We start from the raw sequence: 270,812 nt of genomic DNA on the forward strand, positions 1-270,812 counted from the left end.
TAACACGGCTGCTACTCTGAAACAGCAGGCAGTTTCACCTTGGATCAAGGGTACAACAGTTAATGATTGTGCGCTGAAGCTGTGGCGGTTCCATTTTTGCCATCTCTCTAACATCCAGTAGATGGCAGCACGAGGCCAGCATTTCCACCCTGAAGTGATTTGATTTAATACTCTCTTGTGGCCTGGGAGAGGTTTCCTGGGGTGGTCAAGGCCCATGGGTAGTTTTGTGTAATGGGCTACAGACAACGACTGTCTGAACAGATATGTAGGGAAAGCTGGGGGAAAAAATTCCAGGAACCATCTCACTTTGAATTGTGAATGTGGCTCTGTGTAGATAGAAGGATCCCACGGCATGATCTGATTGCAGGATCAGGGCCTTGATTTGGAAATAATTAAATGGCAGGGAGAGGGGAAATCAAGCAGTTCCAGTTCTCTAGAGGTGCCACATAAAAGAAACCAAACATGTCACTCATAAAAGAATAGTTACCTGCCCACATGTGTAGCCAGCCCAATGCTAGCACCTGGACAATGTGGTTCTCTCTTCAGCTAGGCAAGCCAGTAATCAGCACTGAGGGAAATAAGACTTCACGGAATGGCTTATTCAAAAAAACAATGTTCATCAGCATGGGTGGGGGGGCACTGAAATCAGACGAGGAGATGAGGCAGGGGGAATACTGGGACTGGCTGGACCAGGAGACTGGGACAAGGAACCAGTGGGGAATAGGTGACAGATCTGACCAAGATTCAGGGTGTGGGGGGAGAACTGGGAATGGCTGGGCAAAAAGAGTGGAACAAGGAGCCAAGTATAGAGAGTAGGAGACAGATTGTACGAGGAGCCTGGGAAAAGAGAGACTGAGGACTGGGAGCCGGCGGGGAGAGTAGGAGAGAGACAGATCAACCGAGGATTTGGGAGGGAGAACTGGGATTGGGTGCGGGGAGGAGGCGAGACTGAGACTCAGCGATCTGGGAGGGGGAGACTAGGACTCCTCACCCTACATACAGTCGATATCGTTAGGCTTCCAAATGAGAGTGAACACAAAGAGGAAAATAAGAAAAATAGCAGGTGTGTATTGAAAGCTAAATTCAACTGCACAAGCAAGCTGAACAGGAATGCCCTTGCTGAGTCCAGCACGCCCAACACAACGCCCCTCCTGGGGTGCTGAAACCAACAATCACAGGACTAAGGACACCTATGTTCCATCCTCAGCCCTGCCACTCATCTTCTGTGTTACCTTGGGCAAATCACTTAACCCCACAGAGCCTCAGTATTCCCATCTATAAAATGGGTTTAAAAATAACTGTTTCCTATACAGGGGTGTTGCAAGGTACAATACATGAAAAATGCTTTGAGAGCCTTGGCTGAAAGGTAGTACATAATCATAGAATCATAGAACATTAGGGTTGGAAGAGACCTCAGGAGGTCACCTAGTCCAATCCCCTGCTCAAAGCAAGACGAGCAACAACTAAATCATCCCAGCCAGAGCTTTGTCAAGCCTGACCTTAAAAACCTCTAAGGATGGAGATTCCACCATCTCCCTAGGTGACCCATTCCAGTGCTTCACCACCCTCCTAGTGAAATAGTGTTTCCTAATATCCAACCTAGACCTCCCCCACTGCAACTTGAGACCATTGCTTCTTGTTCTGTCATCTGCCACCAGTGAGAACAGCTGAGCTCCATCCTCTTTGGAACCCCCCTTCAGGTAGTTGAAGGTTGCTATCAAATCCCCCCTCATTCTTCTCTTCTGGTGACTAAATAACCCCAGTTCCCTCAACCTCTCCTCGTAAGTCATGTGCCCCAGCCCCCTAATCATTTTTTTCAGAGTAGCAGCCGTGTTAGTCTGTATTCGCAAAAAGAAAAGGAGTACTTGTGGCACCTTAGAGACTAACAAATTTATTAGAGCATAAGCTTTCGTGAGCTACAGCTCACTTCATCGGATGCATTTCATTTTTGTTGCCCTCCGCTGGACTCTTTCCAATCTGTCCACATCCCTTCTGTAGCAGGGGAACCAAAACTGGACGCAATACTCCCAGTGTGGCCTCACCAGTGCCGAAAAGAGGGGAATAATCACTCCCCTCGATCTGCTGGCAATGCTCCTACTAATGCAGCCCAATATCTCGCTGGCCTTCTTGGCAACGAGGGCACACTGCTGACTCATATCCAGTTTCTCGTCCACTGTAATCCCCAGGTCCCTTTCTGCAGAACTGCTGCTTAGCCAGTCGGTCCCCAGCCTGTAGCAGTGCATGGGACTCTTCCATCCTAAGTGCAGGACTCTGCACTTGTCCTTGTTGAACCTCATCAGATTTCTTTTGGCCCAATCCTCCAATTTGTCTAGGTCACTCTGGACCCTATCCCTACCCTCCAGCATATCTACCTCTCCCCACAGCTTAGGCTCTCTGATACTGCATGTTTAGTGGACCTCTATTATGTTCTGGCCTGTGATGTGTCTGTAATAAATACAAATGGGCTGGATAAATGGACTATAAGATGGATAGAAAGCTGGCTAGATCATTGGGCTCAACGGGTAGGCTCCATGTCTATTTGGCAGCCAGTATGAAGCGGAGTGCCCCAAGGGTCAGTCCTGGGGCCAGTTTTGTTCAATATCTTCATGATTGATCTGGAGGATGGCATGGATTGCACACTCAGCAAGTTTGCAGATGACACTAAACTGGGAGGAATGGTAGATACGCTGGAGGGTAGGGATAGGATACAGAGGGGCCTAGACAAATTAGAGGATTGGGCCAAAAGAAATCTGATGAGGTTCAACAAGAACAAGCGCAGAGTCCTGCACTTAGGACGGAAGAATCCCATGCACCGCTACAGACTAGGGACTGAATGGCTAGGCAGGAATTCTGCAGAAAAGGACCTAGGGGTTACTGTGGACGAGAAGCTGGATATGAGTCAACAGTGTGCCCTTGTTACCAAGAAGGCCAATGGCATTTTGGGCTGTATAAGTAGGGGCATTGCCATCAGATCGAGGGACGTGATCGTTCCCCTCTATTCGACATAGCTGAGGCCTCATCTGGAGTACTGTGTCCAGTTTTGGACCCCACACTACAAGAAGGAAGTGAAAAAATTGGAAACCGTCCAGCGGAGGGCAACAAAAATTATGAGGGGACTGGAACACATGATTTATGAGGAGAGGCTGAGGGAACTGGGATTGTTTAGTCTGCAGAAGAGAAGAATGAGGGGAGATTTGATAGCTGCTTTCAATTACCTGAAAGGGGGTTCCAAAGAGGAGGGATCTAGACTGTTCTCAGTGGTAGCAGATGACAGAACAAGGAGTAATGGTCTCAAGTTGCAGTGGAGGAGGTTTAGGTTGGATATTATGAAAAACTTTTTCATTAGGAGGGTGGTGAAGCACTGGAATGCGTTACCTAGGGAAGTGGTGGAATCTCCTTTCTTTGAGGTTTTTAAAGTCAGGCTTGACAAAGCCTGGCTGGGATGATTTAGTTGGGGATTGGTCCTGCTTTGAGCAGGGGGGTGGACTAGATGACCTTCTGAGGTCTCTTCCAACCCTGATATTCTATGATTCTATGATAATGGGCCAACTTCATCCTCCATGCAACTCCATTGACTTCATAGATAGCTGTCATCAGTGCTGTAACTCCAGTGAAGTCAATGGAGAGTGAGATTTAGCCCTAGGTTTTCTGCTTTCCAAGAGAGTTCAGTGCACTTGATCTTTTATAGCAACTGAGAATGAGACCTGCAAAGGAATGTTAAAAAACTGGGTTTGTGCCCTTCCTTATGGTGGGTTAAAAAGTGTAGCTGGGTGTACACCGGCCCTTTAAAGGAGTTTGTAGTCCAGTCACAGCCAGGTCCTGGTACCCAGGACAAGGGCATTCTGGGCGATGTCTAGAGGGACTGATGGGCGGGCAGACCATGGAATATGTGACTGTGTTCGGGTGATCACAGGACTATATAATGCAAGCTCTGTTGATTGGTTTGGGAGAGGTCAGATTTGGAGTGTGTTTTTCCACCTATAGTGCTGGGGAAATAGCCCAGGAAGTGCTGTGGAAAAGGGCCTGTAAAAAGAGCCCCTATCCGCTGGGCCCTGCTGCAAACAAGCTAGCTTCTTACAACAGAATGAACTGACTTGGCAGCAGAATTGTTCTGTATAGAAGTATTTCCAGACTAAACATTGCTGCATATGTGAGTAAGAACTAAGATGACGGATACATGACACAGAGTGATGAAGTTCCTTTCTGGGGTAGGAGAGGAATAGGAACAGTCAGCTTTCTGGAAAGCGCTAACAATAGCCGAGCTTTATGTTAAACTTGTTTTTCTGGGCCTCTCATGGAACTTTCTGTTTGAAGCAGTTTAACGCTCTAAGGTATTTGGTCTAGGACTTACTATATTCTGTCCTGGAGCAGTGCCAGGTGAGAGGCCAGTGAAAGTTCTACGGGCCAGTATCTCTCCATGAATTGTCACTGCTGGAAATGAAAAGTGTAACTGGACTGGAAGCTTAGCGTTTCATCTTTCCAATGATTTGTCCAGCTGTGAGGTCTGCACCTGTAGCAATGTAGCTGTGCCTGCTTTGTGTGTGCACTTCTGGAGACACCCCCACTAGTCCCTGTACAGAAATGCACTCAAGCTTGCAGTTGCACACATGGACACACTCATACATGGGGACACACCTGTTTCCTAAAAACCAGGCCTTTAATCTCTAACTCTGCCACTTCGAGCGGCTCAAGTCACATCCGAACTGATGTGGAGAGGGAAGAAATTGTGATTAGAATTATGTGATTTTAAGGTTCATTATATTATACATGTGCAAAATGTAATGAATGCATGGCCTTGGATATACAGACGGCATCGTGATTGGCAGGGAAAGACCCCAGGACCTTCAGCATCAAAAACATCCCCCCTTATCAACTGAGCTACAGTGGTTCTCCTGTAAGTGTATGTAAGTACCAGGCTTTTATCCTTGATCCAAGCCAAACATTAGAAGAAGTCCTGGTCATACGCACTAAGTGAGCGCACACCCAGGCCAGATGTAACCTGGCAAGTCAGTGCAAATGCTTTCAGGGCCATAACATTTTCTAAGTATTGGACACGGAGAGAAACATTTCGCTCCCTGCTCCAGAGGGACTGTTCCCTCTTTGCCTGGTGTCACTGATGTCTCTGCATGTGCAGCTCCAAATTCAGCTTGTCTCCTTTTGCTGTCATATCATATTTGCAAGACTCAGAAAGCTCTAGATTTCTGAATGGAAAAGAACATCTGCAGTGACCTCCAGCTAAGATAGAGTTCTGGAGCTGATTGCAGGAAGGTTTCCTGCAACCTCTCTGTAGCATGCACAGTTGGTCTGGTGCATTAGGGTGGGGTGGATTCACCTTCCTGTGATATATCGGACTCTGGCTGGTGCCAAAAGCAGTTTGAGAAACTAAAGAGCCCAACAGAGAGGAAGTATGGTCCAATGGCTATGGCTGTGATTCAAGGGTTTAGTTCCCTGGTCTGTCACAGATGTTGTTTGACCTTGGTCAAGTCACTTAATCTCTCTGTGACTCAGTTCTCCATCTGTGAAGTGCGGCATCGCAGCACTGTACTGCCTCATGGGGGGGATTGTGAGGAGAAATACATTAAGACTGTGATGCATTCTCAGACCCTATGGTAATTGCGGCTGTAAAATACCCAAGATGGATAAGATATAAGAACATAAGAATGGCCATACGGGGTCAGACCAAAGGTCCATCTAGCCCAGTGATGGAATAGTCAATGATACCTTAAGAGTTAGTCTCTCTTGGCTCAAGTCTCACTACCTTCCTAGGTAGCTCTTCACCTCCCCCTATCCCTTTTTCCCTGCCTCTCCTCACTTCAACTCTTTCTCTGTGTTAAAAGTTAAGTTATAGTTTTTATAGAAACCTCCAAAAAATAAAACAATTGAAAACAGAACAAAACAAGAAACAAAAAGAAAACAAGGTAAAAACTTTACTTTAAATAAATCCAGTAAATTAATTATTTTAACCCTTCAGTAATGCAACAGCGGGAATTATTTCTAACTTTCTTGAAGATATGGTTGCCAAGCAACAGAAATGCACACTCTGCTTCTAATCCTAACCACTCACTCATATTTGAAACATGGGCTTTTCTTATTTCCATATAGCAGAATTTTAAAATAATGTTAAATATGAAGTAATGCAAAATTCCTTGTTACCAAATTCATACAATACATCTGGCAAATATTAATATATTTTTATCAATTTTTGTTAAAAGTTTTAAATAAGGTAATAACTTGTTTGTTCAAATGTTTAATCATTTTTATTTTGGTTTGCCTTATTTTGTATAGTTGGTTTAATTTTATATGCTTTTCTTTTGTTATGTTATGTTAATGGGAAGCAGTGGTTGTTAAAGTTTATGCTTCTAAACAGTTAACAAGCGTATCAGAAAATTATCAGCAAATTAACTCTAGAAAGCTTGGTAAAAATTATGTTATTCACTCTCTTGTTAACATAGAATGTTCAGCAGGGGAAAAAAGGCAATACACCTTCTCACAGAAGATTGTGAGCATTTATTTGAGCAGTTAAGCATTACATTTAGTATAAAATATTAGTAATGTGCCTCAAGTGAAAATGAATGTCTATACAACAATTGCAAAAGCATAGCCTGTGTTATAAAAGACTCGGTCCTTATTATATTGTCCCTATTACGTTGTAAACAAACTAAGTTAAACTTTGTAATAAGTTTGGGTTACTGAAAATAAAAAACAAAAACAAAAAACTTTACTATGTTAACTAACAAAAGTGGTTTAAGTTGCATACCACAGACCAAGGATACCAGAAAATATCAAAAAGAAAAGGAGTACTTGTGGCACCTTAGAGACTAACAAATTTATTAGAGCATAAGCTTTCGTGAGCTACAGCTCACTTCATCGGATGCATCGGCTGTAGCTCACGAAAGCTTATGCTCTAATAAATTTGTTAGTCTCTAAGGTGCCACAAGTACTCCTTTTCTTTTTGCGAATACAGACTAACACGGCTGCTACTCTGAAACCAGAAAATATCAGTATACAGTGAAGAAACCCCCAAGCATCAAGAAAAGAAAAATGAAGTGCTTTATAAATAAGAGACTGGTCAAATATACCTCTATCTACCATATATGGACAATTAAGTTAACAATCAGCTAAAAACCAGTAGCTGGACCAGGATAAACTGTCATAAACTGCTAAAAAGCAAACAGAATGTTGGGAATCATCAAGAAAGGGATAGATAATAAGACAGAAAATATCATATTGCCTCTGTATAAATCCATGGTACATGCTCACCTTGAATACTCCGTGCAGATGTGGTCGCCCCATCTCAAAAAAGATATATTGGAATTGGAAAAGGTTCAGAAAAGGGCAACAAAAATGATTAGGGGTACAGAACGGCTTCCGTATGAGAAGAGATTAATAAGACTGGGACTTTTCAGCTTGGAAAAGAGGCGACTAAGGGGGCATATGATAGAGATCTATAAAATCATGAGTGGTATAGAGAAAGAAAATAAGAAAGTGTTATTTACTCCTTCTCATAATACAAGAAAAAGGGGCCACCAAATGAAATTAATAGATAGCAGGTTTAAAACAAACACAGAAAAGTATTTTTTTACGCAACGCACTGTCAACCTCTGGAACTCCTTGCCAGAGGGTGTTGTGAAGGCCAATACTATAACGGGGTTCAAAAGGGAACTAGATAGATTCATGGAGGCTAGGTCCATCAATGGCTATTAGCCAGGATGGGCAGGAATGGTGTCCCTAGCCTGTTTGCCAGAAGCTGGGATTGGGTGACAGGGCATGGATCACTTAACGATAACCAGTCTGTTCATTCCTTTGGGGCACCTGCCATTGGCCACTGTCAGAGAACAGGATACTGGGCTTGATGGACCTTTGGTCTGACCCAGTATGGCTGTTCTTATGTTCTTATTTAATTTCAACTTGGTTACTGTGTAAAAATAACTGTATTATTGCTGTACTACTGTATTATCATTGTACTGTTGTATTATTGCTGTATTGTATTACTGTACAACATTTACAATGTGCATAACCTTGATAAACTGTTTAACACACAGGTAAAAATCAATAAATGAATGGCAGCAAACAACATGAAGGCAAGGAGAAACAAATTGGTTAAAAAAAAACTGTTACACAGTAACTACAAATTAGGTATATAAAATTCCCTGTTAGTACTGGTCACAATTTGGGATCAGTAACACTGCATCCTAACTGAGGCACATGTTATTCAAAACAATTTTATTCAGTGTCTGGGTACCAATACTAAATCCTGACACAGCAATGTTGGATAAATTGGTAACTGTCTATTCAGTAGGTTTTCTGAGAAACAACATCCATAAAAACAACTGGATCTACGTCAACTGGTGTATCATGGGGCAATGCAATCCATGGAACAGAGAAGCTAGCCATTCCAGTTTCCTGCCCAGCAAAGCTTACCAGAGGGTGACAATCAGCAGTAAGGGTAACCCATAACATGAATGCACAGTACTGGGTAGTAACTAATTACAAGACATTTATATCTAAAGGCCCCATTTGTAGTGTCACTACTCCAAATTTCTGTTTTACTTCTCATATACATAATACTGTGGAACACACTAGAACAATGCCTACCCCAGTATTTCAAAACACTCAGCTTACTACTAATGATACAGGCGATAACTGCAATTGCCCTACTAGGAGTGTGTTTCTATCTGTGTCACCAAACTAAAAGAGCCAGAGTACAACACCAGCCTGGAAAAACACGTGTAACCCTTCTGCCCGTCAGAGTTGGCAGCAACAAGGGCCAGGTTCAATATCTAGGGGTTCAGTTTCAATAACACAATGCAAAACCAGTTCGAGCCCCCACCCACTGACCTGGGACAATTACATACCATTCCCCTGGGCACCTCTCGCAATACTTCCCTTCTCGCAAACACAGAGTCTGAGTGTAGCAAAAGCCTTTTAATAAAGGAGGGAAACAATGCGGCATTATGTTGGGGAAACACCACAAGCAGGATTCATAACACCAACCATGAGTAAAAGACCCACTCCCAAGTAAATTTGGCAATGTCCTTTTCCCCTCAGGGCCTTAAGTCCAGCACCCCATTTGTCACCCCCCCCACACACACACACACATACACAGTTTCTGTCCTTGGTCAGTGCAGGTCCCCAGAGTTTATCTGCAGAGTTTACCTCCCAGCCTGGGTGGAAGTGGAGGGAGGCATGGGGGGCATCTTACATGCTCTCGGGTCGACGGCCAAGTGCTACACCTTTCCATAGGGTTCTGCTGAAGTCTTCACCACCAGCCACACCCCTCCATCAGATGCCCTGCTGTCCGCTCCTCTCTGCCAACCACCCAAGCCGCTCTCCATGCTAGCTGTCCTGCTGTTCCCTCACCAACTAATAGGATAAACATGGACAAGGATGGCACCAGAACAGTCCGGTACAAACACACTCCACAGAGATCATGAGGAACAGGGATGACCCATCCTAAAAGACAGGGTCAAAAGGATAATATGATGGATAGACTTGTTTGTTCAAACCAACATGTACCAGGAGAGAGGCAGCACCCCAACACACAGAGGGGTTGTACCTTGCTCTGTAGAGGGGTTGCACCTCAATACGTCAGGAGTGATGTGTAATTTGTTTGTACCTGTGTATAAGAATGCACACCTGAGGAGTTGTCTTTGTCCAGCCTAGGGGGCAGTGGAGTGTCCAGTCACTGACTGAGCTGTGTCCATTGTCAGGGAGCACATATGTGCTAGCAGAACTGTAGACATCTGATCCAGGGAGCGAGAGACTGTGTTTATTTTGGCATTAAACCTGGCTGCGTGCCTTCGTACCTTATCGGAGTCTGTGGTCATTGGGGGTTCTCTCGGGGTCTGCTGTGTCAGTGATCTGTGCGGAGATGAGGCAGCACACAGAGGGAACACATGCACACAGCCAACTGTTATCAACATTGGATAGAGCAGAGCACCACACCGGTGGCGTCTGACAACCAGGGCTGGCTCCAGGCACCAGAGTTCCAAGCAGCTGCTTGGGGCGGCAGTTAGAAAGGGGCAGCAGTGTTTCCGCGGCGGCGACAATTCGGCGGCAGCCCCTCTGGCCCGCCGGCCGCGGGCGGGAATTCGGCGGCAGCTTCTCTGGCCCACCAGCCACGGCGGGAATTCGGTGGCAGCTTCTCTGTTCTGCCGGTTGTGGCAGGAATTCGGCGGCAGTTTCTCCCTTTTGCCGTCCGCAGCGGCAGTTTTTTTTACTGCTTGGGACAGCCAAAACTGTAGCGCCGGCCCTGCTGACAACAGAGCCCTGCTACCTCCATCATCTTTCTGTTGATCTCTGGCCCAACTTATGGGAAATCTGCTGTGGTTCCATTTGCCAACAACCACTTTTGTAAAACGCTGTAACTTAGCCCTTACAAAGGCCACCTCCAATCAGTCATCCCAGGCTCTGCAGGAGCATGTCTTTTTAGAGACAGCAAACTCAAGCAGCCAGTGCCAGAGCCACAGTAACCTCAGTGTGCAGCATTCAGTAACTGCCCCAAGTACCAGGAAACCAGCTGCTCCAGCAGCTTTGCCTGCACTCTCCCTTTCTACTCCTAAGCCTATCTCTGGATTCTTGGGCAACCCAGCCTCTTTAGTATTCTCCCCTCGTTGCCCACTAAGCAACTGCAGCTGCTAAGGAGCTGAACTTTATGGTCTCTGACTGCTTCACTGGTGCATTTCCTCTGGTCTGGCTTGTCATACAATTTCCCATAATGACAGGTTTCAGAGTAGTAGCCGTGTTAGTCTGTATTCGCAAAAAGAAAAGGAAGACTTGTGGCACCTTAGAGACTAACAAATTTATTAGAGCATAAGCTTTTGTGAGCTACAGCTCACTTCATCGGATGCATTTGGTGGAAAAAAAAAATCATCCGATGAAGTGAGCTGTAGCTCACGAAAGCTTATGCTCTAATAAATTTGTTAGTCTCTAAGGTGCCACAAGTACTCCTTTTCAATATCCCATAAAGGATCCACAATTTCCAGCTGGGCGTGGGAGCAACAGCCCCCTGATTGGAGCAGCAGGATTCTCTGGGAGGCAGGCGTTGAGCAGAGAGTGGCTGGAAGCTGGTTCTTTGCCAGTCCTACTGTGCTAAAACCGAAAGTGAGGACTTTTTTCTTTCATCGTTGATTTTGAATGAAAACAAGAGTGAGAAAAACAAACCAGCTCCCACTCTCCAGTCCTGATCATTCTTTTCGGGGGCTCCTCTTACCCCTTTGTTGCTGGGAAACAATGGAGCTTTTCAAGTGGAGCCTGAGTTGGATGTGCCTCCTTCCTTTGCTACAGGGTAAGTTTTTCTCCTTGGTGATAGCCAAACAAGAACCCCTTTGCCCCGTAGACCTGAGTCCAGTTTGCTGCTACTGTAGAGTCTGTATTTGTTTTATTGTAAAGCTCTAAATCGAGTAGCAGTGAAATGTGTTATTCTGCAGGTGCCTCTCCACATAGCATTGAACAACAGCTGGGTTTAAATACATAGAGGGAACATTTCTAGTTGTAAGCAGACATGCATCCCAGGAGGCTAGAGAGCATTTACAATGGTGTCCCAGCTGCACTGGGTGTTGAGAGGTATAGCTGGCTAGTGGTTTGCAGTCAGAACTCCTAGGTTCTAATTCTGCTTCTGACCTTGGGTAAATCACTTAACTGTCCCATGCCTCAGCTTCCCCATCCGAAAAAGTTTGTCAGAATGCAATGAATTAGTACGAGTGTTCAGGGTGTGCTGGGAAGATGCTTAAGTGCTAGAGCCTGAAGGACTACAGCTCTTGTTGCTCATGAGGGATACTCCTTTTCTTTTTGTGAATACAGACTAACACAGCTGCTACTCTGAAACTTTCTTTTAATTCATTAATTTTTGAAACTGCAGACAGAAATCACAGCTGTTTGCAGAGACGAACCAAACCCATTCACCCCGGAACTTAGAGGAGCTCAGGCATAACAAGACTCCAACCCAAGCCAGCCTGACTTTTGGTCTGCAGGACCACCACCTGCCTAACAAGATTTTGCAAAGCCACAAGGAAAGCTATCTGCATAGCATGCTCAGGGCTGGAATATCTCACAGTACTTTTGAGATCCTTCCCAGCTGACACTCAGAACAGCAGCGATGAGCTCCGAAGGGTGCCCTATCCCCAGGTCAGAGAGGGCCACCACTGTGATGTAGTATGTGTGATGTTGGGCAGCAGTAAAGAATTAAAATTGGGGGGAATCTTAAGCATCGTGTCCCCACTCAAAAACAGGCACTAGTAAAATTAGCAGGGACCGATACTGCTGTAGATCAACCGAGGGGCTCTGGGTTATAATGGATGAACCTCTCCAGCGGTTTGCATAGTGAACGTAGCTGCCAAACTCTGATGCCTTTTGTCCTGTCATAACCCCAACCTGGATTTCCCCTTCCATCCGGGAAAGGCTGAAATCCAAGCTGGTTTATTTACAGATCATGCTGTAATAGCATGGGATGTGGATTGCACTCTGCTTGGTGATGACTGAGAGCTCTGAAGTGATAGTAACATTAACCATTTGGAGATAAAGGACATTTTCCCATTTATCCCAGCCCAGGCTGGGTAGCCTCAGAGCGACCCTCTCCCGCTTTCACCACTTCCTATTTTCATCATAATAACAGGAAAACTCTCAAAAAGAAAAGGAGTACTTGTGGCACCTTAGAGACTAACAAATTTATTAGAGCATAAGCTTTCGTGAGCTACAGCTCACTTCATCGGATGCATTTGGTGGAAAAAACAGAGGAGAGATTTATATACACACACACAGAGAACATGAAACAATGGGTTTATCATACACACTGTAAGGAAAGTGATCACTTAAGATAAGCCATCACCAGCAGCAGGGGGGGAAAAGGAGGAAAACCTTTCATGGTGACAAGCAAGGTAGGCTAATTCCAGCAGTTAACAAGAATATCAGAGGAACAGTGGGGGGTGGGGTGGGAGGGAGAAATACCATGGGGAAATAGTTTTACTTTGTGTAATGACTCATCCATTCCCAGTCTCCATTCAAGCCTAAGTTAATTGTATCCAGTTTGCAAATTAATTCCAATTCAGCAGTCTCTCGTTGGAGTCTGTTTTTGAAGCTTTTTTGTTGAAGTATAGCCACTCTTAGGTCTGTGATCGAGTGACCAGAGAGATTGAAGTGTTCTCCAACTGGTTTTTGAATGTTATAATTCTTGACGTCTGATTTGTGTCCATTCATTCTTTTACGTAGAGACTGTCCAGTTTGGCCAATGTACATGGCAAAGGGGCATTGCTGGCACATGATGGCCTATATCACATTGGTAGATGCGCAGGTGAACGAGCCTCTGATAGTGTGGCTGATGTGATTAGGCCCTATGATGGTATCCCCTGAATAGATATGTGGACAGAGTTGGCAACAGGCTTTGTTGCAAGGATAGGTTCCTGGGTTAGTGGTTCTGTTGTGTGGTGTGTGGTTGCTGGTGAGTATTTGCTTCAGATTGGGGGGCTGTCTGTAAGCAAGGACTGGTCTGTCTCCCAAGATCTGTGAGAGTGATGGCTCGTCCTTCAGGATAGGTTGTAGATCCTTGATGATGCGTTGGAGAGGTTTTAGTTGGGGGCTGAAGGTGATGGCTAGTGGCGTTCTGTTGTTTTCTTTGTTGGGCCTGTCCTGTAGTAGGTGACTTCTGGGTACTCTTCTGGCTCTGTCAATCTGTTTCTTCACTTCAGCAGGTGGGTATTGTAGTTGTAGGAATGCATGATAGAGATCTTGTAGGTGTTTGTCTCTGTCTGAGGGGTTGGAGCAAATGCGGTTATATCGTAGCGCTTGGCTGTAGACAATGGATCGAGTGGTATGATCTGGGTGAAAGCTAGAGGCATGTAGGTAGGAATAGTGGTCAGTAGGTTTCCGATATAGGGTGGTGTTTATGTGACCATCGCTTATTAGCACTGTAGTGTCCAGGAAGTGGATCTCTTGTGTGGACTGGTCCAGGCTGAGGTTGATGGTGGGATGGAAATTGTTGAAATCATGGTGGAATTCCTCAAGAGCTTCTTTTCCATGGGTCCAGATGATGAAGATGTCATCAATGTAGCGCAAGTAGAGTAGGGGCATTAGGGGACGAGAGCTGAGGAAGCGTTGTTCTAAGTCAGCCATAAAAATGTTGGCATACTGTGGGGCCAGGGGGAAACTCTATCAACTTTTATCCTAACACCAGCCATAAACATGCATGCCCCAGTTCCAGACACATTCTCTCTAGGCCCCTGTTGTGGGAAAAAAGTGAAGAATCACCAAAAGCATTGCTTTCTTCTAACACTGACCACGGAACTTTATTGGAATAAAGAAAAACAACACTGTTCCTAATGCTTCTTTCTCTCTCTCTGTCTGTGTATTTCACTCTAGAACAGGGGTTCTCAACCTTTTTTTTTTTTTGAGTCTCCCCCAACATGAGAACCACTGCTATAGACCTTTTCCCTAACCCCCAATTCCTTCTTGCTAAAGTTTTTTAAAGAAACAGTACATACCTCAGTAGGAGCTACCCTGACTCCTAGCTGACGGGAGAGCAATTTGGGAAGAAAGTTGTCACTGAATCTTGGGGCTTAGAAAGCAAGCCCTCATTGAAGAGCTTTGCAGTGGGCACCAGATTTGGGCCCTGATTTTAGGTACCCGAAATCAACACGGGAGAGAACAAAAGTCAAATTTTTGTGGGAGAACACAGTGCATATAGCAACGTTGTCCTAGGCTGTAACCACCGGCTGCTGATTCTATGAGCTCTGCACACAGCGAGTCTTTAAGAACGTAGGGCAGAGAAATCAAAAGGCATCACGGTCGTAGTGGCCAGGATACAGATTCAGCTTGAATGAGTAAAAGTTCAAACCATCTAAAGATCACCAGTCTGCAGGACTGGGTGCAAAATCTCAGGAGAACAGATTTCGGAACAGGAGATTTGGGATACAGCTCTTCCTGCAGCTCTAGGGACAGAAAAACTGCAGATGGAACCTGGAAGCTCAGAGGCAGAAGCAGAAAGAAAAAATAAAAGGGAAATGAACTCCTTGGTTGAGGTCTGGTGGAGCAGGTCTGGGCCTGCCCTGGTTCTTATCTGACCTGTTTCTCTGCAGCCACCACTGGTTTAGTTGTGAGAGTAGAAATCACAAGTGGGCACCTCACGCTATTTAGAATATCAGAGCATTACAACTGGTCTAAACCAGAGAAATTACCCAGATTAAAGCCTCTCAAATGTTTGTAAAACACTCTGCAGACACACACACAAATGTCCCAAATGGTCTAACAAGCTTGAACAGATGATCTTTCATCAGGTTTAATAACCAGCTAAAGCTTAATAGGTTTATTCTGAATCAGTTCAGCAACAGTCTGGACACAGACAAGCTGAAACAGATCAGTTAGTTCTAGGGTTACCACCCTTGAAATGCAAAATAAATAAATAAATAAATAAATAAATAAAATGCCACCTCCACCTTCAAAGTTAATGGTATCTAGTTTGCATATTAATTCAAGCTCAGCAGTTTCTCGTTGGAGTGTGTTTTTGAAGTTTTTCTGTTGTGAAATTGCCACCCTTAAGTCTTGAACCTCTCTGGCCAATCAGTAAAAGATTTAAGGGTGGCAATTCCGATGAAGTGAGCTGTAGCTCACAAAAGCTTATGCTCAAATAAATTTGTTAGTCTCTAAAGTGCCACAAGTACTCCTTTTCTTTTTGTGGATACAGACTAACACGGCTGCTACTCTGTAGCCTCTTACAGTTGGTATAGCAACTTCCACCTTCTCTGTATGTATATATATCTCTCTATATATCTTCTTACTATATGTTCCATTCTATCCATCCGATGAAGTGGGCTGTAGCCTATGAAAGCTTATGCTCTAATAAATTTGTTAGTCTCAAGGTGCCACAAATACTCCTGTTCTTTATTCAGTACAACTGGTTCAGTTCTGTAGCGTAAACAGGGCCTAAGAAACCAGACATTCTCCTATCTGCAGCCTATTTCTCCCCCACCCCTAATACAGTCCTATCCTGCTGGCATCTTAAAATCCCTCCCCACCTCCCGCCACCGCTGTTGCCTGCAGCAAAGGAAGTGTCTTTCATTTACCAGAACTCAAGTGTGTTCAAATTCTCTCCTGGGGTGTAATCAATGGAATTATGCCAGCAGAGAATTTTGGGTCAATGTTGTTCACTGGAAATCCCCTGCAGGAGAGCTGGGGATTTGAGCCTCCAGGTCTGTGTGCAGAATTTTTTTTAAAATGAGAAAACCCTTTTTTGTAATTGTGTGAATAATTCATTTCTGTTAACTGGGTTCACGCGTGCCACGGGAGACCTCCTCCCTGTTGCACAAAGGAATCTATGGTGGGGTTTTCAAAAGGGCTCCATATTGTCCTGACTCTGCTCCTATTGAAACCAGTAGTAAAGTTCCCATTGCACTTATGGTATTGAGTAGCTGAAATAGCGTTCTTGAAATAATCCTTGCCGAGCGAGGCTGTTCCTTAGGGTATGTCACCACTGCAATCGAAGATATGACTGCAGCCTAGGCCAGCATGCCCGAGCTAGCTTTCATCTAACTAGTATAACTAAACATGGGCGTGAAGATACAGTGGTAAGCTTGCCTGGAAGCCTTGGTAAACATTAGGGTCCATGCACAGGTATGGCTAGTGCTCAGCCCTTTTGAAAATCACACCACTTATTTATCTGTTTATCTATGGTCTTAGTCCCCTACCTCTGGTCTTCATCTCTCTGTGCCTCACTTACTCTCTCTATAATGGGTAAAAACTCTTCTTACCTACCTCACTGGGGTATTGTGTGGCCTCGTTGTCATATGCAAGCTCCAGCGATATATTTGGATGTGAGGCAGCAGCTTAGATCTATGGAAATCAGAGATGGAGCAATACGTGCCTCACTTGAGTCTCCTGTTCAGTGCGTTGGAAGATGCACTCCTTAGGGTTTGTCTACATAGTGCGGCGATGAGCACTTTTCTAGAACTCACACTTCCAGTGTGCGTGTTGCTTTGCCATGTAAACCAGGCCTAAGAGGGGACCTAATGCAGGGTTGTCAGGCTCATTCTGTCCCAAGGCCTGAATTACTCTTTTGGTCAAAGGTCACAGCAGAGAGGCAGGTGGCAGCAGAAGGTGACTGACAGTCGGCTGGCGAACGAGCAGCTGGCGAGGCGGTCAGCCAGCACAAGTGCTCAGATTGTGGAGCAAGCAAGGTGCTTTCTTCCCAGGTGGGAGGTGAACTCACACAGATGCACCTCTTAACCCTGGGTCCTCACTGACCAAGGACAACCACTGTGAGTGGGGTGTGGTGAGGGAGCAGAGGAGGACACAGAAAAGAACTTTTGGTTGTAGAACTTAAGAACATAAGGCAGAAGACTCTGCCCCATGCACTCGGGGCTGGGTGTCCCACTCACAGTTTTAGGTTTATCAATCCTGCTTGTGGCATTTTCCCTAATTAACGCTGAGTTACTTCCCTCCTTTCATTAAAAATTTCTTTTCTACACTCAGACTCTGTGCTGCAAGAGGGGAAGTATTGCCTCTCAGAGGCGCCCAGCGGTGGTGTGTAATTTTCCCAGGTTACTGGGTGGGGGCTCGAGCCAATTCGGTGTTGTATTGTTGAAAAGGAACCCCTAGGTATTGAACCCCAGCCCTGGTTGCTGCTGGCACCACCTGGCAGAAAGGTTACAGGTGATGGGCTGTTTGAGCGTCCACAGGAGGGATGAAATTGATCTCTGTGCAGGGGACCAGTACAGGGCTTATTCACTACTTAACATCCTCAAAAGAGGACTTAATCCCCACATAAACCTTGTGCTGGGCTTTGCACAGGGGCAAATTTCACTGTAGAGGAGCTATAAGAGAAATGGCCACAGACTCACCTGTGGCATAAGGAGCTGTCAACAGGGAATGGCAGCCCTGCCTTTGGAGTATTTTCCAGAGATTGTATTAACCACAAAAGCCTTTGATGGTTAAGAGTGTTTAACTAGCTGCCTGCTGGGTTTTTCTTAGAAATACTCTGTGACTGTGTAAAAAGAAAAGGAGTACCCGTGGCACCTTAGAGACTAACAAATTTATTAGAGCATAAGCTTTCGTGAGCTACAGCTCACTTCATCGGATGTGACTGTGTGTTTCTCTGTCTGGGCTTGAAAGCATGAATGGGCAAACACATGTATTAAAACACTGTGGTGTTTACAGCCCTGCTTCAGGAAAATGAAACCACCATGCCCTCCTTTCATTCTGGCATGGATTGTTAAGGGGGTGCCCATATTTTAGTTCTTGACACTATGATCCTTCCTCTCCTTTCTTACATACTTTGACATCTGAATCCAGTGAAATGGACGGGGTAGTTCACGCTTCACAGCTATGTTTCAGGCTTGCTGCAAACTCAGATGAGTTCATTTGGGTCACATTTTGAAGGTTTTCTCTGCAACCATAATAGTTAGAGACTAACTTTTTCTTTTAAACAAAAGCTGAGACTCTGGAGAACAGCTGAAAGGTCTGTCAGGGCCTCCCCTGGCAGCTGGTGCTTCACACCCTCAAGAGAACACATCCTATGCTTTGGATAATGCTGGTATGCTGAGGGCGAAGTACAGTTTTTCCTTTGGGACTGATATTTGGAACCTAGTGCTCTTTGTTATGATGATATCTTCTCTCCCTCTCTTTGTCTGCCACCTTATAACTAAGCAGCTAAGCATGAAAGGGTAACATCCACACCTGTTCAGAGAGCGTGCACAAGGCCCATGTAGCACTTGTCTTATGCCCTAAAGGGGTTTGAAATCTGTATCCAAATTTCTGTGCTCTCCAATTGCTAATATTTAACTAACCTTCAGGCTTTGAGCTTTAGGAATCTGCGTTTGCTTTTACAACCATTTGCAACCGGGCTTTCCGCTGCTGTCTTCCAAATCGAGGCACTTTAAAAACAAATAAAACCCTCCTCGCTTGGCAAACTATCCTTTGACTTTGCTGTGAGTTTTATCTGTGTCACAACTGCTGGATAAGGCCCAAAGGGCAGCTACTAAAACAGCCATCCTGTAGTACTGCCCTCGGCTCTTCTTGGTTTGAGTCCTTACCGATCTCTTTGCTGATTACCAGGGGCTAGGCCCTCAGTTGATGTAACCTGGCATGATTTCCACGGAACAGTGCTGCTTTAAACCAACCGAGACTCTAGCCCAATAATCAGGAGAGTGAGCTGGATTCATTCCACCTCATGCATCAGCCATAAAATTGCCACGGCATTTCAGCTGCAATGTCTATTACCAGGTGTGATGGAAGAGGCAGAAAAACACAGGGGTAGATTCACCTCTGAGCCGTTTGTATGTCCCTATTCAGCAGCTACAGGGAACCCAGTGCAGGCTGAGGCAACTCCAAGGGCTGCCCTAGGAGGTACCGTTGCTTCATTGGTCCCTTTGGGGCTTTGCAAGGGTGCAGGTCCATTGCAGCCATGCCCCCGCTCCTTCTTCCTCCAGTCCACCTCTGCCTTGGAATGCCCCTGTGATGAATATTGCAATCCCATGCAGTATGTTTGAGGACCACGTTGTGTTAAGTGTATGGATCACTGTGGGCCAGGGACAGTATGCAACTCGGGGGGGGGGGGTTATCCCAGCTCCTCCAGGAACCAGAAGCAGTGGTGGGTGATTCAGGTAAACCACTCTCAGAGGGGCACTCCCCCCAACCCCACCCAGAGGCTCATATAGACTGTCTCAAACTGGATTTTCAAAAGACCAGCAGACAAAGAGAAGATTTTGGATATAAAACTGGATATATATTAAACTGACTCAGGGCCTTCTTTCTGAGCCAGCAAACAGACAGGACCTTCTGTCCAAGGGGGCCCCCAACCTTGCAGAAGGACTGGGAAAACGTTGGCCTACTAGGGCCCCTTAAGACTGAGGGGTGACTCATGTTATGCTTAGTGTGTGTTTATATCTGTTTGATGCTTTTGATGTTTTCTCTGTAATGCTTTTACCTTATGAATAAAGGTGCTGGCTTAGAAAGAGCTTGGTGGTAACTTGTAACTGCTGACAGTACTCTGATCATAGCCCTCAGAGAGAAATCAATGCACCAGTGCTGGCCTTTAGGCAGACTGGCTCACTGGGGTTTTGACAATGTAAGGCAGGGAGATGTGAAGCCCTAAAACTCCCATCAGGAGGGAGAGAGACCCGGGTCTCCACCCAAGAGAAGTGACAGCTCAGAGCAGGGAACCTTAGTGGGTGCCCTCAAAGGACCATGAAGGTGCAATACAGGTGTAGTTACCCTTGACATTATGACAATGCCCAGATTTGCTGCAAAGGTGGTGCAGGGCCAGTGCAGGGCCTGGGAGGGATAAAAGCTTTCTGCCTGTAGGGGTATTCCCCAGGTTGAACTATGCCTGCTTTATGCCACCTTTGCACCAGCCTTACTGTCCCAAGACACGTCTTTATAGAAAGGGGGTTCCCCTGAATTCTGCTAGATCTCAGACACTGGTGATGAGTTTCTCAAGCTGGGAGAAGTATATAACCAATGCTAGGGGAGGGTCTTGGTCCCCCCCTTCTAGTGGCTGGTCTGTATAAGAGGATATGAGTCTAATACAGGAAGTTATTCCTTTAACTCAAGCATTTGAGGCTGTTGCTTTTAGAACTGCAGTTCCTGGGTTCAAGCCCTGTCAGCAGCGTAAGCATGGTGATTTACATCCACCAACTGGTTGACATGAGTCTCATAGCTTGCTCTGGAGGTCCTCAGGACCTGCTGCAGTTTCACAAGAGCTGTTCAGAAGTGTAGCGATGAGTCTTGGAGGAGCCCTCCTGCAGCTTTTGGAATTAACTGGGATTGCCTGGATGACTTACAGGGCAGCTGTGGAGGCTGGCTGGAGCTCCTGCTCACTTTAGTTCCAACCCCGATGACAGCTGTGCATTGGTGGGGTTAGATGATTTGTAAATGATTTCCTCAATTCTCAAGGCCTGAGAACATTCTGAGAAATTGGCTTAGTCATGAGGTTACTGGGGCCATTTGTAAAAGCCTGATACTATCACAGCCAAACTGGGATTTCTGGTCACCGTGTCTTTCCTGCTGCCAATACCTTAGCAAGGGGCTGCTGCAATCATTTCCCTCCTTGCTTTACAAAAAAGGCCCATGTCCCACGGATACATGTGCCACTGAGAGGAGGGGTAAGTGACTGGGGAAACCTATTCATTCGTTTTTCTCTCTCATAACCAGGGAGGAAGGCTGCATAACTGAGAAAACAAACTGATATCAAGTGCCGTTCACTGGATAGATTTACACTGTCCCTGAAAAAAAAATTTGTGGATCGTGGATTGGATGTGGATACAAATTTTGTATTGGCGCAGGGCTCTAGAGATACTTACTCTGCTGTGGACCATACTTTAATCTGTCTATGGATAAATGGAGCACTTCACTGTGTAGGCCTCTCTAACCCTCCTTGTTCACCAGCATTAAGCATTTAATTTATTAATATTTAAATAACATTTTTGAAGCTGAAAAGTGAACTCCATCCAGTCTCTTCTCAGTCGGTTCAGGAATAGCCAGAAAGTCCCTTAGTATTTTTTCCTGAATTAACAAACAATATTAGACATGTAGTCTAGCAGGAGACTGGAGTTTCCTACAAGCAAACCTAACAATTCTTTAATCTATTGTTTCCCTTCGCACCCTGCTGTGCTCTAAGTTTTGTTTTGCGTTGTCACTCTGTCCCTTCACATACTGAGTTAGTGACTTGGTGACAATGAAAAGTATTGTTCTTTGTGCCAAGAGGGGAAATTCTACAGAGGAAGGTGTTAAGATCATTATCAGGATTCCATTCTAAAGTCATCTTTCAGTCTCCTTGCTCTTCACATTTAAGACTTTTTCCTTCAGGCTTTGCAGGTTTAACTCTTGGGGTGAATGTGAGAATTTTTCACCACTGAGGGAATAAATGATCAAATTCTTAAAGTTACAAATATTATTTAAATGACCTAGGGGAAATGTGGTGAGAATCTGAAACGTTTGTTTCCATACCTCTCTCTTCAAAACCAAATTATCATTCAAAATTTAGTAGGGACATAATATGTTTTATGCAGCAGAAGAGATGCATCTATTAGAGATGTACAGCAGAGTGTTTAAAGGGTATTTCAGGATGCTCGTGGGTCAGATTTATGGTTTATTTTGGAATGAGTACAGGTGCAATCCTTTCAGTTGATTGGCTGGTATCTACCAGAACCTTTGTTGCTCATTGCAAAAAATGATCAATACAGAAGCTCAAAAGCTAACAGTATTGTTATTCCGGCTGTTTTCCTACAGTTATGAGAGAATTATAGGGCAGTTCTATGGACCATCACTAGGTGGGTAACCCAGTTGCCTGGGACTTCTCGGGTCTGGAACCCTGACATCTGGGCAGTGATACTGGACGCAATAATTGTATTGTTGATTGAATAGTTGTGAGTCACCTTATCTAATCATTTCCAGTGTTTTTAAGGCTTATCGTTTTATTTCCATTGTTGCCATAGGAAGTAGCCACAGAGCCCAGCATAGTGACCCACAGTGAAATACTAAGTTAGATTAACTAAGCTTGTCAACATTTTTTGAATTTCAATGACATTTTTCATAGGAAAAACTTAATTCTGATAGGAAAAAAACATCAAATTTTCAGAGGTTTCTCATTGGCTCTATAGCTGACTGATATTTTCCAATTTTTTAAAAATTTCATAGAAATTCAAAAAAATGGTTATGAAATTTGTAAAAAAAAAATTCTATTGGCTTTACACGTTAATAACAATATTATTACTTCTTTCCAACCTTGTTCCTTGATACCAATGCACCATGCCTTCCTCAAGAAATGCAACCCTGGGAAATTAGAACTTCGAGGTGGCTATTTTTTTCTTTCATATCTAGAATATGAAAATGCAGCAACAAGTGGTAGGCTAAGAGTCTCTCTTTTCCTAGGCATTAGCTAACAACTGATGCTCTGCAGAAGTGTGTTTTGTCTTGTGCATGTAAGGTACTAAACTCTGCTTTGATTGTGCTGCAGTATCAGAGGGGCAAAGCTTCCTCATAAAGAACATCCGGCTGGAAAAATGCATCCAGGTCGCCCACCATGATAGCGACCAGATCAGCCTGGCTGATTGCAAGCTGCACTCCCAGCAGCAGCATTGGAGGTGGGACCCCAGAACAAAGTCCATCATCAGCCTTAAAACCAAACAGTGCCTGACCATCCACAAGCCACAGGAGTTTGCATCAGCCTACCTGGAGCCATGCGGGGACAGGGAGCGCCAAACATGGGCTTGCAGCAAGAAGGGACACTTGACCTTGCATGGCCTGGGCTTGCATCTCAACGCGAAGCAAGGCCACAAGGTCTTTGTGTCCCGGGAGAAAGACAAATTCAGCAAGTGGAAGACCCTGTCAGATGAAACTGTCTGTGCTGTCAGCCCCACAGTGGCTCCCAGGCTTGGTGACCTGATGCAAGAAGCTGTAAATGCATTGGTGTGGGTTCACGAAAGTAAGAAGAGGTGGATTTAACATTAGCAACCTATTTACTCTTTGAGATCCATCACCTAGAATCCATCTAACACCTGACTTAACAGGCTTGTAGCTCATGTAAAATCATTCTTATGCATGATTGCTCTGGCCCTGGTCCACAAGATACTGAGAAGCTTTAGTGACATCCCAAACACTCTCAGCTACCATTGATTTCAGCGGCAAATGATAGGTGCTCAGCACTTCAGCGGTGTGGGTCCCTATATATCAATATATAAAACTAGTGATGGGCAAACCTCAAAAGATTTTTGTCAAAAGGTTTCTGACAACCCTGCTTCTCAACTTGCCTTGTTACATAGTTTAAAACCTATTTTGGGGATGAGCACCATATAGTTTGGAATATTCTCTGAATCGCCTGAAACTTTGGGGTTTGCTAAAAGTGGGGTGGCCATTTCATTAAAGTCAGGCTTTCTTTCATGGGATTTCTGATACTTCCTACTACTGGATGGGCCCTAAAATCCCAGATTAACTGCCTCCTCTGTCATCACACTCGTACTCTGGACTGATCAGAAAAACAGTCTTTTTTTTTTTTAAGTTACCTGCACTATTGAGAGGCTATTTAAAAAAAAATAAAAGGAAAAGAAAGCTTGATTCAATTTTCAGAGTAGCAGATTGCAGGGAATTCTCTTTCTCTGTTCAGTCCCAACCAGTTCACTCATCCCTGATGAAATCACAGGTCTTTCCTCGCTCTTGTGATCTGCTGACCATGATCATCTAATCTGATCTTCTTATATTGCAAACCACCGCACCCTAACCCCAGCAAGGAAGGGGAAGAAGTAGAAGTTGGTATTGCTCATTGTGAAGCTCCTGGGGGTACTCAGGGCTGTGAGGCACCTCACCACTACCTGCCCTTAGCATGAAGCAGTTCTGCCTCATGCCTGCTGTAGCACAGTTCCCTGAAACAAACAGCCTCTGGACACTGACAAGCCCTGCCTTCCAGGCCTCCGCAGACCTCACCCTCTCTGTGCAGGCTAGTGACAGACACACACCAGCCCCTTTTGTCAGCATCCCCCTCTGTAGCATCAAGCCCATATGGACACTTACAGGACTTACCAGGATGGACAGAGTACACACAGTTTTACTGGAACAACTCAGCCTCAGGCCTTTTATAACCACACAGCACTGTAATTTATTTCTAGTGAGAACAAATATGTTTATTAACAAAGGTTCCGATTTTAAGAGATGGTAAGAACAACTGGCTACATGTGAAACAAAAGGTATAATATGCTTCTTAGAGTCTAAGCCTGATTTTAACAAGCTAAAATTCCTGTCTAAAGCTGTTTCTCACATAAAGCTTCCTTCCAGCATCACCAACCCACAAGGCGGGGATCCACCGTTCATGGATACAAAAAGCACTGTCCTTTTTGTTCCTTCAGTGGTGGAAAAAAGAGGGGTCCTTCTAGACTTCCTCCTATGCCCCAATGCTAATTGTCTTTGCACCCCAGTGATTGGACAAACGCCTGCAGTTCTGTCTCCAGTGTCTTCCCATGCTGACATCACATCCTTATGTTAACTGGGAATGCAAATGTAGCTCCTATTGTATTTGGCTTACAATGCTTAATTTTACTTTGGAGACGGGGATAAGAGAATAAAAATGCTTTGTCTGGCAGAAAAACCTGTTTGTCAACTGTGCCTTGTTACATAGTTTAAAACATATTTTTAGTAGGCCCATAGAACTCCTTATACAGTGCCAGTACATACATTTCACAGCAATAGTAATGACCAGTGTGTCATCAGCTTTCACTTGATACCTTACAGGACACTTTTTGGATAAATACTATGAAAGTAGTGTGATAGGTGTAGTGAATTTGTCAGGCCTGACAAGAGTTGCAGATACAGAGTAGTTGGCACTGAGGGGCTCTTAGGGTCACACATGATATCGGAATTGGGAAATAACCAATGAAAAGTAACTGATTTTAGAAAATCAGAATAGTGGGGGGAGGTTGGTTGTTTCAATATTGCCAACCCCAGATGTCCAAACCTCACGCTGGGCCCTCCAGAATAATGAGATCATCTTTGAAATCATGATATTTCAACTGATAATTTTGGGGTTCTCCTTATTTGCCTTCTGGTTTGGGGGCCTTTAGGGGGCCCTTAAGTCACGTTTTCAAGCCTTCTTCAATCATGAGAAACTTACTTTATGTTTTAATAAAAAAGAAAAAGAAAAGAAAAAAAGGCTGAGGGTAAATGATTCCACATAATGGAACTTTAAGACAAACACCAGAAATCACAAGACTTGTGAAGAAATTGCAAGAGCTGGCAATGCTATTGGGAGAGTTTTCTTTATGATTTCAAACGAAGTGTAACCTACTGGCTATGAGTTCATAGCTCTGTCCCTGGTCCTACCTCAGGGAGCTGGGCAGTGCAGCTCATGTGGTAGTCAGAGTTAATTTCTAAGAAGGAGAAACTAATCTGGAATCTAGAGCCAGCCAGCCTGCCAAGGAGCTAGAAAAATCCTTTTGGGTCCCTTGGCATCACCATTCTTACTAGAGACTGGAGACAATATGATCTGCTGGCCTGAGCGTAGGTCTGAGAGCCAGGAACACCTGGGTTCTAAACCTGACTCTGCTCTGGTACCTTTGGGCAAATCACTTAACTTCCCTGTGCTTCAATTTCCTCATCTGTAAAATGGGAGCACCGCTTTTAAGCGACTGTTGCTGTCTTAGTAATAGATGTTAGAAAAAGTTAGACAAACACCTCTCAGGAAGGTCTAGCTAATATTTAGTCCTGCCTCAGTGCTGGGGACTGGACTAAATGACCTGTCTAGGTCCCTTCCAGTCCCCCATTTCTATGATTCTGTGCTTTCACTAGTTCTAGTCTCTAAACTCTAGGCTAGCTCCCAGCAACAGATATCAGATGTTGGTAGTGTTTCCAGGATCTTTAGTAAGAAGCAGTGTGGATAATTAGCCAGCTCACCATCCAATCAGATTCCTCCTTCCTTTCAGCCCATTTGGGTTATAAACTGGGAGGTGGGTTCATGACAAGAACATTTTCCTTACAAAGTTGTCTACAGAATTAAATACCTGGAGATCACATCCATTCCCCACTCTTCAGCTCCAGGATCCACAAAAGGATTGGGACATGCAATGAATGTTCCAGTGCTTTCTGTAATGGTTCCCACCCATTCCCATGGAGACGCTATTTCTCTGTCACAAGGTTTTTCCTGATATTAAGGCTTCACTCTTCTCTTGGGTTGTTTGAGTTGCTTGGTAAATTAGTCCCTTTCTCCCCACAATCTCTTTACTTTCTCCAAGACTAAGACCAGCTGGACCCCCCAACTCTTCATTCAGACAATGAAGCTGTCACCCCTGGAATGCAGGTCTCCTTTTATTCCTTACACTGTTTGGTGTAATAGCATCACTCCTGGTTATACACACTGCGAATTCTCCAGAAAGGCTAGCATGTCACCTCTGCTCCCACAGCAGCATCTAATGGAACAATTGTATCCCAGAGGCAGGGAACCTCCTCTCCTTCTGCTACCCAGTCTAGACTGATGATCAAGAACAGGGAAAGGGGTCTCTGATTTGCCGCTCTGATTTGCCGCCCAGTGCCAAGGTCAGTATGCTAGTGATGTACCCCCAGACCACCCGAAATAACTCCCCTTTGGTGCTTAGAGCACTCTGATACTTAATCACCAGCATTTGAGAACTGAAAAGCTTTGCCTACTTCATTTGTCAGTAATGCTCATAGACAACATATCCTATCATTTAACATCAATTTGGCCACATCCAGTCATTTAACATGTTGGGAAGGTGTGTGTGTGTGTATCTCAGCTTTGACTCTGCCTGCACTCTCCGTCGTGCTTGATCTTTTAACTGTTGGTTTGTACCGTGCCCATCCTCCTTAGACTGGATGTTCCTCAGAACAGGGACCTTGTCTAACCCCACGGGCCAAATTCTGCCCTGACCACCGGTCTGATCTTGCAAGCTGCTGAGCGCTCTCAGTTGCATTTGAAATTCATGAAAATTGAGGGCCCCACTGGATCGGGCCCTTGCAAATCATGCAATCCAAATTGCCTCAGGGAGGCTGCAGGAGAAATAAGCCAGGGCAGGCTTTGTCCCAGTGTGGTTTTCTGAGGGACATGCAAGCCCAGGGTGCTGTAGAGAGAATAAACAATAACTGTCTGCATCTTTGTTCTTTTTTTCTAAGCTAAAACCATCAGTTCCTCAGCAAAGATCCACACCAGCTCCAGGGGCTCTCTGCTGGAGTTGCCTGCCTCCACGTTGGCTGAGTTTAACAGCACAGTTCCTCCACCACGGAGCCACCAGATGCTTCTAGCAATCGAGGAGGGTGGGTACTTTGCTTTCCTGAATGCACGTGTCTGAAGAGCAGCAGCGGCTGCAGTTTGGTCACCGCTGTGATGCTTGTCTTGGCAGTGGGAAGCAGCGCACTGATGTGGGGCTATGGCTGCCCCAGATGTGCTACAGTCAGAACTATAGTGGCACACAGCCACTCTGAGCACCATGGTATGACAGCAGGGCTCCCAAGCACTTCCCACCCTGATAGCAAGGGGTCCTGCAACTAACGTGTAGCCATAAAGAGAAAGCATAATGCAGTGCAATTCTCCCTCCTATTTGGCAGTACAGCCCACTAATGTGTGCGTCTCTGCTCCTTCCCCCCCCTCGCAGAGGTGCCTGGCCAATTTAAAAATCAACCTGGACACCGAGGGAAAGATGCTGGGGCCAGGTCTACAGGTATGTTGAAACAACCAATGAGAAAAGGGAAAAGACAGGGTGGAGTGCTGGTACCAATATCCCTTCATCTCCCTACAATTGGGAAACTGATCCTGTGGGATATGCTCCCCACCCCCTTGGTGCTATCTGATGCTGATGCTGCTCAGTGCTCCAGAAAGAACTAAAGCACCCCCCTTCATCCAACTGCCTGCAGTATGCCCTGGGGGAGAAATTCTTCCTGGGGATCAGCTGCACCCCCGGCATGGGAGTAATAGTTACTATGATTGAGTGCTGAATCCCATTCCACCATGAGCTTACTGTTGATATCCAACAGTCGTTGTCCCTTGCTCCTGCCACCCCTTGCATCCGAGAACTCTGGATTGTGGGGCAAAGAATTTTGAACATTCATTACCCTCTGAGAAAGGGGGGGAAACCTGCCAGGGACAGGCTGTAAAACTGCAGCCCTGAGCATATGACAAAGCTGGTCCATGACCCCATGAACAAGGAGACCACCCATAAGTCATCTCCTCCACCCACATCCTCTGCTACTCTTGATGGGGCTGTAATGGTCCCCTGTAATGTTAGTCTGCAGCGATATTACAGGGGTATTTCTTGAAAGAATAACAGAGCAAAGGGGTTAAATGAGGAAAATGTGTGTGATTGTGCAATTTGATTCCATTTCAGCCACCAACTGGAAGACAGCCATGCTAGTCCTCAGCCCCTTCGCATTTATATTGGGGCTGATTATACTGACACTGAACGTTCGTTACAACAAGTAAGTGGGACGAAGTTTCTCCCTTAGCTGGTTTACTGTTGTCACAGCTGCGCAATTAAAGGTCTGAAAGCCACAAGTGTACTAGCATATCAACCTCCAGGCCACACGCAGGCCCCCACCCCTTCCCATCCCCATCTCTGAAAGTTTTGTCCACGTTCTGGTCATCTTTCCCCTTGGACTACAGTAGAACCTCGGAGTTACAAACACCTCAGGAATGGAGGTTGTTTGTAACTCTGAACAAAATGTTATGGGTGTCCTTTGAAAAATTTACAACTGAACAATTGACTTAATACAACGTTGAAACTTTACTATGCAGAAGAAAAATGCTGCTTTTAACCATCTTAAATTAAAGGAAACAAGCACCAAAACAGTTTCCTTACCTTGTCAAATCTTTTTTTAAAGGGAGTTTAACCCAGTACTGTACTGCATTTGCTTTTTTGTTGTCTCTGCTGGTGCCTGATTGCGTACATTAACTCCTCACTTAACGTTGTAGTTCTGTTCCTGGAAAATGCAACTTTAAGTGAAACGATATTCAGCAAATCCAATTTCCCCATAAGAATCAATGTAAATAGGGGGGGATTAGGTTCCAGGGAAATTTTTTTCACCAAACAAAGTTGTGTGTGTGTATATATATTTATACACACAGTATAAGTTTTAAACAAACAATTTAATACTGTACACAGCAATGATGATTGTGAAGCTTGGTTGAAGTGGTGAAGTCAGAGGGTAGAAGAGGGGGGGATATTTCCCAGGGAATGCCTTACGGCTAAATGATGAACTAGCACTTGGCTGAGTCCTCAAGGGTTAACACATTGTTGTTAATGTAGCCGCACACTCTACAAGGCAGCAGGAATGGAGGGAGGGGAGACAGCATGGCAGAGAGAGACAGAGATACACATGGTGTGTGAGAGAGAGACGCACATTGCCCCTTTAAAGTACGCTGACCCCACTCTAAAAAAAGAAAAGGAGTACTTATGGCACCTTAAAGACTAACAAATTTATTTGAGCATAAGCTTTCGTGAGCTATAGCTCACTTCATCGGATGCATGTAGTGGAAAATACAGTGGGGAGATTCGGATACAGACTAACACTGCTGCTACTTGGAAACCTGACCCCACTCTAAGTACACTGCCTTTTTAAGTAGATCAGCAAGTTGAGACAGCAGCTGCCAGCAAGATTCCTCTGTTCTGAGCCCTGTCCTGCCCCCCCCCCCCCCCCGCGTGGAGATAAGGTACAGTACAGGAGCAGGGGGAGGGGGGAACCCTGACATTAGCTCCCCTCATACCCTTCCCTGCCCAACTGCACAGTGAGCAGGAGGCTCCGGGGAGCAGCTCCAAGGCAGAGTGCAGGAGCAGCACACAGCATTGGGGGAGGGACAGATGGACTGCCCAGCAATCGATAACCTGCTGGGAGGCTGCCGCACAGGGAACTTAGGGGAGTGGGGAGCTGATGGGGGGCTGCCAGATCACCCTGGTTCCAAGCCCCCACCAGCTCACTCCAATGAGCTGCTCTTTCTGCAAGCAATAGACAAAGCAGGTGGCTGCCAAACAACGTTATAAGGGAGCATTGGGCAACTTTTAACGAGCACGTTCCCTAAATGATCAGCACCATAACAACGAAACAACGTGAACCGGAGCAACTTTTAAGTGAGGGGTTCCTGTATTTCATTCCAAATGATGTGTGTGGTTGACTGTTCAGTTTGTAACTCTGAGGTTCTACTGTATAATCTTCTCCTCTCTGGCCTCTTGCTGCTTCATCCCTCCTTCCCTCCAAAATGCAGCTGGTAAGGTCTTCTCCCTCTCCTGTTTCAATCACGTTAGACCCAGAGGGGCCGGTCTGTGTGAGAAGCTTGCTGCTGCCGCCCATTGCATACCTGTTCTGGGGATAAAGGAATTCTGGCTCCAGGGCTGCTGATCCAGCTCTAAATTCACATGGGAAAGCAAGTGGCAGGCAGATGCAATTACTAAATCTGTTGAGAAAGGCATTGCCCACCTTGGATATAAATGAAATTTTAGGTGAAATAACTGATTTTTTGTTCCCACTTTTTTCTATCCTTCTAGGAAGAAGAAGCTCTCTGCTTTGAAGAGCTACCCAGAGAGCTGCAGCAGAGCTGGCTTACAGGAGCAGTCCCCATTAATGGTGACAGCAGGCAGCTGGCCACGCAGCATTCCAGACTCTTCCCCTTCCTTGCCACACGGGGAAATACTGATTGAGTGGAAGGATGGGACTGTCACTCCCCTTTTTGATAATGCTAACTTTTAGATGGGCTACCTCAGAACTAACTGAGCCCATTGCTTCTATGCTGTAGTATCCTCTGATAAGATACTCCCACTGGGAACAATCTGTCCTTAGTGAATTTTTTTCAGTAGCCTAATGGTTTTGGTAGAAACCAGCAAACACTGTTTAACACTTGAGAACAATCACATGATGTGACACAAAGTTGTAGCAAGCAGGGCAAATTGTGTTCTGTTTGTTGCGATGCACAGTGCTTAAACTTTCTCAAGAGTTCTGATTTATTCTGTAAGGAGACCCATATGTAACCACAGAGTGCCTAGCTGGTTTCTAATGTTCCTTGCCTTTTGCTTTCCTTTGGATTCTAGCACCACTGATCACACAAGAAATGTTATTCCTCCAAGTCAAATGGAAAGGTGAATAAACAAATCCTGGTAGGTTTGATTTGACTTCAAAGTGGAAACCTGGATCCCCAAGCCAGCTACGCGCTCAAAAAGCTGCTCAGTAACTTTGGCCATAAGAGAATGTGCCACTTATCAGCTCCGCCTTCAGCAGCCAAAACCAAAATGACCGTCCCGGACATTCTCCAGCCATTTGCTGAAGTTCCCCCCCTAAAATATTAAGGAAGAACAGTTTCTTTTTTCTAAATAAAAGACATTGCACTCCACCTTTGCATCCTGAACCATTGCAAACCAGCTGATGGCAGAGAAGCTGACTCACCAAGAGTTTTATATTCCTGGTACACAATGCTAATTTACAATTCTACAGCACTTTTCATCCCTCCAAATCATAAACCACTTAAAGAATGCTACATGTGCCATTAACATGCAGCTACCAACCATGGCTTCAACTAATACAGCACTTTTTGTTTTGGCCAATGTCTGTTCACCACTGTTGACTGAGTAGAATGGGTTACTTGAAAATGGCTTTGTATTCTTGTTTAATATATATTCTTGCACTTAAACAAAGCAATGCCATTGTTTACATGGTGTTGCTTAAGCAGAAGCTGAAAAATAACAATGAAAATATGACTGTGAAACAGAACGTTGTTAGTCATTTTCTCTTGCTTGTTTACTGATTGATTTTCTTTAAAAAAAAATAAAAAAAATATTTGCTCTTTTATTGTTCTGACAGTTACTAACACAACACCCCCCCACATGCTCTTCATCACTCCCTGGCATTTGGTTTGAAACAGTGTTCATAATAAAGCTGAGTTTAAAAAAATATCAGGAGAATTGAAGTCATTTCTCTTGCTAAGGCACAATGCACTGCTGTATCTCTGCAAATCATTCTGTAGAGATAAAATGGTCCCAATCCTACAAGGAGCTGAGTGCTTTCAATTCCTACCGATGTCAGTGGGAGCGAAAGGTATTCAGTGGCTTAGCACTTTGTGAGATAAGGCCCAGAGACAAGAGTTAATTCTAGCTCTCACCTCTAATGTTCTAGCTTGTGTGTGCATAGCACTGGCAGCTATTGCATGGAATGCCAGACGTGCTCAAGGGCAAGTGACCATATTGCCCACTAGGGACTGCAACCCATAGATACTATCACAGCTACTGGAGATTTGCTTAGATTTCTAGAGCAGAAGGTCCTCCGCTCAATGTAGGCATAGACTCATTATACCACCAAGACCAAGTGTATAATATACTGCTGACCTTCAACGGGTGGGACACAGACCAAAATAAGAGACAACAAAAATAGCAGAGGATGTTTGAAATTATCAGTTAAATTTTGTTCATCTCTAACACCTTCCATCCCAGGCTCTCAAAGAACTTTGCAAACTTTAAACGTACAAGGTAAGGAAATACAACTCATGTTACAGTTGGCAAAGATGAAATGGTTTGCCCAAGTTACCAGAAGGAGTCAGTGAAGCTGGGAATAGAGCCCAGCAGTTCGGGCTACTGCTCTTCTGCTCGAAACTCAGGACCTAATTTTTGTAATTGTATTTTATTATTAAAATTCTCCTTATGTTCCCTTTCTCAATACCGTCCTTCTGGTGTCAGGAGAGGTCAAGGATTCGATTTTCAATAGGACCTGGGCTGCTCAGCACTTCTGAAATTCAGGGCGTAAGTGACCTGACAAAAGCAACAAGGGGAGTGATAGTCAGTGCAGGGATTTGATCTCAGAGCTCTCTGGTTCATGATTAGATCAGACCATGCTTCTCTACATGAGCTAGGATAACCTAGGGGAGGTAAAAGCACAAGCTCCACAGAAGCTCAGAGTATCTTAACCCCATACAGCAGGTTGGTATAAAATTTACATTTCTGCACAACCCCCATTTTATTCTTGTTTAAAGAGCAGCCCAGGTTTCTTTGAAAATCCCCATTTCCCTCCATGAAAGCATTTATGCTTTGGAACAAAGAAACTGATGCACAGCTCTGAATGCTGCCTGCATCTCCTTATACTCAGCACATTTGCAGGCCTCTTCCAGCTTCAGCCAACGAAAAGCCTGATGCTCATCTGAGAGCTTGATCTCCGTGTTACAGTCGTTCATTTCTGCCAGCCAGTAGATGACTGTTTTGGGTTTGCTTCTGACAATGTATTGCAGTTCCTTCTTAAACCCTTCAATGAGGGTGAACTGACTAGAATTGAGTCCAGCCTCTTCCTGTGTCTCCCGCAGGGCTGTCTGTAGATCATCTTCACCTGGATCCACATGGCCTGCCAAGGAGGGGAGAAAAATAAGTCTCCGAGAAGAAAACTGGCTGTTCTGATTGTGTTCGTTCAATTGGCAATAGGGGAAACACATGTGCAGTATCTCATTTGCCATGAAGAACGGCTCACGTGTCCTGACGTTTAGACCCATTTGCATTAGAGATTGAAGAACACACATTGCATTTCAAATCTTTTTATGTCCATCTCAAGGGTTTTAGGATTAGTGTTCATCCCACATATACTGACACTGCCAATCAGCACCCAGTGCCCTATATGTACCAGAAATCTCTTCCCATGTTATTCTCCTCCTTTCCAGTTCTGTGTTCCTATCGGAGCCCTGTACACCTCCGAAGCCCCATATGAAGAGACCATATTTCTGGAGAACAGGAGAACATTAATGCTGTGCCTTAAGTGGCTTAGGGCCTGATTCTGCATCTTTTAATCAAGCAAGCAAGCCCATCAAAGTCAGTGGGATGTCTCCCATGAATACAAACTACTCAACAAAAGGGACACATAAGCAGGCCCTCAGGAACCAGAATGACGAAGTCAACAAGCCTGATGCTCATGAAGGGCAGCACCAAGCACTTGATCTTCAGTTTTCATCGTTTTATATCCAAACATGAAAACTGATGAATAGTGAATAAAACTAGGCTTCCCTTCCTCCCCAGGGCATCTAAGCAGTCAGCCATCAAGACTGCTTCACAGGCTGGCAAAAAGGGGACTGATGAAGGAAGAAGGCTGCTATATCATCTTATGAGATGTCACAAACCATGCTAATCTGGACAAGTCAATACTTGGGTGAAGGACCTCTAAGGAACACCTGGTTTCATGGGTCAGTAGGACATGCTCTTTCTTCTGAATCAGTAGTGAACCATTGGCCTGCTGTGGGCACTGTGCACAGGAAGTGCCATCTTTCATCCGAGACATGGAAGCGCGGTCCTGAGCACTTATGATGATTAACAACCCCCCTAGCATTTTTAATAAGAGAAGGGTGCTAGCCCATGTCCTGGATCCAACAAAGGTACATTACACCTGCCTACATTTCCCCAGGCAGTTTGAATCAGATCTGGCATTCTTCTTCACTTCTTGTCCCAAAATTTTTTGTATGTTGATACAAAATAATTATTATTAGTGTAGCTGTGCAGTGTTAAAGAGGAGCTGTGGTTCACCACCCCCACATGTGGCTGCATTTCAGTGGTGAATCAAGAGATTATGAATACTATATATACACACACACAGACACACACAGTTAGTAATGTTTCTGAAGTGGTTTGGATGGAAGCTGCCGTGTAGCTGTACAACTAATATCAAATTAAAGAAACCAATATCGCTGCAATGGGATGACAGTATGCGGCATGCAGCAGTTTGGAGTAAGGGTATTTCTCTTTCCCTCTACAAGCCAGCCCTCTAGCCAGACAGTTACTATTCTAGTTCTTTCCATTCACTCTGGATTCCTCAGGATCACAGTCGCCATTTCAAATAGGGATAAATATAACATTCCCAAGTTATTTTTACTTTCCCTGAGAAAAGCCAGATTTAGTTTTCTCAGGAAAACTCCAGACAGGAACATAAATAGAACAAACCAGGCATGGGCTCAGAAAAGCACATGCAACTGGGAGTCAAAGTAACTTTCAGAATGAAAACAATATAAAGGGCTCAATTCATTCATGGTGTAACGCTATTGGTTTCTATAGAGGGCTGTAATGGGATGTGCAGCCTCCCAGCCATCTATAGAGGGAAAGACTCATTTCATACCACTATTTATAACTACAAGTCTAGGATCAGCAAGGGGACAAACAGGCTCTCAGTAGCGGGCACTAACTTGATAATCTGATAGCAGACATCCTCCAGAAAGGCAGAGGTCGATGTACCAGTTTCTCTAATAATTTCCCTCTGCCTATCAGCACCATCTCAAGTTTATTTAGGTTGAAAACACTGCCTTATATAATTTTGTTGAAGCTCAGATACCATGCTGATGGGAGTCAGTAATCCAGATGCTTTACCATCCACCCTTTTTAAGCACCAGGGGCATATGGGCAATGACACCGACTACCCCAAGGAAATAGAGGAAGGTTACGGTGAAAGTAATGGTAAGACAGCTGTGGCATTAGCAGGAGTGAACATGTTTTCTGGACTCCCTTCAGCCTGTCTTTAGGCCTGCTATAGAGACAGCTATAGGTTTTTTTTGGTCCATACCTGATGATGGGGAAAGAAAGACCCAGATCCTCAAAAGGAAATCAAATTAAAGTTAGGAGCCTAATACCTTTGAGAATCTGGGTGAAAGAGTCTGTGTTGATTTCTGCCCCTGGATCTGCAGCCTTCAGTGTGACTAATCACAGGGTGTTGTGCACAACACCTGCAGAGCCCAGAACTGCCTTCAAGTGACTCTGCTCTTTTTCCCCAGCGAGAACCAGAGACATGAGTGGGATCATTCTGCCTTTGTCCCAAGATCTCTGCCATGTGTACTATAAGGCTCAGTACTCCTTCCCCTCCTGTTAGGTATGCATGCAAGGTGGCTATGGGGGATGTGGTATTGAAAGCATCACCTGCATGAAGTCCTGCTGTAGCATGATGGTGAGCTTCAGATGGTACAACATGCAGTAGACTGCATGAAAGGCTAATGAGAGTACATCACACCAGGGCTCCCTGCTCTCCAGTGACTCCCCATCTGAGACCCAATCCATTTCAAGGATTAGGCTATCATGCCATTAGGCTGTGGGAGGACAGTTAGCTCTACATCTGTCTTTTCATCAGGTTCAGCTGACAGTATCAGTTTTCAAAGTATTTAGCTGAACTTGGGACTCACATCAAAGGAGATGTAGTTGATGCTGGTAGGCTAAGGGAAGCATCCAGAGACAATGAAGCAGAGCTTGGCTTGCCTTTTGGTATTTGGAAGTACAAAGTGATACAATGGGGCTTGGAGTTGCATAAGTTACTTTTAAAAGATTAAAAAACAGCGGTGGCCCAAAGTGGCTTTTCCACCCATGTGCTCTTGGCAAGATGGTTTTGACTTTTTCTTTCAAACCTGGACCTTGCCACGTTTATCCAAGACTTCATCACCTTCAGATTTTATCAGTGCAATGTGCTCTACCTATGCCTGAAGCCCACTCAGCAACTGCAGATATTGCGGAATGCAATGGCTCATTCACTTAATATTCCAGGATCTGCAATGGCTACCAGTTTGTTTCCAGATAAAATTAAAGGTTGCCATAATGGTATGGACCTAAAAAGTCCTAAATGGTGTGGCTCCTGGCTATCTGAAGTGCCTCTATATCCCTTTGAGATACTGTGGCAGCTAGGATCAGCTGGAACATTTGTGGCTAGTGTCAGGACATTCTCGATGAGGAACGCTCAATCACGGAACTCTCTTTACGCAGTGGATGTCTTGGCTTTCAGGCAAATTCTACTTACCCATGTTTTTGGCTCAGAGGATCCGGGGAGAGGTTTGCATACCTTTTTTTTGCATACCTGCACCAGGTGGGGGCTGCAGGGAGGGGTATGGGCCCCCTCCTCGGCTGTACGCCTGTGGCTGGGGTTGGAGCTGGGACTGTGTGCCTCTGCCCTGCAACTGCTGCCAGCTCCAGAATGGGGGCTGTGTCCCTGCCATGGCCGGGAGGCTCGGCCTGACAGTTTTCCCCACAGCCCCCAACAGGACTCCAGCTGTTATTCCTCCTCCTCCTCCCCCCCCCGGTTATTTTTAGTGACATCACAGACAGGTTATGGGCTCCGGTGAATTTCTGTTTATTGCCCATGACCTGTCCATGACAAAATCTTAACCTTAGTGATGAGCCTCTGTACTATGCCCCAGGGCACTGCCAGTGCCTGCCTCCCATTTAGTTATGCACATTCTACTTATCATAGAGCTTGGGCTAATGCAAACCCAAGTCTAGCCATTGCCCAAGCTTCGGTGCAGGATAAGGTGCATGCAGTTCGATAAAAGGTGGGTGACACAGCTCTGGTGCTAATATAGTTAATTGTCTCAGTTGCCCCAAAAGACTGGTAGCCATTAGACTATTTGCCCTTAGAGGTCTTTACATTCTGTAATGTCTCTGGTTCTTGGATACAAGGAACATTAGTGTTGATTTCTTAGCGTTATTGGAACAATCACCTTTTGGCGGGGTCCAGTGATGTGTGCCATAGGATGTCTGCAGAAGAAGGTATTCAATGTTGTCACCGACTTTAGAAGAAGGGGATCCTGCCTGTAGCCTCCTGTAGATTATCAAGCCACATGCTCTTAGAGCCATGGTCCTCCTGCTAACTGCAATGAGAGCAAATATGAATGCAGAGGATTAATCTTTACAAACAGGAATAACAAGCACTGTAATGCAGCATCTACAAAGGCAATTGCCCTAGATGTGAAGTATATGATGGGGTAACACCCTTATTGAACCAGAAGTGAGGGGGAAGAGAGCTGATTTGCTAGACAAACTGTCAATCACCCAGAGAGACGGGAGAGACTTCCTTTCTCTGCAGGATTCTGAGTACGGAAGCCCTCTGTAAAACTTCTGTCTCCATCTCAGCTACAGTCATAATTTTAGGACTGGTCATCTAGAGGAAGCCAGGCCTGTTATAAGAAATAGGGAGTAGTCTTATTACTTTTTGTTAAACTCCTCTGAACTGCCCCTGGTGATTTGTTTGGCCAACCTAGCTACGGCGCTCTGCTAGAGTTCAGAAGGACACCTCAAACTTATCCATGATGTTTATCTCCAGCATGCATGAAGACATGGACATAACAACGTCAGTAGTTATAGTTAAACCTCTGCCTAGCAGGGTGAAAGCATATCCTCTTCCCTTTGACTTGAAACCACAAAGTCACGAACTACATAAAACCTGACACAAAAATCAAACAAGCTTAACTGGTTCCATCTGTTTGAGCATGAAATCTTGGCAGTTACCCTACAAACCATAAAAAATGTTGGAAGAGAAGAGAATAAAACAAAGGGAAATTAATGACAAGTACTCAGTTTCTAAGTCTTCTATCCTCAGAGACTCCTTACACCTTAAAACTCACGGGAAGTAGCACAGTATTAAACAAGCTATTTTCCAGACATGATACAGTTTGCGCAGGGCTGGCCAGCAAGTCAGTGACAGAAGTGAGAAAGGAAAGCCCAGTGGCCCAGGACCCGTTTCCATGGCTCTAGCCACTAGATTGTAATGTAAAAAGGCACAGAAGTAGTTTAAATCCTAATCTGATGTTCAATGCCACATTTAAATAATACATTTAAACATAACACGTTCCATGTTTAGATTGTTTAGTAGTATACAGAGGTAATACTGTCATCTCCATTTTACAGATGGGAAAACTGTGGCACAGAGAGGAGAAGTGACTTGTCCACGAAGCTATGGCAGTCCCAGGTTAGCATCCAGCTGTCCTGACTAACCAGTAGCAAGGCTGCTCCCCTACTGTTTAGTTGTTGTCAACAGGCTGCAAGCTATGCCAGTATTTGCACCCATTAATAAGGCACCTGTGGTACAAGGGTAATCAGCAAAGCTCTAAGATTTGTATGTATCCATTCTGGAGGTTCTGAAATCATTAGGAGTGATACTACCTGCTCTTCAGGTCTGTAGCAATGCAAACCAATTATGTAGGCTATTAGCACCATCTCCTATACATGCCTGGAAATTCCATGCTTCAAGAGTATGGAAGCTAGACATGGGAATAACTTCCACTCTGAAACCTGTCAACAATTCTCAGTTGCAAAGCACATCTGTGTAAAAACAAACACGTCCAGCTGTGAGCTGTGTCTAGAAAGCACAAACCAGCCCTGCTGCGAAACAGGTGTAAGCAGAACTAGCCCTGGTGTGTATTGACCCGTAAACATGTCCCCCACCGCCAGCTGGTTCATTCTAAACATCTACTCAGGATCTTAGCTCTTTGCACCCTATGCACATATTCAGAGCTTTTAAGACCAGAAGGAACCATTATATCATCTTGTGAGTCTGATCTCCTGTACAACACAAGCCAGAAAATCTCATCCAGCCATTTCTCCATCAGCACACATGACTCTAAAGTCCGCTCACTACACTTTTCAATGACAATTTAACACTACATCTCTTCAACCTCCCTCTCATTCTTATATTTCTCACAGAGCCAAGAAAAAGCAGTCAGCACATGAAACGAATAATACTTCGCATTTCGAGAGTTCATCACCTACAGATATTAATTGATTCATCCTCCAACCCTCCATGAGTAGGGCCCTACCAAATTCACTGCCATGAAAAATGCGTCACGGACCATGAAATTTGGTTCCCCCTCCTCCCCTTGAAATCTGGTCTCTTTGTGTGCTTTTACCTTATATTACACAGGTTTCACAGGGGAGACCAGAGTTTCTCAAATTGGGGGTCCTGACCAAAAGAGAGTTGTGGGGGGGGGGGGTCACAAAGTTATTGGGGAGGTGTCGTGCTGCTTTCGGAGCTGGGTAGCCAAAGAGTGGCACCTGTTAGCTGGGCTCCCAGCTTTGAAGGCAGCTCGCCACCAGCAGCAGTGAAGAAGTAAGGATGGCAATACCATACCATGCCACTCTTATTTCTGCACTGCCACCTTCAGAACTGGACGGCAAGAGATTGGCGACTGCTGACCAAAGGCCCAGTTCTGAAAGCAGCAGCGCAGAAGGGTGGAAACACCCTACCATGCCATCCTTACATCTGTGCTGCAGCTGGCGGTGGCTCTGCCTTCAGAGCTGGGCCCCTGGCCAGCAGCTGCCGCTCTCCGGCTGCCCAGCTCTGAAGGCAGTGCCGCTGCCAGCAGCAGCACAGAAGTAAGGGAAGCAGTAACACAACCCCCCCCCATTATAACCTTGCGAACCCCCCCACAACTCCTTTTTGGGTCAGGACCCCTAAAATTACAACACTGTGAAATTTCAGATTTAAATATCTGAAATCATGAAATTTACAATTTTTAAAATCTTATGATCATGAAATTGACCAAACTGGACCATGAATTTGGTAGGGCCCTATCCATGAGGGAGGTAAGTGCTGTGATTCCCGTTTAACAAAGAGCAGTAGAGAGACATCACTCTCTCTGATGGAGCTGCCTGTATCATTTGTGAGTCCCCAAAAACTCACAGGAGAATTAGGCAGGAAGCAGCCTCACCCTCTGCTCCCACCAACTGCCAGCTAGCTCCTAGCATGCACTGTTCTGACTTGAACCAAGGAGGTAAAAGTGCTTGCTGGAGACACAGAGTTCAAGGCAGGGTATGAAACAGAGAGACTTTTAGGTAGAGGTGGAACAGTACACACTGAAAAGTGATGGGAAGTGGCTTGGACCACTTGCATGGTAGGAAGAGGGGGAGCCAGGCTGCTCCACTGAGAGAAGAATAGCGTACATGGGGAATAGAAGAAGGAGCTGGCTTGCTGGAAGTTGAGTAGGAGATGCAGAGAGAAGAGGAGATCCGGGTTGCGCAGATCAAAGCAGAGTAATAATATCTACCTCTTCTATAGTGCTTTAACTAGCTCCAGGATCAGCCAGGTCAGTAGCAGAGCTGGGAAGAAAACTCAGCCAATGTGATTTTATTATCACTAGTTCTGCTTACACCTGTTTCGCAGCAGGGCTGGTTTCTGCTTTCTAGACACAGCTCACAGCTGGACGTGTTTGTTTTTACACAGATGTGCTTTGCAACTGAGAATTGTTGACAGGTTTCAGAGTGGAAGTTATTCCCATGTCTAGCTTCCATACTCTTGAAGCATGGAATTTCCAGGCATGTATAGGAGATGGTGCTAATAGCCTACATAATTGGTTTGCATTGCTACAGACCTGAAGAGCAGGTAGTATCACTCCTAATGATTTCAGATCCTCCAGAATGGATACATACAAATATTTATCATCTTGTACTATGTGGTGCGTTTTTTAAAGCCACATGGAAACATGAGACACTCAGTTTTCATTTACAGCTAAAGAATAAGAATCTAATCCTGACTGTGGTGCAAAGCTTGAAAACATGACCCCTAGAGGCACAAACCCTAGAAGGCAAGTACAAAGAACTCCAGCTGCATTGTGTTTTTAGAAACCTTGTTATGATTTTCAAACCAATCTCATGATTTTCAAAAATGTGGAGTTGCAATGCTAGTAATGCATGGGAGTGGTAGGAGGAGAGGGGGTCTGGAACTCTTCAGTCAGGGCAATGCTGGGAAGAGGAGGGGTCTGGGTGCTCTGGGTCAAGAGAGCAGCGCACCCAGGCTAGGAAACAAGGGGTGTGTGCCCCTCAGATTGAACCAGGGCAGCGCACTGTGAAAAGTATGTGCCAGTAAGCTGGGAATTGAGGGGCTAGGTCCGCCCACTCCCACAACAGTGTTAATGCTCCCCCGCACACTCTCTCCCCCAATCAACCCCAGTGCCCCCCCGTCCTCTCTGCCCCAATCAACCCACAGGGCCCCCCCCTCTCTGCCCTCTGGCACCCAATGAACCCCCAGGGGCCCCCCTCTCTGCCCCAATCAACCCCCAGGGCCCCCCCTCTCTCCCCCTACTGCCCCAATCAACCCCTGGGCTCCCCCCACTGCTCCCTCTCCCCCAATCAACCCCAGGACCCCCCATCTGCCCCAATCAACCCACAGGGCCCACCCTCTCTCCCCCAATGAACCCCCAGGACTCCCCCTCTCTGCCCTCTGACACCCAATGAACCCCCAGGGTCCCCCCTCTCTGCCCCAATCAACCCCCAGGGCACCCCCTCCCTCTCCCCCTACTGCCCCAATCAACCCCTGGGCTCCCCCCACTGCTCCCTCTCCCCCAATCAACCCCAGGACCCCCCCCGCCCCAATCAACCCACAGGCCCCCCCTCCCCCAATCAACCCCTGGGCTCCCCCCCACTGCTCCCTCTCCCCCAATCAACCCCAGGCCCCCCCTCTGCCCCAATCAACCCACAGGGCCCCCCCTCTCTCCCCCAATGAAGCCCCAGGGCCCCAATCAACCCCCAGGCTCCCCCCCCCCACTGCTCCCTCTCCCCCAATCAACCCCCAGAACCCCCCCCCCCACTGCCCTCTCTGCCTCATTCAACCCCCCGCCCCCTACTGCTTCAATCAACCCCACGGGTCCGCCCCCTCCCATCACTCCCAGGTCCCCCTCTCTCACCCGCCTCCCAGCTCCTGCTCTTCCGGGAGAAGAGGAACAGCGCTAAGGGGCGAGCCTGATACAGACTGACACCAGCCTCAGCCAATCACACATGGAGGGAAGAGCCAATGGGAGGGCTCGATTTGGGACGCTCTGGATGGGATGTGGCAGCTCGCGCGGTCCGTCACACACCCCTAGCTTCCGATTGGTCAGCTGGGAAAACGCCGCCCCTTCCTTTGCGTCCCATTCGCTTGTTCCGGGCCCGGGCGGTGCCAGTCTGGGCGCGAGCGTTCGAACCGGGCAGGCGGCGTTGCTATGGGGACGCGGCCTAGTCGCTGCCGCCTGAGCCTGCGTGGGGTGGGAGTCACGAGTCTGCCGGGCTCTAGCCCCGGGGCAGGGGGGAACGGTGCTGCCCGCAGGTAAGTAGCACGGGGGCTCCTGGGGTCAGAGGGCAGCGGGGTCAGAGGGCGGGGGCAGCCAAGTTAAGGTGCAGCGGCCAGAGAGACGATGGGCCCAGTGGGCCCTGACCTGGCTTGGTCCTGGGCGTTACCATGGAGACAGCGGGGCCCGGTTCCGAGCCTCGCGCAAACAAGCAGGTCAAGTGGGGCCCTTTCTCCGCACAGCCCTGGCCGTGGGGATGGCGGGCCCGGATGCCTGTCTCCATCCCAGCATTAGCAGGCATGTTATGCGTCCCACGGAGCTGGTGAGTGTCACCAGCGGGTCCCCCACTGCCGCAGACACCGGGAGCCCCGGATCTGCCCCTGCCCTTTCTCAGAATGGGTGATGCCGTGGAGACAGTGGGCCCTAGCTGGTGCTGCCCCATCTCATAGAGACACAGAGTCCAAGGCCAGCAGCAGCGACCACCAGATCAGCTCGTCTGACCCCGGCTTAGCACAGGCCACCCAGCTCCCGGCACGCGAAATGAGACCCAAGTATTACAGCATACCGAAAACCAGAGTTATGTGCCACAGGCAGAGAATAGGAGGGACTCCGGCCCAAATAGCAGGGAAATATTGAAGTGAGACACACCCAGGTAATCCTGGCAAGTGACCCACACCTACATGCTGCAGAGGAAGGTTGAAAACCCTCAAGGTCACTTCCAGTCAGACCTGGAGGAAAATTGCTTCCCAGCATATGGGAACATTGGTGCTGAGAATATGGATTCTAGGGGGCACTATCCCATTGCGATCCAAGTGCCACCACAGGGCTGCCAACTGCCTTTGGGCAGTGCCCTGTCTCGACCCTCTGCTGTTGCCAAGCCAATGGGTCTCATCAGGCCCTGCCTTATTTCTCTGTGGATATTGCTCTGTGGAGACAGGATCTCAGCCGGTGCTGCCCCATCTTGATCTGACCGTCACCACAGAGATGACGGGTACCAGTGGACACGGCCCCATCTCAGTCTGAGCTTTGCCAGGAAGGTGACAAGTCCTAGTGGATGCGCCCCATTGTTTGTTCAGTTTGAGTGTCGTGAAGGATGTGACTGCTGGACCCAGTGTGGAATGCTCTGCCTCGATCCTCTTGGTTATCCTGACGTATTGTGGCTCCTGCAATCTCAGGTGGGCTGCCACCTCCCCATGTCTATTAAGGAAACCAGATTGGCTGCAATTTGCTCTATTTTATCATTTATTTATAAATGAGTTCAGGCCCATGGATTCCTTCCAAGTTGTGAACATGACACCTAGCATGGCCATTTGCCTGCTCAAATTTATATTCAGCTCATTATGACAGGATGTTTATTTAGATTGTAAGCTCTTTGGGGCAGGGACTGTCTCTTTCTTCTATTTATGCAGTGCCTGGCACAATGGGAACCTGGTCCATGACAGGCTGTGAGGAGCCACAATAATATAAAATTATTAAGAATAATAGTAGAGATAAAAGGCTTTTTGTCTCAAAGCATCTGGCACATGGATATGCTGACACACACCCAGGTATCACTGAAATGCAGCCTGCTGAGGGAAAAGGCCTAATAGATGTTTGAAATAGATGCTGTTAAGTTAGACAACATATTTATAACAATTATGCTTCTTCTCACATCCTCTGAAGGAGTTCTCTGACATACCCAATCTGTCTACCTTTATGGCCCCCACCGTGTCTGAGTGCCTGGTACTTTCTCTTTGTGTGCACTAGCAATAGCGACCTGGTCACGTTCATGTACCTCTCTGAAAATCATATGCCCTCTTTCCCATTCACTCTGTAAGAGCACTGTGCAATAAGATGAACTGCTCATAATTGTCGGACCGAGAGTGTCTCCATGACAGAGCCTAAATTGATTCTTCTCCACTGAACTGGAAAATCTAAGCAATGGGTGAAATGTGGGGGCTTTTGAGCTGGGGAAACTATAAAGACAGAGGAAGTTGGTTGCTATGAAACTGAACTCAGTAAACTGAACTCACATACACAGAGTGAAAGGATAACTACAAACATACAGCAACTTGCCTTTAGATAGTTACAAAATGAAACAAACATTCTTAACCATTTGGAAGCATTGCCTACAAGAGGAGCCCAGGCACAATTTTCAAATAATCAGCATCCTAATATAACCCACAGATTATTTTTCATTAGCATGTGGTTGAATATTAGACATTTCCCATCTCCATTCAGCTGTTGTTTTAAGCAGTTGTCGAGTATCAGCTGTGGAATGGAGTCTTTTCTGCTGAGGTCATCAGCCTATAATTAATAAGAGAGAATGATTATAACAATTAGCAGGCTTTTGTAAATTAAAAAACTCCTAATTTATTTCAAAAGAACAAAATTAGTGTTTGGTTGTGGCTTTTTAATCAGTTTCAGATCACACTTAAATTTAGTGGTAGTCCAGTTACCAGATTGGGGCACGACGATTAATGTATCAGTAACATAGGAATTAGGAAACTTGGTATATGGGGAGGATAGAAATAGCTTTTCGTTGTCCAGATGTAAAATGTTTATCGGATAACATGGAAGATATATGCTCCTCTTCCAAATGCTTTTCTCATACTGACAGGTTTCAGAGTAGCAGCCGTGTTAGTCTGTATTCGCAAAAAGAAAAGGAGTACTTGTAGCACCTTAGAGACTAACAAATTTATTTGAGCATAAGCTTTCGTGAGCTACTGTAGCTCACAAAAGCTTATGCTCAAATAAATTTGTTAGTCTCTAAGGTGCTACAAGTACTCCTTTTCTTTTTGCGAATACAGACTAACACGGCTGCTACTCTGAAACAAATCACATAACTAATTTATGGAAAATTGTGCTCGTATTACTGTTACCCCATTCCCTCTCACACTTTTGCACCTGTTTTGTTCCCACCCCCACCTGATGCATTTTGTATTCACTATAATTGTGAGCTCTTTGTTGGAGGGACTGTCCTTTATTATATGTCTTGTACAGTGCTTAGCACAATGGAGCCTTGCCATGGCTGGCACCTCTAGCCACTGATGTAATACGGATCATAATAAGTGATAAAATAATAGGGAGCTACAAATGGTCAGAGAAGTGTAAAATACCTTGCAGATTGTAATGGGATAATGCAGTTGCCCAGTGGTGCGCAAACTTTTCCAGTCACGCTCCCGCTTACCGTTAATGGAATCTGTCCATGCCTGCCCTCCCCCCACATTACTGCACAACCAAGACTTCCTCAGCAGCGGAGCTTGGGCTGAAGGTGGAGCTGGGGGCAGAACTGGGGATGGGAGAGGAGCCGGGGCTGGGGGGAGGAGCTGGGGCTAGAGGCCGAGCTGGTCTGAGAGTGGAGCAGGGGGGAAGAGTGGAGCTGGGGGTGGAGTGGTACTGGGGACGTATCTGGCGTGAAGGCGGAGCTGGGCTTGGAGGTGGAGCAGGACTGAGGGCTGAACGGGATCAGAGGCGGAGCTGGTCTGGGGGCAGAGTGAGGCTAGAAGCATGGCGCTCATTCCCAACTGTTTTGGGGGCTGGGCCAGGCCCTGTCACATACCCTCTTGAACATTCCTTTGTGCCCCCGTAGGCATACCCCACAGTTTGGGGACCACTGCACTAGCCTTTCACCTTTAGAGTCCTGAGTTCATATTCGGCCTTGGGCTACAGTTGAAAATCAGTTTGGAATTCAAAGAAGCTGGAGCTGGAGTGAGATCTATGAGGTCATGTAGTTTATCTCCATCCTTGCACCCTAGGCCAATGCAGAACTGTCTGGCTAGACTGGTCTCATTCTAGTCCCCTATTTATATACTTCATAAAACCACCAAGAACTTTGGCACGATTGGCAGTCTGTGCTCAGGAGAGGTTCAGGGCTGGAGTAGTATTGTTGCAGATGACAAGTGAGATGTGTTGGTAGAACTGAGAGCTGGAGAGGTAGCATGCATAGGACTTGCCTGTTCTAGTTCCCAGTTCCTCACTTTCATGAACTTGTTTTTAAAAAGTAGTTTAAAAAGCCAGGGATACTGCAGTGCTAGGCACCATGCAGATACATAGGTAAACAAGGTATTCATATGTTGTAAGACATAGATCACCAACTATTAGTTAACCTTGTCTGACATCAACTAAAATCACCATGAGTACAACATTAACAACTAAACTGTCATTAAGATTTAGAGAGACAAGGTGGGTGACGTAATATCTTTTATTTGACCAATTTCTGTTAGTGATGGAGACAATCTTTCAAGCTTACCTCACCCACCTTGTCTTTCTAATATCCTGGGACCAATATGGCTAGAACAACACTGCATACATTAAGCTTTAGAGTTAACATCCCACTGCCTTACACCTGTTGATTTGAAAGGCATCATTGCATTGGTTCACATTTTTAAGGTTGTCACCACTTTGTGCCTCCATTTCCCCATGTCTGAAATGGGGATAAAGATACTCTGGTTTGTAAAGTACTGTGAGAGCTGTAGGTGAAAAGATCTATGAGAGCTAATTTACTATTATAGTTATTATTATTAGAAATATTTTTAAATTATGGCTCTGATCCTGGATCACAATTTTGTGGCAAGAGGTGGATTGTCTAGCAAATTCCCTGGCTTCAGAAAACAAAGTTTCCATTGGCGTCCACTTCCATTGCCCAGCTTTTCTCTCCCTGTATGTCTTTTTTTTTTAGAAAAGCAAAAATCTAATACCATACACTGGAATTCTTTTCTGATGACAAACCATTCATGGTGTGATTCTATGGTTCTGATGCCACCTTGATATAAAACTAAAGTACTATGTTACATCACTATTTATCTGTTGTTTTGCTTATATGTATATTAGCCATCTGTTCCAGGAAGTATAACAGGCACAGGATTGTCAGAAGGTAAGTTCACAGTATAAGAAAACATGTAGCAGTTTACAGTAAGTTTTGGATATAGGTTATGATGATATTGATTTATATTCTCATAATGCTTTTCAACTTGCATATATTGGTACTGAAATGGAGCCAAATGGTTATTTGGCACACAGCACTGCACTCTGTGTGTGTAACACTTTGGCACAGGACTCTTTGCCACTTTGGCTGAGGACATTCCAGCAAGCCCCTCTTATACCAAAATGCCATCGCATTTTTAATGTCCATGCACAGCAGACAGGCCCTCATTTTTTAAGATCTTGTCTGAAAGATCGCAAAATATATAAAGCACATTGTATGGAACTCAGTTTACCTTTCATGTAAAATAAGCCATGAACTGTCTCTAAGCCAGAGATCCTGGGTGTTTCAAATCTGAGACTTAGATGAGTCAATAACTATCCCTCTGTCAGGTTGCATGTATATTAATAACTAGGGTGCTGTAGGTAACAGACTCAATATATTTCATTTTTGATATGACAGGCCTGCTTCAGTGTCTTTTGTCAAAGCAACTGTGTCACTTTTCATGAGAAGAATGTGAGCATTACAAAATAAAGCTGAATCTTTGTGCCATCCAAAGATGTGAATGACAACCACTTGGAATTCTAAAGAGCTGCAAAATGTCCAGTGTTTCTATGAAGAACAGAAACCTGAAACAAATTGAGTGACAAATTGCTCCCTACACCTGATGTGGCTTGACCTTATAAATATGTTTCTATAGAAAACTCTACTTGCACAGAAACAGCTCCCCTTTTTCCAAATGTATTTCATAGTCGAGTATTTTAACAGATCCTAGGTTTGGGGCTTGATCCTGTTCCCAGTGAAACCAGTGGGAGTTGTGCCATTTACTTCAATGGGAGCAAGATCAGGCTTTGATATTAAAATATTGTAATGAAGTATGTTGTTTTAGATTTTTGCTTGAGAGAACATCATTGCCTGATGTGTACAAAATGAATGTACTTGCATCCTGATGAAAACTCAGAAGACTGATGGTTATTCATGATAGAAAAATCAGGGAAGTCTCCTTCACCAACAGATGGCACTGGAGTTAACAATGTACTGTTTCTAGAAAACATGTAAATTACTGGACTAGCTCCCCTCAAGAAATGAAACAAGAAAGCAATTTTCTTGAAGAATTGATTTTTTTTTGAAAATCAAAATTTGTACTCTTCTTGATGCCTAAAAAAAAATTACGTAAATTAAATTATCCTTTTGTGGGGAAGAAGCCATTCAACTCTTTGTACACTTCATCATGGAATATATATAAAAACTTAATTTCTTACAGAATCTTGGAATTTTTAAAAAAAAAAACCTGATAACTTCTGTACCCCATAACTTCTGTTTTCCCTTCTTCTTCCACTCTCCACAAAACTGAACCCAATTCAGTTATATGGGAGTAAATATTGTAACTGGCTTTTGTGCTGCTATTTATGTGTTTGTGTTTAATATTATTTATAATTAAAGATGGTAAATATAATCTAGGGCATAATCCTGCACTGGCCAATGGGAAATGGAAAACATGGAATCTAACAGATTTTTTCCATTTTGAACGCCTGTGATTCTTGGCATCTGAAATTAGTTTGCCAGCCTTGTGTTCCGTTTACTCTTTTCATCACACAGACAAGGTCATCTGTACCAGTGAGTGGGATCCTAACTAAGTTCCTGTTTGAACATTATAGGCTGGGATAATGATGGCTTAACTTTTCTCCCATTAACTTCCAAAATAGTAGAGTTAGCAGAATGCTGAGTGCTTTTGAACATTCCACCCATACTGTATATGGTGGCTAGACTACTTGAGCTGTTGGATTCCTCACACCTTTCTCTTTTAATTCTCTATTCTTTTTTTTTTTTTCCTGAGGAACTAATAATCTCAGCAGCAGCTCTATCTTTACTTGGAATTTCCCACAGAAATATTGATTAGGATTCCCCCTTTAACAGTGGTTTTGCCTTCAAACTTCTTAAGTTTTATTGCTCAACCACTGGTAATTTTATTCTGGTTGAGCCGTCTTTATAAATCAGACCCCTGCTCCTAAGTCTAATGCAGCTTTTAAATTTCTGTAATATCCTATTCAGTCAGCATATTATTAGACAGAAGGTATATTTTTACTAGACAGACTTAGTTTGCTATTGATTTTAATGATAACAGGTGAAGATTTGGTTTTTTTTCCCCAGTAAATTTATTTTCTTAAACAATATATTACTGTGGAAATGAATGTAACCAGCATTAATGGGCGGGGAGGCTTTTAGTAACACACAATTTCTTATTTGTAGGATGATGTTAACAGTCAAAAGTCTCCAGTCAGGACTGAGACCCCATTGGTTTTGGGTTCTGTCCAAACATCTAGAAAGATATTTTCATATATTCAGTAGGCAAAGGATATAGATAGAGTTAGCATTTGTTTGTCTTATAAAACAAGTAAGAATTTTTGCAGATGTTAATCATGCTGGAAATAAACTTCTGCAAAATGCATCATGGTAGGAAGGCAAAGGTTTGAGAATTGAGAGTAATTTTCACATATTTAACTACGATGCCGGATATTTTTCAAATATTTCCAGAAAACCTGAGTATGGAATTCCAATAATTTTATACAGATTTGGAGACTCTACAATACATTTCAGTTTATGGATAATATGTTCCTGTCAAATACAGCTGAGAAAATGCAGATGGTACACAGAATACACAGGAAATCTAAACTTAAAAAAGAAAGCATGTAACTATGTATATGCAGTAGTGTGTGTATTCTATATATAATACATATAATCCTTTGTCTTTTAGTCTTGATCTTTGAATCTGTCTTTATCCATTTCTTATACTTTTGTTAATTAATCATGGGTATCAGTAGGACCACATGCCTGGACATTAAGTTGAGCATCTAAAATTAGGCATGTTACATTCTGTAGCTGGTGGACTGTGTTTCAGAGGCTTGTGGCATTCATTGAGTAGACATCACAAGTGCACGGAGTCTGCAGCAGTAAGTGACTGTAGATATGGGTATATCTCTGTATGTTGTTTTATTGTACGTTTTTGTATGTATAGAAATAATTTGCTTGCCCTTTATTTGGTATATTTTTTCCAGTTACTACATTTCATAATGTTAGACAGTCCAGTCTATAGCAGCCTGGATTTTAACTTGTGCCTATCCTAGTTGTAGATAATAACATCTATAGATAGCTGGGGAAATGCTATGTTTTTTCTTTGGTACCTTTGTCAGCTGTGTATGGATCTAATGTTTCATTCATTTGATTTCTAATAGAGCTTAATTGAAGATGGCATCATGTCTGTACGAATGCCTTTGTGAGGCAGAACTTGAAAAATATTATCCTCAGTTTGTTGCCCTGGGCCTTCAGAAGATAGATGAGCTAGCCAAGATTGCCATGAAAGATTATGCCAAACTAGGGGTCCATAACATGAATGATCGCAAGCGCCTCTTTCAACTCATTAGAATAATCAAGATTATGCAGGAAGAAGAGGAAGGAGCAGACACAACCAAGCAAGATTTTCAACCATGTGACTTATACGTCCAACCTCAAGTGACCAGGTCAGGTCCTCGTAGACAACTTCATTTTGAGTCCCTCTTTGAGAAAAAGGATGGAACAGTTAAAGACTATGAACTTGAATTGCAGAGTTTCTCTGATTTCTATGCTAACAAAGAGAAGGAAAGTTGGGTGGAAATGTTAGGACATGTTCTACCAGGAGACTCAGCGGACAATAAAATAACCAGAAGAGACATTCTGAATGTTCCTGGAACATGCACACAAAATGAACTGGACTGTCCTACAATATATTCTTCAAATAACATTGCCCCTTTGTTGGGGGATTCTGAAGCTCCGATCATACAAAGAGTAACTCATATTTCCGGGTATAATTATGGACTACCTCATTCTTATATCAGGTAATAACCATTAACTTTTATTTCATAGACTCATAGAATATTAGGGTTGGAAGAGACCTCAGGAGGTCATCTAGTCCAATCCCCTGCTCAAAGCAGGACCAACACCAACTAAACCATCCCAGCCAAGGCTTTGTCAAGCCAGGCCTTAAAAACCGCTAAGGATAGAGATTCCACCACCTCCCTAGGTAACCCATTCCAGTGCTTCACCACCCTCGTGGTGAAATAGTGTTTCCTAATATCCAACCTAGACTGCAACTTGAGACCATTGCTTCTTGTTCTGTCATCTGCCACCACTGAAAACAGCCTAGCTCCATCCTCTTTGGAACCCCCCTTCAGGTAGTTGAAGGCTGCTATCAAATCCCCCCTCGCTCTTCTCTTGTGCAGACTAAATAAACCCAGTTCCCTCAGCCTCTCCTCGTAAGTCATGTGCCCCAGCCCCCTAATCATTTTCATTGCCCTTCACTGGACTCTCTCCAATTTGTCCACATCCCTTCTGAAGTGGGGGGACCAAAACTGGACGCAATACTCCAGATGTGGCCTCACCAGTGCCGAATAGAGGGGAATAGTCACTTCCCTCGATCTGCTGGCAATGCTCCTACTAATACAGCCCAATATGCCGTTGGCCTTCCTGGCAACAAGGCACACTGCTGACTTATATCCAGCTTCTCGTCCACTGTAATCCCCATGTCCTTTTCTGCAGAACTACTGCTTAGCCAGTCGGTCTATATCAGTCACTATGTTTGTAGTTAACTGGCACAGTTAATCACTCCTTTAGAAGCTTAAAAAGGAAGATCCTTCTTTATAGACTCTAAATGAACATTATGTATAACTAGAATCAAACAATGCATAACTTCTACAAGGGTGATGGAAAATCCTGTGTGGGAGGGAAACATTAACTAGCCCTTGGGACTTTCCAACACTAGTTTAAAAAAAAAAATATTCAGTTGAATTCACCAGTTGCTATTTACCAGAATTGGCTAAGAATAAGCTTTAGTATCTTGCAGTGCTTATGCTTTTGTTTTGCTTTTGTTCTGGTCAGTTTTTCATATTTTTCAGTGTAGCCATCTTGCATAATTAAAACTGTTTTTTCACAAAATACTGCACTCCAAACTGAAAGCAAACTGTGTCACAAGTTTTCCCCAGTAAAAGTGACACATATTACAATGGATATAGTTTTTTATTAAGGGAACTCCTGAGGTATCACTTTAAAAAAGAATCTGGATAAATTTAATGTTTATGAAAATTAAGAACTAATAGTATTGGCTTAGACTGGGCAGAGTACGGGCAAATACTATATAAACGTCACCGGCATGGAGACCAGCTGATGAACTTCCTTGCTGAGCTGCAGCACTACCAAGTTAATCCAGTCATGGAACGACCATACTGCTCTGCCAGTACACCTCCATACTGAGTTACTGACCACCTCCATGCTGTTCCAATATAAGGCATTTCTTAAGTCTTGGATATTTTATGATATGCATAGATAAGACTAGAGGAAACCAACGAAGTCATTTTCATTTGTGAACTAAATCAAAATTTGAACCAGAGAGTCTCTAGAGGTGAAAATTTAGTGCATATAATGCCTCTGTGTTTCCCAAAGAGCATTGCACTTCACTGGAAATACATCTGAAAACCTGTTAGCATTTTCTCTTATTTTGCTTGGAATATTTCCATGCACGCAAATCCAAATCAGAACCAAAATCACTACATTCTACAGAATGTTTCTGAAAATACTTTTATAGGCTTGGCAAATTCTTCAATGACATGATGTTTGTAAACTACCCAAGACTGAGTTGCTGTCAAAAGCTAGTTTTACAGCTGTACTGCTGGAAAATGATGTGAAACCTACTTTGGCATGGAGAATTTTTAATCCACATCATATTTAAATCTATTTTTTCCTACTTATAAATGCGTTTATGATAATATTAAGTAATATTTATTATTGCCTTTCGTATTACTGTAATATTTAGAAGTCCTAGTCAAGGATCAGGACCACAATGTATTAGGTGTTCTACAAACCAGAACAAAAAGACAGTCCCCGCCCCAAAAAGCTTATAGTCTAAGACAAGAGACAACAGATGGATATAGATAGAGGAGTCCAAGGAAACAATGAGATAGTATAGGTCAGCATGGCGGGCAGTGGTCTCAGCACACCAGCAGCTTAAATTGTTAGAGAGTTTTAAGGAGGGAGTGAAGGTGGATAATGAGGTGGGGCTTTGTGGATATTTATGGGGAACTCCTCCTAAAGGTGAGGGACATCACTGGAGAAAGCATAAAGGTACTTGTTTGAAAATCTAATAATGGGTAATGGAGGCTGGCATCTTGGGCCAATCAGAAGTGGGAGTTTACATTTCAATAGTGAATGAGAGAATAGGTTGGATGGGGGCTAGGTACCGAAGGGCCTAGGAAGTGAAGGCAAATATAACTACATTCTCAGCTGTCAGGAACACTGTAGAATGATGTCATAAAACTAAGCATACAGAAACATAAATAGCTCTTGTTAACAAGTTTTAAAATGTTTTTCACTTGTCATAGCAAATGATTTGATGTTAATGTTAGGAGACAGAGTCACTTGTAAGTTTCTTCTGCCCTTATTACCTCTGCCAGGCTCCCAATTGCCTCTCTTCTTTTGAAAATAACATAAAATATATCTCTATGCCACCTGAGAACAGAATCATTATTTGTTTAGATTTCCTATAAATCTGTCTTAATTGCCAGGTACAGTACATGGAATTAAAACAGATACTTTGATCCAGTACAAAGTATATGTAATAAAATGTTTATTTTGAGTTTATTACAACTCAACAAGACAGAACTTCTAAAATCCCTTCTCTAACATCAATAAGGTCTCCATTAAGGCTTCAAGCATTCCTTTTCATCAATCCCTCACTAATTCTCCCTGCTTCCTCAATGCCCAGGAAAAGCCTGGAAGAAGAGGTGACTCCTTCATTGTGTCCTGAAAGTCACCAAATCCAGGCTCTGGTAAATTGAGCTGGGAAGTAAGTTCCAGAACTAGTGACCCTTCATTGAGAACGTTTGGCCCCTAGCATTATCCTGCTTATGCAGGGGGTTCCTGGTATACGTCTCCCCCTTATTTGTTGTTTCGCATATCCATCACTCATCAATAGGGGAACATGTTCCGATTCATGCTGGTCCCGATCCGCATATCCATCACTTCATCTTTTGCGTGGCTTTTCTTTCATTGTTTCCCCTGGCATTCAGGTGCTGGGAGGGATAGGGAGCAGGGACAGTGCATGCTCGGAGAAGGGGGCGGAACTGGGCAGGAAGAGGCTGGGTAGGAAGAAGCGGGGCAGGCCAGTATTTCTTATGGGGAAAAATTCCCCAGTATCCGACATTTCAGCATGCATCACCCTTTTCAGGAACGCAACCCTGACATATACTAGGGACCCCCTGTATCAGGAGGGGACTTTTATCTCAAGCATGTCAGATGATCTCAACTTGTAATGTTCTCTCAAGGGTGAAGAGGTTTCCATTCAAATATAGGGACTGTAATCCTTATTCATGTGAGAAGTTTTACTGAGGAAAATTGATGGGAATACATGTTTGACTAAGAGCTGTAGGATCAGGCCTTATATTGGAATGGAAACCTCTTTTCCCCTTGAGAGAACAGCTCTTAACATTTATTTCTGAGCACTGTATTTTTAGATGAATCAAAACTGGCAATACAGTAGCGTTGAAATCACAAGCCTGTAGTACCAATAAAAGTGGAAGAGCTGGTACAAATACCCTTGTTATATTGTTTTTAATATAATAGAAGTCTAGTGCATGTTTGCTTTAAAGTTGTGCATTAAAAGATTTTGAAAGAGCTTTTGGACATCAGGGCAGAAATTTTAATTTCAAGTAAGGCAAGGGTTTGATTAAAATGATAGTTACTGACTAATTCACATTCAGAGCCAGGTGGAAAATCATTTTTCATTTGGCTGAAGAGTGCTTGAAAAATGGAAAATTGGAAATGACTTTTTTTTTATTTTAATGACCGCATCCTCCATACATTGTATTTCAAGATGTTTTATACAGTGGGTTAATCAGCTAGAGAAGAAATGACTTAATGTCTCTGAGGGAGGCAGGAAGAGAGTTGAAGTAGACTTAGCAGGCAACACAAGTGAACCTGTAGCCCCTCTCCTTCTTAGTTCTTCTTAGACTGAGTGTTTCAGGTTATAGACAATGTCTCATGATTGGTTTATACAGCACCTTGTGTGCTGTATAATGCACATTGTGGGTGCTACTGTCCTACTACAACTAATTATTATGTGATAAGAATTTAAGGGTCAAAGAGGTATAAATTCTAGCAACACCACAGGGTTGATAATGGGCAGATTTACAGCCAAGGGAAATGTGGGAGGAAAAGATCATTGAGAATCAAGTTTGACTGAGATTTCTGGCCTTGGAACATAGGTTATATCTTAATTATGGAGTGTGACAGATATTAGAGATGTGGGAGAGTGGGCTTCTTACCAACTAATCAGATTTCAGTCTCTGAAGCACTGAGTAATAGAAAGTTATGGTGTAGTCAGAAGCTGACAAAGTAGAGAAACAGACAGATGGAAAAGAGAAGGATTAAAGGGTATGTTGAAAGATATATAATGCTGGGTGCCAACCACACAAAAGTTGTGTCCACAGTTGAAACTAGCAGTGAGACAAGAAAGAGTACTAAAGGAAGAATCTTGTGGTATTCCACAGTGAAGGGGATAGTTGGAAGGTATAAGCCTCTACCCAAAATGAAAAGGAATGATTAGAATAACAGGATTCAGGCTAGGAGAAGAGACTGCAAGAGCCACAGGTTTCTTAATGAAGTATTCAAGAAGGACAAAGAGAGACCAATATTAATGAAAGCTGTGTGGAGAGAGCTGTTAAGAGAGCTGGGTCCGTTATGAGAGGCAAAGAATATGTCATCTCCTGGGGCAGGGCAATCTTCTTATGAAAAAGTCCAAAGAAATTCCTGGTCAGAACAATCTCCGGAAATCTTATGGATCTTATGTTATGTTATTTTGGATCATCAGTTTGTGGACACCCGAAGTTATGCTGGGTCAGCAATAGGCTCAGAATTACAAGGAAAATAGATATTAAAAAAAATCAGTGCTGTCACTTTAACAAAAGTACCCAAAAGAATTGCATCCCCCCTTTTAAGAGAAACAATAGGAGCTTTCACATTTATAATATCTAATTCTTGGAGATCTTTCAAAATGAGAGAAACAGAGCTAGCTTCGCTTAACAGTTAACATTTGAGTTTCTGGCCAAGTCCATGGATATTTTGAATTGTCTAGCATCCTCTTTTTTTAAACACAAATTTGTGATCCTGTGTTCTAGATCTAGTACCTCTGAGAAGGAGATGCCGTGGACAGAGACTGACAAAATCCGAGTGTGTGTCAGAAAGCGCCCGCTGGGCCTGAGAGAGGAGCGGCGGGGGGAAGTTAATATCATCACAGTGGAAGATAAAGAAACTCTTCTTCTCCATGAGAAGAAGGAGGCAGTTGATCTTACCCAGTATATTCTGCAGGTAATATGAGCTCCTTTTGCTCTTAAAACCCCTTTCCATTTATAATGAGTAGGAGTAGTGTGCTAGCTGCCTGAGTGCTGGAGCAACAGTGTAATGCATTAACAATCAAGTGAGATGAAAACAGGCTTGGGATTTCAATAACGGAAATAAAAAAAAGACCTATCTTTCTTTTTCACATTAAACACAGAAGTTTTGGTTCTTCTCTCACTTACCCCATGTAAATCCATTGGAACTGCTCCTGATTTACACCAGCGTGTGAGAGGAGAAGCGAGCCCAGAATTTTAATTCCCAATAAACACCATTTTTCTCTAAAAACTAGCATTTATTCCTTGTCTACCTTGCTCCTCAAAAAAATAAACATCCTTTTTCTGAGGCTTGGGTGCCAAAAGAAGATCCTCTACCAAAAGTGGGGTTAGAATGCAGTTGCCTGCTGAGTTCCTTATAGCCACTTTCCACAGGATTTCAGTGCAGTATGTCTATTTTAATGAGTCACACACATCCTCTGATTCTTTCCTAGTTTTCCCTCACTCCAGAGCTAAATGCTTTTCAAAGTGCAGTTCTCATTTGGTTTTTGTTTCTAAATCCTGGGTACCTTCTGCTGCCATAGTTCAAATTCTCATTCTGACTGACAGCACCAGGAACAGAACTGATTTCTAGAGAGCAGCAAGCTATACTGACTCTAGTGTGTGTTATTTTTATAATCCGAGGACTGGCAACTGTTCAGGGTAGTAAAATTAAATTTGCAAACTTTCTCAGGCACCATTCATATAACGCCTTTCACAGTCAGATACATGCTATAATTCCACTCCCTCAGTCTCCATGTAGCTAGCTATCCTAGGTGCTATATACATGCCTATCACCTTGGCATCTAAATGCTAAAATAAATCTCCCCAACTAAATTATATTCTGGCAATACTGTCAAAACAAATCTTGCTATAAATCACTGGTAGTGCAAGCAGAAATATGCCATAGCCTTACTGAAACTGATTTAGATTTGCATGTATGTTAGTATGGGTCATCTATGCATAATTCATGTTGTCATCAGTTCTGCAACTCTTCTATTTGAGATTACCCAGCCCTGTTTTGTTTGTACTGTACTGAAGTATAATGTTACAGATGCTGTCCCACTGGGGCCCTCACTGTAGTGAGAGCAACCCCAAAAAGCAAAATTTAAAATCTATAAGGGGCTGATCCAAAGTCCACTGAAATCAACAAATATCTTTTCATGGACTTCAGTGGGCTTTGGATCAGGTCCTAAGTGCAGGAGTTCTACTTCTCAGATCGCAAAATCCGGCTTTGCATGCAAATGGTTTGATCCTCTCCAGCACACATTTTAGGTGTGTGGAATAGATAATGTAGATCACAATGCATCTATGACCTGATTTTGATCCTGTCTACTATATAACCATACTGTGTTGCTGTGGGTTGGTTCATTTCATAAATAGATTAATTTTCTTTTTAAGTTACACTCATGCTTTTGTTTCTTGGCTGTTGTACATTCTGCTTGAAGATGATCGGGGGGGGAGGGAACAGAATCTTCTCTTCCTTTTCTACTTCCATATTCTATTTTTTGGTGGGTTGTGGTTTGATGTTGCTAAAAAGTGAGTTTCACTTGGTCACTTAGGACCAGCTCCAAAGCCTCCTGAAGTCAATGAAAAAACTTCTGTTGACTTTAGTTAGCAGTGGATCAGGTCCATATCATGTGCTACACATTAGGGGGTAAAGGAGAACTGAGAGAAATTTCTTTTAGTGTAAAAATCATATTTATTTTTCAGCATGTTTTTTATTTTGATGAAGTCTTTGGGGAGGCATGTACCAATCAGGATGTGTATATGAAGACTGCTCACCCCCTAATTCAGCACATTTTTAACGGGTAGGGAGCCATTGCTTATATTTATTACTTCTATCCTTTTAGTTTTCATTTTTCATGTATGACTTTGGTGTGTAACTTAAGTTTTCTCTAAAAAAACATTAATTTCACCTTTTCCACTTACCCTGTTTAAGATTGTGTGTGTGTGTACATAAAATATAGAAAAATGTCTGCGTATGCAATTTTGATAAACAAAGGGCCTGACCTTGCAGTCCTTATTCAGGCAAAACTCCCCTTGTATTCAGTGGGAGATTTGTCTGCAGAAGGAGTGCACACTCAGATACCCAGGATTACTAGGGAGGCAGTTTGGTCTAGTTAGAATGAGAGATTCGGTGTCAGGATTCCAGGATCCTAATTCTCTGCTCTGACAGACTTTCTTGTGATTTAGAGGTTTCAGAGTAGCAGCCGTGTTAGTCTGTATTCGCAAAAAGAAAAGGAGTACTTGTGGCACCTTAGAGACTAACAAATTTATTAGAGCATAAGCTTAAGTGAGCTGTAGCTCACGAAAGCTTATGCTCTAATAAATTTGTTAGTCTCTAAGGTGCCACAAGTACTCCTTTTCTTTTTGTGATTTAGAGTAAGTCCCATAGAACTCAGTTGCTCAGTTTACCCATCTGTGAAAGAGAAATAAAATACCTTCATGGGACTGTTGTGAGAATGTTTGTAAAGCACTTTGAAATGTACTTATATAGTTCACAGTAGTATAAAGGAATTATAAACTTTATCAATAAATCTGTGGTTTATTTTTATTTTATTTACTTTCTATTTAGAGAGAGAATTATAATATACCTTCTGGTTAATGGAAAAATCAGGGTGGTTTTACATGTATAATTGTATTTGAGTACAGAGAACAGCAAGCTTGAATAGGTCATAATTTCATTTTGACCTCTTGATGGAAAGGAATTACATGTCTATACTGGAAAATTAACAAGATGAAGCTTTCTGTTATCAAGAAGCTCCAAGTGTCATCAGCTGGGCCACAAATTCTATCACCAGTGTTCTCATTGTTGGATTTACATGAATCAGGCCCTTGGGGAAAGGGAAGGGAGATCTAAGAGGAGAGGATAACTTGCTGTGTAGTCACTGAGAATTAGTTCGCATTTTATAGATTTTGTTCATGTAACGTTAAAGTAATACACCTTTAGACAAAAATACATCAACTGAGAGTAAACTGAGGTAAGCAAACTTCAACATGCAAAGTGTAGTGCTAGGGTTGTTAAGCTTTTTTCATTGAGTGGACCATATGTTAATATGGAAGTGGCTTCATGGACACCCTACTCCTTGCTTTCATAATCATGCAGACCTGCTCTCCTTCAGTTCACAATCAGTCCTTTCCCCCACTCATGATCACATAACATCCCTGTGGTAGCTACAATTGTTTATGTGGAAAAGTAATATCGCAAAAGTTAATGAATTTTTAGCTTTTTTTAATGTGGTTTTAGCACCTGGAAACAAGGACAACAGCCAGCGCTGTGTCTCTACCCCCTCTCCACAGAACACAATTTGAGAATCTCTGATCTAACAGATTGTATTTTTCAGGATCTCAGATGGATATGCATGATAAAATCCCATCACTGAGGGTCAGCAGTGTGTATAGATATTAATATTGCAGAATCTCTTTTAATAGACCTCAATGGGTCAGATGTAGTACTAAAAATAAAAATTATCTTTACAGAGGCAACGCCACTTGCTTTGCATATGGACAGACTGGTGCTGGCAAGACTTACACTATGATAGGGAGTCACCAGAACCCAGGACTCTATGCACTGGCTGCTAAAGACATTTTTAGACAACTAGAGGAATCTCAGTCAAGGAGAGAGCTCCATGTATGGATCAGTTTTTATGAGATCTACTGTGGACAGCTTTATGACCTGCTAAATGGAAGGAGAAGGTATTTAAATAAAAAGACACATTGCTGTGAAAAAAGGATGATAAATCAGTTTTTCATTATGGAGTGGGATTGAACAGAATTAAGTTTTCTTTTAATGTGGTTTTAGCACCTGGAAACAAGGACAACAGCCAGCACTGTGTTTCTACCCCCTCTCCACAGAACACAATTTGAGAATCTCTGATCTAACAGATTGTATTTTTCATGATCTCAGATAGATATGCATGATAAAATCCCATCATGGAGGGTCAGCTGTGTGTGTAGATATTAATATTGCAGAATTAAGTTTTCTAATAAATGAAATTGATTTAAATGGAGCTATTTATGGAGTAAGGTATTGCTCAATGTGAGTAAACATAATAGAATCTGGCCCTAAATTTTGTAGCATATATAGACACTCCCCCTTTGTGTTATTTCTACAGGAATAAAATAAATCAAAGCAAAGACACAAATCGGAGAGATGAGCTCTGTATTAGATACACTCTGCCAGGCTTCACCCCTTGTGATGAATAGTGACAAGACAGTATCGTGGCACAGTCACATTAGCTTTTCACCTTTCTTTAGCAAGGTAACCTGAGATTGACCTGGAATTTTACACATTCTAGGAACAGTTGAGTAGCACAAAGCAGTTGAAAATAAGCAGAATGAATTACTGATAGGAGTCCCCTAGGAAGGAAAAAATGCAAACTGCTCCTCAGTCTTCTCTCAACCCTGGCAGTGCGGTGGAGCCCCCGACTCCCCTAAGATGGCTGTTTACTAATCTCTTTTCTGAAGAGGGTGTGACTTGGAATGCGGACATTAATAATTCTGTAGCAAAAGTATCTAGGTCAGTACAGTGGCACTAAACCCAAGGAAAATCAAAAGAACTCAAGATGTTCCTCAGATTAAAAAAAAAAAAAAAAAACTTACCTGACCGAAAATATCTAAACACAACAAAGCAAGATAACGTTCAGGCTAAATCCTCCTGAATAATAAAAGCCTGGCAGGATGGTTTTAACATTCATATGGAACCACTGGGGCTCTTGAGGGGAGTGCACTTTGAGAGCATGCTGCAATGCTTAGCAAAGAGGCTTGTGCTTCGGAGCATCTGTACCTTGTCATGAGGCAAGCATGTTTCTCTGCGTTGGCTCTCCTGCAGCCCTTTTTAAAGGCCTTCTTGATGTTGAGCTATAGTCCATAGGGCTGTTTCCTTGGACGTAAGCCAAGCAGTTGGTATTACCGACTATACCATAACATTCACTTCTCTGTAATTTGTAGCAGAGAGTCACTCATGTACTCTGATTCTGCAGCTGTCAGATCTGCTGCAGAATCCACCTATTGCCACAGAACTATGTGATCTTCCTGAGCCTGGAGACAGCCTGAAACAAAAGCTCTCAGAGAGGTGTGAACTCTGAAATCTAAAGATGACAATTTAAATGCCATCATTAACTATTTCAGTGCTGATCATTTTAGCAGGAACATCCAGCTAATACACACTTCTAGTGTCCCTTTAACAGTGAAATTTGAAAAGTACATATTATACATGACGGGTGGTATATTAATGACAACCTGATTCATTGCCTTGCTAGTCACTCCTTGTAGTACTTCTCTGTAGCAGTGGTTCTCAAACTGTGGGGCGTGCCCCCTGAAGGAACATTCGGGGAAGCATGTGGCAGGGCTGGGGCCAAGCCTCATGTGGGGCAGGGAGGGAGTGCCACACTTCCAGGTGTGCAGCAGGGCCTGGGCCAGCCCCCTTGGGGGGCGGGGAGGGAGTGCTACACTTCCAGACCTGCTGCGCCCCCAGTCCAGCACTGTCTCCAGGCCCAGCTCTGCCCTCACTCCCTGTCCACCTCCAGCCCAGCTCCAGCCACAGGTCCATTCCACCCTCTGCTCTGGTCCCAGCCCTGCTCTGCCCTCATTCCCTCTATGCCCCCAGACCAGCTCTGACACCAGCCCCAGCTCCTTTTGCATTCCCAGTTCCGCTCCCCACCTCTGCCTTCAGTCCAAGCTCCACTACTGAGAAAGCCTTGGCTATGTGGTTATGGGGTGGGGGCGGGAACGACACATGACATGGACAGATTCCGTTACTAGTAAGGGGGTGGCAACTGAAAAAGTTTGAGCACCAGTATTCTATAGCACTGACGTTTAGGCAGAATCATTACTACTGTATAAGACTTTCTTCAGAATAACCCTTTTCTACTAAGCCCTGTTGTTTCCTCTGCAGACTTTTTGCAAGAGAAGATAGTAAGCATGTTGTACAAATCGTTGGCCTGCATGAGGTTCAAGTGGATACTGTAGACCTACTATTAGAGGTAATTTGATTGTTAATGCTTATTTTATCTTCTAAAGCCTCTGTTGCACTAACTTATCAAATAGGTTACCGTGGAGTGGAGAAGGTCATTTTTGGCATACGCAGGTGTTGCTGCTCCAGGTTGTATAATGTACACATGTGCATTCCATTATGGGGCTCCAAAAGAGCATCAGTACAACTCTGAACAGCTTGGTGGCCACAGCAAAGCATGAAGGGACACTTTCAAAACTGCCTTTAATGAATGAGCTCATGTGCAGCTAAGACAAGTTACAGTGATGCACATGAAAAGCTGACTTGGAGCTGTCACTGCTCAGGTGGGATCTTTGCCATTAGGTTGAATGAACACCCAAGAAATGACAATATCCCAGCAAAACAAACCCTGAAATATCTTGGAATATAAAAAAAAATGGCTATGTCCATATTTGCAGAAGAGATTTATGAAATATTTTTGCAGTAACCTTACATCACTAAAAATAGTTCCAAAAGGAAAATGTAAGTAAACTTTACAAACTGGCATGCACTGCATTTGGCAAACAAGACACAGATGGCTGATCTGAAAAGCTGATAGTCTTAGGGCAGGTCTACACAACAGCGGGGATCCACGCCCTGAGATCGACCCACTGGTAGTCGATTTAGTGGGTCTAGTAAAGACTTGCAAAATCGACTGCAGATCACTCTCCAGTCAACCCCTGTACTCTACCCACAATGAGAAGAGTAAGGTAAGTCGATGGGAGATTTTCTCCCGTCGACTCCCCGTGGTAACTCGACCTAAGGTACGTCAACTCCAGCTACGTTATTCAGCTCAGTAAGGAATTGAAAACTATTACCTGATAGTGCAGTTGACTTATTGTTTAAGACTTGGAACAATATTGTCCATTTATATACCACTCGACAGACACTGTCTTCTGGGGTTTTGTTTTTCCATTAACTCTAAGCAACAGGATATGCTGGAGACATTTCTGCAAATTCGAGTGCAGATCTGGTATACAGTAGATTAATACATTCCTCTATATTATCACATCCTGCCTACAGAAGAGTTATTACATGGTTTTGTTCTCACAGGTATCTTGGCAAAACAGCTCATTTCATATTGTCCATAGGCTCTTTTGAACACAGAAAGAGCCTTTAGACTCATTTGATGCTCTTGAATAGCATGCTACCAAATGTATTAGAAGAGTCTTCAATATATATCTCATGATTATTCATTATTTACTGATACATTGGCTTCTGTTCACAAACTCTTCCCTGAATTTAGCTCTGGTTTAACAAATATTCAGGAGCTATAGCAGCCAGCTAGATTGCTGATTAAGAGTGGACGTCCAGCAGAAGGCATGAATACTGTATATTTGTATCTAAAGAGTGTTTTGATTTTGCTAGGTTGACATTTTATTGTATTCTTCTTGTTCCAGAAACTATAATATAGACTCTCTTTTGTTCCCATTGTTGGTGGGCTCGCTGAAGCAATCTTGTGACTCTTCAGAGATTTGGGACAGAGAATTATCCAGAGTTGTAGCCAAGAAGGTCCCTTAACCCATCTTCCACCTCTCATCTTGTTCCGTTCTTGGTAGTTAAGTCTGAGTATAATTGATCACGTCAACCTTGCTGCTTGCTTTGGCAATGTTTCATTTGCTCCTGGGTACAGGGATGGATGAGTGGATTGGCACTTGGTGTCACACATTACTTGCTCTTAGATTTCTGGCTGACTAAACCTTTCAATGAGATTAGAACATGCATTTTTTTTTAAAATCATCCTGCTTATGAGTTCTCAACTGTAACCTCTGAATCCTCATTTTGTTATTTTCATTTCCACCATACATTTATTCCATGTGATTTTGTATTGTAGTAATTTAACAAATAGGAATGGAAGTTCAATACATTGACGTTCTTATGGATGGTCTCACTTTATAAACCCTTTGTCAGCCGCACTGAATACCAATACATGGGGTTCTGAATCAATATACTATATGAATAGTGTGCATGTTTTGTATGTACAATTTACCTTTGTTTTGTCCTGTTTGTTTTCCAGGTAATTTTGAAGGGTGGGAAGGAGCGTAGCACTGGGGCGACTGGAGTCAACTCAGATTCCTCCCGTTCTCATGCTATCATCCAGATTCAAATTAAAGACTCTGCAAACAGAATGCGTGGAAGGTGAGGTTGGAAGCTGACTTATCGAATTTGATAGAGACATTTCAATTTCATCCTGTTGGCTTTAAATAAGACGATACACATCTGCAATGGCAGAGCAGCCATAGATGTTCGTAAGTGGTAATGAAGCAGTCAAGTGCAAGGACAGTCAGGATACAAGCTGTGATTTGCAGGTGTGTTTGCTGAGCTCCTGGGCTGTGTAGAATAGTGACCAAGTACCAGAGGTCCTTACTGAATGGCCATTGGTTGCAGCAGTAAGTGGGTATCCTTCCCACCTAATCAGAGAAAAGATGGTCAGCTGCTTCTTATTATTTTTGGATGTCTAAAAATGTGGTAGGCACCTTCCAAACAAGTAAGATACAATCTTTATCCCAAAGAGCTTATTCTAACTGTAAGACAAGAGAGCAGGTCTGAGCAACAAATAATTGGGAGGGTGGGGAAGAAGGAGGGAGGAAGAGTGCATAAGATTACAAATGACAGGTTTCAGAGTAGCAGCCGTGTTAGTCTGTATTCGCAAAAAGAAAAGGAGTACTTGTGGCACCTTAGAGACTAAAATTTATTTGAGCCTAAGCTTTTGTGAGCTTCATCGGATGCATCCGATGAAGTGAGCTGTAGCTCACGAAAGCTTAGGCTCAAATAAATTTGTTAGTCTCCAAGGTGCCACAAGTACTCCTTTTCTTTTTAAGATTACAAAGAGAAGGATATGTGATTATGTAGGTGTGCCATGTTTTTAATAATTGAAGGAGTGACGAAGCTGGGAGGCATGCAGGTGATAGTAGGAGAGGGTGGGGATATTGTGGAAGAAGAGGAAGATCGAGGGAGAAATTACAGATCAGTAGAATAGCTAGCAGCCAAAGAGGAAAGTTAGGGAAGAATATGAGAACAAATGAAGATCTTGAGGGAAGAAAGATCAGCAGGAACATAGATTAGCTCTGAAACCATCTGACAATTCAGTGCACCAGTTACTTTCCTTTAATTGGCTTTATAAACTGCACTGCATTTCTATCCGATTAGGACAGACAACACTGGAATGAAACATCTGTCTTAGCTGGAAGGAGACCCAAAAAGTTATTCTTTTTTAAGTAATCTGTGTTCTCTCTCAAATTATTGGCATTGTGATCATCTACAGATGGGAATGTGTTATCTGAAATAGCTGCTCCATTAAACCGTGGCGCACTCTCATCACAAGTAATTAGACTTCCTGTTATGACTGTCTGTCTGTTACAGTGCCAGAACGCTCTGACTCTGTTCCAGTAGCTGCTGGTATTTCATTCATAGAATCATAGAATATCAGGGTTGGAAGGGACCCCAGAAGGTCATCTAGTCCAACCCCCTGCTCAAAGCAGGACCAAGTCCCAGTTAAATCATCCCAGCCAGGGCTTTGTCGAGCCTGACCTTAAAAACCTCTAAGGAAGGAGATTCTACCACCTCCCTAGGTAACGCATTCCAGTGTTTCACCACCCTCTTAGTGAAAAAGTTTTTCCTAATATCCAATCTAAACCTCCCCCATTGCAACTTGAGACCATTACTCCTCGTTCTGTCATCTGCACCATTGAGAACAGTCTAGAGCCATCCTCTTTGAAACCCCCTTTCAGGTAGTTGAAAGCAGCTATCAAATCCCCCCTCATTCTTCTCTTCTGCAGACTAAACAATCCCAGCTCCCTCAGCCTCTCCTCATAAGTCATGTGCTCTAGACCCCTAATCATTTTTGTTGCCCTTCGTTGTACTCTTTCCAATTTATCCACATCCTTCCTGTAGTGTGGGGCCCAAAACTGGACACAGTACTCCAGATGAGGCCTCACCAGTGTCGAATAGAGGGGAACGATCACGTCCCTCGATCTGCTCGCTATGCCCCTACTTATACATCCCAAAATGCCATTGGCCTTCTTGGCAACAAGGGCACACTGCTGACTCATATCCAGCTTCTCGTCCACTGTCACCCCTAGGTCCTTTTCCGCAGAACTGCTGCCGAGCCATTCGGTCCCTAGTCTGTAGCGGTGCATTGGATTCTTCCATCCTAAGTGCAGGACCCTGCACTTATCCTTATTGAACCTCATTAGATTTCTTTTGGCCCAATCCTCCAATTTGTCTAGGTCCTTCTGTATCCTATCCCTCCCCTCCAGCGTATCTACCACTCCTCCCAGTTTAGTATCATCCGCAAATTTGCTGAGAGTGCAATCCACACCATCCTCCAGATCATTTATGAAGATATTGAACAAAACGGGCCCCAGGACCGACCCCTGGGGCACTCCACTTGACACCGGCTGCCAACTAGACATGGAGCCATTGATCACTACCCGTTGAGCCCGACAATCTAGCCAGCTTTCTACCCACCTTATAGTGCATTCATCCAGCCCATACTTCCTTAACTTGCTGACAAGAATGCTGTGGGAGACCGTGTCAAAAGCTTTGCTAAAGTCAAGAAACAATACATCCACTGCTTTCCCTTCATCCACAGAACCAGTAATCTCATCATAAAAGGCGATTAGATTAGTCAGGCATGACCTTCCCTTGGTGAATCCATGCTGACTGTTCCTGATCACTTTCCTCTCCTCTAAGTGCTTCAGGATTGATTCTTTGAGGACCTGCTCCATGATTTTTCCAGGGACTGAGGTGAGGCTGACCGGCCTGTAGTTCCCAGGATCCTCCTTCTTCCCTTTTTTAAAGATGGGCACTACATTAGCCTTTTTCCAGTCATCCGGGACTTCCCCCGTTCGCCACGAGTTTTCAAAGATAATGGCCAAGGGCTCTGCAATCACAGCCGCCAATTCCTTCAGCACTCTCGGATGCAATTCGTCCGGCCCCATGGACTTGTGCACGTCCAGCTTTTCTAAATAGTCCCTAACCACCTCTATCTCTACAGAGGGCTGGCCATCTCTTCCCCATTTTGTGTTGCCCAGCACAGCAGTCTGGGAGCTGACCTTGTTAGTGAAAACAGAGGCAAAAAAAAGCATTGAGTACATTAGCTTTTTCCACATCCTCTGTCACTAGCTTGCCTCCCTCATTCAGTAAGGGGCCCACACTTTCCTTGGCTTTCTTCTTGTTGCCAACATACCTGAAGAAACCCTTCTTGTTACTCTTGACATCTCTTGCTAGCTGCAGCTCCAGGTGCGATTTGGCCCTCCTGATATCTTTCCTACATGCCCGAGCAATATTTTTATACTCTTCCCTGGTCATATGTCCAACCTTCCACTTCTTGTAAGCTTCTTTTTTATGTTTAAGATCCGCTAGGATTTCACCATTAAGCCAAGCTGGTCGCCTGCCATATTTACTATTCTTTCGACTCATCGGGATGGTTTGTCCCTGTAACCTCAACAGGGATTCCTTGAAATACAGCCAGCTCTCCTGGACTCCCTTCCCTTTCATGTTAGTCCCCCAGGGGATCCTGGCCATCTGTTCCCTGAGGGAGTCAAAGTCTGCTTTCCTGAAGTCCAGGGTCCGTATCCTGCTGCTTACCTTTCTTCTCTGCGTCAGGATCCTGAACTCAACCAACTCATGGTCACTGCCTCCCAGATTCCCATCCACTTTTGCTTCCCCCACTAATTCTACCCGGTTTGTGAGCAGCAGGTCAAGAAAAGCGCTCCCCCTAGTTGGCTCCCCTAGCACTTGCACCAGGAAATTGTCCCCTACGCTTTCCAAAAACTTCCTGGATTGTCTATGCACCGCTGTATTGCTCTCCCAGCAGATATCAGGAAAATTAAAGTCACCCATGAGAATCAGGGCATGCGATCTAGTAGCTTCCGTGAGTTGCCGGAAGAAAGCCTCATCCACCTCATCCCCCTGGTCCGGTTGTCTATAGCAGACTCCCACCATGACATCACTCTTGTTGCACACATTTCTAAACTTAATCCATTACTTAAACTTAATCCATTACAGGCATTACTGTGATGCCTCTGAGATACTTGCAGTGGGTATTTCCCCCTGTTTTATGGTAGTAATATTTAATCTTTCTACTGATGGTATAGTGTGTTGCTGCTATCAGCTTAAAAAAAAGAAGCTAAAGTAAAAGCATCTTTTTGTTTTTTCTAGGATCTCTTTCATTGACTTGGCTGGTAGCGAGAGGGCAGCTGATGCCAGAGACTCAGACAAACAAACAAAAATGGAAGGAGCAGAAATAAACCAAAGCCTTTTAGCTGTAGGTTACTCACATTTGTAGAGAAGGTTTTTGTAATTATTGTTCTTTAGGTTGGTTCTTAGACTGATAGTAAACAAGGAAGTAACATGTGGATGGATCCCAGTGGAAAATACAGAATGCTAAATGCTGACAATTAAATTGCTCTCTAGTCATGAATCCGATTAGAAGAAAAAGACTTTGTTAGGAAAAACAACTTTTTAAATATATTCCTACAGCCAGATTAACATAGCACTGAAAAGTCTGATATTTTATAGTAAGTCCATGCCATATTTTCTATAGTAAATTCATGTTCTCTTTCTGTGAGGCTTAATGCAGGTTTGTAAAAACACTAAGATCCACTACTGAGAGGCCCTCTAGAATTGGAGAGTATTTATTATTATTATGGTGATAATCTCAACTCTGTATGCATATAAACACATTCCAATACCCAAGAACAAATGGTTAGAACCATTGTCCATTAGTATACCACAAAAAACTGTTACAGGACACAGAAATCAGGCAATTTAGATCCAGGGTTCCTACAACAACCGTATCTCCAGCCACTTGAGTCATATATGCAGGTAAATATTTTACATTTCACACTGCTGTGTGATTTTTATATGGTGGACCCTATTGTAATATTTGTGTACAACACCTTTATTTTGTTATTGGAATGCAAAATTACGCCTCTGAAAAGTGGGAGGAAAACCATTCCCCTGATTGGTTCTGTTCTCACACAGTAGAATATCAGAGTTACGAACTGACCAGTCAACCACATACCTCATTTGGAACCGGAAGTACACAATCAGGCAGCAGCAGAGACAAAAGAAAGAAAAAGAGCAAATCCAGTACAGTACTGTGTTAAACATAAACTACTAAAAAAAATAAAGGAAAAGCAGCATTTTTCTTCTCCATAATAAAGTTTCAAATCTGTGTTAAGTCAATGTTCAGTTGTAAACTTTTGAAAGATCAACTATAATGTTTTGTACAGAGTTACGAACAACCTCCATTCCTGAGGTGTTCGTAACTCTTAGATTCTACTGTAATTCCAGAAAATCTGGATGAATTTTTATCATACTTTCCAAAAAACTTCCCTTCAGGACAGGGAAAAAGCATGAGACTTTTCATGCTGAAAGGAAATATTATGAAGACATTTATAAACTCATTGAAACAAGTGTTTAAAAAGATAGTGTCAACCTGATATTAGTGAGTTTGAATTTAAAGTATTTTCCTGTTAAAAGGAGTAAAACCCGCCCATGAGTCTCCCTACCAACTTTTGTGGTTTTAGAATCGGATTTTTCTTTTACTTCTTGTTTGTGTGAATAAGCCACACAAATTAGAGGAAATTGACTGTGCAAGACAGAACGAAACTGATTAAAGGTGCATTACAAAGCAATTTGTGAATAAATTGAAAAGAGAAACTTTTTCTTCTCTAATCTCCCCTCAAGGAGCGATCACAGGGGTCTACCATTGAACCGTACCCCAAGCAGAGTTTTTACCCCAACAAGGGAGAAATACCATAGAATTTTAAGAGTAATTCACCATTGGAACAACTTACCTAGAGCTGTGGCAGATTCTCCATCACTTGAACTCTTCAAATCAAGGCTGGATATCTTTTCAAAAGATCTGCTATAGCTCAAACAAAAGTTTATGGGCTCAGTGCAGAAATTATTGGATGAGGTTCTCTGGCCTATGTTAGTAGCTCAGATTAGATGATCATAATGGTCACTTTTGGCTTTAAAATCTATAACATTCACTAGAGACTTTGTTGCTATTGATTTCATGTGGAAGGTGCTCAGATACTTGTTATGATTAACAATATAAAACCCTAAAATAGAGGGAGAATCTCTTTCAGTTAGAGTCCTCTTAGGTGTAATTTCTAACAATAATTAAAATACATTCAGAAAAAAAATGTGATTTGAAGTGGATGGTGTCCCATTAAGAATGCAGTCTCTGTCTCAAGCTAGAGTTACAACCACAGTACTGTAATCTATCTCAAGATATTTTCTCCTCTCACTGCTAGTACTCACTAGTAATGGCTTCCCTCAGTGGACCCATGGTCCATTTTCTCAATCGTAGAAAGCATCAGAGTCTGGTATGGATTGTGACACACTTCTACTTGTGCTGGTGAAGACACATGGTAAAAAGAGATCAACATTTGAAAATATCAGTCTTTTAATAGGCAACGAACAAATCAAGAGGCAGATGTTTCTCCAAGATTATGTGCTGTTCTTGCTGATAATTATTAACAAGAAAATAGATCATGGGTATCTTTTTCAGGAAGGCACACTTGCATTTAGCTGCTCAAATCCCATTAATTTTAATGGGAGTTCTATAGCTAAATCCCACTCTCTGTGTTGACAGCGTAGCTGTAACGTTTTGTGTGTGTGTCCATTATTAATCTGTCAAAGGGACTCTTTTGTTATGGGATGGTGAAATAGTCACTCAGACATTAAGACTGCAAGTGTTATTGTGCACATGTTTAACTGTGGGTCTCCGGAAGCCGGCAGCCTTCCCCACTCCTTAGTGTAAGGAAGCGTAGTCTGCTGCTGTCTGTTCTAAGGATATAAGGGTAATAGGGGAAATTGTGAACTCTCATAGTTTTGGGTACAGTTTCAATCTCTTCTTTTTGTTGCGTGACTGATACATTTTTTTCTCTCTCTCCTTTTTAGTTAAAGGAATGTATTCGGGCTCTGGATCAGGAACATGCTCATACTCCTTTCCGGCAAAGCAAATTAACTCAGGTAAAACCAAAACCAAGCCAGTGATTGACACTTCACTGAACAGAGTTGAAATGATAGTAATAAAATTAAATAAGCCATGATTTGGTGACTGCATATTGTTAACCCCTTGGAAACTGGACACTTGCATAGCTTCCCAAGCATTCATTCTGATTATAGAGGAAACATCAGCATTCACAGGGTTAATGCCAGCTGACAGCAAAAGCTACACACAGTTACTCCCCGGGGAATTGTCTTTTGGGGAAGGTCCCAGAAGTTGGAAAAAGACTAATGTAATGCCCATCTTTAAAAAAGGGAAGGAGGATGATCTGGGGAACTACAGGCCAGGCCACTCAGCCTCACCTCAGTCCCTGGAAAATCGTGGAGCAGGTCCTCAAGGAATCAACTTTGAAGGACTTAGAGGAGAGGAAAGTGATCAGGAACAGTCAGCATGGATTCACCAAGGGCAAGTCATGCCTGATTAACCTAATTGCCTTCTGTGATGAGATAACTAGCTCTGTGGATGAGGGGAAAGCAGTGGACGTGTTATTCCCTGACTTTAGCAAAGGTTTTGATATGGTCTCCCACGGTATTCTTGCCAGCAAGTTGAAGTAGTATGGGCGGGATGAATGGACTATAAGGTGAATAGAAAGCTGGCTAGATTGTCGGTCTCAACAGTTAGTGATCAATGGCTCCATGTCTAATTGGCAGCCGTTATGAAGCGGAGTGCCCCAAGGGTCAGTCATGGGGCCGGTTTTGTTCAGTATCTTTATTAATGATCTGGAGAATGGTGTGATTGCACCCTCAGCAAGTTTGCAGATGACACTGAACTGGGAGGAGTGATAGATACGCTGGAGAGTAGGGATAGGATACAGAGGGACGTAGACAAATTAGAGGACTGGGCCAAAAGAAATCTGATGAGGTTCAACAAGGACAAGTGCAGAGTCCTGAATTTAGGATGGAAGAATCCCATGCACTGCCACAGACTAGGGACCGAGCGGCTAAGCAGCAGTTCTGCAGAAAACGACCTAGGGGTTACAGTGGACGAGAAGCTGGATATGAGTCAAACAGCGTGCCCTTGTTGCCAAGAAGGCTAACGGTATAAGTAGGAGTATTGCCAGCAGATCGAGGGTGGTGATAATTCCCCTCTATTCAACATTGGTGAGGCCTCATCTTGGGTACTATGTCAAGTTTTGGGCCCCACACTACAAGAAGAATGTGGAAAAATTGGAAAACGTCCAACGGAGGGCAACAAAAATGATTAGGGGGCTGGAGCACATGACTTATGAGGAGAGGCTGAGGGAACTGGGATTATTTAGTTTGCAGAAGAGAAGAATGGGGGGGGATTTGATAGCTGCTTTCAACTACCTTAAAGGGGGTTCCAAAGAGGATGGATCTAGACTGTTCTCAGTGGTGGCAGATGACAGAACGAGGAGTAATGGTCTCAAGTTGCAGTGGGGGGGGGTTTAGGTTGGATATTAGGAAAAACTTTTTCAGTAGGAGGGTGGTGAAGTGTTGGAATGGGTTACCTAGGGAGGTGGTGGAATCTCCTGCCTTGGAGGATTTTAAGGTCCAACTTGACAAAGCCATGGCTGGGATGATTTAGTTGGGGATAGGTCCTGCTTTGAGCAGGGAATTGGATTAGATGACCTCCTGAGGTCCCTTCCAACCCTGATATTCTATAATTTTATTAATAGTGTGGTGGAGAGTTTACTAAACTCCAGGATAAAGTTATTTTATTCCTGTTTGAAGTTCTATATGGAGAATCTTGTAGATCAATTGTTCTGAGATGTTCATATGGTGGACAACCACTTAGAGATAGTCTCGTGATTACATTCTTTGTAGTACTATCATGCAAGCTGTAATCATTATTACATTACTCTAATTGTAACATATGCTTTATTCTCCCAAACACACCGGCACTTTTGGGGTGCCCAGTAAGAAAATGGGCTTGTTTAAAGGACAGATTCAACACTTGAATTCAATTTAAATCTTATATGAAAAATCACAACAGAGGCAAGTTGTTTAGGTGTGAGAAGAGAGGGACACTTGGTTCTAAACTGTTAAACTGGATTGTTTAAAAGAAATACATTAGTTGCTAAGAATCTTAAGCTATATTTTTCCTCCTCCTCCAAGGTATTAAAAGATTCTTTCATTGGAAATTCTAAGACGTGTATGATAGCTAATGTGTCACCTAGCCACATAGCTACGGAACACACCCTGAACACATTACGATATGCTGACAGGTAGGTGAGTTAAATTTTCCATGTTGAGAGTCAGAAAGGAGTTATGGTTTGAGATGAAAATATTTGGATTCCATCAACTGGTGAGTTCTTAGGGCAAAGAGCAAAAAATGCATCTTACAGTGCATAAACATAATCTTCATCTGCTACACTATTATATTGGGGCACTTAATTCTCATGGGTGTTTTAAATTCTTCTTTCAGATGATACATAATTTAGGTCCTAACAGCTTGTAGTGATCCAAATCTCATGGTACTCCTCATAACAGTAAGGTTGATAACCCCAACATCCTTGACAAACTCTAGTGTTATTTGTATTATGGTACTTCCCAGAATATGTTAGATGCTGTCCGTACCCAGAGGAAGATGCTTTGTGAACTCTTTGGGGCAAGGACTCGGAACACAAGCAACACAGAAAAGGGTGGAGGAGAAAGATAAAAGAGACAATCAAAAATATTCTTGATATCAGCTATCACCAAAAGCCATGTTAATTCATTAATTTCCTATAGACATCAAGATGGACGTGGGTCTTGAGGAGGGATTTGGAGGAGGGGAGAAGTAAATACAATTTCCTTCAATTTAAATTGGTCAGAGGTATTCTTCACTTCCTAATTTAAACTGTTGTGTATTGTTATTGTTCCCCATTGAAACAGCTGCTGCAAACCTCCAAAGAAGTAACTGCATTTCTGTAGCAGATGATCTGATGCCTCCATGGATTAGCCAATGATTAAAATCCAAATTGTGACATTGAAGTCAATATTTAATGTACCAAAGTATTAGTTTGCTCTAATGATATTGTAAATTATTTGAAAGCATTTAATTTTTCTAATGCACAGTCCTTATTTACAGGGTAAAAGAACTAAAGAAAGGGATTAAATGTTGTACCCCTGTCACAAACAGATGTCGGATAGCTGGAAATGTATCTCCAAAACGTATCCAAAACTCTCCTTCCATGCACATGGGAGATAAGAGCTCTCCAAAGAAAGTAAAACTAGGACTCCATCATCCTTTAAGTTCTTTGAGAATAAAGGCATCTCCTTCAGTGTTCCATCCAACCAATGTCCCTTTTTCCTCTACCCCAAAAGGAGCCAAGGGCCATGTCCACAAAGGAAATCCGAGCTCACCATGGCTCAATCACACCAGTCCCATTAAAGGAATGCTAAAGATAGGGCATCCCGTGAAGAAAAAGACTGATGAACTGACACTGCCATCTGAGAAGCATCATACTGCAAAAGATTTTGTTGTTGCAACAGCTGCAGTCCCAGAGACAAAAGAGTGTGGCCAAGGAGATAATTGTATTCAAGATAAACAACCTGTCAGATGCCTGAAAATACAGACAGTGCAACCTGTACAAAAGCAGCTCATTTCCAGAGATGGCTTTTCCTTTGGAGATGGAAATCACCCATCAGACAGCAGTCAGTTCTGTGCAAATGTTTTTACTAAACAGTGCATTGAAACTTGGGCAAATCTCCCTCCACATCAGAAAGAAAGGGAACAACATTTGCGCCTTTACCACCAGCAGTTTCAGCAGCTACCTATTCTACAGCAGAAGTTGAACTATCAACCACTTGAGAGGTTTTTAGCCCAATACAAGCCCCAGGAAATTACAGTTAAACAAGACCAGAGCCTTCCTCCCACAGACTCACAATGCAAAGAGGGGATGCTGCTGGAAGACCTGGATGACAGTGATTTTAGTGAAGACTCTTTCTCACCTATATCCAACCAAAGGAAAGTTAAAAGAAACACCAGTGACAGCAGCCAACTTTCATTTTTCCTTCATCAGAGAGAACAAGAAAGTGAGGAGAAGAAAGGCCGAGAGAGACTGGGTTTATTTTTTGAACATGCAACACATACACAAGAGCATGAACTTAATGACAGCTGGGACTATGGGAAGGACTTTGCATTTCCAGAACCAGGGGAGCCTATTATAGATGGAGAAAGCAGCAAGATTCAGTCTGAGTGGAGCACAGAGGAGGACTTTACTATTGATTCTTCTGTGAACAATAATACTGCAGAAAAACCTTATTGCTTGCGGGAAGAACTTGTCTGTAACTGGAAAAACAGCAAGGATTTACCAGCTGATCACAAACAATACAAATCCGAATACAGACATCTAGTTTATCCTGGTGAAAGCTCCTCATTCCCAGAAGAGGGGACACAAAGTCCCCATGTTCTCCACACATTGGATTCGGGGACTACAAAATGCAACAAGATCAGCCTTCCACATGCACAAAGGGAAGAATCCATCAAAGATGGACAAGCTCCAGTTGCAGGAAATGTAGAAGGGAAGAAACTAAAAAATGGAGTTAGCCCCTGTGGAGCTTCTAATACTTCATCAGAATTCACTTCTGAGCTGATGGCCCCTCTGACAATGTCTCTCATTGATAGTGAGGAGGCAGCTGATCCAGAGAACATTCTTTCTGATCAGGAAGAGGCTCTCCAAGTGAAACAGATGTTGGAAAGAAAAACCTGTAGTCCCAGCAAAAGATTAGAGGGAGAGGCCAGGCAGTTTCTTAGAAATAAAGCCTCACCAACAGGCAGCATGCCTGAGCTGGGTGAACAAATGTACCACGGTGAAAGGAAGTCCACTCAGCAACATTCCCCACAAATTGAGAACAAGCAGCTCTCACAGTCCTGTCATGATGCAAAGCCTTCTTGTAGCCTTGGAGGTTCATCTCCATGGAACACACATCAAAGTTCTATTAATGGTTTATTTGTCCGAGATGAAGACTTGACAGAAGCATCAGCATCTGTCAGAGTCAAAAACCCTTGTGGAGAGAATGAAGATGAATTGTTTCTTCATAACTTAAAGTGCAGAAAATACCTGGGTAACAACAGGCAGTATGATGCTGATGCTGAGAATACCACTGGTAGCCTGTTGAGCGGCCCAGAAAAATCTAGCATGGGTAAAGGACCCAATGTTGGGCCCATGTCTCAGACTGTACATGCTGATTTGCCTGAAAAGGGTTATTTTTCATGTGCCCCATCCATTCTGAATGCAGGAAGATTGGAGTGTACAACTTCATCCCGCTCTAGAGAAAGCAGCCCACTGCAGCCCAGGTCAGAATTCAGAAGCAAGGACTTGAACCATTCTGAAGATACATTCAAGTTGTCATTCAGTGGTGAGGAAATAGGGCTGCTTAAGAATAAACTGATGCAAAGTATTTTTACCCAAGACTCTGGTGATGCTGCGGAACAGGATTCAAGATCCGTTACCAGAGAGATCAGATCATTAGCAAATCAAAACACTCGCCCAAATCCATCCGTCATTAGCGCCCAGATCAATACGTCAGAAACATCAAACTGGAACAGAGAAGCGCTGGGAAAGGCACAGTAAGTTTGTATCTACTACACTATCTTCTGTTGCGTGGACTAGAGACACTGAACACACACATTGTACTTTTGCTTAAAAGTTTTATATGGTGCTATATGTATTTTACAAACACGAACACACACACTTTTTTGGAGTCAGATATATAGAGAAGTTGTTAGATAACTTCTGCATCCCTACAGCAACAAATACGAAACGGCCAGTCCAGCTAACCAGATAGTGAAATCAGACACCCACATTCAAGATAGTAAAAGCTAACTCAGGGACGGGCAAACTTTTTGCCTGAGGGCCACATCGGGTTTCTGAAATTGTATGGAGGGCTGGTTAGGGGAGGCTGTGCCTCCCCAAATAGCCAGGCATGGCCCGGCTCCCACCCCCGCCCCCTATATGACCGCCCCCCCTGGGACTCCTGCCCCATCCAACCCCTCTCCTGTTCCCTGTCCCCTGACAGCTCCCCCGGAACTCCTGCCCCATCCACCCCTCCCCTGTCCCCTGACTGCCCCTGGGACCCCTGCCTCATCCACCCACCCACCCCTTCTCCCTTACCATCCCCGGGACCCCTGCCTCCAGCTGCCCCATCCAACCCCCGCTCCTTCCTGACCGCCCCCCTGCCCTCATTCAACCCCCCTGCTCCCTGCCCCCTTACCGCGCTGTCTGGAGCACTGGTGACTGGCGGCACTACAGCCGCGCCACCCAGAGCACCAGGATAGGCAGCCGTGCCGCCCGGCTGGAGCCAGCCATGCCACCACGCAGCACAGAGCACCAGGTCAGGCCGCGGCTCTGCAGCTGCGCTGCCTGGCAAGAGCTCGCAGCCCTGCCCCCCAGAGCATTGCACCGGTGGCACAGTAAGCTGCGATTGTGGGGGAGGGGGCTAGCCTCCCGGGCCAGGAGCTCAGCAGTCGAGCAGGAGGGTCCTGCGGGCCGGATGCGAGTTTGCCCACCTCTGAGCTAGACATTGCCCTCCCATTATCTAACAGACATGGATCCAGATGAACTGGCTGTGACTCAATCCCTTTCAGACAGAAGCAGTGCTTGCTGGCAGAGAGAAGCACCTAGAGGAATTAATAGAGGTGTCTGCACTGTGTATGGAAGGTCATGTGCCTGACTTTCACCAGCATGGTTCACAGTCTCAAGGTTCTACTGGGCAGCATTTTTGCTCCTGGATTCCAGCTGGTAAGAGGCATTATGGGCCACCGTGCCATCTATGACTAGCCAAGAAGCTGTGGGCCACTCCCCTCTTAGTCATCCATGGCTAGACTACTGCAATCCACTCTCCTTGGGACTCAAACTAGTGCAGAAAGTAGCTGCTCAACCTTCTGTGTGGTGTGGGCCAGCATAAATACATAGCTTCTGTGCTAAAGTCTCTGCACTGGCTACTTGTTTACTTCTAGACTCAGTTCAAGGTGTTGAAGACTCTTCTTTTCTTGTACCCAGTCATCACAGCAAAGACCAGCTGAGAAGTGCTTGCAGCTGAAGCCTGTTTAAATGCCCCAGGCCAGCTTTTCAGCTGATGTAAATTGGCATAGGCCACTAAAGTCAACAGAGCGACATAGGTGTACATGACATGAAGATCTTGCCTGGAATATGTTCAGTGGCAGAGCTTTCCCAGCAGAAGCCCTCCATCTGTGGAATTTCCTCTCCTTAGAAGTTTGTCAGAGCCCACTAATGATTGTTACAGGTGGCATGGAGAGCTATGTAACCATTATTTTTTTGTTATGTTAATTAGGCAGGTTGTAATTCAAGCCCATCGAGAGCAGCTGAATGAAATGGCATCCCTGTGTTTTGAGGAAGAGACCTTGATAAATCAGATGTCAGCAGCAGTAAGTGTTTCAGATGATGACTTCAGTGTTCACTGAACTTCTGTAAGAATCCTAAAGAGCATTAATCTGAATTAGTGACATCCTACCCATCAATTCCTGTTCTCAGTCTCTCCCCTTTTTTGGAGCCAAACCTTATCTGATCCCTGAGTCAGATTCCTAGGAGACTGTTCAGTTCCAAGGCTTGTTGTGCCTTGGCTGATCTGCACTCTGCCAGTGACTTTGCTGGAGATTGAGAAAGACATGCTGACCACGAACAGTTTAAGTTAAAACATCTTTTCCTTATCTCATACCAGTCTCCAGGGATATCGCAGCATTCAGAATGCTTCTGCTTCCTGCATGAAGCTTTTGTCACTGCCGTGTGGGTCAAATTACAGTCAGTAGTTCAGAAAATCAGCACACCAGTGAAACATGATGTCTCCCTGTATATAGACATTAGTAAAATGTCCTCACATATCAATCTCTCGCCTTGGATTCCCTTACCTGTCCCACCATAGATCTTCTGATTCCTAGTCAGCAAGGCCTCGCTCACCCAGTTCTTTCCACCGTGTCCTGCTCCATCACCGCAGCTCTGGCTTGCTTCCCTCAGTCACACAACGGATTCCTTAGGGTAGTAGTTCTGAACCAGGGGTACATGTACTCCTGAGGGTATGCAGAGCTCTTCCAGGGGGTTCATCAACTCATCTAGATATTTGCCTAGTTTTACAACAGGCTACATAAAAATCACTAGTGCACAAGTTAGTACAAACTAAAATTTCATACAGACAATGATTTGTTTATACTGCTCTAGATACTATATGCTGAAATGTAAGTACAATATTTATATTCCAATTGATTTATAATTGTATGGTAAAAACTAGAAAGTAAGCAATTTTCCAGTAATATTGTGCTGTGACACTTTGGTATGTTTATGTCTGATTTTGTAAGCAAGTAGTTTTTAAGGAGGGTTGAAACTTGTGGGTACGCAAGACAGATCAGACTCCTGAAAGGGATACTGTAGTCTGGAAAGGTTGAGAGCCACTGCCTTAGGATATCCCTGTCACAGTTCAGGGCAACTGCCCCTATATTCCCCCTTTAGGGTCCAGGCAGGGTTCCCACTCCAGGCTTCTCTCCTATTCCCTCTCTGGGGTGGAGACCCATGTCTCTCTCCTTCCTGATCAGGGTATTTCCAGGCTGCACAGTTCCCAGACTATGTTGTGATATCCCCAGCAAAAGACAGACGGCCTAAGCAGGCTTGTTTCACTTCTCTCCTCAGAGAGAGTAAACAACTTACCTGTGGTCAATTACACTATCACCCAGCTCATTCTATGAAAATACATTGATCCTTAAGGTAAAAGCATTACAGCGAAAATATATTAAAACAATTAAAGAAGCTGCATGTATGCTAGTAAGCTTACCAGAGATCACCCCAGCTGCAATCAGGGCTCAAGGTGGTAATCAGTCCTTCAAGCTCCAGCCAGGGGGTTTTCTGTGGTCACAAGTTCATAACAGCTTTCACTCAGAACAAGCATACTCATTAGTAAGTCAGTTACTCCTTTATTCAGTTTGTCTGTGAACTTCCCTCATGTAACAGGTGAGCAGCACGCAAACCCCCCCCCCCACCCCATCCCTGCAAAGCTTCAGAGATTGAGTCTGTATGGGGGAGTCTGCAATCCCCTCCTCCTAAGTAGTTCCTAGGAATTCCACTTCACATATAGAAAAGGAGTACTTTGTGGCACCTTAGAGACTAACAAAGTGCCACAAGTACTCCTTTTCTTTTTGCGAATACAGACTAACACAGCTGCTATTCTGAAACTTCACATATATTGTCTCAAAAGATCAATCAGGTCTGCTCCATTGTTCAGCATAGTTTTTTGAAGCTCACAATACTTCCCAGAGATTGCATTAATCCTGTCTTCCTCCTAAAAAAGTTCCATGCAGGCCCACAATAATACATACTCCTTTGCATTTGTAATGAACTCCTAAAATACTTAGACTTAGTTCAATAAGGTTTAACTTAGTCAGTTTTCTCCAGGATATCACCGGAAATTGGATAACTATCATAATCTGCACCTGGGGTTTTAGTTCCGTTACCTTGTGCAGGCATCCACACAGCCCCACGTGCATCATCACCAGCCAGTCCTCTCAGGTTATCCTCTTCTGTGGCTTGTAAAAGCACACAGCTCTCATCTGGTTTTGTAACAAGGCCCTCTGCTCCTCTAAACCCAGAATTGTTTTACTTTACATTTCCCAGATCAAAGTCTTGCTGCCTTTTCAGCTCTCTGTCTGTATCACTGAAGCTAAGCTCCCCTTCTGCATCCCCTATTGTCAAATGCATTTTAATTCCAAACAGCTCCAAACTTCAAGTGTGGCTGCAGGGACTCTTGCCTCAGAATTTGGAATGGGAGCCACCATGTGGCAAGTCTACCATGCTTTCCAGCTGACTGCACTGGTGCTTCTTTACTGAATAATGTTTCCAGGGATGTTCAGTAAGGGGCTTGACAAGTGACATCCTAATACTCCATTTGTTTAGCCAGAGGCAGCTCTCCTTTTTTAAAATATTTAAGTTTTTCCTCCTGAATTTCTATCATTCACTGGAAGCGACTTGGAAAATATATTCACCTGCTCCCTATGGACAAGTAAGAGTCCATGGCAGTGGTATGTTACCCCGAAAAACAGGTTTTGGGGGTACTCCTAGAATAGCCCACCTATTGCCCATCAATCTCTCTTCCCTCGGGCATGGGTCTTGAATGTAGCTAAGGAGGTACCTGGAAGACACAGATACAACCTTCCAATAAAATGGTTGACACTGGCAATATTCTTTCCATAATAAAACCAACTAATAATCCCTAATACAATAATAATCTAGAAACACAAATCCCCTTATAAGAAGTGGTAGAGCATCCAAATCACATAACACACAGTTCAAATGATTCTAAGTGATTGTGCTCTGTAACCAGTTGATCGCTGACAGCAATTCTTAAATTGAAATTTACTTTGGGATCGAATCAGAGCTTTCTTACCCAAACCACAAATTCCTACCATGTGATCTAATGGCCTCCGTTCAGTTCTTAGTATACAGGAATTGATATCACCAGCCCATCCCCACCACCTTCCCTGCCCCCCAAAACATCACATGGACAAGCCCAGCTGAGTGGGGCCTACAATTGAATGGGCTGTGGAGATGGTCACAGTGCTGATTCCCACCAGGTCAGGACTGAGGTGCATTGATAGGAACGGGCTTGCATTGCATCTGTCCTGTAGATTGGAGAGAAGAGGGTGGGACAGCTGAACTGGAGAATGGCAAGAGCAGAGACCATTTCAAATGTGCTTTTCTTACTATTGTATTTGGCACCCAGTAAATACCATAATTATGTAGGACTGTTACCATCCCGATCTATGATCCAGCCCCCTTTGCCAGCAATAACTTCACTGGAAGAAAAAAGTACAGGTGGAGCAGTAGGGAGGCAGACTGTAAATAAGCCAGTTAGCCCCAGTAGCTGGGGCCCGAGACTCTTGCAAACAGAGCTGTGCTATTTTTCAAGGTCAGGCCTTTAACAAGAGAATATTGAGTGCACTGATGACACTGGAAGTAGAATGCCAAACATACTTTTATTTACTGCTTCAGAAGAGCAGCTCTTTTTCTCACACCTCACTCTGCATGCTAGTTATTCCCCCTCCATCTTATCATCCTCCGTCCAGCATTAATTTTGTTGATTTGTTTTCCATTCTAGGATTTTGAAAATTATGTGACCAAACTGGACGAAATCCTGATGCTGAAATCAAAGTGTATCCAAAGCATGCGAGCCCAGCTTCAGCTCTATTTAGCCTGTCCCGAGACTGACGCTACCCTGCAAAGAACTACAACACCTTAGTCCGCTTCAGGTTGCATTCATCCCACACTGACTAGTTACTGCAACAAATGCTCACTATTTCCCGACCTTTGGTGGTCAGGTACCCCTGCAGCAAGGGAGGTGGCTAGTGTAACGTTTGGTGTTTATGATTAACGTATATTTTAGATAATGGCTGAGAGAAATTTAAGTAAATGAGAAATCTTTATAGGTCTGGTTTGAAGCCAGGGGCTCTGTATTCTTAGGTCCAGCCTTATAATAGGAAACCATATGCTTTGAAGCAATATTTCTGTAGCCTCAAAATGCACACTGCAGCAGCTGTGCTGCTGAGAAAATGACGCAGCTAGGAAAACACTTCAAAACCAGAAAAGTCTGTGAAAAGAAATATTCCAGACTTACAAGAACTGTTTTAAGAAGGGAGTGAGGAAATGGAGGTGAACAGCTGTTAGCTGGAGTAAAATAACCCAGGCAGAGGTTTAATGAAAATCTAGTTACAGCTAGACTGGTGTATAGTTTCAGCAGAACCAAGGTGGTGGCTAGAGTCATTCTGTGCCTGCTACTAACACTGCAGACATATTGTAACCAGTTGGTTGTAAGGATTGTAAGGATGCTTTAAGTGATGGACAATAAATGACTTGTTAGAAGGCTCATGTGCAAGAGAACTTGCACTGAAAATTCACTTAACCTGCTGCTGCCTGTACTGATTTTACATTGGTGCCAGTTAATCAGAGGATCTTGGCCTAGTGGTAGGTGGGATGGCTGTGGGTCTGTCCATTGCTGCAGTTTATGCGGTAGTACAGTTCTCCCGTTCAGATCAAACTGCAGAACTGATTTTTCCCCCTTCAGAGCCAGCTGCAAAATATCACCAGCTTGGGGGGGGGGGGGGGGGATTAGACGCTCATTAGCCTCACTATTTCCTGAAGTTGGCTGCTGAACCCCACCCATCAGAGCCATCAACTGGATCCCTCCACAAATGCAACAGACAGGTCTCTTATGTCCCACATTTTCTCCACAAAGGAGTATACCAGCTTAAGCCATAAGTGACCTTGAAGAATATGCAGCTTAGATCATGTACTCCAGAAACTGAACACATTCTAAAATCTATTCTAAAAGGAATCTGAGTTTATAAAGAACTTTGATCTAGCCAAAAGGGGCTTGATCAAAATATTGCAGTTAATCATAAATGTCAGGGGTGAAATAACAAGTGTATCCTTTGAGAATCTGAATTTCCAGTCTGCATTCATAACTGCACTGGAGCCTGGGCTTATGACCGGCATTAGTACAGTAACCTTTCAGCTAGATAGACATACAGTGTTAGCCAGTGGCTTGGGGCTTTGCAAAGGTAACATCCCTGTGCAAATGCTCCTAGAAACTTCACATATAACAAATGCTCAGGAACAGAATTCCAAGGCAAGAAATATGCAAAGCAACCCTAAGTTTAGAAGTGATCTTTCAAAGTTCTCTGACTTCCCTTGCTGTCAGGTCTCCCTCTTGCAACCGGTTGGCTTATCTCTGGGAGCAGAAAGAGGATTTATTCCAAGATCTGAGGAGTTAAGGTTTTTAATGTATTCAGATTACAAGCCAGCATCAAGTCACACTTGAAACCAGCAGCTCCAGGAAGCCAGCCAGGTTGCCTTTGCCTCTTAGAAAGTAGCTTTCACTGCTCAGGGAAATGAGGCATTCAGACACGGAGAGAGAAAGTACCTGTTTTATATTCTTTAAGCATGACACCTTGGCATATACCAAGGCAAACATGTTTGATAGTCAGTAGTCAAGAAAAAGCCACGGAGGAACATGGATTTCGTTACACTATTCCCTAGGAGGGGTTCTAATTACTGAGTGGTAAGAGGAGATATGGCACTGAGTTTCTTTGGGAATTTTCCTTTAAAGTACATGATTGTTGGAAAGCCCCTTCCCCTCCCCTCCCCTCCGTCCCTTGTGGGTCAGGAATGCTCAGAGAGTGGCCGAGATAGAGCAGACAGTCAATCGTTCCAGGACTGCAAGCAGATAGATCCTGACATTTTGCAATAGTGTCCATAGCAATTTCTTAGCATATTTGCAGAAGACAAAACTTGGTGGAGTGCTGTGGATAGCATGCAGGTTAGGCAGGAGCTGGGGGAAGGAAGTGGGAGGGAAGTGTGTGCAGTGGTCACAGGAAGAAGAGAGGGTTCCTCTGGGCAGATGGTTATATACAGAGCAGAAAGTGAGCGCCTGCCAAGGCGAAGACTAGAAGCAAGTGGCAGGACTCGGTGTCTTTAAATTTGGGGAGCAGAGGATCCCCAAAGGCATGCAGGCAGGCACAGCTGAGTAGTAAAACCTTGATCTACCAGGGAGAAGAGTTTTAAAGACAGGCTCAGCAAAGCAAAAGCCTGAAAGTTCACCGGGAGAGGGGTTAGACACATTCCTATGGGGTTATTTAAAATGGTCATTTCTAAGTGGGTGGCCAGAGAAGAACCATTTGTGACACCAGTTGCATGAAAAACCCATTGAGCTTACCTCACTCGTTTTCCAGGATGTATCAGTGACAAATATGGATCAGCGAACCAGCCAGTCATCCAGGAGCGGGTAGCTAGTTTGGATACAGGATTTTTGCATCTCAGCTGAATCACCATGTAAGCCTTAAATGCTCTGTCTCAGTGCTCATTCTTCTCAGTTCTCCCGTATGAAAGGGATTAGAACTGGCACATTTCAGCCTAGCAACCCCATTTCACAATGAGAATTCACTGAGCAGAGTGTGATTCTCCCTGTAAATGTTAAGTTAAAGGGACACCCAATAACTTGAAATCCAGGCAGTTTTTAAAAAGGAGTTAAGTCCTCTCAGGTACTACATGTGTCCTTGGGTTGTGGTGGCACAATTGAATTTTTCTATTTAATGCATTTTTTTCTCCTGTTACTGGGTAAGAGACTCTCATAAACAGGAGAGGAGACGAAGGCACCAAGCCTGGAAACATTTGCACACATTAACATTAAGCACAGCAATAGCGTATTACATGCCCACTTGTGTGGAGAACTGGGTTCTGAGTGTGGAGAGGAAACAGTAATATTGACTACACAAGCTGCTGTCAAATGCACTAACAATATTTTCGCCCTCCAGTCTTTCAGTTCTGTTATTTAGATGTTACTGTAATTCGTGTGCAAGTTGGTGTCTCTTTACAGGTATAATCAAGATGGTTTTCATTTCAGATTGATGAATGGGGTGTGTGCACAGAGTCTTTATAAAACAACCTTGTTGTATGAAGAGCCTGACCACGTAAAATCATGTAAACTAAGAACTAAAATTAATTCACTTTTGAATTTGAGTGCAGTGAGTGGATGTTAGCGTGCATGGCTGACTTTTGTGTTGTGCTTAAATTTACTGTATTTAAATTAAAATTCTGTTGACTACAAAAAGCTCTTATACACTTTGTCCAGGATTAAATGTGTTGTTGAGATCTAATCCAAATTAGATTGTAAAAGATAATACTCCACGGGGCAAAAGTATTACTACCACATCCCCACCCACAAGCCCAGCACTTCTATTGACATCAGAAGCATCATGCCACTAATTTCGCCAGCTGCACACGACTGATAATTTTTTTAAAAAATGATTTGCAGCCTGCAGCCCCTCCAGTCAGAGAGTCTTGCACCCTGTTACAATGAGCATAGCGACAGGGAGAGATGACTGACCACACCAGAAACCTGTGGCAGAACAAAGAATAGAAATAGGTTTTGAAGTTTAAAAATGTGCCCTGGCGTAACAAGCACCATGATAGGCTGCAACTGGGAGCCTGATGCCTGCGTGCTCCGGAGACGAACAGATGATGCTGAGGCAGGGTGAGAATCAGTTATAGCAGTGAGACAATTGTGGACTGGTCCCGAAAAGGTTCAGTAGCAGCTATGCATGGGAGCCACAGAGCTGTATTTAACTCATGGAATGCAGAGTGGCAGCTGCCAGCACTTCTCCCAGAGCCGTAGAGTATGGGTTTTCTTCAAGGCTTTCACCATTAAAACTGGTGGCAACCATAAGGTTCTCTCTCAGCCAGCAGGCAGGTGACGATTAGGGTTTTGCAGCCGTCATTTTAACCCTTAACCATTTGGAAGGCAGACAGATTCTAAGGCCGGGGGGACCAATGTGATCATCTAGATCGACCCTTAGAGCAGATTTTAGAAAAACATCCAACGTTGGTTTGAAAATGGCCAATGATGGAGAATCCATCACAGCCCTGGGTAGATTGTTCCAATGGTTAATTACTCTGACTATTAAGAACGTACACCTTATTTCCGGTCTGAATTTGTCTAGCTTCAACTTCTAGCCATTGGTTGGTGTTATACCTTTCTCTGCTAGATTGAAGTGCCCATTATTAAATATTTGTTCCCCAGGCAGGTACTTCTAGACTATAAACAAGTCACCCCTTAACTTTCTCTTAGTTTAGCTAAACAGATAGACTCAAAGAGCTCTATCACTATAAGGCAGGTTTTCTAATCCTTTAATCATTCCCATGGCTCTTCTCTGAACCTTCTCCAGTTTATCAACATTCTTCTTGAATTGTGGGCACCAGAACCGATGCCTGTGGGACCCCATTGGAAACAGATCTGCTAGATAACTTCCCATTTACAGCTGCATTTTGAGAGCTAGCAGTTTAATATGTGCCCTGTTAATTTTATATCATTTTTGTTTTTTAATCAAAATATCTTGGAGCAGTATATCAAATGCCATACCGAAGGCTAAGTATATTACATTAACATTATCTTTTTGTCAATCAAATGTATAATCTCACCAAAAAAAGATAGATCGTTTGACAGGCTCTGTTTTCCATTAATCCATGTTGATTAGTATTTATTACATTATCCTCCTTTAGTTCATTATTAAATCAAATCCTGGATCAGACGCTCCATTATCTTGCCAGGGATCAATGACAGACCTATAATTCCTGGGTCATCCCATTTACCCATTTTAAACATTGGCACAACATTAGTTTTCTTCCAGTCTTCTGGAACTTCCCTGGCGCTCCAAGACTTACTGAAAAATCAACATTTACAGTTCAGCAAGATCCTCAGCCAGCTCTTGTAACACTCTTGGTTGCAAGTTATCTGGACCTGCTGATTGAAAAATATCTAACTTTAGTAGCTTCTGTTTAACATCCTCTAGAGATAATAGTGGAATGGAAAGAGTTATCGCCATATGAGACTGAATTGTCTGTTTTTCCCCAAATACAGAACAGAAATATTTATTGAACACCTCTGCGTTATTATTGATAATACTATCATTTCCATCTAGTAATGAACTAAATACCATTGTCAGTATTCTTTTTATTCCTAATATATTTTAAAAACTCCTTATGGTCCTTAACGCTGCTGGCCATACATTTCTCCTTGTGTCCCTTGGCTTCCCTTTATCAATTTTCTACAATTCCTAACTTCTGATTTATAGTCATTACTCTTCACTTCCCCTTTCTACCATTTGTTTTATATAATATAATTTAACCACCACCACCATATTTTCCCTAGATTATTGGTTTTTGGGCATCTCATAAGACATTCATAAATGATTTCCAATTATTGTTTGCATTTTTCTGATTAAATTATCCCTTCCAGCTTACATGCCTCACATTTTCATTGTTTTCTGCCTCAGACAATATCTCTGGAGGCTGCAAACTGCCCCATTCATTTCAACGGGTTAACTCTGAACCCTAAAAATGTCAATTGAAGTGTCACACATTGATCATTTTGCTGCTGATTGTTTTAGTAAAAACAACCCAAATGTGCTTATCCCAGTCCCAAACTTCCTGAGGTGAGGAATAAGTACTGGCCTATTGCACTGACTGTATTAACTTGTATATATAAACCACTAAACTTCTCCGCACCCTTTCCTTAAGGTAAAAATGAAGGTGCCAGAGAATTTTCATCCTGTTGCACAAGGCATGACAGAATTCAGAGACCCTGCTACATAATTTGGGACCAGCTGGCTGGGGGAAAAATTGGTTGGGTTCTTCCTTGACGATTTTTGTTTAACAACCTGAAGCAGGCTGGCTCTATATATGCTCACAGGTGTCTCAATAGCTTCTCTCACAAGCTGGAGAGTGATATTGAAACGGCTGCGTGAGTTAGCATGAAGCAGCCAACAGCTCCAGGGCAAATCGGAGCCACAGCAGGTTAGTTTGTGCTTGGATACTCCACAAGTGCTGACATGGTGACTCTCCAACAAGACTTTTTAAAAACAAAAAAACAAAAAAACGTAACGAGACAGAACCACAAAGAGGTGAATCTGTATCAAAGGAGGTTTGGTTAAAGTAGGCTATGCTTCATTGGCAATGCATTTCATGCCCTTTCTGTGGGAGGTTCCTTCCTGGACAGAGATTTTTCATGGGGAAAAATTCAACTTTCAGAAGTAAGGAGCAAATACCGAGACTCTCATTTGTCTGTGTTAACAGTGACATTTTAAAACCTGTTCTGATAGTTCCTTGTGAGTTGTGTCCAGCTCTGTCAAATAGACACAATACAAGCATGGAGCATCTAGGCGTGGCAGGGATTGCCTGGGTTTGGAGGACCTACTAGGTGGGACTGATTATGATTACATCCCTCCTCCCAATTGTAACAATTCACCTCCTCTACTGAAACCGGAGCGCAAGAGATAGAAACGGGACACTGGGAATTCCATTTTAGGGTTTTATTAGGAGTTTTCTGCAGAATCAAAATATTTAGCAAATTAAAGATTCATCAAGAAACTGCTTATATTTTATGTATTTAGATCTTTAACAATGTACAACTTAATACACTTTGAACTATCAAAACCAAACAAAAAGAACCTGATGTCTATTACTAGATGTTAGTGAATGTGTAACTAAAGCAGTGTGAAATAAATGGAACGAATGCAGTGAGTATATTGTTTGTATTTAAAGAAAGTGCTTGAAAGATAAACCCCCTGCTTCACACTGAATATCATTTAAAATAGACCATCAACTGATTTCCTAGGAGGGCATTTGTTTAAATAACCTATAAACCTGGAGGGGAGAGATTGCAGAGGCCCAGCTCTGACCTCTTCGGTTCAAGGACCAGCCACTGGGTGTGAGTCCAGCTAGAGTTCAGAGCTTACCTGTTCTGAAGAAACTCTGTTTACACACCACTCAAGCACTGGATACGTATGCCTGGCAGAAGGGCCAAAAACAAGAGGGAAAGGAACAGCTTCTCTCTTTATGCATAGCGACAGGTTAGAAACCAGTGTTCCACTAAGCTACAGACTAATTTTCAACCCAATACAAGTAAAAGTCCATTGCACTAAAGGTCAACTTCAGTTAATCTGAACTGTGATACAGCCAGTGTTTCAGTAGAAGCTGACACCATGAAAGCAGCTTCAAAGAACCAGAGCATTCTTGTTTCAAACCCAACTTTGTATTCCTCTGTCCAAGTCCAGTGCAATAGTGAGGAGGAAAAAAAAAAAAAAATACTTCCAGCTTTGTCTATGTACAATTCCAGTAGTGGTCGGGCAGTCTAAACTCTTCGTGGCCAAACCAGAAAAGGAAACCTAGGAAAGGGCGCTTTCCAAGTTTAACTGAAGAAAGGACGTTAACTCCTCTCACTGGGAAGAGTGCGCTGGAGTGACGCACACAGATGGGCTCAGTCAGTCGCATTCTCCAATGTACACGAAACACAGGGCTTCTTCCCAAAGAGAGAGCACATCACACGTTCCAGCTGTGAAGATGGCAGGGGTCTGGTTACACGGGCAGGCTGCCTTCCCCTGGAGGCGCTCTCCATTATTCTCCAAGAACCCCAGTGTTTTCAGCTGGCTCCTGCACGGGCCATTAGATCTTCCAAAGCATTGTCCTGGTCATTGTTATGTAATAATAAGACCTCCTTAATGTCTTTCAGTTCAAAGCCCATTTCTTTAAATTTACTCATTAGCTCGAGAAGTTCTGTTGTCTAGAAGAGAGACAGACATTAAGTGTTTGAGAAGGGGAAGGTTCCTGGAAAGGCTCAGCTTTGATTCAGGGGATGCTGACGGGGGCTGGGAATGCAATGCAGAGCAGATCTCCTGCCACTGGCCAGAATGGGGGCTGCTCAGTTAATCTCCAAAACTCCCAGCTGCCCTAGATAAACCAGTTCAACCGCACTTGTTTAAAGGATGCACACTGAACGGCATGGCAGCCATTCGGCTGTCCTCGTTATCCACCCTCCTTTGCCTTTGTAATCCCTACAGAAAGCTGCACAACGATTAGACGGCTGGTGTCAGAGACCACTGCCCATCACGTTGACCTACACTGCCTCAGTTTCCTTGTACTCCCCCGTCAATCTGGCTAGCCATCTATTGTCTCTCGACTCCCACTTAGACTGCTCGCTCTTTAGACAGTTCTGTATTCAGACAGCATCTAGCACAATGGGGGGCTGATCTAGGATGAGGGCTCCTAGGCACTATGGGAAGAAGAAGAAGAAGGAAACCAGCAGGCAATGAAGCTTGGGCTGCAGTGCATCTATTATGCATCACTAACTTCTGCTGCGTGAATTAACCATTTGAGGCTACAGACCATTGTTGGGGCCTACACAGTCTCCATTGAGAGTTAGGGATCAGTCCCCAACATGCTCTTCACTGAGGCCACCCTGCAGCTTGCAGGTTTCATGCCTTACCCATGGATTGGCCAGAACCAGTCTGGACCCTGCGCTGGTCATGTAGGCCAAAGCCAGCCCTTTCAGTTTTTGCTGCCTTCAAAAGTTGTATCAATTTGAAGTTGTGACCATGCTTGTTAGAAGCTAAAGGCTAATGGGGCTGAGTCTGGGAACTGTACAACTGCCCTTGCTATCACATGGCTCTTCGGAGCGTATGGGACGTTAGTGGGGTCAACCCAGTTTCCAGGAGACAGGTGTCCAACAACAGCACCACCACAACTGGGAGCCCTGAGTCTCAGCAGACACCAAGGGCTGACAGAAGGAGGAGACATCTGAATTGTGAATTCGCAGAAAGTTGTTTCATTTGCAACCCACGTTCCTAACAACTCCCCTGGCTTCCCCTCCTCCCACCAAACTTGTGTAAACCTTTCCCAAAGGGGGTGTCATCTAAGGACTGGCTATTTCCTGGGTTTGGGTGAAGCTGGTTCTGTCACCAGGTTTGCAGGAGGGGCTGAGTGCAGATTCCTTCCTGCAGCCAAGTCCATGCCACTCCACATCTGCCATGCCAGGAGCTGCCCCTCGTGCTTGCCTGACCCTCCTTCTGCCAAGTCCCATTCCCATCCTGAGTCCAGGAAAGAGCAGGGGAGTCCGCATGTACCAGCAACACAAGCTAAAGAGGGAGCGCGGGCACCGAAGGACCAGTGACTATGTGGAATAGATGGGTAGAGTGAGGCTGGCTGCCTAGTCTTGCTGTCAAAGCTGTAAGTCAGGAGAGGGAAGTTAAAGAGGGAATGGTCTACAGTCAAAGCTGTAAGTTAAAGAGGGAATGGTACAGTAAAGGGGGCACAGGGCACAAGCTGAGAGTCCAGCCTCACCCTTGAAGTGCTCAGGACATGAGCCCCAGGACCTCAGTGCAGTGTTTGGAGAGTGAATGCAATGATCCTTAGCGTCTGGGAGATTAAACACCAACCCTTCTTACAGTCAGCTTCCCAGCCTCACAGGAGCCAAGTCTCTGGCATTAAAACAAAATCAGAGTTTCAAATAATTTACTGCTGCTGAAATCAGTCCTTTGTGACATCGGCTACAGCAAGCAGTTGGTGCCACAAATGGCTAGAGGACTTCAAGCAAGGCTGCTGGAGCAGCAGAGATCTCAAGGCAGGTTTCCTGTTTTCATGCAAACATTGCGTAGCAAAAATAATGAAAGTGGCTGACATTCGGAAGTGGAGGAACTGGTTCTGTAATCAGAGCAGAACTGCTCCCAAACAAGAGGTTTCTCAATGGCCGAACAGGCATTCGCTCGACTTCAATGGTGAGAGATGCTCTCTGAAAGTCAGTAATATAACCCTGCCGCCACAACAGAGCAAAGCACCTCCCCATGGCATGTAACCAGGACAGCCTCACCTTCTCCTCTGAACACTGGTACATTTCCAGAGCTGCTTCAACAAGGAGAGGATCGAAGCCCTTCTCACAAAGCTGGCTGTGTGCAAACAGATAATCAAGAACCTGTGGGGGAAAAGGTAAGATAGGAGAGTGGAATTCACCACTAGGCTACTCACCCGTGCACCGCAGCCCATTGACAGGGCTTCACTAACTGCCTAGAGAAAGTCCTTTTTGTTGGGACTAACAGGTTCTCAGCAAGGGAACTTGTTTAGAGAAGCTGAACTAAACTCTTTTGGCCTTTCAGTCTCTCTCTCCCTGAGCTTTGGTTTTCACTCTTTCAGCCAGAAGCCGTCTATAAATTAAAGGCTGGCCATTCTTTTGCCTTTTAATGTGGATAAAATTTCTGCCATCAAGCCTTGTTTCAGAAGTGGCTAGTACTCGTACACAGCAACTATTTTTAACACCCTGTTGAGGGTTCAGTGATCAAGATGAAAAGTCTTTTGAATCCTGGTTTCTCCACAGACTTCAGGGAGCTGATCCAATCTGAAAGCAGTTGCACCTTTTGAGATCAGTTCAGCTTACTGGATGCTCTACTGAGATAAGAGCCAAATTCACAGTCCATTTTGGTCAATTTCACGGTCATAGGATTTTAAAAATAGTAATTTTCATGATTTCAGCTATTTAAATCTGAAATTTCAGGATACTGTAACTGCAGGGGTCCTGACCCAAAAGGGAGTTGTGGGGGTAGTCATAAGGTTATTGTACAGGGGAGGGAGATCACGAGATCGCCACCCTAACTTCTGTGCTGCTGCCTGCAGAGCTGGGCCCTCAGTCAGCAGCTGCCGCTCTCTGGCCGCCCAGCTCTGAAGTTGGACTTTTCATAACTTGGCACCTCATGCAGTCTCCAGAAGTCACATACACCAAGAGTGCCAGCTCTTGAAGTATATAGAGCAGTATAAAGTCACTGTATGCATCCGATGAAGTGAGCTGTAGCTCATGAAAGCTTATGCTCTAATAAATTTGTTAGTCTCTAAGGTGCCACAAGTACTCCTTTTCTTACTGTGTGTATGAAATTTTAGTTTGTCCTGACTTCGCTAGTGCCTTTTATGTAGCTTCTTGTAAAACTAGGCAAAGATCTGTATGAATTGCTGTACCCCCTGGAAAACTCATGCGTACCCCTAAGGGTCTGCAAGCCCCTGGTTGAGAACCACTGCTCTAGAGTACAAAGATGCTTTAAGTTTGCGATTGGCTGGAAAGAAGATGAGTCACTCAAGCAGCCAATATAAAGTATCCTTTCTACCAACTGCAAGCACTGATGGGGCACTAAACCCATCCCCCTCCGTGCTCTCGGTGGCTAGGGAGACGCTCTGAAGAGGGCACAGAGCAACCGTAAGAATAAGGAAAATTTGGCAGCATTCCTCCCCTATTTGTTTGGGTAGAAACATTTTCTGGGTCTGAAACGGATCCAGACTCGTAACTGCCACTTCACTATGCAATGAAGTGAGCTCTGTGACCTCATGTTAGCAAGCGCCGTTCTGAGGCCATCTGCACCATATGCTGCAGTGACTGAAGATCTCCACACACTCCAAAGAGCCAGCTGCTGCATCACTGCTAAAACCAGCATGTGTTATTTGTACCCAGCAAACCCTTCGGGCCAAGACTAAGTTCCCGCTAAGCTGTGCGGCCACATAGCAGCCTATTAAGTGCTGCGCAGGTACTCCGGGCTGCGGCAGGGAGAGATGCCTCTCCCCGCCAGCTCCAGCCCAGCCCTGGACCTGCTGCGGCCAGGGGAGTGGCGCCCCTCCCCTTCCCTCAACCCAGCCCTGGCCCGGACCTGTCGTGGCAAGAGGTGCCTATAATGCGGCCCCAGCCCAGCCCTGGCCCTGCCGCACCTCTCCCACAGGAGGGGCGCATACCCCCCGCCCTGCCAGCCCAGGTGCTGCTGCGAGGAGAGAATGCTTTGGGGGGGAGAGTCCCAGGGCAGCCTGAACTCCAAACCCCTCGTCCCCAGCCCACACCCCCAGCCGGAGCCCTCACACCCCTGCACCCCAACCCTCTGCTCCAGCCCTGAGCCCCTCATCCCCGGCCCCACCTCCCCAGCCAGAGCCCTCACCCTCCCACACTCCAAATCCCTCGGCCCCAGCCCTGCCACATGAATTTTGTTATGTGCACCAATATGGAGGTGATGTGTGACACATCACCTCCATACTGGTGCACATAACAAAATTCATTCCACACATGGGTGGGAAAACTTAAGAGGGAACACTGGGCCAAGATCTCCCGAACAGTGAGCCTGCATAAAAGCCTTCAGTGCAATAGCTGCAGGCACCATAACTGCAGTTGGCCCAGAAACTGTACATAGAAACAGCCTCTTTATCTAGGTACTTGCGTGGCTTTCACCCCCGTTGTATCTGAGCAAGGCGAAGGTCCATGCTAAAGTTCCTCACTTGAAGTCTAGATCTCCAAGCCCAGCCTCTCTCCCCACAAAAAAGGAAAGGCCATGTGTGGTTCAGGGCCTGCCCTGATTTCAGAACAGTGGGCAGGAAGCATTGCTAGGCTGGTGCCGACCTAAGAAATGTCTCATGTCTGAAGCTGCCACTGGCTGCAGCCAATGGATGCACTCTCCTTGTAGCCAGTTCACCTGGTACTAGTGACACCCACACTTCACCTCCAAAATCCATTCCCAGTTAATCTGCAAATTACGGCAAATTCCAGGCCTCCATTAGGTCCTAAGTGTTTTGGTTTTTGTAAGGCCATGAGGTCCACACTACTGACAGAGATGGCTGCACCTTTGGAGCTCCCACTCCGTTTCAAGAGATCTTACCTGTTCTATATTCTGTCCTTTCTTCTTCATGGCTGTCATGACATTGTCGTAAGAGTATCCCATGTTGACGACTGTTTCCACACACTGCCTCTCACTGGCGGACAGGGCCTGCAGCATGTCTGAGTACGTGGGGCCGCTTGACCATCTAGTGCAGCTGGTATTACTGGGCACTTTAGACACTGTGAAGTTTTGGTGCGTTATCTAGGAATGGGAAGCCAAGCAGAAATGAGTGGTGATACATCTCTATCCCAGCACCATGCCTCTTCCCTCCCTGGCCAGTGTAGGACTACTCTTTACAGAACTCTGAGGGAGTTATCTCATCTCATTTGAAATTAATGGAGCTGGGCTTCCCACACTTCCTTGGGAGACCAATCACTGTTGGGATGAAACTGAGCAGTGGGGTACAAAAACATTCCCTCCGCTCCCAATGATCTCTTCTAGGATCACCCTAGGCAGTTCCTCACCTGATATCCCCTTCTACTTAGAAAGATACTAGATCTATGTTTGCTAATTTAGCCAAGCTCTGTCATCATGAGATGACAACCAGCTAGAGAGATCAGGTAACAAAAAGAGCATTTATGAAATAAGCAGAAGCAACTCCTGGCCCTACAAAGGTACAGATGACCACACCCATGTGCTGACCACTTTATTGACGGTCAGTACACTCATAGGAGCCATTCATTGCTTCCTTCACACAAAAGAACATTACCAATGTATGGGTAATTTAGGAATGTACTATGCAACATACCAATTTATGTAGGTAATTTGGGAACTTACCATAGGGAACTCTGATTCCTTGTAGTCTGGCTGTACCTGTAAAAACAACAGATGAATGAGAAGATTGAAGAGCTGTCTACTGACAAGCAAAGTTCCTAGTGAGAATGGGGCCTGGAAGGACAGAGCCAGGAAAGATGGGTAGAGGAGCAATAACTGCCATACTGGGTCGGACCAGTGGTCCATCTACTACACACCTGTCATTGACAATGAAACATAAAACACCTTGTAGTGGAGAATTACGGAATAGCCTACCCGTAAGAGATGTTTCTTCCCAACCTGTCAGTCAGCAGATGGCCCAAAGAGGGAGGATTTATAGCCCTTCTGAGAATAATTCTAAAACATTTTAACCTAATGTAATTGTGGATGCTAATTATCGATGCAAATGTCCAATAGATTGCTGAAGCCTGCTAAGCTCTTGACCTGCGTGATGGCTTGCAGCAGAGATCCACGAGCTGAGTTTGTGCTGTGTACAAGTATTTCCCTTTATCAGTTTAAGGCTGTTGCCGACAGATTTCACTGAATGTCCCTCTGCGTTTGGATTATGAAGAAAAGTAAAAGGAACACCCAGCAATTTCTCTTCTCCCCCACTCAGCATTTTGTTCTCTTTCATCACCCCTTACTGGTCTTCTCAAACTAACCTAGCCCATCATTTCAACTCGCTAGGCCTCAGACTATTTCGGTGGCCCATTTCTGTATCCCTTCGGCTATATTCTTTTCTGAGTTGTCTACAACTGACTGCAGTAATCTAGGTGAGAGCATGAGAAAATTTCAGTATTTTCTACCCATCCCATTTTTGATGCATCCAAACAAGGCCTGCTTTTTTGACTACTGTGACGGGGCAAGGCCAGATGGCTGTAGAAAAGCAGTGGGAGATAGATATATTAGCTCCAGGCTAAACAAATCCCTGGTACCAGGATAAGTGAAATGGCAGCTGATCCAGGTCAATTAAGACACCTGGGGCCAATTAAGAACTTTCCAGAAGGCAGGGAGAAGGCTAGGTTGATTGGGATACCTGAAGCCAATCAGGGGCTGACTGAAACTAGTTAAAAGCCTCCCAGTCAGTCAGGTGGGGGTGCATGTCAGGAGCTGTGGGAGGAAGTTGCGCTGTTGGAGAGGCTGAGTAGTACACACCATATCAGGCACAAGGAAGGAGGCCCTGAGGTAAGGGTGAAGTGGAGCTTGAGGAAGTGGGGGCTGCTGTGGGGGAAATAGCCCAGGGAATTGTACGTGTCATGTTTCTAAAAGGTCAGCTACCATAGCTGATACTATTAGGGTCCCTGGGCTGGAGCCCAGAGTAGAGGCCGGGCCCCTTTGCCCCCCTCCCCCTGATTAATAACTGAGACTGGGAGACAACAGAGACTGTGCAAGGAAGGATAACTTCTCCTCACCTCCCTCGCTGGCTTATGATGAAAATGGCTCAGTAAATTGGGACTCTTGTCTCTAGAGAGAGAAGGGTTACGTGGAAGGTCACAGTGAGTCTCTGAGGCTAGTGAAATCCGCCAGGAAATGTGGAAGCCACGGAGACAAGGACAGAGCTTTGTCACGCTACCCTTTCACTGATCGACACATACTCTGTCTAAAAGCTGGGGGGTAGGAAGGGCTCACTGCTAACCTTTTGCCGTGTTGAAAATTGGCCATTTATTCCTACTCTGTTTTGTCTCTGAGCCAGTTTCTAATCCTCCCATTCCAGGCTCCAGAAAGCAGCTTTTGGGATCTTGGGTTTGCCTGTTATCTAGATGAAAATTCTAAGTTCAGGAGCATTTGTGTATCAAACACTGGAACCTGATCAGCTGTGTGTCTCTATCTCGGTTAAAGATTTGCTCCCCTTTCACATGCGCAACAGAAAGCTGTTGCTTACCCACTACTAAATCAGCACAGGCCACCATCCAGCTAGCTGGAACTCAGGCCCACTCAGATTTACTCCAGGCTGGACCAACTTTGCCCAACTGTGGGCCATGTTGGAAACTTGCCAGGAGCCTCAGGGGCCCATCTATTTGAACAGAAGGGTGCGGGCTGCACCTACCCATGGAGAGAAGCCTTCAGACTACACATCCCAGCATGCAATGCTTCATTGCAATACAATAGCTCAAAAGTTGGTTGCCAGAACTTTACAGGCCTGAAGTATGAAGTAAGCACGCTCTCAAACTTCACCAGCATCATTTTCAATCCTAAAGAAACGTACGTTGCCTATTGACATGATTTTCTTGTGGGTGTGGGAGAAGGACACGGATTATAACTGGAGCTAAGAGGAAGTCACCATATGAATTCCCTCTTCAGAAAGCTTTCTCCCCGCAGTTTCCTCTGACCTGGGGGCTTAGAGCCATTTGGAGACATGTAAGTTCAGAGATTTCAAGCAGAGATCTGCTTGGCTAGGGAAAGCATTGTATATTAGCACACAGCATTCTCCATAGCCCTCACTACTGTGCTCAAGCAACGGATGATCCTGGACTGCATCCTGCCCACACTCCAGCCAGATCTGGCTTACATAAAAGCATTTAAATAAGAAAGCCAATGAGCAGCACCCAACTCATGGAGGTAGTTCTGTTTCATTGCACTTGTTCCAAACCAGCCATTCCAGCCTCAGACGCCCCAAGAGAATGTGACTTTACAGTTAGTCATAGTTGAGATCACTTCAGTGCTGGCGGGACAGTAAGTGGATTCTCTTCTGGGAGCAGACGCTTGTTAGAGAAGGCTCATGTGTTCGGATACTGATTTGTCCCAGAATGTCTGATTTCTGTGGGGCAACAGTAGGTCAAATTAATTAATGGTACATCCCAGAGCTGCTAAATCTTGGGGGGAGGCAGGAGACATGAGAAGAGGGGAGTTGCTCCTCATCCTCCCCCTCCCCAAAAATATTCCTAACCAAAGGAGGAAACTAAAACTCCAGAGTAAACTAGTGAGAAAGAAACAAGTGAACACCATTCACCACACTCACCAACCTCTACTTCTGTGAACCACAACCCTATGTTTAATGTACATACAGGATTGTGGCTTAGCACTTGCCCTGTGCATGCTTTGACAATACTGTTGCCTTATTCCATGCAGGCTGGAAACCACAATAAAGATCAGAACAAAGTCCACTGAAAGAATTGAGATAACATCCAAAATTCAGTATATAATTATATCAATAGCCCAACTGTCAATACCCACATGCTAAGCAGCACCAGGTAGAAACAGCACACATCACAAAATGAAGCCTGCACTTCATTTGTCAGCGCTACACCCAGATCCATTTAATTTCAATCCATTAGTCCTCACAAGCAGTTTTTCTATTTGTCTTCTTGCCTACTTTGTATAAACTGAATTGTGAAGATCACCAATTGTCAGACACTATATGACATCGAGCAGGGCAGAGGCCAAGAAGTTCAGCATCTAAAGATTTAAACTCAGAAGAAGAAGAGGAAGCCCCTTTTACAACAAAAGGCAACTTGTGTAGTTTCAGGTAAGTCCCAGTTTTAAATGACCAATATTCTTGTGCAACCACCATAAAAAAATCTAGTCTCTATTGGCAGTTATTAAAAATTTAACAAGTCACGCCAAATCCAAACCACCAAAGTCAATCTCGACTACAGGGAAAGAAGTTGTGACAGGACACCATGACACACATGGATGATCCCAAATGGGGCAGACAGTCCAACTAAAGATGGACAGGAAGAGGCTCTGTATGGACATTTTACCCCAGATGTCAAGAGCTGCTCTTAATAGAAGAAACCTTCAAAATTATCTCAGACGACCCCTGGCTTTCATCTGTACAACCATGATCTTCTGAGGCTCGGGACTGAATTCTGTATTTAGTTATAAAATTCAACAAGAGTATATTTCTCAAGTCTTTAAGACTATAACATGGGAATCCAAAAAATCCTCCAGCTTATTGTTAAGACTCCTAGAAATTCGAGACAGGAGAGCCCAGTTATGTCAGCTTACCTCTTTCTCAGCTCTAAAATACTGTTTCCAACGGCATTTGTCTCCTACGACTTTGTCCAGTCTAGTGTTAAGTGTCTCAACTAAGGAGACATCCATGCCCTTTCCTGGGAAACAGGTCTCAAGTGTGAGAAGCTTTTCTTGCTATTCAATCTAATTGTTGAACAATTTCCTTCATTTCAGTCCTTTTCCTCCTTGAAGCATTCTACAGAACGCCTGCCTCCTTGGGGCTTGCGAGGATTTCTCTGGTGTAGATGGGCCCAGCAACGGTCACATCTCACCAACTCTAGCTGCTCAGCAGAGCTATTATTTATTTTCATCTTTCTCTTCTCAAGCTCTCTAGAGCCACAGGATATTCTGCCTGAGCCATGTGTGAAGATAAAGCTATCACAGCCACATGATCTGATGAATGATGCTCTCTAATAAGAAACAATATTCAGATCAATGATTGCTCACAGATGGGTTGTACATATTTTCTTTTCCTGCTGCTTTCTGGATTAACAGCATTTGCCTTCAGCCTCTGCACAATGCTAATTTTATTGCAAAAGGTAAAACTCATCACTTTTGCTGTGCCTCAACGACTAGTTATTTTCCAAAATGCTGGGTTTCTGTATTAGCATATGCGTGCCTATGCCTGCCAGCTGATTTATGGACTTTGGTTTCAAGGTTGTATGTATTGACTGTGGTAGAATGATCAGCAAAAGGCAAGTATTCCTCAAGGGCTCTCTACCCCTTTGTTTGGGTACGTGTTAGGTCACTTGCTTTCTGACATCCAGTGACATGTAGCAATCTACAATGCCTTTGAGTGGAAAATGTATACCAGTGTTACCATGGCACCAAGATGTAATGTTTTATATTAAACATGAGGGGTCTCCCCATCCCCTACCTTCAAACCCTTCCCTGCAATAGCTAGGGTTGAGATTTTCAGAGTCAACGATGGGATCTGAATGTCCAATTTCCATTCATTTTAATGGGAACTGGATGTTCAAATCCCTTCGGTTCTTTGAAAAAGTTCAGCCTATGTTTTGAATGGAAAAGGAACAGATGGGGTAAACGAAGTTTGCTTCTTCCCTTCAAGCTGTGCTGGACTGAAATGGTCTCCGATCTCTAGGCCAGAACCAATGTTTAGAAGCATTTACTGGTCATGACACAGTAGTTCTAGAACTCCGAGCACAGGAAACATCTAACTTATTCCAAGCACTTTCGGCACAGGTTCAGGCCTGAGAAAAGCAGGTACCAGATTTCAGACAAGTGTTATTTTAACTCAAATAAAAACCCACTGTTGTGTTTGGCGGGGATGCTGGAGCAAAGAACATTAAAAGGAGTGGCTGCCAGTTTATTGTACAGGTCAGCACTGAAGCACACAGCTCTACAAGGGAAGTGGGGATACTTGCATTGCCAGTGTCTGTAGCAAGGCTACATCAGTCTCTTGAGCTATAAGCCAGATCACTTTTAGCAGCTTGATAAAGTCATCTGAAAACGTCCTGCGTGGGGATGCCACATCTCACTACTGACTGTCCTCAGATGTGCCTAACACAAGCATTTCAACTGAATGCTTGCATAAAGAATTTGATTAAATCCAACATGGTAGCTTAGAAATGAATGTCTCAGTTTGGGGTGAACAGCCAGAACATATGAGAATATAGCAGCGAAAAATCTTACCAGAGCCTTAAACCCAAGGTGTCCAAGATCTCTTACCATGAATACCTCTAGCAACTTGCCAGGAGCCAGAAAACACCTCAGGGGCCTAAAGTGAATTAGATTACAGCTGTCTACATCCAAAACAGTGACATGTGATCTTCTGAGACTAACTCCCAGCATCCAATGTTTCATCTTTAGCTGATCAGTTTTCCATTTAGATCAAGATAGAGCAATGCATGAGAAGACATGTACTGTCAGCAGACCACATCCGAGTATTAAATCAAAGGAAGCTACAGGATGCATTTTAGAAATATGAGTCACATTCACCTTCCCCTTGAACACCCCAAACCTATTTTAACGTGTTGAATCCTTACCTTAGTTGCTGTGTTTTGAGATGATTGTTCTTCTGTACAAGGTGTTGACACAGATAGGGAAGGCAGCCTGGATGAAGAGGATAATGTTGACGTGTCCATTCCACTGTCCACATTTAAAGTAGAAAGTCCAACAACATGATGTCCGTTGAGTTCACTAGCCTTACTGGGAGAGCAGGCCTGTAAAGAGCTGAGGAAAGTGCCATTGTGGAGACAGGTAGCGCTGTGAAAAGTGCTTGTGAGCTTTGACATTTTCTGATCACTCTCATCTGAGTCGAGCTTGGGAAAGGAGAGAGATTTGATATTGCTCACTGATGTGATGGGGGAGAGGGACACTTTGGAAGACAGGGACATCTTTTCACAGCTTTCCAACTGTGGTAAAGCGATAAAGCCATTGGGTTTGTGAAGGGGCTTGAAGTCCAAGGTTGCCCTTTCTATGGATGCCAGAACTTCCTGATCTTGTAACACAGACTCCGGCCCTACTTCGGGCAAGTTATTCTCCAACAGTTGGGTGACAATTGGCCCAGTCGTACCAACGTGAATTTCAAGAATATTTTTCAGTTCTTCTTTTTCATCAATCGTTTTTAGCTCCAGATTGTCAAATGGGTCTTCTTCACATTCAAAATCTGCTGGGTTGAAGTCTGCCTTTGGGTAAGGTGGACTAAGGTCCTTTTGCTTTATGGCACTGCTGTTGGCAGGGGTGGGAGTAAGAATGTTATTGTGCTGTAGACTAGCAAGAATAGGGTTAATGGGAAGTGGCATAGCCTCAGAGAAGCCCATTTTGCTGTTGTCGTCTGAAGCAGCCTTGGAATTAGCTATTGCTTGCGCAGCCTTTTGCTCTGCTTCTCTCTGAGCTGCTTGAATTTTTTTGATGTCTTCCGCCCACTCGACAGTTCTCTTTTCCAGGGAGAAGTCATACTGTAAGGAAAAATGAGATTCAAGGGTAAGGAACATAGTCACTACTTTATGACGGCATCATCATCCCATACGTAGCAAGGAACGTGGAGTAACAACTTAGGGGTATTACCCAAGGGGTGGGGAGGATTTCTCTCAACTAATATCTCTGCTCATCTACAGACAAGTAGAAGACATTCTTTGTGCCTCTAGAACAGGGGTTCTCAAACTTCATTGCACCAAGACCCCCTTCTGACAACGAAAATTACTACATGACCCCAAGAGGTGGGACCGAAGCCTGAGCTCACCCTGGGAAGAGGGGCCAGAGCCAAAGCCCAGACCCCACCACCCCAGGTGGGGGGCCAAAGCCATAGCCCAAGGGCTTCAGCCTCAGGCGGGGGGCCTGTAACCCTGAGCCCTGTCACAAGAGCTGAAGTCCTCAGGCTTGGGCTTGGGCCCCAGGCAGTGCGGCTTGGACTTTGGCCCTGGGTGATGGGGCTCAGGCTTGTCCTTTGGCCCTGGGCCCCAGCAAGTCTAATGCCAGCCCTGGCGACTCCATTAAAAAGGGGTCACGACCCACTTTGGGGTCCCAATCCACAGTTTGAGAACTGCTGCTCTAGAAGCTAACCTTGGCTATATACCAATATACCAATATTATATTCCTCCTTTCCACATGATTTTGCTTAAAAACTGTTATGAAGATTAACACAATACCACAGCATCTATCTCCCACAGAAGAGAGCATGCGTAGAGCAGAAATCAAGCACACTACTCAATGGTAGACCTCTACTATGATCTAGCTTCAGGATTTGCTGGTAGGCTGCAGATTCCCCTATTGATGAACTGGCCACAAGCCACACAAGAATAGAGTAGATACTGGATTACTGCATCGCTGGAAACATCATGGAATTTTTTAGCTCTCTTCAGAAGAGGTTAAAGTCCAAAGCAGAGTTTAGTACCCAACAGAAAGAAGAGATACTAACCTAGGTACTGCCAGTGCTGCCAAGTCAAGAACCCAGCAAAGGAATCAGAAAACTGAGATATTAGTCCCTAGCTTAGTGTGCGTTTTTCTATCAAAGCAGATCTGTGTCGCTATTACCAGCATGACAGGGTCCCCTGACCTATCTCACATCTTAATATGAGCACTTCCTTGGAAGTGCAAGCACAAGGATCAAATCTTACATAACCCTCTATGGCCGAATGCCGCCTCCATCCCCATATTCACACAGCACATACCACTGTAAGAATAAGAAGAGGAGTACTTGTGGCACCTTAGAGACTAACAAATTTATTAGAGCATAAGCTTTCGTGAGCTACAGCTCACTTCATCGGATGCATTTGGTGGAAAAAACAGAGTAGAGATTTATATACACACACACAGAGAACATGAAACAACTGCAGCAGTTGCATCAGGCACACCAAATGTGTGTGTCACTGGCTTGGAGGGAAAGGAGAGTTAGCGCTACGTCCCAGGCTAGCCATTTAGGATTAAAATGGGCTTCGCACACACCAGATCAACTCCTTGTAGAAAGTATACTATGAAATCAAAAGACTTAAACTATTGATTTGATTGGCTCTGATCATGACTCAAAATCCATATTCCAGGGAACTCTGTGGAAACATCACATGGCATAAGGAACACCAAGCCACTCTACTGCGACCTGCCATTCTCTCTGCATCAGGATTGGCACTAAACAGGATCTTGGCTCCTAATTTAAATTTTCAGTCAAAGAAGGATTCTGGGTGGACTCCTCCTGAAGGTCGAAACAGCAGCCTGGATTTCTACATAGACTGCTTCCGCCGACGTGCACGAGCTGAAATTGTGGAAAAGCAGCATCGCTTACCCCATAACCTCAGCCATGCAGAACACAGTGCCATCCACAGCCTCAGAAACAACTCTGACATCATAATCAAAAAGGCTGACAAAGGAGGTGCTGTCGTCATCATGAATAGGTCAGAGTATGAACAAGAGGCTACTAGGCAGCTCTCCAACACCACTTTCTACAAGCCATTACCCTCTGATCCCACTGAGAGTTACCAAAAGAAACTACAGCATTTGCTCAAGAAACTCCCTGAAAAAGCACAAGAACAAATCCGCACAGACACACCCCTGGAGCCCTGACCTGGGGTATTCTATCTGCTACCCAAGATCCATAAACCTGGAAATCCTGGACACCCCATCATCTCAGGCATTGGCACCCTGACAGCAGGATTGTCTGGCTATGTAGACTCCCTCCTCAGGCCCTTCGTTACCAGCACTCCCAGCTATCTTCGAGACACCACCGATTTCCTGAGGAAACTACAGTCCATTGGTGATCTTCCTAAAAACACCATCCTAGCCACTATGGATGTAGAAGCCCTCTACACCAACATTCCACACAAAGATGGACTACAAGCCGTCAGGAACAGTATCCCCGATACTGTCACGGCTAACCTGGTGGCAGAACTTTGTGACTTTGTCCTGACCCATAACTATTTCACATTTGGTGACAATGTATACCTTCAAATCAGCGGCACTGCGATGGGTACCCGCATGGCCCCACAGTATGCCAACATTTTTATGGCTGACTTAGAACAACGCTTCCTCAGCTCTCGTTCCCTAATGCCCCTACTCTACTTGCGCTACATTGATGACATCTTCATCATCTGGACCCATGGAAAAGAAGCTCTTGAGGAATTCCACCATGATTTCAACAATTTCCATCCCACCATCAACCTCAGCCTGGACCAGTCCACACAAGAGATCCACTTCCTGGACACTACGGTGCTAATAAGCGATGGTCACATAAACACCACCCTATATCGGAAACCTACTGACCGCTATTCCTACCTACATGCCTCTAGCTTTCATCCAGATCATACCACTCGATCCATTGTCTACAGCCAAGCGCTACGATATAACCGCATTTGCTCCAACCCCTCAGACAGAGACAAACACCTACAAGATCTCTATCATGCATTCCTACAACTACAGTACCCACCTGCTGAAGTGAAGAAACAGATTGACAGAGCCAGAAGAGTACCCAGAAGTCACCTACTACAGGACAGGCCCAACAAAGAAAACAACAGAACGCCACTAGCCATCACCTTCAGCCCCCAACTAAAACCCCTCCAACGCATCATCAAGGATCTACAACCTATCCTGAAGGACGAGCCATCGCTCTCTCAGATCTTGGGAGACAGACCAGTCCTTGCTTACAGACAGCCCCCCAATCTGAAGCAAATACTCACCAGCAACCACACACCACACAACAGAACCACTAACCCAGGAACCTATCCTTGCAACAAAGCCCGTTGCCAACTCTGTCCACATATCTATTCAGGGGATACCATCATAGGGCCTAATCACATCAGCCACACTATCAGAGGCTCGTTCACCTGCGCATCTACCAATGTGATATATGCCATCATGTGCCAGCAATGCCCCTCTGCCATGTACATTGGCCAAACTGGACAGTCTCTACGTAAAAGAATGAATGGACACAAATCAGACGTCAAGAATTATAACATTCAAAAACCAGTTGGAGAACACTTCAATCTCTCTGGTCACTCGATCACAGACCTAAGAGTGGCTATACTTCAACAAAAAAGCTTCAAAAACAGACTCCAACGAGAGACTGCTGAATTGGAATTAATTTGCAAACTGGATACAATTAACTTAGGCTTGAATAGAGACTGGAAATGGATGAGTCATTACACAAAGTAAAACTATTTCCCCATGGTATTTCTCCCTCCCACCCCACCCCCCACTATTCTTCTGATATTCTTGTTAACTGCTGGAATTAGCCTACCTGCTTGTCACCATGAAAGGTTTTCCTCCTTCCCCCCCTGCTGTTGGTGATGGCTTATCTTAAGTGATCACTCTCCTTACAGTGTGTATGATAAACCCATTGTTTCATGTTCTCTGTGTGTGTGTATATAAATCTCTACTCTGTTTTTTCCACCAAATGCATCCGATGAAGTGAGCTGTAGCTCACGAAAGCTTATGCTCTAATAAATTTGTTAGTCTCTAAGGTGCCACAAGTACTCCTTTTCTTTTTGCGAATACAGACTAACACGGCTACTACTCTGAAACACTGTAAGAATCTTTCTACAAGGCATACCTAGTGAGGTATCATTTGAAAACTAAAAAATTTGCTGGTCAATAATATCATGCTGAAATGTACATAGCAACGTGATCTGTAAAGTTATGAACACAAGCTGAAATGACTGAAATGTGTTTACCAGGCAAATCTGGGGATGGATTAGACCTGTTTCTCAAAGACAAAAAGACAAGCTGGTACCTCTAGCCATGTGTCCTCAAAGTTGACTGGCAATCAATCACCAGTCAAGTGGCCATTCTTTGGCAGTGAAGGGGGACAGGAACAGATTGAGACTCCATGCCTCCACCCTCACATCTGGAAGGAATTTTGTCTGGGATAACCCTCAGGAAAATGCATTTCAAAGGGTGACTGGACTATAAATTGAGGGACAAAAACACCCCAAGTACTCCCCCACCCCGTCCCCTTACCCCCTTTGACCAGGGAGATAAAGGAACCAGCCTTTGGACTTTGTGTAAGATCTTGACTTGAAAATTTGATCAGCAATGTTTCTGGGAACCTGTGGTAAGGATTTTACCTTGAACCAAGTTTAGTTATTAAAAAGCTTTTTTTCCTTTGCTTCTCTTGTAGCCATTTTTGACTTTAATGCCTTATAGTCACTTAAAATCTCTTTTTGTAATGAAATAAACTTGTTTTACACAATCAAAACCAATTCAGTGTTGTGTTTAAACTGAATTGTTTGGTAACTCCTATTAAAGTAGCAAACCGTTGTACACTGACCCATTTCAGTGTCAATGGGCCTGCAATATCCCAACTGTCCAGGAGAGGGCTGGGCAGGACAGAAGACGCGTTTCTGGGGAAAATCCAGGACTGGGAACGTGTTGGGGTCACCCTGCGGATCGTAACTAAGGCTGCTAGAAGCCAGACTGGGGCTGGTGTGTACCTGACAGGCTGCTGGGATCAGAGTTGCTGGACCAGGACTGTGGCTATACGCAGACATTCAGCAGGTGACCTGCATGCTGTTTGTGAGAAGCCCAGGTTGGGAACTACAGCAGCAAATCATTGCGAAGCACTCCAGGCAGCCGGATGGGTGGTGACAAAGCCCTTCACTGATCTGGACTGCACCCCAGAACGTCAGACCTGCTCACACAGCCAGTTTGCACAACCAGAGAATTTACAGTTGCACAAGCGACAGACCAGTCCACAGCCAAAATTACTTAACGCGCTAATGCTTTAAAGAGCAAACGGTGGTACGTTCTGAGAATGCAGGCTTAGCCAGTGGATATTCAGTGCAAAGGGCAGACACTTCGCAAAGTGGCCTTGGCCCTTATGCCGTGCTACAACACTTGACATGCTGAAAGCAGACAAGCCTAGCACCTGCAAGCTGGACTGTCTCCTGCTGCAGAGCTCACAGGAAGCCGGGCATCATGATACATGACTTCACTGCAGCAGTTGCATCAGGCACACCAAATGTGTGTGTCACTGGCTTGGAGGGAAAGGAGAGTTAGCGCTACATCCCAGGCTAGCCATTTAGGATTAAAATGGGCTTCGCACACACCAGATCAACTCCTTGTAGAAAGTATACTATGAAATCAAAAGACTTAAACTATTGATTTGATTGGCTCTGATCATGACTCAAAATCCATATTCCAGGGAACTCTGTGGAAACATCACATGGCATAAGGAACACCAAGCCACTCTACTGCGACCTGCCATTCTCTCTGCATCAGGATTGGCACTAAACAGGATCTTGGCTCCTAATTTAAATTTCAGTTAAATTAGTGCAGTTGGATTTTTAGTACCAATTTTAAAATGATAAGCACACAAGGCTTTTTTAAAAGTTAGTCTGTTTAATCAGCTGATTTCAAACTAACCAAAAAAATTAAGGCAACTTAAAATCATGTGCCTGGAAAAGAGTGGAGAGATTTATTTGCAAATTACATAACTTGGCCACATGGCTGGATAAATAAATTGTTAATGAGAAGAACAAAGCAAAACAAGAGCTAGAAGTGTAGTTCTCCACCAAATAAAAGCAGGACAGGGGAAGTCAGAAGCCATATAATATCATGAATACGCACCAAAGCACTTATCTACTTATCTACTTTTTACACAAATTAATAACAAAAATTAAATTAATTTGGCAGCAAAAAAAAAAAAATCCACTAACTCCAAACAACCAGGATTTTGTAAAAGTGCTACAGTGCCTATATTTGAATTTTCCATTCTTGTTAAAACTACCAAACTGTAGGATAGTCAGGGACAAAAGGAGCAGAGTTAAGGTTGTTGTTGGAATCTGGACTCTGAATTTCCCGACTTTCCCACTAAGAAATTCTACTTAAGTATACATCTATAACTTGAACTGTATCAAAGCTCTGCTTCAGAATTTCCTGGGCTTTTATTCCTTTTTGATACATTATGACATGTAAAGCATTTGTGATAAGCACTGTAAAACTTGCAATTACAGCAGAAATATAAAAATTGCCATATCTGTCTCTATAGTTTAGTATCCTGTGTAGGACAGTAACTGGAACAAGATCTTTCAGAACAGGGTGCAGGAAACCCCATAAATGGGCAATTCTAGAACAACCAGGATAGCTCTAGCAAACATTTATACAAGACCTAAATCTGGATATTTCAAAATTTATGACATACCAAAAATTAACAACAAAGGGAACAAACAAACAAAACACCCACTTACCTGGGCTTCTCTGACAAGCTGAGGAGAGTCAGGCAAGCAGAAACCAATGGGTAAGCCAACCTTGGCTGGTGTTTTGAATTTGTCTCCGATCTTAAATGGGACATCATCAAGATAACTGAAAGGACCTAAGATCAAAAGTAAAAGTTACATCAGAGACTCAAATGTATTATGCATTCCTGTTAGCTTTCAAATATGGAACTGTGAATCTATTTTATCTTTGCTAACCTACCTGCACAAAAATGAAAATAGCCAGAAAAAGAACATACACGCAGAGCACGCTTGAGTCCCACTTTTATCCAAAATATTTTGTTATACACACTTTTCAAATGGCTAAAAGGTTGATTTAGTCTCAGATTTCTGGACAGATCATCAAGTAAGTTTCCCTGTACTAGTTTTTGCCTTACGCTCTGTATACACTTAAAAGTTATGTTGACATAGCTGTGTTGGCCAGTGGTGTGAAACAATCATGCTCCTGACCAATATAGCCCCAGTGTAGATACTGCTATGTCAACATAGTTAACGTTTGCACAAGGGGCATCCCTACCCTAATAGAAAAACTTCTGTTGGTGTTAGTTGTATCTACACTAGGGGACTATGCTGGCATAGCCTCCGCAGGGTAGATATACATTTAAAGATGCATCTACGCCGGGGGGGGCAAACTACGGCCCAGGGGCTGCATCCAGACCGTCGGGGCTTTGGATCCGGCCCGTGGGATTGCCAACCCTGTGGCACCGCAAGCCCCGTGGCACTCCCCGAAGCAGCCGGCACTATGTCCCTGCAGTCCTGGGGGGAGAGGGGAAGGGGGGGCTCCGCACACTGCCCTCACCTGCAGGCACCACGCCCCACAGCTCCCATTGGCCAGCAACAGGAAACTGTAGAAGCGAAGTTTCGGGGGAGGTACCCGCAGGCGAGGGCAGCATGTGGAACCCTCTTCCCCCCCTCCCCTAGGGGCTGCAGGGACGTGGTGCTGGCCACCTCTGGGAGCAGCGCGGTGCAGGTGCAGCCCAGGGCCAGGGCAGGCAGGGAGTCTGCCTTAGCCCTGCTGCACACTGCTGTCACCCCAGAGCAGCTCAAGGTAAGCGGCACTGGGCCAGAGGCCTAACCCCGAATCCCTCCCGCCCCCCAACCCCCTGCCCTGAGCCCCCTCCTGCTTCCCAACCCCCTGCCCTGAGCCCCCTGCCACACCATGCACCCCTCCTGCATCCCAACCCCATGCCGAGCCCCCTCCCACACTCTGCACCCCCTGCACCTCAGCCCCCTCCCCTGAGCCCCCTTACAACCCACACCCCTCCTCCACAACAACCACTTGCCCTGAGCCCCTTCCTGCACCCAAACCCCCTCCCATACCCTGCACTCCAACCCCCTGCCCCAGCCCTACATTCATGGCTCTGCATGCAATTTCCCTACCCAGATGTGGTCCTCATGCCAAAAAGTTTGCCCACCCCGATCTACCGTGACTCCTCTTTAGTTTTGGGATCCCAGTTTCTGTACCAATCTAATTTGAGCAGGGGTTGAGCTCTCCCAGGCAAAGGGAAAATGCCCGTGCTACATGTTGTGACAGGCATGAGCAGGAGTGTGACTACTGCTCTCTGCCTTGTCTTATCTGAGCACCAGGTAGGGAGAGATTAAAAAAGTTATTTTTAATGCCATGTGAGCTAAAGCCAGTTCATACAGCACTAAGGTGAGGGACGGTACAGACAAAGACTGGCTGCTCTACTCAGGAATTTGCTTGTTGCTAGTTTCACCTTAGCAGTCAGCATGTGATACCTTACAAATATTACTGGGAAATTATTTTTAGTGTCTTCCCAGTATACTGATTTTCTGACTCTGTGACCACCACTGTAACCTGGTATTTACCAAAGGTCTGCCATAGACATGGGAACCATTCTCTCTCTCGGGGTATCCTTTCCAGAACATTTCATGATGGGTTTATTAGAATTTCCTTTTGTGGGGAGAAAGGAGAGAAAAACCCCAAAGGTATATTTCACTTGTTTTACCTAGGTCAGGGATTTTCCTTTGTATCAGAATATGATTAGAGTCCTACCCAGGATGTGATTTAAGCCAATGGCTTTTTTTTCAGAGGGCTGAACATGCCAATTCCCCAGAAATGATTTTAAAAAGCAGATTGTTCAAAGCAGGGAGCAAAAAGAAACTGGATTTTAGTACAGACGTAGGCGTGGCTGTTACTCAGTGTTCATCCACAGCAGCATGCACACATGAGTTTGTTACAACTCACATTAAGTAACAGGATGATATTTAATACGTGGCTCCTTGGAATTTGGACTCTGTTTAAGCCATTATTATAGCAGACCCAGGAAGTTCAGAAAAATATGCACCCATTTTATTCAAACCATCCTTTCTGCCTCAGCCAAGACCAACAAAAGAGCCAGTATCACTGTGTATCACCGTTTATGTAAAATAGGCCTGGTCTGACCCCCAGACACCTCAGGTGCATCCCCAGGAAACACTAGCCTCCACAGTCTAGCAGCTTGATGAGTGAACATGTAAAGAGGTCACCACCAACCTGGGGAATCGGTTCAAAACAATAAGCAAGGTAACTTTAGAGGTCACACTGGGTGGAGGGGGTAAAATGGGGTCCAGCCAGGATCGCCCCCCTCCCAGCACTCCCTGGAAACAGAACTGTGCAGTGAATCCCCCTCCCCCCGCCCCACACACACACTCTGGGCACTAGGATCCAGGTGGTGTCTTCTCTCCCTGTCACGTAGCCTTGGGGGAAACCGTGCAGAGAACAACCAGCCAGAGACTCCAGCTGGTAGGAACAGGCAGCCACTGCAGGGACCTATGGATAGCCAGTCAAAACTGCAGAATATTCTGACTGTCTCTGGCCCATCGACTGTTTTCTCCAACCCTCCTTCTCTATCACAGTGTCTTCACCTCAGCTTCACTCCTGCCTGTCCCTCCTTGCCCTCTTTCCTCGCCCCTTCCCTTTTCTTTCTATCTAGCGGATCCCCTCCTTGCTGTCATCACATGGTTCACCCTGCTTGCATGTTACACCCTTTCCCCCCTATCCTGTGTCGGTCTTGTCTATTTAGATTAGAGACTAACAAATTTATTAGAGCATAAGCTTTCGTGAGCTACAGCTCACTTCATTGGATGCATTTGATAATGCTGTAGCTCACGAAAGCTTATGCTCTAATAAATTTGTTAGTCTCTAAGGTGCCACAAGTACTCCTTTTCTTTTTGCGAATACAGACTAACATGGCTGCTACTCTGAAATCTATTTAGATTGTTAGCTCTCCCAAGAAGGGACTTCCTGCTACTCTACACAGCGTCTGGCACAATGGGCCCCATTCTCGGTTGGCCCTTCGCACTATTCTTATAAACACGAGGAATAACTAGAGCAGTTTTGGACATCACCTGAGGAAGTGGCAGCAGCAGCTTTCAACCTGAGTGGCAACAATTAGCACTGTGTTAGCAGAACATCAAACACTGCTCTTGGGAAACTTCCATTCACCTTTTCAACACACCTGCCGAAAGCTATATTTCCAGGCACTGCCATTCACTCAGCTTGCAAGTCTCTAGCTTCTAGTTCTTCAAACACCACCACAGTGCACTGAGCTCCATGCTCAGAGAAACCTGCTGGAGCATTCTCTTTCTGAAGTATGAATTCAGAAGGTGGCTTCCTCAAAGCTCCAGTTATAACCCAGGCCCCATTCCCACACACCCTTTTATTTCTTCTAGGTATGGAAGATACTTTTTCATACCTGGTTCAAACCTTACACAGCATTTCTGCTTATAGCATTGCTGATCCGTGTCCCTGCAGCACAGAGAACAACAGACAAAGGGAAAGTTTCTTTCCCCATTTTTAAAAGTTATGGCCTTCCCATAGATTCTTTTGGTCAGGTGCCCACTTTTTTTTTTTTTTTTAAACCCAGGGGACTTTTTAACCCTTGTGACAGGGTCAGGCCAGATGGCTACAGGAGAGTGACAGAAGGCAGATATATTAGCCCCAGGTTAAGTAGGTCCCTTTTCCCTGGGTAAGGTAACAGGGAAGGTTCCAGAACAATCAGGAACTTTCTGGAAACAATTAAGGCAGACAGGCTGATTAGAACACCTGCAGCCAATCAAGAAGCTGCTAGAATCAATTAAGGCAGGCTAATCAGGGCACCTGGGTTTAAAAAGGAGCTCACTTCAGTTTGTGGTGTGTGCGAGGAGAGGGAGCAAGAGGCGCAAGAAGCTGAGAGTGAGAAGGCAGACTGCTGGAAAACTGAGGTGTACAAGCATTATCAGACATCAGGAGAGGGGTCCTGTGGTGAGAATAAAGAAGGGGTTGGGAGGAGGCCATGGGGAAGTAGCCCAGGGAATTGTAACTGTCACACAGCTGTTACAGGAGCCACTGTAGACAACTGCAATCCACAGGGCCCTGGGCTGGAACCCGGAGTAGAGGGCGGGCCCGGGTTCCCCCTATCCTCACAACTCCCTACTTGATACCGGAGGAGTTGAACTGGACTGTAGGTTCCACCAGAGGGGAAGGTCTCTGGCCTGTTCCCCGATCCACTAGGTGGATCAGCAGAGACTGCGGGGATTGTTCTTCTTCCTTTCCCCATGCTGGCCAGTGATGAGGCTGAGTGAATGGCAGATTTGAGCCACGAAAGTGGCCAACTGAGGGCTGCCGTGAACCTCTGAGGCGAGAAAAATCCGCCAATAAGTGCAGGACCCACCAAGGCAGAGGAAGAACTTTGTCACACCCTTTACAGGTAAAGCAAGTAAAAGCCAGATGCCAAGTGGGATTTTACAACTAACCGGCTTTGTAATAGCCTCTTGTAAATTCCCATAAACAGCGAGCACGGGGAGTGTGTTCATTTGAAGTGTTAACTCTATACAGTTCTAGAAGCCTGCTGTACACGCTAAGCTGCAACTACTTGCTGGGCTAGATGTTGTGTTGTAAACTGCAATTATAGGGACAGTGTCACCTATTTGTTCTTTTGGACGCTGGGAGGTGATTGAAAAGAGTTTTCCCCACTAATTCCCCAAGAGATGACAAAACAAAAGTTGTGCCCATCCCTCCCCAGAGAGTTTAAGTCAGCGCAGCAATAAACAGTGTTAGAATTGCCAATATCAGCAGAAACACAGAGAGCCTCACAACAGGGTATTTCAGTTAACTACTGATGCTGCAGCGCCATTTCTTTTGTTCTTGTTATTTTGTTATACAAGGGGTGTTTCCCACCAGATTGTAACAATTAGAGCCCAGAACTGTAAAACCTCTGGCTCCAAATGCAATATTAATTCTGCATTGCACACATACTTATTACATTCAACCATAATCAGCAATTAAACAGCACATGATCCAGCTAACTTTGCTCCTGGAACTCTGACAAGACATATTAAAAATTAGACACCATTTCTTACCTATTGTCACACCTTTGATTAAAGAAAATCTTACAATCTAGTTTCAGGATTTATTATGTTTTCATTTTGCATTTCCTAGGCTAGTCACTCTGACTTGTTTATAGTCCTTTCCCTGCTGATGTCACTTTCTGATCCCTTTACACTAGGGCAACGAGAAAGCGTAAAGGTTAACTTAATGGTGCAGACTTTTCCAACGCTGCCTCTCCCCCATGGTGAAGTGCTCTAGTGTCATCTTGCACACCTGAAACACTATCTGGAAAGAGAAGGGACTCTGCACACTATGAAAAGGAAGAAGTCTGCATGGACAATCACTTTAACTTAGGCTGGTACTGGTAATTTCACACGCAATTCTTGATTACACATACAATTGCAATATTTGCATGCAACTGCAAAAATCGGATCCTCAATCACAGAACTTTGAGGGTCAGAAGAGTTTCCCACCCTCCCGTCCCCACAACTTTAGGCCCGACTCCAGCAAACGCACACTCAGCTTTACACAAACGGACTTCAGTGAGATTACTCGTGTGCAAAATTAAGCACATGTTTAAATGTGTGCAGGATCAGGAGTTTACAGAAAATTCCATTCCTTTCCTTTCCTCCTTCACTTACCCGAAAGTAAGTTACTTAAATGGATTTAGTTCAAACTTTATTTGAAATAAATTCATCACAGGGCAGACTCCAAGCATGAGCAGTTTCAGTCATAAGGAGACTTTATGGAAGTTATAAATGAGGAAAAACAGTTTAAAATTTAAGTGAAGTTGCAACCTTCGCTATCTAGAGTTTGCTTCTGCAAACGCTATTCCACTGGCCTACTATTGGTTTAATTTCACATGCACATGCATACACCAAGCTAGAGATTTTTCCATTTTCATGTTTGAAGTGTTCTTAATGCCACAAGTGAAAGATCCCAGACTGAAGTCCTCTGTTTAGGCAGAGAACAGGCATAGGCAATAGCAGTGTAAGTTTCTGCGCCACTGCCCCACCAATGCCCTTCCAGCCCTGACATGAAAGAACCAGCTCTAGCAGAGACAAAGCAGACTAATCTCCATTGAGCACTCAAGCCATGGCCTCTGTGCTGACTGCCAGTTAATGCCAACAGTGGAGGTTTCTGAAGTGCACGCATGTCCACCCAAAACGTGGATTGAGACCAAGCTTATTTCACACAGGTCAATCAACAGCCAACAGAAAATGGCTACTTTTGGTCAGTAGCAGGATGGTGAAAGGCTCTAGAGACTCCTATTAATCCCAAGAGCCACCCAATCCTGTTATATTATTAGATGGGGGGGAAAAAATCTATATTAGAGGCAACACAGAATGTTTTACGGGGAGTTTCCTCACATTAATCTTTCCAATACAAAAATACAGCATTTCACTTACCGTGAAAGTCGGATCCCGACTTCTTAGAAGCCATTTAGAATCTGAAAAACAGTTTAGAAGCATTAATAATCTTTCACATATGTTAAACAGTATAATACTATGAGCTTCTAGTTTGTCTTCCCCCAAGGATCTCAGGAAGCTTTGCAAACATTTGTTCAAATTTAGCCTAATGCCCCTGAGACATGAGTAAGAAAACCCATTTTATAGTCTGCGAAACAGATTTGGATTGTTAAGTATTTATTTAGCGTGCGCACAGTAGTCTAGCCAAGCGATGGCATTTTCGGTGGTGTGATGCAGTTCTTCTAGGCCATTGCTGAACCTAGTCAGCAGGCATTCATCAACAATGTGCATCATCGTCTGCAGCAGCTCAAAACCAGGCAGGCAAATTGTTAATTAACTTGCCCAAAGTCACACCATCAGGGCACAATCAGGAAGAACCTAGGTACCCTGACTCTGTGTTTGAAGCGCAAGAGCATCCTTCCTCTCCAGCTGGTCTTAAGATACTAAACATGTTTATCCTACATGGGGGGAAAAAAACAAACCAAACCAGATTTAGCTCATTTGTGTCCAAACTCCTATTTTCACTGATACGCTTAGAAAGTAAGAGCGAGTCTTTCAGGAACCGAGTCAGGAGATGCAGAGAATTATGCAGAAGCCAGCAGTGAAACTGACATTTGTCCATGTGTACTTTCCACTACCTAGAGGGCCGAAAACTACATAGTGTAGATTCCATAAACATCATGTATTGCCTTAGAACATATTAATAGAAACGCTCTTTAGTTAACGTTAAGAAAACCTCTGCAGAAGTTGGGACACAGATCAAAGCGAATACAACGTGCCTAAGACATGCACAGATCTACTAGCAGCCTGTGCACTATGCCTGCCACCTGTGGGCAAGCACAACAGAGGCTATAGCTGACTAAACAAGCACACCATGCATGTGTTTTCTCTAGTTATTAAGTTTACAGTGTCAAGGTTATTAGATCCAGAGGCCCTCGGACGTGGTTTCATCAGGAAGATCTTTATTTTGATGATTACAGAGGGGAGGGAAGGAGTCTGCTCTGGCAACTGGAGGAAGAGGATGGATTCAGAACTTCCAGATTGTATTAGCTTTGCCAATGACTTGCTCTCTGACCAGATTTATATCTTAACACTGGCGGCCAAGAAAGGCCACTTTCAGGACAGCAGCAGGCAGCTCAGCAAGACCCATTGTAATGAAAAGCTTTGTTTCTCAAATGCAGCTCGCAATTTACCTAGAACACTTCCCGCCCGGATAACTCAGAGCACTAAAAAGCCCGAACGAGTGCCCAGCTAGCCTTATCTAGGAAAAGTAGATGGTGGTTTCAAACAATAAAATTGTGCTCATGTTTTAATTAATATGATTTTAAACAGCACTTAACGCCTGATGTAGACAGGATTTAGATCCTAAAGTTTCATAGTATGCATGAATTAAGATCAGCACATTTAAAAATCTTCAAACAGTGGATGGGAGGGGCCTACCATGCATTCTTCAAGGGACCTTAACATAGTCTGGCCCCACCTACTAGTAGCAAAGAAATCTCACCCTGACTGGGGCAGACACCCACTTACCACAGGCCACCTTCCTAGAGAAGAATGAACGCAATAGATGGCATCATTAGGAAATTCCCCCTAAAATGTTCCTTTTCTTAATTTCATCCCATTATTCAGACCACATTTATGGCACCCAAGGATTCTTCTCCTTCCTTACTGTGCATAGATATGAAGGGTGTAGGCATTAACACTCTCCCCCTGCCTCCCCACATCACTCCAAAATGGCATTGATTTACCAAGCTCACTCTTACTCAGACTTTCTTCAAATCAGTCTCCTTGGATTCCCTCCAATATGTCTACCTCCTATCAATGAGAGGACCACATCTGAACAGAGTATTTTAGGTGTAACATCACTTGAACCAAAGAAAGGAAAAGAACCACCTACCCTGATCCACAAGTAACACACATGAAAACAACTACAGGTTTCTGGTGGGGTTTTTGGGGTTGCAGGTTACAGAAAGCATAGCCTACTAATCCAAGGAGTAAGTTTCCTAGTTCCCCCCGCAGCTATAATTCATAGATACTAAGGTCAGAAGGGACCATTCTGATCTAGTCTGACCTCCTGCACAGCGCAGGCCACAGAATCTCACCCACCCACTCCTATGAAAAACCTCACCCATGTCTGAGCTATTGAAGTCCTTAAATCATGGTTTAAAGACTTCAAGGAGCAGAGAAGCCTCCCTCAAGTCAACCATGCCCCATCTACAGAGGAAGGCGAAAAACCTCCAGGGCCTCTCCAATCTGCCCTGGAGGAAAATTCCTTCCCGACCCCAAATATGGCAATCAGCTAAACCCTGAGCATATGGGCAAGATTCACCAGCCAGATACTACAGAAAATTCTTTCCTGGGTAACTCAGATCCCATCCATCTAATATCCCATCTCAGGGGATTTGGCCTATTTACCCTGAATATTTAAAGATCAATTACTTACCAAAATCCCATTATCCCATCATACCATCTCCTCCATAAACTTATCAAGTAGAATCTTAAAACCAGATAGATCTTTTGCCCCCACTGCTTCCCTTGGAAGGCTATTCCAAAACTTCACTCCTCTGATGGTTAAAAACCTTCGTCTGATTTCAAGTCTAAACTTCCTGGTGGCCAGTTTATACCCATTTGTTCTTGTGTCCACATTGGTGCTGAGCTGAAATAATTCCTCTCCCTCTCCTGTATTTATCCCTCTGATATATTTATAGAGAGCAATCATATCTCCCCTCAACCTTCTTTTAGTTAGGCTAAACAAGCCAAGCTCCTTAAGTCTCCTTTCATAAGACAAGTTTTCCATTCCTCGGATCATCCTAGTAGCCCTTCTCTGTACCTGCTCCAGTTTGAATTCATCCTTTTTAAACATGGGAGACCAGAACTGCACACAGTATTCTAGGTGAGGTCTCACCAGTGCCTTGTATAACGGTACTAAAACCTCCTTATCCCTACTGGAAATGCCTCTCCTGATGCATCCCAAAACTGCATTAGCTTTTTTCACAGCCATATCACATTGGCAGCTCATAGTCATCCTATGATCAACCAATACTCCAAGGTCCTTCTCCTCTTCCGTTACTTCTAATTGATGCGTCCCCAATTTATAACTAATATTCTTGTTATTAATCCCTAAATGCATAACCTTACACTTCTCACTATTAAATTTCATCCTCTTACTATTACTCCAGTTTACAAGGTCATCCAGATCCTCCTGTATAATATCCCGTTCCTTCTCCGAATTGGCAATGCCTCCCAGCTTTGTATCATCTGCAAACTTTATTAGCACACTCCCACTTTTTGTGCCGAGGTCAGTAATAAAAAGATTAAATAAGACTGGTCCCAAAACTGATCCCTGAGGATTTCCTTTATCTAAAAAATCTGTTACTTTTTCAAAAAAGGAGATTAGGTTGGTTTGGCACGATCTACCTTTTGTAAAACCATGTTGTATTTTGTCCCATTTACCATTGACTTCAATGTCCTTAACTAATTTCTCCTTCAAAATATTTTCCAGGACCTTGCATACTACAGATGTCAAACTAACTGGCCTGTAGTTACCCGGATCACTTTTTTTTCCTTTCTTAAAAATAGGAACTATATTAGCAATTCTCCAATCATTCGGTACTACTCCTGAGTTTACAGATTCATTAAAATTTTTGCTAATGGGCTTGCAATTTCAGGTGCCAATTCCTTTAATATTCTTGGATGAAGATTATCTGGGCCCCCCGATTTAGTCCCATTAAGCTGTTTCAGTTTCGCTTCTACCTCAGATATGGTAATATCTACCTCTATATCCTCATTCCCATTTGTCATGCTACCATTATCCCTAAGATCCTCTTTAGCCTTATTAAAGACTGAGGCAAAGTATTTGTTTAGATATTGGGCCATGCCTAGATTATCTTTAACCTCCACTCCATCCTCAGTGTTAAGCGGCCCCACTTCTTCTTTCTTAGTTTTCTTCTTATTTATATGGCTATAGAACCTTTTACTATTGGTTTTAATTCCCTTTGCAAGGTCCAACTCTACTCGATAATTGCGCTGCAGTGTCCCTTGCCATTGAAAGTAACAGACAGCTGTGCATCGTTTATTGCAAATTCAATTTAGTGAATGTTCTAAGTGTAACTCGCTTCCTGCTATTACACTTTCCCTCCAAACTTCACTCTGCTTTCTCTTGCTTTTCATTCCTCTACTAAGTCCTGGTGCAGCTCTTCCTGCGTTTCCTTCTCCTTCCCCTCCCTCCATACCATCGCCTCACACCCAGGCCTTGGAAGTTAATAAATAAATACTCAGGACACAGGACTAAACCTGTGTTTAGAAGTTTAGTAGCCAAATGGATGTCCCATTCCTGGCACTGTCCAGGGAACATACTCAGGTAAGAAACCAATCTACCCCAACCTACTTCCCCTAGACCAGGTTCAGAGTTAGCAACTTTCACAGCCACATCCAACTTGGGTTTGATTGCCCACAAATTCCTCTTTGCTGAATGGAAGAAAGAGCATGCCAGTCCCTTTGCACCCCAGCTTACAGACACCTCAACTGCCCACAAGCGAGTTAGGAGTTTCTACAACTTTACCAACCACCAGCTGCCTGGCTGCTACCTGCCCTCCACACTAATTTTTCGGTCTTCCTCCTCTGTGAATAGCTCCAGTGGTGTCCTCTGCTACTACTAAGAGCTTTGACAGTCAGCAGCTGAACTACAATCTATTTCATTGTAACCCAGAGGGCTCTGAGCAGCAGTTTTGAGCACGCTCCAGCCTGCAAAAGTACCGAGTTTGAGCCATCTGCAGACTCAGGAAGGTAGCAGTGCCTCAGTTTACATTCAGTTCTCATTTGGAATGTTTCCTTTGCAATTATAAGGACTACAAATGTAAGCGCACACTGGGAAAGTTTCCTACTCACCATGGGCAGAGGATTCTTCAAGATCTGTCTTTAATACTGCTGTACAGCCCCCAACCCCCATTCCTTCATGATTCCATATGCAAGAGCTTTTGTGAAGGAGCAGTGCCCTTTATGACTCTCTGGGATCTGTCCAAGGGGGAACGACTAGGGTGATTTTAGCACCCTAACAGCCTCACCTGCCAGATCTTGTATGCAGGTCACCAGTATACAGTCACTAACAATGATGAAGGCAGAGAGATCCAGTAGTGACTGCATGAATATGAGACTTTATTCTGTGCTCTTAAGGTCCCCCATCACCACCCCCAGATCTGTCTGTGCACCATGTCCCAACATGAAACAACTGTCCGGGGTCTACCTGTAGCGGGGTGAACACCCGCTTGGACCCAGAGAGGTTCAAAATAGCCCTGGGAGAGGGCTGGGGCAGGGGAAAAGCTGGGCTGATGACAGAGCAGCCACAGCTGGGGGCCACATGGGGGGCCTTATAAAAGCCAGGGAAGCCAGGAGCAGAAAACCACTCTCTCTCTAGCCCTGAGATGGAGGGACCTGGCTGCAGAGAACTGAATAGAGGACCTACTTTGGAGCAGGGCTGGGGAAAGGCCAAGGAAGCTGGAGAACTCCAGCCAGGAAAGCTGCAGGCCTGGAAAGGCCTATTAGGTACGGGGGTTGCAGGAGCAGCCACGGGTAGGCACAGGCAGCAGGTCCAAACCCAACCTTGCCTGTGATGAGTGGCTCATACTGCAGTCTTCCCCAGGGAGCGGGGGCTAGCTGGTGACTGGCAGGAGCCTATGACTGAGGCGAGGTAGGGATAGTGGGTGGGGGTTCCCCTGGGAGGGGGAGACCCAGAACTGTTGGGGTACTGCCAGGGGGCAGCGCCCACTTAAAGCGGCACCGGGGTCCTGGGAGGGACACGGGAGCCTGCAGCAAGGCGAGACACTGGCGGACAGAGGGCGCTCTGGAGGCTGGAATGCTAATTCCCTGAGACGTCCAGCAGGAGATGCCGCCGGTGAGTCCGTGCCTGGCTACACCACCAAACCTTCCTGGAGCACCATGGGCTCATTTTAGGCTGTGAGCAATGAGTCATGTTAGGTAACTCGGAATCTATTTTTAACTCAACCACGTGTCATTTTGCTGATGCTTTCTCTAATACACCTCTAGGCTTGTTTATTTCACAATTTCTCTTAATTTCCATACAATTTCCAAAAAACACTAAACCAAACACTACTGGCTTTGGAGATAGCTGGTACCCCTCAAGAGGGAACAAAGAAAGTACTTCAGCTTCTCGAGGGATGCAGAGAAAAGAGTACACTCAGCCTGCAGCCCAAATAATGCAAAGAAAGGCGGCCAAGGACCAAGCAACCTATGGATTACCTGGCACAGCTGCACTGTAACTGCCAGTGTAAATGGGACTTACTGGCCCCAATTCAACAAAGAAAGGCATTAGATAGTAGATCACACACTATATTAAAGAGACTATGCCTTTTGGATACTAAATCATAGGGCTGGGCAATAACTGAAGATAGAATTATAATGACTAAGCAAACGAGGATTTGGGGAAGTCAACTTGATATTTATTACAAGAAAAAGCAACATGAGTTTATATGTAGGTAGAGACCATATTTGATTCCATTATCCTCACCCCTCATACGTCACTAGCCTTGGATTGTAAGATCTTTGGGACAGGCACTCTGTGTACCTCTAATTTCAGCACCTAGCCCAATGAGGTCCAACTCAAAACAAGGACCTTTGAACACTACCATGGGTTATTACAAATCCTACATTCCTTACTATGATCATGTCTTTATTTACTGGCTAACGCTGGAGAACTGTCAGAAATAAAGTTGTAAAAGATACCTTAAATGGGAGGAGAGAAAAACCATTTTCAAACTTCAATGCACAAAGGGGAGGGATTGCTCTGTGACTCCAACAGGAATTATCTAGAGTAAACTCACACCCTACACTACTGGCTGCATATCAGAGTACCAGAAGTAGCTTAATCTTTCCTGCTGCAGCAGGAAGACAGATTGCAAAAATTTGGCCCTGAAACGGATGAGATTGTAGATTATATCACTATAATCCTGATGAACCCTATCAGACTACACAGAACAGGCTACACATAAATGTTATACACAGGAATCTGCACTAGCTAAGCACTGCCAGTGAATAGGACACTGAACTTGGTCCAGGAACACCAAAGGCTAGTTGAAAATATCTTACAAAAATAAAGATGTGGAAGCCCAGCACAAAAAGACTTCAATGGTAATAACGGGTATCAACCAGGAATCGCAGTCATGCCAGAAGACTACAATTTAGGCTGTCTTCACTGCCCAAAAAGGTGCGTTTTTCCCATGGGATAATTAATGCACATTACCCATCTCATTGTAAAATCCTAGAGGACACACGGCACGCTGCAGTGTTTGCTGTGAGAGAGCTCAGGAAGGTTAATACTATACTCTTCTCACAGTAAATTTTATTAAAGCTAGTGTTTAAAATCAAGTTTACACAAGTTAAGAGGGAAGGTACTGTACATCTGGGGTCAGGCTTGCAGTGCCTTGCCTCCACTGGGATTTTACAGCAGTATAGCTACCCCACAGTAAATACATATCTGGTTTGCCTTTGGGGCTTGTCTACACTTGAAAGATCATTCAGATTAAGGTAGAGTGTGAATTTGAATTTGCAAGCCCTTAGCTATGCATTTAGCAAACACTGGAATAATAGGAAAATGCAGGACACAGAATTTATTGCATTGGAGGGCTTGGCTGTCTGTGGATTAACATTCACCTTAGAAAAAGAAAAGGAGGACTTGTGGCACCTTAGAGACTAACAAATTTATTTGAGCATAAGCTTTCGTGAGCTACAGCTCACTTCACTGGATGCATTCACAATCCACTGAATGCATCCGATGAAGTGAGCTGTAGCTCACGAAAGCTTATGCTCAAATAAATTTGTTAGTCTCTAAGGTGCCACAAGTCCTCCTTTTCTTTTTGCGAATACAGATTAACATGGCTGCTACTCTGAAACCATTCACATTACATGCTCCTTTTCAAAAGGGGTTTCATTTTGAAAACCTCCCTCTTCCACCATTCTGCGATCTGATTGTGGCAGAGGGCAACTTCCTAAATGTCCTGGACAAACCTTATTGAATTACATTAAACTTTATCGAATGCAATTATATTCAAAATACAATTGTGTGTTATTGTAGGATCATATGTAACTTTTCCAGGAAACTGCCTAACGTGAACCTTGGAGAAATGTTAGAAACTTCAAAGAACAGTTTGGGACAATACGTGATTAGTGGGTTTCCTAGAAGGTACTTGGGAGGCCTTTTGAAGCTAAGTCCTGGGAAGAAAAACCTCATTGTCTACCGACTACCTGCTCCTGAAAACTCCAGCTCAAAGACCCCTGAACTATATAAAAGGAGGGACTAAACTTTTCATGAGTGTGCTAGTTCTGAGCAGAGACTGTTGTGAACTTTTGACCACAGAAGAGACCCTTCTGTGGGGTTTGAAGGACTGATCACCAATCAGAGCCCTTGCTGGAGTTGGGGTGATCTCTGGCAAGTTTGTTAGCACGCATGAAGGTTCTTTCATTTTGTTTTAATACGTTTTCTCTGTAATACTTTTACCTTAACAATAAATAAGCTTGCATAGAAACAGCTGTTTGATAGCTTAACTGTGGGCAGTTATGTTGTTAGTCTCTGAACAGAAAGCAAGCAGGTCTGTGTAGACAGTCTGTCTTTTGCTGTGGGTAACACAGTGAAGGCAGAGAACTGCTCAGCCTTGGAGATACCCTGGTCAGAAGCGAAGGAGACGCGGGTCCCCACCCAAGTGAGGAGATGGCTAAAGGAGCCAGAAGCCTAGAGTGGGCGCCCTTGCCGAACCACAGAGGTGAAATATGGGTGCAGTTGCCCTGAACTGTGATCCCTCTCTGATGGTCTGTCCACGGACTATTTCCGTGTGTGCTGGTTCTCCTCTACCAGAGTGGGCTTTGGGTGGCTGCAGCTAGTTTGTCACGCCTCTTAAGACTTTTTTTTTTTTAAGTTAGAGAAGCTCTCTCCAGACTCTGCCATTTTTATAGCTGTTGACAATGTCATTAACTCTGTCCCCAACCCTGCAATGAGCTTCACACAGGTAGACCCTGCAACCACAAGGAGCAGTCTCAATAACTAATAAATGTTAGTTCCTCATTAATGTCCACCTGCCCAGAGCTCATTGCAGGAGCTGAGCCCTTATTCACTTTTCCTCATTAGGTAAGTAAGGTTCCTCTCTATCCGTGTCCACTTTCAGCTTAGCTATCACTAATAGCTCATTCGAGGCGCTTTTGATGCGCTTCCTCCAGGGTCACGCTAAGGTTGGAAAGGAGAGCGCTGTACAGCCACAGAAGCAAAGACATTAGCAGCTCCTTCTGCTAACTTTAGGCTTCATTAGGTCCACTCCCTCTCAGACAGAGGGTCAAATGGCACAGAAGGAGCCAGGCAGATGGGTGTGAAGGTGCGGCCAAGGGACACTGTGGGACATTCTCACCAGTGGGTAAGAAGGGCATTAGACGGACTACTGCTAAAGTTACCGGGAAGAGGAGGAGTTTACTCTTCATTTGCACACATATTCATAGACACTAAGATCAGAAGGAACCATTCTGATCATCTAGTCTGACCTCCTGCACAACGCAGGCCACAGAATCTCACCCACTCACTCCTGCGAAAAACCTCTCACCTATGCCTGAGCTACTTTAAATCGTGGTTTAAAGACTTCAAGGAGCAGAGAATCCTCCAGCAAGTGACCCGTGCCCCATGCTACAGAGGAAGGCAAAAAACCTCGAGGGCCTCTTCCAATCTGCCCTGGAGGAAAATTCCTTCCCGACCCCAAATATGGCGATCAGTTAAACCCTGAGCATATGGGCAAGATTCACCAGCCAGATACTACAGAAAATTCTTTCCTGGGTAACTCAGATCCCATCCCATCACAGGCTATTAGGCCTATTTACCATGAATATTTAAAGATCAATTAAATTACCAAAATCATGTTATCCCATCATACCATCTCCTCCATAAACTTATCGAGTTTAATCTTAAAGCCAGATAGATCTTTTGCTCACACTGCTTCCCTTGGAAGGCTATTCCAAAACTTCACTCCTCTGATGGTTAGAAACCTTTGTCTAATTTCAAGTCTAAACTTCCTGGTGGTCAGTTTATACCCATTTGTTCTTGTGTCCACATTGGTGCTGAGCTGAAATAATTCCTCTCCCTCTCCTGTATTTATCCCTCTGATATATTTATAGAGAGCAATCATATCTCCCCTCAACCTTCTTTTAGTTAGGCTAAACAAGTCAAGCTCCTTAGTCTCCTTTCATAAGACAAGTTTTCCATTCCTCGGATCATCCTAGTAGCCCTTCTCTGTACCTGTTCCAGTTTGAAGTCATCCTTTTTAAACATGGGAGACCAGAACTGCACACAGTATTCCAGGTGAGGTCTCACCAGTGCCTTGTATAACGGTACTAAAACCTCCTTATCCCTACTGGAAATACCTCTCCTGATGCATCCCAAGACCGCATTAGCTTTTTTCACAGCCATATCACATTGGCAGCTCATAGTCATCCTATGATCAACCAATACTCAAGGTCTTTCTCCTCCTCCGTTACTTCTAATTGATGCGTCCCCAGCTTATAACTAAAATTCATGTTATTAATCCCTAAATGCATAACCTTACACTTCTCATTATTAAATTTCATCCTATTACTATTACTCCAGTTTACAAGGTCATCCAGATCCTCCTGTATGATATCCCGGTCCTTCTCCGAATTGGCAATACCTCCCAGCTTTGTATCATCTGCAAACTTTATTAGCACACTCCCACTTTTTGTGCCGAGGTCAGTAATAAAAAGATTAAATAAGACTGGTCCCAAAACTGATCCCTGAGGAACTCCACTGGTAACCTCCCTCCAGCCTGACCGTTCACCTTTCAGTAGGACCTGTTGTAATCTCCCCTTTAACCAATTCCTTATCCACCTTTCAATGTACATATTGATCCCCATCTTTTCCAATTTAACTAATAATTCCCCATGTGGCACGGTATCAAACACCTTACTAAAAATCTAGGTAAATTAGATCCACTGCGTTTCCTTTGTCTAAAAAATCTGTTACTTTCTCAAAGAAGGAGATCAGGTTGGTTTGGCACGATCTACCTTTTCTAAAACCATGTTGTATTTTGTCCCATTTACCTCTGACTTCAATGTCCTTAACTACTTTCTCCTTCAAAATTTTTTCCAAGACCTTGCATACTACAGATAAACTAACAGGCCTATAGTTACCTGGATCACTTTTTTTTTCTCCTTTCTTAAAAATAGGAACTATATTAGCAATTTTCCAATCATACAGTATAACTCCTGAGTTTACAGATTCATTAAAAATTCTTGCTAATAGGCTTGCAATTTCGGGTGCCTGTATTCTGTTACTGTATTTTCCCGAGTTTATGACTGGGTTCCCTGTCCCCTAATAAAGGCTCCCTTATCTGTACACAGTCTGAGTGTTTGGGAGTGCGGAAGTTCTACCCGTTAAGGGCACCGGGGAGGGAATATTTACTTTTCTCAGGTATCAGAGTGGGCTTTAGCCAGTTTAGTTACATGTCAAGAAGGACCCTAGATATAATTTTGCGGCCATTCAGCACCTGGCAGAAGGGTTACCGATGTCTAGACTCCAGATCACAGGAGCCCTTTGAAGCGATTCAGACGCCTAAGAAAATATTTCTTGCCTCACTTCTTTTGATGCAATCAGCAAACTTTCAGGCGTGATAAACATCCACCACACTCAGTTCAGACCCAGCTCCTCTTTGATTTCTAAACAATAAGGAGACTTTGTTCTAAATCCTTGATCCTGCAATTTACAGTGTGTGCTAAGCTGACCACACACACACACACAGACACACACACACACCCCACTAAAGTCAATAGATTCAGCAGCCTTCCCACACACTGGAAATTGCCAATAGAGGCCTCAATTATATAAAGGGGCGTTTGTTTGTCATTTTTATCGCATCAGTTAAGTACTTGGTCCTGCCTCAGCACGGGGGGCTGGATTTGATGACCTATCAAGGTCCCTCCAGATGTACACTTCTATGATTCTAGAAGTGATTTGATTCAAATATGTAATTTCTGACGCAAATGCCACAGAAGGTATTTTAGATTGACAATATTTTAAGACGCAAATTTGATATTAAATATTTGTGTTACGGTAGCAGCCAAAGACCATAATGGGCATCAGAGCTCTGCTGTGTTAGGCTATGAACACACACAGATGTAGGTACAAACTCTGCCTTGAAGATCTTACAACCTACAAATTTTAATTGAAATCTCTTACTCCTGGTAAGTGTTAAAGCTTTGTTACAGGATTCAAATATTAATTTGGAAGTCTAAAGCATAGTAAAACCAAGGCAGGCCAGAGAAGATAACCAATGTACAAGGCACAGACTCAATTACCAGTCTGTAGTCACTTCTGCTTCCATGCAGGTGACATTTCCCAAAAGTCTGCAGCAACGAATCCAGCCTTGTACTTCTAATGCAACTCTGCAGACACCAATTGCATTCATATCACTGCAATCGGTATTCTCCTTTCATGAAAGGAGATTTCACTGAACTACCCTCCATAATGATTTTGATACCTAACGTCATTCAAAAACTAGATTTATGTGAAGTTACAACCACATCCCCCTGAGCAGAAGCAGCTGCTCTTTCACCAAGCTTGGAAGAAAGGGAGGTCTGAAGCAAATCCACTCTAATCACTTCAAGCGCCACTGCAAGCTTTGAAATCTGTAAGACAAAAGCCAAGACATTCCTTGTTTCAGGGCTGAGAAATATGCACTAGCCCCCATTTCAGCTCAACTAAACCTACAGAGTTTGAAAGTCCCGCTGTGAAATTAAAACAGTTTGGCCACTAGCTAAGAATTTAACAAGAAGCCCCACAATGTGATGTGACTCCACAAAGGGAGAACACTGTACTAACAGCAGGTTTCAGAGTAGCAGCCGTGTTAGTCTGTATTCGCAAAAAGAAAAGGAGTACTTGTGGCACCTTAGAGACTAACAAACTTATTAGAGCATAAGCTTTCGTGAGCTACAGCTCACTGTAGTTCACGAAAGCTTATGCTCTAATAAATTTGTTAGTCTCTAAGGTGCCACAAGTCCTCCTTTTCTTTTTGTACTAACAGCAGAATCTGATGAAAGCCACACTGCCAGTGCAGAAAGTTTATACTGAAGGATCCACGTAACATAGCATGCGACTGTCTAAATCACAGGATTTGAAAAAAATCTGGATGGAGAAACCTTAAGCAGTTGCATTAAGGACAACACAGTTTGCAGACCCAAAATTTATCTCCAATCATTTTGCCCTTTTTTTTTTTGGCAGGGACTGGGGGGGCTGGAACAAAGAGCTGTTAAGAGCTTCCCTAAAATAAAACCAGAGCAGGAGTGAGGGAGGGAGAAGGGGGAGAGGGAGAGAGAAAAGAAAGAAAAAAAGCAAATCCCAAAAACAAAAACATAAAAACATACTAAGGAAACAGTTCTGTCTCCCCCAGGGGTTATTGGATGGTGTGAAAATATGGTTTAATGATCCCAGTAATATTCACAAAAAGCTCCTTGTGCCAATATTACTGTATAGATTCAGCAACTGCACCATTTAGGGAGATCAATTTCTTTTCAACACTCCATCTTTTTAGTCAAAAGAAAATGTATGAAGCATGTTATTATATTGCCTCTTTATGCCTCCTGCTAAACCAACACCATACAACACCAACATCAATGGGAGTTAAACCTGAAAGCAGACCAAAGAAAGTATAAATACAAAGGCTTGTTAGAATAGTTATTAAAGTCACTGGATTTAAGAGCACATCTCATAAGGAGGACTTTCAAGACCCTTCTTAGTTGTAAACAGGGCAGCCAAACAATGGTTTTCCTTTATAACCCCAGTACAACCAAGACACTTTTGACCTTTACATCCCAAATCAAACTACACTATGTTTCCCATGAAATTAAATTAACCTATCTTTATATAATTGAAAGAAAATAAGGACTGAGGCGACAGTAGGTGAGTGTACTAGTTTTTCCACTGTTGAACAGCCCACCAACTATCTGAGTCAGGGCAGTAATACTCAGACCTCAGTGGTTCACCAAAAGAGCCACAGTAGTATGGATTTACCGTTTTCACACACACGTACGCTATTCTCACAGCAAGGTGACTGACCAAGTATTATTTCATCAGCTACAACTGGTTAACAACATGTTTGGGTTAACCCTAGGAACATTTGGGTGAGAGCCGTGGCGGAGGCAGGCTCATGCATACCTTCTCTTCAGCTTGAGGCCATCTTTGGAGACACAACAGTGGAAACTGTATGAAGAACGAAACAGCAAAAACAGTGGGACATGAAGCAGCACAAGAACAGAAACGGCAGCCTGTTTAAAACGAGGCCATTACAACAAAAAATAAATTATAATGAGTATCAGTAGCACCAGAGAGATAACATCCTCACATAGGATATATGGAGTAGTCAAGCCATGCTGGACTTCCAAACCCTCAATAAATCAGGGACGACACAGTGCAGCAGTCAGAGCATAGGACTGAGAGGAGGTGCAGGTTCTATTACCGCTTCTGCCACTGACCCTATATTGCGTAGGGAAAGTCATTTACAGTTAATCGAACAAAGGGGGAAAATGGGTTTATGCCTTTTCTGGCTTCTTTAAAGTGCATAAAGTGGGTTTATGGCCACCATAAGAATGTTTCCCGGAATGTGTTTTATATGACAAATGCAAGCCTTATCTACTCTGTTCTTCCTGGAACGCTCTATGGACAACCAGAGAGCTAGCCAATTTATAGCGTAATATATCAAGCAAGTTAAATCTGATTGAGAAGGGAAGGGATACGTATTCAGCCTGTTTACATTTTATTTGGCGTCTATTTAATTCATACATTCTATAAAGTTGGAGGAGAAGAGCCACCATCATTACCTCTTCAATTAAGGGCTGGGAAAAGCTCACAATACACTTCTGGGACCTCTAGGCCCTCTAGCAAAGCCACGGAAGATAAGACTTGAAATTCCTGATATGTCTGAAGTAAAACAAACAATCATTTCCGAAGAGCTTTCCAGGCTTACCTTGTTCTAGAAAAGGAAAAGAGGAAAACATGCACTTTTGTCCCTTTTGCAAGTTATGTTTAACTTCTATTTTGGTTTGGCCATTTGTAAAATGTTGACAATACCGATTCCAAATAGCTCAGAGATCCTCAGATGAAGAGCTCTAAGTGCCTATCAGTAAATGATTTCATTTACTGTTTCAGCTGTAGTTTGTCTCATGACAAAACCTCATACCACTGAAAGAAAAGGAGTACTTGTGGCACCTTAGAGACTAACAAATTTATTTGAGCGTAAGCTTTCGTGAGCTACAGCTCACTTCATCGGATGCATTTGGTGGAAAATGCCACTGAGGAAGAGAACCTGGAAGTTTTGAGTGTGTCTTCCTGAAATGGGCCTGGCTCTAGGCAGCATTATTAGCTTCTCCCCTTAACACCTTAAAATTTAACCTAAATTTATTCATTTTTAAAAAGGAAAGCACTATCTAGCTTTCTCTGGTCTATTTAATCATCACACATGAAAGAGCTGCTAACATTAAGATGAAGTGAAACAAATTACAACTTGATTTTATTCTATTCTTCTAGCCAAGTTGATTGAAAAATAAGAGGCCATTCGGCACATGTGACAAAATCTAGAAATCAAGTCAGCATATGATTAGAATGCTGCTCTAGCTGTTGTACATTGGGGGAGAAGCCCGATAGGAAGAAAGTTTACCTGAATGTACTCAGATATTATGCACAAAGGAGATCCTGCACAGGGTTTTCCCAAAAGCGCTCCAGACACGATTTCTCTAAATCAGCTTTTGGGACTGCCCCATAATACTAATTTTTTGTCTCTAATCCATAAATTCTAGTTAAAAGTGAATGAAAAATCCTATGCTAGTTAGGATTTCCTTATGCCTGTTGAGTTGAGGTTATCGGAAGGTCTGGCGCAGGAATTATTTAATACCTTTTGTTCGGTTACCTAGAAGCAAATTCTGAGTTTCTGAGTAATGAATTCCAATTCCACTACTTTTATTAAAGATAAGCTCTGAACTGCTCTCTCAAACTATTTCATTTGACCTGAAACCTTATGAAAAAAACAAAAAGTTATGATTTTTGGATACATGCCAATGATCAGGGATTTAAACGACACCGCTAACTAACATTACAAGTTCAGTCTTGTGGAGGTTTAACACACCATGATGTTATATAAACTCCCTCCGGCAATTGGAAAGAAAATCCATCTATAATGACGCTCACTAAACTGTAAACAACAATTGCATTTTTCTTTTTATGTCACTTCTTTGAGATCTTTTGTATTTATAGTAGCTGCTATGGTTTTTTAATAAGTGTTTTTGTGAGTTATCAATTGTGAATATTTATTGGATTCTGGTTTTGTTAAGTAAAATGGTCTAAAAAAAATACAAAAAAAAATCAGTGCAGAAAAATTTGCAGAGAGATGCAGCATATTTTAGCCTTTAAGCAGGTCAGATATCAGTCACTGTTTCATAACAGTGTGAAATCAGACTCTGCATACATGGGACATAAAACTGCCCAAGAATAATAGGGACAGTGTTTAATCTGAATTATAAATTCATCCATTTGCGTTTATATTAAAGTCACAAGCACTGCCCTTTTTTTAATCACATGCTTAACCTTCTCCAATAGGACAGAACTTCTTGTTTCTATCATTTTCACAGAGATGTCAAATATAGGAACTTCACATAGCATGTTGTATTTGACTTTTCCACCTGAAAAAGTCAACTCTCCCTGCCCCACCTGGTTAGATTTTCAGACACACCTGCATCCACTCTAGACCACCATGATTTCTCCACCCACCCCGTACAGCTTCTGGCAACACCATATTTGCCCAAAATGCTATTTTTACTCCAGACTCTAATACACTGAAAAAGCTGTGGAAAGAACTGAAGTACTCACTGCTTTTTTTGTCTCTGTCTTCACAGACAAGGTCAGTTCCCAGACTGCTGTACCATTTTCCTCTAAGACATCTCAGATCTATCAGCTGTGGCAACACAGCCCTGAAGTGCTTTAAATATACAGATCAATCAACTGCAAAATTTCTACCAAATTCCAATGCACCTGGGAGCCCATAACTTATACTGAAGTCAGTAATAAATCTCCATATTTAATGTGCCATTGACATCTCTTGATGACAGCTACATTAACAGGAAAACTTTCCCAGTAGGGACTGGATTCCACATTATTCTCTCCTGAACCATGCTTCATATTAACGTATGAAACTGGAAGTTCCAAAAAAGTACTATTACTGGGCTGAAGAATCATAGAATTTGTTAAATAAAATGTGATTTTTTTGATTGAGCAACATAAACATTGTTAGTCTCTAAGGTGCCACAAGTACTCTTTTTTTTAAGTTTCCTAAAAAAACCTTCATCTTGTATTCTATTAAGCACCCCAATTTGCTAACAAATTTGTTATTCCAGTCAAGTTAGAGGTGAACAAAAAGAAGGCTTAGAATGCAAGCCTCAATTAAATCTTAATACTATGGAGTTGTGACTAGCTTTTCCACAATAACATTTGATTTTAAATTTAGACAACTACCTGTTCCAATAGCCAAAGACAAATGATTTTTCCCTCAGTCTGAATAAGTTTCAATGCTGGTTCATTCTTTTCTATCTAGGATCGGGCACTGTACCCATCATGGGTATTCGAACACCTAAAACACTGAAAATCTGTCCTTGTATAACTCCTGTGGTCAGGCTGAGAAGACAGAATGGTAAATCAGAGTCTTAGGTGGTGTCGGAGAAAGGGCTTTGGATTCTTCAACCATGGGATGTTGTTCCAGGGAGAAGGATTGCTAGAAAGAGATAGGATCCACCTAACGAAGGGAGGGAAGAGCATTTTCACAGGCAGGCTAGCTGAACTAGGTTTGCCAGGGGATGGAGACCTAAGCCTGGAGGTAAGTGGGGAAGTAGGATACCAGGAGGAAACACAAGGAGGAGGGTGCAACAAGAGAGGCCTCCTGATTCATAGTGAGAAAGCAGGCCAATCAGCTAGTTATCTTAGGTGCCTGCCTGTACACAAACGCAAGAAGCTTGGGAAACAAGCAGGAAGAATTGGAAGTCCTGGCACAATCAAGGAACTATGATGTGATTGGAATAATAGAGACTTGGTGGGGTAACTCACATGACTGGAGCACTGTCGCAGACAGGTATAAACTGATCAGGAAGGACAGGCGGGGGAGAAAAGGTGTAGGAGTTGCACGGTATGTAAGACAACAGTATGATTGCTCAGAGCTCCAGCATGAAACTAGGGAAAAGCCTGTTGAGAGTCTTTGCGTTAAGTTTAGAGGCAAGAGCAACAAGGGTGATGTCGTGGTGGGCGTCTGCTATAGACCACCAGACCAGGAAGATGAAGTAGACGAGGCTTTTTTCAGACAACTAACAGAAGTTTCCAGAACACAGGCCATGGTTCTAATGGGAGACTTCAATCACCCTGACATCTACTGGGAGAGCAATACAGCAATGCACAGACAATCCAGGAAGTTTCTGGAGAGTGCTGGGGAGGTGGAAGTGCTGGAGGAACCAACTAAGGGCCATGTTCCTCTTGACCTGCTGCTAACAAACAGGGAAGAATTGGTAGGGGAAGTAGAAGAGGGTGGCAACCTGGGCAGCAGTGACCATGAGATGGTCGAGTTCAGGATCCCGACAAAAGGAAGAAATGAGAGCAGCAGAATACATACCCTGGACTTCAGAAAAGCAGACTGACTCCCTCAGGGAACTGATGAGCAGGATCCCCTGGGAGGCTAGTCCAGGAGAGCTGGCTATATTTTAAAGAAGACTTATTGAGGGCACAGGAACAAACCATCCCGACGTGCAGAAAGAATAGCAAACATGGCAGGTGACCAGCTTGGCTTAACAGAGAAATCTTTGGTGAGCTTAAACACAAAAAGGAAGCTTACAAGAAGTGGAAATTTGGACAGATGACTAGGGAAGAGTATAAAAATATTGCTTGAGCATGCAGGGGGTATAATCAGGAAGGCCAAGGCAATGATTGGAGTTGCAGCTAGCAAGGGATGTGAAGGATAACAAGAAGGTTTCTACAGGTATGTTAGCAACAAGAAGGTCAGGGAAAGCATGGAACCCTTACTGAATGGGGGAAGATGAATGTGGAAAAAGCTGAAGTACTCACTGCTTTTTTTTGTCTCGGTCTTCAAAAGACAAGGTCAGCTCCCAGACTGTTGCCTGGGCAGCACAGTATGGGGAGAAGGTGAGCAAACCCTCAGTGGTGAAAGAACAGGTTAAGGACTATTTAGAAAAGCTGGACATGCACAAGTCCCTGGGGCCAGATGCAATGCATCAGAGAGTGCTGAAGGAGTTGGCTGATGTGATTGCAGAGCCATTGGCTGTTATCTTTGAAAACTCGTGGCAATTGGGGGGAGCTCCCAGATGACCGGAAAAAGACAAATATGGTGCTCATCTTTAAAAAAGGGAAGAAGGAGAATCCGAGGAACTACGGACTGGTCAGCCTCACCTCAGTCCCTGGAAAAATCATGGAGCAGGTCCTCAAGGAATCCATTTTGAAGCACTTGGAGGAGAGGAAGGTGACCAGGAACAGTCAACATGTATTCACCAAGGGCAAGTCAGACCTGACCAACCTGATTGCCTTCTGTGATGAGATAACTGGCTCTGTGGATATGGGGAAAGCGGTGGATGTGATATATCTTGACTTTAGCAAAGCTTCCGATATGGTCTCCCACAGCATTCTGGCCAGCAAGTTAAAAAACTATGGACTGGATAAATGGTTTATAAGGTAGATAGAAAGCTGGTTAGATCATCAGGCTCAATGGATAGTGATCAACGGCTTGATGTCTAGTTGGCAGCCAGTATCAAGCGAAGTGCCCCAGGGGTCTCACCTGGGGCCGGTTTAGTTCAACATCCTCATTAATGATCTGGATGATAGGATGGATTGCACCCTCAGCAAATTCGTGGATTACACTAAAATGGGGGGAGAGGTAGATACGGTGGAGGGTAGGGATAGGGTCCAGAGTGACCTAGACTAATTGGAGGATTGTTTAGAAATCTGATGAGGATCAACAAAGACAAGTGCAGAATCCTGCACTTAGGACAGAAGAATCCCATGCACTGCTACAGGCTGGAGACTGACTGGCTAAGCGGTAGTTCTGCAGAAAAGGACCTAGGGATTACAGTGGACGAGAAGCTGGATACGAGTCAACCATGTGCCCTTGGTGCCAAGAAGGCTAAAGGCATATTGGGCTGCATCAGTAGGTGCATTTCCAGCAGATCGAGGGAAGTGATTATTCCCCTCTATTCGGCACTGGTGAGGCCACATCTGGAATACTGCGGCCAGTTTGGGGCCCCCCACTACAGAAGGGATGTGGACAAACTGGAGAGAGGGCAATGAAAATGATTAGGGGGCTGGGGCACATGACTTATGAGGCGAGGCTGAGGGAACTGGGATTATTTAGTCCACAGAAGAGAAGAGTGAGGGGGGGATTTGATAGCCATCTTTAACTACCTTGGAGCTCGGCTGTTCTCAGTGGTGGCAGATGACAGAACAAGGAGCAATGGTCTCAAGTTGTAGCGGGGGAGGTCTAGGTTGGATATTAGGAAACGCTATTTCACTAGGAGGATGGTGAAGCACTGGAATGGGTTACCTTGGGAGGTGGTGGAATCTCCATCCTTAAAAACCTCTAAGGCCCGGCTTGACAAAGCCCTGGCTGGGATGATTTAGTTGGTGTTGGTCCTGCTTTGAGCAGGGGGTTGGATTAGATGACCTCCTGAGTTCTCTTCCAACCCTGATAGTCTTTGATTCTTGAACCACCTTCCCCGGGGCGGCAGGGCTTGGGCTTCAGCCCTGGGGCAGCGGGGCTCAGGCTGATGGGGGGCCCACTCCTTAGTGTCAGAGCAGCCACCAACTCTTGCTCTGAGGCCACCAAAAATTTGTTGCGGGAACCCTTTATGCTACTGTCTGTTAATACAGAAAATGGGTTTATCCTTCAGCATCTCTTTACTCTCAGGGCTGCTTCCTGCTGCAGAACATACCACAGACCACTCTACAGAAAGAAGAAATACAACTCAGATAGCAAGTCCGATTACACCATCCTGAGGATCCAGAAAGAGGAAGATACAGGCAACAGCACCCTGATTTTGCAGTCAAACAATGATGTTTATGTGAACTGCTGCACTTACACTAGCTAAGAAAAATTCATGAGTGTGATCAACCCTAGCTCTTCAGGACATTAGCAAACCAACTGCCTACTGTTAGGAAGCAGTGTCCCTCCAAGGCAGACAATTGCAATATTGGCCATTATGGATTGCCTTTTTTTGTTTGTTTGTTTTTTAGACCTGCCCATAACAGATAAGGCCCCACCCTTCTCCTGAAGTACCTGATATTAGCCACTGTCAGAGACTGGATACCCGACTAGATGGATCCTGGTCTTGATCCTATATGATAATGCCTATGTTCCAACAGTGGTACTCTGAGTGTAATTATGTCCACCGAATGCATCCGATGAAGTGAGCTGTAGCTCACGAAAGCTTATGCTCAAATAAATTTGTTAGTCTCTAAGGTGCCACAAGTCCTCCTTTTCTTTTTTGCGAATACAGACTAACACGGCTGCTACTCTGAAATATGTCCATTATTTAAAGCACTGATCTAGTTTGTTCATTCAGAATCACATGAAAGAGAAATGGAAGAGACCTCTTGATGACCAGGTGTAGGATGTACATCAGCACTTCACCAAACTGACTCAGAATGGATCTGATTTAAATTCACGTACAGAAAAACACATGAAACAATGAGAGACTGAAAGTGACAAACACACACAGAAATAGAAGCCTACCTAGACCAACCCCACAATGTATGAATTAGCATTCCTTGGACAAATGGCAATTTCATACTCGTGGGGAAAGGTGTAGGGGGAAGGAAAAGCACATCCAGAAAATAAGCTGCTTCTAAATAAACAGGAAAAAAAAACCCATCAGCTTCATATCCCATCCCAGAAGAAAGCAGAATTTCACTGCTGCATACGCTTCCTTAACCATCCCCAGAGCAGAGAATTATCTTGCCACAGTTCCATAATAAATAAGAATAGCAGCACCTAGCTCTTTTACTGCCCTTTTCTTCAATGGGTGTCGAAATGCTTTACAAAGGAAGGAAGAATCATTATCTCCATTTTACAGAGGAGAAAGCTGAAGCACAGAGGTGCAATGACTTGCCCAAGGTCATCCAGCAGGCCAGTGGCAGAGCCAAGAACAGAATCCAGTTCTCCCAAGTTCCAGCCCAGTGTTTACACTGAGCATTTTAGGAAAGTCTCCCAGCTTTAATCTCACACCGGTGCAGCTCAGTTTTATCTTTCCCTTCCACCCCTTGCTTCCAACTGAACACACTCAATTTTTCCTTCTTTTATGTTAAGAAAGCATTCATTGCCAGTTTATTCTGCTAGCCTTTTGATATGAAACTACATTTTGTTAAAGGAACAGTAATTCATAAATTGGTCCACTGTCTTCATACAGGCTAGCAATTCTGCACTGATTTTTGCCTACATCACCTTCAGTTGCCCAGCAATAAACAGCACAAACTAGCATTTCTCTCTGCACATTAACAGTTGCTGCTACAGTTTCAAGAAAGCAGCCACCACAGAAGTGTTTAGGGCAGACAATGCTACAACAAACCAAAGCGACTAGCTTTACAAGTAAGAGAAGTCTTAAGAAATACATTAGCCTCTTTTTCTTCTGACCCGATTGCACCAGTCCCAATCCAGTTACAAAATGAAACTAAGACTAGAGTTAAACTATTGGTTGTGACAGACACATGACTGTCCGACAGCTGTGCCTGTAGATATCTCCACTGCTGAAAACTGACAGACAGATAGGTCACATGCCTGAGTGCAGAGTGCACAGCTGATTGTCATTACTACAAGGGAGAAGTGAGGCAAACTAACCCTTGGACTTTCTTCTAGGAGACAGAAAGCTGTGAGGGAGAATATGACATGTCGCTGAACACTAGATTCCCTCCCCCACCACCTAGGAACCATTCCAGTCTGCCTTCCTTCCCCAGCATGTCTGAGCCAAGCTGGTTTACTTTAGAAAATAAATCCTGTGCTACCTGGTGACAACAAAGTGTCACATTTGTGTGTCAACAGTCTGGGTAAAAGACAGAAGAATATGCATTACAGGGCTCCATGAAGGCATAAGAATGATCAATTGTCCTTGCTCCAAACTCCAAGGGTAACTAGGAAACAGCCAGTTCCCTTTGCAATACTACCCTGAATACTGTCCTGTTCACCGCCCTCAGTATTAAAAATCACAAGTCTTTTCATTAATGAAATGTTTCTCCAGAGTGCATTTGAAGTCCTCCTTTGGACCGATACCACAATACAGCCAGCAGCTCCTGAAAGGAAATAAAAGGTTAAGAACCTGTACACCGTGATGTGAAAGCTCAGTGCAAAGAAAGGGAAGTTACACAGCGAGGGTATGTCTATACTGCAAAAAAGAACCGGTGGCACCAAGTCTGGGCCCAGGTCAACTGACTTTGGCTCATGCCACAGAGCTAAAACAAACAGTGCAGATGTTTCCGTTCAGGCTGGAAGCTGGGCTCCAGCCCCGGCACCAGGTTCAAACCATGGGCTCCAGCCTCAGTGGGAACAGCTATGCTCTTATCTTTAGCCCCAAAGCGCAAGCCCAAGTCAGCTCTCCAGACTCGCTACCAAGGGGTATTTTTTTTGGCAGCACAGATGTACCCTGAGTGAACGCAGCTCATCTAAGTGGAGAAGCAGCGTCTCCATTGGTTACAATGGGGATGAGCATTTCTCAACTCTCCATGCAGTTCTTGTCTCACTGTGTGACCATGGGCAACTCACAACTATCTAAATATTTACATCACAATGAGTGTGGGATCTGAGCACTCCCAGCTTCACAGTCTCGCACTATCTCAGTTTACCCTGTTTTAAAATGGAGACAATACATCCCAGGGTCATAAGGCTACAGTCAGTACTATTTGTCAAGTTTGGGATCTTCAGATGGAAGATACTACATAAATTGGAAGTCTGTGCCCACATTAGACTTCTCAAGCTACCACTTTGCAGTATCACGTAGCTATGACTAAAGCAAAAATTAAGAGCAAGTATAGTTATAAATTAACAGAAACCTCTGATCTCTTCTCTTCTGAATATAAAAATCAGTTTAATTGCTCATAATCATCAGTGCCTGGGCACACGATAAATGTTTGCAACAACAATCAAGAAGATAATCAACATGACACAAGTGTCAACCCATTTTCTACAACCAAGAAGGAAGCTTTGGGGTACAGGATAGCTAAGTGAATTGGAGCCTCACCTGTCCTAGGACACAATTCAAATGTAGTGATTCAGTTGTTCCCATCTGACAGTTTGGTGATTCATGTAAGCAGGTTGTTTCAGTCCAGTTCTAACTACTGAAGACTAGGAGGTGGCAAGCCTCAAAATAAAGAGACTGAATACAGTGAGTTGCTCTTGTAAAACAGTCATGGGCCAGGAAATAGCTGACAAAAGAACCATTCCAAACAAAGATAGTTCTGTGTCTACCTCTCTATTCTCATGGTTCCGCAATTAACTCAGGACAAAAAACCTTTATAAAAATCTCTTTCCAGGCACACACGGCTGAGTCAGAATAAAAAGAGCTTCACTCAGAAGAATATGAGAGTCAGCCATTTAAATATAGCAATGTGATTACTTGTAAAAATGACCGCAGAACTGTAAATACAAAGAGCTTCCTATCTGTCAATAATGTTAATTAGTAACTCAAGTCCAGTCTTGTGAGGAGTTTACATCACAATGATATGCAAACATCATGGAGAGAAGCAAAACTTTAAGGACACAAAAAGAAAAGGAGTACTTGTGGCACCTTAGAGACTAACGAATTTATTTGAGCATAAGCTTTCGTGAGCTACAACTCACTTCATCGAAATGCATTCGATGAAGTGAGCTGTAGCTCACAAAAGCTTATGCTCAAATAAATTTGTTAGTCTCTAAGGTGCCACAAGTACTCCTTTTCTTTTTGCAAATACAGACTAACACGGCTGCTACTCTGAAACCTGTCTTTAAGGACACAGTAACCACTGAGAAGGAACTGCCCTTTTTTTGTATTACTATAATTTCCCCCCCCCCCTTTTTTTATTTTTAAACACTTCTTTTACCTGATGTTTCCATGAGGGATATAGGGGGGATTTATTTTTTTCCATGTTTAATTATACAGTAGAACCTCAGAGTTATGAACACAGAGTTACTAACTAACCAGTCAACCACACACCACATTTGGAACTGGAAGTACACAATCAGGCAGCAGCAGAGTCCAAAACAAACAAACAAAGGAAATCCAGTGCAGTACTGTGTTAAATATAAACTACTAAAAAATAAAAGGAAAGTACCATTTTTCTTCTGCATAGTAAAATTTCAAAGCTGTGTGAAGTCAATGTTCAGTTGTAAACTTTTGAAAGATCAACCATAATGTTTTGTTCAGAGTTGCGAACATTTCAGAGTTATGAACAACCTCCATTCCCAAGGTGTTAGTAACTGAGGTTCTACTGTATTTTTGTTTAATAATGATGAATAATAGTAATGTCTATTTCTTATATAGCACTTTACATCAGTAGATCTCAAAGCACTTCACAGTCTTTAATGTATTTATCCTCCCAACACCCCTATGAGGTAGGAAAGCATTATTATGCCCATTTTACAGATCGGGAACTGAAGCACAAAGAGGCTACATGATTTGCCCAGGGCACACAGGAAGTTCACAGCAGAGCAGGGAATAGGATGTGGGAGACCCAGGTTCAAAGTCAGTGCTCTAATGCTTAATTAGAAACTAAGATGCCAGATACTCTTTTTCCTAGGTTGCATAGAGCACAGCACAACTAGATCCATTTCCCACACTCTCAACTCAATGTGTTCCATTAAAGGTAATTTTCCCATTCTTACAAATTCCCATCTCTACTAAACTGTATAACTAGAAGTACTATACTTCCATTTCAGCTTGTCTTTGTACAGAAATATAATGTAGTGCATGAAAACAAAATTGATGATATCCAGGTAGCATCTAGTTGTTCTGCAAGAGTGAATGGAAACCTAAATCCCAAGTCATATATAGGATTCTTTTACATGGTGCTTAACAAGAAGTCTAAGATTTTATGAAGATATTTTTATTTTAAGGAGTTTATTGTTGGTGAAACATACCAAACTGAAAGCCTAAGAATCCTGTCCTCTATCCCTAGAACAGCTGTAACATAGGCACTGTCATGCCAATATGCCTCCACATCTAGAAGCATCACTTCCTCAGACAGGACTGGAAGGAAGAAGGTTAAGGCCATCACTACACTACAAAATTAAGTCAATCTAACTTATGTCAGCATACAGTAATGACATCATTGTGCATATCTACACTTGGTCTGTGTGTCAGCGGTGTGCATCCTCACCAGGAGCGCTTGTATCGATTGTACTGCCAGGGTGGGGCATTGTGGGATGACTCCTGAAAGCCAGTAAGTCGACATAAGCAACGCAGTGTCTACACTGACACTCCGTTGACCTAACAACATCGACCTTGACTCTACGTCACTCGAGAAGGTGGCGTAATTAAGCAGGCATAGCTGGGCAGTTACATCGGCAGGAGCAAAATTTAAGTATAGACATTTCCATAGTTAGGTTGACATAAGCTGCCTTGCAACAAACTAACTCTGTAGAGCAGACCAGACCCAAGACTTCATAACCTCAAGAGACCACATATCAAAATGGCTATCAATAAGTGGAGCCAACTGTAGAAATGCTTTTTGTGTGTGTACATCTGTTCACTCAGACTGGACTTAACCAAACTGACTTCACACAGGCTACCAGACAGCCATTGTATGGGAAGACAAAGTGGGTGCGCTAATAATATCTTTTATTGGACCTACTTCTGTTGGTGAGAGAGACAAGCTTTGGAGCTACACAGAGCTCTTCTTCAGAGACCTGAAGAAGAGCACTGTTTAGCTTAAAAGCTTGTGTCTGTCACCAAAAAAACAGAAATTGGTCCAATAAAAGATATTATTACCTCACCCACCTTGTCTCTCTAATATCCTGGGACCAATACGGCTACAGCACTGCAAACATCATATGGAATGAATTCAGGTGCCTATAAACATAGGTTGGACTCTAACTAGCAGTTAAAAACTCCTGATCCCATTATCACTCTCTGAACTATCCAGTACCACCAGCCAAATAGCTTTTTAAGTATAGCTCACATTCAGCCTGTTTTCTAGCAGCAGAAGCAATGACGACTTCAGGGGTGTGATTCATGTCCTCGTAAGCTATTGAGCTTCCCAGTTAAACTATTACTCCTATGATGTCAGAGTTGCTGATAAGACAGCTAAAAATATAATGCATTAGTCATAAATTTCTGTTCTAACCCTAATCATAAGGCAGTGGATGCAACACAGCATTTCAAGACTCCTGTATTTTACAAGTATTCCACAAGTTTAAGGATCCTGAATAAAGCCTGCAGCTGCTTTAAGGAAAACAGTACAATCAACTTAAATTACAGAGTGTAAAGGCAGTCCTTTTAAAACTCACATAGCCTATTTTCCATGAGCTTTCTCAGATAATCTAGCATTTATTGAAATACCCAACAGAAGCAAAGATTTAGAACAACTCAAATCTGATCTCTCCTACTTTAAAAAGGAAAAAAACCAAAAAACCAAAACTGGCTTTTCTGAACAGACCCTCTTGTCTCAAGAATGCATCAACTGCAACTGGTCATTAAGGATACTGAATTTAGGGATTTACTCAAATACTACACACTCAAACACTGCATACTCAGACCATATCAAAGAACCTTGGCACTAAGCAATGCAACAGCATACCATAGAGGATTAGCCACCTCGGTGATTAACATGGAGGTACTGTGTGCTCAATTTTGTATCAATCAACTGCAATCCCAGAGGTAGATTACAGAGCACGCTCCATAAACTAATGGTTTTTCCTTCCTAGGGCATCGGGGTAGGTAAATATAAAGCAGAGGGACAAGAAACCAAACAGTTCTGTCATGACACAGAGAAGTTCTTGTAAAGCAAAACAGCTCTTTTACTGTTCTCAAATAACCTCCCTCTTTTCCTACATATCTCTCTGTAAATACATTTCTCACAGAGCTTTAATATTATAGCCCCTCCAGAAATTCTTTAACACATCACACATACTGGGTTGAATTGTTCTGTCCTGTGTCTTAACAAAACTAAGATCTTTAGGGCAGAGATCCTGTCAAACAGTAGCCGATAGTCAAAGCCATGGAAACTCATCTGAAAAGGTCATAAGACAGGGATTGTTTACCTAACAAACGATGAAAAAGGGAGGACATGACAAAAGTATATAAAATGATGAATGGGCTAGAAAAGGAAATTTGCGAGGCTCTGTTCTCCTTGTCTCATAACTAGGTTTGGCAGAATTTGATTTTTATAATAATTGACAGATATGATTCTTATTTTTAAAGCATTTTTTTTCTATTTTAATCAATTTAAATGTTCACAGTTGCAGGAAACTATGGGGGAAAAGAGAATGGAGGGGTTTGCACAAAAGTGTAATGACAGTAGGTGCTGAGATCCAAAAAGTTAAAGTTTCAGAACTATTAAAACCCAAAGGTCAACATCACATGTCAAAACATACAAGCTCAATATGCTTAAATCAAACTCTTAAGTTCTCAAGCAACATTTTTCTTAGAATTTACAGATAAAGTCTGATAGAAAATATTTTTATTGACAATTAGTTTATGTGCATACAGACAAATTGATGTTTACCAATAATTACCAGTAAAAATCTAATCCTGCTGAGACTACTCATAGCACAAAGGAACAATCAATTAAATTTAAAAGGTGAGGAATTTAAACCTGATAAAAGGAAATACTATTTTGCAAAACATGTCTTTTTCCCCACATGTGTAGTTTAAGTAACTCTGGAACTCACTGCCACAGGAAGTTCTTGAGGCCAAGAGCTTAAGATTCAAAAGAGAACTGGATACTATAGGAATATCAAGATTAATGATAAATTTTGTGAAAGAGATATTAACCTCATGCTTCAGAATTTAAAGGAGTACTTGTGGCACCTTAGAGACTAACAAATTTATTTGAGCATAAGCTTTCATGAGCTACAGCTCACTTCATCGGATGCATGCAGTAGAAAATACAGTGGGGAGATTTTATATACACAGAGAACATGAAACAGTGGGTGTTACCATACACACCGTAACAAGAGTGATCAGGTAAGGTGAGCTATTACTAGCAAAGGGGGGGATGGGGGGGAGAAACAAAAACAAAAAAAAAAACCTTTTGTAGTGATAATCAAGGTGGGCCATTTCCAGCAGTTGACAAGAATGTGTGAGGAACAGTAGGGGGGAAATAAACATGGGGAAATAGTTTTACTTTGTGTAATGACCCCTCCACTCCCAGTCTTTATTCAAGCCTAAGTTAATTGTGTCCAGTTTGCAAATTAATTCCAATTCAGCAGTCTCTCACTGGAGTCTGTTTTTGAAGTTTTTTTGTTGAAGAATTGCCACTTTTAGGTCTGTAATCGAGTGACCAGAGAGATTGAAGTGTTCGCCGACTGGTTTTTGAATGTTATAATTCTTGACGTCTGATTTGTGTCCATTTATTCTTTTACGTAGACTGTCCAGTTTGACCAATGTACATGGCAGAGGGGCATTGCTGGCACATAATGGCATATATCACATTGGTAGATGCGCAGGTGAACAAGCCTCTGATGGTGTGGCTGATGAGACTAGGCCCTATGTTGGTGTCTCCTGAATAGATATGTGGACAGAGTTGGCAACGGGCTTTGTTGCAAGGATAGGTTCCTGGATTAGTGGTTCTTTTGTGTGGTGTGTGGTTGCTGGTGAGTATTTGCTTCAGATTGGGGGGCTGTCTGTAAGCGAGGACTGGTCTGTCTCCCAAGATCTGTGAGAGTGATGGGTCCTCCTTCAGGATAGGTTGTAGATCCTTGATGATGCGTTGGAGAGGTTTTAGTTGGGGGCTGAAGGTGATGGCTAGTGGCATTCTTTTATTTTCTTTGTTGGGCCTGTTCTGTGGTAGGTATTAATTAAAAGGTGGGTGCAAAACTGGTTGTAAAACCATTCCTAGAGTGTAATCATCAGTGGTTCACAGTCATGCTGGAAGGCCATAACAAGTGGGGTCCGGTTCTGTTCAATATCTTCATCAATTATTTAGATAATGCCATAGACAGTACACTTATAAAGTCTGCAGATGATATTAAGCTGAGAGGGGTTGTAAGTGCTTTGCAGGATAGCATTAAAATTGAAAAAGACCTGGACAAACTGGAGAAATGGTCTGAAGTAAATAGGATGAAATTCAATAAGAACAAATGCAAAGTACTCCATTTAGGAAGGAACAATCAGTTGCACACATACAAAAGGGGAAATTACTGCTTAGCAAGCAGTACTGCGAAAAGGGATCTGGGGGTCATAGTGGACCACAAGCTAAATATGAGTCAACAGCATAACGCTGTTGCAAAAAAAGAACATATCATTCTGGGGTTATATTAGCAGGAGTGTTGTAAGCAAAACACGAGAAATAATTCTTCTTCTCTACTCTGCGCTGATTAGGTCTCATCTGGAGTTTTGTTTCCAGTTCTGGGCACCACATTTCAGGAAGGATGTGGACAAACTAGAGAAAGCCCAGAGAAGAGTAACAAAAAATAATTAAAGGTCTAGAAAACATGACCTACAAGGGAAGATTGAAAAAACTGGGTTTGTTTAGTCTGGAAAAGAGAAGACTAGGAGGGGATATAAATTTTCAAGAATGTAAAAGGTTGTTACGAGAGAGGAGGAAGGAAAATTGTTCTCCTTAACCTCTGAGGATAGCATGAAAAGCAATGGGTTTAAATTGCACCAAGGGAGGTTTAGGTTTGACATTAGGAAAAACTTACCTTACCTGAAAAAAGAAAAGGAGTACTTGTGGCACCTTAGAGACTAACAAATTTATTTGAGCATAAGCTTTCGTGAGCTACAGCTCACTTCATCGGATGCATTCAGTAGCCTGTAGCTCACGAAAGCTAAAGCTCAAATAAATTTGTTAGTCTCTAAGGTGCCACAAGTACTCCTTTTCTTTTTGTGAATACAGACTAACACAGCTGCTACTCTGTTACCTTACCTGATCACTCTCATTACAGTGTGTATGGTAACACCCGTTGTTTCATGTTCTCTGTGTATATAAAATCTCCTCACTGTATTACCTACTGCATGCATCCGATGAAGTGAGCTGTAGCTCACAAAAGCTTATGCTCAAATAAATTTGTTAATCTCTAAGGTTCCACAAGTACTACTTTTCTCTTTGTGGACACAGACTAACACGGCTGCTACTCTGAAATCTTCAGAATTTAAGTCATTCTCTAACCATTACAGATCAGAATGAGACCTATTGTGGGGGCAGATTACTTCATCTGCCTACTGTCAGGTTCTTGCACCTGCCATCACTTGGTGGGCAAGATACTAGACTAGAGGGATTTGGATCTGGTCCAGTATGGTAATGCCTACCTTCCCAGCTACAAACTCCACCTCTTAGATTAATAGCAAGCCCTTTCAGCACCATATCTTGGATGATTATGACTAGAGCTGGGCAGAAAACAGTTTTCCCATCCCATGAAGATTTTGAGATTTCAATTTTTTCCCCTGCTCCTCCTTGGAACAAAACAGAAACATTTCTCCACAAAAAAAAGAGACCCACCTCAGAACAGCTAACAGCCTGGAGGTCGGGGCACTTCTCTGAGATGTGGGAAACCGAGGGTCAAGTCCCCACTCTGCCATTCTTCTGTATATCCCAATCTCAATGAGTCTCAATCTCCTGTTGAAAATGTCCCACTTTGTTTCAATAAATATACATAGGAGTAGGAGCCTGAACCCAGGTTTCCCACATCACAGTTAAGTATCCTAACCACTGGTCTATTATCTATGCTTCATTTTCTCACTCTCGGTTTGACCAGAAATTCCACCGTGGACTTAAGAAACTTTTCACACCAAAACTTTTGTTGAAACTAGTACATTCCCACAAAAAGTTCTGGTTTTGATGAATTGGTGTTTTTTTATGGAAAACTATTCCCAACAAGCTCTAATTATGTCTTCTTCCACAAGGTCTTTAAAGGTACAATCACAGTTTCTAAAAATCCAGTAAGATTTGTCTACCTCTCCAGCTACAAGATTAGTTTTCTTTTAAGGTACTCAAACTTTTTTCCTTAACAGAATGCAATTTAAATTAAAACTATTTAAAAAAAAATGGAAGATCAAATCTAATTTAATCTCATATTAAAAGGAAAACTGACAGATTATTTCTTTATCTGTGTTATTAACATTCATAGATTCATAGATATTAAGGTCAGAAGGGATCATTATGATCATCTAGTCTGACCTCCCGCACAACACAGGCCACAGAATCTCACCCACCCACTCCTGCGATAAACCTCTCACCTATGTCTGAGCTATTAAAGTCTTCAAACCATGGTTTAAAGACTTCAAGGTATGTGGACACAGTTGGCAACGGGCTTTGTTGCAAGGATAGGTTCCTGGGTTAGTGGTTCTGTTGTGTGGTGTGTGGTTGCTGGTGAGTATTTGCTTCAGGTTGGGGGCTGTCTGTAAGCAAGGACTGGCCTGTCTCCCAAGATCTGTGAGAGTGTTGGGACATTGCCTGAAATTTTTGAAAAACTCTGATTTAATTTTCTCCTTTATGTTTATTTTTTGTGTTTCACTGAGTTCAGATGTAATTAAGTCTAGAAACTTTCACTTTTGTTTCTAGTCACTTTCACTTTATGACATATGAATCAGAACAATGCTGATTACAAATATCACAAAGGAATGTTTACATCCAAACTAAAAACAATACCATTAAAATTTTAAAACCCTGCCAAATGTTTATAGTAATTAGACATCTTTTAATCAAATCCTCAACTTTGGGATTCCTGACAGAGTTTTTACTTTTGGCAACATTCACTTGTTAGTTATGAAATACAGCACAAGAGAAATGACATTTAAACTTTGGGAACAATTTTTACATCCAATCCAGGACTGAGAGTCAGGAGAACTGAGTTTTGTGGCTCTGTTTGTCAGACTTCCTGCGAAAGCATGGGCAAGACACTTAACTTCTGTGTCTGTTTACCTATCTGTCCACAGAGGCATTACCTATCAGAGACCATTACCAATGCCTAGAGACCATTACCATCTGAAAACGGCTAAGCAGTGGACAAGCCAGGTACACTGCCTATTTTGTAATACACGCGCCTGTTTTAATGTTGCTTGTTCTCTATCACCCTATTTGTCTGTTCCATCCACCTGCTATGTCTTGTTACAAACCTTGACTGTGAGCACGCTGGGGCACAGATTGCCATTTAGGAGCCTGGTCCGGGCCAACTAACCCAATTGCTCTAATAACCATAAGCATTTTAAAGGTGGCAGTCAGCACCTAGGTGTCATTCATCAATTCACAGCTGAACATCAAAGGGAGACAGTACTGTTTTCGTGCTTACAGTGCAGCCTCCTTTAGCTGAAGTGCCTCAATGACATAAGAACCTTCTTCCAGACAGAGTAACGAAATCCTGTGAGTAGGAAAACGACTCACACTGGGTGAAGCAAGACTGTGACTCAGGAAAAGGAAGTTTCACTTGACTACGCTCAACCATGTCAGCACTGGGACAGGCCAGCAAGTCAACAAGATGAGTCCCGGCCTGCAGCCTGCCCGGGAAGACCAGGGCAGAGAAAATGGCAGCAGGCTTGAAAACAAGGAGCGGAAGTGGAGACAGGTACCCCCAGCCATGCACAGCTGGAAAGTGTGGTAGCCATTGAGAGCCAAAGGTGTGCTTTCGACAGGGGAGGAAGAAATAAATCCCTCAGTTCCCCAGGGGAGGAACATCAAGCCCTCACTGTCTGCCAAGAGGGAAATCAGTCTCCAGTCAGTATGGGGGGGGGGGGAGAGAAATAGGAGGATGTGTGTATAACTCAGACTCCCTACTAAAGCCATGAGGGGGTATAGATAGCTATGTGCAATAAGGAAAAATAAAAGAGGCTCCCCAAAAAGTATAGGGGGCAGGGGAGAACCTGGCCTGCATGGGAGGGCTAACGAGACCCTGCTCAAGATAGGGAGAAGAAGGCGTCATCGTGCAGGAGAAGTAGGGGAATGAGAGACCTTGCACTCTAGATATAGGGGAGATGTGGGGTGCATGAGGAGAGTGGAGGGTAACAGAGGCTCTTTACTGAGGATCAGGAGGGTGATCTGGTGGCACAGAGGCTCCCCGCTCAGGATCGGGGGGAAGGGGGACGGACGGAGGCTCCCCGCTCAGGATCGGGGGAAGGGGGGACGGACGGAGGCTCCCCGCTCAGGATCGGGGGACGGACGGAGGCTCCCCGCTCAGGATCGGGGGACGGACGGAGGCTCCCCGCTCAGGATCGGGGGAGGGAGGACGGACGGACGGACGGAGGCTCCCCGCTCAGGATGGGGGGGAGGGGGGGACGGACGGACAGACGGAGGCTCCCCGCTCAGGATGGGGGGGGGGGACGGACGGACAGACGGAGGCTCCCCGCTCAGGATGGGGGGGGAGGGGGGGACGGACAGACGAGGCTCCCCGCTCAGGATGGGGGACAAGGGACGGACGGACGGACGGAGGCTCCCCGCTCAGGATCGGGGAGGGGGACGGACGGACGGACGGACGGAGGCTCCCCGCTCAGGATGGGGGGAGGGGAGGGACGGACGGACGGAGGCTCCCCGCTCAGGATGGGGGGGGGGGGGGGGACGGACGGACAGACGGAGGCTCCCCGCTCAGGATGGGGGGACAAGGGACGGACGGACGGACGGAGGCTCCCCGCTCAGGATCGGGGGAGGGGGACGGACGGACGGACGGACGGAGGCTCCCCGCTCAGGATGGGGGAGGGGGGGAGGGACGGACGGACGGAGGCTCCCCGCTCAGGATGGGGGGGCGAGGGACGGACGGACGGACAGACAGAGGCTCCCCGCTCAAGATCGGGGAGGGGGGAGGGACGGACGGACAGACAGAGGCTCCCTGCTCAGGATGGGGGGCGAGGGACGGACGGACGGACAGACAGAGGCTCCCCGCTCAGGATGGGGGGCGAGGGACGGACGGACGGACAGACAGAGGCTCCCCGCTCAGGATCGGGGGGACACGGACCTTCCCGGGGCCCACACTCACCTGAGCGGCGCCCCCGGTCCCCCTGACGGCTCCGGTTGTCGCTCTCGGCCTCGCCCCTCCCCTAGGAAGCCCGAGCAGCGTCCCCAGCTCCGGAGCCGCGACGGGGTGACGCCATCTTGTGTCTCTGACCTCACAGCTCCCCTCCCATCCCCCTCGGCGACGTGCTGCGTACCCCCGCCAGACGCCTGACCTCGCCGGCCAATCGGAGGAGGCGGCGCGCGATGACATCTGCCCTCGCGAATCGGGGCGGAGGGGCGGGGCTTGGATTTGGCTCCGCCCCCAGGGCGAGGGCCGAGGGCGGGGCGCGGGCGCTGACGGGGGAGGCAAGTGCCTCCCCCGCCCCCCACCTTAAGCCGGAGCCGCTGTTGGCTCCTCCCAACCCCTCCTGAGGAGGGAGCCCTCCCGCCCCCCGCATGGGGTCATGGGGGGGGGGCATTGCGGCTAGTGCAAGGTGCCCTCAGCCGGGACTCTGCACCCTGGGCTTCTGGGCCCAGCTCTGCCACCTGCCCGCTCTGTGCCTCAGTTTCCCCTTCTGTAAATCAGAGCTGATGATACTGACCCTCTGGAGCTGCGTCGAGCTCCATAACTGAAAAAGGGTTAGGGCAGAGCTGGGGGTTAGTGCCCCACCCTGTGGCTGGAGGAAGGGGTGCCTCCGGTGCCTCTTTCTGGGTGGAAGGTACAGCCCCCCCATTCCCACAGTGTCTGAGCACCTCTCAGGCGTAGGGTTTCAGAGCAGCCGCGTTAGTCCGTATCTGCAAAAAGAACAGGAGGACGTGTGGCACCTTACAGACTAGCAAATTTATCCGAGCATAAGCTAAAGCAGCTGTAGCTCACGAAAGCTTATGCTCAACAAATTTGTGCCACAAGTCCTCCTGTTCTTTTTGCGAATACAGACTAACACGGCGGCTACTCTGAAACCTGACATTTATTTATTGAGCATAAGCTTTTGTGGGCCCAAATAAATGTGTTGGTCTGTAAGGTGCCACAAGTACTCCTGTTCATAGGATCTCAGGGTTGGAAGGGACCTCAGGAGATCATTGAGTCCAAGCCCCTGCCCAAAGCAGGACCAATCTCCAATTTTGCCCCAGCTCCCTACATGGCCCCCTCAAGGATTGAACTCATAACCCTGGTTTAGCAGGCCAGTACTCAAACCACTGAACTATCCTTCCCCCTGTTCTTTGTTTCCTCAGTCTGTAGTGTGTTTATCCTCCCTGGTCCCCTGGAAGGTAGATCCCCATTGCACAGCTGGGGCACTGAGGCAAAGAAACTAAGCAATTTATACACTGTCCTCAGAGCAATATTTTTGAAACAAAACTGTAGAATAGAAACTGGGAGATCTTATATTCAGGGAAGCGCATATTCATTTTGATAACATTCATTTTGCTCCCTAAGAACAGGGTTCTGCATAGGCCCAAAACTCTTACTACCTAGGCTAAAATGGGCTGTAAATTAACGTTGACCAGATTCTTACAAAAACTCTGTGGAAGAGCAAGGAATCAAACTCAGAACTCTCGCTAGCGCCTCAATCACTAGACAATCCTTCTTCTGCGCATGGCGGGGGTGGGGGTATAATTCTCCTCTTCCTACTCTTAGGTGTTTCTGTCTGTCTCTTTACAGTGGAAATTGGCTTCCTTGGCATTTTTGGCTTCCTTCTGCCCAAGTCTTCTCTTTTTATAAGACCCCAAAAAAACAAAACAACAACCTGTCTTTTAAATCAAGAAAAGAATATCTTCTTACTTCACGTGACTCTAAGCAGCAGAAGGTTTCAAGAGCTCAGGAATTGTCTTCTTTGCAGTCTGAACTTGAACAGGATCCATCTCTGCCTTCTCTATTCTGTGCAATGTCACTTTCAAAGTTGCCGTAGGGAAAGGCCTGAGATTCTGGAGACAGGTCTGACAGCATAAGAAATCCCACACAAGGCTGAGGCTTGGTGATACACAGGTCTCACAAGCCTGGTTAGGTGGTACAAAGGTCTGTGTTCATCATCCATTCAAAACAGACATTTAGAAAATTGTGTTTCTGTTGTTTAATACTCTAATTTTCACCTTCATAAATAACATAGGGAAAAACATATTAGCTCATACATTTCAGGTATTAGTGCAATATAACCAATACAAAATATTCCACATAACCTTTCAATACCTTAGAACAAGAGGACTTACCAATAAGATGGAGTTGGTCAAAAGCATCACTAAGGCCCTGATCCTGCAATGAGCTCCATACATAGGACCTCTGATTTTAGCAGGGCTCTGTCCTGGCACAGGTTCTATCCACATAGAATTTGGGACAAAGTATTTCAAGCTTGAGTGGGTGCGGATGCATGCAGTATTGTTGTAGCCATGTCAGTCCCATGATCTTAGAGAGACAAGGTGGGTGAGGTTATCTTTTACTGGACTAACTTCTGTTGGTGAGAGAGACAAGCTTTCGAGCTTACACAGAGCTCTTCAGGTCTGGGAAATGTACACAGACTATAACAACTAAATACAAAGTGGAACAGATTGTTTAGCATGTGATAACACATATTGGATCTGAATTGTGAGTGAAGGAAGAAGTTGGGGGTGTAATGTCTATCACATTCTCCAACAAGAAATCAGTCAGATACTTTAAGTAGATGTTATGACTAACAGTAATGCTTCCATAGGTTAGCTAGCTACAAAGGGATAAGTGTAGAATGAAGAATGTGTATCTGCCTCTGAAGGCAGATGATCTACCAATATACCCCTCATACCACATAGGCACAATAGTGTCAACTCATTTTCTCTAGCCTGACCCTCAGGCCTATGATGTAAGGGCCCTTCTGTCTCTCTCCCCCAGTGCAGCCATGGTGACTGCCAGAATAATATCTGTCTCTGCCTTCCAGGCAGACCTGCAGCAAGCGTTAGTATTAAAAGAGAGAGAGAGAGAGAGAGAGAGAGAGCCCAGCCTGCAGCAGCCTCTCCTACCTGAAATTGGCAAGGAAACAATATCTTACAAGTTGATTTATCATATATAAAAGGAAAGCAGTGGGTTTAGGATTTGTATTATAAATTCAGCAGAACCTCAGAAATTTGCATTTCCCATATAATCTATACACAAAATGCAAGTAGTATCTCCCCACTTCTCAGCAGAGAAAATAACAGCAAAATGCTATAGTGAGGTTTCATATCAGAATCAGAGGTGGAAAAACAATATTAAACTAGGGTGATGGTTGCATTAGGATAGCTGACTTCATTAATAAGAACAAAAAGCACATTTATATGAAATTATAAATATTTGACTGTGTCTCTCCTCATTTTTCATGTAAGTTGTCTTCTCAGGCTCTGTGAGGGGGTGTCTACCCCACCCAAGGCTTGGAGGGCTTAAATGATCAATTAAATACCCAGGCTGCACCTGGAGAAGGGAGGGGGGATTTAATTAGAAAAGGCTCAGCTGGGCAGGAACAGGCAGGGCCTATATAAGCCAGGAATCTGAGAACAAAAAGGACAGCCAGGAGGAGACAATAGCAGTGAGTGCACCTATCACAGGCCTGGAAAGATTTGTGCACATGCTAAGTTTTAAGCATGTGAATAGTCCCCTTGGAGCTAAGCGATCTCAATGAATGCACAAAGGCAGAGAGTCAAGGTTCCGGCATTCTCCTGCTCAGCTCTGCCACTGAGTGACCTTGGGAAAGTCACATTTCCTATATGTACTGCAATTTCCTCATCTGTAAAACTGACCTATCTCCAAAGGAGTACTAGCATGAGTTTATTATTAGTTAGGAGGTGACAGGCTGAATAAAAAAAAAACAACCCTCAATTCACGTGCTCACATCTGCCAAAATTTCACTCAGGGAGATACTTAGAATGTGGCAGTTCTGAATATGCTCCCACAGCTTATACGCAATGGGCCAGATCCTTGGCTGGTGTACGTCAGCATAGATCCAACAGATTCTCATAGATTATATATGTACAGCAAAATATGCATCCTCCTGGGAAAGTTGCCTGTATAATACATTGTTCCCTACATTTATAACTACATAAAAGTGTAGCGTAATCAAGGACTGTTATCCACAGCTTCTGTTTTACTAACATTCCGAATCAGAGGCAAGTTAACTGCTTATTCCAGAACTAGGATGGCTTAAAAAAACCCTATTTTTCACATATTGTGGCTGTGACAAGCCAGACGTGACTGGGGCTCATGGTGGGGGAAACTTGCCCAACTAGTTACTGTTATTGGGAGCTGCAGAGTGACCTTTGCAGTCTACAGAGGCTGAGCTGTGATGACTTTGCAAACACCCTCCCTTCTCTGTTACCTCGCTCTTCCCCAATGCAGTCAGGATAGCTGGATGAGATTGGCAGGAGCTGTCTCCTGGGGAAACAGTGTCTGGAGCGACCAAATGTTCCTTTGGGAATGGGATCTGCATAAGGATGGGATGCAGCAGCCAGGCTATCCCAAGGGGTGCCACAAACAGGGTGCAGCATTCAGGAGGGTTGCGCTGTGGTTGTGTAAGGGGACTGTTGCCCCCTTACTAACATTCAGTGGGGGTGTTTTAGTTGCTGGCTCCCAGTACTAAAAAGACGGAAGGGTGGATGGGGAATCAGGACCCTGAGACTGACAGCCCCCAGGAACAATGGGGAGAGGTGAGCCTGAATGACAGGGCGGGCAGGCTAATCAGCGAGTCAGGAGGCCAGGGAAATCCCGTCCTCCATGTGAGCTGGATTTGCCTGGGTCAGACAGAGTGGGGGAGCTAAGGAGAAAGCAGGGGCCCAAGCTGAGCTGGGAGCAGAGCTGGGCCAGATCCAGAGGGACCAGAAAACAGCCCAGAGAGAGCACCCTGTGCTGGGAGCAGAGCTGCAGCCCCAAAGCCGGAGGGCCAGCCCAGAGAGAGCAGACCTGTCCTGGGAGCAGAGCTGCAGCAACCAGAGCCAGAGGGCGGAGAAGCAGCCCAGGGAGCGGGAGGCAGAGCAGCAGCAGCTGTGCTGAGACCGAGTGGTGGAGCTGGGGCTGGAGCAGTCTGGAGCTGCGGTGAGCAGCTGGGGAGGCCGAGGGGGACCCTGGGCAGAGGCCCAGCACAGGGAGACGCTTCAACCAAGGGGCTCTGCAGGCCAGGCTTGGATCATAACCCCGACAGGGCGGGGGCGACACTGGGGTCCGAAGAAGGGTCCGACCACTTAGAGCCTGAGAGCGTGTGGCCACCACCAGAGCAAGTGTCCAACCCGCAGATCCCTGCAGCACAGCCAGGGCCTGAGCAGGAGGCCTGGGGCTTACAAGGAACAGATTGTGAACTGCCCTGACGTTCCAGAGACACTGTCTGTGATGTTCCCTGCCACAGAGCAGGGTGATGTGTTTCCTTTAACCTTTCCCATTTCCCCTTATTCTTTTTAAAATTAATTGGTGATTACATAACTTGCATTTGCTTCAAATTGTATGTAATGGTCAGTGGGTCAGAGAAGTGCCCAGTGCAGAGAGAGGACCCGGAGTGGGGACACCCTAGCCCCTGTCCTAGGTGACCGCAGCAGGGTTGGGGGTCGAGCCCCCCAGGAATCCTGGGCCCAGCCTTGTTGGGGTTACGAGGACTCTGCCAGACAGGAGTGGAAGGGGAGTCCACAAGGGCAGGGAGGCCACTGGGTAAAGGAAGTGGGAGCGAGGACTCAGATCCTTTCGCTAGCCCACTTCACTGGGGTAGTGCAGAAGCCAGGAAAGTTCCCCACAAGAGCGGGACGATTCCCCCGCTTATAGTTGGGTGGGATTCTCCCGGGCAGCGGGGCAGCATTCACAAGGATGAGCTGTCCCAGGGCTCTCCTGAAGGCAGAGGATTCTCAGGGTGGGACACAACATGCAGAAGAGGTGAGAGTCAGCATTCAGAGGGATTGCAAGCCTGTGATTGGACACCCCAAGGAGGCACAGTCTTCGGAAGGCACTGGACTGTTTTGAGGGTGTCCCCGGAACTGGAACACAGCATTCAGAGGGACTGGGATATTGTTGTACTGAGTTAGGAGTTTCTAGGCTCAAAGGAGTTGAGGTCTTTTAAAAAACCTTGTCTTACTCTCACTTTATTAAACAGCTAATTGTAGTCCAGGGTTTGCATCAAGTTGAGGCTGGAAACCAACCACAATACCATTGTAACCATTTACGACATGCACTCCAAAAGAAGGGGGGAACAATAAGTTAAGTAAAAACTTAATTTTAACTATTCCCCGTGTTTTGGTGTAAAGAGCACTTTAAAGTGAACATCCCTTGCTCGACAGTCCTTTATATGATATCAAAGGTCCTTATTAGGGCAAAGAGGTCAGTGTTAGATGGTAACGCTTACATTACTCTTTTTGAAGTCCCATCCTGTTTCTTTTTAAGATAAAGCAAGAAGCAGACACAAAAGGAGGAGAGAAAGAACAGCTAAAGAGAGTCATTCTAGTTATATGAACAACAGAAAAAGTGCACACATCTCCAAGCATAAAACTGTTTTGGGACTATAGAAATGAGGGATGGGATTGTCAAAGGAGCCAAGCAACAACTCCCCCTGAAAGTCAGTGGAAATTGGGTGCCTCATTCTCTTGTGAAAACACCAGCTGAAATTGCTACATGTGATGGGATTCTGTACAAAGTACATTGTGTCCAAGCTGCATAGGATAATGTTGAAAATACTAGATGTATTCCATAGGGCGCACGGGAGTATTGAGAAGTAAAAGAACAGAGCTTGAGATGTCTTTTTCAGGCCAGATATGAATGCTGCTATGTGAGAAGAGGCACCCAAGTATGAAATCTGCAATAAACCCAGGAAATAATGAAAAAGAACACTGAAATCACATGAGATTTCTGAACACTATTGGGTCAAGGTGGGCACCAGTCTATTTAAAAGAAACAAGAAAGATTAGCTGTTATTGGTATACTATTATTCATATGTCACCATTGCACAACACAGTGAAGCAATGTAAAAAACAGTATAAATTGCATTTGCTTGCCATGGGATTCTAAATGAGTTAATAACAGATAATGTCTTGCAATTCATGAGTGTCACATTTCTGAAATTTCCTTTCATACATCACAGTTCATGCCCTTACCGCATCCAGGGTTTACTGTACACAGTTAAATGGATTAGCAGAAAAGTCTGTAGGAACAGCAAAGAACTGGATTTTATAAAAACCTTAGTGGGTTCAAGTAACCCATTGTTACAATATAGCAACACACCCGACAATGTTTAATTAGGATCACCAGTGCAGAGGCTTATGAGCAGAAAGACAACAAACTTACATCTCCACTTGGCCAGGTTTGCCATAAGGCTGGCTTCCTCAAGGGCCACAGGACTACCAATATGTGCTTGAAGTGTTTTTCCCACTCACAACTGTAAACGACTATATTGTGTACGTAGGCTGCTGCATACTGACTGTGTGGTCACAGGACTGTGTCCATCAGCCATTGGAAGGTGGCAAGGGCCCCACGAAGCCTGAAGGGCATGGTCTTGAAATGGTACAGGTCAAAAGGTGTTGCAAAGGCCATTGTTTCTCCAGATCCCTTTTTTAAGGGATCTACCAGTAGCCCTTGGTCAAATCTAAAGTTGAGATATACTTTCCAGACCCTAATCACACGAACAATTTGTTAACTTGGGGAATGGGATATGTGTCAAACATGGATACTGTTTATACTTCTGTACTATATATGGACTGGCTACAGAGCTTGCTTATACACACCAGATGTGTTTGTCAGAACATTCTTTAATGTTCTGCCAGGTTTGGCTGAGGTTCATTTAAATAAGGTATTTTGCACTCAGTGCCACCTATGGGCTGAACATCTCCCCTTTTAAGTTCTACATTCTTACCATTTACAATATTTACAATTATCATACTGTCTTTGAAATTCAGTATGTATCAGTCTGTTAAGTGTCTCTGAATTGTACTTGTTTTCAAGTTACACAACCCAACATGTAACAACTTGGCCATCTGGCTGTCAATTAGTTGCAACGACTGGCTGTGTCTGTTTGGAATCCTTGATTATTATTCGCAAAAAGAAACACTTTTTCTCACTTCATCGGACCTGTAGCTGTAGCTCACGAAAGCTTCTGCTCAAATAAATTTGTTAGTCTCTAAGGTGCCACAAGTACTCCTTTTCTTTTTGTGAATACAGACTAACACAGCTGCTACTCTGAAATCTTATTATTGTTCTTGATCTGCATCTGCAGAGTTTGCTCTGCGGATTGTTCTTTCTGAGGAAAAAAACTATAGATGTTAGTGGTTTCTATTGAACTCTCCACTGCCAGTCCTGATCATGTATGACCCGGATGTTGAATTCCTTTTCTTTATGATAGCTGGAGTTGTCCATCCTTTTTCTCCATCCAATTTAACACGAACAAGGTCACCAGATTCTAGACCTGGCAGTTCTCTGAGTGACCTCGGTTGTAAAAGTGTTTATAAGCTTTTAGGTTTCAGAGTAGCAGCCGTGTTAGGCTGTATTTGCAAAAAGAAAGGAGGACTTGTGGCACCTTAGAGACTAACAAATTTATTTGAGCATAAGCTTTCGTGAGCTACAGCTCACTTCGTCGGACCTGTAGCTGTAGCTCACGAAAGCTTATGCTCAAATAAATTTGTTAGTCGCTAAGGTGCCACAAGTACTCCTTTTCTATAAGCTTTTAGCCTTTTTATCCCGTGTGGCCACTCTGGAGATAGATTCTTTTCCAAAGTGGGAACAGTAGTTCGGAGTTGTCTTACCATCAGGAGTTGTGCTGGCCATGGGCAGCGGTGGAGCCCCCCTTCGGGGAGGCTAGCCCCTGGTTCCACCCCTTGCACCGGCATGCCCCTCCCCCGTGGCCAGAGCCACGAGACCCCCTGTTCCCCTCCACAGCCAGAGCCCCAATACTTCCTGCTCCCTTCTGCAGCTAGAGTCCTGAGACCCCCTGGGTCCCTCCGTGGCTGGAGCCCCGAGACCCTTCTCCCCCCCCCCGCAGCCAGGCCAAGACCTCCCCCCGTAGAGGAACCCTGTGTCCCTCCCCCCTGCGGCCAGAGGAGCCTCGGGCCAGCCAGAGCCTCTCCCCCAAACCTGCCCAGAGGAGACCCGTCTGGCCGGAGCCCTGGCTCAGCCGGAGCTGTCCATTTCTCCCTATTTCAGTGCACAAATGTAGTCCCTCATAGCTACCCATACTCAACCTGTGAGAATCCTTATTGGTTTATATGAAGCTGTAGTTGTCCTGGTGGTCCCTCAGACCCGGAGGGAAGTGGTAGGAGTAAAATGTGGCCCGATGCCATGTAGTATTGTGGGAGGAGTAGGGAGCTGCTACTATGGAGTTCTCTAAGGACTGCAAAGAGGAGGAAGTCTCTGGGCTGTCTGGACTTGTAGGTCACTCTGGGTCTGCAGCATTTGGGTTTGCCACCTAGGAAGACCCAGTTTGTCCTGGTGCAGCTCCCTCTCTTTTTGATAGAGGGACTGCAGGGTGAGATGGGAGAATCACAGTGGAGCATAAATTGGGGTCAGATGGGAGGGTTGCACTGGGGAGTAAATGGAGGCAGATGGGGGAGTGATACTGAGGGACAGATAGAGAAGAGGGTCACACTGGGGGGACAGATGGGGAGGTCATGCTGGGTGCAGACGAGGCAGAAGGGGATCACGTTGAGAGGTAGATGAGGTAGAAGGGGGAATAACCCTAGGGGTGAGAACAGGGGGGGTCATGCTGAGAGGTAGATGGGCAAAAGAGGGATCATCGGGGGGGGAAATGAGGGGTCACACCAAGCAGCAGAAGGGGGGATCACCCTGGGAGGGATGAAGGAGCATCATGCTGAGGGACAGATGGACAGAAGAGGGGAGATCACCCTGAGGGGAAGACCAGGGGTCCCACCGAGGAGTAGATGGGAAGAAGGGGGATCACCCAGAGGTGGTGAAGACACGGGGGTCATGCTGAGAGGTAGATGGGCAGAAGGGTGGGGATCATTCTGAGACGGAAGACCAGGGGTCACACTGAGGGCAGAAGCGGGGGGAGAATCACCCTGTGATGGAAGACTGGGGGTCGCACCGAAGGCCAGAAGGCGGGGGGAGGGGATCACCCTGGGACAGAAGAGCGGGTGTCACTCCAATGGGCAGACGGGGAGAAGGGGGAGATCACCCTAGAACAGAAGAGTGGAGGTTGCCCCCAGGGGCAGAAGAGGGGGAGTCACACTGAGACGAAAGAGCAGGTGTGGCCCCCAGGGGCAGAAGGGGGATCACCCTGGGAGGGAAGAGCGGGATCACCCCTGGGACAGGAGATGGGGGATCACCCTGGGAGGGAAAAGTGGGGTTGCCCCTGGGGTCAGAGGTAGGGGGGGAAATCACCCTGGGAGGGAAGAGCGGGTGGTCACCCCCAGGGGCAGGAGGCGGGAGGGTAACCTGGGAGAGAAGAGTGGGATCGCCCCCTGGGGCAGGAGGCGGGGGGGAATCTCCCTGGGAGGGAAGAGCGGGGATCACCCCCAGGGACAGGAGGCGGGGGATCACCCTGGGGGAAGAGCATGGGGTCACCCCCAGGGGCAGGAGGCGGGGGGATCACCCTGGGAGGGAAGAGTGGGGTCGCCCCGGGGGCAGGAGGCGGGGGGTTCACGCTGGGAGGGGAGAGCGGGGTCGCCCCGGGGGCAGGAGGCGGGGGGGTCACGCTGGGAGGGGAGAGTGGGAGGTGGCCCCCGGGGCAGGAGGCGGGGGGTTACGCTGGGAGGGGAGAGCGGGGGGTGGCCCCGGGGGCAGGAGGGTCACGCTGGGAGGGGAGAGCAGGGGTTCGCCCCCAGGGGCAGGAGGCGGGGGATCACGCTGAAAGGGAAGATTGGGGGGGTCGCCCTGGGACGGAAGAGTGGGGGTCGCCCCCAGGGGCAGGAGGCGGGGGGTCACGCTGGGAGGGGAGAGCGGGGGTGGCCTCGGGGGGCAGGAGGCGGGGGGATCACGCTGGGAGGGGAGCGGGGGTTCGCCCCGGAGGCAGGAGGCAGAGGGGATCACCCTGGGACGGAAGAGCGGGGTCGCCCCCAGGGGCAGGAGGGGGTCATGCTGGGGGGGAGAGCAGGGGTGGCCCTGGGGAAGGAGGGGGGTCACGCTGGGGGGAGGCCCAGGGCAGGAGGGGGGGTCTCGCTGGGGGGCAGAGCAGGGGTGGCCCGGGGCGGGGGGTCCGCTGGGGGGGGGAGCGGGGGGCCCCGGGGCAGGAGGGGGGTCACACTGGGGGGAGAGCGGGGGTGGTCCCGGGCAGGAGGGGGGTCACGCTGGGGGGGAGAGCGGGGGTGGCCCCGAGGCGGGGGGGGTCACGCTGGGAGGGGAGAGCGGGGGGTGGCCCGGGGCGGGGGGTGTCACACGCTGGGGGGGAGAGCGGGGTGGTCCCGGGGCGGGGGGGGGTCACGCTGGGGGGGAGAGCGGGGGTGGCCCCGGGCGGGGGGGTGTCACGCTGGGGGGGAGAGCGGGGTGGTCCCGGGGCGGGGGGGTGTCACGCTGGGGGGAGAGCGGGGGTGTCCCGGGGCAGGAGGGGGGTCACGCTGGGGGGGAGAGCGGGGGGTGGTCCCGGGGCAGGAGGGGGGTCACGCTGGGGGGAGAGCGGGGGGTGGCCCCGAGGCGGGGGGGTCACGCTGGGAGGGGAGAGCGGGGGGTGGCCCCGGGGCAGGAGGGGGGTCACGCTGGGGGGAGCGGGGTGGTCCCGGGGCAGGAGGGGGTCACGCTGGGGGGGAGAGCGGGGGTGGCCCCGAGGCGGGGGGGGTCACGCTGGGAGGGGAGAGCGGGGGGTGGCCCCGGGGCGGGGGGTGTCACGCTGGGGGGAGAGCGGGGGTGGTCCCGGCGGGGGGGGGTCACGCTGGGGGGGAAGCGGGGTGGTCCCGGGCGGGGGGGGTCACGCTGGGGGGGAGAGCGGGGGGTGGCCCCGGGGCGGGGGGGGGTCACGCTGGGGGGAGAGCGGGGTGGCCCGGGGCGGGGGGGGGTCACGCTGGGGGGGAGAGCGGGGTGGCCCCGGGCGGGGGGGGTCACGCTGGGAGGGGAGAGCGGGGGGTGGCCCCGGCGGAGGGGGGTCACGCTGGGGGGGAGAGCGGGGGGTGGTCCCGGGGCAGGAGGGGGGTCACGCTGGGAGGGGAGAGCGGGGGTGGCCCCGGGCGGGGGGGTGTCACGCTGGGGGGAGAGCGGGGGTGGTCCCGGGGCGGGGGGGGGTCACGCTGGGGGGAGAGCGGGTGGCCCCGGGGCGGGGGGTCACGCTGGGGGGAGAGCGGGGTGGTCCCGGGGCGGGGGTGTCACGCGGTGGGGGGAGCGGGGGTGGCCCCGGGGCGGGGGGGTGTCACGCTGGGAGGGGAGAGCGGGGGGTGGCCCCGGGCGGGGGGTGTCACGCTGGGGGGAGAGCGGGGTGGCCCCGGGCGGGGGGGTGTCACGCTGGGGGGAGAGCGGGGTGGTCCCGGGGCGGGGGGGTGTCACGCTGGGAGGGGAGAGCGGGGGGGGCCCCGGGCGGGGGGGTGTCACGCTGGGGGGGAGAGGCGGGGTGGCCCCGGGGCGGGGGGGTCACGCTGGGAGGAGAGCGGGGGGTGGCCCCGGGCAGGAGGGGGGGTCACGCTGGGGGGGAGGAGCGGGGGGTGGTCCCGGGCAGGAGGGGGGTCACGCTGGGAGGGGAGAGCGGGGTGGCCCCGGGGCGGGGGTGTCACGCTGGGGGAGAGCGGGGGTGGTCCCGGGGCGGGGGGGGGGTCACGCTGGGGGGAGAGCGGGGGGTGGCCCCGGGCGGGGGGGTGTCACGCTGGGGGGGAGAGCGGGTGGGTCCCGGGGCGGGGGGTGTCACGCTGGGGGGGAGAGCGGGGGGGCCCCGGGGCTGAGGGGGGTCACGCTGGGTGGGGAGGGGGTGGGTTTTGGCCCAGAGGGGCGGGGCCCGCGGAGGGGCAGAGAGGCCGAGGGCGGGGGGATCAGCCGAGGGCAGGGCGGGCCCTGACGTCAGCACAGAAGCCGCGCGCGGGCCTTGCGGCTGAGGCAGCCCGGGGTTGAGTCGCCCACGTCCGCCCCGTTCTCCTATCAACCACCCAGGGCGGGGCGCTGCGCCGCGAGGGCCGACTCCGCCCTGCCCGCCCTCGGCGGTTGCTAGGAGACCGCGCGACGGGCTCGGCCGCAAACTTGTCAATGGGGCGTAAAATGCCGTGAAGCCCGGCCGGCTGGGCCTGCGGGGTGAGAGTGGACCGGCCGGCTCCCCCGCGCTTATATGCCCCGTCCCCTGGCGGCCGCCCCCCCTCCTGCTCCATGTGGGCCCGGCCGCGGCCTCGCTGTCTCCCCGCCTACTATGGCCAGGAAAACAGTTAGCAGGAAGCGGAAAGCGGCGGCTGCCCTGCGGCGGCGCCCGGAGGGCTCCGCGGGGAGCAGGTACGGGGAGCGGGTAATGGGGGGGAGCCATGCCGGGGAGGGCTAGCAGTGACGGGGGGGAGGGGCGCGGCCGGGCGCGGGGGGGAGCAGGTGACGGGGGGGAGGGGCGCGGCCGGGGCGCGGGGGGGAGCAGGTGACGGGGGGGAGGGCGCGGCCGGGGGCGCGGGGGGGGAGCAGGTGACGGGGGGAGGGGCGCGGCCCGCCGGGGGGGGAGCGGTGACGCGGGGGGGCGCGGCCGGGGGCGCGGGGGGAGCGGTGACGGGGGGGAGGGGCGCGGCCGGGGGCGCGGGGGGAGCAGTGACGGGGGGGAGGGCGCGGCCGGGGCGCGGGGGGGCGGTGACGGGGAGGGAGGCGCGGCCGGGGCGCGGGGGGGAGCGGGTGACGGGGGGAGGGGCGCGGCCGGGGGCGCGGGGAGCGGTGACGGGGGGGGGGGGCGCGGCGGGGGGGCGGGGGGGGGCGGCGGCGGGGGGGGGGGGGGGGCGGGGGGAGGGGCGCGGCCGGGGGCGCGGGGGGAGCGGGTGACGCGGGGGAGGGGCGCGGCCGGGGGTGGGGGGATCGAGCCCCCCGCCCGGAAACCGGGGGACGCGGCGCGGGGAGCTGGGTCCAGGGACAGGTACTTCGCGGGGAAGGTCCCAGGTCCGTGCTGGGGTCGCCGGAAAAGGGCCGGGCCCAGGTCAGTGCCGGCGCGGGAGGGGAAGCGCGGGGGTCGGCCCCGGGCTGGGGCGGGCTGCAGAGGGGTGCAGGCAGGGGCCCCGCGGCCAGGAGAGGCGGGGGCCCGGCCCGGGGTGGGTGTGGGCTGTAGGGAAGGGAGGAGGGGCCCAGGGAAGGAAGCGATGGCGGGGCGGGTTCCCCCGGGCCGGTGGAGGCTCGAGAGGACACTAGCTAGGTAATGCGGGGAGCAGGTACGGCGGGTACTGCGCGCTACGTCTCCCCGGGGCTCAGGCCTGGTAACACGGGGGGGCGGGGGGCGGAGTAACCGAGGGGATGAGCTAGTCCGGGCCCGGCCGGCCTCCTGCCGCTCGCTCGGGTGCCGCCCCGGGGGCTGTGGCCCCTGCCCTCGCCCCGGGGGAGAGGCTGGCACCTGGCTCGCCTGCTGCGGGGGTGCCTGAGGGCCGCCGGTTTGCTCTTCCTTGCTGACCGCGCTGCTGGGGGCCTCCTGCTCGGGACGCGGGGCCCCGTGGTGTCAGCTGGCTGGGGTGTCCGGGGCCCCCAGGGGAGCGGCGCCCGGGTGCCGGGGGGCCCCGTCCCCACGTCCCAGCGGCTCCCGAGCAGGGCTCCGGCTGCTGCCCGTGTTTTGGTTCGATCGTTCGAACCCTGTAACCGACTCGCACTCCGGGGCCTGGGGGGAGGGAGGTGGGCGCTGCTGCTCCTGTGTAGGAAACTCACTCGTCCGGGTCCTGATAAACCCCCCCCATCCCTCCTTTTCAGTCAGTGGCAGGCCAGTAGTGCTCGATGCTCCGGATGATTGTAAACGGAGTGGGAGGAGGTGCTTTGGAGCTCAGGTTACTGCCCAGGTCGGTATTGAACCAGGCTGTGCTCCTCCTTTGTGTTTGAATGGGGAAGCTATTTGTTGGAACACCCCTTCCCCCGACCTCCTCCCCCGCAGCAGTCTGGGTTTGATACGTTTCAGTCGAAATTGACATAATTAGACCTGGCATCTTGACTCGGGATGCTTTCAGCTGTTAGGAAATCCCAAAGCACTTTCAATTGCTCATGGGCATCTTTTAAATTTCATTTCAACAGCAGCACCCTGCAGTCAGAATTGGTGTACAACATCCCTGCAGCGATAGTTGCCTGACACATATGTATTTTAAAATTCTAATATGGCTGAAGTTTATGCTGGGATGGGTTTAACCCTCTTGTATAGTATATTAGGGTAGGTTACAGTATTTCATTTTTCAGTAGCAGCCATGTTGGTCTGTATTCACAAAAAGAAAAGGAGGACTTGTGGCACCTTAGAGACTAACAAATTTATTAGAGCATAAGCTTTCATGAGCTACAGCTCACTTCATCGGATGCATTCATTGATAATTTATGGTTCTGTATTAAAGAGGAAGTTATTTAAAATACACTGTGACGACAGCATTGAATTTTGATTGTCATTCACAGTATGGCTGGGATCACTCAGCTCACAAAAGGAAAAGACTCCCCCCAGTAAAAAAATCTCTGGTGTACTACCTGAAGGCAGAGAGGTTCGGCTGCAGAATGAATCCAGCTACCATCGTTTGTTGCATGGATATGCGGCACAGCAAACTTCCCAGTCTCCTGAAGAGAGAGAATTTCATCTTGGGACCCTTAATAAAGTTTTTGCATCCCAATGGTTGAACCACCGACAAGTGGTGTGTGGGACAAAATGCAACACAGTAAGTGTGACTTATTTGTTTTCCCTCTGATAATTACCACTACTATTTTCATGCATGGCCTATGTGTAGATCCAGCCTCTCTCCTTTCCATCAGAGGAGTTTACTACTTTTATGTTGGAAAAACGATGGCACAGTTGAGTCTTGGTTTTTGTCATGAGGATGGCAAGATTTGATCATTTATTGGCTTTTATGGAAGGTAGCTTTAGAGGTGTAGTCTGGTTTAGTAACTTAGGCTAATAATAAAAAAGACTCCATTCTCATTACTCATTCTTGTACATGTTGCTCTCTGTGTACCATATTCTGTAAGTGCTTTTAAAGGGACACTGTGAAGATAAAAATCATTCACCTAAATGCAACATTTTCTCAATTTTATGGTTATAAACTGCTAAACTCAATTTTAAATATCCATTTTTTCCCCATTTTGGTTTACTTTTGTTAACGTCTTCCATTTGGGCACGTGAACTAGTTTAATTTAATTTGTTTCTGGTGAAGCTAAACACTTTCAGGTTCTTAGTTCTGCATTGTTTGGATTTCAAACACTACAGAGAATATTAAAGTGAAATGTTTTAAGTAAATAAAAACATAAACATTTCTATTTCTGTTGGATGAAATCCTGGCTCCACTGAAGTTATTGCAAAAGTCCATTGACTAAATTGGGGCCAGGATTGCACATATCAAGCTACATGAAGCTTCTTGGAGAAATAAATGTTGGCCTTATGCTAAGTTGAGGCGTCTTACGAAAAAGAGTATGTGCTGGAGCAAACTGATATATGACACAGCACCAAGTCACCTAGACAGCATGGTATATGAGAAGTGATTAACTTTGATTTTTTTGGCTTAAACATTTTGCAAAATGTGAGGAAATTGCATTTAACTGTAATTGGTAGAAATAGTATTTTCTCTTTTTTAAAAAAAAAAAAATATAACTGTGCTATTGTAGTGATGGCTACAACAAAAATGGCTGAATTTAGAAAACTTGGCATGTAATATCTCTTAATGAGAACTACTGCCTAGCTATATAATTAAAATTTTAATAACTCTTGAGCAGAGCCTAACAATGCCTTATCCTCTCTCCACTTACATTCTTCCTGCTCTGGGACTGCTGCTGGGACAGTTTACATGAGGGAGACTTTAGCAAAACACAACAAATGCTTAGAAAATCTTTTTTCCTTGCATGAGAATTGTAGGTCTTAAAGGGCTGCCGCGGTTTTTGCTTCATTCTGCACTTTTTATCTGTACGTGACATAGGTACAAATGGGCTGCTGCCTTGTTAACACAGTCTTGTGAAAAACTGTTGCTAAAGCTGAGGAGTTCAAAGTGGGAAAACTAATCTTGCTGTTATGCCCTCACCTCAGTGAGATGTAAAAGCCAGAGACTAATGGGGGCTATTTAAATGTCAATACGAAGCATGGGCAATATCCTTTACTAAAAAAGAAAAAGCAAAAGACGGAGGGCAACGTTGCTTCTTTGTAACTGAAACCTTAAGGAAATGCAAAAATGAAGGTTCTTATAGCCGCTCTAGCTGGTCACTTTATGGTACATATTTAATAGGGTTTTAAACCACACATTTAATTAGAAAATCAGGGCTAGAAATCTTCCATGCCACTATAGTGATGTGCACTAACAATAGGAAAGTTATTCCCACAAAGGGCTAAATTGTGCTATATTGGGTGTAAATCTGAGTGAGTAATTAGCTTCAGTTGAGTTGCATGTAGTTTACACTAATGTAAAGGATTTAGCTCATAATATTTACTTTAATGAAAAGTTTAATACCACATCAACAGTTTTTGTTGTGTGTTATGTAAGCTGCCTTTGGCTATACCATAACAAAATTAAAATTACTTTTTCACCATAAATGAAAATGTATTGACACAATGTTAGCTGTGGCTTTGTTTCTGATGAATCTGCAGCGTATATGGTTGGTCACTTCATAAGCAATGTTGTAAGGAACATGGACAGCTCTATCCGTTTGCTACAGCTTCTATTGAATAGAGAAGTAACTTCTTGTCTGAGTCTCTGGGTCCTTAATTTTTCCTATAAATATCCCTGTACGTATTCTTGTATCTAAGAGCTTGATCGTTATCTTAAATATTGTGGATTTCACAATTGGCAAGTTTTAAATAAAATTTGGCATCTATTTTGTATTTGTTGCTATATATATGACAAAGTTTCTATCCTATTATCTCTGCCAAAACTCAAACACACAATAGATTACGACTTTTTTCTGAGACGAGTTCTTATTTTGTCATGATTGTACAGTCACGAGCACAGTGGGGCCCTGTCCCGTGATTGGAGTCTGTAGGTGCTACTGCAATACGCACAACCAAATACAGCGAGCAGCTGTCACATCTGCCCCGCAACCTTGGGTGCTTTACAATACCTAAGCCGCTTTGTTTTCAGTGTAAACCAATTTTTACCAGAAAAAATGCTGGGTTTTACAGAAAGTTTTTTTTTCTGATTTTCACTACCTTGTTTTATTAGGAAATTCAATAAATTGCATGAGATATATATTACAATAACACATTAGTCCGTTTATATGCAAAGCTGCCTGTTGAAGTAAGGCTATGTAGAAGATACACACAGTAAATAAACAGGCACGTGTGCACAAGCTCTGAAGTGCATTTGCATCTGAACGTAGTGATGAATATCACACTCACTGCATACATATTAAAAGCTGTTAGCAGATCCCAGTTTAAAGATCTGACACACAAATAGGAAGGAAACAAAAATCTTATAAGAATACATTTCAGAACACAAGGAAGTATTCAAAAGTTCAAAAAAAAGAAACTCAACTTCATCCTTTTCTCCTGTATGTGCCGCAAAGAGCGTGACCCAGTTATTCAATCTAAACATTTATAGGCTAATAGTTCTAAGTCTACAACAGTAAACTGTTGTGAAATGAAAAATGAAATGAAAAAATGAAGTTTTATTGGAAATATATTGTTTTCTTTACCTCAGAGGTGGCATTGTGTTTTGAGTTCTGTTTTAGTTCTGCAGCAAACCACATTGAATTCCATTAATCAAAGCATTAATCTGCTGAATACTTTTTCCCATCCACCAAAATAAACCCCAATATTTACTCAGAAAAATTTTTTCCACTGTTTTTTTCACCTGTCTTTTTGTTGTTGTGGTAATAAACACCGATACATTATTGGAAAATAAATAAAATAGAAAATAAAGGCCCTAACAATGCCTTGCAGAAGTAGCTGCTACCTGGGCTGCTCACAAACCGCCTTCCAGTATGCAAGCCACACCCTGTCTGTGTGTAACTCTAGGCTGCTAGCCACACTTGGGTTATACTCTGGCTCCAACCAGCCTTGGTTATACTGCAGGGTGATCCCAATACACCCTCTGTCTTGAATTTTCCCACAGAAATGTCTGTCCTGTACTGCCCAGCCCTCTCCTGGACAATACAAATTATATTAGGTCCACTGTTTCTTTAAAAGAATAATATGCACACAACTTGTCACCCCAAATGGAGTTACCCAGATAATTCAGTTTAAACACACTGGATTAGAAAACAATAAAGCAAGTTTATAAACTACAAAGATTTTAAGTGAGTACAAGTAATGAGGCATTAAAGTAAAAAATTATTACAAGAAAAATAAAGATAAGACATTTACTAATAGCTTAACAAACTATTTCGATTCAAGCAAAGTTTCTTAACATATGCTTTCAGCAATCTTACTGACCAGACCCTGTAAGTCAGGACCCTTTCTCCCACAGTTGAACGGATATTTTTGTCACTTCAGGTGCAGTGAATGCAATGGGCAGGGAGAGAAGAAGGGTCCTTTGGGGTGTTTGTTTTCCTCCTTTTATAGTTTCAGTCCACTTCTTGAAAAACATTTCCAGCTGTGCACCAGGAGACAGTCTATGCGGAAGGAAGGTCCTGCTGCTTTTTCTCATCTGTTGGAGCTCTCTTTGTTTCCCTTCCTGCTTGATCACTCTTTACTGCTTGAATGCAAATGAAGTAGAGCACATACTCCTTTGTTTCGGACAGAACTGTTACTAGCTTTCCTCTGGGAAGGGCTATGGGGTTTGAAATGTGTTGTTAATGCCATTTGGGGGTATCTTATAACTTCAGGGTTGCCATTTTACCAGAACAGTGAGCAGCAAATAGTGAGTTTTCAAATGATGCCTCACAAGGCATACTTTGTACAAAAACTATTACAATAGCGTGTAGGGTATGAAAAAGGGCTGCATTCTGTCAAGCCCTGTCCCTTGATTGGGGTCTCTAGGTGCCACTGCAGTACATAACCAAATAGAGCTAGCAACTGCTCCTCACCCCCAAACTGAGAGACTTTTACATGTCTGTCAAAGGATGTTTTAAGGCACATATAGCAGTGCCATCTAAATACCAATGATTGGTACCAGATATTTAGGCAGAGGAACAGGGATGGATATGATTGCAAACAAACTAGAGAGAAACTTCAGGGCTGTGTGGGAGATGACTAGATTTGGTGCTTGGAGACAACATTGTGGCACCATAAAGGGTGCTGGACTGTCTGAACTTCAGTGTGTTTGAGGGGCCTCTCTCTTTAATCTTCACAGCTCTGGGGAAAGGTCTTTTTACTAACCCCCCCCCCCCCAAATGAGTTAATCACTCTGCAACTTCAGGTTCAAAACATCTACCTGAACATATACTGTTGTTGTTCGTAGTAGAAGTTGCAGGGGACTTACTGTAAGCTCAGACAGAAAAAGATTAGAGCTGTGATGTCACTCCACTTACCTAATGGACTTGGTTGTCAGTTGCTTCCTGCCTAGCAGAGGGAGGCAGCACGCCCTGCTCTTCGATTTCTTCTTGCTCCCTGTCAGGACTGATAGCTAAATCGCAGAACCTCAAGTTTTCCTTTTATTGGCTATTACTGTTTCTGAAATCGCTTTTCAAAGGGATGAGTGGTTTGCTTGCTCAATGCCATTAGAAACTCTTTCTCCCCCTAGGTGATTACTATGTTGTGCTCAGAGCCTCAGCAGTCCTGCTGCAAGTCACCTTCCACAGAGACTGTCTCCTGGTGCACAGCTGGAAATGTTTTTCAAGAAGTGGACTGAAACTATAAAAAGGAGGAAAACAAGTTGCTCTTGTTTGTGTTTGAATATTTGTGGCCTATGCAGGCCATATGTCAGCACTGGGCCCAATCTCCTTTGTACTTAAGGAGATCAGCAGACTAGTCGCATGTGCTCAGTCCTGGGTTTGTGCCAGAGCTGACCAGGTGGTGATCAGATATAAGAGCACTTCATCTTCCTTTAAATGACAAAATAATCATGAGGAACACAAGGGGCTCCTGACATTGCAGCACTTGGTTACTAGAGAGCATATGTGGTAATTCTCCCCCTTGTCTGGATGCAGGCGCTGATAGCCCCTGAGGGGAAAGCATGGTTTAATATTTCCTTTGCAAGCCAATTTACTTTCTACTCTACCTCTTAGGATATCTCTGTGCTGTAATTAAACACCCATGGCTGGTCCATGTTGGCTAACTTGGACTTGGGGGGATACAGGACTATTTAATTGTGGTGTAGACATTTGGGCTGAGACCTTCCCCCCTCTCAGGGTCTTGAAATCTACACTGCAATTTAACATCTCCATAGCCTGAATCCTGCAAGCCTGAGTCATCTGACACAGACCAGCCGTGGGTGTTTAACTGCAGTGTAGACATACCCTATGTGTCTGAAATGGAGGATATAGGAGAAGGGGTTCTTCCCTGGCATCAGGGTTTGTCTCTTGTAAGCCTGCATTTGGAGTTTGTAAACCTGAAGGTGCAACCTCCTGAACAGACTAAATCTGACTTTGTGCAAATGAGCTTCTAAAGGAGACCCGTTCTTTCAGTTGCATGTTGATAAATAGTGAGGTGACCATTTTTTATACTTGTAAGCAGTTGCTGTTCTGCCACCTGCTGCATGATGGCAGCCATTTGCATTAATAATTTTCTTCAAATTCTGTTTTGGAATTTCTCAGCAGATATGTGATGGAGTGTCAAAACTGATGCCCATTGGTAGGTTCAGTCTTTTCCCTCTGTATCCTTTGCAATCTGTTTAAAAATATTAACTGTTTTGACAGCCTCTTGGAATTGAACACAATGGGAGAGGCACATGAGAAACTGACAAACTGGACTTCAGCGTGGAGCAGATAGAACAATAACACTCTTTCCTCATTGACAGGCATCACCCCAACCTGAAAACAGTTTGTAATTAAAATTGCTGAGTGTCTTAGGGACACCACCTTGGTGTAATGTGACATTTGGTCTCTGGTACTAAGGGCTAGTGTTCAAGTTTGCAAGCAGGCTTATACCCTGCTGTCGTCATTTCTATCTAGGTTCCTATTGTGCCCATCACATGGCGTAGAACTGATGGTGGCCTCTTTCTGCCTATCTGTTAGCTTCTCAAACAAATGTGCCAGTTCTACACTGCCCCATATGTTCTCCATGAACTGATCCATAAGACCACTACCCTCTCTTTATATCTATCCCTTAAGAAGCACCAGTACTGCAACACTGATAAGTGCGTTTTATGCTGGAGGTACTGAGATTTGTTTGTTTGAATCCCTTTTGTAAGGGAGTCTTACCAGTTTGAAAGCTTGACCTTTTCATAAAGAAATTTACAGGTTTAAAGAGTGAAGTCTAATGCATAATCTTACTGTAAACCACTTTCCATTCTGGTCTGACAAAGTTACTGTCAACTCTCAGTGACCTTACTTTTCAGCAAGCCAGTCCTGGTCAACAATAAACTCAAATGCTGACATAAATAACCAAAATACAGTTTAGTTTATACAGAGGTAGTAATGTTACTTTCTGCAAGAGTTTGAAAGAATTGTTGTGCAAAATGAGTACAACTCCTCACTTAAAGTTGTCCCAGTTAACATCGTTGTTTCGTTGTTAAGTTGCTGATCAATTAGGGAACGTGCTTGTTTAAAGTTGCGCAATGCTCTCTTACATCGTTTGGCAGCCGCCTGCTTTGTCCACTGCTTGTAGAAAGAACAGCCCGTTGGAGCAAGCTGGCTGGGGCTTGGAACCAGGGTGGACTGGCAGCCCCCCATCAGCTCCCTGCTCCCCAAAGTTCCCTGTGTGGCAGATTCCCAGCAGGCTATCAATTGCTGGGCAATTCAGCTGTCCTTCCTCCAATGCTGTGTGCTGCTCCTGCCCTCTGCCTTGGAGCCGCTCCCTGAAGCCTCCTGCTTCCTGTACAGGGCGGGAGGAAGGAAAAGGGGGAAGCTAATGTCAGGGTGTCCCCCCCCATCCCCGCTCCTGTACTGTACCTTATTTCCACAGAGCGGGGATGGCGGGGGCATGACAGGGCTCCAAACAGAGGGATCTTGCTGGCAGCTGCTGTCTCAACTTGCTGATCTACTTAAAAAGGCAGTGTACTTAGAGTGAGGTCAGCATACTTCAAGGGGCAATGCACGTCTCTCTCTCTCTCTCTCTCACACACTCACATGGTGTGTCTCCCCTCCCTCCATTCATGTTTCCTTGTAGAGTGTGAGGCAACATTAACAACAATGTGTTAACCCGTGAGGACTCAGCCGAGTGCTAGTTCATCATTTGGCAGTAAGGCATTCCCTGGGAAATATCCCACCCTCTGACTTCACCAACTCAACCAAGCTTCACAATCATCATTGCTGTGTACAGTGTTAAATTGTTTGTTTCAAACTTATACCGTGTGTGTGTGTGTGTATGTTAAAATAGTCCTTTGGTGAAAAAATTTCCCTGGAACGTAACCCCCGCATTTACATTTTAATTCTATGGGGAAATTGGATTCGCTGAACATAGTCTCACTTAAAGTTGCATTTTTCAGGAACATAACTACAATGTTAAGCAAGGAGTTACTGTATAATGTGCTTATTTGTCATAAGGAAAGATGCTATCAGCCAGCGTTCATATACAAACCTGGTACTGTGTAAATTTAAGTTTGTGCCCACTTATGGCATTTGTAGAGGTTTCAGAGTAGTAGCCGTGTTAGTCTGTATTCACAAAAAGAAAAGGAGTACTTGTGGCACCTTAGACACTAACAAATTTATTTTATGTGAGTATCCAGTTTTGAGAGCTTATTCTTAATCTTTCCCTGTTTGCTGTAGAGCATGTTGATCAGGTGGTTCCACAGTTTCTTTGAGAGCGTGTGGCACAAGTTGTCAGCATAGTCTGTGTGGTATGTAGATTGTAATGGAGTTTTTACCTTCAGTCCTTTTGGTATGATGTCCATCTGTTTGTATTTGGAAAGGAAGATGATGTCTGTCTGTCTGTCTGTCTATCTGTATGGGTTTTTTCATGAAGTTGATTTCCACTCCATACAGCTAAATTCAGTGCCTTGCATAATAAGACAGGTTTCAGAGTAGTGGCCATGTTAGTCTGTGTTCGCAAAAAGAAAATTTTAGTCTCTAAGGTGCCACAAGTACTCCTTTTCTTTTTATTAACTAGAGGATCACACATCTTATTGGGTGTATAGCTCAGCCTGCATAAGCAATCAGAGATACGTCTTCAGCACTAAATGAGCTCTCTGTGGTTTGTAGTCATTGGAAATCGGACTTCCTCATTTTTCAGTTTTCATCATAATCAATAGTTTTGCCTATTGATAAATTCCAAAATTCCAGGGAATGCTGTATGTATCAGATGGAGTGTTCTAAATGTACAGTCATGTTGCAGACAGAGAAATGTCTTTGAGTTGACTGTAGGACTTTGCTTTGCCCAGCCAAACATTTTTGGTTACAAAAGATCAAATGGCGCATGCAAGTCATGTGGCTATGTGTAATGTACTGATGAGTTTGGCTATCTCCTTGCTGTCTCTGAAAGACTGGTAAAGAACCAAAATGGAACTGACAGAAGAACTTGCAAACTGATTTAAGTACTTTATTAAGAGAGGAAGGATGGATTGTGTGGTAAAAGCACTGGCCTGTGTCTCTAGAGATTTGGATTCAGCTTCTGTCTCTGCCAAAGGCTTAACTGTGTGACCTTCAAGCAAGTCACTTAATTGCTGTGTGCCTCAATTCTCCCACTGCAAAGTGGAGATAATTCCTTTGTATGATCTAGTTTGATTGTAAGCTCTGTGAGGCAGGAACTGTCTCCCAAGTGCAGGTATATCACCTAGTACAACAGGGCCTTGTGCTGCTGGGACTTGTGGGTGCTACTGTAATACAAATTCTAAAGAATGCATAAAGTTAATAATCGAAGAAGGTACGATGGGATGGAGTCAAATGTAGCCATAGCTAGAGCACTGCAAATCTGCAGATATCCACGGACCATGTTTGAGGATCACCAATCAAATGTGGATAGAAATTTTGAATCTGTGCAGGGCTTTAGCCATAGTATCCATAAGCTAAAGGGGTGTGGCTGTGGCAACTGTAAATCCCAGCATTCCATGTTTACATTGACCCATAATAAGAGGTTTCAGAGTAGCCGTGTTAGTCTGTATTCGCAACAAAGAAAAGGAGTACTTGTGGCACCTTAGAGACTTTCCACCGAATACATCCGATGAAGTGAGCTGTAGCTCACGAAAGCTTATGCTCAAATAAATTTGTTAGTCTCTAAGGTGCCACAAGTCCTCCTTTTTTTTTTTACATTGACCCAGGCATTCTCTTCTTGATCCTTGAGCAGCCTATACCTCTGATTCAGAGATGAGGAATCATGGAAGCTAGAGATGGGAAAGGTCTGTTGGGTCATCCAATCTGTTTCTATGCTAGTGCAAGATTGTTCCCCACTGGACAGCTTGAGTCTGCTCCATTTGATACAAATTAGGTGTGATCCTCTGGTTCCTGGTAGTTGGCAAAGCATTCTTTTGTCTGGTTAAAGCTTGGATGCAGTGTTACTGCATACTGACAGTTGATATAAATCACTCTTTGCTGCTAGTTAATCAGTTTATAAAAAGTTAAAGAATAAAAAAACAAATCTGTATAACTAACCTTCCAGGTATAGGCAGCTATCCAGTGCTGAGCATGTCAGCATAAGCTTGCCCCATGAGTTGTGGTTTTTGAGCCCCAGACCAGGATGAAAGTTCCACCCAAAGGTGAGTTATTGAGGGAGGGGTTCTCATCCTCACTTGAGATGTGGAGGTAAGAAGGGAAAACCACTAGGGTTGTATAGTGTAGCCATTCCAGAACTCTCTTAACCATCATAGAGACCAGACTGGTATAGACACTTGGAAGAGCATTTGCATCCATACTTTTATTTTCAGTCACACTGATGTCCTGGGTTTGTTTGGGACATTTAGCAAATGATGGGGAATAGGGCATTTCTGACTTACAGTTTAGATGTCATAATATGCTGGGTTTAAAAAAAAAATTGAATTTAAAGCAGCCAAATATTTCGTATTTCTGAATGTATGAATCATAAGAGGATCATAGGCTCTGCCTTCCTGTTTCTTGCACTGTTGGACAGCAGGGCATCTGTCTGATTGGCTGTGTTAAAGCCAGTTCAGAGACCCGTTTAGTCTCCTGTTAGTTCCTTCCAGTCCCACACTTCTATGATTCTGTGATTCTTACTAGATCATGAGCAAATGTAGTGAAACCAGAAAGACCTGTAGGCACTTGATAGTGCGAATTGAAAATCGGCCACCGCTTCCCCTTTTTCACACCTGCTCCCCCATGATGATCTTGGTTACTGTGCTAAACTCAAGCTATTCTGGTTGTTTTATTCTTTGCCTTAATTATTTTTAGATCATCCAAAAAAGTGTTAAGCACCTCACGGAAACAGTCCCTGACATGTTGTAGAAGTAAGGGATTTCATCTGCAATGTGTTGGTGAGGGAGAAAGAGAACTGGAAACATAGAACGAGACTGACAGAACAGGCTGGCACAGAAGGAGGGTAGCGTACTGTCACAGGCTCATAGCATGAGGAATAAATTAAAACTTAAAACATGTTAGTATGGTTGCTTGCTGTAGGCGAATGCTGTTAAGCATGGAAGACCAAAAAAATTAAAGCAGAAGGATTGGGTGTCAATGAACATTGACATTGTTTCTCCAAGTCCTTTTGTGTGTGTGTGGGCTAGTTTCTCAGCCCTCTTGTAGATATTTGGGGCCCTAATGGTTTTGCATTAGTGTTGGTTTTTTAGACAAAAAGAAAAGGAGTATTTGTGGCACCTTAGAGACTAACAAATTTATTTGAGCATAAGCTTTTGTGAGCTACAGCTCACTTCATCGGATGCATGCCTGCCCTGGGTGCCCAGTGCAGCTTGTATGATGATTGATGTGATGCATGTGGCATATTCAGATTCCACAGAATCAAAGGTTTTATTTTTTTTAAAGATGTTTCTAACACACACAGTTGTGAAGAAAACCTTCCAAAAATTAACCAGGTGTAACTAATGCAACACTGTTTTTCTGAATCTGCAGGCATTCTGACTCGATTACTCTGAGTGGAGTGAACTGCACTATCTCACATTAATCCCACTAGAGTGCTAACCTCAAAGCCTAGTGATGGTACTTGCACATGGTTGCACTATTTAATTGCTGATGGGTGAAATAAAGAAGACTATGGGAACTGGGAGTTCCTGCTGGAAGAAAGTAGGACACGAATGAGAGGGGGGAGACCATACTTTGGGGAAAGGGAAGAAACAGTCATAGTCTTAGGGAGAGTGGTGCTAAATGTGACGGTAAATACTGAACAAGTTGCGATGTTCAGATATTCTGTAAAGGCTGTATTCTACTCTGATTCTGGGCAAAATTCCCATTGGTAACAGTGGGAACTCCATTGTGTATTGAAAGTAGTATGCAGTCCTAGACTCTCCTGTCATACATAAAGATGGATTTCATCCCTCGCCACAGAATGAGTTGGACTTCTCTGGCTTGCACAGATTTGTAGATGTGTGAGATAGCAACTGTAAGATCTACAATTATAGTAAATGTTTTGGGTTTAACTCAATGTTTATCATTTGATGCTTATTAGGGAATGGAAAAGAATTACTAGTTTTCTCAGGCAACTGACAAAGAAATGACATAAATATAAACTTTATTCTAAGCACCAGAAATTGTTGTGCTGACCCCATTACAGAAGTGTCTGGCAAAGTGATAATTTCAGAACGTCTTCCCTGTTCTTTTTTCCATTTCATTAATTCAGCTTCTTAAAAGCCTTTGATACTAAGGGTATGTTAAAAGAAATGCTACAAGTGTGATGAAAAGGGACAGTTAACTTAGCCTGAGCCGTGCAAGCCCAAGGGGCTGTTGAATTGCAATGTAGATGTTCGGCTTTGAGTGTCCCAGAGCTCAGGCTGCAGCCCAAGCCTGAAAGTCTACTGTGCAAATCAACAGCCATTTAGCCCAAGCCAGCTGGCCTGAGATAGCCGGCATATGGGCCAGGTGCAGGTGTCTAATGGCAGTGTAGACGTACCGTAAGTGTCCTATGTTTGGATTTAAAGAAACAGTCAACTTAACACTTTTGTCTTGAGTGTTAGACTTCTGTTCTTACAGGTAACTTTTTAGCATCTGATTAAGGTAACTTCTTAAGTGTTAACTGTGTCCCTTTTTAATCACACTTGTAGCATTTATTTGAACATACATTTTTGTGGCTTAGCTTTGAATTTAAGCATCATTATGAGAACCAACAATGTCATAACTCAGATCAAGAGTGGATCAAGTGACCTGCTATTTTGTTTCTCTTCAAACTTATGACGTGAATTTGGTTCAGTGGCTCTGTCTTTACAACTTCATGTACATCTGTTCAGCTGTTTGTGGTAGATGTCCAGACTGGTCAAATTACGAAGATTCCTATTCTGAAAGACCGAGAACCTGATATGGTAAACCAGCAGGGCTGTGGCATTCATGCAATTGAGCTGAACCCTTCGAGGACACTCTTGGCTACAGGAGGAGACAATCCAAACAGCCTTGCGATTTATCGTCTGCCTACACTTGATCCTGTCTGTGTGGGAGATGTAAGTTAACGTATTTGGGCAAGGTACAGAGTCACTCAGTAGGTATTACAGTGAAGTGTCCAAGGTCAGAAATCTCACTTCATGTAGAATTTAAGTGTCAGGGTGAATACGCTGGAGATATGGACACACATCCCTGTTTAATGTGGTCTGTGCACATCTTTAAAAATCTTACTTTAGTCTGGAAGAGTGAACAGGCAAACCATGCAAGGGACGAGTCTACTCTGCTGATCCTGGGGTTTGATTCTATCCTTAATAAGCAATCTTCTCGCAAAGGCTTCACTGTAGAAAGAGCTTCTTAGTAAGCCACATCCCCCAACTACAAGTGTTACCCTTCAGATAGAAATTAGCAACATCCTAAGTTGCTAACAGAAAACTGAAATTTCACACACAGTAAACTGAGGCATAAACCAGGCTGTTTAGCATAAACTATTTTGTGAGATGATACTGTCGGGAGGGTCAATGAATTCTTCCCTAAGGGTGTGACTTGGATATGGATTCTGAGTACAGAACTGGGCTCTGTTGGTTAGTTCTAACTCTGTAGCTCTTGCCTGCATATGATGTAAACTGTACCGTGCTCCATTTAAAAAATAAATAAATAAAAATCTTATGATGTTTTAGAAAAGTTTCTTAAAAAATAAAGCTAAAGGAAGTGTCTTTTTGAAAGCTTTGTTCTTGGGCAGGACCTTCACGAGCATCAGTGAGTCACAGCAGCTGAGGTCATAATATCTGTGATAGCTGTTTTAGGGTGATAACCAACTGCAGAGTAGCCTGACTTCTAAGGTTTATAGGACGTCACTTGCTATTCAGTTGCTTAGTACTGTGGCTCAACCCCTCTTATGCAGAATTAGTCTTGTTGAAGTCAAAAGAGAGCGTCAGGCCCGCAGTTCTGTGAACAGACTACAGAGGCATCCCTTGAGTTATCTAGCTTTACTACATGGGTAATTATTGTGTATGGAACACCCATATTTCCAGCCTGACCTATTTTTCCAGAGCTGCAGTGTCGTGGGTTGTAAATACATAACTATTTTTAATAGCTTCTTCGTATAAAATTTAGAATACAATTGATTACATCAATAGTAGTGATGTGTAAAAAAGAAAGGAGTACTTGTGGCACCTTAGAGACTAACAAATTTATTTGAGCATAAGCTTTCGTAAGCTGTAGCTCACGAAAGCTTATGATCAATAAATTTGTTAGTCTCTAAGGTGTGCCACAAGTACTCCTTTTCTTTTTTGCGAATACAGACTAACACGGCTGCTACTCTGAAAGTAGTGATGTGTGTCTGAGGAAAATAAACAGGAAATGTGATACTTTTGAAAAATAAAGGGATGCACCTATCTTAAGTGCAACATCTGATTCTTCAAACTTAAATTTTGGAACTGAATGAAGTTTAATCTTCATCAGGAGGCTTCTTTACTCACCACTGATGTTACAGGGCCACTGTCTATTTGAATTCTATTTCAAAAAGTAAGTTTAAAGTAGTTTAAGGTAATAAACTAAAATTTGCAAGTTTTGTGGTGTCACAAATTGTCACAAATCACAATTGTCTGTTTTTTTAAATAGGCCTTTCCTTTTGTTGCTGTACAAAAAACCAAACTCCCTGTTTAAGGTAAACTGTACGACTAGTTGTACATTTGCTATCAGTTGGTATGTAAAATAAACACACTGATAAATCTGACAGGCTGATTTGGGCGTGTTTTTTTTTTTCCCCCCTCTCTCTTCAGGATGGACACAAAGACTGGATATTTTCTATTGCCTGGATCAGTGATACTATGGCTGTTTCTGGTAAGTTTATCTTCACGTAAGCATTTTAGAGAGTGGTTGTTTAATGTCTGTGTCTTAAGGAAAGACTGCAAAGTGCTACTGTCTAAGTGTGTTGTCTGACGAGGTGATCAGAGTGTCAGGAAGATGTATTTGATGGAGGAACAGGGGAGCACAATTTTGTTTCATGCTTCCAATTTAAACCCTGTGAAACGGAACCACAATCTACACTTGAAATATAATCGTGGTAGCACCAAGCTGTCTGATATAGCTAGGAGCATCCTTTTTCTAATGCATTTTGTTTGCAGTGTGGATGATACAGCATGGCTGTAGAACTGCTGTACTGGCCACACTACAAACAAAAAGCCTTATTAGAACATGGGCACCTCTACCCATGACAGCCCTGAATGGACATGATTCAACCTGAAGTGTAGTTGGAGGCTAAATGGTGTGTGTGTAATTGCATGTGGATGTGTCTCAACCAGGTCTGTATCTAAACTCTTTAAAGATAGCAAATGTCTTTACATGCAATGAAATAATTAAATCATGCTTTAAAAATAACCCCAAACCTCCGCACCCATGTAGTTATACTGAGTGCCTTTAAATCCCACTAACCTAGTTCTTAGAGTGCATCAGGAAGAATGTATCCCACTCGGAAAAGTTTCTGCATATCCGTGCTTATTGTAGACATTGTCACTGGAAAATGAGTAAAGTAAAGCAAACCTTGATTGTGGAGATGTGAAGTCTCCAGGAACATGTTCTCCAACACTGAACAATGTGGTGCAGTACTTGATTCTGCTCCTTTAGTAGGTAAGGTTTAATATAATTTAATAAATCTCTTTTGTAGTCATTAAATATTGGATACCGTTCCTCTGTACGTAGAGAGGGAGATTGGGGCTCGACTGTGAGTGCAGCTCCACCCGAAACCACCTGCAGCCTCAGTGGTGCTTTTTAAAGCTGCTTATTTTCAATCTTTGGTCAACTCTGCGGTTGGTCTTGCAGAGAGACTGGTCCTACTTTCACACTTTCTAGCTGATTATAGCTTTCCTTTACTATTGGTCTTGGCCTTCAATGAGCCTAGATTCGGGGGGAGGGAGCAGGGGAGAGGAGAGCATTCACACAATGGGAAGTGTCTCAAACACAAGCTAGTAAAGTTGGGGAAAAAAACAAATATTACTGAGAAGGCTTGGTGGAGAGAGAGAGAAGGGAACAATATAGCAATAAAAAACCTAGTACATGATTGTTTTACCCTGTTTGTTACCCCCACATAGCTTCATCATTGTGCATTCAGAGGAAGAGAGCCTGCCACATCATGTATACCATGTGACGCTTCAGGTTGGCTCTTTGGCATGTGTCCCTGTGGCACACAGGTTCTGCTGTCTGGACATGTCACGAAGGCGGCAAATCCGAGCATAAATACTGTATTTAAAATTTTAGTCAGCTTGCCAAGTATGTTCTGGAGAGCTTGTTTACCTGTGGGTCCTGGTGCAGAAAATGCCAAGGACAAAACGATGCAGAAGGAGAATTAATAAACCCTACAAATGTGAAACTAATTATATTTTGCCATTAAAGTCAAGAAGCAGAAATATTTTAAATAAAGCTGGGGGAGGAGTTACCACATGCCTCTATGTAGGTCAAGAAACTGAAGGCAAAATTTCACACCACCTTGTGGGAGGTAGGTTAAACATCTTTCCCTCTCAGTGAAAGGAGCTACTGGTCCCACTGCAGGTCAGGTCAGGTTGCCAGCCACTTCCCCTAGTTTGGGATTAGAGGCCTGCCAGCCCCTGATGTCTCATGTGAACACTCGGGAGGCCTTTTTGTATCCTGCTCCAGAGAGGGCTGGAGGATTGACTTTCTGTGTCACTTGTTCTTGCTGGATAGATACAAGGGTCAACCTCCACCCAAGTGTGTAGAGTGTCTTATTCAAGGAGTTCATAGACATAAAACTAAATCTCTTTTGACCTAAAGCAGCTTTGAAGGAAGAATAAGTCTCTCATTATAGGCGAACAATAGGCTCTTCCTTGGTAAGAGCTTCTGATAGGATGAATAATTCTCTAGATGATATTATAAGCCTAAGGTGACAAATGGAATTCTCCCCTTAGCTTCAGGGCTAAACAGTTTAACAAGATATAGTGACATGTTTCTCTGTTAGCAGTAATAAAAAGAACAGCTTCTTTATAAAGCATATCAGGGTGTTTAGAAATTAATGGGGCTGCTATTGAATTTTAAATCTCCATAACAAATAAGATTATGCTCCATTTAAAAGTCAGGATCATACAAATTAATTGAGTGGTAGGACCCTTGTATCATAAAATGTTGTTGGGAAGCCCTTCACTGTGATTGTCAGTAATGATCATTAGTGGGAGCTGATGGGATTTATTTGATGGTAAAAGACAAAATATGTTAAGCCATTGATGTCATGCGAGGATACTGCCATGTCCAGATGACTCAGAATCCATTTTATACTTTAAAAATAAAAAAGAAAGTATACCAAAGGCTGCAATTTCAAGGGGTACTGATCCTTACTTGCTCTTTCAAGCTTCAAAGGGAGACACACATGAACAGAGGGCATAGAAATCACAAAAAATATACTCCCCTCCGCTCCCCCAGCTGTGATCTTTGACTTTTTTTAAAAAAGGAAAATATCTTTAAGTTCATAATACAAAAAATACTTAATCAATTTTAACGATGGAATTAATTTTATTGTATTTACTTGTAAACTTCATTCAATGTAAACTCTGAAACTCCATACTTTGCAATTAATGCTGTTATGAATTTTCTTTAAAATTTACAGTGTCTTACCCATGAACACTGTGCAGGAGTTATTATACATATTGTATAGGCAAAGAAGTGGAAGCACAGATGGAAGCGAGTTGTCCAAGGCCAAGAGGGATTGGGTCTCAGGGCTGGGAATAAGAACTCTGTTCCTTGCTCCCAGACCTGTACTCACTGTGCTCCTCTAGTGTCAGCTTGGACTAATTTAAATCAACTGTTTTAAATGATGATTTAAATTATCAAGTGGAAAGTCTGTATTTAAATCGTCAGGTTTAATAAATTTTTCCATTTGTACTTGTTTTCTAAAGAAAGGTGGATTCTCATTGGTTGGCATAATCATTAAAACATTAATTTCCAAGTCAATAGAGCCTTTATGCTAATTTGGTATATCTTTTTGCAACTTAGGAGGGTGCACTATAATGTAATACATTTATGTAATTGTATAGCTGAATATTTTCAGATTCTTATTAATTGTACATTTTTACTAGAAAATTAGAAAGTTAGAAAACTGTGGATCATGTATTGTCTATTTATTAGGTAATTAATTTTTTGATTTGTGTCAAATTGCATTAGGATGATAACCTGAATTTAAACACATGACAGCATATATAACTTTGTTTTGTTCCATACAAATATCTTAATGTTCTGGATACCTAAACTTCCCTTATCAAAACATGTTCCACATTTACAGCTAAAGGAACAGAGGGATTAACTGTAGTCAGTGAATTAAACTGATTGCTTTAGGTCACCTTGAAAAATTTTCAAATTTCACTAAGTGAAAGTGACTGGAGCTTAAGTTTCTACTCACCTCAGTCTCTCGAACACAAGACAACAGTCCTCAAGTTATTTAAGCTGTCATTCAAACTTTAAAATTAGTACATCTCATCCCTTGTTTCTGATTCATAGACTGGAAGAGAGAGACAATTTCCTGCTTTTTCACTTTCCAGTCAATTTGCTCAATTTTGAATGAATTAGAATATTTTCTTCATTTGGTCTTTCTGTGCCTGCAGAGGAGGCTACTGCTGCCGAAAGCCGGTTTATAGCACTTCAACAAACTCTGGTGCTTAGCAAGTGACTTCTACCAGCTCAGTGATGTGACTTTATTTAAACAGCAGCAAACAAGTACTGTTTTGAATGGTTCACCTCCCACCCTGACATTATTTTAGTTGTAGCTGTGTGGTCCCAAGATATTAGCGAGACAAGGTAGAGGAGGTGGTAGCTTTTATTGACCAGCTTCTGTTGGAGAGAGAGAAAACAAGCTTTCAAGCCACACAGAGCTTGTCTCTCCCATGAATAAAAGTTGGTCTAATAAAAGATATTTCGTCCCTACCTTGTCTCTCATTATTATTGATGGGTGAGTATTAGATGCCCAAGTCACAGCAGCATCTTCAGCATAAATAACTGAGCAACTTTTTCACCTATGGAGTTTGGCTGGTCCTGATCACAAACTCATCCATAAGCTTTACTGGATGATGAAAAAAGTCTTTCTGACACAGGTAACTTACTGTGTGATGTAGCCCGAGTTGCAGCACTGCTGGTGACACCAGCAGTTGACTCTGAAGTTGCAGACATTGCAGATGATGGACATCCAAATCTTTAATTCTAAGCTGGACCCTAAAACCAAAATGGTAAACACAAGTTACACTCTCACTGATGTTACTCGGTGCACTGCCTTAAAAAAAAAAAAAAAAAAAAAAAATTAAAAAGGTTGTAAATGAAAGATTCCTCCTACTGCAGCTGTTTGTACCACTGTTGAAATTGTATAACTTATTCTAAACCCAGTTTGTAGGGAAATTAATTAAATCGTAAGGATTATCTAATCTATTTAAACACTTATCTCTAGCAGTATACCAAACAGCTTAAAAAACTTTTAAGTATTAAAATTCATACATGCCTAATAAAACTTTTAAACAGGAAATCTTCACCTAGGATGTTTGATTATATGAGCAATTAAATCATCTCTAAAGTACAGCAATAATAGTAAAAACATAATTGATAAATATTCCCACAACAAATTAACATACCAATTATGTTTTGAAATTCATCTGTAATCCACCCAAAACACACATACATGGCAATAATCAGTCTTATCCTTTATGAACATAGTAAGACATGGTAGGCAGTCCATAAGAATGGTGCCAAAATAAGTTTACTGCCCAGCTGATCCATATTGTTCAGACATGTCAATGTCACTTTCAGTCATTGCCTTTTGAGGAGCATTTTCATAAGGGTTTCATTCTAACAATCAGGCCTTGCATCTCTTCGTTGCATTGTTACATTTGGCATGTGTTCCTTCTTTACCCAAAGGTACAGGAATTTATTGAAAAATATTCCTATATGGGTCTGTTTTACAACCTGCAGCCATGGCAGTTTTTTCTCCAGTTCCCAGATGTTGAAATCAGTGCTACAGGCTGCACTCTGAAGAATGTTGTCCCTTCTCCCACGGTGTCTTGCTTTGACAGCATTGTTGCTCCTTTCTGGTTGTGTACTCTGGTCCTCCTTCCTTGTTACATAACTCCTTCCCCTCTCCTCCCCCCACATTGTCCTCAGAATACAAAACAACAACAAACTAAGATTTCTGCTTGAGTAACCACACGCCTTTTGTACTGCAGTATTTTAGTTGTTTAGAAACTGAAGGAAGCAGTCGAGAATTAATGAATTTGTTTGCTTGTAGTGCAAGGAGACAGGGCAAGGCCATTTACTTGATGGTCAAGAAGGCGAGGGCTTGGTAGTTAGTGGGCAGATCAGGGTTTTTCCAGGAGCTGGAGAGAGAGAGTTTCCATGGTGGTGGAGTCATAGATATTCATAATTTGAGAACTCGTCCAATCTTATCTCAGATAGGGAAAACTGTAAATAGGATATGGCACCACCCTGATGGGCTCAGGCGATGATCATGTTGATAGAGCTGATGGTGTCTCCTGGAGTCCTGGACTGGGTCCCAACACCTGTGAGTGACTTGCCACTCTCTTGCACCCAGTGTCACAGCCCCTGGTCCCACACAGGATCAAACTCTTAATACAGTATATGACTTATTGTGCCCTATTTATAAAGCTTGACCCCAAAAGTTAGGTGTTTTTTCCTTGATGCTTTTTCTGTATAGGAAAGCACCATTTAACTGCAATTTTTTGATAGTTTCATGGATTCAGCACTTTAAAAATGTTTTAAGAGATTGTAATAAGTTTAGACCTTAACATATTTTGTATTAAATTCAGACTTCATTTTAAGCAGATTGTTTTTTTTTTTTTTTTTTAAGAAAAACGTTGGTATAATTTAAATTGTACAAAATGGATTTTTTTTTAATTTAAAAAAAATGGATTTTATCCACTCTTGTCTAGTGTCATCAGAGACCATAAGAAGGATGCTCTTGCTGACTGGTGTCTGCAGACCCAATAGAGAGAAATAAAATAGTTGCTACTCTGACGATTCTGCTTGCTCAGTCTCTTGCCATCTGAGTTCCCGGACACATTCAGGGCTTGTCTAAACCACAAGATGCACTGGTTTAACCAAAATTAGTTTAAAACAGATTTAGTCAAACAGTGGCTTGCATTGTTTTAAACACTTATGTTTGTTTAAAACTGATGTTTGTTTAGTTTGCACCTGTAAATACACTGCAAGTCAAACCAATGAAAGCCAAGTTTAAACCTACTTGAGTGTTCATCCAGGGTTTTTCCACTGGTTAATTAAACCAATTTGAAAATGCAGCTTTAGTTAAACCAGTGTGCAATTACGTAGGCTAGACCTTGCTGTTCCAGCCACCTCTAAGCGGCTGCTATTTGTGTGTTCTCTGAAGATGATCGCTCCAGTTTGATGCTCCTGTTTACTGCTCGTAGATCTCAGAATAGCTCAATTGACTTAGCTGCTTTAAAATGTATGTAGCCATTGGCAAGTTTTAGTGAGCCCAATTATCTTTCTAAATTTGAATGCTTTCAAATATCTTACTTTTATTAGGTCTATTAATACTTAAGGACAACAATGTGTTCAGCTAGATTAACTAACAGCACTTTATTGTTCCCTTGTTAGGGCCACATCTTACTTGCTTGACTGAAGTTCTGTCTTCAATAGGGAAATTTGTGTGCCTAACACATGCTGCTATGTCCTTTCTATTCAGGTTCCCGGGATGGCTCGATTGGTCTCTGGGAGGTGACGGAGGATGTGCTGACTAAAGCGATGCAGGCACAACCTCTCTAGAGTCCCTGTCTACGCTCACATAACACACAGGGCACTGAAAGATATCCCCAAGGAGAACACCAATCCAGACAACTGTAAAGTCCGAGCACTGGCATTCAACAATAAGAACAAGGTCAGTAAGATAGAACAGGGAACCTGAGTAGTGAAAAATTGCAACCTTTCAGTTTGTAAAATGGATACAAAATTCTACTGGAATCACTTAAGTAAATTACAGCAAACCTGCATTTGCGATGTATTTTGCTTGCTGATTCTTTTGTCTTCCTCTTCTCTGATACTGTTCTTTGTCTGCTTTTGTCTCTGCCATTAACAAACAGATAGGACTGGAGCAAACATAAAATTTACTTTTGGAAGGAAGAGCTTCCTGTGGGTTTTCCTGGTTTTAAGCTCGTTGGCCTATGGAATGTGTCTATACAATAAATACAACAGGCAAAATACTAGACCAGTTTGGACCACGCTCACTGGTGGTAATCCTTTCCCCACTCTTAACTGGTGTATAATTCCCTCACCATGTGCTTGTCAATAGTGTTGTTGTTGATCAGTGCATGTCTGCCAGTGGTCAGCTAATGAGCATTCAACTTATCTGGATCCTAAGACATACATTAGACAACTCAACATTTTTTGTTGGCAGAGCTTGTTTTTGGTATTGGTCAAACTATAAAAATGTGAAACTGTATGCTTGAAAACGAATTAATACCATTGTTAGGGAGGAGGAGATGGCTTCTAAAAGGACTCTCTCTGTTGTGATGCAAGACTTACATTTTTGTGAAAATGCATATATGCGATCTAATATTTATTGCCCCATATTGCTTTAGGTGCTGGTGCTGAGAATTGCTAATGCTAACTTGTAGTTCATTTTCTAAGGGTTGGTCACTTGATCAAACAAAGTTCTTATATGGGCCAAGCTACCGTTGGTTGTAGGCTTTCCAGTTCACTTCTGTCCTTCCCACTGTACCTTCGTGCTCTTGTATCCACTGAAATCAACATGCAGTTAAGACTTATCTTGTACAAATTCATCAACAGTTCCAGGTAGCATTAATTTATATGTTCAACTCAAGTCACTAAAGTAGCCTTTAAAACAGCTGCTTTGCATGAAATTTTTTGTAAGGATATATCATCTGGAAGCTAACTGTTTTTCTTCTTTTAGGAGCTAGGAGCTGTGTCCCTGGATGGGTACTTTCATCTTTGGAAAGCAGAGCACACGCTATCAAAGGTTTGCCTCTCTCGTGTATTACACTAAATTTCAATAGTTAACCTGTCAGTTAAGGCTGCTTCCTACTCTGTCAGTTTCCCTAGAATGTGTCTGAATAGACTCCAGCAGTGTCTGTAAGACGCTTGCCCAAAACCTTGATTTAAAGGTTGAAAAGTTCATAGCAGAGGCAAGGTTTATGAAGTTAGAGCACTGGACGGATGACTACTTATTTCCCTTTGGGGGGGGGGGGGGAAGCTCCTAATTTCTTACCAATCTTGGACAAATTAGGAGCTTTTACTTGTCTTGTTCTAATGTTAGTTATACTAAGGGTTTATCAATATGAGGAAGTTGCCCTGGTTAACTTAGGCCTGATCTACATTTAAAACTTACATGTTGTTGCTAATGTTGTTCAGGGAGGTGGTGTTACTGTGCAGGCTGAACTCTTCTGCCGGTGTACATTGCATCTGCAAGAAGGGGCTATGCCAAAATAGACTCTGTAGTGGAGACATGGCAGTAAGATGTGCTTTCAAACTGGTTTAGGACTGGTGCAAACTGCTGTTGATGCTGGTTTGGTTTAAACTAGGCGTACTTCAATTTAGGTTAAGTTAATAAGGAACAGATTTAACAAAGTTGAAGCAAGAGTGTCTACCAGGAATTGTACCAGTGTAACTAAGGTCTGTTTAAAAACAGTTTTTAGCTAAACCAGTACAATTCCTACATGTGGGCAGGGTCTAAATGCCTGTCTCCCTCCCTTCCCTGCTCTCCAGAGCTGCAGTTCCAGCTTTTCTTCACTCAGTGGCATTACCTTCTCTCCTTGCCCCTCTTTCAAGTCTTTGCCCTATATATCAAATAGTTACCTTCTTCCAGAAGAGTTTTCCAAGTCCATGTTATTGCTTGAGTGTAGTTCCCTCAAATATGGCTACAAGGGAGTTTAGTTTTTGTTCAGTCACTTGCATCCCTCTCCCCCCACACATTTTTAGTTAACTTCTCTCTCCATTTATTTCCAGCTACTTTCCACCAAGTTGCCATACTGCAGGGAGAATGTGTGTCTGGCCTATGGTCAGGAGTGGTCAGTGTATGCAGTAGGATCTCAGGCACATGTCTCCTTTCTGGATCCAAGGCAACCTTCCCACAATGTTAAATCCGTCTGTTCCAGAGAACGAGGCAGTGGTAAGGAAACTTCAAAGTGAAGTTTCAAATTGTTGATCTTTCCAAAAAGGTAACAGTCAGGGCTGCAATAAAATACAGTAGGCTAGTAAATATCAAGGCTTTTCCTGTGAACTTCCCAGATCAGTAGCAGTATATGAAAACTTAACCTTTGCACTAATGCTCCCGCACAAAACTGATTAAAACAGTGTCTCTGAAGCTAGGCAATCACCTTGCTCTTTAATCGGGTCTAATTAAAATTTCTCTGTTTAGACTTTGTCACGCTTAAAGGGATGCTATCGCTTCAGAGTATATGTTGTAAACTACTTAATAATAGTGCAGTAGATTACAAATATATTCGATTTTCAGTAACTATTGGTACTCTGTTTACTTCTTGCATTTGTATGTGCTGCGAATGATAACTGTTTAGTCACTTTCATGCCCTGTACTACATTACTGAGTTCCAACTCTTGCAAGAGAATGTGTTTTAGAATTTTAAAACCATGAATGAAACATTTCTAGGGTTTAAATTTATAAAATCTGTTCTTACAAAATTTAAATTAAGCCAAATGTAAATAGTCTAATGTAAACTTCTGTACTGTTTTGGGTATACACAGTGAACTTTAGGTACCCAAGTGTTGGAAAGTTAATGCCTACATCTATATTCAGTTTTTACTGAGTTGAATCCCTACACTACTATGGTTTAATTTTAAGCACCTGGGCTTGAAAATATTGGCCAACAGCTCTTTGCTGCTGAATGTTCCTTTATGAACCAATTTTGAAGTGCCATTTTCCAAAGTGTGCTCTAAAACATCCTCCTGATAAACTGGGAGAAATCCGTGAGGTACTAATTATGTGGTTGGTAGAGAAGGATCCAAAGTTTTATAATAAAGCTATAAATGCAGGAATTGGTTTGGAGACCATGTGTCTTCTGTGTGCATTCATCATCCCTACCTCCCTTGTGTGAGCACCCTGAGGATTGCTCTTCAAGAGCAGCTTCAGAGTAACAGAAATAAAAGGGCACCCCCTGTGCTATTTTTCTAGCCCAAATGATGAACTCTTACTGACTATGCTAGCCTCTGCTCCCTTATACCGAGTCCGAACTTACTCGCACCACTGAATTGCCAAACCCAAATCTTTGTTACATGTAAAAACGGCATAGCTGGATGGGAGCAGGCATATTATTTACACTCAATTTTCACTTTCCATTTTGAATGTTTAATTTTATTTTATTTTAAACCAAATGTAGCATGCTTCATAAGCTTCTTGTATCATACTACGAAGGTGGCAGAAGCTGTTTTGGTTCCTCACTGATTTATTGGGTTTCTTTGTGGATCTACAAAACAAATTCTTATATAGCAAATAGCGAAATGATGACTGCGACCTTAACAAAGTAATGCTACATACTTTTGTTTGGGTAACTCTGTCCCCAAAGCAGATCAGTTTAAATGACTCTAGTTCAGGGCACAAACCTAGATTTTGAAGTGATGTTTGGAACGCAGGAGATGAGTCTTAAAGGACAGTCTCCTTCCTAGTGATTAGTACATCTGCATATGATAGCCCTCAAAGTCGTCATGGGTCTGCTCCTGTCTCATTGAAATGAAGGAGGTCTTTCCATATTGTTTCCTTGTGCGCCCCTGTCTGTACCACCTCTCTAGTTCAGGTCTATACTTAGATTGTAAGTCCTTGGGGACAGGGCCCATCTTTTGATTCTGTTTGTATGTTGTCGGCACAAGGGTGCCCTGCTCTGTTAGTGGGGCTCCTTGGCACGCTACTCTGATCTAAATAATGGGACCTGGATCAGATCCTTTGCGGGGAGAGGGGAAGATATTTGCAATAGCAGCTGTGATTTCTGTAACATAAATAGAACTGACTTGTGCTGTCTTATAGTGAAAGGGAAACGAAATAATCTGCCTACTAATACATTCTTGTAACAAACAAAAAATAACCCTAAAGCAGCACCCCACCACTGCATAGCCAGAGCATGCATCTCCTCTTAAATGTGAATTGTAACATTCCTTTCTCTTCGACAGGTATTCGGTCAGTGAGCTTTTATGAGCACATTATAACAGTGGGAACAGGGCAGGGTTCCTTGTTGTTTTACGACATCCGAGCCCAAAAGTTCCTGGATGAAAAGCCCAATCACACCTGCCGTGGACAAAAACAGAAACTAGGAGGAAGTGAAATTTTTAAAGTTGACGACCGGGAAAGGCTGGCTTGTGAGTAGCTTGCAGCTGTTGAAGCTCTTCTATATAGGGATGCTACAGGGCTCGAAGATGAGTTAATTCTACAATTTTGGGAACTATACATGTCAGATGAGCTTCACTAAAACAGTGACTGAAATCCCTTTAGCCTTTCCTCAGAAATAACGACCTGTGGGGAACATATCTCTAACTCGTTGCAGTTCTTAGCAATGCCACTTTATATTTCAATGTATTGTATTGCACTGGAAATCTAAGTGCTCTTTAAAATAAGATACATTCTGTACCCTGAAGAACTTAGATGCTAGACCAGGCAGAGGGAAAGGATGGTGCAAAGCAATGTAGCACATATTAAGTAAGAATTAACATTTGATTTCAGCCTAACTCCTATTTTCAGTTGCTCGTAACTGTCCGTCACTTACAAGTTCTCTTTTATGAAAGCTTGAGCAAAATATGGTGAGCCAGTTTTGAATTACTCAATCTTGACAAAATATTCTCCTAGCAAAACTTTTGCATAACTGCTACTGAATGGGACAAACTTCATACTCTATTTTGTAGTTCTCATTGAAATCTCAGAAATAGATCTCTGTTGAGCATTGGTACAGTAACATTAGTTACACACAATTAAAGTAGATCTTATGTGGTCCTAGTAGACTTAGGCTTATTTGTTTGTGGTATAGAAAACTTAGTCATGGAGGCCTAGATTAGATATCTGCATTCAGGAGGGATCAAGATAAGAGCTGAAATAAAAAAAAAAAAAAATGAAACAAGTTGACACACAAATTACTACTTTGGAAAAAAATGCTCTCTCTATTTATTACTTGTCAAAAAAGATATTCGACTCTAACTGTCTTATTACCCTTGCATTCAGCATACACACTGCGTACACCAGGCTATGCTGTTGCTTAATAGAATGTGCATCTAACCTGTTGATTTAGGAGACCAGAAATACACTGTATTGGTGGAATTGTATAGGTTTTGCAGACTCGCTCTTGTTTGATTAGAACAGCTACCCTTTTCAAACTGTGCAGGGGCGGGGACCATCATCAGTGTGGGAAGAGGGGAACCCTGATCCTTGATTGAGGTTCCTAGGTGCTACCATAATATAAATTATTCAGAACAAAAGTAATACTCTCTCTCAGTTCTAGTTATTATAAATGAGATTTCCAACCTTATTTTCCCTCCCCTCCCCCCAGTGTTCTTTCTGCGGAAATTTGGGCCATCAAACAGACTGCGGGATGTCCCTGGTATCTCCCAGTTCTAGCCTATCTGCATATACCCCAGGGATCATTAATGCAGAAATTTTCAGGCTATGGAGACTAAATTTTGCATTTGTGAAACAAGCTCTTGTCTTTTGCTAATTTGCAGAGATACTGATCTGAACTTTCCTTTAACAGAATCATGATGAAACCTGGAGGAATTACTTTTCTGACATTAACTTCTTTGCAAATGCTGTTTACACCCACTGCTACGACTCGTCTGGAACGAAACTCTTTGTGGCAGGAGGCCCCCTTCCATCAGGACTCCACGGGAATTATGCTGGTCTCTGGAGCTAATGAGAACTCTTCCCAAATGCCCATCTTTACGCTGATTTCCACGTTGTCTTTCCTTTTTTAACAAAGAAATTGTGTGATGACATTGTTTTCTGGTTTAAATGCAAGTTATTTTGGCAGAGTTTTCTGTTGGTCTTCAACAGTTTTGTACATCTTTTTTTGAACCAGATTTTGCTTTAACTTCCTTGATCCTTTATATGAAGGGTTTTTTTAAATCCCTTTTTATTGTATTTACTCCAAATGACTCTTCCCTGTATAGGCTAACTACAGCCATATGCCCCCTACTTTGCTGTGAGGTAGGATTCCTTTCTTAGAGTGGTTGCTGCCAGGCTTTCTGTGAAAGTCCAGGGGCTGTGTGTATGCAGGTACTTTGTGTCGGTTATGTTATCTGGAGTGAGGACTACTTGTAATTAAAAATATTAAAAATATTTATGAGATAAGCTACTACTTTATCTGCAGAGTCTGGCTCAGGCCTGGCTTGATTTTATTTTTTAAGTACAAGTCTAATGACGCATAAAGGAAAGTAAATTGAAACCAAACTTGTTGGAACCCAGGGACAGAGCACCACCAGGAACATCTTCTCTAGCCCAGAGTGTAGCAAAGAAGCCAAGCCTGGCATCCCAGCAGTGTATGAGCAAAATTACTGTTTCTTGTTACCCCTTCTCTCTATTCTGAGTGTCAGTTTGCAGGGTTGTTGGAGCTACAAAGGAGGCTGCCCGCACTGCAGCGGGGGTATTGTGTGACACGCCAGCTGTTACGATGGTGGAATGCAGCTTATTGGGGCACTACGGGAAATGGCATCCCAGCAGGAGACAGATTTGCATGGTGACTAACTTAATTCAATCTGATTAACTTCCAGACTAGCTGGGGGTCGTCTGGGTGGCTGGGGCTAGATGGCAGGGAGGAGCCAGGGCCCAGGTACCTGGAGTCTACCTAAAGAGAGACACCTCTCTCAGGCTGGAGATTCCTCCCCCGCAGTTCTCCTGCCAGCAGTGAGTAATGTTGGCAGGAATGGTCCTTTCTAGCCAGTTGCTGCTATTAAAGCAACTCCTCTGAGCGCCTAGCTTATTGTCAGTCCTGCCTTGGACTTCACCAGGAGCTGTGGGTACAGGATGATGGTCTGGATACGCTTAGCGAACAAAATACAGGCCCAGTCATGGAGGGATTGTGCATTTCTGGTGAGATGGTCTTGTGGCTAAAACACAGAGTTAACCATAGGACTCCTTGTTTCTTTTCCTGGCTCAAGCTACTGTTGCCTGTCACTTCATGTCTCTGTGCCTCACTGTGCTGATTTGTAATATGAGGTTAATAGCATGCGTGGCACCTGAGGTAATTTCTAACTTGAGATTATCAGACGAAAGACATGGTAGAAGTGCAGGTTTCCCCCCCCACATTCTGATTGCACGTCGGGGTGAGGAAAGGGTTGTCCCATATGCACACCTGGATTTGAAGTATAGGTTACTTAAGCTAAGGCCTGACTTAATCACTTTGAAAATCAAGAAACTTACTACTGCATTCCAAACTTCTTCTAGTGGGTTTGTTGTTTAAAATCTGCATCAAAGCAAAAATTTAACATTAAATATGGTTTTATTACGCAGTTTCCAAGTAGTAGCTGTTAAATTATAGGGCTGTAAATGAAGTAGTTCTCTCAGAACTTCCGTTGTTTAAACTAATGTAAAGATTCTAAGTATTTTTATACTGTCACCAGTCACTGTTCCATGATGGGAACATGTTGCTTTTGGGGTTTTCTTTTATGAATGTGTGGTGGGGCAGAGATATAGCATTTGACTCTGTCCAGAAACATGCAAAGGAAAATAAATATTTAATCTACATGAAATATGGTGACACTTCATCTCTGTGAAGGAGTATCTTTAAATCCTGTCTAAGATCACTCTCTTCTACAGATAGGTTCTGCATTCTGTGGGGGGTGTTTTATTCCCAGGCAGGTCCTGTTGTTTGGGGTCAGATTTGCAGAGGCACTGAGCACTCAGCTCCAGCTGACATCTCTGAGAGCAGAGCAGTGTTAAAGTTGGGGTCCACAATGTTTAGTAACATTTTAAATTTTTTAATGCTGAAGGAAGCCTTTGGTCTTGAAATCTAACCCCCTTTATAGTTAATCATGTTAATTTGAAACTCATTTGTTTGTAGCTTTGAGTCCTTGGGGAAAATTGTTCTCTCCAGATTATTTTGAGCATTGTCCAATGTAGATGTGTTGGTGTTCAGGGGACACCAATTTAAAATTAGTCCGTTTCATTGTGGGGGAAGGGGGAACGTGGAAATGGTGTAGGTTCAAGTACTCCACTTGTTCCTGAGCCTTCTACCAGTGTTTGTCGTCCTACTGGTAACTGTTTCCTGTTCTGGGGGGGAAATTTTTCCCTTACATGAAAAGCCCATCCAAACAAGGTAAATGGAATATACACCCAGTGCTATCCAATGCAAAAAGAAAACTGGGAAATACCTTTCTTATATCCTAGTAATCGTGTGCTGCTTTTACCAGTAATAGATGATAAAGTTTCAGACAAATGTTTTAAGTAGATGTCCCTTTAAGATGGGATGCCTTATTGTGGTGTGATCCTGAATCTCCAAAATCAAATATTTCTTTTGATCCATTGCGCAGTTATGGAAACTGAGGCTGGGAGGGGAAGTGATATGCCAAATGTTGCACGGTAAATCAGAAGCAGAACAGGAAAAGAATCTAGGTTTCCTGATTTCTAGTCTATGCCTGTTGAATTGCACTATGCCTCCTTGACCACGCCATTTTAGATTTAAAATTGAAATACCAGAACCTGGCAGGGTGGATAGTAGCACATGGGGATCCAATATGGGTCACTGGTTTGCTGGCACAGCGGTGTCACAGCAATGGGGAGCTGTGAGCCCAGCCATCAGAAGTGGGTGAGAAGGCACAGCTCCCATCTTTCAAGCAACAGTAGACACCCTGTTGTGGGTGAATCTGGCCACCTGACTAGATTTCAATAGCTTTAAAATAGGGTACAGAAACCAGTGGTGTTCTCACTTTGTTTGACTAGCTATTTTTTTTTTTTTTCCAAGTGCTCAAAGTCAGATATCCCTTCTGACCTTTTTTTTTTCCCCTCAGAGTTTGCTTTGAGGGAAAGAAGGTTCTTAAGGATCATTAAGACAGACAGGCATTTTTTTTTCTGATATTTGACATTATAATTAACATGGTCTCCTATTTGCATTGTAATGTCTCAAGCAGTTTTATTTTATCATCCAGAACTTTTCATCAGGCTGCTATACAAAGCATGGTATCCTTGAAGCACCATATGCATTTGTTCTAATGTAGAAGCAGATTAATTATTTAACAGTGATGGACCCAATAGTAGCCAATTCATGAGTACTGAGTGGCAACCCTACAGCAGCTAGCCAGTGTGCTCATGATGAGAGAGAACCAATTTCCATTTCCTTTTCGTAAACTGTCCAGCTTTTTCCACCTTCAAGTAACATTATTCCTCCAGCCATTTTTCTGTTAACCCCTCCAACCTTAGTCTATCATCTCAGTCTGTCCTGCCAGCCAAGGAAGCTTGACGCAGCTCTCTGCAGTATCACTCTGAGAGAGCTAAAGGCCATGTTAGACCAAGCAGCCTCCCGTTAGAGGCTGAGCGTGTACCACCCCAGCCCTCCCAGCTCAGGAGAGCCACAGACCAAGTCCAAGTTTCATTGAGATTCATAGTTTGTGTTAATCCTGGGCCGTTCCGGTGGTGCCAAAAATATATAGCATATATATTTCTAAACTATTTAAAAAACCCACTTAAGACTGGTCCAATTCAACACCCATTGAGGTTAATGCAAAAATATACTATCATAATAATCAACTGGCAATTTTCATATCTTCTGGTGTGAGTCACTTCCATCTAAACTTTGCTCCCTGAGGTACTGCTCTTGTGAGAAGTTTGTAGCTGCAAAGTCCCAGAGAAGACTTGTATTTTTCAGATGCCCATCTTTGCAATGGTGTCAAAGAAGCTCTGAGAGTGACTCATCTCAAATTGCATCTCCATCTGAAAATGCTGCATCTGTTGTCAAAAGTAACTTCAGGCTTCCTAAAACAGAGAGATCAATTTATTTTTTTCAGATTGTCATTGTGAATTTTACAGCAATTCATGGAGGGTTGGTTTCACTGTGGTGTTGGTGGTCAGTTGCATCACTCCCAGATCCTAATCTTAGGGCAGAGTGGGGGAGAGGGGAAGGTATTCACACTCTGCTCTAGGGGCAGTTTGTGCATGCTGTTCTCCTGGGCCTGCAAGTAGCAGCAGCATAGGGGCAGGCAGGAGTGTGCGCAGAAAGGAGGGCAGGTTGGGTGTTGCTTTCAGAACCACCCAGAAGTTCTATTTAAAGGAGAACTTAAGTTGATATTGTCCCTTTATGTGGAATCTATTCTGGCTGTTTTCCATGTGCTGGAATTTATTGCTTTGGAATTAGGTAATCCTTGTAGCTTCATCTGTGCTAGGTCTCCTTATCAAAACTGGATACTTAAAAATCCTGTATTGGATACTTACAAAAAACAAAAAAATCCACAGTGTTTTCAAGAGTTGCCTGAGTGGAACCTGGTCTGTTTTGTCCCTAGACTCCAGAGGCCTTCAGAAGCCATTTCTCAGCCTCCTCTCTTCTAGCTGTATGCCGGAACCTGTAGTTCCGGCAGGACAGTTCACATGTAAAACAAAAATGCTGTGGCTGGCTGAGCTGTAGGCCACATCTGACCAACTGGGTAACAGTATTGACCGATACAAACTGCCAAATTTCAGTAATGGACTGAAATAAAATACAGGGCTATGTAAAACACTTGGAGACGTACAGTCTCCTGTCTGTAACCCCTTCAAACACTGATTCTCTCGTCTCAAACTAATATCTTGGAGATAAGGAGATTCTAAAAATCATGTGCTTTCTATAGATTTCCTTAATTAGAAGGGAAATTTCAGGTGCTGAATCTTAAATCTCATTAAACTTGTACTTTTTGTTTACCTGCTCACCAGGTTTCCTCTCCTATTATGGCCTCCTGCAGTCTCAGGGTATATAAATCACTGATTCATCCAAATAACGAAAAGGACCAATCAGAGGTTAACGTGCCTTTCTCTTATGGTACCTTGATCTTTGTAAAGTTATCTGACAAACTCATCATTGTCTTTTTCTAAGATGTAAACAGTGAAGTTGCAACAAGTTTGTATTGTTGTGACACTTTTTGTTTTCATTTGACGTTCAAGAATATGGGATAGACACAAATCAAATGCACTGATTTTTGTCTTGGATGAGTCCTTGCACAGACATCAGTGCTTACATGTTTGGTAATATGTACATAAGATGCTGGATCTTCCCCACTTGCCTATGATGTATGTGATGCACAAACTATGCAGGATGTTTAAAATATGTGGGGATCACAACTTGTGGCTTGGGCTTAGGCTGTCTTAAAGTGAACTGTAGTTCTTTAATGTTTTTCCAAGTAGACCACACTTCATAGACTTAAACATCCAATGCATTGAAAATATCAAGACTTCTGTCACTTGCCTGCTTCTGTTTTAAATTCAGGACCCAATGTTTCTTTGGCATACGTTGCTATTGTGCGCACGCACAAAACAATTCTCAGTATAGTTTATAGCATCAACTATTTTGATACAGTGCACAATCTTGAACTTGCACCTAAGCAGTTAAGCGAAGGGAGTAGAGGTTTTTCAAATGTTCTGTAGTTCATGTGTTTAACTTGAGGGCTAAATGTCTAAAACTGTCCATGCAACTTGCAAATTAAACAATGAAAACTTGCAGACTACATGCAGAACCAACTATTTGCATATGCAGCTCAGTGTCTAGAAAGTTAGCCTGTAAACAGCTGCTCTTCTCTGAACAAAGTAACTTTTAAAAAGAAAAGGCTTTATGGGGTTGGTTCTGTTTCTCAGTGACTTCCAATGTGCTGAATTTGAGTACAAATACTACTTTTCTAACTACCCTGAAATTCAATATGGTCTGAAGTTCAGCTGGGTTTCTTCTTGTGTATCGCTAATCCCCACTGCTTCAGTAAGTTTGTAAATGAGTCACTGATTGGAACTTTAGCACAAAAATTCTACTGAGCCAGATTGTCACTCTCTCTTTTCTGTTAGTCCTACAGAACCACCACGCTATGTCAATGTATGGTCATTAGTCTTTGGATATAATGTGCACATGCCTAAAATGGAGTAACCTAGACATCTTATTTAGTGTAGCTTTTGCCCTACTTATCCTCATTGGATCCTACAGAGCAGATCTAATCTGACTTGTTTTCTGGTTTGTAAATTTTAGCGGTTTTAACTTTCTCCATTCTTTCCAGTTCACCTTTAGAATAAATTCCAAACTTTTGTCTGGTCTGAAAAATATTAAAATAGTTTGTACTGAAAGTTGTACAAAATACTGGTTGCCCCTGGGTAGAAAGACCACTCTGTGCTGTCGTAAACCTGTTGCTACCTAGCTGCATGTGAAATGAACAATTCCTGATTTTTTGGCAACCTCCTACAGAAGCTGAAATTCTAACATCCAGATTTCATAAAGCAAGTGGTCAGTAAGGTGGGAAGTGATGGCCCACTGTGTGCAATCTGAGCAGCAGGGAAACAGCTAACAAATTGTCCTTCCACTTCAGAGTTAACTGCAGCGGGTACATCACACTTCCAAGCTGATTGCTGGTTCCTTCTGGTTACAGCACAGGGCTTTCTTCACAACTGTAATGGCTAGAAGTACTTTGAAGAAAAAAAAAATTAGTTTCTTGCCGTAATTAATGGGGGGAACACTGCTGCTTGGACCGTATGGTTAAGTGGCTGACACGAATTGCGCACAGTTTGTCCAAGGGGAATGCCACATGCCTGTTACTTTAGAAGACAAGCAGCTATTTTATACACTTGAACAATGAAGGTCTGGGGGTTCGGCTGCAGCTCTTCATCATCCCTTAACTGACAGTCTATTACAAACGCCTAAAGCTTGCCTGTGGAAAGCGGCTGGTCTTCTGTCTTCAGAGATGCCGTATGAAGATAGTGTGGGGAAGCACCAGTTTTTTCATTGATTGTCATCAGCCTGCCACCCACCCCTTTCTTCCCAGGCTCCTACTGTGCTCGAGCTTTCCAGCCTTTTTCCTGACTTAGGAAACTGCTTCATTTCTGGGGTGCTGAGGGGCAGCACTCTGCGCACTGCTGGAGGCCATAGTGAAGAGGGCCCTTGTTTGTGGCTTCCTCTGCTTGGCTCTACCTATTGATCCTGCATTACCTCTGGGTGGCAGGGGATGTAGAATTCCAGTTGGGACTAGTACTTCAACTGGCTGCTTCCCCAGGGCTTCACAGAATGCAGCAGGGGCTGGTCCCCTTGCTCAGTTTTCCTGCTCACAAAACGGCCTGCAGCAGGCTCTGTCCCTCTTGTTCTTCCACAAGTTTTGTTTCCATCATTCAGCCTTTTTGTCCCAGTCACTCTTCTGTAGACTCCAGCATGTTCCATCATGGCTTGCTAACTTGGGCTCCTGTTCAGCAGAAACTGGGGGCATGGCTTACGCCCTGCTGAAGCTGATGAGTCTTAAGCACATACTTCAAGCTCGTATGTACTTTGCTGGATCAGGACTTCTATAGTTTGATTCTCACATTATTTCTTCCTCTCTCTTACCCAGCGCTGGGTATTTCCCTAAATTGGTCATCTCCTCTGATCTGGAGGGCTGTGTTCCCCACTCATTCCGGCTCTGTAAATGAATTAATTCCTGCATTGCTGGCTATCTGGTGTTTTTTTTTACTTTCCACCTTCTGTTCTGGGGATGACTGCATATGTACAATCTCTACTGATTCCTACCCTCAGCTCTCCTGACATGCTTTTGGGACCTACCCTGTGAGGGCATTGAGGTTACTTGTTTCCATTATGTGCAGAAGAAAACTTCTTAGATGAGAACAAGCCTTACGGTGGAAAACAAGCTTTATATGCGGAGAACTGAAAAGGTACCTCTAGTTCAAGTAGATGAGGGAGCAGTTTAAAATAGTCTTAATGGAATAAGAACAGAGGTCCTGAATTTTGTTTAAAACGCTTCCACTGGAGGTTCATGACTCAGATTCCAAATCCATTGAATGTTGCAATGTACATCACGATTATTTCTGATCAATGCAAAGTGTGCCTCTTGGATTTCCTTAAGTATAATGAAAAGGTCAGTCTGTTTCACTTTGTGTCTCCAATGCAAGGAGTTTAACTGAAGACTGATTTTATATGATTCCTGGATTCAATGTTAACATCCATAGAGCAGTCCTCGCTGGTCTTTCTTGAGCAGCATGCAGTGCTATCTCTAACTGTTTGAATGCAAAAAAAAGGGGGTATCAGTAACAAATGGAACCTGCTGGGCTTTCCTTGTGTTAAGGAGATGATTTAAGTTAAGGTTCCATGTGTTTTTTATTAATTTTAAACCCACCGCAGTTACTCTACAGATCCAGCACCACTTTTTCTCTACTTTAAGGTGGGATTGCAAAAATATGAATCCAGCAACATGTGATCCCTGCTGGCTTGCTTGCGTATTTTTTTGCGGGATGAGGTGTTTTTTCTTGTGTGGAAGAATTCAAACCGGCTGCAAAGATTTGGCGACTGTCTCACTTCCACTTCCTAAATGCAGTTGAGCGTTTTGGGCTTCTCTTCAGAATGTAAGAGGAGAGCAGTTAAAGTTGAGCGATAACTGTGATGACTTTAGGCTATCAGTGTGTTGCCTGATCATATGGACAACGCAATGGAAGTTTGGTTTGCAAGTTGACATCCTTGTATTGATCAAGGAATAAGACTCTTAATTCCTGGTTTGGGGAGATTTGTGAATAGATTTATCTCCAAATCAAATTAAGAGGTTAATTTTCAATCTCACATTAACCGGGTTACTGTGTCCACATGCCAGAAAGATGTTGCTCTTGGGAAAAGCATGTTAGTGTATGTGGCAATGACCAATGCACTTTTTAATACATAGATCTGTACATTCTCATCTGAGTGTTAATCATTCTGTAGTCTGACAAATGGATCTTTTACTACTGCCCTGTTATATAGAATAATTGTAACTAACTGCAGTTTGTTTTTTCCACTACTTGAAGTTGTGTGAACTGAAATTGGTGAACAAAAGTATTTGTGCATCTTAATATGGATATCTCTAAATAAAATGTATTTGTATAGTGTTGGTTAGTGGTGGTCTTTACTGTTTAACCCCACCATTGTACATAAACCCAAGGGCAACCATGCTGAACTGTATTAACAACCTGCTAGGAGCCGGAAGTAGTGCCTAACTGCTGTACCTAACCTAGTATAAATGCCTAGTAGGTTTCCAGTGTGATACTGATAGCTAACTTGAGACCTATTGTCTTGGTCATGTCCCTTTTAAACAGTCAGGAGGCCTCCTTGCTGTGGCCTGGGTTGTTCAAGGGGAAATACGTCTGAACTGCTTGTGGCATATTAATGACTGTATAGTGAAGAACATAATCTCAAGGACACGGAGCAGTCCTCTTGTCCCCTCGCAGCCAGAATCTATCCCATGCCGTACATGGCCCCAGCAGCAGAGCAGTCTGTTTCACAAGGAAATAAAACTAAAGGCAACACTGTAGGTATACTTTAGACTTCTATGCTGTCTTATCGGAGGGTCTCAAAGCCCTTCATAAACATGACATAGCTATGCTACTGCTGTCCCACCCTCTTGAGGCAGGCATAATCTTCATTTAACTGCTGTTTTGGCTTCACTACCTCTAGAGATGTCTTCAGGGTGATGGTGAGAAAGTAATAGAGGGCCCTTAGGATCTCTGGCACACCACTCCCAGGCTTGCCTGTGCCACTAGATACTATTCAGCACACTGCTAATAATTTTTGTGCATCTACATGCCCATGGCAGTCATTTTCTCATTCTGTTTCCCTTCTCTCAGTGAAGTGTTTCGCTTTAACCACTCTACAGGCATGTTTGCTTTCTCTCTCTGTTTTCGTACCTATCCCAAAAGGTTTGAGACCACTCCTGGCTAAGGAGGGTGTGATGCTGTTTCTTGCAGAGCCTATCAATCCCCCCCAACTCGGGGGAAGGAGTCTCCCAGGTGAATTAGGAGACGTATCTTCTGCACAAAGTTTAATATATAGGAACAAAGCCCTGTACCTTGAAGAAGCTCCTAGCTAGTGCAAACACAGCAGCTTATGGATTCAGCAACACAGGTGCCCAGGAATTGCTTGCCCTGAGACACTGCCCTCTGCATTGGCTCCTCCTTGAACATACTCCAGTTCAAAGTCATGGTCTGTACTATTTGGTCCAAAGTGCTGTATCAACTGGGCCTCAGTTTCCAGAGACCTTCTCTCTGACCATTGCAGCTGTGCTGCACTGGGACAATAAACGACCAATGTGGGAGGCTTGTGAGCACAGATAAAACTCTGAAGGAGATAGGCCTATGCTATAGAGATCACTACCATGACTGCTACCCACCTGCTTTCCTGCAGCGGTAGCACTTCCATTCCATAAACCCCGACGTCCCTCTGAACCATTGCTGCCAGGGAAGGTAGAGGGAGAGTATTGCCACTTTCACCTGTGGGAGCTCTTCTGATACTACAGTGATGAAGGCCAAGAACCTAGAACATCTGTCCTGTGCTTTCAAGGGACAAACCCAGTGTCAGTACCCATAGTTACTTTGCTTCCTCCCAGTGCTGAGTCCTTTGCCTCCCTGCTGCTCCTAGGCCAGGTACGGCAGGGCTGCTTCTAAAAGTATGAGTGTTGCTTATGTTTTGCATTTTCCAGCTCCAGCATATTTTTTTAGTATAATGTGGTGTCTTGTCTCTGCCAGTTGGTGGTGCTGCTGTTACAAAGCAAAGAATTACAGTGGGGGAATGGTGCCCAGGGGCCTCGCACATGGAAAAAGCCACTGACCGCTCCAAGATGCTAGCTGATTAGACACTGTTTAGTTTGCTCTGCTTGGGCCCAGTTCCACATTTCGTGAGTGGTTGTGTGCATTTCCCAGCTGATCGTGGTGTAACTGTATGCAGCCTGCTTGCTACATTTTGGGGGCTCCACTTGCAGTGGTCCACTCCACCCTCTGCTGGGAAGGGGGAGCAGTTACACCTTGACAGTTTAAATATGGCCCAGAGTAAAATATGGACTGGGAAATCTCTCTCAGATAATGGGGCTGCTTCCCCCTGAGGAGAGAGAAGTCTCTTCTCAGCCAGCCTTCAAACTCAGTGCTGGAGCACCCACAGAAAAAAAATTAGTGGGTGCTGCTTAGCACCCACCGGCAGCCCCCCGATCAGCTCCTCCGCCTCCCTTCCAGCGCCTCCTGCCTGCTGCGATCAGCTCTTCAGCAGTGAACAGGAGGCACTGGAGGGGAGGGGGAAGAGCAGGGATGGGGTATGCTCGGGGGAGGGAGCAGAACGGGTGGGAAGAGGCAGGGTTGGGGCTTGAGCAGAGTGCGTGTGGAAGGGGTGGGAGTTTGGGGAAGCCATGACTGTGCTCAGTGCCTCACTGAGGGGAGCTGGTTAAACATGACCAACCCCAAAACTTGGGTTGTCTTTGGAGTGCCTCTGCATTATTCCCACTCTTGGGACACGCCAATCTGGTGCAACTAGGATGGTGGAACCTTCTAACAGCAGTGCCTCACCCCATTCCCTCCTGTCCCCAGCACCCAAGCTGGCCGGGGGCATGGCTAAAGGAGGGGCATTGACACATCTAACATGGTGTCTAACATGGTGATTAGGGGACTGGAACACATGACTTATGAGGAGAGGCTGAGGGAATTGGGATTGTTTAGTCTGCAGAAGAGAAGAATGAGGGGGAATTGATAGCTGCTTTCACTACCTGAAAGGGGGTTCCAAAGAGGATGGATTCTAGACTGTTCTCGGTGGTAGCAGATGACAGAATGAGGATAATGGTCTCAAGTTGCAGTGGGGAAGGTTTAGGTTGGATATTTAGGGAAAAAAAACTTTTTCACTAGGAGGGTGATGAAGCACTGGAATGGGTTACCTAGGGAGTGGTGGAATCTCCTTCCTTAGATGTTTTTAAGGTCAGGCTTGACACAGCCCTGGCTGGGATGATTTAGTTGGGGATTGGCCCTGCTTTGAGCAGCGGGTTGGACTAGATGACCACCTGAGGTCCCTTCCAACCCTGATACTCTATGACCTCTGATGCCTCAGTTCTTTCCACCACCACAGAGTCAGGGCATGAACCAGCTTAGGTCAGTTTCTTTCTGCAGTTAGTGCTGTGGCCTAAAACTGAATAAATATAGTTGTACTCTTCCAGTAGTTAGATAATATAGGTACTTATAGTTGCTAGTAAAAAATAAATTAAAAATAAAATTGTTGACTTACCAATTGTCATGGATGTCAACATGAAGAAGCATGGCTTCAAAATATATTCTTGTGTCCACAGTCTTTCCTTTCTCTGATGTACGCATCTGGTGCTTAAAACGTCTAGGAGAAAATCACTCGCCGGCATGCTGTCAGGTATGCAACACATTCACCCCCTGAATCAGGAAGGACAAACAAAATAGACTTCAGGCTCTTTTGTTAAAGGAGGTGCTATCTGCTAAGCCTCTGGAGCCAAAAGCTTAAAAACATCTGTCTATAAAAGTAGGAGACCAGGATCGGTGGCTCAGTCTACTTCTGGATCCAAGAAGTCTTCCGGCTCGGTGACAAAAGTTTTGGTGCCAGGCTCCGGTTCCAAGTCAGCTGAGGACCTGATAGTCAAGTCCTTGGAACTGACTTTGACCATGGTGCCATCTACATCAGTCCTGTATCAAGACGAGCATGATAAGGAGCCACAGGATGTGCCCTGAACATCTTTCTCAGTTCTGAGGAAGAGAAAGATTAAGCACAGCTCCTCCAAGAGCTTGCATGGGGCAGAACCAAAGTCAAAAGCCTCAAGACATCATGATGCATCCAGATCTATGGGCTTGAGATAGAGACCTGTGGATCTGTTGACAAAGAGCCAATGGCACATGATTGAAGTGACAGCTCAAATTTATCCGAATATGCACCCCTTTACAGATCCAATTGAAACAGTCTCCTCCAGACAAAAGACTAAGACAAGAAGGTTGGAGAAAACATTCCCTAGCTTGCATCTACTTCCACTCCAGACCCCTACATGGATCTTCTCCCTTCTTTTTTTCTTAGAATTCCTACATTGAGTGTCATCAAGAGCTTTGGTACTGGATCCAAGCTAGAGCCAGATTTGGTATGGGTGTCGAGTGCATGTTCCTTTCATGGAAGAAATTTCAGGCAAGGAGTGGTCCTGAATTCCCTGGATGTCCTTTTGGAGACCGATACCTCGCTGGGTAAGCTGGCAGGACTATCCTATGCCTCCTTGAATGCTATGGCCATACTGGCCAACTCCTTCTCCTTTTCTTTTCATGCTAGAAGACTGGACTCTCCAGGTCTGGAACAGATTCCACCACGTTCTATGGAGACAAGATATCTGGATCCTTCTGCCATGGATCCAAGATCTTCAGATCATTCTCCCGCCACTAAGGTAAGTCAAGAACATGGAGACCTGGGAGAAAGATTGAAATTTAGGGGGAGCATGGGCTGTTATAGCAGGGATAAAGGAGAGACAAGACAGAAATGGGGCAGGGGCAGAAATCAAATCAGTATCTTAGATGTCTGTATATTATGTAAGAAGCATGGGGAATAAGCAGGAAGAACTCAAAATGCTAGTAAATAAATACAACTATGACAAAGTTGGCATCACAGAGACCTGGTGGGATAATACGCATGACTGGAATATTGGTATAGAAGGGGACATCTTGCTCAGGAAGGACAGGCAGGGGAAAAAAGGGAGGAGGTGTTGCCTTGTATATTAAAAATGTATACACTTGGACTGAGGTTGAGATGGAAATAGGAGACAGACTTGTTGAATGTCTCTGGGTAAGGATAAAAGGAGTAAAAAAAACAAGGATGATGTCATGGTAGGGGTCTACTACAGACCTCCCATCCAAGAAGAGGTGGATGAGGCTTCATAGATTCATAGATACTAAGGTCAGAAGGAACCATTCTGATCATCTAGTCAGACCTCCTGCACAGCGCAGGCCACAGAATCTCACCCACCCACTCCTATGAAAAATCTCACCTATGTCTGAGCTATTGAAGTCCTTAAATCATGGTTTAAAGACTTCAAGGAGCAGAGAAGCCTCCCTCAAGTCAACCATGCCCCATACTACAGAGGAAGGCGAAAAACCTCCAGGACCTCTCCAATCCGCCCTGGAGGAAAATTGCCATATTTGGGGTCGGGAAGGAATCAGCTAAACCCTGAGCATATGGGCTTTAAACCCCTAACAAAATCATCCAAATCACAGGACTTGGTGGTGATGGGAGACTTCAACTACCCAGATATCTGTTGGGAAAATAACACTGCAGGGTACAGATAATCCAGTAAATTCTTGGATTGCATTGGAGACAATTTTTTATTTCAGAAGGTGGAGACAGCTACCGGAGGAGAGGCTGTTCTAGATTTGATTTTGACAAATAGAGAGGAACTGGTTGAGAATTTGAAAGTGGAAGGCAGCTTGGGTAAGAGTGATCATGAAATGGTAGAGGTCATGATTCTAAGGAATGCTAGGAGACAGAACAGCAAAATATAAAGACAATGAATTTCAAGAAGGCAGACTTTAGCAAATTCAGGGAGTTGGCAGGTATTAGCCCATGGGAAGCAAGTCTACAGGGAAAATAGAAGACAGCAGTTTTTCAGAGAGGCATTATTAAGGGCATGAGCAAACTATCCCACTGCGTAGGAAAGACAGGAAGAATGGCAAGAGACCACCCTGGCTTAACCAGGAGATCTTTAATGATCTAAAAATCAAAGAGTCTTACAAGAAGTAGAAACTAGGTCAAATTACAAAGGATGACAGACAAAAAACAAATATGTAGGGACAAAATTAGGAAGTCTAAGGCACAAACAAGATCAATCTAGCTAGAGACATAAAGGGTAACAAGAAAACGTTCTACAAATACATTAGAAGCAAGAGGAAGATCAAGGACAGGGTAGGACGGGGGAGGAAGGGGGGGAGGGGAATTATAACAGAAAATGTGGAAATGGCAGAGGTGCTTAATGACTTTTGTTTCGATTTTCACTAAGAAGGTTGGTGGTGATTGGACATCTAATGTAGTGAATGTCAGTGAAAATGAGGTAGGATCAGAAGAGGCTAAAATAGAGAAAGAACAGGTTAAAAATTACCTGGACAAATTAGATGTCTTCAAGTCACCAGGGTCTGATGAAACGAATCCTAGAATACTCAAGGAGCTGACTGAGGAGATATCTGAGCCATTAGCGATTATCTTTGAAAGTCATGGAAGCCAGGAGAGATTCCAAAAGACTGGAAAAGGGCAAATATAGTGCCAATCTATAAAAGGGAAATAAGGACAACCCAGGGAATTAGACTAGTCAGTTTAACGTCTGTACCCAGAAAGATAATGGAGCAAATAATTAAGCAATCAATTTGCAAACATCTAGAATGTGATAAGTAACAGTCAGCATGGATTTATCAAAAATAAATGGTGTCAAACCAACCTGATAGCTTTCTTTGACAGGGTAATAAGCCTTGTGGGTGGGGGAAGCGGTAGACATGGTATATCTTGACTTTAGTAAAGCTTTTGATACTGTCTTGCATAACCTTCTCATAAACAAATTAGGGAAATGCAACCTAGATGGAATTATTATAAGGTGGATGCAAAACTGGTTGTAAAACCGTTCCTAGAGAGTAATCATCAGTGGTTCACAGTCATGCTGGAAGGGCATAACGAGTGGGGTCCGGTTCTGTTCAATATCTTCATCAATTATTTAGATAATGCCATAGACAGTACGCTTATCAAGTTAGCAGATGATATTAAGCTGGGAGGGGTTGTAAGTGCTTTGCAGGATAGCATTAAAATTCAAAAATATCTGGACAAACTGGAGAAATGGTCTGAAGTAAATAGGATGAAATTCAATAAGGACAAATGCAAAGTACTCCATTTAGGAAGGAACAATCATTTGCACACATACAAAAGGGGAAATTACTGCTTAGCAAGCAGTACTGCGGAAAGGGATCTGGGGGTCATAGTGGACCACAAGCTAAATGAGTCAACAGTGTAATGCTGTTGTGCAAAAAAAAAAAAAAAAAAAAAAAAAAACCATCATTCTGGGGTATGTTAGCAGGAGTGTTGTAAGCAAAACACGAGAAATCATTTTTCTGCTCTACTCTGCACTGATTAGGTCCTATCTGGAGTTTTGTGTCCAGTTCTGGGCACCACATTTCAGGAAGGATGTGGACAAATTGGAGACAGTCCAGAGAAGAGTGACAAAAATGATTAAAGGTCTAGAAAACATGACCTATGAGGGAAGATTGAAAAAACTGGGTTTGTTTAGTCTGGAAAAGAGAAGACAGAGAGGACATAAGAGTTTTCAAGAATGTAAAAGGTTATTATAAGGAGGAAGAAAGAAAAATTGTTCTCCTTAACCTCTGAGGATAGCATGAGAAGCAATGGGCTTAAATTGCAGCAAGGGAAATTTAGGTTGGACATTAGAAAAAACTTCCAAACTGTAGGGTGGTTAAGCACTGGAATGAATTCCTTAGGGAGGTTGTAGAGTCTCCATCATTGGAGATTTTTAAGAGCAGATTAGACAAACATCTGTCAGGGATGGTCTAGATAATACTTAGTACTGCCACGAGTGCAGGGGACTGGACTAGATGACCTTTTGAGGTCCCTTCCAGTCCTACGATTCTATGATTGGGGATCCATGGCTAAAGCCCTGTTGCCACCTCACTCAATGCAAAATGCCCCCTTTTTTGCTCACAAGTGGGGATGGATAGTCAGTCTTTGACAGATGATCTTGCAGGCATGTTCATCCTAGGATATTAGAGAGACAAGGTGGGTGAGGTAATATCTTTATTGGACCAAATTCTATTGGTGAGAGAGACAAGCTTTCGAGCTACACAGAGCTCTTCAAGAAATAATCTGTTCCGCCTGGTATTTAGTTGTGATACTCTGAGCACATTTCCTAGACCTGAAGAAGAGCTTTGAGGAAGCCAAAAGCCTCTCTCTCCAACAGAAGTTGGTCCAATAAAGGATATTGCCTCACCCACTTTCTCTCTATCTTTGACAGGTACATTTCTCCTAAAGTGGGGAATGGATCTCATGTATACGTCTTCCCCACTCCCTCCAATTCTCAAAGTTCTAAACCAAGTAAAACAAGATTCTGCTAGGATGATCTTAATTGCTCCAGTGTACCATTGTCGTCATGGCCACATTGATCTACTCCACTTATCTAATGGCAATAACAGGACTTTGGCTTATTGATGGACCTACCATGGCAGCAACAAGGGAAAGTGCTCCACCTGAACCTCAGATCTCTACATCTAAGGGCTTGGGTGACAGCACTATGAGGCAAATAGAAAGCTTGTGCTCCAGTGTGAGGTTAATGGTAGGAAGCCCGTTACTAGAAGGTGTTATGACTTCAAATGGAAAAGATTCACTATATGGGCAGAAAATAGAAACATAGATCCAATTTCAACTCCAATTCAGATGGTCTTAGAATATCTGTTACACTAAGAAACAGAGAGTCTAGCTATATCATCTGTTAAAGTACACCTGGCAGCTCTTTCATCAGTACATACTGTGATGGGGCAAGGCCAGATGGCTACAGAAAAATAGTGGGAGATGGATATATTAGCTCCAGGCTAAAGAAATCCCTGGTACCAGGATAAGTGAAATGGCAGCTAATCCAGGTCAATTAAGACACCTGGGGCCAATTAAGAACTTTCCAGAAGGCAGGGAGAAGGCTAGGTTGATTGGGACACCTGAAGCCAATCAGGGGCTGGCTGAAACTAGTTAAAAGCCTCCCAGTTAGTCAGGTGGGTGCGGATGTCAGGAGCTGTGGGAGGAAGTTGCGCTGTTGGAGAGACTGAGCAGTACACACCATATCAGGCACAAAGAAGGAGGCCCTGAGGTAAGGGGGAAGTGGAGCTTGAGGAAGTGGGGGCTGCTGTGGGGGAAGTAGCCCAGGGAATTGTACGTGTCATGTTTCTAAAAGGTCAGCTACCATAGCTGATGCTATTAGGGTCCCTGGGCTGGAGCCCGGAGTAGAGCGTGGGCCCGGGCTCCCCCCCAATTAATCACTGAGACTGGGAGACAGAGACTGTGCAAGGAAGGATAACTTCTCCTCACCTCCCTCGCTGGCTTATGATGAAAATGGCTCAGTAGACTGTGACCCTTGTCTCTAGAGAAAGAAGGGTTACGTGGAGGGTCACAGTGAGCCTCTGAGGCTAGCAAAATCCACCAGGAAACGTGGGACCCATGGAGGCAAGGACAGAGCTTTGTGGATAAACCCATTTTCTCAAATCACATCATAAAAAGATTTTTGAAGACACTGCTGAACCTTTATCCACCCATCAAAGACTCTCTTTGTGGAATTTGAATTTAGTATTGACTCAACTGAGCTCTGCCCCCTTCAAGCCATTACAGGATTGCTCCCTGTTTTCACCTTTTGATAAAAACAGCCTTTAGAAGAGCAGTCACGTTCACTAGCAGAATTAGTGAGCTGCAGGAACTAATGGCAGCTCTCCCGCATACTAGAAAACATCCTAAATTCATTCCAAAAATGTTTTCCATTTCCATGGGACTCAGTGTATAAACTTACCTGGATCTTTTCTGAAACCATACATAAGGAAGGGAGGTGCTAGATTATATCCTTTAGATGCAAAAGGAGAAGTCTCCTTTTACCTGGATCAAAGTAAGGACTTCAGATCTCCTAAGTTGTTCATCTCTCATACTGGTTCCTTGAAGGGTACGGCCCTTTCAGCACAATCATTCTCTAGATGGGTCAGACTTTTTGTATTGAGGACTGTTATATGGCAGCTTCACTTTCCCCTCCCACGAGGCTATGTATACGCTACAGATGATACAGCGGCATATCTGTGATGCTGCAGATTAGCTACTGTAAGGTCTCCCTGTAGCCGCACTATGCCGATGAGATAATTATACCACCCCCAACAAGCAACGGTAGCTGTCGATGGGAGAGCATCTCCCAGTGACATAGGGCTGTCCACACCGTGCTTTTGTCAGTGAAATTTGTGTCTGTCAGGTTGTCGTTTTTTTTTTCACACCCCTGACCAATGAAAGTTTTACCGACAAAAAGTGCCAGTGTAAACATAGCGTTAGAGTTCCTTTTACTAAGAGAATGGCTGTAGCTATGGCATTTTACAAGCACCTTCCCATCACTGACGTTTGCAAGGCCGCTCCGCGGAGAACAATCTATGCTTCTACAAGTTTCAGAGTAGGAGCAGTTTTAGTCTGTATCCGCAAAAAGAACAGGAGTACTTTTGTGGCACCTTAGAGACTAACAAATTTATTTGAGCATAAGCTTTTGTGAGCTACAGCTCACTTCGTCGGATGCATGCATGAAATCATGGTGGAATTCCAACAACTTCAACAATTTCCATCCCACCATCAACCTCAGCCTGGACCAGTCCACACAAGAGATCCACTTCCTGGACACTACAGTGCTAATAAGCGATGGTCACATAAACACCACCCTATACTGGAAACCTACTGACTGCTATACTTACCTACATGCCTCCAGCTTTCATCCAGACCACACCAGATGATCCATTGTCTACAGCCAAGCTTTACGATACAACCGCATTTGCTCCAACCCCTCAGACAGAGACAAACACCTACAAGATCTCTATCAAGCATTCTTACAAATACAATACCCACCTGCTGAAGTGAAGAAACTGATTGACAGAGCCAGAAGAGTACCCAGAAGTTACCTACTACAGGACAGGCCCAACAAAGAAAATAACAGAACACCACTAGCCATCACCTTCAGCCCCCAACTAAAACCTCTCCAACGCATCATCAGGGATCTACAACCTATCTGGAAGGATTACCCATCGCTCTCACAGATCTTGAGAGACAGGCCAGTCCTTGCTTACAGATGGCCCCCCCCAACCTGAAGCAAATACTCACCAGCAACCACACAACAAAAACACTAACCCAGGAACCTATCCTTGCAACAAAGCCCGTTGCCAACTCTGTCCACATATCTATTCAGGGGATACCATCATAGGGCCTAATCACATCAGCCACACCATCAGAGGCTCGTTCACCTGCGCATCTACCAATGTGATATATGCCATCATGTGCCAGCAATGCCCCTCTGCCATGTACATTGGCCAAACTGGACAGTCTCTATGTAAAAGAATAATGGACACAAATCAGATGTCAGGAATTATAACATTCAAAAACCAGTTGGAGAACATTTCAAACTCTCTGGTCACTCGATTACAGACCTAAAAGGTGCAATTCTTCAACAAAAAAAACCTTCAAAAACAGACTCCAACGAGAGACTACTTAATTGGAATTAATTTGCAAACTGGACACCATTACATTAGGCTTGAATAAAGACTGGGAGTGGATGTGTCATTACACAAAGTAAAACTATTTCCCCTTGTTTATTTCCCCCTACTGTTCCTCACACACTCTTGTCCACTGCTGGAAATGGCCCACCTTGATTATCACTACAAAAGGTTTTTTTTTTCCTCTCCTGCTGGTAATAGTTCACCTTACCTGATCATTCTCGTTAGTGTATGGTAACACTCATTGTTTCATGTTCTCTGTGTATATAAAATCTCCCCACTGTATTTTCCACTGCATGCATCCAATGAAGTAAGCTGTAGCTCACGAAAGCTTATGCTCAAATACATTTGTTAGTCTCTAAGGTGCCACAAGTACTCCTTTTCTTTATGCTTCTATAAGTCACTGTTGGCTAGATTTAGAATCTGGCTCTGATGCTCATTTAGGCTGGGTGGTACTTCAATCATTGTTCAATTAGGATTCCGCCCCCCCTTTCTTATTGAGGTATTGCTTGCCAGATTTCCCAAGAGGGGGGCTATGCCGAGGGCATGGGAAGAAATGGAGGTTACTTCCTTGTGTCTGGAGTTCTTCGAGATGCCCTCCGCATGGTCACACTCCCTGCCCAGGTTCCCTGCTTCTGCGGAGTCCTAATTGTGTCATTGCTTGGTATTCAGCTTTAGCATTTGGGAGGAACTGAGGCAGTAATAGTGCCAATACCCCTCTTCCAGCCACCTCCCCTGGTCAGCACAGGCTCTGGGGATGGGGATGAAGGGGCGAAGTGCTTCTAACAGGCCCTGCTACTAGAAGGTTCCACCCTCCTGGCTGCACCATGTTGATGCATCCCAAGAGCGTGACTATGCAGAGTGAATCTCAAACTCCTGTTATACTAAGTACCCTCCATATTTCAAGTAGTATACTGCAAACTCAGGCCCTACTTACTCCAGGGTGAGAATTTGTTGCTATTGCCATCCTAGCCCGTCATAAAAATTATGCTAGTGTCTTACTGTAATTTGTATTCACTAACTGACAATTAGCTAGAATAGCATTTGCAAGGGTGTTGGCTAATTCTACATGCTTCCCAATTGTTTAGTAAAGGACATAAATATTTGTGATTTGCCCAAGGCTGAGAGCTAGGCTAAACCATAAATCATGCAGTGTCCAGCCTTTGCTTAGGGAATTAGTGTAAGTTATACTGCCAACAGAACTTTTGTTTTGTTTTGCTGGTATAACCTTTTGTGTACATTAGGAACAAAGAGATTATAGCAATGGTATAGGTCCACTGCTAGAAGAAAAAAAGAAAAGGAGGACGCGTGGCACCTTAGAGACTAACAAATTTATTAGAGCATAAGCTTTCGTGAGCTACAGCTCACTTCATCGGATGCATGAAGATAGTAACATTTGTTAATGATGCAGAACAGGCAGAAGCATTCAAGAGCATTTCTGTTCTCTGTTGGGAAAGAAGTAGGTAGATGTGCTTCTCACAGCAGGATGATCAAGTCTCTTCCAGTCCCTTAGTAACCAAAGAGGATATTAGGAGCACAAGAAAGAAGAGGGAAAGTGTAGGTCCTCTACTTACCAGAGAAGGAAAGCCAATAACTTCAGCTAGCAAGAAGGCCAAGGGATTTTAATGCCTATCTTGCATCAATCTTCACTAAAAAGATACATCGGGACCAGATACTTAACACAATTAATATTAACAAGATGGAGAAAGAAATGCAAGGTTTTCAAGTCCGTGGGTCCTAAAGAAATTCACCCTCGGGTGTTTAAGGAACTAACTTAGCAGTTCTCAAACTGTGGGTTGGGACTTGAAAGTGGGTCGTGACCCCATTTTAATGGGTCATCAGGACTGGCTTAGACTTGCTGCGACTCACAGCTGAAGCCCGAAGTGCAAGCCTGAGGGTTTCAGCCCTGGGCATTGTGCCTTAGGTTTCAGGCCCCCTGGCTGGGGCTGATGCCCTTTGGCTCTGGCTTTGGGGCCCCTACCCCGGGCAATAGGGCTCGTTCTTGGGCTTTGGCTTTACCTCCCGCCGCAACCCAGGGCGGTGGGACTTGGGCAGGCTCGGGCTTGGGTTCCCCCATTCTGGGATCGTGTAGTAATTGTTGTTGTCAGAAGGGGGTTGCGGTGCAATGAAGTTTGAGAACCCCTGGACTAGCTGAAGCAATCTCTGAACTGTTAGTGATTATCTTTAAGAGCTCATGGAGGACAGGTGTGGTCCCAGAAGACTAGAGGAAGACAAATGTAGTATCTATTGTGACAAAGTTCCTCCTCTATCCTGGTGGGTCTTGCGCTTATTGGCGGATTTGCTCGCCTTGGAGCTTCACGGCAGCCCTCAGTTTGGCCATTTTGTGAACCCACAGTCCAGGTCATCTCCTCCTGTGTCTGACCAGGAGTTGGGAGATTTGGGGGGAATCCGTGCCCACCCTCTACTCCGGGGTTCCAGCCCAGGGCCCTGTGGAATGCAGCTGTCCAGAGTGCCTCCGGGAACAGCTGTGTGATAGCCACAACTCCCTGGGCTACTTCCCCATGGCCTCCTCCCAACACTTCTTATCCTCACCATAGGACCTTCCTCCTGGTGTCTAATAATGCTTGTACTCCTCAGTCTTCCAGCAGTCTGCGTTCTCACTCTCAGCTCCTAGTGCCTCTTGCTCCCAGCTCCTCACACACGCACCACAAACTGAAGTGAGCTCCTTTTAAACCCAGGTGCCCTGATTAGCCTGACTTAATTGATTCTAGCAGCTTCTTGATTGGCTGCAGGTGTTCTAATCAGCCTGTCTGCCTTAATTATCTCCAGAAGGTTCCTGATTGTTTCTGGAACCTTCCCTGTTACCCTTACCCAGGGAAAAGGGACTTACTTAGGCCTGGGGCTAATATATCTGCCTTCTATTACTCTCCGGTAGCCATCTGGCCCAACCCTGTCCCACATATCCCCCACCCCCGCTCACACTACGGTGTTGGGCAACTTAGGACGTCAGGCAGTGTACTCATGACAGCCATCTGCATTGCCATGGTGGCTTCCAGCCTGGTGTTGTATGGTGAACTGGAAAGGTTGTAGGGACAGGAACCATCTGGTCACCCTTGCATTCTTCTCTTTATTTTGCTGTGTCTGCTGAGAGCTGCATGGTTGGGTCACAAGGGTAACCATCGTCCAAGAAGGTAATAACCTAGCGTTTCCACGGCCCATTTCACAGCTAGGCACTCTTTCAACCACGGCATACTTCTGCTCTCTCTGGAGGAGTTTTCTGCTGAGGTAGAGGATTGGGTGTCCTTCATCTCTGACCCCATAGGACAGCTCCCAAACCTACTTCAGATGCATCTGTTTGTAAAAATGAATTCTTTGTTGAAGTCTGGGGCTATAAGCATGGAGTTTACTGCAGAGGGCTGTCGGTAGATCCATGAATGCTTTCTCTGCAGCATCTGTCCACTTCACCATGTCTGGACCCACGGGCTTTTATCAGGTCTGTCAGGGGACTCGCTCTGGTAGCAAAAATTGGGAATAAATTGTTAGTGGTACCCCACCACAGCCAGAAATGCCCGGACTTGCTTTTTCCGATTCTGCTGGGGCCCTATTTTGGATAGCCTCTAGTTTGTTAGTCGGGGCTTGACCGTGCCCCTTCCTACAATGTAGCCAAGGTATTTAGCCTCGGCTAGCCCTATAGCACACTTGGCCGGTTGGCTGTGAGGCCAGCTCGTCCTAGCATGTCTAAGACTGCTTCCACCTTTCCTAAGTGGGTTTCCCAGTTGGGGGTGTGAATAATCACATCATCCAGGTATGCTGCTGCATAACTGGTATGGGGCCGTAGGAGCTTGTCCATAAGACCCTGGAAGGTGGCAGTGCCCCCATGCGTCCAAAAGGAAGAACAGTATATTGAAACAGACCCCCTGGTGTAGAGAATGCAGTCTTTTCTTTGCATCTTTGGTAAGGGGAATCTGCCAGTATCCCTTCGTTAAATCAAGGATGGTCAAAAATTGGGCATTGCCCAGGCCTCATCGATATGGGGTATGCATCAAATTTGGATCTCTCATTCAGTCGGCAAAAGTCATTACAAACCTAGTGGTACTATCGGGTTTTGGGCACCAACACAATCGGGCTTGACCACTGACTGTGGACTCTTCGATGACCCCAGCTCCAACATCCTTTTTACCTCTGCCTTGATCTCCTCCCTTTTTGCTGCTGGGACCCAATAGGGGCCTTAAAGTTAACTTTGCCCCAGGGTCTGTGATAATGTGGTGACCTGTTTGGTTGAAAACACATCCTGGTATTGGTTGATCATCTCAGTTACCTCCTCCTGGTTTGGTGTCAGATCAGTGGATATCCTGATCTGCTCCTGCAGGTTATTTCCCTGGATCAGGGCTCTTGGGCCACTACACACGCCTCTCACTGGTGCCAAGGCTTTAAGAGGTTAATGTGATAAATTTATTCTTGTTTCCGGCGTCCTTGCTGCCGCACCTTGTAGGTTACTTCCCCCACGGGTTCAACCACCTCATAGGGCCCATGCCATTGGGCCAGAAGCTTGCTTTCTGCCGCGGGTACCAACACAATCACCCGATCCCCTGGTTGGAACTGTCAGACTTTTGCCTGGCAATTGTAATTGGTTTGCTGGGCCTCCTGCGCCTTTTCCAAGTGTTCCCATACAATAGGGGTGACCCGGGCTATCCGTTCTCACGCATCTGCAATACATGGTCACTTATATTTCTCCCCTCATTGGGTTCCTCTTCCCAGATTTCTTTTGGCGATATCTATTATGCCATGGGGGTGGTGTCCGTATAATAATTCAAAGGGGGGAAAACCCAGTTGAGGCCTGAGGTACCTCCCGGATTGCAAACATAAGTTGGTAATAGGGTGTCCAATCCTTCCCGTCCCGACTTACCACTTTCCTTATCGTTGCCTTGAGGTTCGTTAAACCTTCTACCAGCCCATCGTCTGCGGGGGATAGACTGAAGTCCTCAGGGTGAGTATATGGAGCAGCGTACAGAGATCCTTCATTAGCTTCGACATAAATGGGGTACCTTGGTCTGATAATATCTCCTTGGTAGCCCCACTCGGCAAAGGTCCCCACCAACTCTTTAGCTATCGTTTTAGAGACCCGTGTTCTGCAGGGGGACGGCTTCTGGGTAGTGAGTAGCATAATCCAGAATGGCAAGTGTATATTGGTGGCCCCGGACTGTTTTCTCCAGGGGTCCCACTAGGTCTATGGCTATTCTCTCAAAGGGGACCTCTGTGATGGGAAGGGGTACTAAAGGTGCCCTCAAGTGGGGACGGGGACTATGCAGCTGACACTCTGGGCAGGACACACAGTACCTCCGCACTTCTTCATGGACTTTGGGCCAAAAGAATCATCGCAGGACCCGTGCCAGGGTCTTCTGTACCCCCAATAATGCTCCACAGAAGATGACTATGGCCAGACTTATACAGCATTCTGGTGGTTTTGAGGTACTAGGATCTGCTGTACCTTCTGCCCCTGTACTGGTGCAACCCGTATAAGAGATTCTTCTTTCGTTATGAAGTAGGGTTCTGGTCCTGGGGTTTTCCCTTCCACGTGGACCCCATCTATTTCGTCACCTCCTTCCTCATGTTGTCGTACCTTGGGTCTTCAGCCGGTCCCATCCAAAATTCCTCTCCCGTGCTAATCTGCCTGAGATCTAGGGGGCCAGACTCCGTTGCCTCTCCTGTTCAGAGGTGTTAGGGTGTGGTCAGACTCGGGTGCTTCTCCCTTCTGGGTCGCCTCCTTTTCAGCTGCTCGGGTCCTCCTACCTACAAGAGCGACCCTCTGGCTTTGGGCAGTATTCGGCTTCCCAAGGCCTTAGCTGCCCTTCTTTCTCTTTTCGTCTTTCTCCACTCCCAGACAGCGTAGAACAAATCTGGGGATATTTCAGAGAAGGTTGTGGGGCTGACAGTCTACTGTGGATGCTCAACTACTTTCAGGGCTTCCCCTTTCTCCAATTACCCCTACTTGGAGTAAGTCTCCAAACCCTTGGGAATCCCTCCTTATAAGCACCGGGGTATGGGAGTTAGGGGATTATACCTGCTGCTACCTCAGTAGTGTTCCCTGAATCTCTATTGTTAACTGGGATGGTGGGGTAATAACCAACTGTCCCATGGACGCAATGTTATCCCTGTACGCTAGCCCACAGCAACTGACTATGCTTCATGAGCTTCCCTGAGACAAGCATGATAGCAACTCCCTAATCACCAGTGCTGTAGTCTCTACCCCATTTAGCTTCACTGGTCTGGTGTAGCATATGTGGGGTTCGTGAGACCCCCACAAGGTGGATTAGGGAGCATGGGTCTGCCCAGTTTCCCCAGTTTACACTGCATAGGCTCCTCGGCATTGGACACTGTACAGCTATGTGTCCCCACTCCCCGCAGGCGTAACATCTATATGGAGCCCTAGGCGTTCCCCGGTCTCTTGTTTTGGGTAGACTAACATCACGATCCTCTTCCCCCTCAGTGCTCTAACTCGTTGTGGCTTCTGGTGGGCCTTCACCCCTCCCTTTTTCCACCTTGGCTCTCCTGGTGGCCCAGTCACCCGAGCTCTAGGGCTTGGTGCTGCTAGTTTAAAACCCGGGGTGCTTCTTCCTTAACTGGTCGGGTCAGCTCCCTCGCCGTCCTTCACCTTTCTACCAGTTGCGACATCTTGTTGTAGGTGGAGGGTTCGTTCTGGCTTACCCAGGTGTGAAGTCTGGCAGTAGTCCTCTTCATAGTACCGATCGATGATGAGAACTTCTAGTATCTCCTCCGACTCCAGGACTCGGTTCGTAACCACTTTCGTGCGAATGGATGAGGTCATAATAACTGGGACCACGGGGTTTTGTTTTCCTAGTAGCTCCACTCATGATACGCTGGGGCCCGCACTGTGATCGTTACCCCAGATCTGGTCAGGATCTCTGATTTCAGTGGGGGTTAGTCTGCCGGCAGCCTCTTCAGGCAAAATCATATTAGGCCTTCTGGGCCTCCCCCACAGGAATGGAGCGAGGATGCCATACGCACTGTTCTCATGCCAAGCCTCCCACAGGGCTGTCCTCTCAAAGGCCAGTAGGTATGCCTCTACATCATCCTCCCACGTCATTTTCTGCAGCAACTGCTGGTCCATATGATCTGCATCCCATCATGGACGCAGTTCAGACTCGGTAAGGGGCCTTTACCTGGTTTACCAGTTCTCGCAACATAGCCCCATCTTGAGCAGCCTGGTCCATCAGCAGGCGATTAGTCTCTTGCTGCAGCCGCACTGCCTCCTGTTGGCGGCTGCCTGGATATGGGTAGCCTCCTGCTGAGCACTGTGGCTTGTATTAGTACCCGCACTACCCTCCTCCATTGTGGTAGGAAAAAAAATAAACCTCTTTTTGTTTTTCCCCCTCCCTCCAAACACCCTCCTTCTTCTGCCGTGCTGTGCAAACCAAATCCCACTTCTAACACCAGCTGTGAAAAAGTTCCTCCTCCTACTTGGTGGGTCTTGCGCTTATTGGCGGATGTGCTCACCTTGGAGCTTCATGGCAGCACTGAGCTTGGCCATTTTGTGAACCCACAGTCCAGGTCATCTCCTCCTGTGTCTGACCAGGAGTTGGGGAGATTTGGGGGGAATCCGGGCCCACCCTCTACTCCGGGTTCCAGCCCAGGGCCCTGTGGAATGCAGCTGTCCAGAGTGCCTCCGGGAACAGCTGTGTGATAGCCACAACTCCCTGGGCTACTTCCCCATGGCCTCCTCCCCAATACCTTCTTTATCCTCACCATAGGACCTTCCTCCTGGTGTCTAATAATGCTTGTACTTCCTCAGTCTTCCAGCAGTCTGCGTTCTCACTACTCAGCTCCTAGTGCCCTCTTGCTCCCAGCTCCTCACACACCACCACAAACTGAAGTGAGCTCTCATTTTAAACCCAGGTGCTCTGATTAGCCTGACTTAATTGATTCTATGCAGCTTCTTGATTGGCTGCAGGTGTTCTAATCAGCCTGTCTGCCTTAATTGTCTCCAGAAGGTTCCTGATTGTTCTGGAACCTTCCCTGTTACCTTACCCAGGGAAAAGGGACCTACTTAACCTGGGTCTAATAATCTGCCTTCTATTACTCTCCTGATAGCCATGCGGCCTGACCCTGTCACACTATCTTTAAATAAGAGGAACAAAGAGGACCTGGGAATTATAGATCACTCAGCCTAACCTTGGTACGTGGAAAGATCCCAGAACAAAATAATTTGTAAGAGGATAATAGAGTTATAAGGAAAAACAACGAGGAGTCCTTGTGGCACTTTAGAAGATGAACAAATTTATTTGGGTATAACTTTCGTGGGCTAGAACCCACTTCATCAGATGCATGGACCTGTATTTCCACTCCATGCATCTGATGAAGTGGGTTCTAGCCCCGAAAGCTTATGGCCCAAAGAAATTTTTCATCTCTAAAGTGCACAAGGACTCCTCGTTTTTTTCCTTATAGGGATCTGTGCTGGGTCTGAAACTATTCAGTATTTTCATTCATGACTTGGATAATGGAGTGGAGAGTAGGTTTATAAAATTAGTGATGACACCAAGATGCGGGTGGTTGCAAGCACTTTGAGGACAGGATTAGAATTAAAAATGACCTTGACAAATAGAGAATGGTCTGAACTCAAGATGAAAATGTAGTCAGCAGAAGCGCAAGTACTATGTTTAGGAAGGAAAAAACCCAGCTACAAATGGGGAATCGTTGCTAGTTGGCAGTACTGCTAAAAATGATCAGGGGCTATAATGGAGTCTACAAATTGTTAGTCTCTAAGGTCCTCTGTTTCTTTTTGCGAATACAGACTAACACGGCTGCTACTCTGAAGTTGAATGCGTCACTACTGTATACCATTGTGAAAAAAGGCTAATATTCTAGGGTATATTAACCAGATGTCACGTGTAAGACACAGAAGTATTGTCCTCGCTACTTGAATTGGGAGGAATCACTGGGTACTTTGTCCAGTTCTAGATGCCTCACTATAGAAAGATTAGATAAATTGAGAGAGTCCAGAGGAAAGCAATAACAAATTATAAAAATTTAGAAAACCTGACCTATGAGAAAGTGGGGTTTTTTGTTTGTTTTTTTTAAACTTGGCATGTTTAGTCTTGAGAAAAGACAACTGGCAGAGGGGACTTGGTAACAGTCTTCCAATATGTTAAGGGTTGAGATAGAGGTCTGTGATCAATTGTTCTCCATGTTCACTGAAATTAGGGCAAGTAGTAATGGGCTTAATCTACAGCAAGGGAGATTTTAGATTAGATATTAGGAAAAACTTTCTAAATATAAAGATAGTTAAGCACCAGAATAGGCTTTCAAGGCAGGTTGTGGAATCCCTGTCTTTGGAACTGGTTAGAGAACACCTGTGAAGGATGGTCTAGGTAGACTTGGTCATGCCTTACCATAAGGGTTTGGACTTCATGACCTCTTGAAGTCGCTTCCAGCCCTACAGTTCTTTGATTAAACAACACTGAAAGATAAACATCTTAAAAATCAGCAGGCCTGGATAATTTGCACACAACTGTCCTAAAAAAGCTGGCTGAGGGGATCTCTGGCCTTCTGATATTAATTTTAATAAATCTTGGAATAGTAGGGAAATTCCAGAAGACTGGAAGAGCGCTAATGTGCCAGTGTTCAAAAAAGGCAAGCAGATGACCCAGCTAATTATATATGCCCATTAGTCTGACATCAGTACTGGGGAAAATAAGGGAAAACCAGATAAGGAATTCAACTGATAAAGAATTAAATGATAGGAATATGCCAGTCAACAGAGTTTTATGGAAAACAGATCTTGTCAAAACTGATTCAATTCTTTTAGGAGATTATAGATGTTATTGATAATAGTAATGGCATAGATATAGTATACTTAAACCTTTCTAAGGCATTTGACTTAGTGCAGCATGACATTTTGATTTAAAAATTAGCATTATACGTGTCAATACCACACATTAAACGAATTAAAACTGGTAACTGACAGATGTCAATGGGGAATCCTCCTTGAATAGGTGTGTTTCTAGTGAGGTTCCAGAAGGATTGGTACTAGGTCTAACGCTATTCAACATTTTCCATCAATGAGCTGGAAGTAAATATAAATCACTGCTGTTAAAATTAGCAGATGGCACAAAGTTTGGTGGAGTAGTAAATGATGATGAGGCTGGAGTGGTCATATTGAGTGATCCGAATCAGTTAGTAAAGTGGGCCCATTCAAACAATGTGTTTTTAATATAGCCAAACGCAAGGTCACTGCATCTAGGAACAAGGACTGCAGGCACTAACTGACCGAAGGGATGGACTATGTATCCTGGAAAGCAGAGACTCTGGAAAAGCTTTAGGAATCATAATGGAAAAGCAACTGACGGTGAGTTTCCAGTATGACAATATGACAAAAAGGGCCTATGTGATCCTTGGATGTATTATTTGTATTATCGTAGCACCTACGAACCCTTGTCGGACCACGATGAGATATATAGACGGGAATAGTGAGTTAAGAGTAGAGGGAGTGGCTGGCTCACTACAAAAGCAATTTTCCCTCTCTTAGTATTGACACCTCATCAGTTATTGGGATGGACCACATCCACCCTGACTGAATTGGTCTTGACAACACTGGTTCTCCACTTGTAAGGTAACTCCCTTCTCTTCATGTGCCAGTATATTTATGCTTGTATCTGTAATTTCACTCCATGCATGTGACAAAGTGGGTTTTTTACCCATGAAAGCTTATGCCCAAATAAATCTGTGTAGCCTTTAAGGTGCCACCGGGACTCCTCATGTTTTTTTAGGAGTAGAGATGATTTTATTTCTGTATAAGGCGTGGTCAGACTGGTGTCCACAGTATTAAAAGGATGTCAAAATATTGCAGAGGGTGCATCAAGAGACACATGATTTGGGGATCTGGAGAAAATGCCTTACTGGGAGAGATTTAGAGATGCATCTATTTAGTTTTCAAAAAGAAGATTGAGAGGGGACTTGATTGCAGTGACAGTGCCTTTACAGAGAGACAATACTGGCTATAAAGGCTCTTTAATCTAGCAGAGAAACTGATGGCCGGAAGCTGAAGACATACAAATCCAGATTGGAAGTAAGACACATTTTTAGCAGTGAAGGTGATTAACCACTGGAACAAACTACCAAGGGCAGTGGGAGATTCTCTTGTCTCTTGATGTCTTCAGACCAGAACTGGCCGCCTTTCTGGATGATGCTTTAGCTGAACACAAGTTATTGGGCTCAATGTAGGGGTAAGTGCGTGAAATTTCATGGCCTGTGATTTACAGGAGGTCAGACTAGATGATCTAATTGTCCCTTCTGGCCTTAAACTCTATGAATCTATTAATTGCTTCTACCCTAGTGTGTTTGCCAGTACAGCTATATCAGCAAACCTTTAAGTGTAGACAAGGTCAGAAATGTAGACAAGTCCTGGCTCCACCCCAAGATTTTAGCTCAAGCAGTTTAGTACATGTTAAAGACAGTGGCCCAGATCCACAATGCTATTTAGGCTCCTAACTTCTATTGATTGCAATGGGAGTTAGGCACCTAAATACCTCTGTGGATCTGGGCCAATGTGCCTTATTTCCACCTATGACTTAGAACATTTCAGCTAACCTCGCACCTAGTCTAGCCTAAAGGCCTAGTCTAAACTTGAACTCTTTCTGTGGCGAGCTTCAGCCTGAGTTCATGCATCAGTGACCCCATTAACGTGCATGAGGGTATCATCTGTTGACATAACCCCCTTATATCACTGATGTTCAAACTTTTCTTTGTGCCTCCAACTGCACCTAAGTTACCCAAAGCTCTTACAAACAGCATGGAATCTGAAAGGCAATCGTGGTTCTTTTTGATCATGCATCATCGTTACAACATGGATGGAACTGTGCTGTGTTGGCTAGGCAACACTAACAGAAGTGAAATATAAGGAAAAGGTATTATCCCTGAAGCCAGCTGGTCAGAGTGATGCGCACATCCATTATTTACATTATCGCTTTGCTGACCCTACCTTTGAATCTAGTTTTGAATTATAAAGCATTGAGGAAGATGCATGAAGGAACAGTCCTGAGCCAAGGGAGGATAAGCGAGACAATCCAGCAGATCAGAACACAGGAACTGCCAGAATGGGTCAAAGCACTGGTCCATTTAGTCTGGGATGCTCTCTCCAATAACAATACGTACCTGATGCTTCAGAGTGGAATGCAGAATCCCCAGCATGAGCAATAATATACGTCTTTGCTATCATTACTTAAATCCCTTTTAAAAGGCTTTGCAATGAAGTATTTGCTGTTTCCTCCTTTGTATTTATTGCATGTGCAGCTTAAAAAACCCCATCAAGCTTTCTGGCTTGGTCTCCTCCTCTTTTTCTCTCTCACTCCCCAGGCTCATAGTCTGACCTCTTGTGTGAAAACCAAGTAAGTCTGCATATCATTACAGGAATGGGGGCTCCACCCTCTCACTGAGCATCCTCTAAAACTTTGGTCTTTTTGCTGTGCATCACTTGGCAAATAGCCATCTTCGTTAGCCTGGGACTGCCAAATGACTATTAAAGAATGCTAATAATACTCATTAATTGTGTACAGATTAGGGAGTGCAGAGAAGTGTCATGGAGCTTGTGAAACTCTTTGAGCTATAATTATTTCTCCTCCTCTATAATAACAAACAACTATCAGTGTCTGGCTTGAGAAAAGAAACTTTACCTGCTCACTGTTTCATTTCAATTTAGTTAGCAGAAAGGGCCTTTTAGACAGTAAGTTTTCACTGTTCCTGACTAGTGTGAATGGTCCGGGCACCTTCCCATCAGAAGGTATGTGAACGCTGCATTAAAAAGCCATGTTCTTAGCTTGGTTTTAAAACAGCAGCGAAGACATGGCAACTGGGCTTTTAACGCCGGTTAGCAGCTCAATTTAAAGCCTACAGGGCAGCCGGGAGATCAACTCAAGCAGCTAACCCAAATTACAAAGCAAGTTGTCCTCTCTTTACTGCTATTTTAGCCTGAATTAGGGTTAGCTAACTTGAGTTAAGACTGCACCTTTTATTTGCAGTAATGAATATAAATCAGGATCAATCCAGACCTCCAGTTTAAAATGTCTCTCTTGTGGCCTGTGACAGAATGTGATTTTTTTCATAATATTTTGGATGAATACTTTGTGTGCCTCGGTTTCCTCTCTGTTGTGCTGCGTGGTTAAATAGGTGTGTGTGTGTGTGTGTGGGGGAAGGTTGTTTACTCCTTGCAGAGATCCAGGTGTGACTGATGGATGACTGTCTGGGGCCTGGGCCCATGCCCATGGAGAGCCTGAAAAAGACAATGGCCACTTCAGTGCCTGGACATTTGGTACCTAGCAACTAATGACCATGGATGGCCCATTGTCTGCAGGAAGCCAGTTGATTGTGATCAGCTGGAGAACAAAGGGCTAAGGAGGAAGGCCAGGCAACCATGTTTTTTGGGAACAAGAACAAAGGAATAAGGAGGGGCCCTTTGGGGTTAAGTGTGGGCTGTTTGAAGCGAAGTTTCAGGATTGGGACTACAGAGGGGTCAGAGAGGCTCTGGACTGACACAGGTGGACTATGCTGTGACTTTGTTCTCTATCTTAACTAAGCAGTTTCTTTGCTATTTTCCAGACGTCTAATAAACCCATCTGTTTTTTACAACGCTGGCTGAGTCATTCCAGTTTAAGCAATTTGGGGGTGCATTGTTCCCTTTGGGTGTGTAAGTCTCCCTCAGATGTACAATTGAGGTGGACTCACTGAGAGGACTCACGGCGTAAAGCAGGGTGCTGAAGGTGCCAAAGTTCAGTCCAGGAGTGGTGAAGCCAAGGGCTTACTCCAGTGACAGAGCATAACACGAGGAGGCTGATGCGCTGAAAAGGTCCTCCCAGGGACTGTTCTGGAGCCGTTCAAGAGCACCAGTCCTGTGGATCCATGTCACTGAGCAAGGATATTACAGGGTGGTGTATCCTCAAATGCTGGCCACATAAGAGCATTTCGGAGGCCCTCTGCTCATCTGGTGAATGTAGGAAAGGAGGAGGTGGAGGCAAGAGAGGTGGGACCACAGAAAGGGGCAGAGAATGGAGGGGAGACAGCAACCATTCCTAGACCAGTAGGAGGTTTTGTCATCACCTGACCTGTAAGCCTGGTGTCTCTATGCTGTGCAACTTTGGTTGAGAGCCCTGAAACCAACTGTGAGCTCACAGCACAACAGCCTCACATTGGCTTTTACCAGCCTGGTTACTCCTTGCAGGGCAACACCACCAGCACTCTCCCAGTCCTGAGTTCTTCCCCAAAATGTCTTTCTCTGCACTGCTCAGTCACCCTTACTAGAACCCCACAAAACCAGATCAAGTCTCCTGCTCCTCTCAAGAGACAGCACACCACAGCTTATCAGCTGAGGCTGACAAACCCTCCACTTCAATCAAAGCACTGTGTTGGTTTATGGTAAAAGTAAAATAAGTTTATGAAGAAAGGACAGCTTTAAGTGACATCAGGCATAAGGAATAGGATAGAAATGGTTACAAACTAATACAAGTAAAATATGTTTCTAAAACTAAAACTCAACCTAGAGTCTCTTGTTCAAAGAAGTTTTCCTCACCACAGTCATTCTTTCGGCATGGCGGGCTGTTCTTTAACCAAGCCCCACACGGGGTGCTCCAGGCGCTTGGCTTCTTGAACTCCTCAGCTGAAGGACAACTTTAGGGGTTCTCCTCCCCTTGCTTATAGTTCCAGTAAACCTCTAAATGTATTCTGAAGTATATCTCAAGATAAAGTTCCTTTTCCCTGCTGGGTGTGGATGCCATGCTGGCTTCTCTTCCGCTTGTGATTTTTACAACGCGAATGATCTTCCTTCAGTCTCTGATACAAATGAATAGCTCCCTGTCCTTGGCCATGTCCGGCTTGAAGTGTCTAGAAAAACCTGTTTATAACTTTCTCTGATGTGCCTGGTTTAACAACATTTCAGTCACATTTCTGGCACATCTGTCTAAGTCTTTGTAGGTTAACTGTACATACCTCACACAAGAATATTCAGTGAGTTATTAGTTTTCCTCACATGACACCCTTTAGATACAGATTCAGTATGTCAGGGCTGACAAGAGTTGCTGACCCAAAACAGTGAACCACCACTGGGGCTCTGTGTCTCTGAGGCCCTCCGCTTGTTGTGAATGGAGGGAAAGGAGGAGGTGATGGCAAGGGAGGTGGGATCACAGAAAGGGGAAGAAAAAGGAGGAGAGAGACAGCAGACGTTGCACTGGCTGAGTGGCCCATGACTGAGCAATGTTCTGAAGGCTCTTCAAGCTACAGGAGATTGGCAGGAGCTGCACAGCCAAGCGTGGGAGAAGGAAACTAGAGCTGGGCTGTGGGAAGGGGTGTGCAGGTCCTCAAAGGTGAAATGCGGGGACAGAATGGCCTGCAGGAAGGGAGAGAGGGTAGAGATTTTCAACTGCCCTTCCTCGTGTTGGAAATCTCTCCTCTGTCACTGTGACTATGCCTGCTTTTCTGCTGTCAGGCCAACTCCCTCCCTCAGTTCTTCAGCTCTGCCTTCCTCCTTGCTGCTTTTCTCTCTGCCAGTGCCATTGTTGCAATGGGGGGAAGGGGAGGTGGCCACTGCTGCACCCTGCATACTAGGTGAGCTCCCACTCTCACAGCTGTGTCATCCCCACTCACTCTAGTTTCCATTTGTCTCTGTCTGATACCCTTGTGCCTTCTTGGCCTTTCCTTGGTGCAGCTGAGCCCTAGGCTGGTGCCATCCTGGATTCTTCCTCATTAATCCCAACACACTTTCCTCGCTCAGCATGCTAGATGATCATTATATTTAACACACAGGTTCTAGTTTACTGCCTCACTCCCAGACTCTGTGTTGTGATTTGTTGCCTCCTCAGGCCTCTATTTCAGAGCTTGCTGCACCCAAGTAAAGCACCAGGCAGGAAAATGCAACAACCTGTCTTCAGCTTTCTACATAGTAATCCAAGACCTTTGCACCCCAAGTTTAGCAGAGTAGGGCCAATTTCTGAGCATGGTTTATGTGAGAGGGGGAATAGAAAAGGGAGCCTTATCATGCTATTGCCTTAGGAGAGTTGGCCCAGCAGTTGTCTGCTCTGCTCTAGGCAGATAAGATGTAATGATTAGGCCTCTAGGAGAAGTAGAGAGGGAAGTGGAGGACTGAAGCTGGGAGCTTTCAGAAGCCCTGACCTACAGCCTGTTGAGCTAAAGGATCACCTGCAATTACCGGATGTGGGGGGAAACACATGAAACATAATTTTCAAAATGCACACATATATGTACATCTGTCAGTTTTACTGAGCCCCCCGCTGGAAGAAAATATAAACCATAGAACAAGATAATCTTCCTGAACTGGAATGCTTGGTCCAAACTGCTGCTGTGGCCAGCCATAAAGGAAATGAGCTGTGTTTTTTAAAACTCTATACTCCTCCCAGCGTTCCACTATGCTGTCAGACGATAAGCTGTGTAGTGGGGTTGGATCTCTGGCTCCTAGCACCATTCTCAGCGTGTCAAAAATGGCTGAACCGCAAATGAGATCGGCTCCTTCGTTAATAGTTTGAGTCGGAGAAGTGCTTTCCACCCACAACTCCCCTTGACTGCAACTGAAGCTGTGGGTGCTCAACACCACTGAGGATCAGGCCGTAATGCATTACACACTGACCCTCTTGGAGTGGATGTAACTATTCACTGGATATTATGGTTGGGCAGGGACTTTAATGCATGATTTTCAGACCCCTTCCCGCCAAAACTCTAAAGGGGGGGAAGATTCTCCTTTACATGTGGATGCACCCTTATTCCTTCACAGCATGCCTATGCTGAGACCTCCTGTTTCTCTCTGAGAAGGGTCAGAGAACACAATGATATAGTCAGATCCAAATTTCACCTTTATTTTCTATAAATTTCTAGCTATGCTTCATTGTTGTGTACCATAGTACACGCTATGTGATTATTTCAGGTTCATTCCTGGAACACATCAGGCATATGGATACAGTTAAAACTCAAAGCCCACTACTTCGGTCAAAATTAATAAATCTCTGGTTCTTTTGCACTGAGGATCCCTATAGTAGCAGACTTCTAAGAGGCAGGGAAGGAATCCCTGTTATGCTAGATGTTCCAAAAGTTGGCTGTAGGCCAGGGACTATGCAATCCCTTCCCTAGGCACCGGGTATATGATGAATGCCCTAAAGGGTTCAAAGCCTACATGGAACTCCACCAGAGCTGCATCTTGTCACCACTACTTGTTACTTCATCCAGATGCTGATTTTGGCTGAGAGTGAGAGATCTTGGAAATGGCACTGTTTACATCTGACACGAAAGAGATATGGAGCTGTGTCTCATAGACATACCACAAGCTGCTTGGCAGCTCTCCAACAACTTCACAAAGCAGTACATGTTGAGCAACATGGTGGAGAGAAGTGAGCCTTGTGAGACTCCAAAGGGGAGGCATTTAGAAATGGAGAAACAGTTGCTCATAATGAATCTCTGGATTTAGCCTAAGAGGAAGGAACTGAACTGTTTCAGGACATGCAGATTGCTGGTGTGCGGGCAGACATTTTGGCGATCAAAGGTATCAAATGCTGTGGCAATGTCCAACTGGATGAATATGGACGTACGTCCCTTGTCTTTGGACATTTTACAAAGGTGAAGTAAGTATTTTACAAAAAGAAAAGGAGTACTTGTGGCACCTTAGAGACTAACAAATTTATTAGAGCATAAGCTTTCGTGAGCTACAGCTCACTTCATCGGACACGAAAGCTTATGCTCTAATAAATTTGTTAGTCTCTAAGGTGCCACAAGTACTCCTTTTCTTTTTGCGAATACAGACTAACACGGCTACTACTCTGAAACCTGTAAGTATTTTACAGTTGGCCTAATTACAGAAATGTAAAAATTTGTAAAAGAGGCAGTGTGGCCCAGAGTGTAAAAGAGAGGTTTGTTCCCTGCTCTTCCACAATATCCCTCCGTAACCTTTGGCAAGTCACTTTAACGCTGATTCTTAGTTGCTTCATCTGAAAAATGAACTTGTACACATTCCTCCGAGGCCAAAGGGGTATTTTCAGAACGATACTGGAGATGGAGTAATCACCAGATGCTGATATTTCATTTTTCTTCTGAAAACTCGCCCTGGCTGGTTTACAGGCTGACAATGAAATTCTCCATTGCTGTGTTTGTTTTTCTCTATTGATGGAGGATTATGTCGAGTTTTCAAACAAAAGCAATTTCTTAAATATTTTCCTCTCCACTCTTGACCTTTTAAAATTGTCTCTTACCTAAGACAGTGTCAAAATTTACCTATAGTTTGAATTTTGTAATGTAACGTGACTGCATTTGGTAGAGTGAGGAACACCAAGAAATATCAGGCTCCACAAATATTTCCAAAAGGAAAGCCCTTTAACCTTTAAACAAAGCATGTAATTTAATGCAAATATTAATAGACGGTTCCAGTTGTCAATGAGACGTAATTCTAAACATCTTAAACCACGAGAATTCATTTTTGAAGTTACAAGTGTTGGCGCATCCCTGCCCCTCCCTTCCCCCCGCAAAAACAGCTTTCTAATGGAACTGCATTGCACCATTAACTGCCTCTCCCTAAATAAAAAAAGCACTCGCAGGACCAAGACTGGAATTTTGACCTTCATCACTGTAAACATAAGCTTCCACTATCTGTGCTGAAGAAAGAGCTCTATTTACTGTCAGGAATGGAAGGAAACTTCATATTCTTTCTACGGGCTTGTCTTTTCACAGCAAAGTTAACTACAGTTATAACTCAAGTGTTGCCCCTAACTCAAGTCCTGTCCACACACAAAAATCATTAGCTTGAATGTGATGGTGCTTTCTCACTCAAACTGGATGGCCCATCAGGCTGAAACTTGAGTTAATGTGACTCTTCCACTGATAACTCGACTACTCTGCATAGGGTTGCCAGGTGTCGAAAAAGGACCCTCCCCAGCCCTGTGAAAATGAGCTTGAGTGAACAGGGGGGACAGCAAGCGATGGAGGAAGGGGGGATGGAGTGAGCACGGTGGGCCTTTGGAGAAGGGGCGGGGCAAGGGTGTTCGGTTTTGTGTGATTAGAAAGTTGGGATGGGTGCAGGCTAGCTCCACTGGAGTGCTGCTAGTCCTCCAAAGCCTTCCCACAATTCCTGCCAAGCGCCCAGAAAGGACAGACAAGTTCTCCCATAATTCACTGGGAAAAATTCGTAGAGTGGCGTAGGTTACCGCAGTGCAAAGAACCATAGGATGTACACCTCAGAATTTTCAGTGCTACAAACCACAGTGAATACAGTACCAGTAGGGACACAGCAATTTGTGTGTTATTTCACAGCAGTGGCCTCCAACCTTTTTATGCACAAGATCACTTTTTGAATATAAGTGCAACCCATGATCTACCCCTTCCCTTCTCTGAAGCCCCGCCCCACTCATTTCATCTCTTCCCTCCATCGCTTGGTCTCCCTCACCCTCACTCATTTTCACCAGGCTGGGGCAAGGGGTTGGGGTTCAAGAGGGGGTGTGGGCTTCTGCGCTGGGGCCAAGGGTTTCAGAGTGTGTGAGGGGGCTCCGGGCTGAGCCTGGGGTAGGGGCTTGGAGTGCAGGAGGGGGTGAGGGATGCAAGTCCTGGGAGGGACTCCGGGTGCAGGAGGGCACTCCGGGCTGGGGCAGAGTGTTGGGGTGCAGGAGGAGGTAGGTGGTGCTGGCTCTGGGAGGGGGCTCAGGGCTGGGGCACAGGCAGGGGTATGGGGTGCTGGCTCCGGGAGGTGACTCAGGGCTGGGGTGCAGGCTTCTGCTGGGTGGCTCTTACATCGGGCAGCTCCTGGTCGGTGGCGCAGCAGGGCTAAGGCAGGCTCGTTGACTGCCCCGGCCCCATGCTGCTCCCGGAAGGGGCTGCCTCCTCAGCTCCCATTGGCCACAGTTCCCCGTTCCTGGCCAATGGGAGCTGTGGGGGTGGTGCTTGCAGGCAGCAGAAGTGCATGGAGAGCCCTGCCCCTCCTCCTCCCCCGGGGGCGTGCTCAGTGGCCGCTTCTGGGAGCGGCATGGGGCTGGGGCATGCAGGGAGCTGCCTCAGCAACAGCCCTGCTGCGCTGCCGGACTTTTAGCAGCCAGAGACCACAATCGACTGGGAGAAATTCCAGGATTGACTCAAGAGAAGTAGCTCAAAGATGGATAATTTGAACTAACTCTGTAGGGAAGACATACCTTTAGCTGCAGTTAGCTAATCAAGGCTAACATGCTCAGACAGACACTACGTTCAATCCTGCATGCACTGAAGTCAGTGGAAAAAAACTTTGACATGAAGGAGAGCAAGATGGGGTACAATTATCCACAAAAAATGAATCATTCATAGCTTTCCTGAGTTACACTATTTTCTTCAATGTAGCCAGTGCACAAGTTTGAGAGAGGATTTAACGGTACGGAAAGTCTGCAGGGGCAGTAAGTAACAAGCTGTTTCAGAGGTAGGGTTCATTTACATGAGAAAAAGTTATACTGGTTTAACTTAAGATATGCTTTTTAACCAATTTAAACTGTTGCAAAGGCCTTTGTGAGCACCCTTGTCTTTTCTCAGTTTAGTCTGAGGCTAAGTCCACACTGCGTACCGTACAGTGGCACAACTGTGCGATACAGCCATGCGGGTGTAACGTACACAGTGTAGCCGTTCTTTGTCGGCTGGAGAGAGCTCTCCCATGACGGGCAGTATCTTTGTTGGTGAGAGAGCGTCTCCCACCAACAAAGCGCTGTCCACGCCGGCACTTTTCATCTGTAAAACTTTTGTTGGTCGGGGTGTGTTTTTCCACACCCCTGACCAACAAAAGTTTTACCAGCAAAAGTGCAGTATAGACATAGCCTAAATCAGTGGTTTTCAAACTTTTTTTCTGGTGACCCAGTTGAAGAAAATTGTTGATTCCCGTGACCCAACGGAGCTGGGGATGGGCTGCAGGGATGAGGGCTAGGGGTGGGGTTAGGGATGAGGGGTTTGGGGTGTAGGAGGGGGTCAGGGCTGGGGATGCAGGCTCTGGGGTTGGGCTGGGGATGTGGGGTTTGGGGTGCAAGAAGGGGCCCTGGCTTGGGGGGGGCTGAGGGCTGGGATTGGGGCATGGGATTGGGCCACGGGTTCACCTCAAGTGGCTCCCAGTCAGCGGGGATGCTAAGGCAGGCTTTCTGCTTGTCCCAGCACCATGGACGGTGCTGCCCCCCGGAAGTGGCCAGCAGCAGGTCCAGCCTGCAGGCACTGCCCCACCCAGCTCCCATTGGCTGGTTCCTGCCCAGTGGGAGGGCAGAGCCAGTGCTTGGGATGGGGACAACACGCAGAGCCCCATGGCCCCTCCGCCTAGGAGTTGGACCTGCTGCTGGAAGCAGTGCAGTGTCAGAACAGGTAGGGACTAGCCTGTTTTAACCGGGCAGCACCGCCGATGGGACTTTTAACAGCCCGGTTGGTTGGCAGTGCTGACCAAAGCCACCGCAACCCAGCGCCTTACATGCTGCAACCTAATACTGGGTCGTGACCCGCAGTTCGAAAACCACTGGCCTAAACAGATTAGGAATCTGTTAGAGTATCTTACTTCAATTCATCTTAAACTGAAATAAAACTGGTCTCCACTCACATTTTTACAGCTGTTTAAATGCAAGTAGACAAGGACTTAAAGGAAAACTAAGAACAAATGTCAATTTTGAAATCAGGTTAACTTTTCAATGACTTTTAGCTCAAAAATATTTAATGGATCTTCTTCAGCTGGTGAAGAAGCATCCGCTCCTGGCTTTAGAGTAAGTGTGACAATTTTCACATCAAACCAATTTTCGGAACCAGAGATTTAGAGGGTGCTCATGGAAACACCTCCTCCCTTCCAGCCCCTCCCTCTCCCCAGGGTGCTGACCTCCCACCTCCCTTCCAGCCCCCCCACCCCAGCGCTGACCTCCCCCTCCAGCCCCTCCCCTGCCCCAGCGCTCCCCCTCCTTTCCAGCCCCCCTCACACCAGGGCTGACCTCCCCCTCCAGCCCCTCCCCCTCCCTTCCACGACCCCCTCACACCAGGGCTGACCTCCCCCTCCAGCCCCAGCGCTCCCCCTCCCTTCCAGCCCCCCCCAGCACTGACCTCTCCCTCCAGCCCCTCCCCTGCCCCAGCGCTCCCCCTCCTTTCCAGCCCCCCTCACACCAGCGCTGACCTCCCCCTCCAGCCCCTCCCCTTCCCTTCCAGCCCCCCCTCACACCAGGGCTGACCTCCCACTCCAGGCCCTCCCCTACCCCAGCGCTCCCCCTCCCTTCCAGCCCCCCCCACCCCAGCGCTGACCTCCCCCTCCAGCCCCTCCCCCTCTCTTCCAGCCCCCCCCTCACACCAGGGCTGACCTCCCCCTCCAGCCCCTCCCCTCCCTTCCAGCCCCCCCTCACACCAGGGCTGACCTCCCCCTCCAGCCCCGGCACTCCCCCTCCCTTCCAGCCCCCCCCAGCGCTGACCTCTCCCTCCAGGCCCTCCCCTGCCCCAGCGCTCCCCCTCCCTTCCAGCTCCCCCACCCCAGGGCTGACCTCCCCCTCCAGCCCCTCCCCTGCCCCAGCGCTCCCCCTCCCTTCCAGCCCCCCCCTCACACCAGGGCTGACCTCCCCCTCCAGCCCCTCCCCTGCCCCAGTGCTCCCCCTCCCTTCCAGCCCCCCCCCACCCCAGCGCTGACCTCCCCCTCCAGCCCCTCCCCTACCCCAGCGCTCCCCCTCGCTTCCAGCTCCCCCACCCCAGGCCTGACCTCCCCCTCCAGACCCTCCCCTGCCCCAGCGCTCCCCCTCCTTTCCAGCCCCCCTCACACCAGGGCGACCTCCCCTCCAGCCCCTCCCCCTCCCTTCCAGCCCCCCCTCACACCAGGGCTGACCTCCCCCTCCAGCCCCTCCCCCTGCCTTCCAGCCCCCCCTCACACCAGGGCTGACCTCCCCCTCCAGCCCCTCCCCCTGCCTTCCAGCCCCCCCTCACACCAGGGCTGACCTCCCCCTCCAGCCCCTCCCCCTCCCTTCCAGCCCCCCCTCACACCAGGGCTGACCTCCCCCTCCAGCCCCTCCCCCTCCCTTCCAGCCCCCCCTCACACCAGGGCTGACCTCCCCCTCCAGCCCCTCCCCTTCCTTTCCAGCCCCCCTCACACCAGGGCTGACCTCCCCCTCCAGCCCCTCCCCCTCCTTTACAGCCCCCCCTCACACCAGCGCTGACCTCCCCCTCCAGCCCCTCCCCCTCCCTTCCAGCCCCCCCTCACACCAGGGCTGACCTCCCCCTCCAGCCCCTCCCCCTCCCTTCCACGACCCCCTCACACCAGGGCTGACCTCCCCCTCCAGCCCCAGCGCTCCCCCTCCCTTCCAGCCCCCCCCCCAGCACTGACCTCTCCCTCCAGCCCCTCCCCTGCCCCAGCGCTCCCCCTCCTTTCCAGCCCCCCTCACACCAGGGCTGACCTCCCCCTCCAGCCCCTCCCCTCCCTTCCAGCCCCCCCTCACACCAGGGCTGACCTCCCCCCTCCAGCCCCTCCCCCTGCCTTCCAGCCCCCCCCTCACACCAGGGCTGACCTCCCCCTCCAGCCCCTCCCCCTGCCTTCCAGCCCCCCCCTCACACCAGGGCTGACCTCCCCCTCCAGCCCCTCCCCCTCCCTTCCAGCCCCCCCTCACACCAGGGCTGACCTCCCCCTCCAGCCCCTCCCCCTCCCTTCCAGCCCCCCCTCACACCAGGGCTGACCTCCCCCTCCAGCCCCTCCCCTTCCTTTCCAGCCCCCCTCACACCAGGGCTGACCTCCCCCTCCAGCCCCTCCCCCTCCTTTACAGCCCCCCTCACACCAGCGCTGACCTCCCCCCTCCAGCCCCTCCCCCTCCCTTCCAGCCCCCCCCTCACACCAGGGCTGACCTCCCCCTCCAGCCCCTCCCCCTCCCTTCCACGACCCCCTCACACCAGGGCTGACCTCCCCCCTCCAGCCCCAGCGCTCCCCCTCCCTTCCAGCCCCCCCCAGCGCTGACCTCCCCCTCCAGCCCCTCCCTCTCCCTTCCAGCGCCCCGCCCGATCAGGACTTGAGCTCCCCCTCCAGCCCCTCCCCTGCCCCAGCGCTCCCCCTCCCTTCCAGCCCCCCCTCACACCAGGGCTGACCTCCCCCTCCAGCCCCTCCCCCTCCTTTCCAGCCCCCCTCACACCAGGGCTGACCTCCCCCTCCAGCCCCTCCCCCTCCCTTCCAGCCCCCCCTCACACCAGGGCTGACCTCCCCCTCCAGCCCCTCCCCCTCCTTTCCAGCCCCCCCTCACACCAGGGCTGACCTCCTCCTCCAGCCCCTCCCCCTCCCTTCCAGCGCCCCGCCCGATCAGGACTTGAGCTCCCCCTGCCTTCGAGCCGGTGCCGGTACCTGTCTCTGTGGTCCGCGAAGACCCGCCCCTTGTGTGGGCGGGGCCCACTGCCCTTCCCGCTCCGCGCCTCGCTGGGAAACCTCCGGTCACGTGTTGAGGGAGCGTCTTTGTCTCCCTCTGTCACGTGAAGGGCGGGCGGGCGCGCCGGGTCGCAGGGAAGGGTGCTCGGCGGCGCGCGCGCTCCGTGGGTCACGTGGCGGGGGAGAGGCCGCGCGGCGTTGCGCTGCACCGGGGGAGGGGGGGTGTCACGTGACAGTGGTGGGCGCCGCCGCTGCTGCTGCTGCTGCTGCTTTGTGAGCACATTGGGCAGGTAACGAGCGGGCCCGGGGGGAAGTGACCCCCCCTCGGGGCCGGCCGTGGGGCGGGGAGGCCGGAGCCCCCAGGGAGACGGCACCGAGGGGGAGGGGGAGGCCCGGATTGTGTCTCTGCCTCAGAGCCGGGGGCACGGCTGGGGGCGGGGAGCAGAGCCCCCTGGAGGGGACAGCCCTCCCCACCCGCCTCTCCCCTCCGGCGGGGAGCCCCCCATCCGCCCCGCTCCCCCCCCGAGAGAGCAGAGCCCCCACTCCTCCGGGGAGAGCAGAGCCCCCCACCATCTATCTTACCCCCCCGAGAGAGCAGAGCCCCCACTCCTCCGGGGAGAGCAGAGCCCCCCACCATCTATCTTACCCCCCCGAGAGAGCAGAGCCCCCACTCCTCGGGGGACAGCAGAGCCCCCCACCATCTATTTTGCCCCCACTCCTCGGGGGACAGCAGAGCCCCCCACCATCTATTTTGCCCCCACTCCTCGGGGGACAGCAGAGCCCCCCCACCATCTATTTTGCCCCCACTCCTCGGGGGACAGCAGAGCCCCCCCACCATCTATTTTGCCCCCACTCCTCGGGGGACAGCAGAGCCCCCCCACCATCTATTTTGCCCCCACTCCTCGGGGGACAGCAGAGCCCCCCCACCTTCTATTTTGCCCCCACTCCTCGGGGGACAGTAGAGCCCCCCCACCTTCTATTTTGCCCCCACTCCTCGGGGGACAGCAGAGCCCCCCCACCTTCTATTTTGCCCCCACTCTTCCGGGGAGAGCAGAGCCCCCACTCTTCCGGGGAGAGCAGAGCCCCCACTCTTCCGGGGAGAGCAGAGCCCCCACTCTTCCGGGGAGAGCAGAGCCCCCACTCTTCCGGGGAGAGCAGAGCCCCCACTCCTCCGGGGAGAGCGGGACCCCCCCACCATCTATCTTACCCCCCTCCCGAGAGAACAGAGCAGAGCCGCTACTCCTCCGGGGAGAGCGGGACCCCCTTACCAGCTATCTTACCCCCCCACCCGGAGAGAGCAGAGCCCCCACTCCTCTGGGGAGAGCGGGTCCCCCTCATCAGCTATCTCCCTCCCCCCCGGAGAGAGCAGAGTGCCCTATTCCTCTGGGGAGAGCGGGGGCCCCCTTATCATCAATCTTCTTCCCCCCCCAAGAGAGCAGAGCGGGCCCCCACACTTCTCTTCTCTCCCCCCCAGGCAGCCTGGAGAGAGCAGAGACCCCCATTCCTCTGGGGAGAGCGGGGCCCCCCATACCAGCTATCTTACCGCCCCCCCCCGAGAGATAGAGCCCCCATTTCTCCGAGGAGAGCAGGGGCCCCCTCACTATCTATCTTCTCTCTCCCCGTCCTCTCCCGGAGAGAACATAGCCCCCATTCCTTCAGGGAGAGCGGGGGCCCTCATACCATCAATCTTCCCTCCACCCTGAGAGAACAGAGCGGGGGGGGCCCCCCTCACCACCTCTCTTCTCCCCCCCCCAGGCAGCCTGGTGAGAGCAGAGCACCCTATTCCACTGGGGAGAGTGGGGACCACCTATTTTCTTCTCCCTCACCACCCATCTCCCCTGCCCAGGGGGAGAGAAAGCAGAGTCCTCCTTCTCTCCCTCCCAGAGAGAGTCCAGCACCCCTCCTCACCGCCCATCTCCTCTGCCCTCCCCAGAGAGAGGCCAGCGCCCCTCCTTGCCACCCATCTCCTCTGTCCCCCCTCCCCCTGAGAGAGGCCAGCGCCCCTCCTCGCCGTCTGTCTCCTCTCTTCCCCCCCCAGAGAGAGACCTGAGCCCCTTCTTGCTGCTGTCTTCTCCCCTCCCCCCCTAGAGAGGCTAGAGTCCCTCTTCACCATACATCTCCTCCCTCCTCGCAGATTGAGATGCCAGATCCCCTCGCCGCCTGTCTCCTCTCCCCCACAGAGAGAGACCAGAGCCCCCTTCACCAATGTACCCCCTCCCAGGAGGGTAGGGCCCCTTTTGGATTGAGGGAGCTTGGAGTGGGGGGAGAGAAGGTCACCAGAACCTCATTCCTTCCCATCTTAATGAGAAGGAAAGGGGCAAGGGTCTGGGGGTGAGGAGAGCAGAGCTGGTCAAGAGGGTCCTTCCCACAACTTGGGGAGGCCTTTTGTTTCCAGGCCCCAGATTCCCTTGTTTCTTCCTTGTGCCTGGCAGGGAGCTGTAGTTTCCCCTTCCTTTCTTATGCTCAAGGGGCAGTGGGGGAGAAGAGTTGGGGATGTGTCTACTCGTCAGGCTCCCTTATCTCTTCCCACAAACTAGGGTTGGAGGAATCAAGCCCTCCTGGTCTGAGAGACCCCATTCCCCCCCTCATAATTTCTTGCACCTCCCAATTCCCTGTCTCTTTTCTCAGGGTAGTGAGGGCCCTAATCTCCTTTCTCCCAGGTTCTCCTCCCACTGTAGGGTTGCGGGAGGCTGTTGTCTCCTCTCACTCGCGGGGGAAGCGGGGCAGTGTTGCTGGTAGTCTTCTCTACCATGTCCTAGTCTTACCTCCCCGTTGGGAGGTCAGAAGTCTTTGTCAGCCTTTTCCGGTGGTTCCCCTAAGAACATCAGAATGGCCATCCTGGGTCAGACCAATGGTCCATCTAGCCCAGTGTCCTGTCTTCTCACAATGGCTACTGCCAGATGCTTCAGAGGGAGTGAACAGAACAGGGTAATTGAGTGATCTATCCCCTGTCGTCCAGTCCTGGCATGTGGTAGTCAGAGACTTAGGGACACCCAGAGCATGGGGTTGCCTCCCTGACCATCTTGGCTAAAACTGAGGGCTGTGTGTGTCAGGCCTATTCCTCCCCTCCCTGTGCCTCTTACTAGGTCTAAATCCTCTAATCCCCATCTTCCCTATGCCTCCCAGTGGAGGAGGGGGCTCTGGCTTACTTCCCTTGGGATCCCAACCCCTGTGGTTTTCACTTGGGGGAAGGGACTCTGTCCTACACTCCCAGAGCCTCTCTTCCTGGTTAGAGGCATTGGAAGGGGGTCAGAGAGTGTAGGCTAGTGCTCTTACATGAAGTGGGGGAGAGAAGAAGCAGAACTGTAGTGCTCTTTTTTTCCCCCTGAAAACTGATTTTATTCTGTCCACCTCCATTTTCAGTCGGGGAGAGGCATCTGGTCTCTTCTTCAAACATACTCCAGTCTGTCTTCACTGGCTTGGAAGGAGGGCTTTGGTCTCCTTTCCCTCTCACCAGATTTCTGGCTCTCCTGTACCATGGCTGTCAAGGAGAGGGGTCTCTGATTGCCCCCCTTCTCCTGTCTGCCTTGAACTCATCTCTTTTTTACTCTGACAAGGACTCTTGTTTTCCTCTGCTGCCCCACTGTTCCCTGCTGCTTCTGTGTGTGTGTGTATCGGTGTGTTCTTTTTTGGGAGGTGTCCAGTCCCCTCACAGGATGTCAGGGTTGTTTGAGGTTTGCTCATGGTGGGGCAGGGTCTCTGGTACCTTCAGAGTGAGGGTAGGGTTTGTGCAGGGGGTGTGTCTTTGGTCCCTTTTCTAATTCTAGTTCAGGCTGAAGGGGAGCTGTTGTTGCAGGGAAGAGGAGGGTGAATTATTATTGAGCTGGATATCGTGTGTGGTTTCCATTCTGTTTTTCTTCCACTGCTTCCTGGGTGCTCCCTTCTTATTTTGTGAGGGAGGTAGTGAGTCACATGTGGCTGTGAACATTGAAAGGCTGCCCATAATACCTTCTTCCTTGCAGCAACAGTAGGTAGCACAAGGACAAGAAGGTGAATGATCATCATTTAGAGGTTTTTAAGGTCAGGCTTGACAAAACCCTGGCTGGGATGATTTAGTTGGTGATTGGTCCTGCTTTGAGCAAGGGGTTGGACTAGATGACCTCCTGAAGACCCTTCCAACTCTGATATTCTATAATCTCTATATCAACACCCCCCACCCAGTCTTCCCTTGTCCCTGATGCTGCTTGGCTGCTGGGAAACTGGCATCCAGGCCTGTGCTGTGCTCCTGTGTTTAGTCACTTATGTGTAGATAACAAATCTTCACTTTCATTGCTATTGTTGATGAAGAAAATTACTGCAGGAAAATGTAAATCCCTCTGCTGGGAAGTGGGTATAGAAAGGGAACTGCTGTCATTTCAGATCTGAGTGCATTCAGGTCTGAATTCAGCTCAGAATTAAAAATTTGATACTGAAATGTCTATAAATGCTGTTTAATATCTGTTATGATTAGACTAGAACGAACCAGGTTTAAAACATCTCTGCTCTAGATATGTTAACATCTTGAGTGTGGACACACTCAGCCATCTTGCTTATATTCAGAGGAACAGAAAAATCCTGTGAAACAAAAACCAAGGGTTCTGTGTTGTAGTGTGCATATCCTGGCTGTCCCTGCAGCCCACTGTAAGTGACCCAAGGGGCTAGCCCTCCCCTCCCCTTGTCACCAGAGAGCAATCTGTCCCTTAGTCATCTTAATTTGAGTAAATGATGAATGCTTATAATAAAGCTGAAGATCAAGGCAATAGCCTCTGGGGTGGTGTTGGCTGGTGAAATGGAGGGGCCCTCCTGATGTGAGAGCAGCTGTTTTTTTCAAGGAGAGAAATTGGAACTGGATGTGAGTGAAGGAAAGGGAGGGGGAGGATGTGCAGGACGGGAGGAGCAGCACTTTCCATTGAAATGGAGCCCTTCACAACAAATGGCATCAAATCAGCCTTTGGAAAGGTCTTGCTTTTTTAATATCTACCAGCTCCTTTTAGCAATTCCCTTGGTCATATCATATTCCCCAGTGGAATCTGGGTTTGGATTCTTACCTGACTGGCCCTGTATTTATGTGGGAGCCCCAGTTAGGTATGGTGGTTTGATTTAACTTTTGTTTAAAGTGTTTATTTTTAAGCTTATGCTATAAAATTTGAGCAACTGAGACTAAATCAGTTTGCAGTGTTGGAGGTGGGTTTTTTTTGTGCTGCTGAGGTGTTATGTGCAGGTGCTGTAGTAATTAGTGTAAATACATGCTGATAATGTATAATTTGGGGAAGATGAGCAAAGTTTGTGTTTATAATGCCTCTGATATTTGCTAACTTTTACAGAAGTGGTTGTGAAAGCTCTGTTCCACTTCATTCTAGTTAGTGCCTTTTTAGCTTATCAGTACAGAAAATGACCTTTTAAAAATGTTATGATTACAATAAAGACAAAATCCAGGAAACTCAGAAATGATGGCCAGCTCTTTGTTTACCTCATGATGCTTTGGCTAGCCTCCTCCATCTTCCACTTCCTCCCCCCACTCCCTAAATCCTCACATTACTGTGGGTTAAGGATGAATTTTCGTTATTACTTTACACAATTCTTGCTTATTTTTAGAGCTAACAAAATTTTTAATATTACCATGTAACCTAAGCCAGTGCAAAACTCTTGCACACAAAACCAAGGAGTTTGGTACTTTAACTTTAGAAATGTCTGAATCATTCTTTTGAAACTTGCTATTTACAAGCAGGATGTTTAGGCAGGAGATAGGTCAAGTTTTAGGGTAGGTCTACACTTAATATGCTGCAGCAGCCTCATTGTAGTGCTTTGCTGAGGGGAGAGCTTCTCCTGTTGGCGTATTTAGTCTAGCTCTGCAAGAGGCAGTAGCTATGTCGACTGGAGAAGCCCTCCCGTTGACTTAATGCCGTCTACACTGGGGATTAGGTTGGTATAACTACGTTGCTCAGTAGTTATATGCGATGTAAGTTTCTAGTGTAGACTTTGCCTAAAACTAGTGGATTTTTACAGCAGATGTACAAACTGCTATTTTTAGGGAAACTTTTATCTGTCTGTTGCTCATCCCCTCTTAACTACATTAGTTTTTCAGAACTGTCTTGTAGTAATTGGTGCTCAAGACAGGTGTGTTGAGTATTTGTACAAAGACTAGAATGTTACTAGTCTTACACTTGGGGCAGGATTTTCAGAATGGAATAAACTTGCAAACATACCTTACTTTATCTTTATAGTCAGTCTTGTGGCTAAAGCACAAGACTGGCATTCAGAAGATTTTGCTTCTGTTCCCAGCTTTGCCACAGACTTGCTGTGTGACTTGGGTAGTGACTTCACCCCTCTGTGCCTCAGTTTACCCACCTGCAAAAATGGGATCATGAGGACAACACAGGATGGCTGTGAAGTTTTAAGTTTGAGGGTGTGTTGAAATCACTGGATGAAAGGTGACATGAAAACGTACACTTTTATTTCATACTTCTTCTTAACACATTTTTCAGTTGTGTGGGTTTTTTTTAAAGGCGTTCGTTCGTTCCTTCAGAACCCATCATATTCTACTTGCTCTTCGGTAAAGCCAAGATTTAGGGCTTGTGATACTTATTTCCATTTAACTAACCTAAACACATTATTATCTATTCATCGTGGGAAGGATGAGAGGCTGTGAGATGAAGTCTTTTATTAAGGCACAAACCTGTAATAATTGCAAAAGAAATGCAGAAAAACCCTGTCCATATTATTCCAATGTGAAAGTCCTCTTCTCCACCCATATTTAATGTCAACAGCTAGTTAGAACTTCCAATCCTCCTTGAAGGCTCTTCCACTCTACTCCAACAATATGTTCTCCAAGCTCTTTATTTTCTGTTACTCCTCAATACTGTGAAGAATACACACTCTGACTAAGATAAGACCCAAGTTATGGTTATGCTGAGTGAAGTAATCTTATCTGTTCTTAAAGAGTCAGCCTCATGCATGAAAAAACCCTGAAATCATTAATTCCCAAAAAGGTCTAAACAAGAATTGTGGAATTACTATGAGTGATAAACCTCATGGTTCAATAATTTTTTTCATCACTTCCCATCTCTCCTGCTGTGAGTATGCACTCATTTTTGTTGTTCTTAATACTCTCTCTTTATGCTGTAAACTCCTCAGGGCAGGGTATTTGAGCTGTTTGCATGTGGTTCCTGTGGGTAGAGTTATTCCCATCTTGTGCGCTCTTTGTCACACCGCTACAGTTAAGACTGCAAGAAGCACTTGTTGCAGAGTGTTTTGAAGGTAGATTTGACAGCCGGTTCCTTTATCTTTCAGTTTCTTAAATCAGTCTTCTAACAGATCAGCTGAAGAGATCACTAGCCTGGTGAAGTGGTAGCAGCTTACATTAAAATCCAGTGGAGTGTTTCCCATATTGAGGGAGCTTTGATCTTTCCTGGAACTTTATTTTAAAAAAGTTCATCCTAAGTGAGCATTTCAGGGTTTTTGCTTTATCCTACTGAAAACTCACTTTACTTCAAATCTGCACAGAGGGGAAACATGGCAACATTTATTAGTGCTCTTAAGAGTCAGGCTGTGGTTATTTTAAGAAAAGCAAAATATTTTTGTTTTGTTCAACTTCATTTTTGAGCCATCCAGGTTATAAACATTTTACCCAGTTTAATGGCAAAAATCCTTTTCTTACTCCATTAGGCAGCCATATGGCTTAGTTGTAAAATTCAGATTTTACAGCTGAGTGTATTCCCAAATATGCTCCATGGCACTGTGTAGAAGGGAATCTATTTGTACAATTTTACCGTGAGAAAAATTGGTTTCATCTAAACCATTTTAGTTGTATTTCTCAAGACTAAGAGGTTGTTTCTAGAGGTAGAGTTATTTGAGGGAGGAGCTCTAGAGACCAGGTTAAGATCCTCCTTTCTGTTATATTTATTTTAGATTCTTTATACTAGATCTAAATTTTATTGAGTTCTGTTTCGGCCACAGTGATTATAGTCATACGCAGTGAAACAAATGATTGACTGCTTGGTTGCAAATTTTAAAAACTCTAAAACTGAAATATGGTAAGAACATATCTGAGTGATTTGATATTTTATCCCATCCATTTTTTTCTGTATATGGAGGAAATGGCTGTTGGCTATTTTCTCTGAAGTTTTATGAACCACATTTTGCTTGATCTTTAATCTTGTACTGTGCATAGCTGTCTGCTTGACCAGTTTAAGCAAAATGTGAAACTTTAACTTGCATTGTGGCCAATTTCTGCTATGTTGCAATGGTGTAATTCCAGAGTACATCCATTGAAGTCATTGTAATTGTGATGGCAGAATGTGGTTTACAGTCCAAGGGCTTCTCTACATTATGGGCATCACAGTTGGAGTGCTGTCGTGTAGATGCTTCCTATGTTGACAGAATGCATCCGATGAAGTGAGCTGTAGCTCACGAAAGCTTATGCTCTAATAAATTTGTTAGTCTCTAAGGTGCCACAAGTACTCATTTTCTTTGTTGACAGTTGGTTTTTTTTTTTTCTATTGATGTAGGTAATCCCCCCTTCCTGAATAGTGGTAGCTGGGTTGACAGAAGAATTTTTCCATTGGCCTGCTGTGTCTACACTGGGGGTTAGGTCAACTTCACTATGACACTCGGGTATGAATTTTTCACAGCCCTGAGCAGGGTGGACTGATTGAAATCAAGACAATTTAAAGTGATTTAAATCAAGTGGAAAGCCTTGATTTAAACCAGCTTTTCCATATGTATTTCAGTTATTTTCTAAAGAAAGGTGCAATCTTATTGGTAGATATAACCATTAAAACATGTTGATTCACAACTAAATGGAGCCTTTGCATAGATTTGGTACATATTTTTTGCTACTTAGGGTACACTATAGCCATATTTATTTGAGCAATTGTTTAGCTTCATATTTTCAGATTCTTATTAATTGAACGTTTTTAGTATGTTAGAAAATGGTGAATGATATATTGCCTACTTTTGTAATTAACTCTTTGCTCATGATTTGTATCAAGTTGCATTAGGGTGGTAACTGGAATGTAATTAAACTTGCAATCTTAAATGTTTTGGATACATATGTTTCTCTTATCAAAACATGTTTCACATTTACAGCTAAATGATGTATTAAAGAAACATAGGGATTAATTGTAGTCAGTGAATTAAACTGATTTATTTCAGGTCAGCCTGGAAACATTTTCAAATCTGCCTAAGTGAAAGTGACTGGAGTGCAAGTTCCTACTCACCTAGGTCCCTAGAAAATGAGATGAGTCTCCTAAATTACTTAGGCTGTCCTTCAAACTTTTTAAACTAGTAGATCTCATCTCCCACACTCCATTTTTATTCATAGACTGGAAGAGAGACACAAGTTTTCCTGCTTTTCAACTCCCAGTTGATATCTCAACTTTGAATGTATTGGTCCAAAAGAAGAAAAGATTCTTTTCGTGCCTGCAGGAGAGGCTATTGCTTTTGAAAGCTGGTTTAGCACTTCAACAGACTCTGGTTCCGGGTGCTTAGCTAGTAACTTCTATCAGTTCAGTGATGGGACTTTTTTTTTTAAAACATCAGCAAACATGTACTGCTTGAATGGTTGCCTCCCTCCAGCATTGACATTCTGGTTGGCATGATTGAGTGATTATTAAATGCCCATGTCACAGCAGCAGCAGGTGCTGCTGCTTCTTCAGCAGGTTGGCAGATTACCTTGGTGCATTGGGTTGAGACTATTGATAAGAAAATGAGGTGAAGCAAGTGCTTGATCCATCTGCTTTTTTAATACCCAACAACAAAGTTAAATTGCAGGCATCTCTTTCTTCAGTGTGTCTTGAAGCTCTTTCAGAATTTCAAGAGCCCCAGCAAAATCACAGCAATCTCTCTGCAGTTGGTACAAGGCTATGGAAATAGGTTTCAGTATATCTTCTACATTTTTATTTAGTCCATTGTTGACTACTTTGGCTGTGATAGTTCCATCTATTTTGTCATGATTTTCTCCACAAATTGTCAACAAAATAGGCCAATTCTTAATAAATTGTTCAAAACACTCAACCACTGAATTCCATTGTACATCTTGGGGGGAATTAGTTTGTATCCTCCTGCTCTCTTTGGTGAAGCTGAAAAGAAATGGTGGTTATAGAAGTGTTAGCAATTTCAACAACAGTTTGTTTTATTACTGGAGTTAAGTCATTAGCTGAAAGAAACACCAAATGGCCATTGCACCTATCTGTTATAAGTTTCAGGTTCCCTTCATTATCTTCTTGTAGATTTCTTCTCATGTTTGCTACATTTGCAGTTATGTCTGTGTCAAAGCTATGCACTTGACACTTGAATGTTATGTCTGTGACAAAATTATGCACTTGACACTTGAATGTTTGTTTACAGAGCTTTTCCCGCTAGTTCTTTTAGTAGTCTGCTGAATGTGCATTTTCTGATGTATCTGTTATTTTTGTAAAACAGACAGTCCCATCTTTTGTCACACAAGCATTAGTTACTAGGTCATTGTCTACATTGCTTCAGTGATCAGAGACTCAGATTAACTAATTTCCCGTCAATGCTTTTGGCATACTGTTCAATTTCCTTCTTGAACACTGTATCCAGCAATATCTGCTCTGCTAGGTGGTGCGTAGCCAGGTCATAATGATTCAACCATGTCAATTAAATGTTTGTTCTGAAAAAGTCGAAAGGGAGAATTTGTTACATAAATGATGAAGGTCTTTGTTTTGATATAGATAATTTGTCTGATGGATGTTTAGTTGCAGCACTGCTGGTGGTACCAGCAGATAACTCTGAGGTTGTAGACATTGCAGATGATGGACATTCTTAACTCCTTATATCTAAGCCGGACTCTGCAACAAAATGGTAAACGAAAGTCACTCTCACTCACTGACCGTTAGTGCACTGTCTTTAAAAATAAATAAATAAATTTTGTAAATGAATGATTCCTCTTACGACAATTGTTAGTACCAAGTTACAAGATCATCTGAATCTATTATCTTTAGCAACATACCAAACAGCTTGGGGAAAAACACTTTTTTAAATGTTAAAATTCATAAATGCCAATAAAACATTATTTTTAATTGTTCAATATAATCAAACATCCTACGTGAAGATTTCCTGCTTAAAAATAACCTTAGAAGTCCGGCAGTAATAGTAAAAATGTAATTGATAAATACTCCCACAATTAACATATGAATTTCAAAATGTTCATGTTCTAAATATAAATTGATAAGTAATCCATCCAAAACTCAAATGTCTGAGAATAGTCTGTCATTTATTAGCACAGTAAGATATGGTAGTCAGTCTATTAAAATGGTGTAAAAATAAGTTTACTAACCAGCTGATCCAGATTGTTCAGACATGCCCACATCATTTTCAAAGTCATTGCCTTTTGAGGAGCATTGCCTTTGTCACGTTGTTTATATTTGGCATGTGCTCCTTGTTTACCCAGAAGTACAGGAACGTATTGAAAATATTCTTAAATGTGGTGGTTTTTTACAGCCATGGGAGTTTTCTCTCCTCTCCTTTTCTCAGTCCTCCTCCTCCCCTCCGGACTCTCACCCAGAAAAACAAAAGAACAATAATCTAAGATTTCTGCTTGGGTAACCCACATACCTTTTGCATTGCAGTATTTTATTTGTATAGAGACTGAGGGAGATGGTTGAGAAATTGGTCATTACACAAAGTAAAACTATTTCCCCATGCTTATTTCCCCCCCCCCCCCCCCGTTACTCACACCTTCTTGTAACTGTTGGAAATAGGCGATCCTGATTATCACTACAAAAGGTTTTTTTTCTCCTGCTGATAATAGCTCACCTTAATTGATCACTCTCGTTATAGTGTGTATGGCAACACCCGTTTTTCATTTTCTCTGTGTGTGTGTGTGTGTCTTCCTACTGTATTTTCCACTGCATGCATCCGATGAAGTAGGTTTTAGCCCACAAAAGCTTATGCTCAAATAAATTTGTTAGTCTCTAAGGTGCCACAAGTCCTCCTCGTTCTTTTTGCTGATAGACTATCACTGCTACCACTCTGAAACCTGATGGATTTCTGTTTGTTTGTATCTCTGTCTGTGCACACGTGCAAGGAGACAGAGCAAGACCATTTACTTCAGGTGCCCAGAAACAAGGGCCTGGTAGTGGGCAGATCAGTGTTTTTCCAGGAGCTGGAGAATAAATTTTCATGGTGGGTGGAGTCACAGATGCTCATGAGAACTCAGCCAGTCAGATATCAGGTAGGGAGAAGCTATAAAGTAGGAGTATGAAACTACCCAGATGGACTCAGTGGATGATCCTGATGAGATACATGATGTCTCCTGGAGTCAGAGGGCAGGTCCCAACATGTGTAATGACTGTCAGTCTGTTGGTCCACAGGATCAGTCTTGAATACAGTACATGACCCATTGTGCCATATTTACAAAAACTAGATTTCCCCCCCCCATTCTTTCTCAATATAGAAAAGCAACCTTTTGATAGAGGTTCATGGATTCAACTTTTTTTTTATTTAACTGTTCGTTTGAAGTTATTATAAGTTTAGACTTTAACATATATTTTGTATTTCAAATTTCATTTTAAATAGGTTTAGTTTTTAAATAAAACCTTATAATTTAAATAATGAAATAAAAATCAAATTTCAATAAACAGATTTGATTTTTAAAAAATCTATTTTTTTTTTAAATACACCCTGGCCTTGAGTGAAATAGTTATGTTGATCTAAACTTTAAGTGGATAGCAGGGTTCAGTAGCTTACGTCTGAAGGGGGATAGATTTATTTCAAAAACAGATTTTCCTTTTGGTTTTAGATTGCACATTCTTCTGTCACTGAGTTGGGGGTGCAGTTTGTCAGTGATCTCCGTTGCAGATGTTAAGTTTGGGTGCTTAATTACTATGGGGATGTGTGATATAAATAAATAGAATTGCATTGGCCAGCCTTATACTTCAGTCTCATTTGTCCCAGTTGGTGCATATGAGTATCTTATCCAGTGGATAACTAAATATGGGAGGCAGGGAAGGGCTAGTTGGTTGAGTCTCAATGCAGATAAGATTGAGGTAATACTATGAGGGTGGGGGAAGCAATGTAGTGGGTGGAGAGGTTGGTTTGGATGCTTTGAAGGGAAGACTTCACCTGTTAGTTGTGACACAAGTTCACAATTTTGGACTTCTGTTTACGTTGCCAGCTGCTTCTAGATGTCCAGACAGCAGCAGTGAACAAAAATTTTTTTTTCTCCTCTTTCCTTGTCTAGAAGGTGAACCTCTTCTGCAATGATCAGTGCTTGTATCAGCTCATGGTTAGATTGCTACAATGCACTTTACGTGGGCTACACCTGAAGACCAGAATGTGGGGGCTCACTTGCTTCATGGAGCTACTCACAGGGAGTGCTTTAGATCTGTGCTCGGTCATCTGCTCTGTCTGCCATTTTGTGACAGGAGCATTTCAAGGTGTTGATTTTATTCTATAAAGCTCTAAATGGCTTGAGGCTTTGCTCGTTAAGTGAGAGACAAACTGTGTGGTACCACCGGCTGAGGTGCTGGAGCTTAGCAGTTACCCAAAAGGAAGGCATTGATAGGGCATTTTTGGTGAGAGCTCATCTGTTCAAGAACTTTTCCCCCTTTAGTTGATGGAGCCTAAATCCGTTGACCTTCAGGGTGCACCCAGAGCCCTTCTGTTCTCTCAGGCTGTTGAAAAGGGGACAGGTTAAGGAGACACTAAGTGGATTTAAGTGTGATGTTGATGGTGGGAGTTACTAATTACTTCTGCTGAGTTGAAAGGGTGAGTGGAATTCATCTTGTATTCCTTTTTAAATGCATGTACATCTATGACAAAAGGATACATTCATGTTTTAACAAAATCAAAATTTTTGTGGCTGCAGAATGGAGTCCTGGTTGGTCATCTCTGCATTGACAAAACAAAGACCCATAATTCAGTGGGAGTAGCTCTAGAGAGGGCTCAGCCATTTTACCACTGTCATCTGCACAGTAATAGAAGTGCCTGAACCGTGTCTGTGCAACTTATAACCACTACTGTTGCATGCATGGTGAATAATGGCCATCGTTGTCAGTGTATGTGCCGCAGTCAAGGCTGGGCGGAGTATTTGGTACCTAGTATACTCGTGTATTTTACAAAATTGTATAATACTTCAAAAAACTTTTTAAAATAAAACTTTGTTTTGAATCATTTGCTGCTCACATATTGCAGAATTGGGCTAGTGCATGCAATTCTGAAATTGAAAACAAACTATCCCATTTTTTCTGTTAACTGAAGTGCAAAAAAATAAGCAGACTGCAATGTGGTGAAAATTGTATTAGATGGTTAACATTACTTCAGTTCTAATAATTTTGGGTATTAGAAACACAAGGAAGGGAAATCGTAAGAGTCTTACCTTTTTATTTTGAAGGACTGAAAGGATATGTCAGTTTCTCCTTGGAAACTTACCTAAAATGTTTCTGTGGCTTGTTTCCCTCACTGGAGCTCAGTGTTCTATAGGATTGTTCATGAGTGCCAGGTCACTCAATGAGAGGACTGCAGAATATCCAGTTTTGATTTTATTACTTCTCTCAATAAACAAACTCCCCCTCCCCACCTTCAAGAGAGCAGAATCAAAGATGACAACCATTTTTAAACAATTACATGCAGTTGGCTACAGGAGAAAATGGGGTTACATTTTGGGTCTAGAAGCTTCAAATGTGTCCCCCCTTTTTTTAGTTCATTTTAGCTTGTAAACAAAAATTGAGCAAAAAAAGGTGTGTTTAGTGACTAGGCTTACTTTGGAGTCCAGCACAAGTGAATTTCAGACACTGAGTCAGTCTATGGTAACTAGAAGCTTCTTGCTGCCTAGAAAAGGGTAGCAAATGTTTATGGTATTGGAACCTAATTTAGGAGAGACCAGGTGGAAGAGAATTAAGCATCCAGGGAAGCTGCCAGCAGCAGGACTCTGATGTGGGGAATGAGATGAGCAAGGACTGGCCTGTGTGTTCCCAGTCCCCTGCACCCAGAGACCTTGCTGAGAAATCTGACCATCACAGCTGCTTTCCCCTCTACATTGCACATGGGAGAGAGTGATGCAACTGAGGATAAAACCTTTTACATGCTTTTTGCCAGTCTGTTCTTTCTGATAGAGCATATAGCTGTTAATGGGGTTTGCAGCATGAAAGGAGGACAAACTGGATTGGCCATGGCATGTGGACAGAAAAGGGGAGGGGTTGGTTTGTCAGCTTTCAGGGAAAATAAGTTCTGTATTATTCTTGACACATGAAAGGTGTGTTTTATTTTTGTTTATTTGCATTTCTGTTGTGTGTATGTAGATTCATGTACTTTGGGGCAGGGAACAAATAATTTTAATATGGCACCATAGATTTGCCTAGCAACAACAAATAAACAAAGTCCCTACTTAGAAAGAAAAGGAGTACCTGTGGCACCTTAGAGACTAATAAATTTATTAGAGCATAAGCTTTCGTGAGCTACAGCTCACTTCCGATGAACCGAGCTGTAGCTCACGAAAGCTTATGCTCAAAGAAGTGAGCTGTAGCTCACGAAAGCTTATGCTCAAATAAATTTTTGTTCGTCTCTAAGGTGCCACAAGTACTCCTTTTCTTTTTGCGAATACAGACTAACACGACTGCTACTCTGATCCCTACTTAGAGGAATTTACAGTCTAGGTTAGATGGGACATGACGTGACACAGGAAGAGATTAGGTCAGGCAGGGGACATGATGGCCGTCTTCCGCTCTCTAAGGTGTTTTTTGTTGTTTACTGTGCCTAGTTCAATAATAATTGGGACCTTTTGGTTCTACTATAATCATAAATAGTGTAAAGTTATGAGATCTTCTGCATTACATACATTGTGCTACGGACCTGGTTTTTTTATAAACATTTTTATTAAGTTTGTGTGGGAGCATGGATCAGCATTGGTAAATTGCTGTTGTATTATGTAAACTTTAATATAAACAGCAAATTTTGGACATAAGTTTTTCAGCTATAAAATGAACCACAAAAGATTTGAGGGCTGGAGGTGGGAATAATCTCATGGTGGCTTGTAAGATTCCAAAAGAGTGAAAGAATAGCTAGCTGTTTAAACATGCTATTAATTCTATAACTTAACAAAATAAGGCCATTGCCTCCTCAATTTCCTGAGAAATCTGAGCTGCAGACTTCATGGTTTCTCTGCCAGACCAAGTGACCTCACATAAACATGGCTCATAAATTGACTTAGCTGAAACTTTAAAAAACAAAACACACACCTTTGGTTGTGATGAAGCCTGCATAATTCGTCTGAAGATCGAAACGTATGAATGAAAACAGGACTTCAGAGTGGATTGGTTCATCCAGTTATTTAAGCTCATGGTAGCTGTTTCGTTTACAGGGGCAGAGACAACAGGAAAGTCTGTAGCTCAGGTTTCTCAGCATCTTGGGGCCCAATTGGGTGAAGGTTCCTTACCAGGCTTAACTCATTGAAGCCAGAATGAGTTCGGGGAATGCAGCATTACACAAAATAGGGCCCAGGCCTTAATTGTCTCCAATTTTGTTGAAATCCTGGCTAATTATACTTTAAAATGGCCACATCTACGTCCACCTTTTTCTGAATTGTACATGTTAAAAAAAAAAAGAAAAAAAAAGAAAAAGCTTTTAGCAAAAACTTCGTATTTAGATTTGACTCCAGACATTGGTGTCAGGTTTCATAAAAACAATTTACAATCCAATAATGTTTCCATATCCTTGTTTAAAAACAGGAAAACAGTTGGTTTTGCACAAACATTTCCCTGCCTCTTTTGAAACCCAAACATTGAAGCACTGAGAGCTTGAAAGTGAATCTAAGTATAAACGTTGATTTTCATTGTCCAAACTGAGAAATGCAAAAATAGAGCCTTTGTCAAAGTGGGTTTTTAAAACACTTCAACTCTTAATAATATTAGAATGGCTTTAGGAACAAAGGCTGGGATTTTCAAAGAAGCCTGTTAGACTACCAAATCCCATTGAATTTCATGGCACTTGGGCACCTAACTCCTTAAACTGCTTTGTAAATCCCATCAGGAGAATACAACATATATGATTTGTAAGTTGACACCACTGTCCTCTGCCAATTGCAGTTCCTCCCTCCTGTTGTCACTACATTTATGATGGAGTAAATGAGTTCCAGGAAGACATTTTAAAAGGACTTTTTGCTTGAAGTTACAGCCTTCTCTAGCTTCTCGTTAAATTCTGAGTCTTTATATTCACACACCAGGTTTAATTTCAGTCTCCTTTTTTCCTCCTTGTCACCTCAGGTTACTGATTTCCAGCCAGTCTCTTTATTTTATTTCATTCCATTCTGTTTATTTGCCAGTAGTCTCTGTGACAGAATTAACATTTGTTCAAGGTTTTTTTTGTCATCTGTTCTGACCATAATATATTTATATATGCACTGTCCTTAAGGTGGTAGTTCTTAGCCTAACTGTTTGTTTAAAATGGTGTCCATAATCTTTGAAAAGTCAGAGTAATTTTAAAGGAGATGGGTGTATCTTGTATCCTGGAAACAAAATGAGATATTGATTGTTTTTTCTCTCTTACCTCTGCAAAAATCTCTTTTTTGAAGAAAGCAAGAAATGTTGTTACTCTGGTAGTGTGTATATTTTTAACTCTTCAAATGGACTTCAGTGAATGTGTATGAGTATAAGAAATTTTACACTTTTTGCTTTACTCACTCACTTTTTTGGGGCTAAAAGTTCAATAATTACAATGATCAGGAGAGCTGATGCTTTACATGCCATCTCTCTTTTCTATTTGATCCTGAAAATGAAAGTGCAATGCTATATTTGTAACCTCATGTTCACTTTCATGACCACTGCCTGATGTCACAAACTCAGGATTATAACTTCATTGCAAGATCAGTCAGGATAACAAAACTGAGCACTTACCTAGTGCCTCTTGCCTGTGGGTCTCAAAACACTATGCAAAGGCAGGTGAGCATTATTCTCATATATTGCAGAAGGGAAAACTGAGTCACCTAGCGAGGCTGTTGCCAGGATGCTATAGTGACTTGTGTTCTATAAATAGAACACAAGATATGTAACTTGCCCAAGGTCATGCAGTGAAAGAGTGGCAGATTTGGCAGTTAACATCTGCTTCCTGCTTTGGGGTGGGTGGTGAAGGAGAAATTACCCAGATTTAAATACCTGAGGTGGTATGAAAGTCATACACAGAATGATTTGTTGAGAAACATTTTATTTGTGTTCTGTTTTTTTAGTTTCACCTTATTTGTCTTAGTAAAACAGTTTTTCCTTAAGGTAGTCTTTAAAATCCCTGTTCTTTGGAGGAAGTGCTGGCTGTGCTTGTAATACACAAAGGCTGTTATGTTTTCAGTACATCTTAAAAATGACTAATGTCCAACTATGTGCTTTAGTCACCATAAAGCTGTTCTCTTAATTCATTTACGATGACACCATGACTTTACAGAAAGTACAATAACTTACAGCCCACGGTCATTCTGCCAGTATCTTATAGAAGACTGTCCAGGAAGTAATGTTGGAAATAAGTGTATCGGTATCAACAGCATACATTTCAGTTTAATGTTTTGTCAAGTTCCTGGTTTAAAATATGGTGCTTCTGCATGATAGTCTGTATCCAAAGTTCTTCAACTTGTAATGTTTTGTCTAGTTTATCATTCTTCACTCCCTCCTTCACATATGCATATATAGCATTTTTTTATTAGGAGAGTTGTGTACAAATTTACCATAGATCATCTACAAGAACAGTCCAAAAGATTGGGCATGCATTTAAGATATTTGTCCAGTGATGTTTCTTATAAGTGCAAAATTGATATTTGTAATATTTTAATGTTTGTCTGACAGATTGCCTTCAGTTGCATGGTTCAGTTTTGAGGTTGAGGGTGTTGGTGAAATCTACCTGAGCATAGCTCACCTGCACACCAAGGGGTGAAATGGTGTAATAGAACAAAAGTAGCTGCTTTATAAACTGTAATGTAAAGACTGCAAGTGGGTTGCTATAGCTTTTTTTTTTAACAGAAGTCAGTGTCCCCTGATCTTGCAGCAGATGTGCTGCTGGTTAGGTTCTCCTGTTGGTCAAATATGCAGGTGGGTGCTAACATCTCTTTTTAGTACATACTGGAGGATATATTTGGGAAAAAATAGTTGTCCCTATTTATGGTATCCTGTCTAAATGGATCTTGTTAAAGTAACATACACACAATATGTTATATTATTCCGAGATGCACAACTTTAGAGTTCTAGTAGAGAATATATTGTGTTTAAAAAGAAAAGAGAGGCCAGGAAATTTTGTTCCTGTACCTGTCTTGCATTTCCCGACCCAGTCTCCCCACTTATAAATTAAAGATCTCCATCCCTGAAATCAGTTATCAGAATTTTCTTCAGTCACAGTGTAACCTGTAGCTTCTTCTCTATTGTAAATTAAGCATATGGAAATATTTGGCTTGCATTTGGAGGGTGTGCAGGATTACATCCTGACTGTATAGGGTGCCCTGCCATGTATCTGGAAGAAGGGGTTCCTGCTCCATACAGGAAGGATGAAAGGACACAGTGATATCTTTAGCCTATATCAGGAGGTTGTGCAAAATACAGTAGGGGAGTCTCATACCAGTAAATTGGTATTTTTCTGACTTGTACGTAAAGGGTGGGTAGCAAGCAGTTGGTTGGCCAGCTTGTAGAGTGTGCTGGTGGGGAGAGGGTTATGTGGGTCTGTAGCCTGTGTTGGAGACTACCACTGAAGATGGAGAGTGGGCAGTGATACAAGGGCAGAGTTATGGTTAGTTTTTGAATCTTAATTGTGATTTCTCTGACTTTGAAATTTCTGTTTAAAACAAAGTATTAATGTATTTTAGATAAATTAAATCTGATATATTATTTATTAAACAATTCTGTCTGAGAAATGCTTTAAAGAGAAGCAGGGGTGTCTTACTCCATAATCTTAATTAAATTGAATTTTGGAGTTGGGGTGGGGGATTACAGTTTTGATCAGGGAATTTCTTTAGGTTGTGTGTGTAACTGATAATAAATTGAGAACCTTTAAATGGTGCTTGTAACTTGGTTATTTTTGTCATGTCCCATGGGTGCCACATGAAAATAAAAAAGCTCTTCTGTTAGGCCTGTATTCCAGTAGAGGTCACAAAACAGAGCTGGAACTGTATAACTTGTGGTGGTTTTTTTAATTGTTTAACAACAAATTCACTGCAGGCTTGATTTCCAAGGTTTCCATAAACCCTACTCAATGTTTGAGATCTCATGCAAGTTACAAGTTTTGCAACTGGTGCTTGTAACCATCACAGCTCAACCACATTTGAAGCTACTTGGAAGTTGCTTGTTCCATACAAATCTAGCAGCATATGTAAATTCCACAAATGCAATATTTTTTTTCTGGTGCTCAGGGTGATTACAAACTCAGTTGATAGTGCTTGTACAGCTGCAGTTTCTGAGAAGCCTCATAAGTAGCTCTCTGAGGATTACATTTCATGAGCACTCATGAAAATTACAAACTCCATCAGCATAGGGAACGTGGCTTGTAACTTTCACCAGGTGGATGACAAAAATTTAAAACATGGAGCATGGAACCTTAGATCAGGAGCCACTTTAATTCAGCATAATAAAGAAAGGAAAGGGTTCACAAAATGCAATAGTTTAGGAGTATGATTTCCAGAAAACAAGTTTTGAGGAACTTAGTGAATAAGTTGTCATATGAGGGAGTATTAAAGCCCATCAATGTGAAGGAAATGTCGGGAATCTTTAAATATGCTAATTAAGGTGCAACAGCCTACATTTCCTCTGAGAAAGAAGATTGCAAGAACCATGAAGCAGCCAGTGTGGAATTTTATCAGAGACTGGCTCAAAGAGCTGAGGGGAGGAGGTTAAAACCTTGTACTGGAAATGGAGAACAGGGGTGGCAGCCAAATGCTCAAGTCAGTTAAGATTCACAGAGGAAAGATAAAGGCAGGAAAAAAAGCAGAACCAGTCAATGCTGGCCAAAAGGAGGAATAAGAAGGGCTTTTACAAACATCAGGAGGAAAAGAAATATTAAAGTAGGTCCATTAATAAATCGGAAAAGAAAAAAATTTGATTGAGATACTTAACTCCTTTTAACTTTTTTCTTTAAGAAGAAAGATGAACAACTTGAATTAGGAAGTAAGGCAGACACCATAAAACAGATGTTGCATTATTTTTTTAAAAAAGATGAGGAAATTTGAACATATATCTATCAACTGGATAGATATATCCAGGAGAGGCATTTCCAGTAGGGATAAGGAGGTTTTAGTACCGTTATACAAGGCACTGGTGAGACCTCACCTAGAATACTGTGTGCAGTTCTGGTCTCCCATGTTTAAAAAGGATGAATTCAAACTGGAGCAGGTACAGAGAAGGGCTACTAGGATGATCCGAGGAATGGAAAACTTGTCTTATGAAAGGAGACTTAAGGAGCTTGGCTTGTTTAGCCTAACTAAAAGAAGGTTGAGGGGAGATATGATTGTTCTCTATAAATATATCAGAGGGATAAATATAGGAGAGGGAGAGGAATTATTTAAGCTCAGCACCAATGTGGACACAAGAACAAATGGGTATAAACTGGCCACCAGGAAGTTTAGACTTGATATCAGACGAAGGTTTTTAACCATCAGAGGAGTGAAGTTTTGGAATAACCTTCCAAGGGAAGCAGTGGGGGCAAAAGATCTATCTGGGTTTAAGATTCTACTCGATAAGTTTATGGAGGAGATGGTATGATGGGATAATGGGATTTTGGTAAGTAATTGATCATTAAATATTCAGGGTAAATAGGCCAAATCCCCTGAGATGGGATATTAGATGGATGGGATCTGATTTACTATCGAAAACTTTCCTGGGTATCTGGCTGGTGAATCTTGCCCATGTGCTCAGGGTTTGGCTGATTGCCATGTTTGGGGTCGGGAGGGAGTTTTCCTCCAGGGCAGATTGGAGAGGCCCTGGAGGTTTTTTTGCCTTCCTCTGTAGCATGGGGCATGGTTGACTGGAGAGAGGCTTCTCTGCTCCTTGAAGTTTTGAACCATGATTTGAGGACTTCAATAGCTCAGACATGGGTGAGATTTTTCATAGGAGTGGTGGGTGACATTCTGTGGCCTGTGCTGTGCAGGAGGTCGGACTAGATGATCAGGGTGGTCCTTTCTGACCTTAGTATCTATGAATCTATGAACTGATCTAGATTATACCTGCTTTTAGTTTGTGTGCCACATTGGGCAGGCACCTCGCTCTCATAGACCTATTTTTGAGCAGTATGTTGTAGATAGAATTATAGAAATGTATGACTGGAAGGGACCTTGAGAAGTCATCAAGATCAGCCTTCTGTGCTGTGACAGGACCAAGTAAACCTAGATCATTCCTGACAGGTGTTGATCCAACCTGTTCTTTAAAACTTCTGATGGGGATTCCAAAGCCTCCCTGGCTCGCTTTCTTTATTGATGGTGTTGTAGAAATTAATCGTTTATATTTTAGGATGACCGCATATCAAGCTTCTGTCTAATAGAATATGGTGGGGATCAGCATTTATCCTTATTAATGTTCTAGAATCGTATAGACAACATGTAAATGAAATTTGCAGATGGTACTAAATTTTGAGTTGCAAATGATAGCGAAGACCGAAAAATAGAAAGCTTCAGATGAGAAAAGTGGAAAGAAAAGAGATTCAGCTTAGAAAAAATGCAGCTGTTACACCCGGGGAAAAGCAATCCAGATTCAGGTGGATTCAGTGAAATGAGGGAAGGCTGGTAAACAATAATGCCAACGGAAATCCATTAAGATATGAATTTGCAATACAAGTGTTGGCAACCAAATAGTCCAATGCAGTTTTTTGATAGTGTATGCAGAGGGATCAAATAAAACCGCAGGCAGATAATATTCCCTCCCTGTACAGCTCTGGTGCAACTATACTTGAAATATTGTATTCATTTTTGGGCACGTTCCTTACCGGAAAGACATTGATAAATTGGAAGGAGTTCAGAGAAATGGGAAACAATCAAGTGATTGGAGGAATTGACTTGAGGAAAGATTAAAAGAGCTAAATATAAAGAGATGATAGAGGTCATGGGGGTATCTATGATAAGCCTACACATATTTGAAGGTTGTGTGCATCAGAGAGAGAGAATTATTTAGAAGGGTTCAAGGATGTACAACCAGTACAAATGAATTGAAATTAAGGGGGAGAAAATTTAGGCTGGATATTGGGGGTGGAATTTACTGACTTTGATTACTCTGTAGAACAGTGTTCTATTGAAATTAGAGGAAACCTCATTGTTGAACTAATTTTAAACTAGTCAGAACGCTAGTAGTAGTAAAAGTACAGCAAGGAACAATGCAGCATTGGCAGCACCTCCTAAGTGCCTGTCTACACTGTGCTTGGCACTTTGGACTGCATGGCTGTGAAAAGCAATGTGCACGCTAAAGTGCTGGCTGTAACTCCCCCATGCTGATGCTCTAGGGACAAACTTAAAAGGCTCCTAGTTCACATGAATGTAGTCCTCTTTAAACAAGAATACATTACTGCAAAGTAGGAACCTTTTAGTTTGCACCTCCAGTGCCCACATGGGGAAATTACAGCGCAGCACTTTGGTGCACACTCCTGTTTGCACCACTGTTATCCGAAATGCTGGATGTTGTAGACGTGCCCTAAGACTTAGTCCTTTATTTTATTTCCATGATTATTTGCTCCTGAGCAAAAAAAAAAAGTTCTAAGCAAAAACTTGGCCTTCTAATAACTTTTCAGTTGGAAAAGTAAACTTTACTAAACATATCCTATCTGAGTTTTCATCAAGATCATGTGCACAACATAAGCTCAAGGTTGGTAAAGCAAGTAACTTTTAATATGGGCATACCTTTTCTCCATCTAGTGAAATTAGCTTTTCAAAGTCCAGTGTGTCACAAATGATTTATTTGATACACTTTCGAATTTTAAAAAATTGTGCTGTGCCCTGGAATAAAAGGTTTCATTATAGTTGTGGGAAGACTGGAGAGTATTCCAGAACTGAGCTAGGAATGCAATCTTCTTTGGCTTGAGGTCCCTTCCAACCCTGATATTCTATGATTAGATCAGAGATTTCAGCCTTTTTATTATTGTTATTGCTTTGACTCTCTTTTCTGTGGGAGTCACGTAACAGCCCCCTCGACTCCGGGCCATTGGGGGTAGAAAGTGACTCACTGAGGGGAATGGGGGAGCTCATGTCTGGGGTGGTGGCAGAATCCAGCTAGTTTCATCCCTGGAGGAGCTCCTGGCAGCGCAGTCCTGAGTAGGCTGGAGCTCCGTGCCTGCCTTCCCTTCTGCCTGGAGCCCCTTAGTCTGGCAAGCTCTGAAGGGTTTAAAATATGCAGGGCTGCAGCCAGCAAGCTATCCTGCCTAGGGAAGGGCAGCAGTGGGGAGAACACCAGGCTGCTCTCTGGGTAGGGTTTTGCTTCCCTTCTCTCTCCAGACTGATGGGGACTCTGCACACCTTCCCCACTGCTGGCCTGGCCTGGCCTGACCTGGACACCTGGCTGGCCACAGCCCATGCCCTATTTTGCGCCCTACTTTGCACCCCACAGTTTGGGAACCTATGGCTTAGATTGTAAGATCTTTGAGTCAGGGACTCTCCTGATTTTGTGCCTTGTGCAGTGAAAAGGGCATTGTTAGTGAGTGACAAGTAGCAATCTGTTGTGGAACTGCTGATGAAGCCCATTGTGCTAGACTGTGTAGGAACACACACAGTCCATGTTATCTGTCCACTTTTGGGGTCACCATCAAAATTCTGAAGATAGAATCTAAAATCTGATTTAATTAACATACCTATTTGATGTGAAGACTCTCTAGATATAGCCTAGCTAGGTTTTCAACAGTGTGTGCTGTGATGATGATCCTGATGCCTGGTAATTTAGCCATTGGGATTTGTGTTGGAAGCTGTAATGTGATCTGGTGAGAAAGTTGTAGATCTGTATTAAGGTGACTCTCTGTGGTTCAAACTTTAAACAGCCGCACCTTCATGTATAGAGCTATCTTTCACTTTTCAGTGTTTTCCATGTCTAATGTGAATTGGGGTTAGGCACTCTTTTTTTATGCTGCAGTGGCATGCAAGTTTGCGTTTCTTACAGTTCAAGAGTGTCAGATATGTCTGAATCCTTGCTTGGCTATTTATAGCTACTGTTGCTTGTATCTGTTTCTATTCTAGGAATTCATTTGGAACCTGTTCCAGGGGAACGCTATTCAGAAGTGCAGGGGGAGCAGAAAGGGGGCTGGGAGAAAACAAGCACTGAGCATATTCCTGTGATCTGACAAGTGTGCACCGTGTTGGCCTCCGTCTGGTGCCCTATTGTTTCCCGTACAGCACCTTGTTTACAAGAACCACGATCAAAGTGAATTCCCAGCACTGGAAGTTATCTTGTCTTTGGTGCAGGGCTTGTGTATGCTTTTTCTTACTGCGATTTGCAGCACCTAGCTTCGTACTCTTCCGTTTGCAGCATGTCCTTGAGTTCGTTTTCATACGTGAATGGTGGTAAACTTTAAGGGCTGCCTCCAAGTTGATAGCTATACCAGACTGAATAGCTGAAATCCACGTTCTCTAGTTTAATAACTGAAGTTATCCACTCCCCTCTCCTATGGTAATGGAGAATTATTCTTCTTCTGTTAATACCTGTTTGAATACCTGATTAACTGACTTAATCAAAATATTCAGTGTTCTTAAAGCTTTTTGGTTTAGTAGCTAATTTGTTACCTGAATCACCAGTCTTGTTAATAGTTGGTGATGTTTCTTCAATTGAATATGAATTGCATGCTGTAATATTCCTGCTTTTGATCCTTACATTTGATATTTCTTTAGTTTTAGTTCTATTGATGTAAATTGTTTAGCTTGACCTGTTGAATTGTACCACTTAATTGCTATAACAATTTTTGTTTTTTGTACCTCTTGGAAGATAGGTCCATCAATGGCTATTAGCCCAGATGGTCAGGGATGTAACCCCATGCTATGGATATCCCTAAACCTCTGACTGACAGAAGCTGTGACTGGACAACAGGTATAGATCACTCAATAATTGCCCTGTTCTGGTCATTCTTTCTGAAGCATCTGGCTCTGGCCACTGTTGGAAGATTAGATACTGGGCTAGATGGACCATTGGTCTGACTCAGTATGGCCATTCTTATGTTCTTATATATTCTTGTAAAAGTACCAAAGGTTTATGTAGGACAGGATCTAAGTGGTATTTATGGACCAAGAAAATTAATTGTGAAAACTTTGTGAACCTCCATAGTAGGTTTGTCTGGTTAATTTTATCTGTAGATTGTCCCTTCTTGCCTTCATACAGGTAAAACTAGGTTAACTCCTGGTTTGTTGATGGGTGTACAATTGCTTTTTGGACTGTCAGCATACTGCTGACTTTGGGTGGTGACTGATATTGGAAAATGTTCACTTTAATTTTTTTAATAGCTTTGTCCAACGACTGGAACTCTTGGCAAAATGCAGGCCTGCATTGCCCTTCATCTGTGCTTTTAGCTAGTATTAACTGTACTGCAGTAGCCCAACCATGTAGTGCTTTGAAATTGTCCTGGTGACGTTGTCACTAGAAACGTGAAGGAGTAATGGCACCCAGAAGAGCCAGTCATAACAAAGGCAGGAGATGGGCAGGCTTTCCTATATGGCTCTGGCAGTGGACCTCTGACTTTACCTAACCTGTCTCTGTCACTTAAATTTTACCAGTGTTACCTGTAATAGTAATAGATGGCAGCATTGATTAAGCTGAGGTCACAAATTTCCATTCTCATTTTGAACTAAACAGGTGATTTGCTTTTCTCTCTGAGAGCTCTGTACCTCCCAGGTGCATTTCCTTTTGCTCCATGGGGAGCTGCTTCCTTGATCTGCAGTAATCCTGCAGATGCTGTGCAGTTGGGTGCTTACCTAGTCTGCTGCTGTTCCCTATACTTAACTGGGAGATGAGGTGTGAAGTGTTGCACAAGTTAGGGTGGATAGCTTTCAGTAACGTGTTGCTTTGCCCTGTGGGTTTTGGAGGTGATGGGGGAAAATTCAGTGGGGAGCAACCAGCCCTGCCCCTTCCTAAACAGTGGGTCTGGGTTCTTCACCCCCACCCACGGACGGCCTACCATAGGGTTGATTGGTTAGGAGGAGAGCATGCTACAGAGCTAGCTTTCTTTCCTTTTGCTCTTGCCCAAGCCGGATTGTCAGGTCTTGGCTCCCTTGCAGAAGTGGAGAGTGTGTACTTCACAGCATATTAGCATAGTACAGGGGTTCTCAAACTTCATTGCATCGTGACCCCCTTGTGACAACAAAAATTACATGGCCCAAAGCCCCGAGTCCCAGCAAGTCTAACAGCAGCCCTGGCGACCCCATAAAAACAGGTTCGTGACCCACTTTGGGGTCCTGACCCACAGTTTTTGAGAACTGCTGGCTTAGAAGTTAAAACTCTGCAATGGGACCAGAAGAAGCATGAGAGCGAGTGTGGTATCCAAATTCTTGTAAGATGGTTGGAATCTCTAGAAGCTTATGCAATAGTTGTGCTAATAATGACTAGTACTACTGAGAGCAACTTACATTTCTCTTGTATGGTCTGATGCTGGTGAAAAACTTGGTCTTTATGATGGGGTACGGGGAAACTTAAAACAGCTACCAGCACTTCCCTGATTTAAGGAAAGAACTGAATTACATAAAAACATAAGAATGGCAATACTGGGTCAAATCAATGGTCCATCTAGCCCAATATCCTGTCTTCTGACAGCCAAATGCTTCAGAGGGAATTAACAGGGCAGTTATTGAGTTGTCCAGTCCCAGCTCCTGGCAGTCGGAAGCTTAGGGATACCCAGGCCATAGGGTTTCATCCCTGACCGTCATGGCTAATAGCCTTTGATGTACCTGTCCTCCAGGAACTTATTCTGTTTTTGAACCTAGTTTTACTTTTGATATTCATAAGTTCCCCTGGCAATGAATTCCACAGGTTGATGGTATGTTGTGACAAGAAATACTTCCCTAGGTTTGTTTTAAACTTGCTCCATACTAATTTCATTGGGGACCCCTGGCTCTTGTGCTATGCGAAGGGGTAAATAAAATTCTAATTCACTTTCTCCATACTATTCATGATTTTGTAGTCTTCTGTCATATCCCCCCAGGCCTCAGTCATCTTTTTTTCTAAGATGAACAGTCAGTCTTTAATCTTTCCTCTTATGGAAGCTGTTCAAGCCCCCTAATAATTTTTGTTGCCATTCTCTGTATTTTTTGCAATTCTAATATTTTTTGAGATGGGCTGACCAGAACTGCATGCAATATTCAAGGTGTAGACCTACCATGGATTTATATAGTGGAATTAAGATATTTTCTGTCTTGACTCTTTCCTAACATTTTGCTAGCTTTTTTGCCTGCCACTGATGATTGAGTAGATGTTTTCAGAGTACTATCTCTGATGACTCCAAGATCTCTTTCTTGAACAGTAACAGCTAATTTAGACCCCATTATTTTGTATGTGTAGCTGGGATTATGTTTTCCAATGTGCATTACTTTGCATTTATCAACATTGAATTTCATCTGCCATTTTGTTGCCCAGTCAGTCAGTTTTGTTAGATGCCTTTTGTGAGTTAACGTTTTGCAGTCTGCTTTGGACTTACCGTAATTATCTTGAGTAAATTTGTATCATCTGCAGACTTTTCCACCTCACTGTTTACACCTTTTTTCCAGATAATTTATGAATATGTTGAGCAACACATTTCCTGGTACAGATCCTTGGGGGATCCTGCTATTTACCCCTCTCCACTGTGAAAACTGATAATTTATTCCTGCCTTCTGTTTCCTATCTTTTAACCTGTTACTGGTCTATGGGAGGACCTTCCTTCTTATCCCATGACAGCTTGCTTTACTTCAGAGCCTTTGGTAAGGGGCCTTGTCAAAGTGTTTCTGAAAGTCTAGGTATGCTATGTCAACTGGATCACCCTTGTTTTTTAATTCCCTCCAAGAATTCTAATAGATTGGTGGGGCGTGATTTCTCTTTACAAAAACAGTGTTCACTCTTCCCAAACATATGGTGTTCTTCACTATAGTTTCAATCAGTTTGCATGATACTGAAGTTAGGTTTACGTTTGCCAGGATTGCCTCTAGAGCTTTTTTAAAATTAGCATTTCATTAGTTATCCTCCATTCATGTGATGCAGAGGCTGATTTAAGCGGCAGGTTACATACCATAGTTAGTAATTCTGCAGTTTCATATTTGAGTTTTTTCAGAACTCTTGAGTGAATACAATTGATCCTGGTGACTTACTACTGTTTAATTTATCAGTTGGTACCAAAACCACCTCTGTTGATACCTCAGTCTGGGACAGTTCCTCAGATTTGTCACTTTAAAGGAATGGTTAAGGAGTGTTAATCTCTCTCGTTTCCTCTGATGCAAAGACTGATGCAAAGAATTAATTTAGCTTCTCTGCAATGGCCTTCTCTTACTTGAGTGCTTCCTTAGCACTTGGATTGTCCAGTGGCTCTACTAGTTGTTTGGCAGGCTTTCTGCTTCTGATGTCCTTAAAACGAAAACATTTGCGGTGACTTTTTTGCTAGCTGCTCTTCAGATTCTCTCTTGGTTGGCCTAATTATATTTTTACACTTGACTAGCCAGAGTTTATGGTCCTTTCTGTTTTCCTCAGTAGGATTTGACTTTTGACTCTGACTGCCTCTTTTACCTTGTCTAGCCATGATGGAATTTTTTTGGTCCTCTTACTGGGTTTTTTTTTTTAATTTGCTATGTGTCTCTCTCTCTCTCTAGTTTGAGCCTCTATTATGGTGTTTAAAAAAAGTTTCTATGCAGATTAAAATAGTTTAGTGTGCTTGGGAAGACAGAAAATTCCAGTGCTGACAGTTTTTACTATCCTCCCTTTTTTGGATAGAAGCACTTCAAAGCCTTCTGTAAACAAGGATGTCTTTTAACTACAAATTACCGAACACTAACACATAACACAGGCATTTAGGATTTAAAGAACATTTCTCAATGAGTGTAATACATTACTCTCTTTTCTCACAATAGATTAGGAACACAATATATTTTAAAAGAGCAACAGATACTAAGAGGCACACAGAACCTCACACTTGCTGCTGATTGAGACCTCCCTAGTCCTGATGGACTGAATCTTCTCTTGAGGATTTTCAGGTTTTAAAAAAACTTGTGC

At 44.6% G+C, this 270,812-nt stretch overlaps 5 protein-coding genes and 2 long non-coding RNA genes across 18 annotated transcripts; 3 read left to right on the forward strand and 4 right to left on the reverse strand.

Moving 5' to 3' along the window:
* Positions 1-10,955: 10,955 nt before the first annotated feature.
* Positions 10,956-32,242, forward strand: LOC119856149. 2 transcript variants are annotated; one of them, XM_038403318.2, is made up of 6 exons: positions 10,956-11,287; positions 22,940-23,407; positions 27,595-27,735; positions 28,074-28,139; positions 28,803-28,893; positions 30,954-32,242. In XM_038403318.2, exons 1-6 carry the CDS (start codon positions 11,137-11,139, stop codon positions 31,153-31,155), a joined length of 1,119 nt encoding a protein of 372 aa, XP_038259246.1. In that variant the 5' UTR covers positions 10,956-11,136; the 3' UTR covers positions 31,156-32,242. The 2 variants fall into 2 exon arrangements, with proteins under 2 accessions (XP_038259246.1, XP_043371514.1); XM_043515579.1 differs by lacking the exon at positions 28,074-28,139.
* Positions 32,243-32,489: 247 nt separating this feature from the next.
* Positions 32,490-42,938, reverse strand: NUDT2 (nudix hydrolase 2). Of its 2 annotated transcripts, none has more exons than XM_038403321.2 (3): positions 42,842-42,938; positions 37,886-38,035; positions 32,490-33,783 (listed from the first exon to the last, which is right to left on the reverse strand). In XM_038403321.2, exons 2-3 carry the CDS (start codon positions 38,019-38,021, stop codon positions 33,470-33,472), a joined length of 450 nt encoding a protein of 149 aa, XP_038259249.1. In that variant the 5' UTR covers positions 38,022-38,035; positions 42,842-42,938; the 3' UTR covers positions 32,490-33,469. The 2 variants fall into 2 exon arrangements, with proteins under 2 accessions (XP_038259249.1, XP_043371515.1); XM_043515580.1 differs by lacking the exon at positions 42,842-42,938 and adding an exon at positions 39,394-39,471.
* Positions 42,939-43,036: 98 nt separating this feature from the next.
* KIF24 (kinesin family member 24) lies at positions 43,037-87,131 on the forward strand. Of its 4 annotated transcripts, none has more exons than XM_038403165.2 (13): positions 43,037-43,239; positions 51,338-51,976; positions 57,305-57,494; positions 59,270-59,367; positions 61,040-61,255; positions 63,456-63,543; positions 65,569-65,690; positions 69,717-69,822; positions 72,474-72,545; positions 74,658-74,767; positions 75,613-78,096; positions 79,821-79,914; positions 83,625-87,131. In XM_038403165.2, the coding sequence occupies exons 2-13, from the start codon at positions 51,351-51,353 to the stop codon at positions 83,763-83,765; spliced, it is 4,347 nt and encodes a 1,448-aa protein (XP_038259093.1). In that variant the 5' UTR covers positions 43,037-43,239; positions 51,338-51,350; the 3' UTR covers positions 83,766-87,131. The 4 variants fall into 4 exon arrangements, with proteins under 4 accessions (XP_038259093.1, XP_043371511.1, XP_043371512.1 ...); XM_038403167.2 differs by lacking the exon at positions 43,037-43,239 and adding an exon at positions 43,607-44,376; XM_043515576.1 differs by lacking the exon at positions 79,821-79,914 and having other exon boundaries at positions 43,076-43,239; positions 83,625-83,779.
* Positions 44,439-81,550, reverse strand: LOC119856078. 2 transcript variants are annotated; one of them, XR_006281795.1, is made up of 4 exons: positions 81,309-81,550; positions 80,205-80,333; positions 65,542-65,668; positions 44,439-45,487 (listed from the first exon to the last, which is right to left on the reverse strand). It is a non-coding gene; the product is annotated as an uncharacterized LOC119856078 (long non-coding RNA). The 2 variants fall into 2 exon arrangements; XR_005293146.2 differs by lacking the exons at positions 80,205-80,333; positions 81,309-81,550 and adding an exon at positions 80,395-80,602.
* A 3,241-nt stretch (positions 87,132-90,372) lies between the features above and the next one.
* On the reverse strand, positions 90,373-153,140 carry UBAP1 (ubiquitin associated protein 1). 6 transcript variants are annotated; one of them, XM_038402174.2, is made up of 9 exons: positions 152,843-153,020; positions 131,881-131,925; positions 117,612-117,652; positions 110,865-110,989; positions 103,236-104,150; positions 97,300-97,335; positions 96,523-96,723; positions 93,720-93,821; positions 90,373-91,637 (listed from the first exon to the last, which is right to left on the reverse strand). In XM_038402174.2, the coding sequence occupies exons 3-9, from the start codon at positions 117,643-117,645 to the stop codon at positions 91,497-91,499; spliced, it is 1,554 nt and encodes a 517-aa protein (XP_038258102.1). In that variant the 5' UTR covers positions 117,646-117,652; positions 131,881-131,925; positions 152,843-153,020; the 3' UTR covers positions 90,373-91,496. The 6 variants fall into 6 exon arrangements, 5 of the variants coding, with proteins under 5 accessions (XP_038258102.1, XP_038258101.1, XP_038258097.1 ...); XM_038402173.1 differs by lacking the exons at positions 131,881-131,925; positions 152,843-153,020 and adding exons at positions 130,208-130,355; positions 149,380-149,496; XR_005292998.2 differs by lacking the exon at positions 131,881-131,925 and adding an exon at positions 93,194-93,330 and having other exon boundaries at positions 91,515-91,637; positions 152,843-152,995.
* A 12,624-nt stretch (positions 153,141-165,764) lies between these two features.
* Positions 165,765-202,835, forward strand: DCAF12 (DDB1 and CUL4 associated factor 12). The gene is given in 13 exon segments (XM_038401738.2): positions 165,765-166,065; positions 166,068-166,102; positions 168,212-168,284; positions 168,287-168,465; positions 181,105-181,311; positions 183,034-183,094; positions 189,954-190,011; positions 190,013-190,145; positions 191,178-191,243; positions 192,230-192,392; positions 194,402-194,553; positions 194,555-194,587; positions 195,967-202,835. Coding segments are annotated over 13 exon segments (1,440 nt in total). The 5' UTR covers positions 165,765-165,944; the 3' UTR covers positions 196,126-202,835.
* Positions 202,836-251,394: 48,559 nt separating this feature from the next.
* Positions 251,395-252,391, reverse strand: LOC122460271. The gene is made up of 2 exons (XR_006281481.1): positions 252,011-252,391; positions 251,395-251,522 (listed from the first exon to the last, which is right to left on the reverse strand). It is a non-coding gene; the product is annotated as an uncharacterized LOC122460271 (long non-coding RNA).
* Positions 252,392-270,812: the final 18,421 nt, after the last annotated feature.

Source organism: Dermochelys coriacea, chromosome 5 (assembly GCF_009764565.3).
Source record: "Dermochelys coriacea isolate rDerCor1 chromosome 5, rDerCor1.pri.v4, whole genome shotgun sequence".
Lineage (NCBI taxonomy): Eukaryota > Metazoa > Chordata > Testudines > Dermochelyidae > Dermochelys > Dermochelys coriacea.

Excerpts from the sequence above, each read along its gene's own strand:
- NUDT2 (XM_043515580.1), bottom strand. Across the intron at positions 33,784-37,885 it reads TCACTGGACCCCGCCAAAAG|GCCATGTGGATCCAGGTGAA; the intron begins GTGATTGTTCCA and ends CCTCCTTGGCAG.
- UBAP1 (XM_038402169.2), bottom strand. The coding sequence starts at position 117,645 with ATGGCTTCTAAGAAGTCGGGATCCGACTTTCACG. Across the intron at positions 110,990-117,611 it reads GTCGGGATCCGACTTTCACG|GTCCTTTCAGTTATCTTGAT; the intron begins GTAAGTGAAATG and ends TTTTGATCTTAG. Across the intron at positions 96,724-97,299 it reads AGGAATCAGAGTTCCCTATG|ATAACGCACCAAAACTTCAC; the intron begins GTAAGTTCCCAA and ends TCCCATTCCTAG.
- LOC119856149 (XM_038403318.2), top strand. The coding sequence starts at position 11,137 with ATGAAAACAAGAGTGAGAAAAACAAACCAGCTCCCACTCTCCAGTCCT. Across the intron at positions 11,288-22,939 it reads CCTCCTTCCTTTGCTACAGG|TATCAGAGGGGCAAAGCTTC; the intron begins GTAAGTTTTTCT and ends ATTGTGCTGCAG. Across the intron at positions 23,408-27,594 it reads ATTGGTGTGGGTTCACGAAA|CTAAAACCATCAGTTCCTCA; the intron begins GTAAGAAGAGGT and ends TTTTTTTCTAAG.
- KIF24 (XM_038403165.2), top strand. The coding sequence starts at position 51,351 with ATGGCATCATGTCTGTACGAATGCCTTTGTGAGGCAGAACTTGAAAAA. Across the intron at positions 74,768-75,612 it reads ACATTACGATATGCTGACAG|GGTAAAAGAACTAAAGAAAG; the intron begins GTAGGTGAGTTA and ends CCTTATTTACAG. Across the intron at positions 79,915-83,624 it reads TAAATCAGATGTCAGCAGCA|GATTTTGAAAATTATGTGAC; the intron begins GTAAGTGTTTCA and ends TTTCCATTCTAG.